Raw genomic sequence first — 270,471 nt, forward strand, 5'->3', positions numbered from 1 at the left:
TTTGCCAGCGCTTATATACTTTACATTGAAGCGTAAACGCTCCCAAAATGCTGCATGTCCTGCGATTGCAATTTTGCTCATCGCTACTGTGGAATTTGTTACATTTATGTACGTTGGAAGAGTGTTTAGGGAAATCGCTAGCAATTTAAAGCGCTCCCTAAAAGGTCAACAAAGCACTCTAGTGGGTTCCAGGCTGGATTAATAAGGTTCAGATTTGCTGTGATGAATGGACCTGGTTTAACGTATGATTATGACCAGCAAATCAGAGCCTTACAAATCAGAAAACTAAACACATGTTTCTCCATGAGTTCTCCTAAGCATTGCCATTCCTAATACTCTTGTCTGCTTTTTGGCGGTTTTATGGTAATCACTATATCCTGTCCATCCCAGGCATGGCTGCGACACAGTGATTGTCAGCAGGAACCAGCAGCGGCTAAACGAGGTAAGACATTCTAATATACTCCTAATATCCAATACATGCAGATTGCCTGATGCAGGATCATATATGTGCATGCCGATTGCTTGAGAAGTCAAGAAACCGGACCTAAAACAACACTAATCTCCCTCCTACAGAGCAGTGCACAACAGAAAGGAATTCGGGACGGTTCACATTAGTGTTTTTTGCGGATCGGAACCGGAGCGTATACTGTACAAACGGAACGGATGGTAAAGGATCCAATGTTAACCTATGGATCCATTCACATGCGTCCGTTGGTACGGATACGTTCCGTCCCCCAAGTCTAAAAATTGCTGCAGGCCCTATTTTTCCGGACCGTTCTGCCCAGCAGAGCGGATCCGGACAAAAAATACTGCAGCATTGAGGCAATGGAAAACGGAACTTTTCTTCACACTAGTGAAGAAACTGACTAATCCACGGGGGATGGGAGCATGCGATGACACGAATCTAGCGATGGGAGGGTGAGGGGAGGGTGCAGCAGCCGGGCAGGTGCGTGAGGGATGGTTTATACATACCTAATTTTCTGTAGCAGACGGCGGTAGAGGCTTCCGTCGTCTTCCACGCTGTGTAGTCACAGCGGAAAAAGAGGAAGCCTCTACCGCCGACTGCTACAGAAGATTAGGTATGTATTTGCCGGCGAAATTGAGTGAAAACGGATCCGATCAATCATTGATCAGATCCGTTTTAACTTTCCGTTTTTAATGTGAACCAGGCCGCGGACAGAGCTATCCGGATCCAGTGAAGCGGAGACCGGATCCGCTCTCCGGATCCTTTTGTCTTGAAACGCTAATGTGAACCAGGCCTTACAAAACCTCTGGCCGCCACCCTGTACTCTTCCTGCAGCTCCCAGCTGCTTTCCTGCATCCTCTGTGTACGGCTGCTGAACCATACATGTGATCCGATCTAGGTCAGGTGACACGCCAGGAGCCGTACATGGATGCAACTGAGAGCTGCAGGAAGTGTGAAAGATGGCGCCCGGAGGTTTATGTAAGTTGTTTCTGCTGCGCACCTCTCTGCAAAACAGTAAAGTTCAGTCCTTATCCTTTGATATGCCGGTTGGCTGATACTGTTGCAAGCCTGATTCCTGATGCCTTCTTGTTGGAATGCATTTTTAATGTATTATTGAGATGCCCTGGGTGCTACAAATGGTGCTTGGTTCACTTTAAAGTTAAATTTGTATTGTGGGGAAGAGAAGCTGCAGAACATGTAACAACTTTCTGTTGCTTAGAAAGGCCTAAGCAGGGCAGCCTATAGCCATGCAGTAAAATCTGGTAGCTGCTGCTAACACAAGGAGCACCTTGGACTATTAAAGCTTTAATCGATAACCTGTCTACGCAGACCAGAAAAGGAATCTGATGTGTGACTCGGTACTAAACGCTTTTATCTCTCCAGGCAGCTGAGAAACTAAGAACCGCAACAGGCCGGCGATGCCTTGCACTAGTTGGAGATGTACGACAGCCTCAGACCCTGATTAGTGCGGTGGAGGAAGCCCTGAGGACCTTCTCCAGGATAGACATTCTTATAAACAGTAAGTATTCCCAGGATGAGGCTCTCCAGGTTTCATAGGAAGATCCTTTGTACTATGGGAAGCAGTAGGAGGCTAATAACCCCCCCCCCCCCCCCTTACCAATGGTGAGGCCGGGTTGTAGTGAACGCACTAAGTCAGCCAATTGATTGCTGGGTAGATCATGTACTTTTCTCAGTGTTTGGCCCATGCACTGATGAAGCACGTTCGCAGTAAACCACCCATAAATCAGGTTGCCCTGCTTCACTGATGTGATTGCCTGCATGCATCCAAGCCGGATTGCTACTGTCAAAGCTTTCATCAGTGTCTGTTATCTACCAGCTTCATAGCTCTGCCACCCACTCTGGCTTACTAGAGGCCGCCATCCATGGGCTTAATGACTCTCTCTGCCACCCATGTATCCAAGTCTCTCCTGGTTACCCAGTGCTGGGGCCTAACTCGCCCCAGACCATCTGCTGCCTGCTGGGAAACAGAACTTATTTCCCCAAACAAAAACCCAGCCTGGAGTAGAATGTAAGGCCCACCCATATTTCAATACACATCCGCTCCGTATCCTAAAGAGATTTATGGGTAGAGCAGTGGCTAATCTGCAGCACCTATCGATTTTACCCCCATATTAACACCAAATTTAAGCAGGAAGAAAGAAGTCTGCATTCTTTTACAAGTGGAGAAGTACTTTTCCGTAGTAGCTGTCATAAGGTTCCCATTAATGATATAATCTCTTGAACGTTCAACCTACGATGGATCGGGTATGGTGCTATCGATAATCTTTTGATTGTTCTGTTTTGGATCACTTCTACTAGTCCATACATGTCAAACTCCGGCCCGTGGGCCAAATCTGCCCCTCAGAGCCATTCAATTTGGCCCCCAAGTTGTTTCCCCACTTTGCATTATGTTTGACCCACTAGACCACCAGGGAAGCTATATTAGAGGTGAAGCCCTAGATCACCAGGTAAACCATATGGGGGAGGTATGGGGAAATCGCTAAACACTAGGGAACTGTATAGGGGAGGGCAGGGGCCACTAGACACTAGGGAACTGTATACGGGAGGGAGGAAGACCTCTAGACACCGGGGAACTGTATAAGGGAGGAAAGACCACTAGACACCGGGGAACTGTAAAGGGGGATGGATGGGAGCCATTAGACACCAGGGAACTTAATAAGGGAGAACGGTGACCAGTAGACATTGAGGTTGCCACCGTGACTTGGTTCCAGTGTTCATTTTCGTCCCACTTTGAATTTGACACCCCTGTACTAGTCTGATCAGATTGCTTATCATTTTCCCCTCTGTTGTGGGCCCAAACGTTCTTTTCGGATCAGTTGCAATGATCGGATCATCAATTGTTCGGGAGATTGTACTGTTTACTGAGCTTTTTAAGAAGGACTTCTTTGACCTTCTGCATCTCTAGCATATGGATCCTCCCAGGCACGTGCACAGGGGGGTGCTCGGGGTGCTACAGCACCCCCCCCTTTTTGAAAGTTAGTCTCATTGGCCCCTTTTCCCACGATCTCCTCCAGTGCTGCAAAATGACCCTAAATGTGCCTGCGTGCTTACTGTGGCCATCCGCCGCTGACACGGGGTGGATCTGTTTCTGCAGGTCTAACCAGGGGCCAGGGGGCAACATAGTAGCCACTAGCAAGTGCCACTGAGAAAGACCCCCGGCGGTGCAGCGTGTTTCTATGGCAACAACGCAACGCCAACCCAACGTAGAGACGTGGCTGCTCAAGGAGAAACTTGCCCAGCGTCGGCGGCGATGACGTCACGTCAGTAGGAGGAGAGAGCACAAGGCACATGTGAGAGTCACTGACAGTGACAGACCGCGACACCACCCGGGCCAACAGCGTGCCTTATGGAAGAGAGGAGAGTGCCTGGCTAAGTCCGAGACAGTGTTCCTGCTGCGAATTGTGGTGACTGGTGCGGTGGTGAGTAGTCTTTGAATTGGGCCAGGCAGAGCAGAGAGAGGGGTATGCACTGCAGGACAAGAGGGATTGGAATGGAAAGGACGGAGTGGAGCTGACAGAGTTAAAGGGGGGCCCTAACTTAACTTGGTGTCGGTGGGACTCTGGGAGCAGGAGGGCGCACTTGATCTTGATTTGATGCAGGCTGGTAATTTGGTTCTTGGGGGGGGTGAAATGTTTGCAGGGTAGGTCTATGGTGTGGTAGGGGGGATCTGACTTTAACTTGCCACAGTGGTTGGTAGTGGGATTATGGGATTATTTTTGGGGGGAGGGGAGGTGCAGGGTAGCGATATGGTGTGGGTGGGACCAGAGGCAGGAGGGGGGCCCTGACATTAGCTTAAACCTGGTGGTAGTGTGAATTATTTTTTTTTGGGGGGGGAGGGGGGCTAATTTTAAAGTAAACCTGAAATGGGGGATAAAATACATTTATACATACCTCCGCTGCCTGCAGCTTCCGCAAATTGCCCCAGAAAGTCACCGGCGCATACTGCTTATGGGTGGAACTGGGACCCTGACTTTCACTTGATGCTGGCCTGGTTGGTAGAGTGTGTGTGTGTGTGTGTGTACAGTGTGTGCGTGTGTGTACAGTGTGTGCGTGTATGTAGTGTGTGTGTACAGGGTGTGTGTGTAGAATGTGTGTGTGTGTGTGTGTGTGTGTGTGTGTGTGTGTGTGTGTGTGTGTGTGTGTGTGTGTGTGTGTGTACTGTGTGTGTGTGTGTATACTGTGTGTGTGTGTGTATACTGTGTGTGTGTGTGTGTGTGCATGTGTACAGTGTGTATGTGTACAGTGTGTGTGTGTGTGTGTACAGTGTGTGTGTGTGTGTGTACTGTGTGTGTGTGTGTATACTGTGTGTGTATGTGTACAGTGTGTGTGTGTGTGTGTGTGTGTGTGTGTGTACTGTGTGTGTGTACAGTGTGTGTGTGTGTACTGTGTGTGTGTGTGTACTGTGTGTGTGTGTGTGTGTGTGTGTGTACAGTGTGTGTGTACAGTGTGTGTGTGTACAGTGTGTGTGTGTACTGTGGTACTTTGTGTGTGTGTGTATACAGTGTGTGTGTGTGTGCGCGTGTGTGTACAGTGTGTGTGTGTGTGTACAGTGTGTGTGTGTGTGTACAGTGGTGTGTGTGTACAGTGTGTGTGTACAGTGTGTGTGTACAGTGTGTGTGTACAGTGTGTGTGTACAGTGTGTGTGTGTGTGTGTGTGTACATGTGTACAGTGTGTGTGTACAGTGTGTGTGTACAGTGTGTGTGTGTGTGTGTGTGCACAGTGTGTGTGTGTGTGTGTGTGTGTACAGTGTGTGTGTACAGTGTGTGTGTACCTAGGTTGTACCTAATGTGATCCCTGATTAAACTCTGTATATTTGTATATTACTGTCATGTTTGTACAACTTCATTTGTACACTTTTTTGATGTGCAGGGCAAGGGGGCTGGGGGGGGGCTTCCACCACTTGTAGGTACTACTGTGCATGGGGGGGGGGGGGGGGAGGGGGCGAGGCCCCTTTTCTTAAATTTGAGCACCCCCCACTTAAGGACCCTCTGCATGGCCCTGGATCCTCCCTCTGATAACGACCACCTCAGCTGATAGGTGTGTGTCCAGCGGGACAGATTGCCGATTTGCAAGCTATCCCCCGGGCGCATCAACTGTGCGTCCATGACTCCGCCCCCTCCACCTGTCGTTTTAGTTCCATATCTGATTCATTGCACACAAGGGAGCTGCGCTGTGTGCGGGCTTGTGATAATTGAGGTCGGATGTCCTTCCAACCTCAATAACTACAAGCCCACACACAGCGCAGCTACCCTGCGCGCTGTGTGCAATGAATCAGATATGGAACTAAAGCGGCAGGTGGAGGGGGTGGAGTTATGGACGCATAGCGGGGAGGAAGAACTGTAATTTCCTCCCCGCTCGTAATTATTGCCAGAACGGGGCCACAGGGGGCGTTGGAGGAGGGATGGTGGTGCTCTGTGCTGTGACATAGTCACAGCACCAGCAATAAAACAATTTTAAAAGTATATATGACCAGGTTAGGGGTGCTTTAAAAGCATATTTTGGACAGCTGCAAGCGTATCACACTGTTACTGTACTCAGGAATAAATGCAAAAGATTTTTTTTTTTTTTTTTTTTTTTTAAGGCTCCAGTTACTCTACAATCTATTATCAAAATGTAATTCTAGGCTAAATGCTGCTAAAGTCAGGTTAAGCATGAAATTAAAAAATGGCGCAATTAGAATAATGTGCACTCATTGCTGGTGGAGTGGCTATTCAATCAGCCGACTGTGTATGAAATGAATACACAAACACCTAACAAAGGAAATGGGCTAAGCCCTGACTACTTTCCCTAATGAAGCATATTGCTGCCTGCCAAATGTCCTCAGAAACCAGTCTCAGCTGAAATCAATCCCTCCGAATTCCTAATTAGTTCCAAGCTTGGGGTCGGCAGCCTTAAAAGAAACATTCCAGAATCATCAAAGACAGCATGTCCACAGGAGTGCAAATGTCATGGTGTCTGACCCCTTCAGAACAACATATAGAGTAGTATCGCTGGCTACCTGTGCCAAGGTTATGAAACAAAACTCAGAAATTCCTCTCTGCTCTAAAAGATTAGCCACGGCTTGATAACCTTAAAGAATACATCCAAGCGGTAAAAAAAAAAAAAAAAAAAAAAAAAAAAAAAAGATCCACCTCCCCGGGGCTTCCTCCAGCCCGTGGCAGCCGCCCTGTGCCCTCGCCGCAGCTCTGGTGGCTCCCGGTCTTCTCCACTGGCCCAGCCGACCTTGCCAGGTTGGGTTCCGGGTCGGCTTCTTCTGTGCTCCACGGCGGCGCGGGTCATGCGGTTTCCCCGACGTCATTAGGACGGTACTGTGCAGGCGCAGAACTACTGCGCCTGCGCAGAACTACTGCGCCTGCGCAGTACCGTCCTGATGACGTCGGAGAGACCACGTGACCTGCGCCAGCGGAGAAGACCGGGAGCCACCAGAGCTGCGCGAAGGGCACAGGAGCACGGGCTGGGGGAAGCCCCGGGTAAGTGGATTTTTTTATTTTTTTTTTAAATGCTTGGTCGCTCCTTTTAAAGAGACACTGAAGCGGAAAAAAATTATGATATAGGAGCAGATACATAAGTCTAATTTTGTTTCCAGTACAGGAAGAGTTAAAAAAACTCCAGTTGTTATCTATGCAAAAGAGCCATTGAGCTCCACGACTTTCAAAGTCCCAGAGAGCTCTGTCTTCTGAAGCTTGTTATCTCAACTGTCAGTCATTGTATTTTCTTTTTCTCGGCAGAGGACAGTTCAAAAGTTCACTGGCCTGCTCTGAAAAATCATTTAGAATGCTGAGTAGTGTGTAAACTGCAAATATTAGAGAATGATGCAAATGTTATAACACTATATAACTGAAAATAAAAATATGAGAATATTTTCTTTGCTACTAATGTTCTAGTACTTATCTGTACTACACAACCAATTCATTATATCAAAAAAAAAAATCCGCTTCAGTGTCTCTTTAAAAGAAACCTGAACTGAGTAAAATTATTTAAAATAAACACATGATGTACCTGCAAATGAATATGACATACTTACCTCACCGTTAGTTCCTCTCAGAAGCTCACCATTTTCTTCTTACAGTGATCCCTTCCAGTTCTGACAATATTTTGTCGGAACTGAAATATACCAGTTGCTGTCAGTTATTTACCAGCTACCGTCAGTTACAACTGAATGTGCAAGGTAATGTCCATGCTTCCCTATGGCTCAAGTAGGCGATATTACAGTTTAACAGTGTGCTGACCAGGAAGCTGTTATGGGGTAATGGCCATTTTCAAAATGGAGGACGGAGAATTCTCTTGATCACAGTGGACAAACAGGATTCGGGAGAGGAGAAAGAGATTGATGAGTAGACTACAGGTGAGGTAAGTATGATCTGTGTATGTTTGTTTATTTTGACTTTTTATTTTCAGTTCCGGGTCTCTTTAAGGGCATGTTTCCACTAGGGCAGAGCCGGCTTGAATCTGCAGCAGTTCCACAAAAGCGAATCTGGACGGCATGCTACAGTTTCCAGCAGCTAGCCCCCGAATTCCTATAGCCATGGATGGTACCGTTATGGGGAATCTGAAGTGAAAATAAAGTTCTGATATAATGAATTGCATGTGTAGTACAGCTAAGAAATAGAACATTAGTAGCAAAGAACAGAGTCTAATATTGATTCCAGTACAGGAAGTGTTAAACTTCAGTTGTCTATGCAAGAGAGCTTCTCTGAGCTCTCTGGGCAAGACAATCCTATTTTCTGATGCACATATACATCAAAGAAACAGAGAGATATTTAGATAAGGTTTAACTGCAGGGGAGGTCAAAGGATCATTAGCTCTGCTCTGTTTCAGGTTTTAAAATACAGAGTGTGGTTTATAATTGCAAATATGACAGAATGGTGCAATGTTATTAAAAAATAAAAAAGCAATATAACTGAAAATAAAAATTAGACTTTTCTTTGCTACTAATGTTCTTTTAATTATATGTTTACATTATATTATAATCTCACTTTTTTTGAACAAATGAATACTCAGAAAACTATACCGCCAAGTGAAAACACATTTTCGCACAGATGAGAATGCTTGTGAAAATATGAGCATGAGAACATTTTTTTGTTTTTTCTCCAAAGTTTTTTCCCGCTAATGCAACTTTGTTTCAGACTCCTGTTTTATTAATGTGTATATACTGAGGAATATCATAAATTAAAAAATGTTGCACACTTAACCATTTTTGCATTGTTAATTTTTTTTTAATAGTCTGCCTGAGTTGGGATCGAATAGCAGTCAATTCGTTGTCCAAACTCCTCCCAGAGAGAAGTAAGGGACTAGGGAAGGTATCGGCAAATATTGAGGGGTGGAGGGTGCATGGTCAGGTGTGCTCGCACCATGCAGGGGAAGACACTCCCACTCTGCTGGCTGCTCTATACTTTGTGCACAGGTTTCCGGGTCATGTGACTGACTTTTCCAAAGTGAATTTCTGTGGCACGGTTGCACCAAACATAAAAACTGTGTGAGTAATAACATAGTGCCCTATTTGGTCTTCCTAAAAATGAAAAATCCACGAGCATTATCTAGGGCTTTAACTCCTCATTCTGTTCAGCTTGATATTTGATGCTATTGTGACAGATCTGACTTTTCTACCTTTGCAGTGCTTCCTCAGGTTTATCTGTGCCTGTCTCTGTATTGCAGATGCTGCTGGGAATTTCCTCTGTCCGGCCAGCAGCTTGTCTTTCAATGCTTTCAAGACTGTCCATGAAATCGACTCAATGGGAACATTCAATGCTAGCAAGATAGTGTATGAACACTATTTCCGTGTAAGTACAGCCTGTGTCGGAATAACAGAGCGCAGCACCTCACACTGTGCTAGCTAATTATGGTTAGTGCAAGTTTGCAAAAATATCTTCACAATAGGTAATGAGTTCAGTTAGAATTTCAATTTTCATGTCCCTGTAGGCATTTATGCAAAAAAAAAAAATTTGCATGTTGCATCAACAAAATTTCACATAGCGGTATCGGGTGTTTACGCTGGTGGGCACAAAAGCACAATTTCGAAGGAGTAGCCACGTCCAGCGCGTCTGCTGAGAGTCACCTGAGGTAGCTACCGGAACAGCTGAGCAGATTAGGAAACGCACGGTATAGCAGGAGGAACGCCGCGGAAAGGGTCGGGGAGACGGGACGCCGCTCAACCACCGCTCGCTGAGCAGACCTCGCTGTTGTAACTGTGATGTGCCATTATACAAGCGGAAATCACGTGAGTGTGCATTGAGTGCGCGGGAGGCTTACAATTGTTTAGCAATATTACACTATTGGTGTTTTTATGTTTTTATGTGGAGGCAAATTTTAACATTAAAGAAAAAGGTGAAGAAACAGTATCAAGTGCCTGTGGATAACACTTTAAGCGCTAGACCCACCTGTTGTCTGAGGTGGCTACGAGTTGGCATTGGAGAGCGCAGTCCAGCAGCATTTATATACCTTTTTACTGGAAAAGTGTGACAGCGATCCCAGTGGTGTGTTGTAAGGACTTCTATTGAGGTGGACATTGAATTTGTGACAGCGCAGCCTATTCGTTGAATATTAATATAAAAAAAATTGATTGCAAAAAAAAAAAATTGGTTGGAAATTAATTGAACCACTTTTTGCACAGAAATCCTTGGGAAATAGAACGCCAGGGTGGCTACGGCCGTTATCCACCTCGCAACTTTTCTGTCAATGTTCCCTATGACTTTCAATTTTCTTTTTTGAGCGACGAGTGGTCATTTCTGCGATCTTATGACATGGCGTGCGATCACACAAACGTCATTGTGCGTCGTGCTAAGATAACGACCGCCGCGGTGGATCGGATCTTTGCGGACTCCCTTGCAAATTACCGCAATCGCTTGAAGTCTCTTTTGCTCCTGTCGCGTGACGTCGCGCATACCCGCCATCAGGAAGATGGATCAGGGAGAGTTAGTCGTCGCGGGACGTCGCTGTGGTCCATCTTTCTTTGTCGTGAGCTTTAGTTCAATTTTTTCATGCATCTCCAGATTATTAACTGACTCAATTCATGTTTAGATTCTGTACAGCCACTAGGGGTCACTTCAGATCCATTTCAAATACTGAAGCTTATGACTTTCACCATAGAGTAACCAAGCAGCTCGGGGTGACCCAAACCACTAGGAAAGTATAGAGGGATAAAAGAGACCCGAAAAGCCCTCCTACTAAAAAGCAATGCTTGGAGTGATTTGCCTTCTTAAAACAGAAGGACTTTCACCATAGCACTCAACCTTTCTTTTATATAAAGACAAATAACATTTATATTGCGCTTTTCTCCTGGCGGACTCACAGTGCCAGAGCTGCAGCTACTAGGACGCGCTCTATAGGCAGTAGCAGTGTTGGGGAGTCTTGCCCAAGGTCTCCTCACTGAATAGGTGATGGCTTACTGAACAGGAAGAGCCGAGACTTGAACACTGGTCTCCTGTGTCAGAGGCGGAACCTTAACCAGTACACTATCCAGCGAATACAAGTCCAGTCATAACTTACCATAGTTATTATGGTTTTTTTCATGCATATTTCCTGCAGTCTTATTTCACACATTGTTTTGCAGTGTATTTAGGATCATTCTTGTTTTCTTTATTTTGAAAGGATCACGGTGGTGTCATCATAAACATCTCAGCAACCCTGGATTACAAAGGTCAAGTGCTGCAGGTGCATGCGGGCAGCGCTAAGGCTGCTATAGGTGAGAAATGTACAACCCCCCCGCAGGAATACGGCATTTGTAAAGTGTTCCTGTGGTATATCTCCTGTGAATTACACAAAGTATTACTCCAAAAGTCCATCAGGAAGAGTCTAATTTTTTTTTTTTTTTGCCCTTTATCTTTAGATGCCATGACCAGGCACCTGGCAGTGGAGTGGGGTCCTAGTAAAGTGCGGGTTATTAGCCTGGCACCTGGGCCCATCGTTGGCACAGAGGGAATGCGCCGATTAGGTGAGTGTTAAAGAAGTGTTGTCATCTGCACAGTCTTCATAAAGTGTTTCAGCTGCTGAGACATCACTGTTCTTCATGTTTGTAAGAGACATCCGCTGTATCTGTTTCTAAAGCTAAACTTTGGGGTCACAGATTAGAAAATGATGCTGTACATTAAAGACACACACACTTACACTCACACACACACACACACACACACACACACACTTACACACACACACTTACACACACACACTTACACACACACACTTACACACACACACACACACACACACTTACACACACACACACACTTACACACACACACACACACACACACTTACACACACACACACACACTTACACACACACACACACACACACACACACTTACACACACTTACACACACACACACTTACACACACACACACACACACACACACTTACACACACACACACACTTACACACACACACACACTTACACACACACACACACACACTTACACACACACTAACACACTTACACACACACACACTTACACACACACACACTTACACACACTCCCTTACACACACTCACACACACACACACACACACACACACACTTACACTTTGTATGAGTGTGTGTATATGCATGGATGGCATATCCCACAGCTGAAATTTCTAATTGGTCAGGGAGCTTAAGGGGTAAAACGCTGGAACGAAAAGTGGGTAAAATGTATCTAAAGGTAAAAAAGTGCCCCTACGAGGTACTTGCCTTGGGGGGGGGGGGGGGAACCTCTGGATCCTAAAGAGGTTTGCCCATCCTCCACCACAAGCCCGTTCCAGCTCTGAGACCCCCAAAAAACTTGTTGACAGCTTGCACATGGCACTAGCAGTAGCACGGACCTGATCCAGCTAGGTTGTTTCCACCGGAGCCTGCGTGGGATGGTGCTGCTGTGCAGACGCAGGGAGGCCACTCTTTAGTGGTCCCATCACTGGAGCAGCTTGATGTAGGAACATGGAAAAGCCTCTTTAGGATCCTAGAGGCTCCCCCATCTCTCCTAGGTAAATATCAAAAACGCTGCATTGCAAACCTCCCAGGTTTGCTTTAATGATGGGAATGAGGCATTAATGGAGGTATGTAAGGACATATGTCACTCCTGGTGAATATAAGTAAATTTTACCTTCTGCTCCTAGGTGGACAAGTGGCAGAAGCAGCTGGACTATACAATATGATTCCATTGCAGCGTCCAGGAAATAAGACTGAGATTGCCCACGGAGCCCTCTTCTTGGCCAGTCCATTAGCGGCCTATGTGACCGGCACAACCCTAGTGATGGATGGTGGATCCTGGATGACCTCGCCCAATTATCTACAGGCATCGCTGGGTACCGCTCCTTCTGCTCACCTATAGGTGATGTTACCAGTGGGTCACAGTTAGAGAGGCAGAAAGACAAGCCAGGTGCCCCATTGCCATCCTGAGGCAGGCTTTACATTGCCAGTGTGTGAGAAGTTACCTGCATGTGTAGATTATGAAGCAGAACTATATTTTCCAAATCAATTACCGTATTTTTCAGAATATAAGACTCATCTAGCTTTAGAGGGCAAAAATCAGGAAAAAAATAAACCCAGGTGCATCTATAGTGCTGGGGTGTCTTATGGGCCTTTTACTCTCTTCCCCCCCCCCCCCCCCCAAAAAAAATGAATACTGTCTCTTAGCTACTCTATCTACACTGCACTGCACTTATCCCTGCTGCCACTATCAGTTACACTACACTTTTCCCTGCTGCCCACCAACTAAGCTACACGGCAATGCACTACACTCAGCTACACTTAACTAAACTACACTAACGTTACGCTACAGTACACTAAAATAAACTAAGCTACACTTCACTAACCTACACTACACTTTCACTTTAATACTATACCTGCTCCTGCAGCCGCGATCCTCTGGCTCCGGGTCCTGGCAGCACATTCCTTGCCTTCAACTGCAGCAATTCTCTCCCTCTGGCTGTGGGTCCTGGCAGCTATTCTTGTCTTGTAGACAGCGATATGCAGGGAATCCTGCCGCTATACAGTACCACCAAGTCCTACATCCACCGAGTTGCATACAAACTGAGACGTATGTGTGCCAGGGGTCACGCATGACATCATGCATGACCCCCGGCGCATGTGCGCTGCTAGTGTACTGTAAACACAGTGTGTATTTAACTTGGTGAACGGAGAACCTGCCGGTACTGTATAGCGGCAGACGGCCGGTGTCCCTGGATATCGCTGACTACAAGACAAGAAACGCGCTGCCAGGAGACGGAGGGAGAGGATTGCATCGGCAGGAGCAGGTAATATCGCTTCCCTGCACACTCTACATAACTTTTTTCATACCTTTGGAATATAAGATGCACCCACTCCCCCCCCCCCCCCCCACCCCCAAGTTTTTTTTGGGGGGGGGGGAAAGTGCGTCTTCTATTCTGAAAAATATGGTAGCTCCCTGGTAGACTGGGATGAGGAAGTCTATTTAAGGAAGAAAAAGTTAATTTCTCTTACCGGTTATTGGATTTCTATTTCTAGTCCTCCATGACAGGGCATACTATGAGAGCGAGCCCCACCTCCCACTCCGGGAACGGACACACAGAGAAGCATGAATCCCACCCCCTACACATACGGTACTTCACTTGGTACATAAAATATTACCTTTGGGCTATACAAACCAACCCTACCCTTAATCCGGTGGTGGTGGGGGTTGTACATTTCTACCCTGTCATGGAGGACTCATAGAAATCCAATTACCAGTCAGAGTAATTATGAACTACTGTTTTTTGTCCTCCCTGACAGAGACTTACCAGATACATCTCAGTTGGGGACAACTGCTGACAGGACTTTTCTCAGCCAGGATGTCCAATCAATAAGGGCTGCTTATCAAAACTGTTCAATTGAAGCAACAGCGTATTCAGCCCACAAGGAGTAGACTGCCCTAGTGCAAAGCTCTTTAACACTGTCTGTAAGGTGTCTTTCCTCCACAAGTATAAGCTAAGCATATAGCCTGCTTAACCCATATAAAATAACTACGGGGAGAATTTATCTGTCTTAACTCCAAAGGTAGGGGCGGTATTTATGCTCCTCTTTGTTTCCTGTCCCTGAGTGGGACTCTCTCTCTTGTAGTATAACCTGTTGGGGAGGACAAAATAGAAGAAAAGGGGACAAAACTGAAGGCATTATAGTGTACAAGGTTAATAAAAGGGGGTTTGAGGTACACACAACTCGGTCACCAATTAAGGCAACCACTGTATGTGAGGGTGAGAAGAATTAAACCTGTCTTTGCTGAGGTGTGGAGGCACTGGTGGTTACTCTCCTGAATAAAGAGTCTCTTCTATAGATACAACTACAAACCATAAAACCGAAACCTGTAAGCTGAGGTCTAATGCAATGATTGAAAAGTGAGGTGCCCAATTTAAAAAAAATCAGAGAGGACCAAACGTGGCTTTCCAAGACCAGCCAGTGTGGGAGAAAGATGTAAGCAGGGGGCAGGTAGTGGTTTGTTAATGATTACTACTATTCAGAGCACATATGGAGGTGATCATTACCATTACAGCACCAAAAAAGGGGCTGGTACCCTGGCACAGTCACAGCCTATCATTGCTATGCCACCAATGACAAGAGATTATTTATAATGGGCACTGAGCTTCCTCTTCTCTGTCTTCCCACTACAGCAAGTCAGTCTCTCTCCCTCTCTCTCACCTCCTTTCCGCTCACTTCTCTCTCTCTTTTCCTCTGTGTCTCCCTTTTCCCCTTGCCATGGGTTAGCATGTTCCTCTTGGTGACAGGTTCTCTTTCTCTCTCTTTGCCTGATTGCTAGTTGTTGAATCTTTGTTACTAAATTGCACTGTGTGCATGCAGCTCTTTTTCACATTCAGCATCAGTGATTGAAGGACTGGACTTGGCTAGCCAATATAGCACAGTGATGTTTACTTTCTCAAGCCTATTGCCTGGTACACCCACACGCTAGAGGGTTACCCGAGCAAGGTCCTTGGGGGAAACCCCAGCAAGGTCATTGGGGAATCCTGCTTTGAGAGAGCGTGCTGCAGTAAGCATGTTCCTGAAAACATCCTGTGCAGTCTCCTGATGGACGTGTCATTCCGTCTTGTACGTTGCTTGATTACATTATTCACTCTGTTTGCTGGAAAGCACTGCTCTACACACTTTTTAATTGGACTTTGTATATTAATTGTGCAGCCCTCAGCTGCATGTTATCGCCTCTCAGCAGATCCAGATAAGAAGAGCTTGGCACTATTTGGAATTGATGGAGTGTTCTGATAATTAGCTCAGTGTGGGCGGAGGCAGTGTCACTGTTTTCCAGTCACATAAAGATAGCACATTTTATGGCGCACTGTGCATTAATAGTTTCTGTGTTGCAAATTTGTCTAAAGCCACATCGCCAATCAGCAACCTTTCGTGTTGGCTTGTATCAAAACAATAATGTTCTAGTTTAGAGGATGTCAGGTGTAGGTTAGATTAGGTTTTTAAGTATGGTTTTGACTTATTTAAAGCAACAGCATGCTAGAGGCCACTGTCGCCTTCTGGGACTGGGAATTGATTCCTCGGGTGACGGTTCAAGGCCTGATGCTGTACAGATCATCGGTAAAACAACCACGAATACTCTGCTTCTCAACATTTTGGCAGTGTTTCAAGCATTCAGCTAACCTTAGCAATCCTTAAACCTTAATGCTAAAGTGAACTAGAGGTGGACGTTGGGTACGAGAGTGCTTACTTGCCTAAAGAGAGGGAAGCCTCTGGATTCTCTTCACGTGGCATCCCCTCCCCCCGTTGCCACTTGTGGACCCACCAAAAAAATTTCCAGCAAGGGCTTGTTGAAAATCTTATCAGGATCCCACTCCTCTTTAAGCATTAGTGCAGCCGTACTATGCTGCGTGAGCACAACCAAGCCTGCCTCCGGAGGCCCACCAGCGGCTCCGCGCTACTGTGCAGAAGAGGAGCATGGCCCCAATTTTAAGAAGGATCGTGACGAGCGTCAGCAGGAGTTAGGAGGACCTGGGAAGCCTCTATAGGATCCAGAGACTTCCTCTTCTTAAGTACTTACTTTTTCACTTTAACACATTCCTGGTGTGTAATTGTTTAAATCTATCCCCTGCCCCGAGTGATCCCATTCCTTGTATTTACCATATGCCCCTCCTAATGATGTATATTTCTAACCATGTCTCCTCCTACTGTGACCTTAAAGTAAACCTAGGGTGCCCAGTTCCAGTTACCTAGGGCTTACCAAATCTTCTTAAAAAATACTGGGCTCCACTGGATTACCACACTCACAAAGTAAGGGGATCGCAATTACAAAAAGGTTCACTCCACCTCGATCAACAATACTCAGATTATTCACTGCGCATACTTCAATCCCTGTAGAATCATAGAAAGCATATAGTGCCCAGTACTGTTTGTATCAGGCTAATGCTAACACCTCGTGACGCACACCTGGGGGTAGTGCCACCACCCTATAAAGGGAATGTAGGGAATGTAACAGGTCCCCCCTCTGTGCCCGCACTCACCGAAAGAGCGTCTTGCTCTATTGCATATCACACCATACTGCCTCGCCAGCCAAGGAGATTGAAGCAGATGATGAACAAATATCCATTTATTAAAATACAGGCATCCAGCAGGCTTACAGTTCAATGGACACGAGTTCCGGCTCCACCGCGGATGATACAGAGCCACTCGCTCCTACTGCTTGTCCTGCTTCCGGGTGACGTCAATGCGCTCCTCCGACTCCGCCCTCGGAGTGGAGTCGGGGCGGAGTCGGAGGAGCGCATTGACGTCACCCGGAAGCAGGACAAGCAGTAGGAGCGAGTGGCTCTGTATCATCCGCGGTGGAGCCGGAACTCGTGTCCATTGAACTGTAAGCCTGCTGGATGCCTGTATTTTAATAAATGGATATGTGTTAATCATCTGCTTCAATCTCCTTGGCTGGCGAGGCAGTATGGTGTGATATGCAATAGAGCAAGACGCTCTTTCGGTGAGTGCGGGCACAGAGGGGGGACCTGTTACATTCCCTACATTCCCTTTATAGGGTGGTGGCACTACCCCCAGGTGTGCGTCACGAGGTGTTAGCATTAGCCTGATACAAACAGTACTGGGCACTATATGCTTTCTATGATTCTACAGGGATTGAAGTATGCGCAGTGAATAATCCGAGTTACCTAGGGCTTCTTCTAGTGCCCTGTAGTGCTTCTGGTCCCTCTGTCAATCCAGTCTGATCCATTCAGCAACTGTCCCCTCAGAAAGTTGCATGCAGGGCCTAAGGCAATGCGCCTCCTTGATCGTGCTCCTGTGGACAGGAGCATTTTGTGCTTGTGCCTTTCATAAAAATGACAACTATGCGCATGCCAAACACTCCCAGCAATGACAGCATGATTGGGGTGGCAGCGGCCTGAGCCCCACATGCTCTTTAGCCTGTAACTGGCTCAATCGGACAGCTTTTGGAGGGGCACAGCTGATGAACGGATCAGGCTGGAATGTCCGCAAGGGACCTGAAGGACTACAGTGGGCTGGAAGAAGCCCCAGAAAAGTTAAACTGGGCACTTTTGTTACACTTAGGCTGGTTTGTGAGGCTCTGCCCCCCTTGCACCTTAACACACAAAACATCATTTATATGACCCTGCGGCAGAGTGTGCTGACGGGGTCATATGCATAGCGCTGCAGGAAGTATGTCACTGGGATTCCCGGGGTTTCCCAATCGTACTCCAGTGTGCCGCACCAACAACAAACATTTTTACAACTAGTGACCCTAGCCCGTTTAAAAATGGGCAAGGTCAGTCACCACTCCACTGCGCCTACGCCCGCTCCTTCTGGCCCCATCCTCCCTCAGCTCTCCTCTGTGTCTCTCGTGCCTCCCTGCACATGCGCAGTAGCGCAACACACAGGACACACGCAGGAAGCAAGGGATGGGACGCAGAGACACTTGCACATTATATAGGACTAATAGACCCAAGCCCGTTTAACAACAGGCTCTAAGTCTTTTTTTTTTTTTTTTTTTTTTGCCGCCGCCAGTGCACATGCCCGCACCTGCCCGCCTCACTCCCCGGTCCCATCCAGCTGTCCGCGTCCGTTACTGTGCACATGCGCAGTAGGCAAATAACAGGGACATGGGGACAAACGCTGGACGCAGCGACATGGGGGTTTTATAGTATAGGATTGCTGTGTCATCCATTGGCTTACATTATTCCCGCTGCCACGGAAGTCCATGCTGTTGGCTTTGCAGTGGCTTGGCGACCAATTGGGCACTTCTGTTACGACGCAGTAAGCGTGCTAGGCCCCATTGCCTTGCATTGTCGTTGGGTTACCCTGTGGTAAAACAGGGCAAAGCAAGTGTAAAAGGGGCGTTAGGTTCCCTTTAACATTAACCCTCCTGATGTAAAGGGGCCTTAGGTTTTAACCTTTCCGATCTTGGTACCTAGCACTTATTGATAATCGTAACTATTACAGGGTGCCGAATCATCTCAGGCAAGCACATTGTTCCCCTTCCTTTGTGCTTGCCTCCATTGGGTGCCATGCCATCATCCCTTCTTGGCCCTCCATAGCAACAGAACATGTTGTTCAGCTGTATCCTAGCAAGGCATCTGTACAACACTCGGCCCTGACCTGCCACACGATTAATCATATCAATTCCTGTGTGTGTGTGTGTGTGTGTGTGTGTGTGTGTGTGTGTGTGTGTGTGTGTGTGTGTGTGTGTGCACCTTTAGGATAGGGATCCACTATGAGCTCTATTGCAAAGAGCCCACAATTTCTCGAATTGCGAAAGTGCCAGAATTTTGCTGCAATTCCCAGAGCTATTGCAATTTGGCTCTGCAGTCACTGATGTGATCGCCACAGGATCACACCCAAAATGCTGCATTTAACGCTGTGAGTGGAAACACCCCCATAGGGTTCCATTGTTGCAGCGCTTTGCTAGTAGTCAGCGTCCAGCGAGAATTGCAGGATTGCTCCTAGTGGGTCCCAGGCCTTAAAGAGACACTGAAGTGAAAAAAAAAGATTATATAATGATTTGTATGTGTATTAGGAGCAGTGACATAAGTCTAATATTGTTTCCAGTGCAGGAAGAGTTAAGAAACTTCAGTTGTTATCTGTGCAAAAGAGCCATTGAGCTCCATGACTATCAAAGTCGCAGAGAGCTCTGTCCTCTGAAGCTTGTTATCTCAACTGTCAGTCACTGTATTTTCTTTTTCTCTCCAGAGGACAGTTCAAAAGTTCACTGGCCTGCTCTGTAAAATCATTTAGAATGCTGAGTTGTGCATAAACTGCAAATATTAGAGAATGATGCAATGTTATAAAAAAAAAACTATTTAACTGAAAATAAAAATATGAGAATATTTTCTTTGCTACTAATGTTCTAGTAATTATTACCCGTACTACATAAGTAATTCACTATATCCTAATTTTTTTTTCCGCTTCAGTGTCTCTTTAAACCTGATGAGTAGATGTTAGAATGTAGATATGTAAATACTTGAATGCTGTCAAGGGGAAAATTGACCTGCAGTAGGGGCTTCATGCTGGGTACATTTTGACCAATCAAAATGGAAGGCATGTCCCAGGCTTTAGGTAATTTTAAAACCTCAATGTTGTAGTATGAGGGCAAACAAATTTGAATACCATGAACAGGTTGTGTTTGTCAGCTCTCGTAAAAAAAAAAAAAAAAAAGCCAGTCATTAGCCAATCAAAATTGGATGTGTGTACGCATCATCGGTTTATTTTTCTTTTCTTTTTACCTTTCACCGTTTATGTCTGAAAAATGCTCAGGGTCCATTTTCTTTTAATGAAGCCAGTGGATAGAGCTCGTAAACGTCAAACCACCAGAAATGAAAGGAAAATGAGAGCGTTGGTCACTGCCAGTTTCAGTTTAGGGGAGTTGTACTGAGAAACCTCCTGTATTTGTGTAATGTAGGGGTAGGAGGGAACTGAGCTAGGTAAATGCTGGGGGTCTGTCCATACACAATGCCAGCAGATAGCTTTTGTCATTCTTGCTCCGTGTTTGGGATGTAGTCCAGATCTTCCCTTTCCTTCCTTACATCTCTTTCCTCTTCACAGACGTGTGGTCCTCTCAGAAGAAGGCTAATCAATAACGCTGCGGCAGAAATCTGACAATTTGCGCCTGATCAACACTAATTCTTCCATTTTGACGCATTCTTCGCCGATCTCTCAGCTGGTGCAGAGCCGTTCTGATTGGAGGACACCTAGACCGTGATCAGTGATGTAACACTATGCAATTGTTGTCTGTCAATTCTCTATAGAGGAGGGGATGGGAAACTTGCCCAGTGGATGTGCTAGCGTTGCCATAGCAGCCAGTTGGGCGTCTAACTGGTAGTGACGAGGGGACTTTGGAGTTGGATTGGCAAGGACACCACAGTGTGTTGAAACTACCTACACACATTACATTTTCATCACCTGAAATGATAGGTTAAAATTTTCATGGATGGAAGTCTAGTGAGTCTATAGGTTTTCCCTGATGCTGTTTGAATTTTTTTTTTACGGTGTAGGATCCAGCATGGCCAATTGTCACAGTAGTTTCTGCAATGAGATCTCTAACTCCATCCCTTTCCATAGAAGAGAAATTTCTGCTCATCCATTCGATACCAACTAAACTGTCACCCGATACTATCGTGAACAACGGTTTTGTGCAACAGGAATTTACACGGTCACGGGAATGCTAGCAGAGCGTTATAACCCATAGCAACCACATTATACATGTGTGAGTTAAGAGTGGCAAGGCAAGATGGATGCTAGTTGGTTGCTATGGGTTACAGCAGCATGCACAGTGCTTTTTGGCCCAGCATTGTGGAAATATGACATTAGGAGACGCAGGAGCTAGATTCAGTTTATAGTGAAGTGACAGGCTGCCAGGGGATGTGTAATACTAAAGTTCACATCGAAAGTGTCGCACTTGAAGGGTGCAGAGTAATCTGCAACGCAAAATGAGCAGGTTTTGGATCCTTCTATGTAAACGTGCCCTACGCCAACCCGTACAACACTTTTTTTTTTTTTCTTTAAAGGGCGACCATAATGGAAAATTGTATAATTTAAAATACATGCATATAAATGTACTTTTTCTCCCAGAGTAAAATGAACTATAAATTACTTTTTCCCCCTGTTTCTGTCACTTACAGTAGGTTGTGAAAATGTGACAAATCTGTCAGGTTTTGGACTAGTCCATTTCCTCATGTGGATTTTAAGTTATTTCTTTATTTAGAAAAGCACTTACTGAACTGCACTTGCTCAGTCCAACTGCCAAAGTAGTGTGTAAATAAGTAGGGAACCTGTCTGACATCTTTGTATAGATCCCTTCCAGGAAGTGCTTTTGTAAAGAATAAAGGTAATACTGAGAATCTCCTTTTTGAGAAGATGGATTAGTCCAAAGCCTGTTCGATCTGTCAAATTATTACTACCTATTTTAAAGGACAGAAACATAGGAAACAAGTCATTTCTAGTGCTTTTTACGTTGGGAGAAATGTACATTTTATCTGTATGTATTTAAAATTTTACAATGTTTCACGATAGTGGTCCTTTAAGCATTTATAGTAATCATGGGACTTTGTACTAAGCTAGTTACTCTGCATGTCAGTGAGGGGTGAGGGCTAATCTGTACAAAATATAGACCATTCCGTTTAAATAAAAGGTAAATTGAATTATTGATCAAAACGTGTTGGATTGTTTTATCGAATAGATGTACGGCCTGTATAACGGCATGTTGTCCTGGATTGCTGTAATATATAAGGGTGCATACACACATGCAATTTTAACTGGCCAATCCCTGTACAATTTTACCACGTCTATGTAGTATGGGGGCCAATAGATTTTGAATACTATAAACATACTCTGTAGCTTAAAGTGGACCTGAACTCTTGCACAAGACAGAAGGAAAAACAGAGAGAAATGCACCCTGTATGTATTTAGAGAAATTAGCCTAATTCCCTCTCATCTGTGATTAATCACAACTGTAATTTGATCTCTCAGCTGACTGCCACAGCAGATACGCTCATTTGAAAGCACAGGATGTTAACAATATGTCTGCTTCCATAAAAGCAGGAAGTAGATACACTGCAGATTTTTTTACAGGATTTGTATCAGCTGTAACAAAGAAATGTTTTTCTTTAACATTTATGCTGTTGCGTATCTTTTAGAGCAGAGAGGAAGTTCTGAGTTCAGGTCCCCTTTAACTCTCATACTACATGGATGTGGTAAAACTGGTCAGTCATTGGTTCTCTACAGACACAGGAACTTTTCTTATTTACCTGACAGTGGTGTAAATAGCATTTTTGAGATAAGGGTTGTTTTACTTTTAGCTGACGTGATCAGACCAGAAAAAGGACAGTTTGCCTATAGGCTATGTATATATACACACCAATTACACAGGTGAAGTCATCAGATGGAACAACAGTGGAAACCAGGAGGAGGAGATAAGGGAAATGGCCGCTAATATTTATGTAAGATCAGATCTGTTATATCCTGTGCCTTATGGGAACATTGCACAGCCACCAGCAAAACATGGAAACTATATACAATAATACAATAACATTTCTATAGCGCTTTTCTCCCATAGGACTCAAAGCGCTTAGGCTCTCTCAGATTCAGTAATTAGTAGGATGAAGTATTCACACAACAAAAGTTATATTTCTGCAAATGCCAGACTGAACAGGTGGGTTTTCAGTCTGGATTTAAACACGTCCAGGGATGGGGCTGTCCTGATCTGTTGAGGTAAGGAGTTCCAAAACGTAGGGGCAGCATGGCAGAAGGCTCTGGGACCAAAAGTTTCTAGGTGGACTCTGGGTATGACTAGATTATTAGAACCTGTGGATCTGAGAATGCGGGGATTGCTACGCAGCTGTAACATATCTTTCATGTATCCAGGGCCTAGATTATTCAGGGATTTAAATGTCAGTAGGCCGATCTTGAATAGGACCCTCCATTCTATAGGTAGCCAGTGAAGGGAATGCAGGACTGGCGTTATGTGGCAGTGACTGGGTTGGTTGGTTAGCAGTCTGGCAGCAGTATTCTGTATCAGCTGTAGGCGGTACAAGGCCTTTTTTGGAAGGCCAGTGTAGAGAGCATTGCAGTAGTCCAGTCGGGATGTGATGAAGGCGTGGACTAAGGTTGGCAGATCTTCTGGGGGTATGAGGTGCTTGATTTTTGCAATGTTCTTTAGGTGAAAATAGGATGATTTCACCACAGCAGAGATTTGAGTTCTGAAGTTTAAATCCCCATCAATTAGAACTCCCAGGCTACTCACATGATCAAAGCTGCGTAGATCCGTGCCTCCTATTCCCAGTGGTGAAGACTGCAAGTTAAGTTGTTTTGTTATCATGCTCTGCCCTCCAATCAGAAGGACTTCAGTTTTGTCTGCATTTAGTTTCAGCCAGTTGTCATTTATCCATTGCTGTAGTTCACGTAAGCAGGCGTTTATAGTTAGAGTTGGGTCTGTCACACCAGGCTTGAAGGAAAGATATAGTTGGGTGTCGTCTGCATAGCAGTGGTATGTCAGGCCATGTTTTTGGATTAGTTTTCCCAATGGTAGCATGTAAATCGTGAAAAGCAGGGGAGAGAGGATTGAGCCCTGGGGCACCCCATACTTAAGTGTTACAGGGGTGGACAGGAAGGGCCCCATAGACACTTTGTGAGTTCTGCCACTCAAGAAGGATTGGAACCACTGAAGTACTATGCCATCAATGCCGCAGTATTCCTGTAGCCTGTTTATCAAGATGTCATGGTCAACTGTGTCAAAGGCTGCAGAAAGGTCTAGCAGTATGAGGATCGAGCACTCTCCTCTGTCTCTTGCCATGAGCAGGTGGTTGCATATTTGGATGAGGGCAGTTTCAGTGCTGTGGTGTTTCCTGAAGCCAGACTGGAATGGGTCATAACTGTTATTTTGTAGGATTCTGGCTTCTAGCTGGAGGTATACAGCTTTTTCAATTAGCTTTCCCAGAAAGGGGAGGTTAGAGACAGGTCTGTAGCTGGTCATTGCATCTGGGTCCAGGGAGGGTTTTTTGAGGAGAGGCCTGATAATTGCTTCCTTCAGTAAAGCAGGAAATATCCCTGATTGTAAGGAACAGTTAACAATTTTGAGGAATACCGGTACGAACAGGTCGGGGCAGTTCAACATGAACTGTGTTGGGCCAGGATCCAGGTCACAGGTAGTTAGGCGGACGTGAAGGAGGATGCTTAATGTGACTTCTTCATCAATTTCTTTGAAGTTTGACCAAGGTGTTACGTTGTCTCTGCTAATGGTCTTCGGCGCTATATTAGGCTCAGATGCTGTAAGTTGGATGGCGGACCTTATAGCGGAGACTTTGTCTGTGAAGAAATGGGCAAATTGGTCACAGAGGTCCTTTGAAGACTCGATATTAAGTTTTTGACATGCTGGGTTGCAGAGTTTTTCCACTGTGCGGAACAGTTGGGCTGGTTTGTTAACTGCATTTGCAATCTCTTGTGATAGAAAGGATGATTTTTTTCCCGTGATTACCTTTTGGTAGCTCTTCAAGTGGAAGATTAAGGCATGTTTGTCTTCTGGGGACTGAGATTTGCGCCACAGCCTCTCAAGTTTTCGGCCTTGTCTTTTCAGCTCTTTTATAGCGTTATCAAACCACTGTGCATGATGGTGTGGAGTAAGATATTTGGTGCGCAGAGGAGCAATGGTCTCAAAGGTGGAGGACACACATTTGTTGTATTTAAACACCAGAGTATCAGTATTTTACTAAATGTAAAAGAGACCCTGTAGCGAAATGGAGTTCAGTCATAGTATTACTGTAGTAGTAATAGTGTGGACAGGCAACTTTAATAGGCTACTATGACTGATATAAGAAGAAACAAAAACCTCTCCTATAGCAGCTTGTGCTGCTGCTGAAAGAGAAAGTTAGACCCCCCCCCCTTTTTTTTTTATTTAAAAGAGGGAAACGACACATGGAACAAAAAGGCAGAATTATGGAAAGGAAGGCTGTTGCACATGAAAGAGTGGGTTGTTACACACTTGTACCTACTGGCTGCACATACAGTATGAGGGGAATGCACTTGAAATGAAGTCAGTTACTCTACACAAGGGGCTGCAGCTGAAGTGGGGGGAGGGGGGCTCTGGCTGCACTAGAATAGGGGAGCTTCATACAGCAGGGGCTGGGACTCCACAAGACAGTTGGCTTAGATTAGGGAAGCAGGAAGTAATATTATTCCAGCCTTGGGGAAAACAGCCCAAAGACCTGGGGAGGTCATCAAAGACCTGTCCATTAATGCTGGCGATTTATTTATTTTTTTGCAGCCTGATGGACCATTTTTGCCTGAAAACAGTAGAATGTGCCGATCAAGCATTGTGGGAAATCTTGGGTTGATGTGGTTGATCAGGTGTGTGGCAGTAACTGCTGAGCAGGGATGCTCGGGTAGTGCTTTTTATTACCCGCCCGGATCCGGGTACCCAGATATCCGGATCCAGGTATTCGGATTCGACCTTACGGATATCCGGATCCGATCTGGATATCCGACCAAATTACCCGCGGGTACTCGACCTATTCGGGTATCCAGATAGAAAACCCGGGAGTGCCCTTTAAATAGCTTTAAAATGGTTTTTAGGGTAAATGATGCATGTAGCATCATGTTTTTTTAAAGGGAAATACTAATTATTTGGTGGACATAAAATGAAAAAAAAAGCTGTCAATTAACATCAGGACTAGGTTCCAGACAGCAGTCGTGCAGCCCACATTGTGTCCAAAGTCCAACCGCACAACTGGGACATGACAGTTTTCAGCCCAGACACCTCCAAAAAAATGACACCGCAATTGTGTTTTGGGTTGACTATAGGTGGCGGTATCAGCAGCAGTGGCCTGTGGCACCGTGGCGGCCAGATTGGGGAGGTGAAGATTCTCCTGCGGCCAGAATGGGATGCTGTGGCTTTTCTCCCCGTGGCGGTTGGGGGTTGAGTGGTGCGGCTGGTGGTAGCGGCAGAAGGATGTGGTGGGTCCCGCATTCCACGGCCACTGTCTGCAATGCTGATCCTCTGTGCCAAACCCACCGACGCATCCTCCTCCTCAGAGTCAGAGCTGACATCCCCATCCTGTGGATGGTAGTCACGGTCCTTCAGCCCATCATCAACATCATACCCGTCCCCTCCGCAAAATCCAGAACATCCTCCTCAAACTCCTTGTGGCTAACAGCCTTGAGTTCAGTCGCGGCGCCTGGAGCGAAAAGCTCGCTGACTGAGGGTAGGCTGCCCGCTGGGGTCGACACTGACACGGCAGACCTTCTGAGGGTGGCTGTAATGTTGCTCCCGGTCCTCTTGCCCTTGCTGCCCCTCCACCAGCTGCCGGTGCCAGCAGACATAGTACAACTTATACGTGATGATGTCACCAGATGATGTGGGGTACTTTTACTTTAATGAAATCGGGGTTGGACTTTACATCAAATCAGCAAGGAGTGACAGACCGCAGAGTGGAGGACAGACAGTGCACACTGTGTTATGGTGGCGGCCTGGCGGGTACACATGGTGCGTTCCTGCACTCGATTTCCCGCTCGATTCCCGTCGACTCGATTATTTCCGACATGTCCGATTTGCGTTTCGATGGATTGTTAGGTCGATCTGGCATACTTTACACGTGAATCGACCTAACGATCCATCGAAACGCAAATCGGACATGTTGGAAATAATCGAGTCGACGGAAATCGAGCGGGAAATCGAGTGCGGGAACGCACCGTGTGTACCCGCCAGGCCGCCGCCATAACAACTAACTGCAGTACTAACTACAATACAATTACACAGTAATTCTCCTATTCCCTATACCGTCCTGCTGGCCTACACAGACACAGACAGGACCTAACTGAGTGAATGAAAGCAAACAATTACAAGCTAGCTAGCTAAAAAAAAAATAGAATAATAGTGTAGTGAAGGTGTTTAGCACTCAAAGCTTTAGGTTTATCACTGTATACAGCACTTGCTAAGCCAGCACTGGAGCAAGTCTGTCAGTGACCAGCCAGCCACACAAGCAAGGACGATCGGTCTCATGATGGCAGCCCTCCTTGCTATACTAGTGTTGTCCGGATCATGAACGATTCGGATCTTTGATCCGAATCTATTTTGTGAGTCAAATCATCCGAATCATCAAAATGAGTGATTCGGATCGTAAAAGGGGGCAGGGCCAGGAGCAGCACGCCCCCCTCTCAGTGGGCAGCGGGGTCCTGGAAGCAGAGCAGAGATGGATCGCTCTGTTGAAGGGGAGGCAGCCTTGCACAGCCACAGGTAGATGAGAGAGAGGGGACATCGGTGCCACTGCCAGATATGTGTAGAGCACACATACTGGCTATAATGTGCTGCTCATTATAGGCTGTCTGTTTCGTAGTTGTGTACAGTGAACACATGGGAAGCTTTTGGCTCAGCTCAGCACAGCTCAATAACTTTGCAGGCACTGTGATTGCAGTGCAATATGATGCACTGCACTGCTCTAAACAGCTGCACTTCACTTTGGGGAATGCTTTCTTTCACTGTGCGACGTTTGCTTTCACAGTATACAGATGAACATATAGGTGAAATATATGTAAAGCATATGATTGCAGCATGTGGGTATAGTGTGCAAACATTTCTGCTCTCTGCTCGTCCCTCCTCCCTTCTCTGTCCACTCTCTGCCCTCTGTCCATCTTCTCCCTTTCTCTGTCTGTCCACCCCCCTCCCATTCTCTGCCCACTGCAGGGAAAGACCTGTTCTGCTATTCATTTCATCCCCGAATGCTTCCGTAGTAAAATGATCCGAGATTCGGATCAAAGATCCGGATCTTTTCAATGATCCGATTCGAATCATCCGGATCATTGAAAAGATCCGAACTTCGCATCTCTACTATACAGGGGGGCTGGCCAGGGTTCCCTTCTGTAATTGGGTGCCAGGGCTTAGGCTGGTAGGCCTCTGATTGGCTCAATGAGGTCAGGTGGGGCTGGCCAGGGTTCCCCTTTGTGATTGGTTGCTAGGGCTTCTGCTGGGAGCCCTCTGATGGCTGAATGACATCATCTCCTTACTAGTTACACTATCCGGATCCAGATTATGCAGCTAGCTATCCGGATAGAATCCGGATAGTGCTATCCGGATAGTGGCCCAGGTATCCGGATCCGACCCGGATAGCGGAAAAATGGTCGGATACCTGGGTTTATCCGGGTACCCGGATCCGGATGAGCATCCCTGCTGCTGAGTTGAATGCAGTGAAACCCCCAGCTGCTGTCCCCAGAATTGTAAATGCCCCCCATCCCTGTGCATTCAGTTCTCACCCTACTACAGCTGCTGCTAGCCTCAGTCTCTGCTTCTCCGCTGCCAGGTATGCCTGTGTGACGTCACACACACGTAAACACAGGAGACACTCATGGGGAAGAAGCTGACGAGACCAGGAGCAGCTGGACTCTGGCGGCAGCTGGTACAGGTGAGATTCAAATGTCAGTGGACCAGGCGAGCACGTTACCATTAGGGGGGTACAGTGGCAGAGGTAGTGCCACAAGGTTGATTCCCAAGAGATTTCACACTGAAATCCATCAGCCTACAGTATATGGGCAGCCAACAAATCTCTCACTGATCAGAGAGAGGTCTGTTTCCTAGTACTGTAGATCTGCCCATACATCTAGGCCTGAACTCAGAACTTCATCTCTGCTCTAAAAGATAAGCAACAGCATAATTACAGCTGATACAAAACTTGCAATAAATATGCATTGTATCTACTTCCTGTTTTCATGGAAGCAGATATAGGGTTAACATCCTGTGTTTTCAAATTAGCTGCTCTGCTTAGGACTGCCAACATTCCTGAGCTGACACAGCTGAGAGATCAAATTTATATGTATGTCCAGGTCAAAGGGTGACGACTGTGCCAACCTACAGCCACAGAATGGAGGCTGTTTACAGGTAAATGGAGGGGGGTGCTGGCACATGGGATGTGCGGTAAGATTCTGAGCACCTCTGGTGGAAGTCTGTGCACCTCTCCACACACTTATATAGCTTTTCAACTCTGGTATCCTTTAAGTTTTTATATGCTAGCTGGAATCCTTCACATCACCTGGACCATCCCTAGTGTTGATTATACATGGGGGAAGAGGTGTATAAAATGGTGATATTCAGGAATCCTTTTGATGCATTCTGGAAATTTCCTTTATGCAGTGGATGACTTTGGGTCAGGCAGCATAATATAACCCTTGTGTACCGAGGTTTTTGGGTGGCAGCTATAGGATCTGGTGGTGTGACATTGGGCTATGGGATTTCGGTGTGGCTGCATTAGTAGCTGGGATGATTGTTAGCAGTATGTGACATCTGGAGCACATTCTGCTTCTTGTTCTGGGTTTGGGAAGAATTTGGGAGCGGCAATAAAACCCTTCCCTGTCGGCAGTGAAAGTGTAATGCTGGGTAAGTGCTAATTATTTCTGGGTGTATCACCGCTAATGAAACTGCCACTCCCAGACAACGGAACGCTTCTCTCCCCAAAACACTAAACAGTATTTATCCTGTGCAAGGATCTCACTGTCCTAATAAATGTTTAACCACTTGGTGTGCTGAGGGATAGGTGCAGCAGAAAGCAGTGCTGTGCAGTGACTAGCCAGTGGGAGCTAGCTTTGCCTCTGGTGACACATTGCCTCATAAGGGCACTGGCACAGTAATTTGGCTGTGCATTGCTTTGTTGGCCGCACTTTAGTCTATTGCTTCTGTTGTTTGTCCACTCATAATATCGATTGCTACAACTCTAGGTGGGAATAGTATTTGATGCGGGCAGGAATTTGGCCACAACAGGGTAAGCTGTCTTTCGGCTTAACTTCTCGCCGACCACTCCACGCCGATTGGCGTGAACATGGTGGCAGCCCCAGGACCACTCCACGCCGATCGGCATGAAGTGCTAGGGGCAGGGACTCCATGGGATCATGCGCCCAGTTGCACGCACTTCCCCGCTGGAATGACGGAGCTCCGCCATCAGTCTCCCAGCGGCGATCGCCGCTTGGAGACTATTAGACGGCGAAACCACTGTCTATTTACTAGGTACAGCGCTGCGATCTGTGTCACTAGGCTGTCCCCTCCAGAGGCACAAAGGTGATCCTCTGTCATAGGCTGAAGCCTATGACAGCCGATCGCGCTGATTGGCTGGCGGGGGGAGGGAGGGCGGGGGTATCCTAAAATAGAACAGTTTATTAGAAAAAAAAATAATAAAGATGCAGGCAAGGATCAGACCCCACCGACCGAAAGCTCTGTTGGTGGGGAGAAAAGAGGGAGGGAATTACTTTTGTGCTGAGTTGTGCGGCCCTGCAGCGAGGCCATAAAGCTGCAGTGGCCTATTTAGAAAAAAATGGCCTGGTCACTAGGGGGGTTTAACACCGTGGTCCTTAAATGGTTAAAGAGAACCTGAGATGAGGGGGGGGGTAAAAGAATTCATACTTACCTGCGGCTTCTTCCAGCACCATGACCACCATTGCCTACCTTGCCATCCTCCCGGGTGCCTACGTTCACCTGTCATCGGCTGCGGTAAGCCTGCCTTCAATCGGGCTCTTCTGTGCATGAGCAGCCCAGCATTCTTTGCCTGCACAGTACTACTTGCGCAGAATGCTCTTGGCAACGTGAACGCGCAGGCGCACAACCTTGCCCGCACATGTGCAGAAGAGCCTGACTGATGCGACGTTAGGTGGATTACCGGGGCTGATAACAGGTTTATGGAGGCATCGTGGTCGTGGGGCTGGAGGAAACCCCAGGCAAATATGAATTCTTTTATCCCACTTGTCTCGGGTTAGCTTTAACCCTGTGCCCAAATTTGCCGGCGTCATTTTTGAATGTATGCCTCTCTCGTGCTAGTCAACACCAGACTAAATGTCAAACACGGTTCAGGTAAAACATTTGATTTTATGCAAATTCCACAGATAATTGTATGAAAAAATTTAAATGGTATTTTTTTTAAAATTTGTTTAAGAAATCTATCTGATCGGAATAGCCGTTTTTCTCAATAATTTTCGATCAAGAAGGGAGGGAAAAATCAGATCAATTTCTTCAAAGATTGAAAGGTGTGTGTGTTAGTTTAAGTTATGAAATTCTTTCAACCTAAGAAATTGTATAACAAGAGGAAATGGCAGCGCTTCCCAATGCAGGCTACATCCGAATTTTCCAGCTGCATAGATGTGCAGAGCCCAATACACGGGCAGATTACACAACTTCCATTTAAAGCAGATGCAGTGAATAGAGGATGTTAGCTTCCAAACAGTTTGCACGCAGATTGTTCAGTACTAGACTCTTCCGCGACGTTGATGTGCCCATATGGAAGAGACCTAACCACTAACTAAAACCTAGTGTAAACCTGGGGCAGCTAGCTATAAATGCTCTACACATTTTTTTAGAGAGCAGCATAAAATTGGCTGCGCTCCTAATCAAGCTGCAACTGAAATGAAACCAACAGGTGTGCAGCACCCCCCAGAGATTTAAAGTAGAAGTGAGATGAATCGGCACCATCCAATATATTTAAGCTCTTTATTGTCTTCAATTCAGCATGACCGCATACAAAGCAACGTTTCAGGGCAGCCGCCCCTCTATCAAGCTGAGCTGTCTATGAGCAAATGCAGACTGACACTATACATCTATATATACCCAGCATGTTGAAACCAGTGACCAATCATAATCATGATACAAACATACAACAATTACATGGGCCCACTCTATGTGGACCTGATGGGAAACTATCATGGTCACATGTCACAGGTACATTTAAACCTAGACCTCTCCCACATCCTCCCCCGCACCAATGGCAGAACTCACTCCCAGTAACTCTCTAAAGCCAGGCCACACTGACAGTTACTCCCACCAGGCCGCCGCACCAGCGGACCTGATGGTAAACATGTCTACGTGACGTGGAGGGGCAGCGCTCATGTCATCCACGTCTCCCTGGCAACCGTAGATGCAGTCAGCAGAGAAACCACCACTCTGCGCTGCCCGGATGTAAACAAAGGAGGCACTGCGGGCAGCGACCAATGGGAGGAGATCGGAGGGATAATATACTCCATTATAAATGGCAATGTCTCTAGCGATCAGGAACAGTATGTATAGCAACTGACCTGTTATATTAAACGGTACACAATATCATACAGTAAATACCATATAACTATATTAATTGTATTTCCAGTACATTATGATCATAGAAGCTAGATATCATGGAGCTAAAAAAAGTAATGCAACTAAATAAAAGGTAACTGTAACGATTGGTGTCAGCAACCAGAGAGAGAATCTAATTCTTGGTGATCTGCAGTATCCCCAAGAATACAGATATACCTGATTATTGAGGATCTGCAGAATCGCCAATAATCAAATATGTCTAACCTCTAGACACCTGAGTGTGTAAGTGTTTTGGTGCAACAGTAATCTTTGGACCACTGGGGTAGCAGGTGGTCCAATAAGTAGAGGAGACTCTACTGCAGTCAAGGACACCTGGAGAGGGAGTCCCTGACTGATGAGGAGCAGTGTCCCCTCTGTGGAGCAGGGGACCCCTGCGGGAAGGCTGGACACCCTGAGGGGGGGGGGGGGGTGATAGCCAGAAGGTCAGACAGGCCGGGTCGGCAACAGAGTATCAGATATGCAAGGTACAAAATCAGAGATCAGAAGAATAGTCAGGAAAGCTACAGGTCATAACAGATATCGGAACAAGGCCTAGTCTGAGGTGTGAGGTCCATGATCTCAACACCCTGGAACTATGCTAGAGAAACACACAGAAGATATACAGTATTCCTAGTCTGGAGTGTGAGGGCCGTGATCTCAACACTCTGGAACTATGCTAGAGAATAACACAGATGATATACAGTAACTGGCTAAGTGTGGATTCCCAGGTCCTCCTGGTTCCACCACACTGAAAGATCTGACTAAGGTCTGAGTGCTAACACATAAGCATTCGCAATGCCAGACAACCAGCAACTGAACAGCAAGAGATATATATAGTAAAGCGCCCCACGGTGCTGCCCAGCTCCCATCAACCAATCCCTAGCTGAGCAGGAATCAGCTGACCGCCCTGATCAGCTGATCTTCCTCCTATTGGTATAAAGACCTTGTCTTGCAGCGTGCGCGCGCGCACGTAGCTCTCCATCTGTGTGCACTACTAGGTCCAGACAACCCAGACGCATGTTGCTGCGGGGAAACCGCTGCACTGGACGCGGAATCCGCCGCCTTACCGTCAGAACATGCGGCGGCCCCCACGCCTTTCTTCCCATGTGCATCATCAGTTCCAGATAACCCAGACGCATGCTGACGCGGACAAACCGCCGCATCAGACGCGGAATCAGCCGCCTTACTGTCAGAACACGCAGCAGCTTTTCCGCTATTCATCATAGTAACAAATCCAGTTCTCTATTTAAACCTCGTGGCTCCATCGTATCTAGCCTTTTTGATCCAAAGCCCGCTGATAAAGGCGGGGCTGTCGTCGTCATGGACACGGAGATGTATTGGAATGAAGTCTTGCGACAAGTGTCGGATACCACCACTTATTTACGTATATCTTCTGATCCCATAATGGACATTCAGAATAGGGTTGGTCAGGTTATAATGTAGGCAAAGATGGAAGCAATAATTGATGATAAACTTGCAGAATATCTCATTCAATCTCACCCTGTGATATACATCTGTCGGAAAAATCCACAAGAGCCTGGTTAATCCACCAGGCCGACCTATAGTAACAGGGATAGCCCCCATTGCTAAATACTTGGATCAGGTGCTTGGACCTTATGTAATATCACTCAAATCATATTTGAGAGACCCTCAAATGTTTCTCAATATTTTGAAAAATGTGCCTCCTATTGAAGAAGATTGTTTACTTTCACTATGGAGGTGGAAAGCTTGTATACATCCATACCACACAATGGTGGCATGGAGGCTGTAAAATATCTGTTAGAGATTTCATCAGATCTTTCCACCAAACAGATACAATTCATTTGTAAATTACTTGAGCTAGTGTTGAAGTGTAATTACTTCAAATTTGAGGACCAATTTTACATGCAAATGAGGGGTACTGCTATGGGGTCGAGTGTGGCCCCTGCATACGCAAATATATATATGGGAGTGTATGAAGAAAGGTTTGTTTACTCCAATTTACTTTTTCAGGAACATGCCATACAGTGGTTTCGTTATATAGACGATATAGTCTGTGTGTGGGCAGGGCCACATTCGACCCTATTGGAATTTGTTGATCAGCTCATGGGGAGATGTCCAGATATTAAACTGACTGTTCACAGTTCTACTGAACAGGTCAGTTTTCTTGATACACTAGTAATGAGTAAAGATCAGAGACTGGTCATGGATCTCTATACCAAGCCCATGGATGTAAACTCCTTATTACATTTTGGGTTTCCATCCGTGGGCCACTAGGAGATCCGTGCCAGTAGGCCAGTTTCAAAGAGTGCATAGGATAGTTGAAGATGGAGTCAGGTCACAGAGAATTAATGAGATGCATGATACGTTTATAAAAAGAGGTTATCCTGATGACAAAGTGCAGACAGCGAGAAATAGAGCATTGAGCAGTGACTTGGAGAGATGGAGCAAACGTAGAGATGTCGGTAAAAGAATACCATTTGTGACGAGATATAATACTCAGAGTGAAAATATAGCTAAGATTGTGAAACGTCATTGGTATTTGCTCACTGACCGCTTTCCCGAGATTCCACACTTTAAGAATCCCCCTCTTATCTCATATAAGAGGGCGCCCAATCTGCGGGACCAATTGGTTAGAGCTGATTTTGGCCTTTATGTTAAAAGGGGTCAGTCAAAATCTAATCGCAGAGGAACTTTCCCATGCATGAACTGCGTTCATTGTAATTCAGTGTTTAGGGGTGACCAGATAACACACCCCTACAGAGGTACAAAATTTAAGATACATGGTTGTTTCACATGTGAAACAACCGATGTTGTCTATGCATTAAAATGTCCTTGTGGACTTTTATACGTCAGGCAGACTACACAAAAAATCAAAAACCGGCTATCATCGCATGAACATGCGATTAGGGAAGGTTTGACTAACCAAGCAGTTGTATATCATTTTAAGCAAGCTAATCATCACGTTAGCTGGCTCAGATATATGGTTATCGAACAGGTTGGGCCTCTTAGGAGAGGAGGAGACAGGTTGAAGAAATTATTACATAGGGAAGCCTTTTGGATCAAGAAGCTAGATACGATGGAGCCATGAGGTTTAAATAGAGAACTGGATTGTTTACCTTTTATTTAGTTGTATTACTTTTTTTTAGCTCCAAGATATCTAGCTTCTATGATCATAATGTACTGGAACTACAGTTAATATAGTTATATGGTATTTACTGTGTGATATTGTGTACCGTTTAATATAACATGTCAGTTGCTCTACATACTGTTCCTGATCGCTAGAGACATTGCCATTTATAATGGAGTATATTATCCCTCCGATTTTCATCTTCGGTTCCCCTTAGCTGTATACATGCAAAGATTTGCAGAGTGTATTTTATTGAATGGGGGATACGTGGATTCTTGGCTGTGGGAGGGAGGTCTCCTCCCATTGGTTGCTGCCCGCAGTGCCTCCTTTGTTTACATCCGGGCAGCGCAGAGCGGCAGTTTCTCCGCCGACTGCGTCTGCGGTTGCCAGGGAGACGTGGATGACGGTGCATGAGCGCCGCCCCTCCACGTCACGTAGACCTGTTCCCCATCAGGTCCGCCGGTGCAGCGGCCTGGTGGGAGTAACAGTCAGTGCGGCCTGGCTTTAGAGAGTCACTTGGGGTGAGTTTGGCCATTGGTGAGGGGGAGGATGTGGGAGAGTTCTAGGTTTAAATGTACCTACTGTATGACATGTGACCATGATAGTTTGCCATCAGGTCCGCATAGAGTGGGACCATGTGATTGGTGTATGTTTGTATCATGTTTACGATTGGTCACACTGGTTTGAACATGCTGGGTATATATAGATGCAGACTGACACTATACATTTGTTCAGCTTGATAAAGGGGCGGCTGCCCTGAAACGTTGCTTTGTATGCGGTCATGCTGAATTGAATACAATAAAGAGCCTAAATATATTGGATGGTGTCGGTTCATCTCACTTCTACTGCAAGGGATCCAGAGTGCAGCAGCTGGCTCTACCGAGGCACATCCACAAACATTATAGAGGAGTGCTCCACTACTCTCCTACCCCAGAGATTTAAAGTGGATCCGAGATGAAAAACTAACTATAACAAGTAACTTGTCTATATATCTTATCTAAAGTTTAGATAGTTTACACAGCAAATCTAGCTGCAAACAGCTTCAATAGTTTATGATTATTTATTCATGTGATACAATGAGGGCAGCCATGTTCTGTTTGTCACAGGCTGAGGGCTGGAGATGCTATCAGCTTGCCTGTGTGTAATGTGACAAATTCAGTCCCCTCTCCTCCTCCCTCCTCCTCTCTGCCTCTGAAATCTCTGGCTAGTAACCTCCTCCTCCTCCTGCCCAGACTGAGCTCCCATAAGCCCTTGCTACAGTGCCAAAGCACTCTAAAAAGCTGTGGGTGAGGCTTGTTTAGTTTATAGGGAATTAGAGTATTAAAACAAAACAAAAAAAATATTTGGCTTGAGGAATGCCCTATAAACTATATGAAAGGAACACAATTATGCAATGAGTAAAAGTTTATCTCGGATCCACTTTAAATACACACCTTGAATACAAATCAGATGCAAGCTACGCACTAAACCTTAAACTAGATAAATTGAATCTCAACTGATACACATGGATGCAGCTAGCCACAAGCAGACTTACATTTTTGTACAACAGGAGGTAATAGCAGGCTGCCTTTAAAGATCTTACAGTTGTGAGGGAATCTTGTGGCTCCATTGCCTCAAGTCAATTAGAACTGACTAATAAGGAGTTAAAGTCCTTATTTAGATCATACAGAAATGTTATGAATAAATTCCTAAGGAGAAAATGGAATGTTTCCTCCCTTGAGGGCAGAGATTGTGCCACCGGGCCTTAGGGAGAAAAGGATACCAGCTCCTCATTTGCATGATGATAGGTTTTTGCCTAAGTGGGAACAAAGTTGTATTGAACGAGGCATTGGAGTATTGAAAATGATTGTCTAAGAGGAAAAGATTCAATTGAAAAAACTGAGTCTGGAAATTGGGGAAAAAAGAATACAGGTAGTCTTAGATCAAGAAAAAGAGGCTCCACTTTTTGATAAATTTAATGAACAAGTTAAAAAGGAGGTAGAAAAATACAATGTATATTTGAGAAGAACAAAACAAAAGAAGTTTGAGCAAGACAAAATAGACTGATTTAGTAAGGAAAGGTTCCCGCTAACTACAAAATTGAGTCGAAAAGGGAAAAATCCACCACACCGCCCAGGAGAAACCTCAGGCTCAGAAGGTGAGGTTTCAGAGGGAGAGGATTTGGATAAATCGGTCTTTTTTTTTAGATGCCCCTGTGATGGGTATCTTAAAAGGGACGACTGGGGACGCGAATTCCCAGGAGAAGGAAATGACACAAGGGGAGGAGTTGGTGGTAAAACCAAAAGAAGGAAAAAACATTGGAATAAGTGGGATAGTGGTAGAGGAGGTCAAGAGAAATGTGAAACAGACAGAGAGCCAGTCAAAAATGGAGTTGAGGAGTGGAAAGATTGGAGGAGTGGATTCAGCACGCAGTCTAAATCGGTAATCAACCTGTCCAGTGTTGCCCTCACTGACGCCCATCTTTCGCTCTTGGAAAAGGGGTTGTCCTTATCGCCTATAGGGGGAACAGATGAATTTACCATCTTTAAGGATGTCTCGATGTTCCTGAGAAAGGTACAGCTTAGGTTGGAATTCGCAGGTCAAAACACCGGCCAAGGTGAGGGAATTACTTCCCCTGAGTGTACCCGAGAGACAGATAACGATTGGTTGTCTGTGGTGGAATCTCCGGGACATGTAAAAGTATGTCCAAAATGTAAATATATGCCTACATTGACCTCGAATCGCTACCTAAAGTACGTTCTTGGAACTTGAGCAAGAACTTCCAAAATATAGGTGGGATGCCCCGGTCGGGCAGGACAACCTCACCCTGGGCGAGAGGTGGGCGTTAGATGATTAGAAAGGTCGTGAAGACCTGATAATAAAAGCAAGCGATAAAGGGAGCAACATTGTTTTGATGGACAGGGAGATGTACATTGGGGAAATCTACAGACAGCTTGGGGATAGTTCCACTTACACCAGAATAGAATGTAATCCCTTCCAGCATGTAGTAGATGCGCTGAACTTTCGGTTGCTCCTGGGTTTAAGGCAGGGCATCCTTGATAGGGAGGAATATGGTTATATGTTCGTGGAGGAGTTTACGAAGCCTACCATATATATCCTCCCAAAGATTCATAAGGGTGTTATGCCTACGCCTGGTTGCCCGATTGTTTCAGCTGTGGCGGGACCATGTGAAGTGGTTGGTAGATACTTGGACTGCAAATTACAGCCCCTCGTAAGGAGCTTGCCTTCCTACATACGGGACTCGATGGAAGTATTAAACAGACTAAATGGATTTGTAATGGAAGATAACTGCATCCTAGCATCGATCGATGTCGAGGGACTATATACATCCATTCCCCATACTGTTGGACTGGAGGCACTTGAGTAAATGTTGTTTGAGACCTTTCCCCTCCATGATGAACACAATTCCTATGTGGTGGACCCTTATGTCCTTTGTGCTGCATAATAATTTCTTTGTTTGAGTGGAGATACTACCACCAGTTGAGGGGAACAAACATGGGGGCGGCGTGTGCTCCTGCATACGCGTGCCTCCATCTTTGAGTATGGGAAGAACAGGATGCTTAAAAACAAAAAGAGAATCGAGAGCCCAATATGGTGCAGTATTGTCAGGTAAAATGAAGAGTTCAATACAATTTTATGTGTATATACTCACAAACATGGGTTACCCATAGGCAACCACTTTAAATGCAGGTGGGGAGCATTGGGACCTGACCCCACTCAGGTTAAGAAGTTGCTCTCTGTAGATAGCAGATGGGGATGCACCCCTCCACACAGGGTGGACTAGAAGATCAGCAAAAACTCGGTATACAAAGGGCCAGAGTAGAGTAAAACGTTTTAAAAACCGCTTAAAAGCAGAAGGGGATGTTAAGGTGGACTCACCTCCCTCTTACAAAAAAGGAAAACTCACTTGAGTCTCGATAAAACAGAATTGACAAATAATTTATTCAACTCCACAAATGCAACGCATTTCGCGGGCGTGACCCCACTTCCTCAGGCAAAAATGGGAGCACAACTCAGTGGGTCAAGCAATACGTTTGAGTGCCTCTGTCTTGTTCCATGACTGGTGGTGGTAGTAAGGGATGCACCAGAATTGTAACTCAATTCAATGCACATTGGTGTGATCTGAACAAGGCCCTGAAGGGATGTTGGAAGGTGTTACAGTTAGATCCTAGAATTGGTGAAATCGTAGGCCCAAGATCTTTGATCACGGCCCGTCGGGCCAGGAATCTACGTGACGTCCTGGTCCAATCTGAACTACCTAGAAGGGAGGTGGGCACATGGCCCCCCTGTTAGAATGTCTAGGTGTGGGTCATGCTTGGCCTGTCCATTCGTTATGAGAACTAACAAATTCCTGTCCCAGGACCATTACAGAGAATATAAATTGAAGAAGTTCCTTAACTGCAATTCCACATGGATTGTATACCTGATTATATGTCCATATAATAAATATTATGTGGGCATGACGACACGAGCATTTAAGGCCAGACTCCTCGAGCAACTTGGGAATATTACTAGCGGGGAGAAAAAGTCGCCGATTGCTGAACACTTTCAGGAAGTACATAATGGCTCAATTGTTGGACTTCGGGCAATGCGCATTGATAAGATGGAGGTTTCAACACGTAAAGAGCGAACGGAAGCGATGTTATTGCAACGGGAAGCGATGTGGATGTATCGTCTGAGGTCACGACATCCGCACGGTTTAAATGTGTATTTTTCCCTTAGGAGTTTTTATAAATTATTTTGGGGGAGAACTGCCATATATAATAAATATACTTAAAGAGAGTCTGAAGCGAGAATAAATCTCGCTTCAGACCTCATAGTTAGCAGGGGCATGTGTGCGCCTGCTAAAACGCCGCTATCCCGCGGCTTAACGGGGGTCCCTTCACCCCCAAATCCCCTCCGTACAGCGGGGGAGCGCTTCCTGGTTGGGGCAGGACTAACCGCCGCAGCCCTGCCCCACGCGCGTCTGTCAGACGCGTATCTCCGCCTCTCCCCCGCCCCTCTCAGTCTTCCTTCACTGAGAGGGGCGGGGGAGAGGCGGCGATGCGCGTCTGATAGACGCGACTGGAGGCAGGGCTGCAGCCGTTAGCCCTGCCTCCAGGAAGTGAAAATTTTACCACCAACTTGCGACCAAGTCTTGCGGGGGTGGGTTTGGGGGTGAAGGGACCCCCGTTTAGCCGCGGGATAGCGGCGTTTTCGCAGGGGCACACATGCCCCTGCTAACTATCGCTTCAGAGTCTCTTTAAGATCATGAGTTAGGATGTTGAGGCTGAATGTTCTGTGTATGAGCTAGGCATTCAATGAAAAAAGAAAGAGGAATGGATGAATGTAAATTATGAACTATCTGGGTCTCTTATGCTAAACAACATAATTTTCTTCTGACCTCCTAAAAAGGCTTGGTTCTTTGTGTTACATGAGAAGCCTCTGTGAGATGCATACATATACAGTATATGGTGGACTATACTTTTTCACAACAGTCTTTTCCAGACAAGGGCATCCTGATCTAGGTGTCCGTTTTGTGGGCTCTTCTACCTTGCTTCTCCCCTCTTTTCTTTGATGTGCGGGATCTAAGGATTGCAGCGGAACAAGAAACTGTATCCGAGTGTTTCCATCCGGACAGGCATAGTTGCAGCACCTATCCAACAAGCATGACGCGGGAGGAGCTGGAAAGTTCCTATTTAGTATAATATTATAATATTATAATATTTGAATTTTGACTGTCCTCCTCCCTACCCCCTCCTTTCCCTCGTACTTCATTTCAGTTGCAGCCTGATTAGGAGTGCTGCCAATTTTTCGCTGTTCTCTAAGAAATTGTATAGTTGCATTCAAAAAAGAAATGTTATTTGTTATAAGAAAGCAAAAATATTAGAAGGATTTGATAATTGGGAGATATGTAATGTGCGGTGGTGAAGCTAAGGAGCTCTGGGCCCCAGTGCAAGTTTTACATTGCCCCCCCCCACCCCCCTCCTTCCCCAGCACTCTTTACATAACAATTGATACGGCGCACCAAAACCTGCCAAGGACATCCACAGTGTCAGAGGTGCAAGCAGGGTATGCGGAACACTTTAATGATTACTACTATTCAAAGCATCTATAGCAGTGATCCTTACCAGTGCAGGACCAATAAAGAGCTAATACTGTGGTTAAAGGGAGGGCCCCTCTGTCCCAAGGGCCCTGATGCGGTCGCAACCTCTGCACCCCCTATTGCTATGCCACTGGTAATTTAATGTAGTGTTTTTGACTAGACAGTAACAGGTCAGAGAAGGAGCCTTTATTAGGGTTTAGGTAATAATAATTAAAAAGTAATAAATACTATTGATTTAATAATAGGATGTACACTATATCTATCATAATTAAAAGCTGTTGTAGTGGATGCAGTGGTGGTGAGGAGTTGGAAGGGTGACTTAGTCCAGGCTTTGTATTTGCTGTTTTTTACCCACTTGTTATTTGTTTTGGTTGTGTGTTTTTGTAATTGTCATGCTGGAATAATAATCCACAATAACTGTACTTTCAATCCAATTTACAGTATATGCTTTATTCGTTTGTTGTGATTGTGTCAAAATCGAACATATGTTTAAGGTTCCATGAGACAAACTTTTCATTCGAGTGAAAAGAACGATCCAGTTTTTTGGATCCCACAAAAATAGTAATAACTTCTAATGTGTGTGGCCTCCTTAAAGGGAACCTTGACTGAACAGGGGGGTAAAGAGTTTCACTTACCTGGGGCTATTACCAGCCCCCTGCAGCAGTCCTGTGCCCTCGGCGCCGCTCTGGAATCCTCTGGTCCCCCGCTGTCACTTAGTTTCGTTTTTGATGACTCACCAGTCGCCGGCCGCCATGCGTATTATTGGACGCATTGCGGTCCGCAATAGCGCTAATTGCATTGGTGAATGCGTCCAATAATACGCATGGCGGCCAGCGACTGGTGAGTCGTCAAAAACGAAACTAAGTGACAGCGGGGGACCAGAGGATTCCAGAGCGGCGCCGAGGATACAGGACTGCTGCAGGGGGCTGGTAATAGCCCCAGGTAAGTGAAACTCTTTACCCCCCCGTTCAGTTAAGGTTCCCTTTAACTGTTTCGTTTTAACATTTTCATGGCTTCTAAAACATTGTATTTGCAGTGATTTTGCTATGTGTTTGGCTGCTTTCTTTATTTGAATTCTGCTTTAACCACTTCCCCTCCCCAGGACAAGTAACTATGTCCCTACATTTCCCCATATCTCATTGCAGAGGCATAACTGCTACGTCCCTCCCTGCCATGCACCGGCGCTTGTTGCCGCCGCCGATCGTTAGCCGCCCGGGAGATCAATGAATGGGAACACAGTTTGATCTCAGGCTGCATTCACAGTGGGACATTGCGTTGTAGTGTGACGTTAAAGTCACAAGGCAGCATTACAATGCAACGCAAAAAAAAAGTGGTAATGCGTGTTAACGAGGCAATAAAAAGTATGCTTTCCTGTACCTGGTAACTTTACCATAACTCTACACGTTACAATGCGACGTTACAATAAGACTTAATAACGCAGCTCCGCAACGTCCCATTGTGAATGTAGCCTAAGTCCCCGTGGGAATGAACACCGCCATCAATGAGATGGCGCCCTCGTTCACAAAAGCTGATGCACGTCCACGCATTGCTTCCTGTTTGCGTAGTAATACTATGCATAGGAAAGTTGTGGCCAAATAGTAAAATTACATCTACAAACATTTTCTTTAGACTAACAGACTTTTTAAAATTTATTTTTGTTTTCATTTTAAGTTAACTCCTTACCTCCCACACTCCCCAATAATTACCCCCCAAAAATGTTTGCAGAAAAAAACGTACAGTAAAACAATACATAAATAGTTACTTTAGGGACTGAACTTTTTTAATATGTATGTCAAGAGAGTATTTTACTATTACTTTTTAAATTATGGTTTTGTAATAAGTGATGGACACAATACTGAAAAAATGCACCTTTTATTTACAAATCAAATATTGGCGCCGTACTAGGGAACATTTTTTAAACATTGCAATAACTGGGACAAATGGGCAAATAAAATGTGTGGGTTTTAATTACGGTAGCATGTATTATTTTAAAACTATGATGGCTGAAATCTGAGAAATAATTTTTTTCAATTTTTTTTCTTCTTTTTCCCACTAAAATGCATTAGAATAAAATAATACTTAGAAAAATGTACCAGCCAAAGAAAGCCTAATTGGTAGCGAAAAAGTAGTAATAAAATTATAGGCGAATGAATGGAAGGAGCGCTGACAGGTGAAATTTGCTCTGATTTTTTAAGGGAAAAATATCCTTGGAGGTGAAGTGGTTAAAGGCAACGCTGCGTCTTTCCTAGTAACCTGGGAAATCTGTATGGCTGGTATTGTGGTGAAACCCCTCCCACAATGTGATGTCACGACCATGGTCCTGACAGTTTGCTGTCTGTGAACCCCGTTGCATTGTGGAAAATAAACTCCCAAGCAAGCAATATCTCCAATATCTCCTCCTGTGCATAGAACTCTCAGTAACAAACATTCTGTACAGATCACCAGGCAAAACTAAAAATGTCATCACTAGTGATAAATTCCAGAATGTAAATCGGGGAGAGGAAAGATTTTACAATTGCCAAACACTGACTAAATGATCTATAGATTTTGTAAAAAATCTGCTATTTTATTAATCGTTATTTTGAGTACAGTTCTTCTTTACATATACAATTGCCATAATCCGTGATGGATGCTGCACAAGTCTTTTTCTTTATCTAATGTTATTAAGTTATAAATAATGTATCGAGGCAGAAGTGTAAATGGTGGTTTAATAGGCTTGTTCCATCTTACGTGCAATAAGCAATCTGTGAGAAAACGCGGAAAAGCCGCCGCGAGCACTCAGAGCAAGGCGGCTGATTCCGCGTCCAACACGGCAGGTTGCGCGCGTGGGTCTGCATCCACTGGCATGACGGAGCGCGATGAAACCACCGCATGCCTTATGAACAAGGCTGCGGATTCCGCGTCAGACGCGGATGTTGGCACGCATAGGCATAATTCTGACAGTACTGCTGAACGCGGAGGAACCACCGCATGCTTGGACAGCGGTGCGGCTGGTTCCGCATCCAACACAGCAGAAACATTACAACACATGTCTGGTGTGGCTGGGACTGATGGTCCACACCGGTTCAGGAGGACGCGCGCGCGCGGAGAGGCAGAGCCTTTGACAGTCAGAAGGGCGTCAGCTGACCAAGCCGGTCGGCTGACAATTCCAGCAGTTTTGATTGGTCCAGCACTTAGGGGTGGCGCTGGAGAGCGCTAGGGTATATATACTGGGTGCTGGTCATTTCTCTGGTGTCTGGCGTTGTGATCACTACGTGGTAGCACTCAGACCTTCTGTCAGTATCTGTGTTGTTATCTAGACCAGTTTCCAAGGTGTTGATGACCAAGGAGCTCACACTTTAGTCTAGGAATCCTGTTACCATCTGTTATCTAGACCAGTTCCGGGGTGTTGATGATCTAGGAGCTCACACCCAAGTCTAGGCATTGTTGATTATTTGTTATGACCTTCTGCTTTCCTGACCACTCTTCTGATCTCTGATTACGTACTTCGCTATATCTGATACTCTGTTGCCAAACTCTGCTAGTCTTAGGATTCAGCATCTGTCTCCTGTCTCTGTACTTTATCTGTCTGTGTGTTAACGACCTTGCCTGTCCGACCTCGAGAACTATCTTCCCTGTTGGGAGATAGTTCCCAGTCCTGTCAGTGACACTTCACCTTTGGTGTCTCTCACTCTCTGATCCTTCCCACTCTCAGCCTGGCTCCGCCCCTTGGGGAGCATCAGACCAGTGGAAGGAACCTGTTCTCTAAGCAGTATCTCGTACTGCCTAGCACCCTCTACGCGGGTGCTCTCCTCAAAGTATACGGTTGCACCAAACACTCATACTACTCAGGTTTCCAGAGGTTAGAGATATATCTGATTGTCGGTGATACTGCAGATCATCAATAATCGGGTATATATCTGCATTCTCGGTGATACTGCAGATCACCGGTAATCAGATCCTCTCTGTGTTACACCGATCGTTACAGAATCCCTTCTAGTCAGAGAGTGAGAGTGCAATAGGAAGAAAATAAAAGAGGCGGAGCCAGGAGATGGAAGGTGAACTGTGTCTGGATATACTTGCCAGGCTAAATATGACTGTAATAGTTTGTGTTGCCATTATCATGCAGCTGTGAATGTAGTTGGCATCAGGCTGCTGGTTTGACAGAAGAGCTGAGACAGTATATACCACTTTTTGGCTTCTAGTTGTAGAAACAAGATTTGGATTAAATAATTGATGTTACATATTTACTTCAATTAATTCAGCTCAGGTTAGCACAGTCATGGGAAAGATGTGAGAGTGGCATTTAGCTGGTGAAATGGTTACACATGAAGAGAGGCGTTAGTGCACTTGTCTAGCAACACACTTAACCATTACATTGTCAGTCCTCTGAGGGACACTCTGTGATGTGTGGATGTGAAGGAGAAGGAAGAGGCAGATGATTCCGGTCATGTGGTGGAGGAAGTAGCTGGGGAACCAGCACCAGGATATCAGTTGTCGGATATTTCCCTCTTGGATATTGACGAAGCCGAAGAAGCTGATGATTCCGGTCATGTGGTGGCGGAAGTAGCTGGGAAACCAGCGCCGAGATATCAGTTGTCGGATGTTTCACCTTTTGTGGATGTGGACTTAGGAGCTGATGATTCTGGTCATGTGGTGGAGGAAGTAGCTGGGGAACCAGCGCCAGGATATCAGCTTTCTGATGTTTCACCTCGTGTGGATGTGAAGGAGAAGGAAGAGGCTGATGATTCTGGTCATGTGGTGGAGGAAGTAGCTGGGAACCAGCGCCGGGATATCAGTTGTCGGATGTTTCACCTTTTGTGGATGTGGACTTAGGAGCTGATGATTCTGGTCATGTGGTGGAGGAAGTAGCTGGGGAACCAGCGCCAGGATATCAGCTTTCTGATGTTTTACCTCGTGTGGATGTGGAGGAGAAGGAAGAGGCTGATGATTCTGGTCATGTGGTGGAGGAAGTAGCTGGGGAACCAGCGCCGGGATATCAGTTATCAGATGTCTCCCCCTTGGATGTTGACGAAGCGGAAGAAGCTGATGATTCCGGTCATGTGGTGGAGGAAGTAGCTGGGGAACCAGCGCCGGGATATCAGTTGTCGGATGTTTCACCTTTTGTGGATGTGGACTTAGAAGCTGATGATTCTGGTCATGTGGTGGAGGAAGTAGCTGGGGAACCAGCCCCAGGATATCAGCTTTCTGATGTTTCACCTTGTGTGGATGTGAAGGAGAAGAAGAGGCTGATGATTCCGGTCATGTGGTGGAGGAAGTAGCTGGGGAACCAGCGCCGGGATATCAGTTGTCGGAAATCTCCCTCTTGGATGTTGACGAAGCAGAAGAAGCTGATGATTCCGGTCATGTGGTGAAGGAAGTAGCTGGGGAACCAGCGCCGGGATATCAGTTGTCGGATGTTTCACCTTTTGTGGATGTGGACTTAGAAGCTGATGATTCTGGTCATGTGGTGGAGGAAGTAGCTGGGGAACCAGCGCCAGGATATCAGCTTTCTGATGTTTCACCTTGTGTGGATGTGAAGGAGAAGAAGAGGCTGATGATTCCGGTCATGTGGTGGAGGAAGTAGCTGGGGAACCAGCGCCGGGATATCAGTTGTCGGAAATCTCCCTCTTGGATGTTGACGAAGCAGAAGAAGCTGATGATTCCGGTCATGTGGTGAAGGAAGTAGCTGGGGAACCAGCGCCGGGATATCAGTTGTCGGATGTTTCACCTTTTGTGAATGTGGACTTAGGAGCTGATGATTCTGGTCATGTGGTGGAGGAAGTAGCTGGGGAACCAGCACCAGGATATCAGCTTTCTGATGTTTCACCTCGTGTGGATGTGAAGGAGAAGGAAGAGGCTGATGATTCCGGTCATGTGGTGGAAGAAGTAGCTGGGGAACCAGCGTCAGGATATCAGTTGTCGGATGTTTCACCTTTTGTGGTTGTGGACTTAGGAACTGATGATTCTGGTCATGTGGAGGAGGAAGTAGCTGGGGAACCAGCGCCAGGATATCAGCTTTCTGATGTTTCACCTCGTGTGGATGTGGAGGAGAAGGAAGAGGCTGATGATTCCGGTCATGTGGTGGAGGAAGTAGCTGGGGAACCAGCGCCGGGATATCAGTTATCAGATGTCTCCCCCTTGGATGTTGACGAAGCGGAAGAAGCTGATGATTCCGGTCATGTGGTGGATAAAGTAGCTGGGGAACCAGCGCCGGGATATCAGTTGTCGGATGCTTCAGCTTTTGTCGATGTGGACTTAGGAGCTGATGATTCCGGTCATGTGGTGGAGGAAGTAGCTGGGGAACCAGCGCCGGGATATCAGCTTCCTGATGTTTCACCTCGTGTGGCGAAGGAGGAAGAAGCTGGCCCGAGTGGAATCCAGACCATCAGGAAGCCACTGACTGTGGACAGCTTCAACTTCCATAAACTTCTTGGAGAGGGGTCATTTGGCAAGGTTTACCTTGCTTCCCACCGAGCCAGAGACCAACAGCTGGCCATCAAAATGGTCAAGAAATGGCCATTTATAAAGTATAATGACCCTGAGGAAATTTTCATGGAGAGTCAGGTCTTGAAGACCCTTGGGAAGGGTCCCTTTATCACCCAGCTCTATGGTACATTCCAGTCAGAGAATTACCTCTACTTTGCCATGGAGTACCTGAGCGGGGGAGACCTGGCGACACTTCTAGATGATGCTGACAAGCCATTTGACATTACGACCCTGAGACTGTTTGCTGTGCAGATGGTTATCGGCCTGAAGTACATCCACTCCAAGGGTGTCATGCACAGAGACAGCAAGCCGGAAAACATCCTCCTGGACGGAGTTGGGAATATAAAGATTGCTGACTTCGGCCTGGCAGCACAAGATGTCTTTGGGAATGACATGGTTGAAGGATGTAATGGGAGCTTGCACTATATGGCTCCGGAGGTGTTCCTAGAGATGGACTACGACCACTCAGTAGACTTCTTCTCTACGGGAATCATGCTTTTTTTGATGGCATGCGTCAAACACCCATTCATGGAGGAGTGGGAGGAGGATGAGGCTGTCATCAAAAACTCCATTTATTACAATTAACCAGACTACCCGCCGGAGATGGACCCCACACTGAAAGACTTCCTGGAGAAGCTACTGTGTAAAAACCAGGAAGAGAGTAAAGATCGGGTGAAAAACCTGAGGGAAGAGCCAGTCTTCATCTCCATAGACTGGAAGGCTGTGGAGTCCGGAGAGGTGCGGCCCCCATTCCGTGTGGAACCACCACAGGAAGAGCCGAGAGAGACCTTGACTGTGTTTGAGATCAATATTCTGAGGCGAAGAAATCCCGCCAGATACGAGCTGAGCAACAAGAGCTCTTTAAGTCCTTCTCATTTGCCAGTGAGGGGTGGTGAGTTGTTTGGGAGACATACCAGCTTCCACCATTACCAGCCGTCTACTCACTTGGACAACAACACCAGTATTATAATAGTTACATAGCTATAATGTGTAAAAATGGCAGCAGTTTTATTGTTTTCTATTAAAAATCAATGAAGGTAATTTGGTTGCTGGTGGCTCCACCCACTTTTTCTAAACTTGAAGTGGAAACGCCCAGCGACCACATTTGTGATATTTGAGGTCCTTGACATCAATATTGTGAGAATGGCAGCCTTTTTAATTATTCCCATTGAAATCAATAAAAGAAGTTTGATTGGTCGGCTTTGGCTCCGCCCACTTTTATGAATTTTAATCCCAGTTCCCCAGTGACCAACTGTGCCAAGTGTCAGGACCCTGCCATTAACCATCTAAGAACAGCAGCAATTTTTTTTTTTTACCATTTAAACTAATGGCTGAAATTTGATTGGCTGTGGTAGACTCCACCCACTTTTTATAAATTTTAAACCCAGTCACCTAGTGACCCACTGTGCCAAGTCTGGGAACTTTGGCTTTAATACTGTGAGAATTACAGCGGTTTACATTTTCCCATTGAAATCAGTAGGGAAAATCTGATTGGTTATTTGTGGCTCCGCCCACTTTTTTGGGTTCCCAAAATGTGACAGAATGTTTCAGCTTGACCCCATGACTAAGAGACCCAAGTTTGGTGAGTGTAACTTTAAAGCTGTACGAGTGGCAAAAGTTTCACATTTTCAATGAAAGTCTATGGGAAAAATGGGGTCTTTGGGGGGTCCGCCACAGGGGCACGGAGGGTGGGATTGCTTAACAAAGCACAAGCAACTTATTCGGGTATGAACAAGTGTGCACATTTTCAGAATTCTACTCCTAAAACTCTGGGAGGAGTAGCGTATAGAAAATTGCTAAATTTTTATTGGCTGTTGGTGGCTCCGCCCACTTTGGGGTGACCCCCTAAAATACATATTTTTATTTGAGTGATACCAACAATATGTGGTCCGAGTTTGGGGAGTGTAGTTTCAAAACTATGCAAGCGGCAGCGATTTAAAAATTTTCCCTGTCAAAGTCAATACAAAAAAAGGGGTCTTCCTGGGTCTGCCGCAGGGGCGCAGAGGGTGGGATTGCTTATTAAAGCACAAGCAACGTACTTCGCTATAAGACGAATAAGTGTGGAACATTTGGCGCTTGTACCCCTAAAACTGTAGGAGCAGTATCGTATAAAAATGGGGCGCCAATAATAATAATAACTAGATGGTGTCGTTTCTGAAGAAACCACAGGATGTTGGGTATGAAATGCAAGAGGTGTTGTGGCAAGTCGCCCCTGGTGCATAGAGAGTACACAAAGTCGGTGAAACCTGGTTTAAAACTAAAAATTGAAGCAGAACAAAATGCACCATTAAAAGCAATCAAAAAACCCGATTGGCTGTTTTTGGCCCAGCCCACTTTTAACCACTTTATCCACAAGTCAGTAGATATACGTCCTCTGTGACTTCATCTAAGGGCTGGTTCAGACGGACGCTTGCAGAGCGTTTACCGCAAGCGTTCGGACTGTCGCGGTAAACGCTCCCATTCAAGTGAATGGGAGCGTTTACACCGAGCTTTTGCGCGCTTTTACCCGAACGCGGCGTTCGGGTCCCGATTTTTACGAGCGTTCGGGCTGCCCCTGGAAGCAACATGTAGTTTCCAGAGAGCGGCCAACCGCGACGGCTAATGTTCCCCTACGGGAAAAAAAAACGCGACCGCATCACGACGCGACCGAAGGCTACTGAAAGCCTGACCGCGCAGCCGCCGCAACGCCCCCAGACGCGACGCTATGCAGACGTCCGTCTGAACCAGCCCTAAGCCACAAGTCAGTAAATCTACTGACTTGTACAGAAGCAGTGCTGTGCAGGATTGGGCTTGCTGCTGTGCACATTTCTGGCACTATCTGATGCAGCACTAATTGGTGAATGGGAATAATATATTGGAATGTTTCCCAGCATGCATCTGAGCAGGCAGTTCATGACCTCTGTCCCATATTGGCATTGCCACAAAATAGCAATTAGTTGAGATGGTCAATAAATGCAACTTTTTCTGACTTGTATCCAAATTTGACGCAGCCTGGGAAAGGGCTAAGTGTATCCGAGGCAACATGGGACATGATAAGATAAACATGTGCATGTACAGTACAAAACACATTAATAACCAGGCTGTTTTTCTTGTTTTATTTTACTGCCTGAAAGTAGTTAGTATTTTCAGGCATGCAAGTGACAGCTTCTGTCTCGGTGGAATCATGTCTGGAATATAGTAAACATCACTGATAAGCATATTACAGTCATAAAAGTTTTCCTGGCAGAATACAACTTCTGAGAGCAGGGGAAGATAGAAAAAGGTCAATAGTTCATGTATTTTCATTTAGGGACACTTAATAAGCTGCCACTGAGCAGAGACAACAAAACATTATTTCTACTTTGTAAATGTTTAAATACAAAAAAACACATGAAATATCTAAAAAAAAAAAAAAGTCATTTTTAGAAGTAGGAGGATAAATTTAATTGTTTTTCTGATCAATTAGTTTTCATTTCGGGTTCACTTTAAATCCACCTTCTGCCGAATTTAATAAGGCAAATTTCAAGTTGTATAGAGTTATTCATTACTTATAATACTTGCATCTCAGTAACCAGCTCTACTAAACAGGCTCAGATTATTTTACTCTACAAAAAAAAGATGCACAAGACTGTACAAAGCAAAACTGTATCAGACCCTTAGCAGCAATATTATTTCTGCATCAGTTTAGTGCTGAATTGCATTGTCCGCAGCCTCTTCAGAGCTATCCGGCCTCCCCTGGAAGATTGGGATTCTTCCACATTACTGGGATTCTTCCTGATTACTGGTACATGACAAAAGTTGGACCTCCCAGGCTTTGCAAGAGGACAAAGCAGGGGTTTGCAAATGTGGACTCTCGTCTCTATCCAGTTTCATCTTCTGTAGTGCTAGCAACTTAATTCAATAGTTTAATGTTCATTGTACAATTTTGTAAGGCGTTTAAAAAAATAAATAAAGGTACGCTTGAAATGTAAAAATGCATAATAACCTGTTAATCGTTTTAGTTTAAAGGAGATGTGAATAAATACATCAGCCTAGCATATAGCAAAGCTGCAGAAGCAGCAACCTTAAAGTATCCCTGAACTGGGGACAAAAAAATGACTGAAGCCTAACATTTTTTGAAGTTTCCTGGCTCTGCTTGTTGTCCTTGGGCTTCATTTAATAGATTCCCCTGGTTCAGGAATACTTTCATTCACACTATGGCCATTCAATTAACTTTTTCTGTTGAGGAGATCTTTTTTCACCTCCTCTTCAAAATAATTTTGTATCACTTTTGTAATTGAAAAGTACTAATTGTGAGAGAAAGTACTATCAAATGTATTTTCTGCCTGGTGGCTTAAAAAGCATTTTATTGACAAGATGTGAAAATATCACCTAGGAGAAAACTCATACGAAAAAGGTAATCATATAGGGGCCTTATTGCGTTGTGGTACAAACATGTAACACAACATGTGGTGCATACCATCAGTTACAATCCCCATCATTTACAACATGACCCTTGCAGTTATTCCTGTGTTACCCAGAAATGCGCTGCAGACAGTATATTAGGAGTAAAGGGTCCGTTGTAACAAAGTGATGTAAACATGCTCGTTTAGTTGCATGGGCACTGCGCCAATATGTTGTGATGTAGCTCAACTCATCGTGCTGAGAGTCAGTAGTGACAAGACTATATACTCTGTACAGCGCTGCAGAAGACGTCAGCACTGTATAAATACTAAAATAATAATAATAGTGTGAATGAGGCCTAATAAGATCTGTCTCCTTAAAGAGTAACTGTCAGGCTGCAAAAGCTAATTTAAACCTCTATTCTCCTGTGTTAAACAGTTTAGAAGGAAGCCAAAAAGGCAACACTGAAGTTAAAAATCTCTCTTACTTTTGATGTTTGCTGAACAGCAAGGATGTAATGGCCCATACTCACGGGCTACAATTGTCGCCGCAACACGCGGCGCGCGCGTGTTGCGGCGACAAGTCGCCCGTGAGTTTGCGCCGTCGCACAGGCGCGCACCCCGAACTGTCACCCGTCGCTGATGTCGCCAGGCGATTGGCGCGGTCAATTGCCTGGCGACAGTCGCCGCCGCAACTCCGCCGCAACTGTCGCTAGTCCGCGTGAGTACGCGGACTAGCGACAGCAACCTCCATTGAGGTATACGGAGCTTCCGGCGGGGGGAGGAGGAACGTCGGCGACAGCTTCCGTCGCGCCGCTGGTCCCTCTTCTGCGTGTGTACGCGGAGGGACCTGGCGAGGAGCTGTCGCCGGCCTGTCGCCCACACGCTCACGTGTGCTGGAGACAGGCACAAAAAGTTGCCTGTGAGTATGGGCCATTAGACCCAAGCTCTTAAAAGGACGAGAGGCCGCATAGCATACTGCAAAGCATTCTGGGGCTGCTTGGGTCCTCCCCTCGGCTGCTAGTGAGAAGTTACAGGCTCATGTTACAACAGCCAGCACTGAAAAATCTCCAGGCAGAGTATACTGCATGAGTCCGCTATTGTTCCTAGCTACATGGCTAATTAATATTCAGTGCACATCAGGAAGCAGGCAGGACATGACGACACATTTGGCTTCATAGGAGACAGACAAACATGGAACCTGCCATGAGCATCATTCTCTGCAAATACTATAGAACAATTCTGTGAAATCCAAATGTGGACAGTGAAATGCATATGTAATGTAAGTACATCCAATCTTTAGCTACTGATATACCGTATGTGTTTTTTTTCTCTGAGACTTTATACCTAACAGCTCCTCTTTAATTGACATGGGGCCATATGCAATTCACTTTTTCACCTGAGTTTTCTCTGATTTTTCAATATCTATTTAAAATAATTTTTCAGTACTTTGCAACCTAACAAAGTACCAAAAGGTTGGTGAAAATATATTATCAAAATTATTTTGGGTAGATTCTTGCTTGATGGTGGTTTTAAATGTGTTTTATTGACAATTTTGAAAATCTCACCTAGGAGAATCTGCCCCCAGAGACTTGACAGTGTGGGTAGCAATTTCATTTGGAGAGTTTACTACGGAAGACATCACTTGCTCTGCGAAAACAACACAGTGGCCAACTCGTACAACACAACTATGGCAGCTAACTGCTGAGTGCAGGCAGACCCCTACTTTCAAACAGGTTCCATTCCAATAGATTGCCTGTAAGCTGAACTTGTTTGCAAGTCGAGGCCTGTGTTACACATGGTGAATTTTGGATAAATTGTTACTTTTGGACCACTCTGGCTTTGGAAATATAGGCTTCAATTTACTAAGGGCAGTTCAGCATAATTTAGGTCGGTAAAACACAGCATACGGTATATTACACTTTTTTCCAGATCCACTAAGATTTCTCGCATGCGGTAGAAGAAAAAACATGCTTCAAGTTACTAAGCCCTGTTTGGTAAGTCTCACCAGCTGTGGAGCAGGTCTGGTAAGAAGCTGAGAGTCTTCCCACAAGTGGTGTGCAGGAGCCATTGCTTCTCTGTCTAGTGCATCCCTGGTTTCCCTTTAGATGTGCATACACTCTAACTAGAGGGAGCGCTTCTGTGTATCAGTATACAGATACGCACATCTAAAGGGATACAGAAGAGCCTTTTTAAACGTCTCATTATCCTGCTCTGCCTTCCTGAAGTCCGACCTGCCAGAGTATCGGATCAAATGGGGTGAGAAGCAGGGCTGTATGGCTCTCCCTATTGGCTGCCTGCTACATCTGTCAACTTTTACTGCATTGAGATTGTAAGTTGTCGGCTGGTCAGAGCTGGAGATAAATACCGAACACTTTTATTTGATTTATTGAATGCTTTAATCTTTGTGAATTGCAATTTCTTGCAATTTCTTGAGGTATTTACAAGTCGGTAATTTACCTCACTAGTCCGTAATTTTACTTTTCAGTGTGGCAATAGGTTTAGTGAATTGGCATTTGGCAAGGTGATCGATAAAATAAGCTGCTTTCAGCCGAATGCGGTAGTGCTTAGTGAATTGAGGCCATAGTATGAACTATGTTTTCTGGTTGTTTTCAATGTGCTTTTAAAGTGTTTTAAACTACTTATAACAGTTTATACAATACTGTAACATTTAACAACATAAATATGTAATAAAAAACAGCATTGTATATTTTATACATCTCTGAAACATTATATCTGGAGTCATTTGGAAGTAGGGGAGTGCCTGTACTCTTGTGCAACTAAACTTAGCCCTTACCTCAATGGGGTACTCACCTAGGGAGGGGTAAGCCTCTGGATCCTAGAGAGGCTTCCCCCTGTCCTCCTCCATCAGCACCAAGACCCTTGAAAAAATTGCTTGCTCTGGTGCAAAAAGCCAAGCCTGATTGGATCTGTGCTGCATCTGCGCAGTTGCAAGGTCCCGATCGGGTTTGGCTTTCTCCTTTGGAGCCCATGCTTTGGGGGGTGTCAGCACTTGAACAGCCTGAGGACGGGATGAAACTCTCCTGGATCCAGAGGCCTCCCCCTCCTGAGGTAAGTATCCAGAATAGCCTCTAGAAAGCCTCAAGTTTGTTTCAACTCTGATTGTGCTTGTTCTCTTATCAGTTAAACCATAACAGAAAATAAACTCTATCAACTTTGTTGATACACATGAAGTGATACCTCAGCAGAAGGAAGCTTCTGGATGGTCCAGAAGGTTCCTGGATCCTCAGGATCCATAGCACACCACAGCGACCCTCTATACTTATTCCAGTAGGTTTCTTCTGGTTCGTGAGCGCAGCCGTTGCTGCCCACATTCGGCCTGGGAATGGGCAAGTAAGGTCTTTAGTAAAATCAAACTTTTGTGCACAGAGGGAAAAAGTCAAGTGTCAGCGGCTTCGTTCTACTGGACATGCATGGACCTTACTCGTGCATTCCCAGCTAAGATGTGCTCGTCCACAGCCAGGCGCGCGGACAGAAGTGGGACTCTATGCTGTAATGCTTGGCTCTACAAGAATCCAGTAGGCCTCTGGGCCATCCACTGGCTTCCATCTACTGAGGTATCTAAATGAGTGTGTGTGTGTGTACACACACACTCACACACACACTCACTCACACACACTCTCTCTGTATCAGGTGCTTTTTTGAACATACATATTTGGTTCCATCTTATATTGCATTAAACAACTTGAGGATCTACCTAGTAATATTTAGTCAGAGACATGCTATATTTGTATCTTATGAGGTTGCAGAACATGTAAAGGTGGCCATACATGTAGCGATGATGGGCAGATTCAACCAAGAAACAGGTCTCTCTTGTATCATATCTGATCACCTGTCAGCTGCCCATACACCACAGGCCAATTCCCAAACGATTTCAGTATGGAACCTTGCAGGAATCGACCTAGTGACACCACCTTGCTGCATTAACCTTATATTGTTCATTGTCAAGGTGTCTTGGTAGTCTCTATAGATTTAAAGGATATCCGAAGTGGCATGAGATAGACATGTGTATGTACAGTCCCTAGTACACAAATAACTATGCCATGTTCCTTTTTTTCCTTTCTCTGCCTGAAAGAGTTAAATATCAGGTATGTAAGTGGCTGATATCCTCGTTTGTGATGCTGACACAACAGAGTCAATTATGGGGGAGCCCAACCAGTGTGTTTTTAAGGTGTGAGGAGGAGACCAAAGTCTCCAGAGAGAACCTCTTACTGTGCTTGTGCAGGACGCGCTCTCTGACGTGAACGCACACGAGGATGCGCACGGGCAAGGCCGCGCAGGCACTGTGGCTGGCCGACTGATCAGTTGGCAGAAACAAAAGTAGGCCACGGCAGGGGACCGGAGGATGGGTTTGGCACGCCACGGGCACAGGACGGCTGCAGGGGGTTGGTCGAAGCCCCAGGTATGTGAAACTTTTTCTTTTCTTTAGTTAAGGTTCACTTTAAGTGTCCTTCATGTGAGGTCAATATCTGTCTACAGGGGTCATCATTATGCACCTGACAAGGAGATGAGAAATTTGGCGCTGCTATAGGCGCTCATAGAAATTATGTCTGTTAGGGGAAATTGGGGCCCTTGTACCTGATATTTGTAGCCACAATTTGCATAGCGGGTGGCCTCCAATGCCCAAATGTCTTCCCATAGCCAATGGCAGTGTCCAGCGCCCCATTTTCCAGAGAAGGGGGGGTGGAGGTAAGGTTCGACAAGGGTAGGGGGTCTTTTAAGGTTAAGCCTCAATGGAGGGGGGAGAGGGGGTAGTCGGTTAGGGTTAGGCATCAGCAGGGGGGAGGGTTGGTTAGGGTCAGGCATCTATCTGTAAAGGGGGGCTCTATGTGAGAATAGGATTAGGTTTATTGATAGTAAAATATTGGTAACATTTAACAATATTTTACTATCTAGGTTACTATCTAGATCACTGCACAATAGTAGAATGCATGTTACTTTACTGATTTTCCACTAGTGTTGATCTCTGCCGCCTAAATGTCCCCTCTGCCTTTTTTGCATATATGCAGCTGACACGATCTCTCACAGTCTTGGAACGTGTTATTATAGGAAGTGTTGGCTGGTAGTGGATGGGTAGATGCAGTTATCCTCTGTATTTAGCTGGAGTGACAATAGTCTGCAGATATAAGGATATATTTACATCTATTCCTGGTATGTGCTTTACATAAGGCAGTGCGTGGATGTCTAAGCAACATACAGTACATCAGTAGTGATGGTCATTAGGGATGAGTTTCAGAATTCCACGGAATTGAAATGTATGCATTTCCAATCGGAAATGGGCTTACCGCAGTGGAAATTGGAGTTAAAAATCGGAATTCTGTGGAAATACCGCATTACCGCAACTCGTTAATTTTAGCCCAATCACAGAACTTGGAAGCATTGGACCAATCAATAATGTAGAATGTTTCCACGGAAATCGATTACCACAATAATTTTAAACCAATTACAACACTTGGATACTACTGAGTATTTTCGAATCTTCTGATTGGCCTAACATTTCCATTGATTTCCGCAGTAAATTACCACATTTTCTGATTGGTCCAATACTCAGAACTATTATAATTAACTAACTTTATTAACAAAATGACATTAAAAGACTTTCCTCAGAAATCAGAGAATCCACAGAACCGGTCATTGGCCTTTTTGGTAATCTGAATTTCTGCAGAATCGGAAATCTGACCATCTCTAATGGTCATGTCTAGGAGAACTCATGGAGAAGCATGTGATTTGGTTAATCAGCTGATAGATTTGCAAAGCTCTGATTTGCTATGATCACATCCTGCTTTAACACAGGATCATGACTGGCAAATCAAAAACTTGCATATCTATCACCCGACCAAACTAATCGCATGCTTCTCCATGAGTTCTCCTAGACATAACCATCACTATACACCAGGGGAGGATCAGTGCAGTCATATTACGCAGGCCTGAGCCAGAGAGACTGCTGTAGCAGTGCTGGTATTCTGACAGGCTGTATGAACAGCAAGTCTCCAGAGGAATGACGCCATGGAATCTCAGGCTTTACATACAGCCGCTTCTCCCTTATCAGCAGGTGTTTTTCTTCCCCAAACACAGAGCAAAGCCTACCTGCCTGACACACACCTATCTTGCCAACCATGCCATGGCCTCAGTGCTCTGATGCTCTTAGTTCCTTTCATGCCTTCACACTAATCAGGTGTAAGCAGTCACTGTCCGCACTGGTTAGAAAATGAGCATCTCAAGCCAGCCTACTTATTGCAGATTAAATTAACATGAGCAGCCAGACTCTCATTTTCCCACTGACAAATGTTTGCTTTAAAGGGACCACAAACAGTGATCTAAAATGGCCAAATGAACTTACCTGGGGCTTCTTCCAGCTTTTCGTAGTCGGTGAGGGCCTTCGGGCTCCCTCTGTTCTTCCCACGGGGGCTCCATTAGAGGAGCGACTTCAGCTGAAGTTGTGCACAACTGCGCATGCGCGGCCCCTCCGTGTGTACATGATCGTTCTGCACACTTGCGGTTCATTCTTTTAAAAGCCGCACGTGCACGGAATGCTCACAGTGACGGGCGCATGAGCGGGACAGGCCGTACATGTGCAGTTGCGCACAATTTTGTCTGAAGTTTTTGCTCTTAACGTAGCCGCTATGGGAAGAACGGAGGGAGCCCGGAGGACGCTGGGAGACCTCTCAGACTACGGGGGGCTGGAGGAAGTCCCAGGTAAGTTAACCTCCTTAGCGGTAACCCCGTGCTGGACACGGGGTAGGCCGCCGGAGGGTGCCGCTCAGGCCCTGCTGGGCCGATTTTCATAATTTTTTTTTTGCTGGACGCAGCTAGCACTTTGCTAGCTGCGCCAGCACCCCGATCGCCGCCGCCGCGCGCCCGATCGCCGCTATCCGGTGCGGCGCGCGGCCCCCCCCCCCCCAGACCCCTGCGCTGCCTGGCCAATTAGTGCCAGGCAGCGCCAAGGGGTGGATCGGGTCTCCCAATGACGTCGGTGACGTCATCCCGCCCCGTCGCCATGGCGACGGGGGAAGCCCTCCAGGAAATCCCGTTCTTTGAACGGGATTTCCTGATCACCTATCTGCGGAGGCGATCGGCGGGGCTGGGGGGATGCCGCTGAGCAGCGGCTATCATGTAGCGAGCCCTGGGCTTGCTACATGATTTAAAAAAAAAAAAATTAAAAAAAAACTGCTGCGCTGCCCCCTGGCGGTATTTTTCATACCGCCAAGGGGGTTAATTTGGCCACTGCTCAGGGTCTCTTTAATTCACAAAGCATTACCCCACGTGGTGAAGCAGAAAAGAAAATTATTTTTCCAAACATTTTATGAAATGCCAATTCACTAAGGCTGTTACTACATGGAAAACTGAAATGACTGACTGAGGTAAATTACTGACTTGTGAGGTAAATGCCTCATAAAGACCAATTCACAAAAATAGTGCATGTGGTAAAAGAAGTGAGATGTTCGGTATTTATCCCCAGCCTGGAGATGTTAGTGAATAACAAACAGCCATTCGGTCAGGTTATAGAGCAGGGGTAGGGAACCTATAGCTCGGGAGCCAGATGTGGCTCTTTTGATGGCTACATCTGGCTCACAGAAAAATCAGTAGGTGTTGATTCACTAAGAATCAACATTTTACATAGTAGGCACACTACTGCTGTAGCATGTACTACTAACTTACTAGCGCTGCCCCCAAAACTAACAGCTGCTTCAATTGTCCCACTCTGGACCCTGTCCGGTCCAGTGACTTTGCAGGGCGAGATCCCTTCACTGTGATTGGCCCAATAGGCTGCCCGTCACTTGACAGGCAGCCTATTGGGCCAAAGTGCAGGGAACTCGTCCTACAAAGTGAATCAACCCCCAAGTCAGCTAGCTAATTGTACAAGCTGTTAGTCGGTATTTCTCCTGTCTGGCTCTCAGGGAAATTGCTGATGTTGCTGAAACCCAAGAGAAGCTGAAGATGTGTCTGACACTTCCACTGCTTGGCGGATCAACTATATACACATCACCATGGCAACAGGGACGTGAGCCCTCTGCTGTGCATGCGCACTGTCCCAGTTTGAAACATATTGTATGGCTCTCATGGAATTACATTGTAAAATATGTGGCGTCTATGGCTCTCTCAGCGAAAAAGGTTCCTGACCCCTGTTATAGAGGATAAGAAACTGAGCAGAGAAAAGGTGAACATTAACCTCCTTGCCGGTTATCCCGAACTCAGTTCGGGGTAACCTGCGCAGGAGGATTGCTCAGGCCCCGCTGGGCCGATTTGCATAATTTTTTTTTTGTTACAAGCAGCTAGCACTTTGCTAGCTGCTTGTAACTTCCGATCGCCGCCGCTCACCACCGATCCGCCGCAATCCGCCGAGCCGCTCCCCCCGCCCCAGAACCCTGTGCTGCCTGGCCAATCAGTGCCAGGCAGCGTTGAGGGGCGGATCGGGATTCCCTATGACGTCCCGACGTCCATGACGTCGGTGATGTCATCCCCCCCCGTCGCCATGGCGACCGGGGAAGCCCTGCAGGAAATCCCGTTCTCAACGGGATTTCCTGCATACTCTGATCGCCGAAGGCGATCGGAGTGGGTGGGGGGATGCCGCCGCTCAGCGGCTATCATGTAGCGAGCCCTCGGCTCGCTACATGATTTAAAAAAAAAAAAAACTAAAAAAAACCTCCAGCGCTGCCTCCTTGCCGGGGGAATTGAACCGGCAAGGAGGTTAATCAAACTTTCCTAATGGCTTCATGTCAGCACATTGGGTAGTAGCCCCACCCCAACTACCCCAAAGGGCGTGTGAATATTTAAATTTTGAGACTATGCAAGGTGCACTGTCTTTTTTTCCTAGTCCTCACCCCATAAGACTCAGAAGCACTTCGGATCAGGCCCGGAATTACCTCACAGGAGCCTATAGGCACAGATGTCCTGGCACCCTAGACTTCACTCTCCATTGACCTACAAACACCTGCTGAGCTGCACCGCAAGTGTTCTGGCTGGCCCAGCTGTCACTTCTCCCTTACCCGTCATAGGTAGCTACAGGTGCCTCTTAGCATTAGGTAGCCAGAGCTATCCTCAGCATTAAGTAGCTAGAGATGCCCCCAAGTATTAGGTAGCTAGAGGTGCCCCTGAGGGAAGAGAGATCTGGTTAATGAAATGCTGAGACCTGGGTAAGTAACCTCTCATGTGCACTCTGCTCGGGACTCTGCATAGGCAAGGCAGGAGGGAGCCAAGCCACTTGGGGAGGGGAGTGAGACGCCTTTTCATCATCAGCCGCCTGTAGGCACGTGCCTACTGTGCCTTATGGTAAATCCAGCCCTGCTTCGGATGCTTGTAATTTTTGATTTTTACCCCTACCTAGCTGCATCAAGTAGCTTCCGCACACACTGATTCCCATGTGCCTACGCAAACCTAGTTTATGGGCCCCCTGTTCGCCCATAAACTAGGTTTAAGTGGGGTGCCCTGTTCTGCTGATCTTGGGGGCTTTATATTTAAGGTACCTACAGTTTAGGCTAATAGCCTTATATCCTTGGATACTGTTTTGCCTTATTCTTATTTTTTATTCACTCTAATAGAGTGATCTTGTGGGCGGGTATCCTTCCTACCTTTCTTTCGGCCGGTATAGTGTGCGTTCTACAGCGCCATTCGCGTGGTTGATGCAATGCAGACTCTACCTCCCCATTACTCTCTTGTCTATAGAACTTCCGGGAGTTGGAGCGCAGGTGTATCGTGGAAGTAGTGCTATCTTGCTTACTTCCGGTCGCGTTCCACACCTTATGCGCCACTGCTCATAAATTCATTGTGTTTTCGGCTACCTCTGTATCCACTGGCGCAAGGAAGGGGGTATTCCGGGTGTCTGGAAACCCCCCCCCCCCCAACCGAGCCCTGTATTCAGCCAGGTAAGCCCGCATAATATAAACAGCCTCGTTCTCCCTCCCTTCTTACTTCTCCTTCTTACTTCCAGCGCCTCCCTCCAGCTAATAGAATGAGAGAGGCAGCCAAGCCTGCCCCCAAAAGAAACTGCAGCCTGCGTTAGTGAGAGAATGTTGATTCTCGAGTCCTCGACTCTCCACAGCACACGCGGCGGGCAGGAGCACTCTGACAGCACAGCAGTGTCAGCTAACCCAGGACTCAAACACCAGTCACTCCTGCCTGCACTGTGCTACAGTCTGCAGAAGCTGTGAGTATGTAACCTTGGACCTGGGAGAAACGGACCTCCTCCTGTTATCAACTCAGTCAGCTCTGCTAGAGGTAAATAAGTGCAGCAGATAAGAAAACACAAACAGTAAAGGCCCATACACACGTCGGATTTTTTTATACGACCCGTCGTTTGGACGTCCCGTCGTTCAGTCGTCCAGACGTCAAATCGGGCGTGTGTACAGTCCGTCGTTCAGCTGATAAGACTGGTCTTGAGCGATCCGCCAGGCGTATTATAAGCACTTGGACAGAAAAGGACAGGGGGTCCATCGGGCCAAACGAAGTCTTTTTTGACAGTGTGCCTGTCCAAAGTGTTCCAGTTGGGTCAAGGCTGTTCGCTTTCAGCGAAGTATGGAAAACATAGATAAGCTCACCTTGGATTCAGAGAACTGTCTCAAGAGGTCACTTTTGGACATTCAAAAAAAATTCCTCACGATTCATTTGTTCCCACGAAAATTCCACTGTGTCAATGGAAACGGAACATCTTATATCCTTACCTAGACAAGTTAATAAAGAAACAGGCTGTGTTACCACATCCTTCATTAGAAAAAGGTCAGGGGTTCTACCCTCCCCTCTTTCTGGAAAAAAAGAAGTCCGGAAAGTTATGGCCCGTGTTGGAACTCAAAAGATTGAATCATTACATCGACATCAATTCATTCAAAATGGAATCCCTACAGTCAATCAGTCAAGCTTTAATGTGAGAAGATTGGATGCTTTCGGAGGACTTAGAGGATGCCTACCTACACGTATGTATTCAGGAAGATATGCAAAAATATCTAAGATTTGCTGTGGGCGAAACCCATGTACAATTGGTCTGCCTACCTTTCGGCATTTCTATGGCGCCCAGAACTTTCACAAAAATTCTAGTGGCTGTGGTGGCTCTTCTGAGACGGCAGGGATTACGACTTTTCCATTATCTCGACGAAATCTTACTCTTAGCACAGACAGAATCGGGACACCATAATAATCCAAAGAGACATTCTTATAAGTACACTTTGAAGATTCGGTTGGCTAATAAACATCGAGAAGAGTCACCTTAATCCAACTCAGGATCTAATTTTTCTAGGTGCTTGTTTTCAGACTCACTTAAATTCAATCTCGATACCTTTGGAGAAAATCCCAATTATTCAGGGCAGAGTTTTAAACTTGTTGGTGTGCAGACAGACTTCTGCGAGATCTTGCCTGAGGTTACTAGGGACTCTCAGCTACAATACCGATGCTCCCATGGGTTTACTGGCACATTCGAGAATTTCAGACACGTTTCCTGAATCAATGGGCCCGGAATAATTTCGACCAACGAATTTGGATAACGAACTCTATGAGAATCAGTCTCACTTGGTGGTTGAGGAAAGACACGATTCATGCTCATGTTCAGTTGGTGGAAAACACTCTAATCATATTGGATATTGGAATAAGGCCCATCATCTTAAAGCTGAGTACACACGTACGATAACGATCGTTCAAAAACGAACGATAACGACAATCGGAACGATAATCGTGCGTTCAAAAAGTGTGAACGATCGTTTTTGTGAACGATAACGATCGTTATCGTTCAATCGGACCGATCCAACCCGGCGGATTTTTTCGAAAGATAATCGTTCAATCGTTGCAGTGTGTACAAAGATCGTCCGATAACGCATGTTCTTATTGCCTGTCATAACGTCACTTCCGTTTGCGCACGCATTTTTTTATCGTTCGTCGTTCAGTACTTTATACTTATATCGTTCACGTGTGTACACAATCGTTCATTACGAACGATCTTTTCAGTCTAATTTGAATATCGTGTAAACGTCACGAATCGTTCGTAACGAACGATCTTTATCGGACGTGTATACGAACCTTAACACATTTGTTGGATCTTTAAAATTTTTAATAACTAGCACAGTAGCATTTTTCTTCTTTAATATAACGCAGAGGTATGAGAAATGACAAATAACATTTATATTGCGCTTTTCTCCTGCTGGACTCAAAGCACTTAAGCTGCAGCCACTAGGGCGCGCTCAGTAGGCAGTAGCAGTATTCTGGAGTCTAGCCCAAGGACTCCTTATAAAATAAGTCTTGGCTTACTGAACAAAAAGAGCTGAAATTTGAACCCTGGTCTTGTGTGTTAGAGGCAGAACCCTTAAAGGGACCCTGAACAGTGAAATAAAAAACAAATCTGGACTTACCTGGGGCTTCCTCCAGCCCCCCTGTAGCCCGCGAGGTCCCTCTGTGTCCCCACCATGGTCCCACTGGCAGCCCGGATATCCTGGCGTCTTCGGCCGAAGTTGTAACTGCGCATGAGGCCCATCCACGGCTCGATCACATGCACATTGCCGTTAGACTCCTGCACATGCGCAGTTCTTGGAAGATTGAACTGTGCATGTGCAGAAGGCTTACGGCGACGGCTTACGAGCCGGGTGCGCGGACATGCGGGCTATGGGGGAGGAGGAGGGGACTGCAGGAAGCCCCAGGTAAGTCCAGAATTGTATTTTTTTCATCACTGTTCATGGCCCCTTTAACTAGTACACTATCCAGCCACCTAGACAGCCTATTTCCAATTTTGCATCTCACTCTCTGCCCGTTTCAATATTGTCAGCTCAATATAATAAGCTTCAGGGTAATACTCAGTAACTTTGATGTAAAATATTTCTATATAATGTAAGAATAGTGCCCATTAGGTAGATCGCGATCTACCGGTAGATTGCGATCTACCGGTAGATCGCGAAGGACTACATGGTAGATCTCGACCTCACCACAGTTTCCATTTTGTATATACAAATGTGCTCCTAAAATTGTACATAGGTAGATCATTTTGACTTGATAATTGTTTTAAGTAGCTCACAAATCGAAAAAGTGTGGGCACCTCTGATGTAGCAGATGTAACACTAATGCCTCCCTTAACAGGCAGCCTATTGGGCCAATCAAAGTGCAGGGATAATGTCCTTTAAAGTGATTGGACCCGCTGGGGCTCAGGGAAGGACGAGTGGAGCTCTCGTCATTGCCAATTAGCAGGCATAAGTTAGTAGCGCTAGCTATGCTACTCTGATAAGGCGTGTTAACTCTGATAAGGCACACTATTTGTTATAATGAATCAAACCCACAATATCCACATGGACCCATTTATGGGAACAATCGATAATTACCTCCAGTTACTTGTGATCCCACATATCTAATTGATCGCATCTGAAGAAAGTGTTGTACCGTTAATGGGTAGCTTTGTAGAATCTTCTATTGGTTCTCCTCCCATTAAAGAGCATTTCATTACAATTTTCTCAGTTGCAGTGCCCTCAGTTACAGTGTTGCAGGCTATAGAGTCTCCCATGACTGGTATATCGCCATTACAACCTATTTATAGTGCCCCCAGACATGGGTTCAGGCAATAACCTACAAGGTTGCTATGGCGATGATTGAAATGTAATAGTGTAGACTCCTAGTACCAAGTACACTATCATTCATCTATGTGCCTGTGGTCCTGCTACTTTTGCAGGTGTACTTTAAAGGCTAGCTCACGGTGCATGAGTTGCATTGCAGAATAGTTTTGCATGTCAGCTCACTTTCTGTACAATTCTATGGGGCTGTTCACAGGACTGCTTTGTAATGGATGTTATTCTAACTCGCTGCATGCAGGCTCAGAATTAACATCTATGGCTAATCTCCATTGCAGTTCACACACAACGTGTGCTTTATGCAATGCACCACTGTGAATCCAGCCTGTGAGAAGTAAGGAAGCTGATGCTGCAGGCATGTTGGTGTAAGTTCCATTGGTGACATCAATTAACTACATAATGAATTTGGTTTGCCAGTCCCTTCAGCTATGGTACAGAGGAGATCAGAAGAGATTCAGTAAACCCAGTAGTTGTTGTTGGGACCCCCGGCCACTTTTTCTAACCTTTAACCACTTCAGCCTTCAGTCGTTTTCACTTTATACATCCGAGCAATGTTCACCTCCCATTCATTAGCCTATAACATTATCACTACTTATCACAATGAACTGATCTATACCTTGTTTTTTTTCAGCCACCAATTAGGCTTTCTTTGGGTGGTACATATTGCTAAGAGCTACCTTACTGTAAATTAATTTTAACAGTAAGAATAAGAAAGAAAAACAGAAAAAAATCATTATTTCTCAGTTTTCGGCCATTATAGTTTTAAAATAATACATGCCTCCATAATTAAAACCCACGTATTGTATTTGCCCATTTGTCCCGGTTATTACCTTGTTTAAATTATGTCCCTATCACAATGTATGGCGTCAATATTTTATTTGGAAATAAAAGTGCATTTTTTCCATTTTGCATCCATCACTATTTACAAGCTTATAATAAAAAAAATAGAAATGTCATCTTTACATAGATATTTAAAAAGTTTAGACCCTTAGGTAAATATTTATGTGTTTTTTTTATTGTAATTTTTATTATTATTAAACATTTTATTTGGGTATTTTTGGTTAGGGTGGGATGTACAGTAAATAGTAATTTTTTTAATGTAAATATATGGTTTTTTTTTTAATATAGATGTAGTTTTACTTTTTGGCCACAAGATGGCAACCTTAGGTTTGTTTACATGACGTCACTCTAGGCGTAACATGTACGCTTAGAGGGACGTAGGAGGCAGAAAAAGCAAGGCTTCCGAGAGAAGCTGTCGCTTTTTCTGCGGGGGAGAGGAATCAGTGATCGGGCACCATGGCCCGATTCATTGATTCCTGGGCTAACGATCCGTGGTGGGGAGCATCAGCCGTGGGAGCGCACATGGCCTCCTGGACGTAGCTTTACGTCCAGGTGGACAAAGTGGTTAAACACCGTCAGTCATTGACCACGTTTGTGAACATTGGTGTCCTTGGCATCAATGTGAGAATGGAAGCAGTTTAAATTTTACCATTAAAATCAATCAAACAAATCTGATTGGCTGTGGTTCCACCTCCTTTTCTGAATTTGAACTCCAAATGAGTGACTAAACCAGATTTGAGGCCTCTGATATTAACAGTGTAAAAATGGGAGCAATTGAAATATTCCCCTTCCCTTTAAAATCAATAGGTGAATTTTGATTGGCTGTTGGCTCCACCCACTATTCTGAATATTAATCCAAGTCACCCAGTGACCAAATGTGCCACGTTTGAGAACCCTGCCATTAATGGTGTAAGAATGGCTCCTGTTTACATTTCCCCAATATTTAATTTTGGTCTTGTATGACGCACAGTCAGGCCTGGAATCCACTAGGAGCGCTTTTTTGAGTTTTGAGATCTGAAAAGCTCTTGCACTTTAGTGACGCAGCGAGTGGTGGAATGCAAGTAAGGAAGTAGGTAACGGGGGCGTTGCAAGGATCCTAAGAGATCCGGGGCACTTTTGGGCAGCCTAGCAAGAAAATGGGTGTGGCCAAGCACCAGAATGTGGGTGTGGTCATGATGGACATCATGACCACACCCACATTCTGATGCTTGGCCACACCCATTTTCTTGAACTTAACAGCATTCTAAGAAGACCTGCACAGAAAAAATGTTGGATGAAGCCCCCTCTCCATTAATATTAAAAAAAAAAAAACAACACAAATACAGCATATCACATAAATGGGCAGTGCCACTTAAACGGGAACTTCAGCCTAAACAAACATACTGTCATCAAGTTACATTAGTTATGCTAGTTAGAATAGATAGGTAATATAATCTCTTACTCGCCCTGTTTTAAAAGAACAGGCAAATGTTTGTGATGCATGGGGGCTGCCATCTTTAACATGGGGGCAGCCATCTTTTTGGCTGAAAGAAGGTGACAAGGAGCAGGAGACACAGTTCCAACTGTCCTGTGTCCTGATTACCCCTCCCAGCTGCACACGCTAGGCTTCAAATGTCAAATTCAAATTGTAAAAAAAAAAAAATTGCACCTAAACAGCAGAATGAGAACAACAACATCAGAAATCCCATCATGCTTTGCACAGCATCAGGGGAAAACTGCCCGGGCAGTTTTCTTCTGTGCAGCTAAAAATGAGGCTTGTATAAGAGAAACAAAGTTCTGATGCTGTGAAACTGTTAAAGAAACACCAGGCCTTTTCAGTGCTGCTGAGTCAATTTTTAGTCTGGAGGTTCACTTTAAAGAGACTCTGAAGTGAGAATAAATCTTGCTTCAGAGCTCATAGTTAGCAGGGGCATGTGTGCCCCTGCTAAACCGCCGCTATCGCGCCGCTAAACGGGGGTTCCTTCACCCCCAAACCCACCCCCGCAATAGTTGGTCAGACTTGGTCGTGATTTATTTCTTGCTGGAGGCAGGGCTAACGGCTGCAGCCCTGCCTCCAGTCGTGTCTATCAGCGGCGCATCGCCCCCTCTCCCCCGCCCCTCTCAGTGAAGGAAGACTGAAAGGGGCGGGGGAGGGGCGGGGGAGAGGCGGAGATACGCGCTGACAGACGCGCGTGGGGCAGGGCTGCGGCGGTTAGCCCTGCCCCAACCAGGAAGCGCTCCCCTGCTGCACTGAGGGGATTTGGGGGTGAAGGGACCCCCGTTAAGCCGCGGGATAGCGGCGTTTTAGCAGGGGCACACATGCCCCTGCTATCCATGAGGTCTGAAGCGAGATTTATTCTCGCTTCAGACTCTCTTTAAACATAACTAGGCAGAGTTACCTGGCTGGTCTGGCTTTCTGCTGGGTGGGCTGGCCTGCCGCCAGGTTGTCTGGCAGTTCCCCCATAGCATTCCATGACTTTCTGGTGGACCTGCTTCCACGGGCCTCCCATTGAAGCACCACAACTACTAGCATGCCCCCATAGAAGAACCACAGCTCCCTGCATGCCCCCATAAAGGCATTACAGTGCTCAGCATGGCACCCAGTATGCCCACATAGAGGCACCACAGCTGACCACCACAGCACCCCTTGAGGCATCACAGCTGACTCTGCCCGGGGGACATCCAGGGCACCCCAGAATAGATCCAGGGCATGTGCCACAGATTTTTGGGGCTAGCAACATCCCTGGTAGGTAATTGTTTCCCCGCTCGCTGCCATAAATTTACCTAAAACAGCTGGAGGGGGAGCGCAGACAGGGGAGCCCCAGGTAAGGAAGAGGGAGCCTAACTCCCCTCCCCACAGCTGTGCCCGCTGCTCCCGCTTCCTGGTGGCTACCCCGCCAGCTTGCCCCCCCCCCCCCACGGCGAGGCAGGTGCTGCCCCCCATTTCCGCTGCCGGCGGAACCCACCTCATGGGTGGCTCGTGGCTGGCAGGGATGGTAAACGAAGGCTGTTCTGGATTCTTTACACATACATTTCTTGCTGTGTATGCTGTGCAAACTGAAATGTCCCAAGGTACAGGGGTGGTTAAGTATGGGAACCAGGGGGGAGTGGTTAAGGTTAGGCACTGGAGGAAGGAGGGTTCAGGTTAGGCAGCACCAGGGGGCTTTTAGTGTTAGGCATAGGTGGGGGGTTCTCTGTGACGGTAGGGTTAGGTTAGGTCAAAGTAGTTTGTTCGCCACTGTTCGGGTTCTGCAGAACATCACCCTGTTCGGGTGATGTTCAAGTTCGGCCGAACACCTGACGTTCGGCTAGCGCTGTGATTGGCCGAACGGGTCACGTGTAGTGTTGGGCGAACATCTAGATGTTCGGGTTCGGTCCGAACATGGCCGCGATGTTCGGGTGTTCGCGCCGAACTCCGAACATAATGGAAGTCAATGGGGACCCGAACTTTCGTGCTTTGTAAAGCCTCCTTACATGCTACATACCCCAAATTTACAGGGTATGTGCACCTTGGGAGTGGGTACAAGAGGAAAAAGTTTTTAGCAAAAAGAGCTTATAGTTTTTGAGAAAATCGATTTTAAAGTTTCAAAGGGAAAACTGTCTTTTAAATGCGGGAAATGTCTGTTTTCTTTGCACAGGTAACATGCTTTTTGTCGGCATGCAGTCATAAATGTAATACAGATAAGAGGTTCCAGGAAAAGGGACCGGTAACGCTAACCCAGCAGCAGCACACGTGATGGAACAGGAGGAGGGCGGCGCAGGAGGAGAAGGCCACGCTTTGAGACACAACAACCCAGTCCTTGCATGAGGACAAGAAGCGTGCGGATAGCAATTTGCATTTTGTCGGCATGCAGTCATAAATGTAATACAGATGAGAGGTTCCAGGAAAAGGGACCGGTAACGCTAACCCAGCAGCAGCACACGTGATGGAACAGGAGGAGGGCGGCGCAGGAGGAGAAGGCCACGCTTTGAGACACAACAACCCAGGCCTTGCATGAGGACAAGAAGCGTGCGGATAGCAATTTGCATTTTGTTGCCATGCAGTCATAAATGTAATACAGATGAGAGGTTCAATAAACAGGGACCGGAAACGCTAACCCATCACAGATGTTCATTGTTCATGTTACTTGGTTGGGGTCCGGGAGTGTTGCGTAGTCGTTTCCAATCCAGGATTGATTCATTTCAATTTGAGTCAGACGGTCTGCATTTTCTGTGGAGAGGCGGATACGCCGATCTGTGACGATGCCTCCGGCATTACTGAAACAGCGTTCCGACATAACGCTGGCTGCTGGGCAAGCCAGCACCTCTATTGCGTACATTGCCAGTTTGTGCCAGGTGTCTAGCTTCGATACCCAATAGTTGAAGGGTGCAGATGGATTGTTCAACACAGCTATGCCATCTGACATGTAGTCCTTGACCATCTTCTCCAGGCGATCCGTGTTGGAGGTGGATCTGCACGCTTGCTGTTCTGTGTGCTGCTGCATGGGTGTCAGAAAATGTTCCCACTCCAAGGACACTGCCGATACCATTCCCTTTTGGGCACTAGCTGCGGCTTGTGTTTAGTAGATCCTCCTTTTGCAGAAATGACAGCCTATAAATCCTTCCTGTAGGTTCCAATGATAGTCTGGATTCTGGTTGAAGGTATTTTGGACCATTGCTCTTTACAAATGTTTGGCAGGAGCCCATCATGGTTATATTTATTTTATTCAAATTGTTTATGACATGCTACCTCTGCATCCCTTATTGCTACGCCACTGTTTTGTGGTGTGACAATTTCCAACAAGTTAATGCACAACACACAGTCAGGGCCGTCCCTAGACTTTTTGCCGCCTGAGGCAAAATTTTAAAAAAATCGCTGCCGCCGCCCCTCCCCCCTGTGTTGGGGGCACCGAGCTGGAAGGGTAGCGGGCAGGAAGGGGGTATTGGGCTTAGCGGTGGGGAGGCCCCCTCCCTTGCCTGGGTCCCCCGATCTGCGCGCGTTCCAGCGAGCGCTCCACTGACGTCACTTCCTGCAACGCCGCCCACTGAAGGAAGTGTGCAGGAAGTGACGTCAGTGGAGCGCTTGCTGGAATGCGGAAAAGGTGAGTGATCCCCGCCCGTTGCCTCTTATCTATACGCTGGTACTTAACTATTTACAGCTGGAGGGGAGCGCAGATCGGGGGACCCAGGCGAGGGAGGCGGCCCCCCACCCACGGACAGGCGGGTGCCGCCCCCCCCCAGATGTGCCGCCTGAGGCAAATGTTTTACCCCGCCTCATGAGCGGGCCGGCCCTGCACACAGTGTATTACCAGGTGGTGCTCGCAGTGTAAGCATAAAGTTTATGCACTGTATGCTGCACTGTACGGGTCGCTTTGCTGCAGTGGGGTGCAATGCAGCTTTATGACCATTGCGTTGTGATCTTATGTTTCAGGATGCACAACACAACATATATAGGGTGTGGAAGTAGCCTAAATGCGGGGATCATTTAGCCTGGTTGTTTGTTTTATAGATATGGTGATCTACAGAAATAACCCCACTTTTCTGGCATTCTGAAGATTTCCAACTTTATGAATAAGCCCTTTAGTAACTAAGGTACACTCTGTTGTGTTTCTTTACAGAATAAAGAGCACAGAGGTATCTGGTATACAGCAATTAGCTGTTCCCAGAGCAAGTCAGAGCATGGGATCTATATAAAGGCAACAGAAACCGAGAAAGTCAATAGATGTTTTCCCTCAGCTTCTTACACACAGACTGAGATAGCAGAGTCAGTAACATCAGCAGGAGGAGATGCAGGCTGACAGCTGAGCAGCACATGCACAATCACAGGGAGGAATGACAGAAGAATACCAAAGATGGGGATAGAGAGAGAGAAGGAATACATTATAACTATAGCAGGTCAGTATGCTGGGTCTATCACTAGATGCTGTACAGGCAAACCTATAAAAATGGCTCCCGCTAAAAACAGTGCCAAAGACTGCCGCTAGTAGAATATTGGTAAAATCACCAATATTCTACTACTTAATTCCCATAGGAAAATATTACTAGTAATGTTTAGTAAGATATCAGTAAGCTTTACCGATTTTTCACTTTGACCTAGTGTTGGGCGAACACCTAGATGTTCGGGTTTGCAAACGTTCGCCGAACATCGCCGCGATGTTCGGGTGTTCGCGCCGAACTCCGAACATAATGGAAGTCAATGGGGACCCGAACTTTCGTGCTTTGTAAAGCTTCCTTACATGCTACATACCCCAAATTTACAGGGTATGTGCACATTGGGAGTGGGTACAAGAGGATAAAAAAATTTAGCAAAAAGAGCTTATAGTTTTTGAGAAAATCGATTTTAAAGTTTCAAAGGGAAAACTGTCTTTTAAATGCGGGAAATGTCTGTTTTCTTTGCACAGGTAACATGCTTTTTGTCGGCATGCAGTCATAAATGTAATACATATAAGAGGTTCCAGGAAAAGGGACCGGTAACGCTAACCCAGCAGCAGCACACGTGATGGAACAGGAGGAGGGTGGCGCAGGAGGAGAAGGCCACGCTTTGAGACACAACAACCCAGGCCTTGCATGAGGACAAGAAGCGTGCGGATAGCAATTTGCATTTTGTCGCCATGCAGTCATAAATGTAATACAGATGAGAGGTTCAATAAACAGGGACCGGAAACGCTAACCCATCACAGATGTTCATTGTTCATGTTACTTGGTTGGGGTCCGGGAGTGTTGCGTAGTCGTTTCCAATCCAGGATTGATTCATTTCAATTTGAGTCAGACGGTCTGCATTTTCTGTGGAGAGGCGGATACGCCGATCTGTGACGATGCCTCTGGCAGCACTGAAACAGCGTTCCGACATAACGCTGGCTGCCGGGCAAGCCAGCACCTCTATTGCGTACATTGCCAGTTTGTGCCAGGTGTCTAGCTTCGATACCCAATAGTTGAAGGGTGCAGATGGATTGTTCAACACAGCTATGCCATCTGACATGTAGTCCTTGACCATCTTCTCCAGGCGATCGGTGTTAGAGGTGGATCTGCACGCTTGCTGTTCTGTGTGCTGCTGCATGGGTGTCAGAAAATGTTCCCACTCCAAGGACTCAAATATCACCTTGTGTGTCTACTATATGATATATTTAACTGACATTCTTTATTGTAACAACCATCGATTTATGCAGGAAAATCATGACGATAAACAACGTTGCCCAAAGTTTCGCATCCCACTGTATTTCCTTTTTAATAAGGCAGATTGCATAGCTGTTCTGCTGATCCGCTGTTTCTAATAATTTTAGCCATATACCCTGAACAATTAACTTCTGGCCATAGTGTCCTTATCTTATCTGAAATCAGAAGTTTCTGTTATTTGCATTTTGATAAAAGCTTGTTACTGTAGCTAAAAAACAAACAAAAGAGATTCTTGCTACTGGTTTAATGTCATATTTTTTATATGTCTGGTTATATACCAGATGTTCTTTTTCCTTCTCTTCCTTCCTTCCCTTGGCTCTATTGGAACAAAGTAGAAAACACCAATAGGCCCTACCCCTTCCCCACGTCTTACCTTTCCCTTTCTCCCTTTCCCGTGTTATGATAAAAATGAGGGTTATATTGCTAATCAAGGTTCAAAGTGTTTTAAAGGCTCGTTCACACCTAGGGCATTTTTGTTGAGCGCAGGTGATGCCCTAAAAGCGCTAAATGCCCTAAAAGTGCTTGTGCAATTAATCCTTATAGCTCAGCAAAGTGCTGCATGTACCATTTTTAGGGCGTTTTTGCTAGAATGGAAGGAAAAGCGCAAAACGCTCACAAAATCTCTTTGAGAGGCAAATGCGTTCGCACTTAAGAATAAATACATTATATTGATTCTTTCCCGGTTCAAAGAGTTCACTTCCTGATTTGCATCAGGAAGTTATAAAACAAATCGCTCTGCAAAAGTGCTTTGAAAAGTTGTAGCGCGCAGGTAAGCGCCGGGAGGGGAACAAAAAAAAAATCTCTCACAAAATTGCAAAACGCTGGTGTCATCAATTGCGATTTTAGATGTGAACAAAGCCGAAGTGTGGTGAACATTTCAGCAGCATCCTCCTGTGTGGGGAATAATTTGCTTATGATGTCATAGTTGGATGTTCCTTCAATAAACACTTATGAAATAAACAAAAACAAAAAAAAAGACTTCTCACAATCTTGTTGGCATTGCTCAGTGTGGCACAGGCACACAGACCAGGTGAAAAAAAGAAAGAAATTGGGGACAAATAGGGACCTATTTTAGAAAAAAAAGGGTTTACATACATATTTAGGCAATTTTTTTATTTTTGAATGTTTTAACCGCCTTTAAACAGGAATTCCGTGCATGATTGCTGGACCAGTTTTCTCCTCTGCCATTCTACATCCTTAGTGAGTCGGTCCTATTGCGTCCCTATAGATCATTTAAGAAACCAGCGGTTTAATGAACATCCAAGCCGATGATGCATTCTTCCCTCATTTCTGATCTGTGCATAAGCAAGACCCGTTTAATTGTTCATGTGTGCAGTTTTACCTTTCACAAAACAATGGCTGCCAAGCAGAAATACAATACCTGCCTTGTTCTGGCCTTCATCAGTGCAGTACGGTATGGATTGGCTGTATGTAGCGAGGCTTGTGGGAGTAATGCTGTGAGGTACCCAGTAACCACTTCACACCTACAGCCTGTTCTCACCTCACGGATCAGAACACCTCAGCAATGTCCCCTACTGATTGTGCAGTAACTGCAACACTGCTTATGACACGTAAGTAATAAATGTGCATTCAAGTTTTATTAAAGAAAAGAAGTGGAAAATACTTGAATGGCCAAGCCAGTCACCTAATCTTAAAGGACAACTATAGTGAGAGGTATATGGAGGCTGCCATTTATTTCCTTTTAAACAATACCAGTTGCCCAGCAGCCCTGCAGATCTATTTGACGGCAGGAGTATCTGAATTACACCAGAAACAAGCATACAGCTAATCTTGTCAGGCCTGACAGTAATGTCAGAAACACCTGATCTGCTGCATGCTTGTTCAGGGTCTATGGATAAAAGTATTAGAGGCAGAGGAACAGCAGGATAGCCAGGCAACTGGTATTGCTTAAAATGAAATAAATATGGTAGTCTCCATATTGCTTTCCCTTTAGTTGTCCTTTAACCCAATTGGTCATGCGTTTCACTTGTTGAAGGCTAAACTTCAGACAGAAAGAGCCACAAACAGCAACTGAAAACCGCTGCAGTTAAAGGTCTGTCACAGAATTCAATGGAGGAAACCCAGCATTGGGCAGCATAGTGGTTAGCGCTATCGCCTTGCAACTAGGGAACTATTTGCAGAGAGTTTGTATGTTCTCCCTGTGTCTGGGTGGGTTTCCTCCTGGCACTCTGGTTTCCTTCCACATCCCTAAAGAAATACAAATAAGTTAATTGATAAAACAGAGAAACCGAGAGCCCAATATAGTGTAGTATGTATTGGATCAGGGAGAATTAGTGTGGAGTAAGTATTATACTTACAAACATGGGTTACCGTTTAGGCAACCACTATATAGGCAGGTGGGGAGATTAGACCTGTCCCCACTCAGGATTAAGATGTCGCTCTCTGAAGAAGGAAAGGAGGGTTTGTCACCCTTCCAACCACCAAGGGTGGATATCTTGACAAGTAGATGTACAGAGGCGCCAAAAGGATAAAATATGCTAAAATGTTTAAAATATTCGGGTGGCGGCGGTGGACCGGCCACTCAGAAATAGACTCGATGCTGTCGCTTAAGATAAAGACAATTTATTCACATACTCCATGAACAGAACCGCAACGCGTTTCACGGGTATATTCCCGCTTCCTCAGGCAATAAACAGATATATATATTATCTATATAATCTCGTGCCCGTGCCAGCTGCAGTATGTGGGCAGAACCACCCAACTAGCTAGAAGTAGAGTAGGACAGCATAAAAGAAATATATTAAACAAATTTCCCCTACACAGTGTTTCACGCCATTTCTCCACTTACCACGACAGTAATCCTGAATTATTCCGCATTACATTCATCGAATCAATTCCGCACAATCGTTCAGATTCTTTTGACTCCCTCAAGAAACGTGAAATGTATTGGATCCAATTTCTCAAAACTTTAAAGAGAACCCGAGGTGGGTTTGAAGAATATTATCTGCATAGTGAGGCTGGATCTGCCTATACAGCCCAGCCTCTGTTGCTATCCCAAACCCCACTAAGGTCCCCCTGCACTCTGCAATCCCTCATAAATCACAGCCGTGCTGTGAGGCTGTGTTTACATTTGTAGTGTCAGTCTCAGCTGCTCCCCCGCCTCCTGCATAGCTCCGGTCCCTGCCCCCGTCCCTTCCCTCCAATCAGCAGGGAGGGAATGGATGCAGGCGGGGACTGGAGTTCTGCAGGAGGCGGGGAGAGCAGCAGACTGACACTATAGAGATTAACACAGCCAGCTCTGACAAGCTGTTTGTCAGCAGCGTGGCTGTGATTTATGAGGGATTGCAGAGTGCAGGGGGACCTTAGGGGGGGTTGGGATAGCAACAGAGGCTGGGCTGTATAGGCAGATCCAGCCTCTGTATGCAGATAATATTCTTCAAACCCACCTCGGGTTCTCTTTAACTCCAGATGGTCTCAATGAAGTACTGGAGAAAATTTACTAGTTCATCCCATTAACAGCGATCAGTTTCTCTTTTTAATCCCGTCCTCTCTTTTTATCTGTCACTTATTCTTGTTGTTATTACTATTATTAATAGTATTATTATTATTATTATTGTTGTTATTATTACTATTATTATTATTGTTGTTATTATCATCATTATTTTTATTATTCTATGCAGTTAATCAGGAACCGGTTGAATTTTAATTTTCTTTATGCCTTGTTCTGATGGATGTATTTATTTATATTTATTTTTTTATATGTAGACTTTTATTATTTCTTTGTATGTCAATGATTAATTATGTCCTTTATGTCTACAGTCTTTTAGGGCGCAAAGATGCACCAATATGCACTTTATGTCTGTTAGAATGAATGTTATTTGTTATCGATACCCCCAAGTATTTGCCCCCAAGTATTAGGTAGCTAGAGGTGCCCCCGACTGAAGGGAAATCTGCTAAGTGAGATTCTGAGACCCATGTGAGTAACCTCATTTACACTCCGCTTGGGACTCTGCATATGTAAGGTAGGAGGGAGGCACTTGGGGAGGTGAGTGAACTGCCTTTCCATCATGCTTACAGTGCCTTATGGTAAATCCGGCCCTGCTTCTTCCTGTTCCCCATAGCTTGACTGGGTACCCTCAACCCTACAGAGCCATGGAAAGATCCAAGCCATTCAGTGGTCTAGTGTGAATTTATATTTTTATACCTAAAGTCCAAGACACAGGATACATTACAGGACACTGAGTTCTATTTTTTGTACCCAGTACCCCAGTCTATAGAATCCAGTGAAAGATGGGAGGTCAATATAGTGTCCGTACAGCGCTCACACCACTCAGTCACACACTAAAGTTCTCTTTCAATGGAAAACAAAAGAAAGTTCCACTGTTTGCAACACTGTCCACAACACTGTCCGCTTCTCCTGATAAAATAGGTACTCTCACCAACGTATAAAGGTTGATTTGTCACAGATCAGCAAAACTCGCATCACAGATGGCTTCCACGCCTGTTATTCTCCTCTCTTCTATGTTATCACTGCCGACTCCCTCCAACTTTTTCCTCAGAAGGAAATATGGCATACCATAGCGTAAAACGGCTTCAAATGATATTTAATTACATCCGTGCAAAAGTAAGTGCACCCTCCCAAAAGTGAGTACACCCCACTTTCTGTGTGTATATTCCAGCCACCTCCGGTTATACTAGACAAAATTCACGCTCACCAGATTGATATGCTGACCTTTCACGGACCAGCAATCAGCGCTTAGTTGTCCCCACTTGGACCTGGCAGTAGACTTGCTTCAGAAATGTTCCTCAAACAGAAAAAATGGTGGTGTACATAGCGTAAAACTGCATCATCACTTGGTATTAATTACACTCCACATGTGCAAACTTCAGTGCACCCCCAGCCGTGAGCACACCCCGCACTCAGTATCCGTGCTTAGGCCTTTCACCCCAATATTGTAGAAAACCTATACGCTCACCAGCTCAATGTGCTGACCTCTCAATGGACAGCATTCAGCGCTCAAGTGTAATGGAGGGTGGTTGCCGTTGAAAAACACCCTCCATTACACTTGAGCGCTGAATGCTGTCCATTGAGAGGTCAGCACATTGTGAGCGTATAGGTTTTCTACTATATTTGGGTGAAAGGCCTAAGCACGGATACTGAGTGCGGGGTGCGCTCACGGCTGGGGGTGCACTGAATTTTGCACATGTGGAGTGTAATTAATACCAAGTGATGATGCAGTTTTACGCTATGTACACCACAATTTTTTCTGTTTGAGGAACATTTCTGAAGCAAGTCTACTGCCAGGTCCAAGTGGGGACAACTAAGCGCTGATTGCTGGTCCGTGAAAGGTCAGCATATCAATCTGGTGAGCGTGAATTTTGTCTAGTATAACCGGAGGTGGCTGGAATATACACACAGAAAGTGGGGTGTACTCACTTTTGGAAGGGTGCACTTACTTTTGCACGGATGTAATTAAATATCATTTGAAGCAGTTTTACGCTATGGTATGGCATATTTCCTCCTGAGGATCAAGTTGGAGGGAGTCGGCAGTGATAACATAGAAGAGAGGAGAATAACAGGAGTGGAAGCCATCTGTGATGCGAGTTTTGCTGATCTGTGACAAATCAACCTTTAAACGTTGGTGAGAGTACCTATTTTATCAGGAGAAGTGGACAGTGTTGCAAACAGTGGAACTTTCTTTTGTTTTCCATTGAAAGAGAACTTTAGTGTGTGACTGAGTGGTGTGAGCGCTGTACGGACACTATATTGATTTTGCATTTAGGAGAATCGTTATCCCCAATCTGTATAGCGAACCACCTAACAGTTTTGTGACCATATAAATACCGGGTTACCGGCTGAGGAACGTTTGAGGAGCGCCCATACCACCTTTCTATCTAAAGAGGGGAGGTATTGAGTGCTCTTGTGTTATTTATAGATCACTGGGGAAGCCAGAGGAAATACAGGGGGTGTTGGAGGACCTAATGTCTACAGAAATGCGAATCACACTTATACCATAGGCTGGGGAAGCGGAGGAAAGATGGGGCTGGTCTATACGTTGGTGTTCTATAAATAGAGCTCACATATAAACCACAGCCTGCATAAACCACATGAAAGATAGGGGCTGCTCTCTGTACAATACTGCCTCATATACCACAGGCTATGAAAGCCAGAGGAAACACAGAGGTTGTGCTGTATTATATATGTTATGTATACAGTAGGGACTCACACATCACATCATCATACCACAGCCTGGGTGACAGAGGGGGGTTCTGCTCACTGTGATGTGTGTAGAACAGGAGCGCTGGTGTTATATGCCACTGACAAGAGATGGGGTTCTTTTATGTACAAGTACTGCCTACATGATGGGAAAACTCACACACATATGCAGCATATAGGGGTAAGGAGTAGATCAAGTAGACCTTGAAGGAAAAGCTTCAATCAGGAAGGACAGGATCCCAATATAGAGTAGTAAGTTGTTTTTTTTGGACAATATTAAGATAGTAAATTGAGGTACTTACAAACCTGGGTTGGATGGGCAGATCAACCAAGATGCATCTCTCTCTCGAATCTGATTGGAGAGAGATCTGTTGGCTGCCCATACACCACAGGCTGATTACCAATCAGTTTCAGCATGAAATCTTCTGGGAATCAGCCTGGTGACCCCACATCGCCCCTTTGCATTAGTTAAAGAGGCGCTCCCACAGAAACAGTACTAATAAACCTGATGCCATGTGTCACCCATCATTAGCCTGATGGCGCAACATAGATAGCCAGAGGTGTCCCAAAAGTATAGCTAGACAGAGGTAGCCGCCCCTAAGTAAAGGTAGCTCACCCAAGTATAGGTAGCCAATCAAACCACCAGTATAGAAATCTTGTGGTGACTTGCCTATCCACATCAAGATACAGTCCAGCAAGCTTGCCACAGGTATCCACATTGCTTACAAATTCCCACCAAATGCCCCAACAAGCAGTGGCCTGGGGCCTAGTGGGTGTCAAGGGGCCCACCAGCCTCCTTCTCTGTCTCTCCGCTTCAGCTTACCAAGAAGACCACAAGGTGGCCCCAAATCTACGACCTTGCCTAGGACCCCATTACATCATAAAGTGTACCTGAGATGGGGCCACAGCAAACAAATATACATACCTGGGGCTTCCGCCAGCCCCCTCCAGCCTGATCACTCCCACGCCGTCCTCTTCTGACTCCCCATTCGCCAGCAACTAGCCCTGGAATATCCTCCAGTTGGGGCCAGTCAGTGCAGGTGCAGTCCGGCCAGGCGTGCTCCCTGCCTCACTCCCATTGCTGGCAGCATTCTGCTCCTGCACAGTAGTACTGCGCAGAGCTCTCCCGGCAGCGTGAGCATGGCAGGAGCACGCAGCCAGGCCGTGCATGCGCAGTTGGCCACGGACCAGAAGACTTTCCAGGGCCAGTTGCGAGTGAACGAAGAGTCAGAAGAGGATGGCGTGGGAGTGATCAGGCCAGAGGGGGCTTGCAGAAGCCCCAGGTAGGTATATTTTTTTTCTGCAACCCCATCTCAGGTTCCCTTTAATCCATCTCTGCCAAAATGCATGAGCTCTGTTATCGGGTTGTTCCACCTCCAGTCTATCCTGTATGATTTTGCTGTGAATGACAAGAGCCGGCTCTCAGTTTTAAAAGAGCTGATGCCTCAGCCGCCCCACACAGCTCTGATTTGCTATGTAATAAAGGGTGCTGAGGCATGCTGGGAGATGTAGCTTGTAGGAGTGTATGGGGCGGAGCAGAGCAGTAGCAGGAGGAATTGCCCCAGTCATCAAAGCAGTCTGGGGTTGTCATGGAGACGAGGCGGGGCTTTTACTCCGATTCTGAGTGGTGTTCAGTGATATTTAATGATGAGCCGGTTGAGAGCCGTAAGAGCCGGCTCTTTAATGGGAGCCGATTCAGAAGAGCCGATTCTCTGAGAAGAGCCAGAATTCCCATCACTAACACATAGAGCCAGTGTACAGTGCTGCCCCTATTACCTCCAGTCTATGCTGTATGATCTTTATTCCCCATACACATAGAGGCAGCGTACAGTGCTGCCCCTATTACCTCCAGTCCATCCTGTATGATCTCTATTCCCCATACACATAGAGCCAGTGTACAGTGCTGCCCCTAATACCTCCAGTCTATGCTGTATGATCTGTATTCCCCATACACATAGAACCAGAGTACAGTGCTGCCCCTATTACCTCCAGTCTATGCTGTATGATCTCTATTCCGCATACAGATAGAGCCAGTGTACAGTGCTGCCCCTATTACCTCCAGTCTATGCTGTATGATCTCTATTCCCCATACACACAGAGCCAGCGTACAGTGCTGCCCCTATTACCTCCAGTCTATGCTGTATGATCTCTATTCCCCATACACATAGAACCAGAGTACAGTGCTGCCCCTATTACCTCCAGTCTATGCTGTATGATCTCTATTCCGCATACAGATAGAGCCAGTGTACAGTGCTGCCCCTATTACCTCCAGTCTATGCTGTATGATCTCTATTGCCCATACACACAGAGCCAGCGTACAGTGCTGCCCCTATTACCTCCAGTCTATGCTGTATGATCTCTATTCCCCATACACATAGAACCAGTGTATAGTGCTGCCCCTATTACCTTCAGTCTATGCTGTATGATCTCTATTCCCCATACACATAGAGCCAGTGTACAGTGCAGCCCCTATTACCTCCAGTCTATGCTGTATGATCTCTATTCCCCATACACATAGAGGCAGCGTACAGTGCTGCCCCTATTACCTCCAGTCTATGCTGTATGATCTCTATTCCCCATACACAAAGAACCAGTGTACAGTGCTGCCCCTAATACCTCCAGTCTATGGTGTATGATCTCTATTCCCCATACACATAGAACCAGTGTACAGTGCTGCCCTTATTACCTCCACTCTATGCTGGATGATCTCTATTCCCCATACACATAGAACCAGAGTACAGTGCTGCCCCTATTACCTCCAGTCTATGCTGTATGATCTCTATTCCCCATACACATAGAGCCAGTGTACAGTGCTGCCCATATTACCTCCAGTCTATGCTGTATGATCTCTGTTCCCCATACACATAGAACCAGTGTACAGTGCTGCCCCTATTACCTCCAGTCTATGCTGTATGATCTCTATTCCCCATACACATAGAGGCAGCGTACAGTGCTGCCCCTATTACCTCCAGTCTATCCTGTATGATCTCTATTCCCCATACACATAGAGCCAGTGTACAGTGCTGCCCATATTACCTCCAGTCTATGCTGTATGATCTCTATTCCCCATACACATAGAGCCAGTGTACAGTGCTGCCCCTATTACCTCCAGTCTATGCTGTATGATCTCTATTCCCCATACACATAGAGCCAGCGTACAGTGCTGCCCCAATTACCTCCAGTCTATGCTGTATGATCTCTATTCCCCATATACAGAACCAGTGTACAGTGCTGCCCATATTACCTCCAGTCTATGCTGTATGATCTCTATTCCCCATACACATAGAACCAGAGTACAGTGCTGCCCATATTACCTCCAGTCTATGCTGTATGATCTCTATTCCCCATACACATAGAGCCAGTGTACAGTGCTGCCCCTATTACCTCCAGTCTATGCTGTATGATCTCTATTCCCCATACACATAGAGCCAGCGTACAGTGCTGCCCCAATTACCTCCAGTCTATGCTGTATGATCTCTATTCCCCATATACAGAACCAGTGTACAGTGCTGCCCCTATTACCTCCAGTCTATGCTGTATGATCTCTATTCCCCATACACATAGAACCAGTGTATAGTGCTGCCCCTATTACCTCCAGTCTATGCTGTATGATCTCTGTTCCCCATACACATAGAGCCAGAGTACAGTGCTGCCCCTAATACCTCCAGTCTAAGCTGTATGATCTCTATTCCCCATACACATAGAGCCAGTGTACAGTGCAGCCCCTATTACCTCCAGTCTAAGCTGTATGATCTCTATTCCCCATACACATAGAACCAGAGTACAGTGCTGCCCCTATTACCTCCAGTCTAGGCTGTATGATCTCTATTCCCCATACACATAGAGCCAGCGTACAGTGCTGCCCCAATTACCTCCAGTCTATGCTGTATGATCTCTATTCCCCATATACAGAACCAGTGTACAGTGCTGCCCCTAATACCTCCAGTCTATGCTGTATGATCTCTATTCCCCATACACATAGAACCAGTGTATAGTGCTGCCCCTATTACCTCCAGTCTATGCTGTATGATCTCTATTCCCCATACACATAGAGCCAGTGTATAGTGCTGCCCCTATTACCTCCAGTCTATGCTGTATGATCTCTATTCCCCATACACATAGAACCAGTGTACAGTGCTGCCCATATTACCTCCAGTCTATGCTGTATGATCTCTATTGCCCATACACATAGAACCAGAGTACAGTGCTGCCCCTATTACCTCCAGTCTATGCTGTATGATCTCTATTCCCCATACACATAGAGCCAGTGTACAGTGCTGCCCCTAATACCTCCAGTCTATGCTGTATGATCTCTGTTCCCCATACACATAGAGCCAGAGTACAGTGCTGCCCCTATTACCTCCAGTCTATGCTGTATGATCTCTATTCCCCATACACATAGAGCCAGTGTACAGTGCTGCCCCTAATACCTCCAGTCTATGCTGTATGATCTCTATTCCCCATACACATAGAACCAGTGTACAGTGCTGCCCCTATTACCTCCAGTCTATGCTGTATGATCTCTATTCCCCATACACATAGAGCCAGTGTACAGTGCTGCCCCTAATACCTCCAGTCTATGCTGTATGATCTCTGTTCCCCATAAACAGAACCAGTGTACAGTGCAGCGCCTATTACCTCCAGTATATGCTGTATGATCTCTATTCCCCATACACAAAGAACCAGTGTACAGTGCTGCCCCTAATACCTCCAGTCTATGCTGTATGATCTCTATTCCCCATACACATAGAACCAGAGTACAGTGCTGCCCCTATTACCTCCAGTCTATGCTGTATGATCTCTGTTCCCCATACACATAGAGCCAGTGTACAGTGCTGCCCCTATTACCTCCAGTCTATGCTGTATGATCTGTATTCCCCATACACATAGAGCCAGTGTACAGTGCTGCCCCTAATACCTCCAGTCTATGCTGTATGATCTCTATTCCCCATACACATAGAACCAGAGTACAGTGCTGCCCCTATTACCTCCAGTCTATGCTGTATGATCTCTGTTCCCCATACACATAGAACCAGAGTACAGTGCTGCCCCTATTACCTCCAGTCTATGCTGTATGATCTCTATTCCCCATACAGATAGAGCCAGTGTACAGTGCTGCCCATATTACCTCCAGTCTATGCTGTATGATCTCTATTCCCCATACACATAGAGCCAGTGTACAGTGCTGCCCCTATTACCTCCAGTCTATGCTGTATGATCTCTATTCCCCATTACACATAGAACCAGTGTACAGTGCTGCCCCTATTACCTCCAGTCTATGCTGTATGATCTCTATTCCCCATACACAAAACCAGTGTACAGTGCAGCTCCTATTACCTCCAGTCTATACTGTATGATCTCTATTCCCCATACACATAGAACCAGTGTACAGTGCTGCCCCTATTACCTCCAGTCTATGCTGTATGATCTCTATTCCCCATACACAAAACCAGTGTACAGTGCAGCTCCTATTACCTCCAGTCTATGCTGTATGATCTCTATTCCCCATACACATAGAGCCAGTGTACAGTGCTGCCCTTATTTCCTCCAGTCTATGCTGTATGATCTCTATTCCCCATATACATAGAACCAGAGTACAGTGCAGCCCCTATTACCTCCAGCCTATGCGGTATGATCTCTACTCCCCATACACATAGAACCAGTGTACAGTGCTGCCCCTATTACCTCCAGTCTATGCTGTATGATCTCTGTTCCCCATACACATAGAGCCAGAGTACAGTGCTGCCCCTAATACCTCCAGTCTAAGCTGTATGATCTCTATTCCCCATACACATAGAACCAGTGTACAGTGCTGCGCCTATTACCTCCAGTCTATGCTGTATGATCTCTATTCCCCATACACATAGAACCAATGTACAGTGCTGCCCCTATTACCTCCAGTCTATGCTGTATGATCTCTATTCCCCATACACATAGAGCCAGAGTACAGTGCTGCCCGTAATACCTCCAGTCTATGCTGTATGATCTCTATTCCCCATACACATAGAACCAGTGTACAGTGCTGCCCCTATTACCTCCAGTCTATGCTGTATGATCTCTATTCCCCATACACAGAAACAGTGTATAGTGCAGCGCCTATCACCTCCAGTATATGCTGTATGATCTCTATTCCCCACACACATAACACCTGTTCCCTCCCCCCCCCCCCTGCCACTAGTGGATGTTATATCCCTAATCTCGGTGGCCATAGATCCCATCCATAGGATGAGCATTCAGCCACCTCTCCCCATGTCAGCCCTCCCTCCTTCTCTCCCCATCAGCACCTCCCATCGCTCCTCCCTTTTCTCCCAGCCTCCCCTCTCGCTGTAGCTCAGTGTCCTGCGGTCTATCGGATGGAGAGCCGTTGCTGTCTTCTCGGTGGTCGACCGTCGATCACCCCGTATCTGTAATCGGGAATCCCTCAGACATCGCTGTGACCTCCGCCGCCCCGATCTGCCCTGCCCGGTGTCCGTCCTGAGCACCGCTCCGCCAGCCCGGGATCCGCACCTTGCGCGGAGCTCCAGCGTTCAGAGGATGGATCCCCCCGGGAATGGAGGGGGCAGGTGAGGGCCGCTGATCCCTCTCGCTTCTGCATTGGAGCTGATTTGTATGGCGAGGATGCATCGTGATGAATGGAGAGCACCGGCTGAGGACATGATGTAAGGAGAAAAAAATCGGGATCTATAAGACCACCGGAGGCTCATTCCAGCTGTCCCGGAGCTCTAGCCTACAGGGACCGATGAGGATGGATGGGGACCCTCATTTGACTGCCTGGGGCAGCTTGGATGCAGAGCCCATAGGGGGGCAGCGAGCAATAGACCTGATCTCCCCCCAGCAGGTTGTGGGGAGCTATTTCTTAATGGGGGCAGAGGAGAAGGCTTGTATTTCTCTGCAGACCAGGCTGGAGATACCAGATGAGCAAGGTGGGCTCATGCCTATGTTGTCTCTCTATGAGGAGACCTTGCTGCAACCTCCTGGGGCAATAGAGGACCAGTCGGAGGCTGATCATTGCGAGTCCTTACACTGGGATGGAGAAGAGGAGGACACTGTTGCTGGTTCTACTTTGGATTTATCAAAGGACTCTTCTCTGAAACCCTCCTCTTATTGCACATTGGAGATGCCACCCCTGATTAGCGTACCTTCTGAGATTACCCACTCAGCTGTCTACCCCCCTCTGGTTAGCAAAGACCCTGATCATCACCATCATCTCATGTGTGCAAATAATTCCCCCCATGCAGATCACACAGCCAGTTACCTCTTTGATGTCCACCAGTTGATTGTTCCTGAGCTTGTGTTGTCACCTAAAACTGACTATTTGCCCCATTGCTCACTTGCATCTGTCACAGATAAATGTCAGAATCTAATGCCTAGCAACGGTTTCTTAGATTTAGAAGAAACTCAGCCATTTACGTGTAGAGCACATCTGAAAAGAGATGCTGAACCTGTGTCATGTGATGAGCTTGCGTCAGAGACTGACAGAATATCTCCAACTCATTCATGCCTACCTCTCACTGCTGATAATTCCTTTTTGTCTGAACCCCTTGAAGAGTCTGGTACTAAAATGCTGAACCAGTTTATTTCTCATCTGGGCTCTGGCACTGCAGAATTATCACAGTCTGAATCCAATATTTACTTTGGCACTGTTGGGTTGTCACAGGCCGACTCGGGCTTCGATTCTAGAGCAGTAGAGATGCCACAGTCTAAACCCTTCTTTGAAAATGGCATTGACGAACTATCTCATTGTGCACCTTGTTTGACGTTTACCTGTGACCAGTTACCCCAGTCAGAGTCCCATTCCGAGTCTGACTTCGTTCCACAATGTGAAGCTAGTATGAACCTGGACATTGATGACTTACCTGAGGCAGAAACGTGTTTGAACCTCACAGTTGGGGACCTACCAGAATCTGACTTTTGTGTAAGGCCTTATATTAATGACCTTTCAGAGGCAGAAACTTTTATGAATTCTGGTGTTGGTTACTTGCCTGAGGCTGAAGCCTTTATGGGCCTTGCTGCCAATGAGTTTCCCGAGTCTGACAACTGTTTAAACCCTGGTTTGGATGAGCTGCCTGAGGCTGAATGCTTTGTGATCCCTGACTGTAGTGAGTTACCAGAGTCTGAGACCTTTTTGAACCATGAGGATGGTGACTTGCATGATGATGAAGTGAGCTTGAATTCCAACATTGAGTTGTCTGAGGCTGACCGTGAACCCCTGTCTGAATCCAGTTTACAGCCTGACAGTGACCAGTTACCTCAGTCCGATTTATGTTCGGACTCTGGTACTCAGTTACCCCAGGCTGAAACCTATTTACATTTTGTTTCCAACAACTCTGCACGATTTGAGCTTCAAATGGAATCCAACTCATGCAGTCTTCCCCTGCCTAACCCCTGCATAGACTCGGACTCAGACCGGTCACCCTATTCTGAACTCTGCCGAGGTCATGGCCTAGATGAGATGTCCCAATCTGACTCATGTTTGGATTGTAATGTGAACAGTGTGCGCCAGTCTGAACCCTACTTAGATCCTGAATCCTATTTTAGCTCTGACCTTGATCAGATACCCCACACAGAAACTTGTTTGCAACCTGACATTAACTGTCTGAACCAATCTAAATCTTATGTGGGTGAGGATAATAGTAATTCCATAAGCTGTCTGTCTCCCGAGTCTAACCAGAGTCCACAGCCTGAAACCTCTTTAGATCCTTGCACTAACATGTTACACCAATCCTCATCCTATTTAGACCCTGACACTGCCCACTTACCACCATCTGAAGTCTGTTTACATTCTAGCACTAGCCACGTACTGCTTTCTGACTCTGATCACTTTGGTTCTACTTCTGACACTGACCACTTGCTGCACACCAGCTCCAAAGGTAGTCATGCTCCCCAGACGGAAGACTATTGTAGTTCTAATTTTGAGCTCTTGCCCCCCACTGAAACAGATTATGACCTAGAACATGACCATTTACTCCAATGCCAATCCAATTCACACCACCACAAAGAAAATGTAAGACATACTACATGTTCATCTGACAGCAATACAGACAGTTTACTCTTATCTGAGCTTTGTATGGGGCCTAGCTTCAACTATTTAACACAGTCTGAATCAGATTCTGTTTGCCAGTCTCCTCAGGCTGGAACTGGTTTAAAATGTGAAGGTGAGCTGTTGTCTAAGTCTAACAGTGATATAGACAGTGATGATGAGCATTCAGTCCAGTCTGATACTTGTACCCAATTTAATGAGTATGAGACCTGTTTAAATCTTAAACGGTTATCTGGTTGTGGGATCGGTTTAGACCCAAAGGCTGATCAGTGTGCCTCACCTGATCTGTGCTTTGAACTTCCTACTGACCATCCTCCACAGCCAGATTGCCATCTGACCAATGAGTTTGCCCAGGTGTTTCAGGGTGAACCTTGTTTTGAAAAGGAAATGTTATCCTGTTCTCCCTCCTATTTAGAGCAAGACTGTAATGTACTATCCAAGTCTGAAGTTTCAGTGGTCCCAAGCTTATGCCATATGCCTCACTCTGAAACTTGTTCGACGTCTGTCATTGACCACGCACCACAGTTTGAATTATATCTGAATTCTGATGCAGAGCCGTTGCCCCTGTCAGAAACATTTTTAGCTCATGAGAATGACCAGCTAATCTGTTCGGAATCAGTTTCCGACTTGGACTCTGGCCGGATGACTAATTCTGAATCATCTTTGGCTTCTGATGATGACACAAAGTTTTCATCTTTGTTTGACTCTTCAGCCGACTTTTACCCTGACCGATTACTCCAACATAAAGTCACTCTGAACCATAACAGTGAGCAGTTACTTATCTCAGACTCCTACAGCTATGATAGTACTGATCTCGTTTCTCTGTGTGACGCCTTTATGGCCCGTGAGACTGACCAGCTTTCTTTTTCAGAGTTTAGTGACCCTGACCACTTGCCTCTTAACAAACCCATGCTAGCTTGTAACACTGACCATTTGCAGGTTTGTGAGTCTCTTTTGCGCAGTGATGGTTTGAAGCCATGTATGGCCTCAAAAACTGACTATTTATTGAAAGTTCCTGAATCCTGTTTTGAGTCAGAAAGTGGACAGTTGACTAAACTTGAATCCTGTTTGAAAGAAGATAGTGATGGTGCTTCTGTGTCTGAGGCATCAGAGTCTGATGACACTCATCATGTTCCTCTCTCTCATTGCCCCTTACCAGTTAACACTGATGAGTTGCCACTATCTGAATCATTTGTGTTTCCTGAGACTACCCACCAACTGCCTCTTTCTGACTCTCCTGTAGACTCCCAAACCAGTCAGTTACCTAAGGCAGAGCCCTGTATGGATCTTAATGACAAACACCAGCTGCCAAAGTTAGAATCAAATTTGCAGAGGCATTTGCCTTCATCCGACCAGTTGTCTAGTGCTGATAATGCTTTTATCTCTTGTGATGATGAGTTCATGCATCTGACTGAATGTTTTTTGGCAAGAAAACAAGACTTACCTGAATTAGGTTTGACTCCCAACATTGACCATTTCCCTCTGGGTGCACTCTCTGAGCATGTTGACAGTGAAATGTCATTGTTTGATGAATTATTGATCAGTAATGCCAATGAGTCCTTTCTCCCGGAAGCCATGGTTACACCTACCAGTGAAGAGTTGTCTTTGTCTGAGTCCAGTTTTCCCCAAGACACCAATCAGTTAACTTGTATATCTGCACCAGTTAATGACCAGTTGTGTACTCATGATCCTCTTTCTCAGTATCTTCAAGTGGATGGGGCACCCTTATGCGAATCCCCAGTATCTCCCAACAGCGACCACCCTTCTCCTGAATCACTTGTGGAATCCAGTCCCTGTCCGCAGCCTCAGTCAGTTTCTTGTTTATCCTCTGAAACTGACCACTCTGAATCTGAATCAGAAAATCAGCCACTTCCAGATTCTGATTCAGATTGTTTTGATGGAACCCAAGCCAACACTAGTTTCTCAAATAGTATTATTGAGGAATTTCAGATTCCCTGGGATTGGACACCCGATGTAAAACATACTGAACTCCCTGAGGTTGGTTTAGACTGTGGCACTGATATGTATTTGAATTTATCTGCAGGTGACCTGACCAGCCAGGTTCATGATACTGAAGACTGTTTTCAGTTATTTTGTTTAGATACTCCTCCAGAATCTCCTGAAACTCCTGCAGAAACTGACCCACTTGCTCTTTCAGATGACTTATTGTCCCTTTGTGATGTGTTCTCACAGTTACAATCTAATGACTTGACACTTCCAGAAGATGACAGTGGTGGCCTTTGTCACGCACTTGATCATTTATCCCTGCATCAGATGGACAGTGAGATTAATGCTGACCAGGAACCTCTGACAGAAGGCAAAATATTACCTCAGTTACACCAATCCCAGTTAGCTGACTTTTCATCCATGTCCACATCTGATCATCAAGTTGACCTTGAGGTTAGTGATGACAAACCTATTAGCAGCAGCACAAGCTTTGATACTAACCCACATTTCATAAATACTCTACCATCTCAAATGCAGGGTGTGAACTGTGACCTTGACTTCAGTATCCATGATCCTGAGATTGGACATTTAGACTCCTATTGTCTAGACTTATTGTTTAAATCTGATTGGAGTTCATGTGAAACCGATTCAGATTCGTATTGTCTGGACTTATTGTTTAAATCTGATTTGAGTTCATGTAAAACAGATTCCGACTCATATTGTCTAGACTTGTTGTTTAAATCGGATTTGAGTTCATGTGAAACCGAATTAGACTCTTATTGTCTGGACGTATTGTTTAAATCTGATCGGACTTCATGTGAAACCGAAAGCTTGCCTAATAGTTTCATTGCTGACTTGTGTCCACAGTCCCTATCTGACCCTTCTCCTGGAAGTACCATCTTCTCTACTGTAGCTGGTAATGTATCTTGTGACATAATACAACCTTCAGAACTACATGCGTACAATACAGAGTCCACCCTTCTATTAGAGAAGTCACTGCCTACTACTCTTAGTGATGATGACCATCTGCCACCTTCAAGTTGGGCAGATTCTTCCTTGGGACCAAGCCATTTTCCTCAAGGCAGATCAGATGCCACTAAAACGGGGTCAACATCAGAACTGGTTTGTGAACCTGTACAGATACCACTGGTGGTGTTGACACAACCTTTGGAATTGTTCGATTACCTGACTGAAGCTATTCAGAATGTGTTTGCAAATTCTCAGGAAGGCTTACCACCAGATAATCAGTTTGAAATGGATACCATGGAAGATGATGAAGGAATGCTTTTAAATGAATTGAATGCATCTGCCTCTCAATGCAGCTATGCCTCTTCTGGAGCTACAGACCCAACTGGGGATTTGCCTTCAAATGATGTCACCCAGCCTCAGCCAGACATCAGTTTTGAGCCCCCTACCTTTCCAGTGAGTGGTTCAGTTGAAAATATCATGCTTTCTTCTGAGGACACCACCTTGGAAAATACCCAGGTGCTTCCATGTGATTCCCACCAGCCTGCTGACTCTCGGGATTTAGCCTCTGCCCCCTTTTCATTTGGGGAGGGTGACCCATTTTTAGCATTTGCTCTAGACAATGACTCTCCTTGTGCTGGAGACGAGCTGGCCCGTCTCCGAGCGGTATTCGATGCACTGGACAGAGATAAGGACGGCTTTGTGAAGATGGAGGACTTTGTGCAGTTTGCTACTGTTTATGGGGCAGAACAGGTAAGCCAAAACTCTAATGTAAGACAGGTTAACTTTTATCTTTTGAACAGCCAAAGTGTGATTGTCTCGAGCTCAGAGAATTTCTTGAACATGGACAACCAGCTGCTGGTGATTGTTGTGGTTTTAGTGTATCTGCAGTATTGAAATGGATAGTATTTGATTTATATTGTACCAGGTTGAGTTTCTGTGTCACCTATTATCATTGGCAGTTTTCGCTCTAAATAGATATGCATAATGAACGCAGATTGGATGCAGGTTGGAGATGGACCAATCCAAATTATCAAGTTCACATGGTTGGCTGCATTCCAAGCTGCGCATATTTTAGGGGACCTAGCAGGTTACCTCATAGGATAATTTGGCTAAAGTGATTGGTGAACAATGCAGCTAAGCGTCAGATAGCTTGTAGTAAACTATGCCCACGCTATTTGGTCAATTACAACGCTTCGTGCAGTGATTGGACACCCGTTCCCTTTGAGGTTTCCTGCTGGGTCTCCTCAAGTAGACCAGTTTGTTGTGTGAGTGTCCTTGTTCCTTCTGCCTGACTGGTTTCTTTATTCAATAGTTTCTGTTTTTTTGAGAAGTCGTTAGAGAGCCGACAGTGTGTCTGTACAGCAGTTGTCAGTAAAATGTCACCAAGAATGATCATGAACAATTACCTCAGGTGACAACTTCATACGTTGTCTATGTTGTCTTACCTCAGAGTGCTGCCTCTTGTTTTGGCCACATTCACAGTGGAGCGTTACTGTGCAGTGTAATGCAGCTCGCCGCATTGCAATGCACCACCTACGCTACAATCAGTGTGGCAGGTGTGGTACAGTGGGGTGGGGCATGGTAATGCACTTGCATGCATTACCGCAAATCACACATGTTCAAGGTTACAATGTAGCATACTTTTCATTGACTTTATGCTTCAATACATGTGACGCAACACCTGGGCAATGTGCAGGGCCACTTTCCCCTCCGCTGCATTTTTGTTGTCTCATGGAATGCAATGCAATGGTTACTGTGAACCATTGCGAGTTTAACTTACCTGGGACTACTACCGGCCCCCTGCAGATGTCCTGTGCCTGGGACAACACGATCCTTCGGTCCCCCAGCGTGGCACATTTTCGCTTTTGTGTGTCACCGGTCATTGCGCCTGCGCAGCCCTGGCCGAGCGCGTCCTTATTCGCACTCCCGTCTTCTGGAGCGTCCTATGCAGGCGCAGTAGAGATTTTCTCTTGAACGAGGACGTGCGGGGCCAAGGCGGCACAGGCGCAATGGGCATCGACTTACAAATCGGCGAAAGTGAAACGTAGCTGAGATGGGAGATCGGAGGATTGGTGAGTGACGGCACAGGACGGCTGCAGGGGGCTGGCAGAAACCCCAGGTAAGTGCTTTCTTTTTTTATGGTATTACAGGTTTCCTTTAAAGTACTCTCTATACTCCTTAACGATGCATCACAATACTGTAATTAAATTGTTTATAGAGCTAAGGTTGTGGAAAACTGAAGGGTGTTCAGGACACTCCTGGCTTCAGTTTAGCTGAGTTGTGCTTAGTTTTCGTAAAACCATAAAATTGTGTTTTTTATTATTTATTTATTTATTTTTTTAATTTGAAATAAGCTTTGTTTACCAAATGGATGAAGGAAAAAAGGTAGAAACTGCGCAAACAGTGGATATAATTGCAGCTGTTTTGTGATTTATTGTGACATTTGATTTTAGTTGCTTGCTGTTGCACAATTTCATCTTTATATATGTTATATGGTGAGGTTAGCTGATTACACCTCCGGACACTGTACAGACGTGTCTCTAACCTAGAGGGTAGCGATGTGTCCTGTTGCTATATTTGGTGGGTGGAGGGAAAACAGAGCGGTCTGTGAGTGATGTAACGCGCTGACAAAATGAACAATGCTCTTGGCCAATGGATCGCTGGCTGAGGCATTGGCAATCGCTATACACACACACATTGGATTCTTGGCAGAGGTGATTGTTACATCTAGCATGTATGTCGGGCTTCAGTCGCAAGCATTAAATTTGAATTCAAGTCAGAATTATTTGCATCTAGCTGACCATCTTAAAGCAGACCTGAACTCAGAGCTTCCTCTCTGTTTTAAATTAATGGTACACAACAGTATAATAACCTTTATAGAAAAACATTTTTGTTACAGCTGATACAAATCCTGCAATAAATTTGCAGTGTGTCTACTTCCTGCTTTCATGGAAGCAGACCTATTGTAAATATCCTGTTTACAAATTACCTGCTCTGCCTCGGCAGGGGAGATTCCTGAGCTGACACAGCTAACATCAAATTACGGTGGTAATTAGTCACAGATGAGGGGGAATTAGACAGGCTAAATGCTCTAAATACACAGAGGGTGCATTTCTTTCTGTCCTTTGCAAGAGTTCAGGTCCACTTTAAAGCTAGGCACACACTAGTAAAATGCTACCCGATGTGGCAAAACAAATTAATCCCTCTCTCATCGGAATTTGATCAGAGAGGAATCGATCCCTTTCACATACTGCATTTCAGCATGAAATCTATTGAAACTCAGTTGAACCACAGCATTGCACTACTTGATGCTATGCAGCGCTATGGGTCTTCCCTTACCTCTGATACGCTGAGATCCTCCATCTGGTCTTAGCGATAATTTTGATAGCTTTTTTTTGGTAAGACAAGACAAATAGCATTTATATCGCGCTTTTCTCCTGGCGGACTCAAAGCGCCAGAGCAGCAGCCACTAGGGCGCGCTTTATAGGCAGGTGCAGTGTTAGGGAGACTTGCCCAAGGTCTTCTACTGAATAGGTGCTGGCTTACTGAACAGGCAGAGCCAAGATTCGAACCCTGGTCTCCTGTGTCGGAGGCGGAACCCTTAACCATTACACCATCCAGCCAGTCATCTTGCAGCACATATTTATAATAGATGCGATCATGGTGAATTGAACTGCATAATCGATAAGTGTGTGGTTGCCTCAGGTCCCAGCAGTGGTGCATATATTGTGCGTTTTCACTTGGAGTTTATCCACATTCCTGAAGTACTGATAGTTCTGTGTGTGTGTGTCTGTCTATACATGGTAACCTGCAAAACCTGTCCTGTTGGCAGGACTAGCCATAGATCAGTGCAGTCTAACCTGTTGTCAACATTTCCCAGGACTGGTGGAAGAATTTCATACATTGCAGCACCAGCCCACCCTCTGCTGATGTCAGCCAGCTGAAATAGGGCCAATAGGCCAAACATGGCAGTGTTTTTATTCCTATGAAGCTGAACTGAAGTAGTGCAATGCTCTGCAGTGTCTGTATGCTAATGTGAAGCTGGAAGGCCAGCTATAGATTAGTCTTCTTACCATTCACAGACTTAGGCCCATTGCACATCGAGCGGTTTTTGGAGCCATCCGCCGGCCGCATCTGCCTGTAAAACGCTTGGCTAATGTATTGCAATGGGATAGTGCACACCGGCGGTTTGAGGTTTTTGCCAAGCCGCAAACGCGCCTCCTGCTGCACGATTGTGGTTTTCGGAAGCGTTTCGTCCTCAATGTAAAGTATAGGAAAAACGCAAACCGCTCTGAAAAACGCTACTTTAGAGCGGTTTGCCAGGCGTTTTTGTTACAGAAGCTGTTCAGTAACAGCTTTTACTGTAACAATATGTAAAATCTGCTACACAAAAATGCACCCAAAACCGCTAGGTGTGTTTAGAAAACGTCTCTAAACATACCTAGAATCGCTCTGAAATCAGCTCCAATAACCGCTAGCGTTTTGTGGATCTGCTGGCGGTTTTGGTGTGCACTGGGCCTTAGTGCTGGTGCACACCAAGAGCGCTTCTGAGCGCTTTTAAAAACACTTGCATTTTGAAAAGCGCTTGTCTAATGTATTTGAATGGGATGGATGACACCAGAGCAATGTGATTTTCTCCCAAACGCAAACGCGGGTCCTGCAGCATTTCTGTGCTTTTCTGAGGCAATTCAGCCTCAATGTTAAGCATAGGAAAGTGGAAAATTGCTCTAAAAAGCGCTAGAACAGATCAATTTTCCAAGCGTTTTTATTACAGAAGCTGTTCAGTTCCAGCTTTACTGTAACAAAATATAAAAAACGCTACACCGAAATGCTCCAAAAATCACTAGGCATGATTAGAAAATCATGCCTAGAATCGCTCTGAGAAATCACGCTTCCGCTTTTTGGTGTGCACTGTCCCTTAAAAAGAGAAACTATACTGAGTAAACCTTAAAGGAATACTTAAGTCTAAAAAAAAAAAAATTTACTCACCCGGGGCATCCCTCAGCCCCCTGAAGCTGTATGGTGCCCTCGCAGCCCCTCTCCGATCGTCCTGTGCCCGCCGGCGGCTACTTCCGGGTTCGGCGACAGCCGCCAACAGGCTGGGAACGCGAGTGATTCTCTGCGTTCCCAGCCGCTATATCACCCTCTATGCTGCTATAGCGTATATGTTATACGCTATAGCAGCATAGAGGGTGGTATAGCGGCTGGGGACGCGGAAAATAACTCACGTTCAAACCTGTCGGCGGCTGTCGCCGAACCCGGAAGTAGCCGCCGGCGGGGACAGGACGATCGGAACGGGGCTGCGAGGGCGCCATCCAGCTTCAGGGGGCTGAGGGATGCCCCGGGTGAGTAAATATCATTTTTTTTTTTTTTTTTTTTTTTAGACTTAAGTATTCCTTTAAAGGACATCCGAGGTGAAAATTAACTGATGAGAAAAACAATTGTATCTATCCTCAGTCTCCTAAAAGTGGCTTTTTTTTAGATATCCCACAGTTTTATTTTATATTTAAATCTAGTTTTTAAGTTTTTACTGTTTCATTGTCTTCGTTCAATTACATCTTCAATGAAGTATACCAGAGCTCAAATCTTCGAATTATTTACCCTTTCGATCTCTTTGCTGCTCTTAGAAACCATTTACTGACAGGAAAGTATTTTATGGCTGTAATTTCTTATCAGTGAGGGTTATGCTATAGTCTGTCTCAGTCTGACCCGGTCCCGACACTGGCAGAAACTGTCACTTGCATACCTGATGTTTAACTCTTTCAGGTAGAGAAAGAAAAAAAGGAACACAGCTTAGTTATTTGTGTGCTAGGCACTATACATACACATGTCTATCTCATCATGTCACCTCGGTTGTCCTTTACAGAGGAACTGTAAATGAGCATCCCAGTCAGTAGCTGATACCCCCTTTCTCACAAGAAATAGTTACCTTTTCTCCAGTAGATCATCAGAGGGGTCTGTGTGGCTGATACTGTGGGGAAACACCTCCCACAGTATGATGTCATGACCATGGGCATGGTAGTTTGCTATATGTGAACCTTGTTGCATTGTTGGAAATGACCTCTTTTTTTCCCAACAGCCAAGTAAGCAATATCTCCCTCTGTGCATAGAACTGTCAGTAATGGACAATTCGTACAGATCACCTCGCAGAACTAAAGATGTCACCACGAGTGACACATTTTAGAATGTAAATCAGGGAAAGGAAAGCTTTTACAATGGGCAAAAAAAACCCCACTGACTAAATAACTTAAAGAAATTGTAAAACAAAAATAATCAATTTTATTTATTTTCAGTACAGTTCCTCTTTCGTGAATAAGTGTTTTTTTTTTTTTCTTTTCTTTTTGTACTACTTAATAAATTATTTAGTCAGTGTTTGCCCCCATTGTAAAATCTTTCCTCACCCCGATTTTATATTCTTAAATTTATCACAGGAGGTGACATCTTTACTGCTGGTAAGAAGTGTCACTGTGGAATGCTTGTTGTGAGCTCCGAGGTGAGAAAAGACATATGGGGCTTGATTCGCTAAGCTGCTATAGCAGCGCGGCTTAGCTTGAGCAGCGCATGTTAAAAAATGCCCTGCGCACACTACGAGCAGGAGTGCTGAGTAGCATGCACTGCTAACTTGCATGCGCTTCCTGTACTTTGATTGGCCCAATAGGCTGCCTGTCATGTGCGGGGAACACATCCTTATAATCTGCAGGACCTGATGGGACTGAGTGTGGGCTTATAGGTGCGGCCGGTACTTTACATGGAGCGTGCGTAAGTTAGCAGTGCACACTACTCAGCACTCCTGCTTGTAGCGTGTGCTGGGGATTTTTTTTTTAACTCGTGTGGCTCAAAATAAGCTGCTCTGCTTTAGCAATCTTTTGGCCACATTGGGTGCCCATCTATTACGGTATATACTACACACATCCAACTTTGGCCAATTCCTGACCAATTTTACCACCGTCATGTAGTATGAGAGCAAACCAATTTTGAATACTTTGCAGTGTTCCTGAATTTTTTTTCCTGCCAAGTGGCATGAAAAAGTAGCTGGGGGGGGCGCAACGTTGGGAATGCGGGCCGGTGCAACTCTACTTACAGCATAGGACAGTGATGGCTAACCTTGGCACTCCAGCTGTGCTGGAACTACAAGTCCCATGAGGCATTGCAAAACCCTGACAGCTCTAAGCATAATTTGGGGAGACAGAGGCATGATGGGATTTGTAGTTTTGTCACAGCTGGACTGCCAAGGTTAGCCATCACTGGCATAGGAGGAGGAGGAGGAGGGAAGCTGATGATAGCCGGGTGCTCACCAAAATAAGCAGGGTGGAGCACCGAGCTAAAAGAGCCTGGCGAGAACACTGTATTGAACAGATTGTGTAGGTAAGCTCTCATACTACATGGAAGTTGTAAAATTGGCCAATGGCTGACCAATCAAAATTAAATGTATGTAGCAGGCTTTAGTGTATGGGTGCCTTAAAGATGACCGGAACTTTTGCACAGGACAGAATGAAAACACAGAGAAATGCACCCTGTATGTATTTAGAGAATTAAGCCTGTCTGATTCCCCCTCATCTGTGACTAATCACAACTGTATTTAGATCTCTCAGCTGTGTCAGCTGGCTGCCTTTCCAGAGCAGCTAACTTGTAAACACAGGATATTAACCCTGTGCCTGCTTCCATCAAAGCAGGAAGTAGACACACTGCAGAGTTATTCCAGGATTGTATCAGCTGTAATAAGGAAATATCTTCTTTTCAGGTTATTTTGCTGTTGCTTATCTTTTAGAGCAGAGAGGAAGTTTTGAGTTTAGGTCCGCTTTACCCTCTTTAGCCAGTCTTGGTTGTTTGAATGATTTGGGCGGTAAGCAGACAAACACATTATTGACATTACAGCTGAAAGACAATGGAGTTGAATACAATGCAGTTCCTGGCAGAAACCGCTGTGGTTTCAGTAGCCTAATGTTGTTTTCATTAGAATTTAATAGCATATTAAAAAGCAAGAGAATAGAGCATTCTTGAATGATTAGTTATAAAAACTAACATAACTAGGCTTTTTATTTAGGCCTGGGACCCACTGGGGACGCATTTCGGGAAATCTGAAAGAGCCGTAATTCCTGAGTCGCGGAAGTACTGCGATTTTCATTTTAAATGCGATTTCCAGACGATTGCGATTTGGCTTTGCCGCCATTAATGTGATCGAGTTGAGATTTCTCACAAAATGCATCGAGCGGCGCTTAGCAATTGCTCCAGAAGAGGCGGTCGTTCAGCCAAGTTCCAACTAACATGTAAAAAGCTGCCCTTTTTTTGGTAGCGTTTCGAGCATGTTTTCGGTTGTGATTTTCCAATAGCAAGGGCACTGTGGTTAATAATCGCGAGTAATCGCATTGCTCTTTTTCCAGCGGTACGCTAAGGGCTCTTTCACACTAGGAGCCCATACGTGCATTTTGACGGATCGCTCCTAGGCTGCGTGTAGAAAGGGAACATGAAAGTCTATTTGACTTTCATATTAACTTTCACATTAGATGAAGCGTTCCAGAGCGTTACGTTGCAGCGCACCTGGGAGCTTCGTAATGTCCAGCACCGTCGGTTTCCCATTGAGTGAATTAGAACTACCGCCGCTAATTAGCATTGCACCGCAACTTCCAAAGTCACGCTGCAAGTTATTTAACGCGTACATGAAATAGGTTCCTGCACGCATTGGCTGATGTGAAAGAGGCCTTAGATTTTTGGCCAATGGCGAACCCGCTGCACGCTGCATTTTTCCTGCGTTTCCTGTGATGTTTGTTGCATTTTCAATTAGATGTGAAACTCATGTTACAAAATCGCAGTAACAAACTTGATCTAAATAGTAAAAAGATAAATCGCTTTGCATGTTAGTGACCACATGCGAATGCTAGTGACTGATAAAGTAAAGGTGGCCATACATCTATTGACTTGGTGGCAGATCGACCATCCGATTCAATAATTATTATCCAGTCCGATGAAAATCTGTGCCACCAAAAGCATGCCCGATTGACTATTTGACCAATTTCGGGCCAATATTGGCTGCATGTACCGATTGGACATGCTGCAAGATGTCAGGCCGTTGTGGTTGATGCAGTGCGTGGCAGTAACGGGATGAGTGATGAAATCCCTGGAGATGTCCCACCTTATGCAAAATGTGCAACCCCCCCTCCCCCTCCAGTGCCCAGTACAATATACCTGTCCGTGTCTGCTGCTAGCTCCGGGCTCCTCCCACAATCCGTATACATGCACCCCACGTGGTTGCTGGAGTAACGTGTGTGTGTCGTGTCATGTCACAAGGATGATTCCTGAGAGATTTAATGCTGAAATCGGTCATGAATCGACCTGCAGTTTATGGGGCAGCAGACAATCTCTCCCTAATCAGTTTTGATCAGAGAGAGAGATCTGTCTCTTGGTCGTTCTCCCATGCATCGTCTGATGTGGGCACTGTTTATCGGTTGATTGTGGTCATTTAGCATAAGCAGACACTGTCAGTCATGGTACAATGTAATAAATATGATTGGATGGCTCATTGTTTGGTAATATTGGCTTGTGTGTGTGCCAGTCCGTAGGGCCAGTGTACACCAAAAACTGCTAGCGGATCCGCAAACGCTAGCAGTTTTTGAAGTGGTTTTGAGATCGATTCTAGGCATGTTTAGAGCGATTTTTCTAAACATGCCTAGCGTTTTTGTAGCGTTTTTGTGTAGCAGATTTTATATTTTGCTACAGTAAAGCTGTAACTGAACAACTTCTGTAACAAAAACTCTTGGAAAACCGCTCTAATCTAGTATTTTTCTTTTTGTTAAGCATTTCATAGCTTAACATTGTGGCAGAAACACCCTTAGAAATCCGCAAAAATGCTGCAGGACCCAAGTTTGTGTTTCGGGAAAAAACGAACCGCTCTGGTGTGCACCATCCCATTCACATTCATTTGCCATGCGGTTTTCAGCCTGAAAGCGTTTTTAAAAAAACTCAGAACCGCTCTTGGTGTGCACCAGCTCCTTAGATCAGGGTTTTTAGATGAGAGCAATGGCACAATTCACGCATCTGAAAAGAAAAAGTGGCCTCCAGCAAGATGCCCGCTCCTAGTCCCGCCATTATCCCGACATGTGGCTGCCCCCTCCAGGCTCACAGAGTAGCCTGCTGCAACCCTCGACTAGCCATTATCCAGTGCGGTAATCCATTATCCACGCTCTCCAAATAATAATTAGTTTGCAGCGAGCGGCAGAAATCTGGGCAGCAGAAGATGAATGTGTAAATAGTTTCGCGTAGCATACGGAGCTGCAGGGAGATTTACGAGAGATCAGGATTTTTGACAGTCTGGCACATCCAGATTCATCTCCATCCAGCTGGGCTGGGATAACCCGCCTGTAGTTCTGGCCACACAAATGATGATATGCATGTCTGATTTCAGCTGCTGTGCCTGATGCTGGGAATACACGGTACGTTTCTGTACCGTGTATCGTGCCGCTGATGGCTCGATAGATAATATCCGACACGTCCGATACCCCGCCAGATCGATTCCGCGCTCGATACCGCGGGCAGAACTATAGAATAAAAGAAAAAGATAAGTGCCTGCGGGGACGAGCAGGAATCGATCCAGGAGCCCGCGGGGACGCGCCGGGGTCTATTGTGCGGCTCGATACACGGTACAGAAACGTACTGTGTATTCCCAGCATTAGTCCGTGCACACCTTAAAGTGCACCTGAACCAAGTAAAATTATTTCAAATAAACACATGATTTACCTGTAGATGATTATTCTATACTTAATCTGGCCATACATCAGGTGACTTTGCCGCCGATCGACCATCAGATTTGAGAATTATTGGAATTGGATGAAAATAGTTGCCGCCAAGTGCATGTTGATCGACTATGCGACCAATTTTCGGGCCAAAATTGGTCGCATTAATCGGTCGGATATGCTGCAAGATGTACTCAATAGAGTGCAGGGCAGTACTGGCGAGCGATATCGGGATGAGCGACAAACGCAACAAAACACCTGACGCTGTCCCCCCTAATATGTAATGTGACCCTAAGTGCCCAGTACACTATACATTACCTGTCCGTGGCTGCCGCTTATCCTTTGCTGGCTCCAGGCGCAGACCTTTGTCCATACACCCCCCCCCCCCCCACGTGGTTCACGTGGTTGCCGGAGAAACAGGGTCACGTATGACGTGACACGCGTCCGCACGTACGCCCAGAGCTAGGAGGATAAGTGGCAGCCATGGACAGTTAATGTATAGTGCACTGGGCGCTGTGGGGCACATTATACATGGGGGGGGGCGGCGGTGGATTTGCGGATGCGGCCAGTAGTGCTCCGCGCAAGCACACTATGCAGTTGTAACATCACAATAACATAGTGCGCCTGCGCAGAGTGCTCCTGGCTGCAACCATACAAACAAGGATGAACAGTCAGCCCTGACCACCCTGTAAGTTCAGGGGGTCGGTAGGCTGTTCCGGGGGGGGGGGGGGGAGCTGCGGGGAGCGGTGAGCATGAGGAGAGTCCACTAAACTTGCCTGTTCCACCCCCCCCCCCCTGTTTTTACATTTATGTTGCGCTAAGGTATCCTTTCATACTTTTTGCCATAGACCTTGAACAAGCATGAAAATCAGGTGCTCTGACTGAAGTCTGACTGGATTAGCTGCATGCTTGTTTCAGGTGTGTGATTCGGACGCTATTGCAGCCAAAGTGATCAGAAGGACTGCCAGGCAACTGGTATTGTTTAAAAGAAAATAAATATAGACCCAGCGTGCCAGATCCCAGGGGATACCTGTACACGCTAGATTCTCAGCCAAGATCACCTGACCAGAGAACAGTCCAGCTAGCATAGAGGGTATAGTTACACACAATAACTTTTTTGGGGGGAGGGGGGGGGGTGTAAGAACAAAGAGACAGCTGCCATTTCTTGTTTTACTCTGTTTAGCGCTTGCACCTCTCGTTCTTCCAGATCCGCACCCTGCACAGAGGATAAATGTTATTCAGAGAGGAATGTCATCAGCAGTGTGTAGTCAGCTCAGGGATAATGAGGCTGCCGCTCCTGTCTGTGAGAATTGTAAAGGGCATTTTTGTGAAACAAAGCTGAATTGTCACCACGGCTGGAGCCCCTCTGAAAGTTCTCCTCTAACCCTCGCTCTTTGTCTGCTTGTTGGAAAGGTGCCGACCTCTGGGGACCGGTTTGCATGGTTTGTGTAAATCTGAATGGCCTGGCGGTGAGGGAGGGCCTGGGGGGGGGGGGGGGGGGGGGTTAACACTCCCTTCTTTTCATGTATTTAAATTTAGGTCACTTTGTAATATGCTGACACAATCTACTAATAATTTTCATTGGTCACTTTGGTGCTGACAATGTGTCATGTGACCTCTGTGCATCACCATAACAAATTAAACTTCAAAGTGGACCTGATCTCTTGCACAGGACAGAAGGAAAACCTAGAGAAATGCACCCTGTATGTATTTAGAGAGTCTACTGTCTAGTTCTTCCTCTTCTGTGACTAATCACTAGTTGTAATTTGATCTCTCCCGTGTCACCTGACTGCCATGGCAGATAAGCTCATTTGAAAGCACAGGATGTTAACAATATGTCTGCTTCCATGAAGCAGGAAGTAGAAACACTGCAGATTTATTGTAGGATTTGTATCAGCTGTAACAAAGAAATGTTTTTCCTTAAGGCTACTTGCACACTAAGACGTTGCGTTAGGTGCAACGTTAAGGTCGCACAACGTGCACCTAACAACATATGGTGGTGCGGGAGAGGACGGTAGAGTGAGCCGCGTTAGGCGGCTCTATTCCTATAAGGTCTCCCAGAGTGGCGCTGATTGGCCGGCGGGACCACGTGATGCGGAGCGAGACACTCCGCATCACGTGGTCCCACCGGCCAATCAGCGGCCGCCAGTGCAGTGAATATTAAGTAGCCATGTGCGCGGCTACTGTAGCTGGCTCTCCCCGCCTCCTCTCCGCCCCCCACTGAGCATGTGCAAACAGTCTAACACGGCTAAAGCCGCTAGAACGCACAGCATGCTGCACTTTCCCGTTACATGTAACGCAACGATGGCTGTGTGAACAGCCCACTTGTGTTACATTGCTGTGCGTTGGGGGAGCGTTACAGGCGCACTAACGTGCGCCTGTAACGTCTTAGTGTGTAAGCAGCCTCAAGGTTATTATGCTGTTGCGTATCTTTTAGAATAGAGGACATTCTGAGTGCAGGTCCGTTTTTAAAGCATATCTGAAGTGAGAGGGATATGGAGGCTGCCAAATATATTCATGGCTGTTCTAAACCCACAGCTCATCCGTTCAGGTGACACCTGTCCAGGCAGGGCAGCACCTCCTCTTCTCTTTCATCCTTCATCTTCAGTCTTTCATCTTCACAGCCATGTGGCTCCCCTTTGTGAGCAGCAGTGCCCCTCCCATTCCACGTACAGCCCCCTCCCATTCCAAGTACAGCCCCCTCACTCCATGTTCATGAACAGCTCCCTTCAGCATCAGTTTCCCTTTTTCATGTGCTGCTCCCCATTTTCAGCCTCCTCTTTCCTATGTAGCAACCCCTCTTTCATGTCCAGATGCCCCCTTAGGCTGCAGCTGCTCAAAGCTCGGGCCATTGTGGCCTTCCCAGAAATCCAGTCCTGTTCACAGTAGATCACTGAGCTGCCCAGTAGCTCATTTCCTCTGATCGCACTGCACACCAGGCTCATCCAGGCCTTACCCTACGGCCTTGTTCACATTATAAATCTCCAGCGCTATTGCAATCACTGAGCGACTTATTGAGCGATTTGCCCCGGAAATGAATAAATACAATGTATTTATTCATAAAAGTGCTTGCGAAATCGCTATACAAAGCGCTTGGCGATGTTCCTATCTTTTCTATTGAATCGCAAACGCTCAGAGAATGGTGCAGGAGCCACGTTTGCGATTGGATACAAAGCTCATCGCTCATGTGAGAACATTCACATAGAGCAACATTGCAGAAGCGCTTTTAAGGCGATTTTTAAAAAAAATTAAAATTAAGCGAATATAAAATAAAAATAAGCGAAAACGCTCTTAGTGTGAACAAGCCCTAAAAGTATTAGAGGCAGAGGATCAGCAGGGCAGCCAGGCAACTTGCATTGTTTAAATACCACCTAACAATGTCAACAGTGGAGTCAGGGGAACCGTAATCTAGATTTCTGAGCAATACTTAAAAAAGTTAATTTCATATTCCAAGACTCTAGTGTACGAATGTAGATGTAGCCTTTCAGGCAACACTTCCCTTCATTCAGAGGTTAGGTTCTCAACTGTAAATGCTTGCAGTTAGTTCAGCACAGTATCCTGTGTGAAATAACATTTTCCCAGTGCAGTCAGTCCCCCGACGTCTCCTCATTCCTTCATGCTGGGCAGGAGTTTCCTTGCTAGAATGAAGTGATTCAATGTCTACCTCCTCAGCCGTTCTGTCTGAGCTCTGCTCTGTGTGACCGCCCTTCTCAGGCCCTGATTCCCCCCCCCCCCCCCGCCCCCTTCCCTTTCAGGAATCAGAAGCGAAGGATTATGTCACCTATAAAGCAAATTGTTTGCTTGCTAAGGGTTAAAAAAGACGCATCCATCAAATTTTAAAAGTAGGCAGTTAAAATCTGACACAACCGACAGGTTTTGGGCCAGTCCATCTCCTCATGGGGGACTCTCAGGGTTTTCTTTGTTTTCAACAGCATTTCGTGAACAGCAGTTTAACTGCCAAAATATTAAGATACCGGCCAGCCTCCATAATCACTCGCAACTATTTTGTCAGTGAGGGCTCGTTTTCACTATTGCGGTGCAGAATTGCCTGGATTCCACCGCTGATGAAATAGCATGCCGATGCGAATTCGCATAGGTGAGGTATATGCGAATTTAACCATGTCACTGCCTGTTTGAAGTTGCATTGGTACCTATGCGAATTCGCATGCAAATTCGCATGAAAATTCGCATACCATAGCCGCATGCAAATTCCCTATTAAATACATTAGCGGCGATTCGCATGCATTCCACTCGCAGGCGAATTCGTTGGCTCTTTTGTGCGTTTTTTCACCGCTGAAAAAAACGCACCTCAACAACGCTACAGTGGAAACAGGCCCATCCACTTGCATTACATGTGCGAATCTGCATGCGTTGGACGCATGCAGATTCGCGATAGTGGAAACGAGCCCTTAGACTTTCAGGAAATGCTGTTCAGGAAACCTAGAAAATCCCCATGAGGAGATGGACTGGCCCAAAACCTGTCGGTTGTGTAAGATTTTAACTGTCTACTTTTTTGCAATAGTGGTCCTTTAAAGGGAACATGTACTGAGTAAAATTATTTAAAATAAACACATGAAGTAACTTCAAATGAACAGCCCCAGGACTGCCTAACGCCGATTGGTGTAAAGTCATTATGGCAATCTCTATACCTGCATTTAAAGGGGGCTTAGATGCTTTCCTTGCGTTGAAAGACATCCATGGCTACAATTACTAGGTTATGCCTAATGATGATGATCCAGGGATTTTATCTGATTGCCATCTGGAGTCGGGAAGGAATTTTTTTCCTTTAGGGGCTAATTGGACCATGCCTTGTGGGTTTTTTTTCGCCTTCCTCTGGATCAACAGTAGTATGTGAGGGAGCAGGCTGGAGTTGTACTTTGTACTGGTTGAACTCGATGGACGTACAGTATGTCTTTTTTCAACCAAAATAACTATGGAACTATAGTTACCTTGCCATCAGTTCATCTTAGCTTACCATTTTCTTCTGGCAATGATCCCTTCCAGTTCTGCCAACATTTTGTCAGAACTGAAATATATCAATTGCTGTCAGTTATATATCAGTTGCTGTCAGTTATAGCTGAGAGGACAACTGATGTGCCAGGTAATGTCCATGTTTCCCTATGGCTCAAGTGGGAGATGTTAGTTTAACCTTTTGCCGACCACATCACGCCGATGGGCGTGGCCGCGGCGGCAGCCCCAGGACCGCCTAACGCCGATTGGCGTAAAGTCCTGGGGCTCTGTTTTGAATGAGTTTGCGCACAAAAAACCCCACACTTTTTATATAAATAAATAAACAAACACAAATAAACACTGGGGGGGGGCGATCAGACCATACCAACAGAGAGCTCTGTTGGTGGGGAGAAAAGGGGGGAGGAATCACTTGTGTGCTGTGTTTTGCGGTCCTGCAGCTTGGCCTTAAAGCTGCAGTGACCAATTTAATGAAAATGTGCCTGGTCTTTTGGGGGGTTTAACACAGCAGTCCTGAAGAGGTTAACAGTTAAATGGCCATTTTCAAAATGGAGGATTGAGAATTCTCTTGATCACAGTGGACAAACAGGACGTGGGAGAGGAGAATGAGAGTGAGGAGTAGACTACACGGGAGGCGTATGGCTTACCTCTGTTTATTTTGACTTTTAATTTTCAGTTCAGAGGCGCTTAACTTGAATCCTTGTGCAGATTGCTTGATACTCCTCCCTATATTGCCTGATGAAGAGCCTGCGAAACGCGTTGCAATTTTTTTGGAGTTTCTAATAAATGTTTTTGTCTGAATCCCAGTCGTTGTCGTGTCTGCTTGAGGGAGGTAAGACCACCACTTCCTCCTTCAGTTTTGGCAATTAAGTTGGTTTTTAAACTCATTTAATCTAATTTTATACTTTTGGCGCCTCTGTTCATTATATACAATTTTCAGTTCAGGTTTTCTGTAAGCTCTCTCTCTGTCTGTCCAAAGGGAGAAAAAAAAGATCTATGGATCCCCACAAGCTCAATCTAGAAATCTCTGATCGTACAGTTTATAGATTGAAAGTGCAAATGGGAACACTTGTAAATTTGAATGGCGTATGTGGGGAGTGGCAATAGCGGGAAATGTACAGCTGTATAGGTTTGTACGACATTGAGTGAAACAAAGCCAACAAAGAGCAGCAGCATGTTCAATTCTCAGCCAGATTTCAGCAGAGAGGTGCATGTGGTAAATTGATTGTTATGAAATTCTTTGGACTGACATATGTCCATGCAGATCGCGCATGTGCTGTGCGTCAAAGCTGGCAGCACTGTGCATAAATTGAAGGTAGCCTAAGGCGGGGCTTAGGGCTGGTTCAGATTGGGGCGATTTGTGCACGCTTTGCTGATCGCCGGCGATCAGCAAAGTGCGGCTGCAATGTATCCCTATGGATACATTCACACTGCAGCGGTTGTGATTTCGATTAATTGCAAACGCAATGCAGGCAGCGTTTTGGGGGCGATTGTGCTGTGATTCCCATTCTATTGTTCGGGAATCAAAAGCGCAAAGTGCGCAAGAATCGCATGCAGGACCAATTAAAAATCGAATTGCATGTAAAATCGCATCAATATCGGAATCGCATGTAGTGTGCATGAGCCCTGAGACTGGTTTTGTGCACCGCCGATATGAGTCTTCGTATGACCCTACACCACAGTGCAGCGACAATGTACTATGCAAAGGTCAGGCCTCTGGCTAGTGACAGCTTCCCTGCTGAGGAAGAAGTACATCACTGAGATCGTGCACGCTGCATGCGTCACCCGTTGACTTGTATTACGGGAATGATCCGTATAATAAGCTTCGGGCGCATCGCATTCACTCTGCAAGGCTCTATTGACGGACATTCCCCTCGTGGCACCTTGCAGTAAGGCCTGGAACCCACTGCAAAACGTGATCGCTAATCGCAAGCGCTAGCATTTTGTATGAGCAGTTTGTCAGCGGTTTCATGAGCGTTTTAGGAAGTGATTTTACAAAGTGTATAAATTTGCCAGCGATTGTGTAGCGATTAGCGATTAGCATTTTAAAGCCTGATTGGTCCTTTCAATTAATTTTAATTTTGTTAGTGTGTGGTAAGGTTAAAACGCTAGCAAAATCGATCCATGCAGGTTTTGATGAGCGATTACGCCAGCGTTTATATACTTTACATTGAAGCGCTAACGCTCCCAAAATGCTGCATGCCCTGCGTTTGTGATTTGAGGAATCGCAAACGCTCCAGTGGAAGTTGCCCCATCCATTTACATTAGCTGAGCGTTTTGGCAAAACGCTAGCGTTCTGTAACGCTCCAAAAATGCTCTCAAAATCGCCCTTGTGGGTTCCAGCCCTAAGAAAGGGTTACACAGCACAGGTTCACAATGCAGTGTGAAAGGTTCCTGTGGGACAGCGCTGTGTTTGGACAAATGCATGCAGCAGTGCTTTAGGATAACGCAGTGCTACATTGCGCATAGGTGGGAACATTATAGTGCCGTCTGAAAGGCCAAACCTACATGCTAGTTAAAGTTGGATTTCCTCACATGTGGTAACACACTTGCACAGACATGCTTTGCGCACAGTCCCATCCTCCATACATAACCACTCGGAAGATGCAGTGATAGTGTAATGATGGACTATGGTAATTAATGGCTTATATAACAGGGATGTACCCTACAGCCTTGGGAAACGTGTGGATGCGGATGCAGAGATCTTTTGCAGGCTGTAGGCCACAGAACAGTGTGAAGAAAAGCTAATTATAGGCTCTGTTTCCCTTCAGCTAGGAAGAGGGCGTATTTCCTTCTGCAGAGCACTGTTTGCTCCTGAGATCTCCAAGGCTTGCCAGCTGTTGAACATACAGTGGGGAATGCTGGGACTTGACGTTCACATACAGTTGGGTGATTTTATTATTATTTTTACATCTATATTTATATCGCTTCACACCACCACAGACACCCTGAGCCGTATAAAGAGTTCTGACAGAGGCTTACAATTTAGTGTCCCCATCACACACTAGCTTGTAAAGGTAGACAGTTAAAATCCAGCTGAAGGGAGTTTTCATGTTTAGTTCTGTATAGCAGAGAGATGGGCTAGGACCACCTTGTTGCGTTTTTTCTTTGTGTGTGTGTGTGTGTGTGTGTGTGTGTGTGTGTGTGTGTGTGTCTCTATGCCCCCATGCCCCCAATATGGCGATTTCCCATCAGTTTCTGCCCTGAAAGAAAGTTGATTCACTCCAGGCCCGGATTTACATCACAGGAGCCTATAGGTACAGATATCCTGGCACCTTAGACTTCGCCCTCCAGGAACCTACAAACCCCCACTGAAGCGCACCACAAGTGTGCTGGCTGGTCCAGCTGTCACTCCTCCCTTTCCTTATCCGTCAAAGGTAGCTACAGGTGTCTTTTAGTTTTAGGTAGCCAGGGAGATCTCATCAGTGGAATGCCGAGAGCTGGGTGAGTAACCTCACTTACCATCACCTCCAGACTCTGCGTAAGGAAGGAGGGAGGCACTAGGGGAGGAGATTAAGCCGCCTTTCTATCATCATGCGCCTGTAGGCACGTGCCTTATGGTAAATCTGGCCCTGATTGACTCTCTTCAGCAGGGATACAGAAAGCAATGAATAAAGCTACATACACACGCTAGATAAGTCAGGCGAAGCAAACTGAAATGACTGCTTCTGCCAAGGATCATTTGTACATCTAGTTAGGTTCTAGTGTGAGTACAGGGGCTGACAGATGTTGCTTAAAGGACAGCTGAAGCAAGAGGGATATGGAGGCTGCCATATGAATTTCCTTTTAAGCAATACCAGTTGCCTGGCAATCCTGCTGGTCCTCTGCCTCTAATACTTTTAGCCATAGACCCTGAAGAAGCATGCAGCAGATCAGCTGTTTCTGACATTGTCAGAGAAGGTTAGCTGCATGCTTGTTTCAGACGTGATTCAGACACTATTGCAGCCAAATAGATCAGCAGGGCTACCAGGCAACTGGTATTGTTTAACAGGAAATAAATAAGGCAGCCTCCATATCCCCCTCCTTTCAGTTGTCCTTGAGATGTGAATTATTGGTGTATTTATACTTACCTGGGGCTTGGCTTCCTACACCCCCATGAGCTGCGTGGGCTACCTGGTCATCCTCTCCAGCTGCTCAGTTCACTTGTTATCCCCCCAAAAGAATGGAGAGGATGGTGAGGGAGCCCACGCACCTTATGGGGTTGGAGGAAGTCCCAGGTGAGTATAAATACACCAATAGTTTCCTTTAGGGTCCTTTCACACTGGTGCCGTGCAGTGCAGTGCGGCATTTTCAACGCATCTTACTGCAGGGCAATGAAAGTCTATGGGTGAAATTGCATTACCTGAAGTGCGGTGCGTAGCGCTGGAAGTACCCTATCCTGTGGCGGACCAGAAGTCATGTAAGTCAATGGTGACGCGCATGTTTTCAAACAACCTCTGTAGTTTTACGTGCTGTGCATGCACAGAAGCGTATTTTAGCTATTCGCCTCCGCGCACGCCATTGATTGGCCAACAGGGAGGGAGCATCACTTTCTGCTTGGCTAGCTGCCAGACGGGGATAACCATGTACTAGTGCAGTATTCCCCTAAAACCTGTCTTCGGTCATATGCCTAAAATAGCTAGGCTTGATCCCTTGGGCGGTTTGAAGCCAAGTGTTATACAGATGTGTCACTAGCCTGAAGGCTAGCAATGCCTTCTGGTGGTGGTGGGGGGTTAGATGGCACAGTGCATGGTGGAGCTGGAGGGCTAAGGAGGAGAACAAAGGTTGCGGCCTGCGCTTGGACAATATAATGCAGAATGCCTTATTTTCCACTGAGAGCGATTTGCTTAAAATCGCAAAACGCTAGTGTTGCTACTTTAACATTGGAATCATGAAGAGTATTTTCCACTATAGTGATTCAATTTTCTGTAAATTGCAATAGCTATTTGCAGTGTTTTTACCTGCGATTGTGCTTCAATGCAAAATTGTAATCGCATAACAAAATTGATGAAAAATCGCAATTACTTGCATTAGGGGTTTTCTTTTGCGATTGCTAGTGGAAAAAGGCATTTAAAGGGAACCTGAAGCGAGTAAAATTATTTAAAATAAACACATGCTGTAGCTGCATATGAATATTACATACTAACCTCACCATCAGTTGCTCTCAGCTCACCATTTTCTTCTTACAGTGATCCCTTCCAGTTCTGACAATATTTTGTCAGAACTGAAATGTACCAGTTGCTGTCAGTTATATACAACAGCTGTCAGGAAGCTGTTATGGGCTAATAATGGACATTTTTAAAATGGAGGAAAGAATTCCATTGATCACAGTGGACAAACAGGATGCAGGAGAGGGTAAAGAGATTGATGAGTAGACTACATGGGAGGCAAGTATGACCTGTGTATGGTTATTTTGACTTTTTATTTTCAGTTCGGGTTCTCTTTAAGGCCTGTACACACTGCTGCGTTGGACTGCATTTTTAAAATTGAATGCTTTTAAATCGCTAAATCGTGATGACCTTTCACCTGTACACAGTGGTGCGATGCGTTTTTAGAAAAACAATTGCAGGGACTGCTTCACATTTTAAGCGCTACGTTTGAGAAAACCCATGTAAAATGCAATGCATACGATTTTCATTGCATTTTTTTAGGTAAGCAATCAAGAAACTAGGAAAAGATAAGCTCAGCAAAACCGCAATCGCATCGCAAACGCACAAATTGCAAGTAGAATTGATTTAAAAAAATGCAATTACACCGCACTGTGTTTGCGATTGCGCTTGACGATTTTGTGTGTACAGACTATGGAAAACAAAAGTTTGCTTTCTTAAAACAGAAAGAATTTGCGATAATTCAGGTTGGAGTGAGCTTGAGATGTCTCCCAGGCACCACTGCTGAATATGTGCAAATTAACCATTGTTGGCCTTAGAAGCTAAACACACCTCCAGAACCGCTGGAATGTCAGCTTGTTAATTTGTACAGAGCCATAATAATCCAACATGCGTGCAGACTGTTTCTGATTGGTTGATCCTCATCAGTGCATGGTATTGATTAATTTGGCTCTATGGAGTAGGGCTTGAAACACCCAGAGGTACAGACTAACCAACAAGCTCATGGTGAACCAGAACTCCATTGGAGTATGGAAGGGGCTACAATGGTCCTAAAAGCCCCTTTTAGGACCATTGTAGCCCCTTACACCGTCCAATGAGTTCTGGTTCACCATAAGCTTGTTGGTTAGTTTGTGCCTCTGTGTGTACAGGTGTAACACTGCTACCAGAAGGAGGAAATAACACTTGTTTCACTTATGCTACGCCAGAATGTTAATATAACAGTATACATCATCATCTCGCGCACTGGAGTTCTTCTTTAATTCTCTGGCTTATACCCTTTGAGGCGCTAGAATAGCACCTTTTGTAATGGCATGAAAATAGCAGCTGGCGGTGTGACATTTGCTGCTGTCTGGCCTGAGACAATCACGCAGGTAGGTGTTCTATATTCCTGCCTGCACAGGTGAACGGCTCACAATGACTCAAATACAAAACGTTCAGCTCTTGTAAAATAGACATTTTGTTCTTGGCAGAGAGCTCCTTAGTGTGCTCAGACGCAGGCCTGTGCCAGCAGTGCGATAATGGAATGTCTGCTGCTATCTTCAGGCCAGAATCCTGCACTTCCTGTCGCTGTCAGTGCCTTCTGCTTTTCTATATTTATCTTCTGTGTGATGTCATTGTTTAGTCTGTGATGGAATTCTCTGTATTATTGCTTTTGTGTTGTAAGCACCAGGGCCTGGTTTGTTCACCTTTAACACAGAAATATGATGGGTTTACTTAGGATCTTTTAGTGCCTTATTGTGCTAAAAAAACAAACAAAAAAACCTGTATTTGCTTTTGTGGTATATTAAAAGGAAACCGGGAGACTCTCATTTCAGTGCCTTTTTAAAGGGACCCTGTCGTGTATTCAGGTATATGAATGCACTACTGTTTCCTGTTTTCTAAAGGTGGCTACTAACAGTCCGACTTCTAGCGAAAAATCGTTCGAGTGATCAGAAATTTTGATCAGATTGGTTGAAAATAGTCTCAGTTGATGGGCACAATCGATTACAAACGATTATAAAAATAGTCGTCCAATTGGATTTTTGTCAAACCAAAATTTGGATTTTCTTGTTGGTTGTGTTAGATAGGAAGCAAAGATTGGTTCGTTGATGGTGTGGTGAACAATTTTTCGTGCAATCAGAATTTCTGATCGCTCGAACGATTTTTCGCTTGAAATTGGACCGTTAGTGGCCAGCTTAAAGACAGTTGCTAGCCTAGTCTTTTTATGCTTTCATTGCAAACGTTATTCAGTGGCAACAAACCATATATGGGGAATACTCCCACTGCTACTAATATGTGGAAAATACTTTACTGTGAGGACATTAAGGGCCAGTGCACAACAAAAAATCTCTAGCAGAGCTGCAAAACGCTAGAGGTTTTTGAAGCAGATTTTCAGAGCGATTCTATGCATGTTTAGAGAGGTTTTTTTAAACATGCCTAGCGGTTTTTGGAGCGTTTTTGTGTATTAGATTTCATATTTTGTTACAGTAAGCTGTTACTGAACAGCTTCTGTAACAAAACCGCCTGGAAAACCACTCTGATCTAGCGTTTTTCATAGCGGTTTTCCACTTTCCTATACTTTAACATTGAGGAGGAAACGCCTCAGAAAACGAAAAAATGCTGCAGCCCCCGAGTTTGCATTTGTGGTAAAAATGTCCCGCTCTGGTGTGCACCATCCCATTCACTTTCATTAGCCAAGCAGTTTTCCCCCTGCAAGCGTTTTAAAAAACGCTCCAGAACCGCTCTGGTGTGCACCAGCCCTGAGAGTTTAAACTATGAGGACAGGTCGGACCGTAGGAAGGGAACACACTTGCAGGGCCGTGTCTACACACTACCATTCCCGGGTCTTTTGAAATCATGTTTGCCGCGATAGTTCTGTGACTTTTTTCATTTAGCGGCATCATAAACTGTGCAAATGCGCATCATGCAGGAAAAAAGCGGGAAAAATACGAATGCACAATGCGAATGAACAATCACAACGATCGTTTCCCGAGCAAGGCTATTGACTTCAATAGCCTGTGGAATTGTGCGCGTTTTGTAGCGATTGCAGCTAGTGTGTTCCCTGCCTTACTCAGATACACCTTTGTAGTGCTGACTGCAGGTATTCTGCATTCATAAAGCCTTGTACACCCGCTAGATTAAGCTCAGCCAAGGTGGCCAGTAGCAACCACCTCTGCAAGGAATCTGGTGAACTCACCCAATCGCTGGCTAAGAAGAGCATTGTTCTCACCAATCGCCACGGCCGCTGTGTGACCCTTCTAGAAACTCCTCCCCCCAATAAACAAAACTCACCACTAGCCTAGAAGGTAGCAACACATCTGTACAGCCTTGGCCCAGCACTGTCCCTAGTCCTTGTACGTGCCCTATGTAACCAGGCAGCCCTTTCCAATGCCTGCTGCAGTTTTTGTGCAATTGCATTAGGTATAATTCTAGAGCACCTGAAAATCGCTGTACTACACTATTTTCGTGCGATTTTCCTATACGACGTGATGCCCTGCTGCTCGTCTCATGAAAATTGCAACAATTGTTCAAAAACCGTGACACAACTCAAGCAAAATCGTATTTTCAAAGACCCTGTAAACGACAATCAGAATCACTGGGAAATTGCACCAATAACCACCCCTTCCATTTCTGGTGGGCAGCTTTGCTTTGTGTAAGCTTGGGTGTATGCAGTGTTGAGCTTTACCTCATGTAATGACATTGGCAAATCAAGATGCTTCTGCCAGTGAGTGACAACACAGGACGAGGCACACATCTGTCCCTGAAATTGGCTTTTGCCAGAGAGAACTGTTTTAGATTTGATGCAATTGAGAAACCTAGAGCCATTAATGACAGGCGCCTCTATCCCTACTGACATTTTTTCTCTTTATACTTTATCCCCAGGGCACTGTCACTAACTCAGTGTTTATTCTCCTTATAGGAATGTTTGCATTCTAGTCAGGGGAAACAGGAAGTTCAGCTCCCAGCAGAGCTTTGGGTGTGACAGGAACAGGAAGTGAGGGGGAAAGATTCCTGCTGTCCCCTATCCATCCTCTATTAAAATGTTGGATAGAGTTCCATGTATGCAAATTAACTTTAAAATTAATATATTCCCGCTTGTAAGGACAAAATCTCCTTCCTGCTTTTTTTTTTTTTTTTTTTTTTTTTTAGCACAATTATGGCTTGTGTTTAAAAATAGATGTATTTTGGCAGTGAGAGAGCTGTAACAAATCACTTTTAACAATGTAATAATGCAGTACGTACTGTAATGTCTTTATCGCTGTGCGGGGAAAGCAGCTGCTATCTCACACACAGAAACGCCCAATGGAGAGGGAGAGGAGCGCTCCAACAGCTGCGGATTGCTATCTGGGTTACTTCCATCCCAGTTGCGGGAATTTAAAGGACACCTGAAGTGAGAGGGATATGGAGGCTGACATATTCCGTTCCTTTTAAACCATGCCAATTTCCTGGTTTTCTTGCTGATCCTTTGCATCTAATGCCTGATACACACCATGCAATTTCCCATCAGAGGTGTTGAATCGATTAGCTCCGGCTGATTTCCGATGGTTTTTTCTAATCGATTTTCTGATCAATTCTATACAAAATCAATCAGAAAATCAATCGAACCTGTCGGAAATAATCGATTGGACCCATCTGATGGGAAATCCTTTGGTGTTTACCTGGCAGTATACTTTTAAGCCTCGTTCCCATCAGGGCCATTTCTGTGCTCTTTTCACTGCGCATTGCACTATGCGTTTAGCAAGGTATTGATTTCCCATGTAATGTGCCTGGTTCACATCTATGCGCCGCGCTAAGCTGCGTTACAAAAACGTAGTGTTGCATGCATTTCTGTGCGTTGAGCTCTGAAGCACACATCAATGCAAGTGTGAACGGGTGCATTTTTTATCGCATAGAATCACATAGAAGCTCATGTGTTTTTTACCCCTAATTTGAAAAAAAAAATTTCTAATGAAAACAAATCTTTGACAACTGCTACTGCTAAAATAAGCTAAACATGCTTAAAAAAAGTGCACCACAACACACTGAAACGCGCACCAACACATGTATTTTTTTTATCATGCGCTTTTACACGTTTTTGAACGCACAGAGATTTGAATGAGGCCTTAATGATATACCCTGAACAAGCATGCAGATCAGGTGCTCTGACTGAAGTATGGCTGTATTAGCCACATGCTTGTTTCAGTTGTGTGATTCAGACACTGCTGATGCATCTAATGCAGGATGCCAGGAAACTGGTGTGATTTAAAGCAGGGGTCAGGAACCTTTTTGGCCGAGAGAGCCATAAACGCCACATATTTAAATGTAGTTCTGTGAGAGCCATACAATATGTTTCAAACTGGCACCGTGCGCATGTGCAGCTGAGGGCTCACATCCCTGTTGCCATGGTGATGTGTATACAGTTGATCACCGGGCAGCGAAAGTGTCAGACACGTCTTCAGCTTCTCTTGGGTTTCAGCAACATCAACAATTTCCCTGAGAGCCAGACAGGAGAAATACCGACTAACAGCTTGTGCAATTAGCTAGCTGACTTGGGGGTTGATTCACTTTGTAGGACGAGATCCTCGCACTTTGTCAAGTGACAAGCAGCCTATTGGGCCAATCAAAGTGCGGGGATCTCATCCTACAAAATCACTGGACCTGACAGGGTGCAGGGTGGGACAATTGGAGCGGCCATTCGTTTTGGTGGGAGCGCAAGTAAGTTAGTAGTGCATGCTACAGCAGTGCATGCTTGAGCAATGTAGCTTAGTGAATCGACCCCTACTGATTTGTATGTGTAGCCATCAAAAGAGCCACATCTGGCTCCCGAGCCATAGGTTCCCTACCCCTGATTTAAAGTGATCCTGAAGTGAAAATGAAAATAAACGTATGAGAAAATGAATTGTATGTGTAGCATGGATGATAAATAGATCAAATTGAGCATTAGTAGGCAAGGCTGTGGAGTTGGAGCAATTTTGGGTACCTGTAGTTGCTGGTTATGTAAACATCGGGAGTCGGATGATTTTGTACTGAATCCACAGCCCTTTTAGTAGTATAGAAAGGAGTGTCTTATTTTTGGTCCAAGAACTGTATTTTTTAAGATTGCGTCAGATTGTCACAGCTGCTGTTTAGGATCCACTCTCTGCTTTTTTTTTTTTTAGCCGAAAAGGATTCAGAACTAATGAGTTGCTGAGGAGGACACTGGTGGCAGCCCAGTGTGGGCGGTGGGATAGCCTAAGGCCACATACACACATTAGACCATAGTCTTTGGAAAATGAAAGATCACAGACCAATCTTACCACCCTTCCTGTAGTATAAGAGCCATACTCTACACAGTCTTTTCTATGGAGCTGAACTCCACATCAGAAAAAAATCTTTGCAAGATGCTGAACACAAAGATGCTGTACAGACACAAAAGATCAGTATCTGCAAAAGATCTGTTCCTGCCAAAAATCCATTCCTGCAAATTGCAATGATAGTCTATGAGATCTGCAGATCATCATACACACATGATTTAACTGACATTCATCTGCAGATCCGCAGATCTGAAAATCCATCCTGGTGGATCTGATCTGCAGATGAATGTCAGTTAAATCATGTGTGTATGATGATCTGCAGATCTCATAGACTATCATTGCAATTTGCAGGAATGGATTTTTGGCAGGAACAGATCTTTTGCAGATACTGATCTTTTGTGTCTGTACAGCATCTTTGTGTGCAGCATCTTGCAAAGATTTTTTTCTGATGTGGAGTTCAGCTCCATAGAAAAGACTGTGTAGAGTATGGCTCTTATACTACAGGAAGGGTGGTAAGATTGGTCTGTGATCTTTCATTTTCCAAAGACTATAGTCTGATGTGTGTATGAGCCTTAAGTGTCTAAATCTGTGGAAAGTAAGGCTTGCAGAGAATCTTCTCGTGGAAGGCTGCTCTTGGTGCCTGTGCTGTGATGCTGTGTGCTGCTAGTATTGCCTCTGGCAGGACAGTTGGGCTGTGAGGAAAGGTAGTGTGAGGGCTGTTGCTATAGAAGTACATGAATTAGTAGGACGTGTGCACCTGAGCCATGCGTGAGCACACCACAGTATCAGCTGCCGCTTGTGATCTTCTGAGACCAGGGTTAAATCACTTCCATTTTCCGCCACGTACCAGTGTTGTGTGTAATGCCCAGCGGGATTATGGGAGGTAATGAGAGCCTCTTGGGAGAAGGTCCGGTTACCACGCTATTGTGTGCCTCTGTACACGGCTGTCATGCAACCCAGTGCTATAATATGAGAGCGGGGGGCATGCGCACTCGTGACCAAGAAGGAATAGCTGTGGGTTCGTTATTGTCACCGCTCTATTGTGACCGCTCTCCTTTCATTGGAGGGATCACACTGAGAGGCGCCGCGTTTCTGCTGACCTCCTCTAGTGTGTATTGTGGACATCTGACAGTTGTGTGTTTTGTTGTCACCACTAAGCCAGCATTTGGTGAGGCAGACAGATTCCTTTACAAAACGGGATCAAAGCCTCTCACACACTGCTGGACACTTCAGTAGATTAGACGTTCGATTCAATAAAACATGAAGTAAACCTCTGGAAATCTAAAAAAAATGAAAATAAAATAAAAATACAAAAACGGGATGAACTTTTATTGGGAAAGGCCTTATTCATCTTGAAAGAGCGCCGTAAGGATTGTAAAGGTCTTGCGCTCATAGGAGCGATGGACAGTCGAGGACTGGTTTGAATTGTACAAAGCTTGTGGCAGCGACATTCCAATTGATATCAGGTATTAGATTGTAGAAACCAGCAAAACTGCCCTCAGTTTTGATTGCAACTCTTTGCGTTTAATCTGTTGCAGCTCTTTGCCGATTGCTGGTGATCAGGGCTATTTCACATCTAACAGCGCATGCAGGAGCCGTTCTCTTGCATGCGTTGAATAGCCTGCGGCGTGTCGTCGGGATGCTGCGGTGCGAGACAATCAGTGGCGGTAGCTATTAATTTACCCGATGGGAAAACGCCGGCTCCCAAGGATTAAAAGCTCCCAGGTGCATTGAACCACAACGTACCGAAACGCAGCGTCAGGTGTGACAGGTAAAATGAAAGTCTATGGACTTTCATTTTACCTTGGTTAACACAAAGTTTCGACTTTGCGTCAAAACGCAGGAAACTGACTCTATTGTGCTCTCTTGTGGGCCCCTGGGCCTAAAGGCGCGCCTATATCAAGACAAGACACAGTAAATTTACTGTATATCGTGCTTTCCTCCTTGCGGACTAAAAGTGCCAGAGCTTTAGCTACAAGGGCGCACTCTATGGGCAGTAGCAGTGTTAGGGAGTCTACGCGAGAATATACAGTAGTCGAAAGAATCGATCAGGCACAGATTTCATCTGATTTAATATTAATTGGGTCCCAAAACTGGTAGATATATGGCCATCTTAATTGTTGCTCTCTATCACAGATATACATTGCTTAGCTATCTCCTGGGATTGAAAGCCTTTGGAAGCCGCAGTGCCATCAGTGAGACTTGCCTTAGTCTGCAGCCCGCTTGTGGTTCGAGCAGGCACAGATGCTTCATTGAATGCCCATTTGTATTCAACTTAGACACACTTGTACAGTGATTGCCCAGGAACGCTTGGCACGTGGCAGGAATACTTATCCTAGCTTTGGTTAGAGGCTAACAAATACCAGTCTCTATTGCTTCTAGAAATTTTTGATTAGGGGTGAAAAAAGTCCAATTGGGTCCATGCTACTGTGTATGCGCAAGTCTTCTGCTATGCTTTTTCCGCCAATGTGGGTCTGTGCTACTGTGCAGGTGCAGTGCGGCTGCGCTTCCGGGGTCTCAGCCCTGGTAATTCATGCATTGCAAACCTCACAGGTTTGATTTAAAATGTAATCTTTGCTCTCAGTTCAGATCTGTAGGACTCTATGGATGTTCTGATACATCATTTCATATTTGTTGGTTGTATCTGCAGAGACCGCTGCATGCATAGCTCAGGCTTTCTGCCAGCACAGCGAGCAGAGGGTGTGTCATTTTATGGTTAGTGCAGGTGATATTGATCCAGAGTCGCAATCTATTTTTCTGTGTGCCGTTTTTTATTCATGCAGGAAGAGGGGGGTTCTGGAGAGAACTAGGCATATCTGTGCTTGAGAAAATACTGGTCCTTGGAACAGTTGAGCAGCTGGCCTTCACTACATGTCCTACAGTTTTACGGTCCTGTTGAACTCCACAATGGCGGTCTTATCTCCTGCTTGTGCTCAGTGCAGTTTCTTCTCTGGTGGTGTTAGATTTTCTCTGAACATTATTTAGCATATACATTTATCTTGCATGACCACGCTGGCTCAGCGAAGAGCGCTGGATATTTTAGTTCAGTGTAGAGGAAAGCTGGGATTAGGGCGCCATTCGCACTGATCAGACTGAAGTATGTTACAGCCTCTTAGTGAGCGTTGGTTGTGATTGTCATTAATAAGCTGGATGGATTTCACTGGCATTGCAATTACATTTCAGCACAGCCAAGGCTGATTAAACATCGGCGGTAATCTGTGTGATTAGGCCCTGCGCTCGCCTCTGTGCGATAGCTGAGCAGACTGAAATCAGGAAAGGAAGCTTTAGATCAGGGGTGGCCAAACTCTTTGGATCAAGGGCTATATCACCAATTTTTCCTGATTGCCGCTATGTACAGTATTATAGTTTTCCCAAATAAAAACATTTCTATGGGGAATTAACCATATTTTATGTGTGCTGTCAACATGTCCTCTTCAGTGTGCAGTGACGGCTGCTGCTGCTGACATTGTGGCGGCTGCTAATGAGTGGCTGCTGCTGACACGGGCGGCTGCTAATGAGTGGCTGCTGCACAGCTGACATAGTGGTGGCTGCTAATGAGTGGCTGCTGCACAGCTGACATAGTGGTGGCTGCTAATGAGTGGCTGCTGCACAGCTGACATAGTGGCAGCTGCTAATGAGTGGCTGCACAGCTGACATAGTGGCGGCTGCTAACGAGTGGCTGCACAGCTGACATAAAGGCAGGTGCTAATGAGTGGCTGCACAGCTGACATTGAGGCAGGTGCTAGTGAGTGGCTGCACAGCTGACATTGAGGCAGGTGCTAATGAGTGGCTGCACAGCTGACATAGTGGCGGATGCTAATGAGTGGCTGCACAGCTGACATAGTGGCAGGTGCTAATGAGTGGCTGCACAGCTGACATAGAGGCAGGTGCTAATGAGTGGCTGCACAGCTGACATAGTGGCGGCTGCTAATTAGTGGCTGCTGCACAGCTGACAGTGGCGACTGCTAATGAGTGGCTGCACAGCTGACATAGTGGCGGCTGCTAATGAGTGGCTGCACAGCTGACATAGTGGCGGCTGCTAATGAGTGGCTGCACAGCTGACATAGTGGCGGCTGCTAATGAGTGGCTGCACAGCTGACATAGGCGCAGGTGCTAATGAGTGGCTGCACAGCTGACATAGTGGCAGGTGCTAATGAGTGGCTGCACAGCTGACATAGTGGCAGGTGCTAATGAGTGGCTGCACAGCTGACATAGTGGCAGGTGCTAATGAGTGGCTGCACAGCTGACATAGTGGCGGCTGCTAGTGAGTGGCTGCACAGCTGACATTGAGGCAGGTGCTAGTGAGTGGCTGCACAGCTGACATTGAGGCAGGTGCTAGTGAGTGGCTGCACAGCTGACATTGAGGCAGGTGCTAATGAGTGGCTGCACAGCTGACATAGTGGCGGATGCTAATGAGTGGCTGCACAGCTGACATAGTGGCAGGTGCTAATGAGTGGCTGCACAGCTGACATAGAGGCAGGTGCTAATGAGTGGCTGCACAGCTGACATAGTGGCGGCTGCTAATTAGTGGCTGCTGCACAGCTGACAGTGGCGACTGCTAATGAGTGGCTGCACAGCTGACATAGTGGCGGCTGCTAATGAGTGGCTGCACAGCTGACATAGTGGCGGCTGCTAATGAGTGGCTGCACAGCTGACATAGTGGCGGCTGCTAATGAGTGGCTGCACAGCTGACATAGGCTCAGGTGCTAATGAGTGGCTGCACAGCTGACATAGTGGCAGGTGCTAATGAGTGGCTGCACAGCTGACATAGTGGCAGGTGCTAATGAGTGGCTGCACAGCTGACATAGTGGCAGGTGCTAATGAGTGGCTGCACAGCTGACATAGTGGCGGCTGCTAGTGAGTGGCTGCACAGCTGACATTGAGGCAGGTGCTAGTGAGTGGCTGCACAGCTGACATTGAGGCAGGTGCTAGTGAGTGGCTGCACAGCTGACATTGAGGCAGGTGCTAATGAGTGGCTGCACAGCTGACATAGTGGCGGATGCTAATGAGTGGCTGCACAGCTGACATAGTGGCAGGTGCTAATGAGTGGCTGCATAGAGGCAGGTGCTAATGAGTGGCTGCACAGCGGACATAGTGGCGGCTGCTAATTAGTGGCTGCTGCACAGCTGACATAGTGGCGACTGCTAATGAGTGCTAATGAGTGGCTGCACAGCTGACATAGTGGCAGGTGCTAATGAGTGGCTGACATAGAGGCAGGTGCTAATGAGTGGCTGCACAGCTGACATAGTGGCGGCTGCTAATGAGTGGCTGCACAGCTGACATAGTGGCGGCTGCTAATTAGTGGCTGCACAGCTGACATAGGCGCAGGTGCTAATGAGTGGCTGCACAGCTGACATAGTGGCAGGTGCTAATGAGTGGCTGCACAGCTGACATAGTGGCAGGTGCTAATGAGTGGCTGCACAGCTGACATAGTGGCAGGTGCTAATGAGTGGCTGCACAGCTGACATAGAGGCAGGTGCTAATGAGTGGCTGCACAGCTGACATAGTGGCAGGTGCTAATGAGTGGCTGCACAGCTGACATAGTGGCAGCTGCTAATGAGTGGCTGCCCAGCTGACATAGTGGCGGCTACTAATGATTGGCTGCACAGCTGACATAGTGGCGGCTGCTAATGAGTGGCTGCTGCTGTTAACATAGTGGTGGCTGCTAAAAAGTGGTTGCAGCAGCTGACAGGTGGCTGCTGCTACTAACATAGTGGTGGCTGCTAATGAGCGGCAGCAGCTGACATAATGGTGGGTGCTAATGAGTGGCTGCTGCAGCAGCTGACATAGTGGTGGCTGCTAATGAGTGGCTGCTGCTGATATTGTGGCTATTGAGGAGTGAAGGGTAGCCACTTATGCCAGCAAGTCCAGTCTGTCTTCAGTGTATGGGCACTTTACGTGATAAGCTAGTGAGAGCAGATATTAAAAAACGTACTGTACAACAAAATACTTTCCGGCCGCAAAAGATGGGAACATTTGCCGGTCTAAATTGTCAAGATTGTTCCAGCATCATAAAAGGTGACCACATTAGACATCCCACTAGGGGCTATAAAATTAATATCAATGGACACTTTTCTTGTGTCACATCTAATGTAGTCTATTTTTTGAAATGCCCCTGTGGGATTGGCTATGTGGGTCAAACTTCTGGTGAGGTCAGAATGAGGATCAATGAGCACCGGAGTAACATCCGTTTATATAGAAAATACCATGATGATCCTTTATAAGAAATTTGATTCTCCCATAGGGAAACCCTTTTATGACTGTGATCACATGGTTGGTGAATTATGATGGTGCGTACTTGAAAAAGTTATTGCAGAAGGAATGGACGGAGAGACATCCTTGCTCAGACGCGAGCATAGATGGATCAATAAGCTAAGTACTTTAGCGCCCAATGGACTAAATGATGAATTCAATTTAAAAATGCTTTTTATGAATATGTTTTGATTGACTGCGCTGCCCCTTTAAATCTTTGCCCAATCGTTCTTTAACCTATTTTTGTTCCTGGACGTAGTTTCTACGTCCAGGAACCATGCGCGCTACCGCGCGCTCCCGATCGCGTGCGTGCGGATTCGGTAGCCAGGGAATCAATGTATCGGGCTATGGTGCCCGATCATTGATTCCTCTCCCCCGCTGAAAAAGCGACAGCTTCTCTCGGAAGCTGCGCCTTTTCTGGCCGTTCCCTTCCCGATGCGTCACTGTAAGTGTATGTTACGCTTAGAGTGACGTCATGTAAACAAACTCATGGCCGCCATCTATTGTTTACCTCCCACCCTCCCAAGACTACCCAAATAAAATGTTTACTATAAAAAAAAAACATTACAATAAAAAAAAAAAAAAAAAACGTAAATATTTACCTAAGGGTCTAAACTTTTTAAATATCAATGTAAAGATGAAATATTTCTATATTTTTTTCATTTTAAACTTGTAAATAGTGATAGATGCAAAACGGAAAAAATGCACCTTTATTTCCAAATAAAATATTGTCGCCATACATTGTGATAGGGACCTAATTTTAACGGTGTAATAACCGGGACATATGGGCAAATACAATACGTGAGTTTTAATTATGGAGGCATGTATTATTTTAAAACTATAATGGCTGAAAACTGAGAAATAATGATTTTTTTCCCGTTTTTTCTTATTCTTCCTGTTAAAATGCATTTACAGTAAAGTGGCTCTTAGCAAAATGTACCCCCCAAAGAAAGCCTAATTGGTGGCGGAAAAAACAAGATATAGATCAGTGCATTGTGATAAGTAGTGATAAAGTTATAGGCTAATGAATGGGAGGTGAACATTTCTCGCGTGAAAACGACGGAACCTGAATGGGTTAAGCATGTGCCCGCCCTTTTGGGGCATGTTTTTTTAATCATGGTGTATGATATATATTTGTGAGTATCTACTCTGTTCTGTAACACTTGATAAAGGACTGCTGGCCGAAACATTGTGTTTTCTTGTCACTATGGTGCAATAAATCCATGCTAAAACTGCACTTATCCAGGTGGAGACCCAGTCATTTCTTTGTTTGCTACTATGGATCGTTGCACCTTGAGGGATCCGGGTGTGGACTGGTTGACTCCCTGGCTTACACTAATATATTCACACAGTTGAGCTCCTGGGACTGCTGTTTCTCCCATTTCAGTGTATGGGCAGCCAACAGATTATATCAGAAAGAGCTCCATCTCTTGAGTAATCTAAAAATCAGAGCTGGCGGATATGCTGCTGATGGCCTGAAAGGAGGAATAGCGGATGGACGCTTTCAGCAGCATGCTTACGCCTCGGCTCTGCTTTTTGAGTCATGTGACTGTGGATTTGGCAGAGCGCAGATTTGCAGATTGATTTGCATTATGAGTTTCCATGTATTTCAGCTGTGTTTATTGACCATTCCTAATGGTTTTATTTAGCCTCTTATGTTTATTTACAACAAATTGAGAGTAGGATAAATACAATACTGTTCAAGTGATCTGAAGCCTTCTTCAAGCAGAAATATTTCCCTAAGCCCTTCATCAGTTTATGACAAGTAAGCCGCTTAGGCATCAGGAGCACCAAAAGTGTGACAGCAGTCTTCTCAAAGAGTCTGTGCACCGCCTACTCGCATGATCAGCCCTGCCCACAAAGTTTGCAGTTAGCTGCTTCAGGTCATGTGACAACATTTTTAGAAACAGTATTTTTATCTAAAGAAGTCTCATTTTATCCCCCCAAAAGGCATTATGGCCTCAATTCACTAAGCTTTACAAACACTTTATCAAACTTTTGATAATTTACCTCATGAGTAAAATCTAATTTTGAATTCACTAAGGTGTTATATACCGTATATACTCGAGTACAAGTCGACCCCGTGTATAAGTTGACTCCAATATCCAACCCTCTTAAGCTGGAATTTTCTATTGACTCAAATATAAGTTTACCCAGCAAAGTTAATAGCTGCACTTGGTGCACAGAAGGGGTAAATGACTGCACTGTATACAGTATTGAAGCCATTAACCCCTTCTGTCTCGTAAGTGAAGCCAATAACTCCTCCAGGTTCCCAAGTGCAGCAATTATTTACTCCCCCTCCAGCCACCCAGTATTTCCCCTCTGCCCCTCTAATTAATTGTTGTGGCCAGGACTTACAGACCTGTGTTTTCTTGGCACTTCCTTTACTCAAAGTATTACTTACCACAGGGTACATTGCTGCAAATGGGAATGTCACTAATAGTACACACATTACTCAGTGTGCTCAGTATTGCCATGACTCATGTATAAGCCGACCCCTAAACTTTTATGAAGTGAATCAGAACTACATTTCTAGACTTATACTCAGTATATACGGTATTTATCAAATGTTTTATCGATTAAAATGTTCAATAAATCTATTACACCTTAGTGAATTCAAAATTAGATTTTATTCATGAGATTATCAAATGTTCGATAAAGTGTTCGATAAAGCTTAGTGAATCGAGGCCTATGGCTGTTAAACCATCAAACGTTATATTTATATCTGTGCCGGAAAATAGGTTTTCATCTTCATACATATGAGGACTGTCGCCTGCAGGGGTTACAGTTCAGGGCTGAATGCTGTACAGACAAGTCACTAGCTTCTAGGCTAGCTATGCATTTTGTTGCTGCAGAGGAGTGGCACACAATAAAGAGGGAGGAGTAAGGAGGGAGGAAATGGACTTAGCTGGTGCTCAGATGAGATGCTCCGGCACTCATGGTCCTTCTCCGTCGCATCAGGGGCATTGGAGGCTTCCGTACAGATGCACTGGCAGAGGTGGGCCAGAGTGGCCGCTGCTGCTGGGAACCTTCTAGCGGGTGTATAAGGCTTCAGCTAGGATTACAAAATGTCTGTGGGACCTCTTCAAGCTCCGTACAAACACTAGACCACATTTTTTGGAAATCAACGATAAATGACAGATCGGCCCGAGAATCATCTAAAAAAGTTCCCAACCACGGTAAATGACAGCAATTATCATCCATGGACGATAATCGGTATTAGGCGTTGATTGATCCATTTCAAATATTGAATCTTTTACTTCCAGGTCCTCATTTTTTTGAGCTTTCGGTAACAATCCAATCAAGAGATCGCCTTTGTACCATTGCTGAATTAAAATGTGTGCCAAGATCGTTTTTGTCGCTAACCATGTGGGGCAGGCTTTCTCATCCAGGGTTCCTTGGCATTTTCCCCCATCGTGGAGGAAGTATAATAGAGCACATTATAATAGGGGATACTGTAAAAAGAAGCACTAAATTGGGGTCAGAATAATAATGAGCACACTATAATGAGTGGCAGTGTAATAGGGGGTAGTGAAATTAACAGCCTCACCTACTTTTATAGACCGTGCCTCCTGAAAATTAAGTGCAGGGGTTCCTCAAGATCAAAAATTGTTTGCAGGGGTTCCTTGAGATCCAAAAGTTATTTGCAGGGTTCCTCCAGGGTAAAAAGGTTGAGAAAGACTGATGTGGGGTATTGCTCGGACAAATGTAGTCTAGCGTGTGTAGGGAGCTTGACTCTTTTGTGCTCCCAATTGACTGGACTTTTTATGGTTCTAGTAAGCTCACTTGGATCAGAGATTGCTGTTTGTACAATAATACAATGCAATAACATTTGTAAAGCACCTTTCTCCCATAGGACTCAAAGCACATAGATTGATATGTCTCCGATCAATACAGGATTGCAGGCTGGACTGTGTTAGAGGAAATAGTCAGGTGTTCATAAATGCCGAACTAAACGGGTGGCTTAAATACTTCCAGGGATGGAGATGTCCTGACTGGTTGTGGCACGGAGTTCCAGAGTGTAGGGGCAGCATGACGGAAGGCTCTGTTTCCAAAGGTTATTAGGTGGACTCTGGGGGTGACCAAGTTATTAGATCCGTTTTAATCTAAGATGGTCGGGGTTGTGATGCAATTGCAAAAAAAATCCTTCAGGAATCCAGGGCCAAGATTGTGCAAGGATTTGAATGTCAATAAGCCAGTCTTAAACAATTCTCAATTTTATCGGTTTTCAGTGTAGTGAGCAAATTGTTGGTGTTATGTGGCAATGGCCGGGTTGGCTAGTTAACAGCCTTGCAGTGACATTCTGTACTAATTGTGGGCAGTGCAGGTCTTTGTTTGGATGGCCTGTATAGAGAACATTGCAATAGTCCAGCCTTGATGTGATGAAGGCATGAACTAGTGTTGGAAGATCCGCTGGAGCAGGGGTCGGCAACCCGCGGCTCCGGAGCCGCAAGCGGCTCTTTTTCCCCTTTGCCGCGGCTCAGTCCCGGCTCCGGTGCTGCAGGGCTGCCCATTCTGACACTACACCGGTAGTGGGTGTCAGTTGTTGCGGCGCGCGTGTGACGTTTGCGCGTGTGACGTCACGTGTGCTGCCGCTGGCCGGCAGCCTATCAGAGAGGCCGCCAGACCAGTGCAGGGCTTCGGGCGGCCATTTTCCCGTAGCCCTGCAGTGTAGTGCAGGCAGGACGTGACGTCGGGAAGGAAGAGGAGCCGACGGAGTTGCGCGCCACAAGGAGGTCGGGACCGGAGGTCGGGACAGAAGGAGATCGTGACAGGAGGTCTTCTTACTAGGTGAGTAAATGGGGTTTTCTTTTCAGATCTGCTGAAGGATTTGTGCATATTGGGGTCATTTCTGCTGAAGGATTTGTGCATATTGGGGTCATTTCTGCTGAAGGATTTGTGCATATTGGGGTCATTTCTGCTGAAGGATTTGTGCATATTGGGGTCATTTCTGCTGAAGGATTTGTGCATATTGGGGTCATTTCTGCTGAAGGATTTGTGCATATTGGGGTCATTTCTGCTGAAGGATTTGTGCATATTGGGGTCATATTTGCTAACGATTTGTGCATATTGGGGGTCATTTCTGCATATTGGGGACATATCTGCTAACGATTTGTGCATATTGGGGACATATCTGCATATTGGGGACATATCTGCTAACGATTTTTGCATATTGGGGACATATCTGCTAACGATTTGTGCTTATTGGGGTTATATCTGCATATTGGGGACATATCTGCTAACGATTTGTGCATATTGGGGACATATCTGATAACAATTTGTGCATATTGGGGTCATATCTGCATATTGGGGTCATATCTGCTAACGATTTGTGCATATTGGGGACATATCTGATAACGATTTGTGCATATTGGGGACATATCTGTTTTATAATGGTTTTGCGGCTCCCAGTTTTTTTTTCTCTTTTCGGAAACGGGTCCAAGTGGCTCTTTCATTCTTAAAGGTTGCAGACCCCTGCGCTGGAGGTATGAGATGTTTAACCACTTGAGGACCTAGGGCTTTACCCCCCTTAAGGACCGGCCACTTTTTTTCCATTCAGACCACTGCAGCTTTCACGGTTTATTGCTCGCTCATACAACCTACCACCTAAATGAATTTTGGCTCCTTTTCTTGTCACTAATAAAGCTTTCTTTTGGTGCTATTTGATTGCTCCTGCGATTTTTACTTTTTATTATATTCATCAAAAAAGACATGAATTTTGGCAAAAAAAAGGATTTTTTTAACTTTCTGTGCTGACATTTTTCAAATAAAGTAAAATTTCTGTATACATGCAGCGCGAAAAATGTGGACAAACATGTTTTTGATTAAAAAAAAACCCATTCAGCCTATATTTATTGGTTTGGGTAAAAGTTATAGCGTTTACAAACTATGGTGCAAAAAGTGAATTTTCCCATTTTCAAGCATCTATGACTTTTCTGACCACCTGTCATGTTTCATGAGGGGCTAGAATTCCAGGATAGTATAAATACCCCCCAAATGACCCCATTTTGGAAAGAAGACATCCCAAAGTATTCACTGAGAGGCATAGTGAGTTCATAGAAGATATTATTTTTTGTCACAAGTAAGCGGAAAATGACACTTTGTGACAAAAAAAAAAGTTTCCATTTCTTCCAACTTGCACCAAAAAAAAAATGAAATCTGCCATGGACTCACCATGCCCCTCTCTGAATACCTTGAAGTGTCTACTTTCCAAAATGGGGTCATTTGTGGGGTGTGTTTACTGTCCTCACATTTTGGGGGGTGCTAATTTGTAAGCACCCCTGTAAAGCCTAAAGGTGCTCATTGGACTTTGGGCCACTTAGCGCAGTTAGGGTGCAAAAAAGTGCCACACATGTGGTATTGCCGTACTCAGTAGAAGTAATATAATGTGTTTTGGGGTGTATTTTTACACATACCGATGCTGGGTGGGAGAAATATCTCTGTAAATGACAATTTTTTAATTTTTGTTTACACACAATTGTCCATTTACAGAGATCTTTCTCCCACTCAGCATGGGTATGTGTAAAAATACACCCCAAAACACATTATACTACTTCTCCTGAGTACGGCGATACCACATGTGTGGCACTTTTTTGCACCCTAACTGCGCTAAGGGGCCCAAAGTCCAATGAGTACCTTTAGGATTTCACAGGTCATTTTCAGACATTTGTTTTCAAGACTACTCCTCGCGGTTTAGGGCCCCTAAAATGCCAGGACAGTATAGGAACCCCACAAATTACCCCATTTTAGAAAGAAGACACCCCAAGGTATTCCGTTAGGAGTATGGTGAGTTCATAGAAGTTTTTTTATTTTTTTGTCACAAGTTAGCAGAAATTGATTTTAATTGTTTTTTTTCACAAAGTGTCATTTTCCGCTAACTTGTGACAAAAAATAAAATCTTCTATGAACTCGCCATACTCCTAACGGAATACCTTTGGGTGTCTTCTCTCTAGAATGGGGTCATTTGTGGGGTTCCTATACTGCCCTGGCATTTTAGGGGCCCTAAACCGCGAGGAGTAGTCTTGAAACCAAATGTCGCAAAATGACCTGTGAAATCCTAAAGGTACTCATTGGACTTTGGGCCCCTTAGCATACTTAGGGTGTAAAAAAGTGCCACACATGTGGTACCGCCGTACTCAGGAGAAGTAGTATAATGTGTTTTGGGGTGTATTTTTACACATACCCATGCTGGGTGGGAGAAATATCTCTGTAAATGACAATTGTTTGATTTTTTTTACACACAATTGTCCATTTACAGAGAGATTTCTCCCACCCAGCATGGGTATGTGTAAAAATACACCCCAAAACACATTATACTACTTCTCCTGAGTACGGCGGTACCACATGTGTGACACTTTTTTGCAGCCTAGGTGCGCTAAGGGGCCCAACGTCCTATTCACAGGTCATTCTGAGGCATTTGTTTTCTAGACTACTCCTCGCGGTTTAGGGCCCCTAAAATGCCAGGGCAGTATAGGAACCCCACAAGTGACCCCATTTTAGAAAGAAGACACCCCAAGGTATTCCGTTTGGTGTATGGCGAGTTCATAGAAGATTTTATTTTTTGTCACAAGTTAGTGAAAAATGACACTTTGTGAAAAAAAAAAAAAAAATCAATTTCCGCTAACTTTTGACAAAATAAAATCTTCTATGAACTCGTCATACACCTAACAGAATACCTTGGGGTGTCTTTTTTTTTCTAAAATGGGGTCACTTGTGGGGTTCCTATACCGCCCTGGCATTTTACGGGCCCAAAACCGTGAGTAGTCTGGAAACCAAATGTCTCAAAATGACTGTTCAGGGGTATAAGCATCTGCAAATTTTGATGACAGGTGGTCTATGAGGAGGCGAATTTTGTGGAACCGGTCATAAGCAGGGTGGCCTTTTAGATGACAGGTTGTATTGGGCCTGATCTGATGGATAGGAGTGCTAGGGGGGTGACAGGAGGTGATTGATGGGTGTCTCAGGGGGTAGTTAGAGGGGAAAATAGATGCAATCAATGCACTGGGGAGGTGATCGGAAGGGGGTCTGAGGGGGATCTGAGGGTTCGGCCGAGTGATCAGGAGCCCACACGGGGCAAATTAGGGCCTGATCTGATGGGTAGGTGTGCTAGGGGGTGACAGGAGGTGATTGATGGGTGTCTCAAGGTGTGATTAGAGGGGGGAATAGATGCAAGCAATGCACTGGCGAGGTGATCAGGACTGGGGTCTGAGGGCGTTCTGAGGGTGTGGGCGGGTGATTGAGTGCCCTAGGGGCAGATAGGGGTCTAATCTGATAGGTAGCAGTGACAGGGGGTGATTGATAGGTAATTAGTGGGTGTTTAGGGTGGAGAACAGATGTAAACACTGCACTTGGGAGGTGATCGGACGTCGGATCTGCGGGCGATCTATTGGTGTGGGTGGGTGATCAGATTGCCCGCAAGGGGCAGGTTAGGGGCTAATTGATGGGTGGCAGTGACAGGGGGTGATTGATGGGTGGCAGTGACAGGGGGTGATTGATGGGTGGCAGTGACAGGGGGTGATTGATGGGTGATTGATAGGTGATTGACAGGTGATCAGTGGGTTATTACAGGGGAGAACAGATGTAAATATTGCACTGGCGAATTGATAAGGGGGGGGTCTAAGGGCAATCTGAGCGTGTAGGCGGGTGATTGGGTGCCCGCAAGAGGCAGATTAGGGTCTGATCTGATGGGTAACAGTGACAGGTGGTGACAGGTGGTGATAGGGGGTGATTGATGGGTAATTAGTGGGTGTTTAGGGTGGAGAACAGATGTAAACACTGCACTTGGGAGGTGATCGGACGTCGGATCTGCGGGCGATTTATTGGTGTGGGTGATCAGATTGCCCGCAAGGGGCAGGTTAGGGGCTGATTGATGGGTGGCAGTGACAGGGGGTGATTGACGGGTGATCAGGGGGATAGATGCATACAGTACACGGGGGGGGGGGGGTGGGGGGCTGGGGAGAATCTGAGGGGTGGGGGGGTGATCAGGAGGGGGCAGGGGGGAGGGGGAGGGATAAAAAGAATAGCGTTGACAGATAGTGACAGGGAGTGATTGATGGGTGATTAGGGGGGTGATTGGGTGCAAACAGGGGTCTGGGGGGTGGGCAGGGGGGGTCCTGATGGGTGCTGTGGGCGATCTGGGGCGGGGGGGAAAATCAGTGTGCTTGGGTGCAGACTAGGGTGGCTGCAGCCTGCCCTGGTGGTCCCTCGGACACTGGGACCACCAGGGCTGGAGGCAGCCTGTATAATACACTTTGTAAACATTACAAAGTGTATTATACACTTTGTATGCGGCGATCGCGGACTTAACATCCCGCCGGCGCTTCCGTATGGCCGGCGGGATGTTGCGGCGGGTGAGCGGCGCCAGGCGGAGGATCGCGTCACGGATGACGCGATCGCTCCGCCCATGCCCCTACAAGGACCGCCGCCTTTGGGCATGAGCTGGTCCTTGTGGGGTCCACTTCCCGGCCGCCTCTGTGCGTTAGGCGGTCGGGAAGTGGTTAATCCTTCCAATGTTCCTTAAGTGAAAGAAGGTATGTTTAACAACAGCGGAGATTTGATTCCTTTGTACTCCAAGGCTACGCGCAAAGAGTTGTTAAAGGGAATGTCCAAGCAAAATAAAAAAACGATTTTCACTTACCTGGGGCTTCTACCAGCCCCATGCAGCCATCCTGTGCCCTCGTAGTCACTCACTGCTGCTCCAGTCCCCCGCTGGCAGATTGCCGACCTCGGAGGTCGGCGGGCCGCATTGCGTACATTTTTACGCATTCCCGCTAGTGCAGGAACATTAACACATACATTTTTACGCATTACTGGTTTAATGCGTAAAAAAATGTACGCATTGAACCAGTAACGCGTAAAAATGTATGTGTTAATGTTCCTGCACTAGCGGGAATGCGTAAAAATGTACGCAATGCGGCCCGCCGACCTCCGAGGTCGGCAATCTGCCAGCGGGGGACTGGAGCAGCAGTGAGTGACTACAAGGGCACAGGATGGCTGCATGGGGCTGGTAGAAGCCCCAGGTAAGTGAAACTATATTTTTTATTTTGCTTGAATCTTCCCTTTAAAGGGAACCAGAGACGCCGGAATCGTAAAAAGAAAAAAAGATTTTATACATACCTGGGGCTTCTTCCAGCCCCATAAGCCTGCATCGCTCCCACGCCGCCATCCTCCGCTTCCTGAATGCGCAGTATGCAGCTGCACGCGTACGGGTATGCCGGGAGCCCCTGTGATGCGAACAATTGTCCGCGTGCTGCCGCCGACTGGCCGAAACTACGGGACCCGGTACCGCCGAATACAGGAAGCGGAGGAGGGCGGCATGGGAGCGATCCATGCGTATGGGGCTGGAGGAAGCCCCAGGTATATATAAAATCTTCTTTCTGGGGCCTCTGGTTCCCTTTAAGGTCTGAGCTTCCTATCCTTAGGGGTGCTGGCTGGAACTGGAGCTGTTTTGCTATCGAGCGCTGACCTCCAATCGCAAGAACCTCAGTTTTGTCAGCATTTAGTTTTAGGCAGGTATTATTCATCCATTCCTGAGGCTCAGCTAAGCACACGTTTATTTGTTGGGAAGGGTCTGTGACGCCAGGTTTGAATGATAAATATAGCTAGGTGTCATCCGCATAGCAATGATATGTCAGGCCATGTTTTTGTATGATTTTTACAAGTGGCAGCATGTATATGGTGAACAGCAAAGGTGATAATATGGTGTCCTGGGGTACACCATGTTTTAGTAGTATGGGGTTAGACTGGAAAGGCCCCAAGGCATCCCTTCTTTGTGTTCTGCCTGCCAGGAAGGATTTGAACCACTGGAAAACTAAGCCATCTATGCCACAGTACTCTTAAAGCCTATTAAAGAAAACCTGTAATGAAGAAAACCTCCCCTTGGGGTACTCACCTTAGGTGGGGGAAGCCTCCGGATCCTGTTGAGGCTTCCCCCGTCCTCCTCGGTCCCGCAGCGGCGGCGAAAATCCTCCCGGAACGGCGGCGATGTTTACCTCCCTGGCTCCAGCGCAGGCGCAGTATCGGCTCTCCGCACGGAGATAGGCGAAAATAGCCGATCTCTGTCTGGCCGCTCTACTGCGCAGGCGCAAGTCTCCTGCTCCTGCACAGTAGGGCAGACCCGATGGAGATTGGCTATTTTCGCCCATCTCCGTCCGGAAAGCCGCAGCAGCGCCCCCGCTGGAGCCAGGAGAGGTAAATAGATCAGAGCTTATCAGCGCTTGTCAGGCTTGTTAAGGGAGGATTCCGGGACACTTCGGGGGAGCCAGCGCTGGACTGCCTGCAGCTACAGGGGAGGGGGGAAGCCTCATTGGGACCCTGAGGCTTCCACCTCCCGAGGTGAGTACCCCCCAGGGGAACTTTTTTTGTTAGTCTTTTTAAAGGGAAGGTTCAGGGAGGGTGGGGAAAAAATAAAAATCAATTTCCACTTACCTGGGGCTTCCTCCAGCCCTCGCCGCCGCTCCGCAGGCTCCCGGTGGTCTCCGGTGGCCGACCCGACCTGGCCAGGCCGGCTGCCAGGTCGGGCTCTTCTGCGCTCCAAGTCCTTGTACTTCTGCGTCCCACGCCGCGCTCTGACGTCATCGGACGTCCGCCGGGCTGTACTGCGCATGCGCAGTAGTTCTGCGCATGCGCAGTACAGCCCGGCGGACGTCCGATGACGTCAGAGCGCCGGCGTGGGACGCAGAAGTACAAGGACTTGGAGCGCAGAAGAGCCCGACCTGGCAGCCGGCCTGGCCAGGTCGGGTCGGCCACCGGAGACCACCGGGAGCCTGCGGAGCGGCGGCGAGGGCACCTCCTGCCTGCCACGGGCTGGAGGAAGCCCCAGGTAAGTGGAAATTAATTTTTATTTTTTCCCCACCCTCCCTGAACCTTCCCTTTAAGCAAGATTTCATGATCAACTGTGTCAAAAGCTGCTGAGAGGTCGAGTGAAATCAGGATTGAACATTGGCCTCTGTCTCTTGCCATGAGCAGACCGTTGCAGATCTGGGTGAGGGCCGTTTCACAGCTGTGATGCTTTCCGAAGCCGGATTGAAGAGGGTCATGGATGCGGTTTCTTGAGAGCTTTGCTTCAAAGCTGTTTATAGTTTTAGACAAAAGATGGCACTCCGTTAAAACTAGCAGGCCGTCTATCTGACCTAATTTCTTGTAAAATTGAGGTCAGGTAGGTAAATAGAGATCTAAAACCATGCATAATACACTTTTGGATCTTCGCCTGACCACATGAAAAGCAAATACCGATCCAATCTGTGGTGGGAGAGATATTTTAAAGGCTCAATTCTGATCTATCCTTAGTAGCCAATCACGTTATTTTTTTCTAATTCCTAGCTCACACTAGAGGAAACAGAGCTGTCAGATGCACCCCCAACACCTGCAGCCTATGCCTGAAGCCCATGATAGACCAGAAGGAAACTAGTTGCAAGGCTGTGGGACTAAAACGACATTGGGGTTTGTATAGTGTGACTTTGTGGGAAAAGTCATGAATTTATAATTTTCATGCCTCACTGAGTCCTGCATAGCCAGTATGATAATGTGGTTATATTTGTACTTCCTCATCCCCGCATGAGCATACATATTCAGTGCAGCATTTCATTACAGTGTGCATCTAATTGTCAGGACAGATTGTCACCTTTTTGGCTACATAAGGATACTAGTTATGAAAAAGACTATGTATGAGCAGATCGACTAAGTCAAATCTCTCTCTCTCTAATCGAACCTGATCAGAGAGAAATCTGTTGGGCTCCATAAACCACAGGCCTATTCCTGATCAATGCGTTATAGCACGTGGGGTGCGTGTGCCTCACGTGCTATATTGTAATGTGCCGGCAACCACGTGAGGTGCAAATCCGGGAAGGATTGCAGAGATAGCGGCGGATGGCAGCAGTTAAAGTGTAACTGCACAGGGGGAGGGGCACATTTTAGACTAGTAAGGAGGGGCAGCGGCTGAGGGTTTCCGTTGCATTCGTTGTTCACGATTATCTGACGCTGTTACCGCCGCACACCCCATTGAGCATGTCAGCCCGACATCTTGCATCATGTCCAATTGATACATGCGACCAATTTTGACCCTGTTAAAGAGGAACTCCAGCCTAAACAAACATACTGTCATTAAGTTACATTAGTTATGTAAATTAAAAGATAGGTAATATAGGCCTCAATTCACTAAGATCGTGCTGGAGATAAGGCAAGAGAAAACTTACCACCACACAGCAAGAGAGTTATCTTATCTCTTCATTCCTTACGTTACCTCCTCTGTAGTTAAGTTACCACCTCTGTAGTTATTTTCACACGCAGTTAATTAACAGCCTGTCTTTAACTCTGGAGTTATTTTAAGCATTGAAGAGTTAACTTAAAGACGGAAGAGTTAACTTTAGGTTTGCCTAAGGTAAAATGTTTCCTGAATGCGACATGCCTAATCGCCATGGTGATCACTCTAGAAACGTTATTAAAGACAGGAGATAAGCTTAGTGAATTGAGGCCAATATCTCTTACCCACCCTTTTTTAAATGAACAGGCAAATGTTTGATTTCACGAGGGCAGCCATCTTTTTGGTTAAAAGGAGGTGATGGAGCATGAGACACAGTTCCAACTGTCCTGTGTGCTGATCACCCCTCCCAGTTGCTAGACAACATGAATAACAGGAAATCCCATCATGCTTTGCACAGCATCAAGGAAAAACCGCCCGGGCAGATTTCTTTGATTAGACGGAGCTTAGCTAAAACTGCAGCTAAAAATGATGCTTTGGTAAGAAAAACAAAGTTCTGATGCTGTGAAACTGTTAAAGAAAAACCAAGCCTTTTCATTTCTGCTGAGTAGATTTTTAGTCTGGAGGTTCACTTTAAAGGGACACTTAAGTCAAACAAAAAAAATGAGTTTTACTCACCTAGGGCTTCCAATAGCCCCCTGCAGCTGTCCGGTGCCCTCGCCGTCTCCCTCTGATCCTCCTAGCCCTGCCGGCAGCCACTTCCTGTTTCGGTGACAGGAGCTGACAGGCTGGGGACGCGAGTGATTCTTCGCATTCCCAGACACATTAGCACCCTCTATGCTGCTATATGGTATATGATATATGCTATAGTAGCATAGATGGCGCTATTGTGGCCAGGAACGCGAAGAATCACTTGCGTCCCCAGCCTGTCAGCTCCTGTCACCGAAACAGGAAGTGGCTGCCGGCGGGGCCAGGAGGATCGGAGGGAGACGGCGAGGGCACCGGACAGCTGCAGGGGGCTATTGGAAGCCCCAGGTGAGTAAAACTCATTTTTTTTGTTTGACTTAAGTGTCCCTTTAAGGTTACATCAACCCATCCCTCACCTCCCCCCAAAATGCCTTGTGCCACTGTTGGTATAGAAGAACAAGTGCACATATATATTTTTTTTATTAGAAAGCAGAGAGAGTTGATTAAGAAAACTGCTGCTATCCGGTTTCTGGTAGGTTGCTATGGGTTACTACCAGGGCTGTGGAGTCGATGTGGAGGTGTCGGAGCAATTTTTGTGTACTTGGAGGTTTCATAAACTGAGGAGTCAGTCGGATGATTTTTGTACCGTCTGCACAGCCCTGGTTACTACCCATCCTTATGGTGCCCATACATAATACAATTTTTTCATTTTTTTTCGATTAGATAATTTAGGTCGATTATTCCGATCAAATATAAAGATTTTTTTTCAACATGTCCTATCAGATTTTTATTGAAAAAAACAGGATAATCGTTTATTTTTCTTGATCAAAAGAAAATATTTTTTTCAACTTTCATTCAATTCGATCGAAAATCAAACGTTTTTATTGTACCATGTATGGGCACCATAATGTTGAGCTTTGCTATGTGTGACTAAAGGAGCAACTGCAACCATATTTTTCATAGGAGAACCATGAGGAGAATGATTGTTGTGTGGGCAGCGGCAGTGTTCTCTTCTGCCCACATTGCTTTCTGTCACATGACTCATCCTGAAGAGAGTCTATTATGAAATGAATATGCAGCCACCTAAAAATGCCTCAAGATACTCAAGCTTATTAGCAGAAGGTTTTTAAATACAGTTACAAATCAGGGGTTCAGTGTGCCATTCTCTGGAACAATCAGTGTACATGTAGTCTCCTGTCACCATTAAACTCTCTTCAATTATAATTTTGTCACAACATTAGTTAATACACTTCTAAAGCTTCAACCACACGCTGAATGCAACTCTGCTGAGACAGCCATTTTAGGACCATTTCGGCGGGGAATTCAGCATGTTCAAGTGTTCCCTGAGGTAATATGAAGGGAACCTGAACTGACAGGGATATGGAGACTGACATGTTTATTTCTTTAAATAAAATGCAAATTGCCCTTGTTTCCTGCTCAACACCTACCTCTCATACTTTTAGATACTTTTAGCCATAGACCCTGAACAAGCATGGAGAGAAGATGTTTCTGACTGAAGTCTGACTGGATTAGCCACTTGCATGTTTCAGGTGTGGGATTCAGACACTATTGATGCCAGAAAGATCAGCAGGATGCCAGGCAACTGGTGTTGTTTAAAAGGAAATAAATATGGCAGCCTCCATATGTCTCCCACCTTGGGTTACTTTTCAATATCTTTAAATTATTGCATCCACCAAGTGCTTTCTTTTTCTCCTCCCCATGCCAGAAGCCACACCCATAATGTACCACACTGTTGTCTCTTCCCTCCTCTCCATAGTAACCGTATGCGTTGCTATGCTATACCATACCTGAGCAATGTGTGTTTATTCATCTTTAAAGTGTATGGACAGTTCCCAGTTTTGTGTACCTTTATTCTTCCATCTGCATAAGGTAGATTAAAGAGGCACTGTAGTGACACAGTACAGTAGAATGTACTAAATTATTTAGGATATCCACTTTTTAGTTCATTACAAAATTCTGGTTTCAGCAGCAGAAACACTTCCTTTAGCTATATTTTGCTGTATAATGGTATGTAGCCCCGCACTCCCAGTGATGCTTAGCCTAGGCTCTTTAGCTATGTGGAATCCCTCCCCAGAGCATTCTAGGAGAACAAGCAGTATTTGTACTGGCTATGGAACAATTCGTATATGGTACATTCCAGAGAGCTGCACCTGACAGGACCAAAGATATTTCCACCTGTGATAAATTTTATAATGTAAATTGGGGTGAGGAAAGATTTTACTATGGGCAAACACTGACCATCCATATCCTTGTGACGAACAGCCATGCTCTCTTATAGTAGAACAAAAGGGTATGTTATTAGGGCAGGCACTTCGCCCCTTTAATAAACTATAGGGTAGGAGGCAGAGATGCAGCCACTCACCTGTTGAGACAATGGAAATCTTGGCAGCACCGGTTATCATTGCTGAAGCTCCAATTGCCTTATAACTGAAAACAGTAGAGAATGTTTTGGAGCAAAGAGTAGGTTAACACGGCTCAGCTATAATGAGACACTTTGGGCTGCTGCAGAATTTTCCTTGCCAAGTAACAGTGTCACTGTGAGGAGGCGAGGCAGCTGATTTTACACAGTAGCTGCTTCCATTTCACTGTCTTCCCGTTGCTAGGCGGCAGCAATGTGTCTGATAGAGAGGATGGCTTTTGTAACGCACATGTCCCTGACAGGACTGGGTCAATGGCAAACCGCTTGACTCATTATTGCATCGCTAAATTCCTTATTTCCCTGACAGCCGGGATACTTTATCTGTGCGCACTGCAATTCTCCTTTGATGTCAGTACAGCATGTGACTCTTTCTACCTTTATCTCGCCTGATAAAAGGACTACATTACCTTCAGCGGCAGGCATGTGTCACAGGCACCTGTTGCCTCGTGTGGGAGACTTCCAAAAAACAGCAGCAGGAAGATGTCTGTTTTGTATCCTGTAGCAAACAGAAAGACTTTGGCTTCTTTCCTCTGCATTACAATGGATGGTTGAACGGAGTGCTTGTCGGGTAGTTCAGCCTCCTGGCCGCCGACCGCCTTTCCGGGTGCAGCCACAGGGCAGCATTTGTAATCTGTCTATTCCACCTCTCCTCCCGCTCATCTGATGCTGCCCCTCTCCACCAATCCCACCACTGACAGCCAATAACCCAGAGGATCCTATTCAAACTCCCTAAAGGTGGCCATACATCTATCAACTTGGTGGCTGATTTTCATCCCATTCGATAATTATTATACCGTATACTTTACCTGTCCGGGCTCCGTCCGCAATTCGCCTACACGCACCCCACGTGCTAACGGTCCAATTTCTAGTGAGGAATCATTTGAGCGATCAGATAAATGCGATCGGATTATTTCACAATCGATGAGTTTTGAATCAGGATGATACCTTTTATTGGCTAACTTAGAGATGGATAAACCGTGAGCTTTCGGGCTAATAAAAAGCCTTAGTCGGACTGGTTCCTGGTTCACAATCGATAAAACTGTATTTCCTATCCATCACAACCGATTAAAAAAAACAAAAAAAAGATTTCCGATCAACAAAATTGCAAACGATCGCTTTAAGGGCTGGTTCAGACGGGCGTTTTTGTGGCGTTTAACGCGGCGTTTCAGACGCAGCGTTTTTTGGGATCTACTGCCATCCCATGCAAGTGAATGGGAGCATTTAGAGCTGGCTTTTGCAGGCTTTCATGACAGCCTGGCGGTAGATCCCGGCGTTGCGTCTAGTTTCGAAAGCAACATGCTGCTTTCAGAGGCGGTAAACGCCAGGAAACCATAGCCGAGACCAGAACTGCTAGCCTTGAATGCTTCCCAAAAGCCTTCAAAAGCTAGCTTTTAAACGCTGGCGTTTAAACGCTGGCGTTTGAACGCAATGCCAAGTGAAAGCTCAGCAGACGCCCGTGTGAACCAGCCCTAAGAGTCATTTGCACTCAATTGGTAACATCAACAGAGTTTATTTCTGCCAATCTATAATTATCTGATCGCTCAAACGACTCTCCGTTAAAAATTGGAGCATAATTTGGCTTGTGACCAATTTGCAAAACATTTGTAATTCCGTTTTTATTTAGAGTTTAGGGATCTAGTGCGTAGTTTAGCATAGTGCATAGTTTAGCATAGTGCATAGTTTAGCATCTGTTTTGAATACCAGGTGTATATTTGCCTCTGGGGGGCTCTGCGTGTCTTCGTAAGTAGTCATTTCAGATGAGGCCTGGTTTAGGATGCGCTGCTAATTCTTCCCTGTTGTCTAAAGAATGTGTAAACCATTTTATGCCCAGTTGCTCCCTGGTTCACACTATGCTTTTTTGGTAATTAATTAGCGGTGGAAGGGTCCAGTACAGAACACTCTACATGCATATGGTTATGGAAGCGAACATCCTCAAATGATAATTTGGTGCATCTGTTTTGAAGGCAAGATGTGTATTCTGCCTATAAATAGGCTCTGCACATCTATGCTGATGGTCATTCGAATGCAGCCTGTCTTAGGAAACACTGCCTCTTTTCCCTGCTGCTGCTGTCTGAAAAAGATTTGTAATGCCATGGTCATATTGCCAGTTGCTAGAGCAGTGTTTCTCAAACCTGTCCTTGTGACTCCCCAACGGTGCATGGTTTGCAGGCAACCTCACCTATGCACAAGTGGGGTAATTAGTGTCTCAGCTAGGTGGATTCCATGTAGCTGAGACACTAATTACCCCATCTGTGCATAGGTGAGGTTGCCTGCAAACCATGCACCGTTGGGGAGTCACAAGGGCAGGTTTGAGAACCTCTCTCAAGACTGACTGTCCAGAATGAATGGCCTTTCCCTCAGGAAGGTTAGCTGGTCTGTGTGTGAGCGTGCTGGGCAGAGTCATATTCCGCTTCCTCAGAAAGGTTAGCTGGGCTGTGTGTGAGCGTGCTGGGCAGATTCATACGCCACTCCCTCAGAAAGGTTAGCTGGGCTGTGTGTGAGCGTGCTGGACAGACTCATACGCCGATCCCCCAGAAAGGTTTGCTGGGCTGTGTGAGCGTGCTGAGCAGATTCATACGCCGCTCCCTCAGGAAGGTTAGCTGGGCTGTGTGTGAGCGTGCTGGACAGATTCATACGCCGATCCCCCAGAAAGGTTAGCTGGGCTGTGTGTGAGCGTGCTGAGCAGATTCATACGCCGCTCCCTCAGGAAGGTTAGCTGGGCTGTGAATGAGCGTGCTGGGCAGAGTCATACGCCGCTCCCTCAGAAAGGTTAGCTGGGCTGTGTGTAAGCGTGCTGAGCAGATTCATACACCGCTCCCTCGGAAAGGTTAGCTGGGCTGTGTGTGAGCGTGCTGGGCAGATTCATACACCGCTCCCTCAGTAAGGTTAGCTGGGCTGTGTGTGAGCGTGCTGGGCAGATTCATGCGCTGCTCCCTCAGAAAGGTTGGCTGGGATGTGTGTGAGCATGCTGAGCAGATTCATACGCCACTCCCTCAGAAAGGGTAGCTGGGCAGTGTACTGAGTGTGCTGAGCAGATTCATACGCCACTCCCTCAGAAAGGCTAGCTGGGCAGTGTACTGAGTGTGCTGAGCAGATTCATACGCCGCTCCCTCAGAAAGGTTAGCTGGGCAGTGTACTGAGTGTGCTGAGCAGATTCATACGCCGCTCCCTCAGAAAGGTTAGTTGGGCAGTGTAGTGAGTGTGCTGAGCAGATTCATACGCCGCTCCCTCAGAAAGGTTAGCTGGGCAGTGTACTGAGTGTGCTGAGCAGATTCATACGCCGCTCCCTCAGAAAGGTTAGTTGGGCAGTGTAGTGAGTGTGCTGAGCAGATTCATACGCCGCTCCCTCAGAAAAGTTAGCTGGGCTGTGTGTGAGCGTGCTGGGCAGATTCATACACTGCTCCCTCAGAAAAGTTAGCTGGGCTGTGTGTGAGCTTGCTGGGAAGATTCATACGCCGTACCCTCAGAAAGGTTAGCTGGGCAGTGTTGAGAGCGTGCTGAGCAGATTCATACACCGCTCCCTCAGAAAGGTTAGCTGGGCTGTGTGTGAGCTTGCTGGGAAGATTCATACGCCGCTCTGGATGACTGTGGAGTGGCGTCAGTGCAGATGTCTGTGCCAGGCGGTGTGTGGGAAGGTGAGAGCCTGTGCAGGCACGTTACATGGAGTGTTAGCAGTTACATCATGGTTACATCTGTGCAGCCGATTGCTCTGCAGAACGCACAGGATACTGTGGTATACAGCAGAAACTGACTGGAGAAGAAGAAACAAGAAAGCATATACAGGGCTGAAGAGTGTGTTGTGCCTGGTTGGGGGGGGGTCATTGGACTAAAGATGTGCTGGGGTTTGTGACTCTTTTCCCTCGGCCAGCAGTTTGAGGCCCGGTGTCACCCAGGCGCGTTGTTAAGCCTGGTACACACATCCAATTTTGATTGGACTACCACTTCCATGTAGTATGAGGGCCAACAAATTTTAAAGAGAATCTGTAACGAAAAAAACACCCTCTGGGGCATACTTAACTCTGAAGGGGGAAGCCTCTGGATTCCAATGAGGCTTCCCTGTCCCCAACGGGATCCAGCGTTGGCAGCCCCCAAAAATACAGCTGACAAGCCTATCAGCTGTGGCGCAGGCTCGGTAGCGGCTGCAATATTTACCTTCCCAGCTCCGGCGCAGTAGCGGCTTTCCGATGGGCTCCGCCGCTCCCAACGGAAATGCGCAGTAGAGTGGACCCGATTGTGCCCAGAGTCCATCGAAAGCCTCTACTGTGCCTGACTGGAGCCCGGAAGGTAAATAATTACATCGCTGCTGTTCGGATCCTGGAGAGTGAAGAGAACGGGGAAGCCTGATTAGGATCCAGAGGCTTCCCCCTCTTGAGGTAAGTATCCCTCAGAGGGTGTTTTTTTCATTACATTCTCTTTAATGCTGGGTACACACTATGAGATTTTCTGGCCAATTTACTGTCAGATCGATTATTTCCAACATGTTTGATTTGCTTTCCGATCGATTTCCGAGCATTTTCCTATTGCTCGGAAATCGTTCGGAAAATGCTCGGAAATCGATCGGAAAGCAAATCGAACATGTTGGAAATAATCGATCTGACAGTAAATCGGCCAGAAAATCTCATAGTGTGTACCCATCATAAATAGTATAAACAGATTGAGTAGTGAAATCTCTCATACGTCAAGAAAGTGGTCAAATTGGCCTATCAAAACTGGATGTGTGTACTAGGCTTTAGACTATAGCCGAGCAACACGTGTTGCTATGGAGGGAAGGGGGAGGAGAGATGACGTCATGGTGCACAGTGGAGCTGCTTATAGCTGGCAGGGTAAGCGGAGTAACAGTGCTCTTGGGTGAGATCATTCTGCACTCAGGCTCTCTCTGCGATGCAGCTGTACACTTGCTATAGTCTCAGCAGACACAGCCCCAACCTCCCACCTTGGCTGAGAAACCTGTTATATTTATAATATTATATTTTCCAGGAGATCGTAGAGCATTGGCTATTGTGTCAACAGGGCTGCATGTTATCAGTTACAATAACGTGTGCACACTGAATATGAATTTGCCTTCTTAAAGGACAACTGAAGAGAGAAGTATATGGAGGCTGCCATGTTTATTTCCTTTTAATCAATACCAGTTGCCTAGCAGCCCTGCTGATCCCCTGCCTCTAATACTATTAGCCATAGCCCCTGAACAAGCATGCAGCAGATCAGGTGTTTCAGACTTTAGTCAGATCTGACAAGATTAGCTGCATGCTTGTTTCTGGTGTTATTCAGATACTACTGCAGAGGAATAGACCAGCAGGACAGCCAGGCAACTGGTATTGATTAAAAGGAAATAAATATGGCAGCCTCCGTATACCTCTTACTTCAGTTCCCCTTTAAGGGGCCCATACACCTAACGATTTTCCCACCGATATACAGCAGATTCGATCGCTGTGATCGAATCTGCTGTAAAATCGTTGCGCAAACGCTGACAGAACATCGAATTCTGTCCAAAATCAATCGTTCCCGTCGATCCGTCCACGTGGAAAATTTTGCTCGATCGCCGGCAGGTCGGAAATGCGTCGATAACGCCGTTCAAATGCCTGATGACTGACGCAATACAGTGGCAATACATTACCTGATCTGGCCGGCGCGACTCCCCCGGTCTCCGCTCTCTTCTTCTCCGCGATCGGCCCCGAGTCCGGCAGGCTTCACTGAACTTTCTGTCCCGGCAGGAAGTTTAAACAGTAGAGCGCCCTCTACTATTTAAACTTCCCCCGGACAGGAAGTTCAGTGAAGCCTGCCGGACTCGGAGACCAGCGCGGAGAAGAAGACAGCGGAGACCGGGGGAGTCGCGCCGGCCGGATCAGGTAATGTATGCAGGGGCGGCGGCAGCTTCACAGACTGTGATCGGTTTTATGCTGAAATCGATTCACAATCTGTTTGCAGTAAAGGCAGCCATACAATCCCTCTCTGATCAGATTCGATCAGAGAGGGATCTGTTGGTCGATCTGATGGCAAATCGACCAGTGTATGGCCACCTTAAAAGCAAACCTGAAGTGGGAAAAAGTTATGAGAGGATTAGTTGTATGTGTTTTATGAATGCTAAATTGAACATATAACGGAGTCTGATATTTTATATACCATGACAAACATTTTTTTGGGGGGATGAACCTCGTGTGTGTGTGTGTGTGTGTGTGTGTGCGTGTGTGTTTGTTTAACTGTATCCCGTTGGAAGTTAGAAACGTGGGGGGGTCAGGGGGAGCACATTACTTACATATGTGGTGCTGCCCCTCTAACCCCTCTACCCCCCCCCCCCCCCCGCTGCAAATGCATGCTGGGAAATGTTGTCCCAGGACTGCAAGTACAGCTTGCAGCTACATGCTTGTTCCATGCCTTTTACTCAGACACTACTTCAGCCACAGAGATCAGCAACTGGTATTCGTGATATGCGGAAACAAAAATGTATAATACTGTACAGGGAAATCCGAAGCCCAATCTGATGTAGTATTTGGGTATTAAGTTAGTGTAAGTAATCAAAGAAATGGGTGCTCTCACTCTTCTGGTTGCCCAACCTGCAACCAGTATAATCACATGTGGGGAAGTACTGTCCCCACAAAGCCTTTGAGGTACAGGTGTGGTCACTTCTCCAAAAGAAAAAAAAATAGTTTTCTGATTTTGAAAACCATAAAATATAACATTTCTGATCCTGCAAACTGGGTGGAAACACATGTAGCTAGTGACTGGAAGTGCACCATTAAAAGTATAAAAAAACCTAAAAACGACTTAAAAGGAAGGTAACTGTAAGCTCGACGATTTGGGCACAGTAGGCGCCACCATAGGCCATAGTAGGAATTACGGCTATTGCGACGCACAGTCAGTAACTTTGACGCCGTCAGAAGACAGAGTTTAAGTTGCTTTTAAAATGCTGTAATTCGGCCGCCAATTACATCATTCCCCACTATCCACGTGGACCTGGAGGGGGAATAGTAATTCACGCCGCCGGGACAGGAGCAGGGTAAGCCGTATATCGGCTGTATGTATCCTGCGTCTCAAGTCTCCCGGCGGCTATTTCATAGGTGTGCACTGTAAGCTTACCTTCAATGATGACTATGTATAAAGTTTAGACAGTTTTATTAATAAGGACAAAAACAATGCATTTTGTGGCCTGAAGCCGCTTCCTCGGGTAACTAAGCCTTGCCCAATGCTTTATCGGGCTCACAGTGCCTTTTAGCTCTCTTATCGCTCTGAGCCAGATACAGCTTTAAACCAGCTTAGTTTATGCTTTTATTGGTCACCTCCAGTCACTAGCGACATAGACAACTGGTATTGTTTAAAAGGAAATAAATGTCAGCCCCCATATCCCTCACACTTCAGGTGTCCTTTAAATAATTGTGCACTGTTTTATTTTTCTACATGGAAGTGAACTAATGTTTTCCAGTTTGTTTCCACTGTGACTTTACTCTAAAACATAATCCTAATTACATTAATAGGATATGTCAGTTGGCAGATTGTAGTATGTCATGTTGATTATTAACTATTTTTTTTTCTTTTCTGACAGGTAAAATACCTCACTGGCTACCTGGATCCAGCTGGTCTGGGGGTTATAAATTTCCGGGACTTCTATCGGGGCATCTCCGAAATCCAGAATGAAGGTGAGCTGTAGTATAGATCACTAAAATCCTCTCTCTCTGGTAACCTTAAATGAAGGCACAAAATGGCTGCTGGGGGCAACATGGCTGCCACGCCCTGAACGTGTGAGGAGAGCAGTTTAGTTGACTGAGAATATCGAGCTGCTCTAAGGCTACGTTTCCACTAGCCGGCGCACGCGGCTGCGAGACGTGCGGCGGCACTTCCTGGTCTGCGAGTACGCAGACGAATTCCATGGCATTGCTATGGGATTTGCTCCCTCCTGCCAGGAAACGGATGACAATGTCGTCCGACTCGCTAGGGCAAGCGATTCGGCCGGCGGCACTTCCTGGTCTGCGAGTACGCAGACGAATTCCATGGCATTGCTATGGGATTTGCTTCCTCCTGGCCGGAAACGGATGGCAATGTCGTTCGAATTGCTAGGGCAAGCGATTCAGCCGGCGGCGCCATTATTTCCTATGGCATTGTTTCGCTGTGCGATTTGCCTGCGAGGAAACTCTGTGAACTCTGTGAAGCCCGGTTTCCGCGCCAGTATAAACGGGCCCTAACACACAAAATACATGTACCTAAAAGAAATGTAGCACTGCCACTGGGTTTATTGCCTTACGTGATCTACACTGCAACACTCAGGCTGGGTGCACACATAACATGAAAGGCTGCGTTTTGTGAAAAAAACACATATATCCAGGCACATCGCCTCTAGTAGTCTAGAACATTTAACATTCAATGTCCTAACTAGAGGCGATGTGCCTGGATATATACGTGTTTTTTTTCTTGTTACTGACCCCTGTGGCCAGGGTTTTAATTCAGTGCACTCCCTCCTTCCCCTGTATGTGTTTTTTGTCAGCATGCAGACAGCTTATGCTGGTGTATGTGCATGGTGTGCATGGATACATTACGTTCGCTCCCTTGTGCGTTTGGTAAGATGCGCGATCTGTCCCAGGAGAAGACATTAGGATGTGTGCTCCTAATCCCTAAATAGGTTTGATGCAATTAATGTTTGCATGTCTGCACTATGCATGTTACAGGGCCAGAGTTAGGACACCTACGTTTACCTGGGTACTTCTGCGCAGTGTAGGTGACTAAGCAAGAGAATGCATTCCTTTGTGAACTAAGACTCTGCAAACGGTTAATTGGCTGCGTTTTATGTTAATGTTGTGTGCATTTTTGCTGCGATTGCGTTAGCGCTTTTTACATCTGATGCGTTTTTACGTGTATTTTAATGCGTTTGCAGTTCGCATATACAAAACGCATATGCGTTTTTCATGCGTTTTTCATTTGCATTTCATGCAAATCACTAGGAAGACGACAGGAAGCGGAAATACATCTTAACTACTTAAGGACTTGATGATTGAAATCTACGTCCTGTTTGGATGGCTACCTGGCTGTCAGGGCGTAGATTTCAATCCACCGACGCCACGCGATTTTACCACTGTCTCCCCGCAGCAGCTCACTCGTCTTTGTAACGGCAGAGCCCTGTGAGCGGGTCAGGAGCTGATTTCATTGGCTCCTGATCCGGTCTATCAATGTAAGCAGCTCCCATTGGCTTACATTGATAGGCAGGGTCAGGAGCCAATGAAAGCGGCTCCTGACCGGCTCACAGGCTCCCGACGTACTGCAGTAACGGCGATTGCGGCAGGTATGTGCGGCGATTCTTTGCTATTCCGCCGTTTCTTGTACCAGCAGTCTCTGGACCTTAAGGGGGCAGAGACCGCTGGTACTTAAGAGGTTAAAACAATTTTTTCCAAAAAATGCATGGAAAACGCATACCATTGTGTTCCCATTGACTTTCATAATGTGCATTTTTGATGCGTTTATGAATATTATGCAACAAAACCAGCGCTTTTAAAAATGCAGGTTTGAAAACGCATTACGGATTTTTATTTGCGTTTTTTCCTGCGGCCCATAGACTTCCATTAGTGGCAGCGTTTTCTGCAACGCTAGTATTTGTGCTATGTGTGCACCCACCTCAGACAGGTTGTGTCTGCTGAGGTAGAGAATTATACCACACAGAAGTTGTCTGAATGAGATGACTGTGCATCCATCTGTCTTCTAAACACTCTCTCATAAAAGATGTCTCAGGATTAGTATTTTGCGGTTTAAAAAGTATTTGGACCTTGTGAAAGTTGGCTAATATGCACTATGTTGAAAGTGCAGGGGGTAAGGGGAACAGATATACAAATAATATTGATAACTGGGCATACAGTTTAGGGGAAATGACAGAACAAGGAACGCAGCCAAGGCTTTTGGCTGTGGCTGTCAGTAAAGGACTGTGCTCTGGGAGCTCCTGTTAGAAATAGAATTAATAATGTTATATATTTTCGTTATTGGCTGAGGGCTACTGTTAAAGGAATACTGTAGGGGGTCGGGGGAAAATGAGTTGAACTTACCCGGGGCTTCTAATGGTCCCCCACAGACATCCTGTGCCCACGCAGCCACTCACCGATGCTCCGGCCCCGCCTCCGGTTCACTTCTGGAATTTCAGACTTTAAAGTCTGAAAACCACTGCGCCTGCATTGCCGTGTCCTCGCTCCCGATGATGTCACCAGGAGCATACTGCGCAGGCACAGACCATACTGGTCTGTGATATCAGCAGGCCCAAGTCTCGTGCAGGCTGACACAGGACAGGTAATGTATCAATGTACACACCAGGCATTACTGCGGCAGTGGCGGGTGTTTCGTCGCTCATTCCGAAATAGTCTGCCGTACAGCCACACACCCAATCAACAAACTACGGCCCAACATATTGCACAAGGTACGATCGACTAACGCGACCAATTCTGGCCCGAAATTGGTCGTATCGTCAATGGGGCCTGCATTTGGCGGCACAGAATTCAACCAATTTGAAAATAATCGAATTGGTTGGTTGATTGGCCGTCAAAGTCGCCTGATGTATGGGCTCCTTAACTCATTACAGGAAGATTATCTCAACACAAAGTCCCTCTGGCCTTGCTAATCTATGGCAGAAGTTGTTGGGGTCAGGGACAACATAAGAGCAATTGCACACCAGTTTTGGACAGCACTAGGCTATTAGATTTCCATTGGAAGAAGTTGTGTTTCATTAATGGGGATGTAATTACTCATTAAAGAGACTCTGAAGCGAGAATAAATCTCGCTTCAGAGCTCATATTCAGCAGGCTAAACGGGGGTCCCTTCACACCCAAATCCCCCCCCCCCCCCTTGCAAAATCCATGTCCAACTTGGTCATGGATTTTGCTCCTCCTGGAGGCAGAGCTAACGGCCGCAGCCCTGCCTCCAGTCGCGTCTATCAGCAGCGCATCGCCGCCTCTCCCCCGCCCCTCTCAGTGAAGGAAGACTGAGAGGGGCAGAGGAGAGGCGGAGATATGCCCCTGCTATCTACGAGGTCTGAAGCGAGATTTATTCTCGCTTCAGACTCTCTTTAAACTGTACTTATGCATGGAATATCTCAGCCCCCTAAATTGCATCAGAACACCCTTCCATATATATATATATATATATAGTAGAGGCTCGGTTACCCGGCACCGACAGGCATTGGCTGATGCCGGATGAGTGAGCTTTCTGGTTGCTTGAGAATCATTGTTAAAAATACACATGTACCATTGCAACAAACGACTGGTCCGTCAGTATCTCCACCTATGCATAGAACTTTCAATAATCAAACCTTCCATTCCTGACAGAACTAAAGATGTCCCCGCCTGATGATGAGTTTCAGAATGTACCAGTAAATCGGGGAGAGGAAAGATTTTACAATTGGCACTTTTATTCATTGTTCTTGTCACTACAGTTCCTCTTTAAAGAGGAACTTCAGCCTAACCAAACATATTGTCATTAAGTTACATTAGTTATGTTAATTAAAATAGATAGGTAATATAATCTCTTACCCACCCTGTTTTAAAAGAACAGGCAAATGTTTGATTTCATGAGGGCTGCCATCTTTTTGGTTGAAAGGAGGTGTCAGGGAGCATGAGACACAGTTCCAACGGTCCTGTGTGCTGATCAGCCCTTCCAGTTGCTAGGCAACGTGAATAACATAGGAAATCCCATCATGCTTTGCACAGCATCAGGGAAAAAAAGCCAGGGCAGTTTTCTTTGATGGGTGGAGCTTAGCTAAAAATGCAGCTAAAAATGATGCTTTGGTAAGAAAAACAAAGTTCTGATGCTGTGAAACTGTTAAAGAAACACCAAGCCTTTTTAGTTCTGCTGAGTAGATTTTTAGTCCGGAGGTTCACTTTAAGGGCCTAATTCCACTAGGCGTGAATCGATAGGCTGCCTCCGAATTATGTGCAGAGGACAAAAAACAATGCATGCTGCAGATTTTCGAAATACGCATCTGAATCCCCATAGCTGTGCGTGGCACGACAAAGCGATACAGATGCGAATTTGCATCAGCGCAGGTGCCACGTCCGTTTCATAAACTAACGTGACACCCCTGTGGAGACGCAGCCCAGAATGCTACTGGACCAGTTAGCTGAATTTCTGTATCTGAACATCCTGTGTTGGAGGTCCAAGTCCATCCATTTTAGTTTTTTGCAGTACTCATTCTCTGAGAAGAAAATAAGGCACAATTGTCCTTTTATGCTCCTGAAAGCCGCCCTTATTGCAGTATTTGCATTTTGGTCAATATGTGAGGTTACCTGATAATCCTCCTGAGGCCATATTTGCATTAGAAGAGGTGTTGTGAATACGGAAGTGGTGTCATTAGCATAGATGGGATCGCTGTTCTGTACAGCGCAGCTGATGAACCTTGTGTCAGAGAAAACACAGTAAATGGTCTGATCACACAGCATGATCTGATTATGACTGATGAGCAATGAATATGTCTGCTCAACTCAACCATGCTGAGCCAGACCGTAGGGAATAAATATCTATAATGCAAACCAAAGGAACAGTGAAGTGCACACCAACTCTATGCCTGATATACTATTCTTGGGGCAGCACGGTGGCATAGTGGTTAGTACTCTCGCCTTGCAGCGCTGGGTCTTCTGTTTAAATCCCAGTGAAGTCAACATGTGCAACGAGTTAGTATTTTCTCCCTGTGTCTGTGTGTGTTTCCTCCAGGCACTCAGATTACCTCCCACATCTCAAAAACAGCGCTAATATAAATACTAAATAATAATAATACTAGCTTCATACACAATTGCGGTGCAACATCTGGATAAGAAACAGACCATTTCTTAGCTCAAAGAGAAGAAACATCCGGTAGCAGCATGCTGTTATCAGTATAAACACTTCTCAAAACTTTAATCATTTCGTTACAGCAGATAAAACATATACTTATCAGCACATGTAGATAAAGAGAGGTGCGGAGGATGGTTGATGATCGTTTCGCCATGCAATTTGGGCTTTCTCAAGACCGTACAGTACAGTGGCGATAAGTATATGTTTTTATCTGTTGTTCTGCCTTAAAGGATGAGATAGACATGTGTATGTACAGTGCCAAGCACACAAATAACTATGTTGTGTTCTCTTTTTTTTCTTTCTCTGCCTGAAAAAGTTAAACATCAGGTATGCAAGTGACAGCTTCTGCCTGGCTCGGACTGGGTCAGACTATAGCATAACCCTCACTGATAAGTAATTACTGCCATAAAACACTTTCCTGTCAGTAAATGGCTTCTGAGAGCAGGAAACACATAAAAATGGTCAATAATTCATAGATTTGGGCTCTGACATACTTCAATGAAGGTGCCATTGAGGAGAGACAATGAAACAGTAGAAACTTAAAGGGAAGCTTAAAGAGAACCCGAGGTGGGGTTCTGACAATGCTATCCGCATACAGAGGCTGGGTCTGCCTATACTGCCCAGCCTCTGTTGCTATTCAGATCCCCCTCTAAGTTCCCCCTGCGCTCTGCTATCCCCCATAAATCGCAGCCGCGCTGTGCGGGCTTTGTTTACCTCTGTAGTGCCAGTCTCGGCACTCCCCCCGCCACCTGCATAGCTCCAGTCCCCGCCCGCGTCCCTTCCCTCCAATCAACGGGGAGGGAAGGGACACGGGCGGGGGCCGAAGCTATGGCGGAGGCGGGGGAGCGTCGAGACTGACAGTACAGAGGTAAATACAGCCCGCTATGTGTCGACAGCGAGGCTGTGATTTATGGGGGATAGCAGAGCGCAGGGGGGCTTAACAGGGATCTGGATAGCAACAGAGGCTGGGCAGTATAGGCAGACCCAGCCTCTGTGGATAGCATTGTCAGAACCCCACCTCGGGTTCTCTGGAACTGAGAGGGATATGGATGTTTCCTTTTAAACAATACCAGTTGCTTGTCAGTCCTGCTGATCTCTTTGGTTGCAGTAGTGGCTGAATTACACACCTGAAACAAGCATGCAGCTAATCCAGTGAGTCTGACTTCAGTCAGAGCACCTGATCTGCATGCTTTTTGAGCGGCTGTGGCTAAAAGTATTAGAGACACAGGATCAGCAGGAGAGTCGGGTAATTGGTATTATTTTAGTTTCAAAAGTATTTTATTGAAGATTTTCAAAGAATAATAACAGCATTGGTATCGTCCCTTTGGGACTAAACATTTTGGTAAACAATATAAAACAAATAACAAAGTTGTATACAACATAATCACGAGTTCCACAAAAATAAGTTGCGCGTTTTATATTACAGAGAAGAGGTATCGGAGTAGAAGTGATAACATCTAAAGGCCTAAAGTTTCGACCATAATGTATTGGAAGTTGGGATCAAACAGTGAGGGCCATATGCCTAACTGATTGTGATTCGATTAGAGATGGCCAGGGCTGCCAGGTATTAGTATAGGAAATAATTCATTAACAATCACAATCAGACGTTCATTTATAAGAATATCCTTCATAATTTGTTTAGTTAGAGATAATTATAAAGTTATTGTCTAGCGGGGTGAATTCTGGCAGCCTTGGTGATGTGTTGGGCTAGGCGATGACGAGGATATTTCCAACCAGTAGACTTATGTCCAAATAAGAGAACTAGAGGACCAGGGGGAGTGGATATTTCAAGGGCAGTGTTGGTAAGTGCTGTAATTTCTACCCAAAAACTTTTTGCAACTGTGCAGAACCACCATATGTGCGCTGAGTGGCTATTCTTCCACATTTTTGAAAACATAGGTTTTAGTATTGTCAACTCAAAATTATGGATTTTAGATGGTGTAAGATGAGCGCAATGTACGATTTTGAGATTAGTTTCAATATATGAGTAGTAGCTGCTACCTTTTGTGAGTGTTAGGAAGCACTTTGACCATTGAGTTAGCGGGAGGTTTAGGCCTAAATCAGACTCCCAGTTTTGCATGGTTAGAAGTTTAGTCGGTCCTATGGGTTGTGAGAAGATGGAGTAAATATAAGAAATAAGTCCCCCTTCCAACAGTGTGTGTATACATCTACGTTTGAAAAAAGTCCTTGGAGGGACAGCGCTTGAAGGGGATGGGAGTGATCAAAGGAAGTGGAATATCTGCATAGCCGCAAAAAATTCTGAGGGGGGGAAGGAGGTTTTTTCTTTAAAGAGGAGCTGTTGGGTATAAGGTCTCAGAGAAAATAAACACATACATCAGTAGCTAAAGATTGGCTGTACTTACATTACATATGCATTTCACTGTCCACGTTTGGATTTCACAGAATTTGTATATAGTATATGCAGAGATTGATGCTCCTGACAGCTCATGGCAGGCTCCATGTTTTTCTGTCAAATGTGTCGTCATGTCCTGCCTGCTTCCTGATCACAGATAAGCTCCTACTTGAACAACACAGTGTGCAGTGAATATTAATGAGCCATGTGGCTAGGAACAATAGCTGACTCCTGCAGTGTACTCTGCCCGCGGAGATTTATCAGTGCTACGCGCTGGACTGATTAGAAGCTGCTGTAACCTCTCATTAGCAGCCGAGGGGAGGGCCCCAGAATGCTTTGCAGTTTAGTATGCGGCTTGCGTCCTTATGGGTCTATAACAGCCTTTAAGATAAGCACACATCAAAGGTAACTGAGATTTTTATCTTCACTAATGGCTTTTGGGCTTCCTTCTAAACTGTTTAACACAGGAGAATAGAGGTTTAAATTAGCTTCTGCAGCCTGACAGTTACTCTTTAAATTGCTCCCAGGTAGGACACTTATCATCAACTAGAAATTGCTTAATAAGGTGATATCCATTATTCTTCCACCAACATAATGAGTTCCGTTCCATCCCTGGTGGAAAATCTGGGTTCCCAAATAAGAACGTTAATTGCTGGAGGGTAGATTTAAGTTGTTTTTAGAGGCTTTGAGTTTGTTCCACAGGATCAGAGATTGAGTGGAAAGAGGAGATACTCGTTTGTATTTAGGAGGAAGTGAATTAGACGACCACAAGAGGGCTGGAAGGGAATATGGTTTCAGGAGACTATTTTCTATATGAGTCCAGGGGGGGAGGGGGGGGGGGGGGAGTTGTGCTTGGAGAAAAGTTGCACCAATTGGGCTATTTGGGCAGCTCTGTAATAGTTAAATAAATCAGGGACACCTAAACTTCCTCTGGATCTGTTCCATACCATAATCTTCCGAGAGATTCTACTCCTTTTTTTTGTTTTGTTTTGCCAGATAAATTTAAAGATGTGAGTTTGGAGGTCCTTCAAGGAGGCTTGTGTAACGGGGATGGGTAAAGAGCGGAATAAATATAGGAGGTGTGGTAGTAGGGTCATACGTACTGCGTGAATTCTACCAGTCCACGAAATGGAGGGAGAAGTCCACTTTGTCAGATTTTAATTTATTAATCATCGGTTTGATATTGAGGTCATGCAGTTCTGAGGGTTGGGATGATATTTTAATGCCTAGATAGGCATAACTGGTATTATTTTAAAAGGAAAAATCCACATCCTTCTCAGTTTAGGTTCCCTTTAAAAAAATAGATTTAAATATAAAATAAAACTGGGGGATATCTAAAAAAGTCATTTTTAGGAGACTGAGGATAGATACAATTGTTTTTCTCATCAGTTTATTTTCACCTTGGATGTCCTTTAACAATGAAGTTAGCAGTCTTGAGAAGTGTTTATACTGATACAGCGTGTTGCTCCTGGACGTTGCTTCTCTTTGAGCAACTCTAATAAATTTCTGCCTGCAGTCTATTTTCATTCTTTTATCAGTTGAACAACGATCAGAACAGGCCACTCCCCCCCCCCCCCCATCTATCTAGTGAGCGCGGTGGAAGCAGAGCGTGATCAATGATGGCATTGACCGTATTGCATAGAGCGGGATAAAGCTAGCAGTCTTGTCGTTCCAATCAATATTAGATTCCTGGAAATCTGCATGGCACACAGATATAGAATGGATTGATATTGGGGGAACGAGGAGAGGTATGGACATTGCACAGAGGTGTGTGGATCCAGCATCTGCTTACTGTACATATCTCTGTGCTTTCCCTTGGGTAGCTTTGCCTCTGGTCAGGTATACTAGCAATACTGAAAAATTAAAGTCAAAATAAACATACACACATCATACTTGCCTCCCGTGTAGTCTACTAATCAATCTCTCTCTCTCATCTCCTGCGTCCCGTTGTCCACTGTGATCAATGGAATTTTCCGTCTGTTTTAAAAATGTCGATGACCCTGTAACAGCTTCCAGGGTTTGCACACAGTTAACCAGTAATATCACCCCACCATAGGGGAACATGGATGTTACCTTACACATCAGTTGTCATGTTGTGCAAGGTAACAACTTATATAGTGGAAAAGGGCCTAAGGCTTTCAGCTTCTGGAGACAAGTCTGACTAAATCTAGTCAGAACAGGAAGGAATTGTTAGAGGAAAATGGTGAGATTCTGAGAGGAACTGATGGCGAGGTAAGTATGTAATGATCATTTGCAGGTACATCATGAGTTTATTTTTAAAGTGTAGCTGAGGCAACGCGTGACATAAGATAAACTGGTGTATGTAGAGGGCAAAACATATTAATAACCAGGCTGTTTTACTTGTTTTATTTTGTTGCCTGGAACAGGTAATTTTCGGGCATGGAAGTGACAGCTTCTGCCTTGTCAGTACCTTGTCAGGGATATAGTACACATCACTGATAAGCAAATTACATTCATACAAGTTTTCCTGGCAGAATTCAACTTCTTTGTGCAGGGAGAGATAAAAAAAAAAGTTAATAGTTCATGTATTTTCACTCAGGGACACTTAATAGGCTGCCAATGAGCAGAGACAACAAAACATTCGATCGACTTGTAAATGTTTAAATATAAAATAAAACCATGGGATTTCTCAAAAAAAAATAAATCATTTTTAGAGTAGGAGGATAAATATAATTGTTTATTGCATCAATTTATTTTCACCTCAGGTTCACTTTAAATAATTTACCGCTGTTCAGGTTCACTTTAAGGCTGGAGGTTGGTCCTGTGGGACGGAGAGGGGGTTCTTGGCTGTGGTTGCTGCAGTTTGACTTGTGTGTTCAGAAGTGTGGCCATACCAGACCTGTTTTGGCTCTTTGTAATTTTGAATATTTTAATGATTGCTGTAGAGAGAGTTGTGGGGTCTGTCGTATGCAGCATTAGTGTTAGCCTTACATTTATCATTTAACAATAAGCAAAGCTTGTGCTTAATGTAAATAGTGTGGGGATGTTTAAGTCTCTTTATACTGAGGCAATAGGACTTCTCAGCATGTAAAGTCCTGGGGTTATGGGAGCGAGTGTGTAATCCTCAGTGGACGGGGTTGGCTAGTATAGTTTTAGGCTACTGTTATATTAGATGTTTGTTCCTCATCATTATTGCCATGCTTTTCCAGGGTTTATGCATTCTTTTACCTGCAGAGCTTAGGCTGTCCGCATGACTTAAGCTTTCCTAGGGACCCGCGGCTGGAAATCCTGGAGACCGTATAGCATGAAATGTTATTTCTGGCCGATGTTTTTGGAAATTTTAGGGTAGAGCTCCGTGTTCTGCTTCTCTCTCGAGGAGAGTGTTAAAGGAAAACTGACGTGAGGGGAATATAGAGGGTTGTATTGCTGATTTCCTTTTAAAGCACTATTGTTTGATTCCCTCCCCCCCCCCCCCCCCCCACACACACACACACTACTACCTTAAAACCCCTCATTTGTACTCACCCAGACCTCTGATGTTCTAGCAGTGATGTCACCTAGGTGTCTCTGGATGAGTCTACATCTGATTCAAAGGAAAGGATGAGGCATATACACCCATCACCCCCTCCCTGTGGTCCTGATGGGAGGGGGGTGTGGCTCTTAGAGCTGACTACTACACTTCCTGTATGTTGATTGGTGGACCATGGCTACACAGTATGATGCAGCAATAAAGTGTTGCATTGTTGGTTTGGCAAAGAGTTATCTGTGATGCAGTGTAGGAAGTTTTGTGTTTGTTTGTTGGTTTTTTTTTGGGGGGGGGGGGGGGGGGGGGGGGGGGGGGGGGGGGTGTGAAGAGTGCAATTGGGGCCATAGTCATGAAACCATAGGTCAATTCAGATGCAATTTCTATAGGTGAGGGTTATACTGTTTCCCATCCCTGGGAGCTGAATTGTGCTGCTAAAGCACAGGAGACCAGGGTTCGAATCTCGGCTCTGCCTGTTCAGTAAGCAGCACCTATTCAGTAGGAGACCTTTGGCAAGTCTCCCTTACACTGCTACTGCCAATAGAGCGCGCCCTAGTGGCTGCTGCTCTGCTCTGGCGCTTTGAGTCCGCCAGGAGAAAAGCGCTATATAAGTGTTTGTCTTTGTCTTTAAAGAGACAAATGTGCAAACCTGTTCCATGCTCCACGCTCCACCTTTGCCTCTGTCACTGCCTTTATGCACACACTAGATTTTTGTTGTTGTCCAGAATGATTGATCTTGTGAGGTGAACATGAAATGTGAGTACAAGTGTCCCCCAATGTTGACAGCCCGCCTCCTGTTCAGTGGTGCACTGAGCTAGATTTTACTTTGCCAGCTGCTGCTGTTATTCCAGTGGGGAACCCCCCCCCCCTCCTCTCTCCCTTAGCATAGAATGCATTGTTCCAGCAGATTGATGAGCAGTTCATCTGTATTCTAATCTTGTTAACTATCAGCCTAAGTAATCAGGAAAGATAATTTCAGGTGCCATATATCCTTGTATGTGCCTTGCTTTTGGATTTTAAATTAGTTATTTTTCTACTTGTTTGACTGTGTATGTTCTATTACTAGCACCGAGATGCTTTACTGTAATCTTTTAAAACCCACGACTTGCGCTTTAAAGTGGACCTGAACTCTTGCACGGGACACAGGGGAAAACAGAGCGTTATGCACCCTGTGTGTTTTTTAAAGAGTTTAGTCTAATTCGCCCTCATCTTCAAGTAATCACAAGTGTAATTTGGTCTCTTTAACCCTTTGTCTGCTTCCATGAAAGCAGGAAACAGGGCTGGTGCACACTGTTCTGAGCGTTTTTAAAAACGCTTGCAGGGGGGAAACCGCTTGTTTAATGAAAGTGAATGGGATGGTGCACACCATAGCGGTTTGTTTTTACCCCAAACGCAAACTCGGGCTGCAGCATTTTTACGGTTTTCTGAGGTGATTCTGCCTCAATGTTAATTATAGGAAAGTGAAAAACCGCGCTGAAAAACGCTAGACCAGAGCGGTTTTCCAAGCGTTTTTGTTACAGTAGCTGTCCAGTTACATCTGTACTGTAACAAAATATAAAAGACGCTACACAAAAACGCTCCAAAAAACGCTAGCCATGTTTAGAAAATCTCTCTAAACATGCCTAGAATCGCTCAGGAAAACCTCTTCAAAAACAGCTAGTGTTTTGCGATCCGCTAGCAGTTTTTGGTGTGCACTGGCCCTTACACACACTGCAGATTTATTTCAGAGGTTTGTAAGCTGTAACAAATATTTTTTTTCTTTAAAGGTGGCTATGCTGTTGCTTATCTTTTAAAGCAGAGAGGAAGTTCAGGTCCGCTTTAAAGGGTTAAGACCCGTGTGGCCGCTTACCTTATCTGCCTGTCGTAAGTGAAGCTAGCTCTGCTCCTGTTAGCCAATAGGAGAATTCCTTCCCATGTTTCTTCTGGTCATGGTGATATAGTGGGTGAGGTGGACACAAACCAAGCATGAGCAATTAGCCCCTTGCATGTTGGTAGGCTGGCACCCTCTATTGTGCTGAGGAACTCTAGGTACTAGCTGCAGCAATGCATGCTGGGACTTGCCTCACCTCATAATCTCAATCTTGTCCATTCATAGTGTAATATGGTGTGACTGGTCTCCCTTTTCACCATGACCAGGTGAGATGTGGGGAAAATTTGCTAATCGGCTTATTGGTTCCGTGATGTTCAGGTTTCTCAACAAAATGACAAATATTACTTCAGAATTTCTCAGTCCTTTTCATCTCTAACCGTTTCTAATTACTAGTTTTATGTTTCCTCGTGTATATCGCTGCTCCCTGGTAAATCCCAGCCAATGCACACTGTACTTCCCTGTCACAGAAAACATGTAAAAATGTCCGCCCTATCCATTCTACTAGTATTCACTGCAGAAAACCATTCTGGAATGTAACCTTTTTGAGGGTTGGGGAATATTTGAACTGGATGAAGTTTAGGAATGACATCCGAGGTGAAATTAAACTGATGAGAAAAACAATTGTATCTATCCTCCTGCTCCTAAAAATGACTTTTTTTTTTTTTTTTAGATATCCCACAGTTTTATTTTATATTTGAATCTAGTGTTTAAGTTTTTACTGTTTCATTGTCTCTGTTCAGTGACACCTTCACTGGAGTATATCAGACTCAAATCTATGAATTATTGACCCAATGTATCTCTTTTCTGCTCTCAGAAGTCATTTACTGACAGGAAAGTGTTTTATGGCTGTAATTACAATCAGTGAGTGTGTTCTGGACAGAAACTGTCACTTGCATACCTGGTGTTTAACTTTTTTCAGGCAGAGAGAGAAAAAAAAGTAACACAGCCGAGTTATTTGTGTGCTTGGTACTATACATTCACGTCTATCTCATCATGTCACATGTCACCTCGGTTGTCCATTTAAAGTGAACCTGAGGTGAAACTAATGAGATAAACAATGGTATTTATCCTCCTACTCCTAAAAATGACTTTTTTTTTAGACATCCCAGGATTTTATTTTATATTTAAACATCTAGAAAGTAGATTGAATGTTTTGGTGTCTCTGCTCTGTTGCAGCATATTATTTGTCCAAAAATGAAAAAAAACATGAGCTATATTGACCCTATTCTCTCCCTCTGCTCTCAGAAATATGTAGAAAAATATATTGTGCCAGGAAAACTTATATGGTTGTAATTTGCTTATCAGCGATGTTTACTATATTCCCCGACAAGACAGAAGCTGTCACTTCCATCCTTAAAAATGAGCTCATTCAGGCAGCAAAATAAAACAAGTAAAACAGCCTGATTATGTATATGTTTAGTACTGTACATAGACATGTTTATCTCATTATGTTACATGTCACCTCAGGTACACTTTAAGTGAGGGGGATATGGAGACTGCCATATTTATTTCCTTTTACACAATACCGCTAGTCTGGCAGTCCTGATGATCTTTCTGGCTTCAGTAGTGTCTGAATCACAGACCTGGCTAATCCAGTCAGATGTCACAGCATTAATGTCACCAAACGGGGATCAGGACCCATTCCCCTCTGGCGACAGGCTGCACAGGCGTGAATCAGCTGTTTTGCGATGTGATTTTGATCACTATTGGATCGTAAAACTCTAGGTACTCACTCAACTGATGGAAACCACACTGGGATATAAAAAACAGAAAAGGTTTTCAGCACGACAAATACTGTTCTGTATGTGTGGTTCACATATGTTATAAACTACCTCTTAATATGCTAATTATTTTGGTTAAAGATAACTTGAGGTGAAAACAAACTGAGATAAACAATTGCATGTTTTCGGGGGGGCGTGGCTGGCGCGCTAGAGAGATGGCTGCTTTCTAGACCCGCTCAGCGTGGCCGACAGCTACAGCTAACTGTCCCAGCTAACTCAGCAATTGCTGCTAACCCTTTTCACCCTCTACGACCTCCCGAGACACCAGAGCAATAATGGGCCGAACATCTAAGGGATCCCGAGAGAGCTCACCTCATTCTCAGGCTTCTTCACCCCCGGCGCCGCCGAGGCCAGTCAAGCATGGCTTCCTCAGCCTCCTCCTCGCGTTCAGACGCGACCGTGGCCTCCCGACCTCACACTAGAGGAAGAAGGTCAGAACATTCATCATCGGATCCCACATTATCCTGGACCCCGAAGGATGCTCTTCTCCTAGATAAATTTAAAGCACTCCTCCATAAGGAACTAGACGCTGTAGCCAGTAAATTAGCCCGCCAACTTAAAAACGACATCAAGGATCTTACCTCCCACATGGCGGAGTTTGAAGACAGATATGAGAAGACTGCGACGGTTGTCGATGCACACGACAAGGAACTGGCAGAAGTCAAATCTGAATTAGCTGACACAAAACTGAGGCTAGAGGACTCAGAGAACCGCTCCCGCCGCGGGAACTTAAGAATTCATGGGCTGCCGGAAACCATCTTAGATCTGAACTCCACTGCCACAGCCATGTTCCAGGAGCTTACTCCTAACACTCCTGTGGATCGTCTAGAATTCGACAGAATCCATCGTGCCTTGGGCCCAAAGAGAGCAGATGGCTCCCCCGGGATGTTATCATCAAATTTACATTCTACCGCACAAAAGAGACGATCCTACAGGCTGCAAGGGAAAAGGAGCCGTTAAGCTTCCAGGATCACCCGTACCAGATCTTTGCAGATCTCGCCCCTGCAACCATACAGAAGTGCAGAACCATGAAGCCCTATACTACCGCACTACGGGCCAAAAACATTAAATACAAATGGGGGTTCCCGTTTAAACTGATTTTCCTAATGTCTGGGAGAACCTACTCCGTCACCTCTCCTGAAGAGGCACAAGAGCTGTTTGAGCGCCTGCATCTGATCCTGCCCTCCGACAATGCTAATGCATCTGCTGGAACCTCTTCGCAGCACCCCCCGACCTCCCAGAACACATGGCAGCGTGTCTCTCCCTCCAGGAAATCTACCCAGTCAGCACCGGCTATCCGAGATGTCTCCCCGACCTGAGGACTACTCACAGCCGTTAGGACTACTCACAGCCGTTCTCCTGACCGCTTAGCACAGAGCCTTCCTGAGCTCACTTTCACGACAATGAATGCGTGCCTTATTGAAAACACTGATTTCATCTGCAGATCCCCTCTGTCCCATGTTCAGTTTTACCCGGGACCAACTATAATACCGTTCATAAGTCTACAGCTATAACTTGTTTTGTTTCAGCTTAGACATCCAGTTCTTGTCTACTTCCTCTGTTTGCTCCCAGAGAACTTTACACTTTATGGGAGACCCTACGGCAACGGACTTCTCTGATCCGCCATCTGTTTCCACGGTTGGGTAAGATGTTAAATATTCTTTTTGCCCTAAAAGAGATACCGATTTCCGATATTTGCTATCCTATTTGAGGTGATCTCTCAACAGCCCTTCCCGACCTCCAAACTCCTCAGATGGCAGACTTGGGAATAACTGTTATATACACTCCACGTTTTGAACTTATGCAGATCTTCCCCCTCAGCCCAGACCCTTTGTATCTCGGAACATTCCCCGAGAGTGATATACTACCCCTGGATAACTTTCTATCAGCCACCCTGTTTATAGACCCGCGTTCAATAACAGGACTGGACTTTATCACATGTGAATAAGTTTAGCTTAATTAATGTTCGTATCTATGTTAGATTTGTAACTGAATATCTCATGTCTAAAATGTACCTATCCCTGATTATACTTAAGATGACGCTGCATTTTTTCATAGACAAACTTATCTGTTTCTCCCTTATAACCCGTAAGTTCCCCACTGCAGATATGTACCCCTATCCCTCCATCCCCCCTTCCGCTCTCCCTACCTCCCTCCCCTCCTCAATACTCCGAGTGCATAAATTGGGATTACCTAAGAATATGTCTCGTCACTGTGCCGTCTTCCCCATCCCCTCCCTTCCTCCTCTTCCCTACCCCTCTTCCCCATTTGGCTCATCTTACCTACTGCCTAACTGATGTAGATTACACAGAATACCTTATCAACTAGATTGATTGCATGAATGTCATTACCGTACACACTCTAACGTTCTCCTACATTCATTGAACTAATCGCCAGGTCTCTAGTCACTCAATATGTAGTCCTAGGTTCAATAGCGAGACTGCACTCTGGTTTGCTTAGATAAGTTTAGTTTACTTATTGTTCATATGCACGTTAAACACATGTTTGAATATATTATGCTTAGAAGACACTGAGATTATGCTTCAAATGATGTAGCACTGTCTCACAAACTAAATTGTTTCTGTCTTTTCTTTGCATTCTGCTCCTCTCCTATTGCAGACATATATTTCTAGGCTCCCCTCTTTCCCCTGCCCCTCTTCTCACCTCCCCGTCTCTTCCCCCCCCCCCCCTCCTTAATTTCCCAGGTGCAGGTCTTAAGACCACCTAAGAACATCTTTCAACATTACGCCGCCCCCCCTCCCTTCCCTTTCCTTCTTTCCCTGTTATCCTCCCCCACTTGGCTCATTTTAATTACTGTCTATTTGACTTAAACTGTATAATATATCCCATCGAATGGATTGAAACTATGATAATTACTGTTTGCTTTAGCCTCCTCTTGCATCCATCGGAGTGATCATTAAGTCTTCAGACTTCACTTAGACCCTAAATTTACAGCGAGCAGTAACTGTACACACAATTCTATCTAATACGATACTACCTTTCTCCACTTGAGGGCGACAACTCCACATAAATGGTTAGTCATCTTTATTTATAGATTTGACTAGCTATGTTCTTTCCCTCTGCACAAATGATCGAAACTAGATCCAATAATTATAAAGACCAACGAAACACCTCTAATATGTTAATTAAAATACTCCCCTCCCTTTATATTCCTATGTGATGAATATCCACTCCAATGTATGCAGGAGGATAATACTATATATTGCCTTGAGCTGACTTTCTGGTTGGTTTCTATATATACCAAACTACTTAATATCACTAATCCGTATCCTAAACTTCTACAGAGAATTACCCCCCCCCCCCCCCCCCCCACACACACACACACACACCTTCCTCTTGTTCCTAATAGCTGGGATTCATACCCCAAATTTCACACAAGAAATACGCCAGCATAGCAGTCGGCCAATACATGTCCCCCAATGACTTGGCCGGAGCCCCTCAATTGTTGGGACTCTACTCCTCTCGAGTACCCCTCGAATTCGACCCCTCCAGGGTCGTCCATCCAACTTGCTACAGTTCCCTTGTTACTAGGGAACTGGGTTTCTCTTACTTTCCTATACTTTCTCTTTTCCACAATTGCTCTACTATCTCTCTCTTGTTCTCTTCCCTTTTCTACTCTTCACCTTGGAAATCTCCACCTCACAGTCCTCCAAATTAGCCCGTTCGCATATACTGATCCTCCATGACTTCCTCATTTTTTAAAATTTTCTCCCATAACGTCCAGGGTTTTGGATCCCCACATAAACGCTCCAAAGCATTTAATTACTACAAAGCAAGCCAAGCTGACATAGTATGCCTACAAGAAACCAGATTGGACCAAGCCACCTGCCCCAAATACTTGAACCGCCATTATCCCACTGTCTACTTTGCATGCGCCCGTACAAAAGTGCGAGGAGTTCTAATAGCTCTTAAAAAGAATTTTCCCTTTACTTACAAGAAACATATTGCCGACCCTACTGGCAGGTATCTTATTTTAATTGGCACCATCTATGACAGAGAGATTACTTTAGCTACATACTATGCCCCTAATGCACACCAATCTAATTTCTACTCACATTTCCTTCAGGTTCTCACCCAGCACAGCGAGGGCCAAATCATAATAGCTGGTGACACAAACGCCACTCTCAACCCTAAAATGGACAGACAAAAATCCACTGGCCCTTACCCTGCTTCAGACGCAAAAGACCCCCAAGGTACCAAAATCAAAGAGCTATTAGATAAATATGGCTATGTGGATGTATGGAGAGAGCTACACCCCTCCACCAAAGACTTTACCTTTTATTCCAACGCCCACGACAGCTTCAGCAGAATTGATCATATATTAGTCCAGCAACACCATTTACACCTCGCCCTAGCTGCTAAAATTCATACGACCCCTTGGTCTGATCATTCCCCGATTTCCATCTGTTGCTCTGCTTTGCTTCCAATTAACCGAGTTTTTCATTGGCGCTTGAATGACTCCCTGCTATCCAGGGCAGATATCATCGACCAGCTGAAAGGGAGAGTTAAAGATTATTTTGCCGATAACACAGGCTCTGTAGCTTCATCTCTAATTTTATGGGAAGCGCACAAAGCTACCATAAGAGGGACGTTAATAGGAATAGCTAGTGCTATTAAAAAACAACGGAATCAGAAAATCGAAGAATTATCCCTCAAACTGGATCAAGCAGTCCATGAGTGGAAACGTACTCCCTCCCGGACTAATAGAATTATTAAGGATCGCATAAGCACAGAATTAGACCTCCTATTAACAGATAAAGTCGAGCAGCAGCTTAGATGGCGTAGACAATTATACTATTATAACGCCAACAAACCCCTTGCCCTACTAGCTAAATGCCTAAAAAACAAACCCTTATTCCCGACTATGCTAAAACTCCGCAACGGTTCGGGACAGATCACCGCCAATCCCCGCAAGATCGTGGACATCTTTGCTAAATTTTTATCTGACTTATACTCTAACACTCCCAACGCTTCTGACCAAGATGCTCAGGGCTTCTTAGATCAGATCCCTCTTCCAAAGCTAAACCCAGAATCTACAACTAATTTGAGCGCCCCTATCTCCACTGCTGAAGTTCTTTCAGCTATTAAAACTCTAAAACCCAATAAGACCCCAGGCCCAGATGGATATTCGGCTCAATACTATAAAAAAACTATCAGACCTTCTAGCTCCAGAGTTAGCGAAATGTTATAACGAAATTCGCGATGGCAAGTCCAGTTCAGGTTCCATGCTTACGGCTCACATCTCAATGGTCCCTAAGGTGGAGCAGGAACATCACGCAGTCCATCAATTTCGCCCCATATCCCTTATCAACGTAGACTTCAAACTATTAGGTAAAATATTAGCTTTGAGGTTAAACAAAGTTCTCCCGGCCCTGATTCATCGGGACCAAGTTGGATTTGTTCCAGGGAGGCAGGCTGAAGATAGCACCAGGAGGGTCATCCTTTTAACCCATTATCTCCACTCACGCAGAATCCCAGGGGTAGCCCTATCTTTAGATATTTTTAAGGCTTTCGACACCCTTTCCTGGTCCTACCTGAAACTTGCCCTTCATAAATGGGGCCTAGACTCATGCTTCCTGAATTGGATCCAAGGGATGTACACTAGCCCCACGGCTTCTGTTAGATTTTCCGGTCATAGTTCCCAGACTTTCGCTATAAAACGGGGCACAAGACAAGGCTGTCCACTTTCTCCCTTGCTTTTCATCTTAGCTTTAGAGCCCTTTGCATGTTATCTAAGAAATAATACTGAGATTAAAGGTATAGACTGCGCTGGACTATCCCACAAACTTCTTATGTTCGCAGACGATACCTTACTCTTTTTAACACAGCCCCACATCTCAATCCCAAATGCCCTTTTAGCTTTTGCCCGCTTTGCCCGAATATCTGGTTTACAAATCAATGTGGAAAAATCGAAGGCCATGGGAGTATCCTTGTCCGCCTCAGATCTTAACCGATTGAAGGAATCCTGCCCCTTTCAATGGGTCCAATCCCTACCCTATTTGGGAGTTACCCTCACCCCTAACTACGCCTCCCTTTTTGCGGCTAACTACCCCCCGTTATTAAAGTCACTGTCGGCACTGACGGACAGATGGTCCCATTCCCCCCTATCATGGTTAGGGAAGATTAATGCCATTAAAATGTCTTTTCTGCCCAAGCTCCTTTATTACTTCCGTACCCTCCCAGTCCAAGTCCCCAGCCACTATTTACGCATATTCCAGAACAGAATTATGGGATTTATATGGGGTCGCAAATGCCCTAGAGTTCGTAAAACAACTCTTTTCGCCCACAAATTCGACGGAGGTTTAGGGGTCCCACAGATCACGTCATACTATCGGGCAGCAACTATAGCCCATCTTACTCGGCTGTTCCAAACACAAGATACCCCCCTCTGGGTCTTCCTAGAAATACCGAACAGTGCTCCTTTGCTCCCTAGTACCCTCTTATGGCTCCCCCCGAAAGCAAGACCCCCCTCACTTAGCCCTCCCATGACCCATTGCCTCCAGGTATGGGACTCTATTCGCTATTCATCAAACCTTCAGTCTTCATTCTTACCATTGCTTCCAATGGTCAATAACCCCCTGTTCCCACCAGGCTGTGACGACCCAGTAGCATTCTCATGGTGGAGCTCGAAAGGCCTCTCCAATGTCACAAACTTCCTTACATCCAGGGGTATTCTTTCCTGGACAGATATACAAGAGAAATTCCAGGCCCCTCCCAGAGAACTCTTTCGTTATCTACAAATAAGTAATTGGGTTAAATCACTTATTCAGGACAAAGAACCTCCGTTCACTGTAACGCCCTATGAAAATATCTGTCTCCATCGCCCTAACACCAAAGGTTTAATTTCTACAATATATGGCCTTTTGACCCGCCCATCCCCCCCTGTAACACATCTATACACCTCCAGATGGGAAGCCGACCTCAACAGCCCTAAAGATAGAGAAGAGTGGCTGGATATCTGGAGCAGAGTCTCCAGCTGTTCCTGTAACTTACATATAGTTGAAGCTGCCTATAAGATTATGACCCGTTGATACCTAGTCCCCGCACGCATAGCCAAGGTATTCCCATCTGCAAACCCATATTGCTTCCGAGGCTGTAGAGTACCCGGTGACATGTTACACACTTGGTGGACCTGTCCACGACTCACACGTTTCTGGTGCCAAGTATATAAGTTACTTTCCTCCCTCTTTCGTCAGCCCATAGCTAGAGACCCCTGGCAAGCTTTATTACATGGGAAAATAGGATCCCTTACCTCAACGCAAAATAAATTAGCCTCAGTAGTACTCTCTGCAGCTACCATGACAATTGCACGAAATTGGAAAAAGCCCTCGGTCTCCATTACCGAAGTAAAATCTAGAATTAACTCAATTATGGTCAGCGAGAAGCTAACCAGTATCCTCAGAGATACCCACAAGAAGTTTGAGAGAATTTGGGATCCCTGGATCCGTCTAGAACATTCAAGTCTGGAATCTTCTTTCATCACAAGGCTGTGAGGTGGACCTTTCCTCTTGTCTTCTCTTCCTTCTCTCTTCCTCTTTCCTCTTCTTCTCTTTCTCTCTCCCCCTTCTTAGGGCTGGTTCAGACGGACGTTTGCAGAGCGTTTACAGCCAGCGTTCAGGGCTTGGTGTTAAACGCTCCCATTCAAGTGAATGGGAGCGTTTGTACCAAGCTTTCAAGCGCGTTTACACAAACGCGGCGTTTGGGTCCCGATTTTCTCTGGCGTTCAAGGAACCCCTGGAAGCTACATGTAGCTTCCAGGGGAGGTTAACCGCGACGGCTAATGTCCCCCTAGGGGAAGAAAAAATGCGACCGCATCCAAACGCACACGAACGCTGCTGAACGCGACGCCAGCAAACGCAACGCCTCCAAACGTCCGTCTGAACCAGCCCTTACCCAGATGAACCCCAAATGAAGCTAATTGATATAACCTTTCCTGGCCTGCTTGTCGATCGCAGGACGACGGGCACCCAGGATTGTAATTGAATGGCCCGCTACTTGTTTGGGCCCTCCCCCATCCCTTCGATTCTCTTTAGCAAGCCCCAGATAGCTGGACTATGTCCTCTGAGGGCTATTTGAAGTTTCCTGATGGTAGTGTTTAGATTTTAATGATACAAATGACTATCTAGCTGTACTACTGATCATTACCCCCATCCCCCCTGTTATGTAATGTTTATATGATGAGCATACCTGTTCAAGATATTCCTTTTGTTCCCTCTGTGCTGATATGTTATGCACTGTTCAAATTGTTTAAAACCTTAAAACTTCAATAAAACTTTGAAAACGAAACAATTGCATGTTTTCTCCTCCTCCTAAAAATAATTTTTATTTTTTGTAGGTATCCCACAGTTTTATTTTATAATTAAATCTACTTTTTAAGGTTTTACTGTTTCATTGTCACTTTTCAATGACACATCCATTGAAATATGCCAGAGCTAAAACCTTTGAACGTTTCATCCCTTTTTATCTCTTTCCTGCTTTCAGATTCATTTTCTGCTAGAAAAGTGTTACATTGTTGTAATTCCTGATCAGTGAGGGTTATTGTCCGACCCAGTCCTGACCCGGACAGAAACTGTCCCTTGCATTCTAAAATGTTTAACTCTTTCAGGCAGAGAAAGAAAAAATGAACACTGCATAGTTATTTAGTGCTTGGCACTGTACACACCCATGTCTATCTCATCATGTCACAAGTCACCTTGTGTATCATTTTAAGCACACTTTGTACCCTACCTGTCAGAACCTCTGTGTTATTGGGATAAATTATCACTGACTTTTTGCTTTGAATGTTGGTTGGTTATTGGTTTAGTTTAGGCGGGGGGGGTCTCTTGTTTTTTAGTTCTGTGCACAGACACATTCCTGTTGGAATGAATATAAAAATACAACTGAATATGCCAAATCCTGCTTGGATGATGTGCATTGTATTGCACTGAATGTTTATATACATTATTATGACAAGTATGTAATAAAATGAAGACATCCCACTCAGGCTGGGAACACTAAGCAGAAACACTAGCGTTACGGAAAACGCAGCGTTTTGCATGCAATGTTAGTCAATGGGCCGCATCAAAAACCGCAGATGTGTTTTGTATGCGTTTTATAATATGCGTTTTTAAAATCGCTGGTTTTGTTGCATGTTTTTAAAAAAGACGCATCAAAAATGCACATGATGAAAGTCAATGGTGAAGCAATGTCATGCGTTTTGTATGCATTTTTTTTTTAAGCAATGTTTTCTGATGCATTTCTGCTTCCTGTTGTCTTCCTAGTGATTTGCATAAAACACAATAGAAAAACGCATACAAAACGCATATGCATTTTGTATATGTAAACCGGAAATGCATTAAAAGGCACACAAAACGCAAAAAAAAAAATCGTGTGGAAACAAAAACACAAATGCATAGAAAACGCAATACAGACACATATGCATAAAAATGCAACGTTTCCCACACTGCTAAGGCCCGGTTCACATTAGCGTTTTTTACTGGAACGTAACCGGAACATGTAGTGTACAAACGGGACGGATGTGAATGGATCCAATGTTAACCTATGGATCCATTCACATGCGTCCGTTGGTATGGATACGTTCCGTGCGTTCCGATCCCCGGACCTAAAAATTGCTGCAGGCCCTAATTTTCTGGACCGTTCTGCTTACATAACGGATCCGGACAAAAATGCAGCAGTATTGGGGGCAACGGGAAACGGAACGTTTCTTCACACTAGCGAAGAAACGGACCGTTACACGGGGGATGGGGGCATGGGCCGGCGCGAATCTAGCGACGGAAGGGTGCAGCAGCTGGGCGGGTGTGCTAGGGAGGGTTTATACATACCTAATCTTCCATAGCAGCGGGCGGTAGAGGCTTCCGTCGTCTTCCTCGTTATGTGACTACATGATGCATCATGTGACTAGTCACATGACGCGCTGTGTAGTCACAGCGGAAGAAGAGGAACCCTCTACCGCCGGCTGCTGCAGAAGATTAGGTATGTATATGCTGAGTGAAAACGGATCCGATCAATCATTGATCAGATCCGTTTTCACTATGTGAACCGAGCCACAGACTGAGCCATCCGGATCCGGTGAAGCAGAGACCAGATCCGCTCACCGGATCCTTTTGGCTTATTTTGCAGATGTGAACCGGGCCTAAGTGTTTCGTACTTCTTGGACAGCACACCTGTCTTGCTTCAACGGCTGTGCCAGATCTAGCCTGTATGGCTGATACAGACTTAATGCAAGCAAAAAAGTAAAGATGACCAGCACTTGCTAATTCTTAAAAAGCAGGGTATTTATTCACAAAAAGAGTGAACAAAAAATAGCCATGACATCTGGACTCCCAGAATGTAACTATAGCTCTTGAGAGTAGATATAGCTCTTATCTGCAAACAGTAGCATGAGGACTTCCTCCAGAATAGGTTACGCCTCCATTGCAGCCCAATTCCAATCACAACGGACTGTCGCCGTTTCGAACTGATAAACCGCGCTTTGTCAAGTGAAAGCTTTCACTTGACAAAGAGCGGTTTATCAGTTCGAAGCGGCGACAGTCCGTTGTGATTGGAATTGGGCTGCAATGGAGGCGTAACCTATTCTGGAGGAAGTCCTCATGCTACTGTTTGCAGCTAAGAGCTATATCTACTATCAAGAGCTATAGTTACATTCTGGGAGTCCAGATGTCATGGCTATTTTTTGTTCACTCTTTTTGTGAATAAATACCCTGCTTTTTAAGAATTGGCAAGTGCTGGTCATCTTTACTTTTTAACCTGGCCTAAGCGTGCGCCCAGCCTCACTCTTGTGAAAGGAATGGGCATTCCATTTATAAGAAATATCAATTTTTGGAGTATTTTTAAAGATCAGCTGAAGTGAGAGGTATATGGAGGCTGCCATATTTATTTCTTTTTAAATAATACCAGTTAACCGGTTATCCTGCTGATCCTCTGAACACTTTCAGCCATAGACCCTGGACAGCAGATCAGGTGTTTCTGACGTTATTGTCAGATCAGACAAGAAAATCTGAATGGTTGTTTCTGGTGTGATTCAGACACTACTACAGCCAAATAGACCAGCAGGGCTGCCAGGCAACTGGTATTTAAAAGGAAATAAATATGGCAGCCACATTATTCTTCTCACTTCTGTTGTCCTTTAGGAAGTGCTTGAGTTGACTCCACCGTGTGCTGTTGTAGGTGAGTGCGACAGTGCTATGCATGTTCACTTCACAAGCAGCCATCGCTGGAGCGGATCCAGGATTTTGCAATGATGGTATCGCAGCCATTGGGAGTACTCCTGCTGATCCCATTGATCATTTGACTATTGGTCCCATTCTCTTGACTGAATGCTGTACACCGGAAGTGAGGCAGGGTGTGCCAGTGTCCCCGGCAGTCGGGACTCAGATGGTTGCTACTCTGGTGAATATAGTACGATCCCTAAACAACTCTGGTTGGAGTTCTTTCGGGTTTTTTTCAGTTTATTACCCCTTGTATATCCTGTGATTCTGTAAAGTCCATATAAATCTAAAATGCATGAGAGGTAAAATAAATAAAGGATATACTGCAAGTACTCATGGTGGTGATCTTTGCGTGTGTTATGTCTCTCTGCAGATCTGGACATGCAGCTGTATGACATGGGATACCCGTCGGAGGGGGAACCCGCCTGCTCTGTGGATTTCGATGACCTGGCAGCATTTGAGGTGCGTTATTATAGCTAATGAATGCATTCAAAGTGTTATAATGGTACTTGTGGATCTCTGACCTCTGTCTGTCAGACGAGACTTCCAGTGAATACGATTTAATCTCTGATTGGTGAATCATTACAGCGCTTGTTTCCAGCAGCTGTTTTATATTGTCTCTTATGCCGGCTTTCATGAGCACATACCGGTCAGCAACAATTTGATTGGCTGTTAATGAGCTTCTGCCATTTTGGATGGTGAACAGAACCGTGACATTCAGGAATAAACTGAATTTATAGCTACTGCATAATCCCAGTGTTCTTCATTGAGTTATATCTTCTTAATAACCTTAATAAGCTAATCAACCCGGAGCTTTTTAAAGTGGTTGTGTACTTATAACTAAACACACTTAAAATACCAAGGTAAGAGGGACATGGAAGCTGCCATATTTATTTCCTTTTAAACAATAGCAGTTGCCTGGCTGTCCCCCTGATCCTGTGCCTCTAATACTTTTAGCCATAGACCCTGAACAAGCATGCAGCAGATCAGGTACTTTGACGTAGCTGACTCAGGTTTTATTGGATTAGCCATATGCTTGTTGCAGGGTTTTGACTCAGACACTACTTATGCCAGAAGATCAACAGGACTGCATTGTTTAAAAGATAATAGATATGGCAGCCTCCAGATCCCTCTCACCTCGGGTTCCCTTAAAGCAGGAGGATCAGCCATACTATGCCAGGGGGAAAAACACATACAGTATAGAAGTAAATAAATACTTGATCTACTTACATAACACATGTATTGTACTGTCCACGTTTTGATTTCAGCAAATTTTGTATAGTAAATGAAGAGAATTCTGTTCCTGGTGGGGGCCATGTCTTTTGCCCACAGTTTGAGGCTAAATACTGATGTAATTTCTTACCCTTAGCTTTTTTTTCTTTTGTCCAATCGCTGAGTCACCTCAGCCTTGCTTGTAAACACAACTGAGCAGAGGATCATGTTTCAGCTAGGCAGGGAGATAAAGGGAAGAGCAGGAATATATTATAGATAAAAAGAACTCCCAGCATGCAACTGAATGGCAATGGCTATTAAAGGGCCAGTGCTCCTAAGGTATTTGATAACTCCAAATCATAACAGCAGAAAAGTTTTGAAAGTTTTGAATGCAGGATTAGCATCTTTATCACTTAATACACTCAGACCAGTTGCTGTTGAAATTTGATTTTTATGGTGACAATCCTGCTTTAAAAAGGAGGCTCTGTTCAATTATGCATTATACTTCTATTTAGGGATGGTCGATGAGATGCAAAAATCCTAGTTGTTGAATTTGTATGCTTATTATATGCAAATGTATGCAGCTTGAAAATGGACCAAGCAAATGTTGCAGTAGCATTTGATTGGTCCGTTTCCAGCCTTTTAAGCTGGATACATGTGTGATGAATGTCACCAGGCTGTGATTGGGACTCGAACCAGTTCCAACCAACTTCTGTAGTCTAGGTCTGCGCTTTGTTGTGATGGGGGGAAAATGATGTTTGGGGGGGGGGGCACTGTACACATTATAGATTCTCAGCTGAAGTGGCTGCCCCAGCTGAGACCCGTCATGTGTACGAAGCTTAAAGTTGCATAAAATTGCATGAAATCGGAGTTATGTGTCTCATTGACCACCTCTACTTCTATGACTAATTTTGCTTCTAGTCATTTACAGCCTTATCTGCTGCTTCCCTGCACAGTGTTTTCAGATGATGTCACCATTTGATATGAGTGATAATAATGTGTACAGAGTTGGTGAACCCAGAAGAAGCAGTGGGGAAAGTTTCAGACCAGTTACTCTAGCGGAGATCAGCACAGAGTGTAGCTTATTTACTGGCAGTGTAAGCAGCAGTGCTGACGTGCCTGTGTCTTAAAAGGGGTGTAAAATAGTGAATGCAAGGAAGCACACTCGGCAACAATTAAGTATACTACCAATTTAAATCAGAACTCTAGAGGCCATTTTTACATAAGCTTAGAGTATAAGCTTTTTTTCTATGAGGTCATTGCAGTGAGTTGGAGTTCCCCTTTGTGCTGAATGAGCTCTGCTGTGTAAGTGCCCCACCCCCTTCATAGAGGAAAAGGTTTTTATGCAGGAAACTTTAGCTTAGGGAGGTGTGAGCAGAATGTCAGATCAGTTTTTTTTTTTAAATGTACCGGAGGCAAACCCACAGGCTAAATGACATACTTGCCTAAGAAGAGAGAGAGAAGCCTCTGGAGCCTAGAGAGACTTTCCACCATGTCCCATTGCAGAGCATTGACCCCCCGAAGAATTCCGACAAGAGCTAGTCTGAATGAAGGTCGGGGCTGAGGTTCTCTTGATCGACGGATGGCTCTGTGCTACTGAGCAGGTGCAGCCATGCTCGTGCCTAAAAGAGGAGCACAGCCTGGATCTTCTGGACGGTCCCGGCGAGTGGGGGCATTGTTCAGGGTGGACATGGAACTCCTCTAGCGCAGTGGTTCTCAACCTGGGGTCTGTGGACCCCCTGGGAGTACGTTAGCACTTGTCAGGGGGTCCCCCCAGGGGCCGCAGACAAAATGGCTGACGTCACTGCAACAACTACAATTAAATCAGCATCGCCAGTTAAAAAATCCCGCTGCGCACGCTATGCTACATTGAATTTACATTCAAAGTACCAGGCACTCATGAAGGAGAGGAGCAGTAGCACTGTGATTGGCCGACAAAGCTGTGCCTACTATGTGTTATCTCTGCTCAAGTCCGCCCGCACCACCATCGTGGCCAATAGCGGCGCGCTATTAGTATACTGGTGGTTCTGGATTGGGCAATGGTCCTGTTTGCATAAAAGTGACAGGACCATTGCCCAATCCAGAACAGCCAGTATGCTAATAGCGTGCTGCTATTGGCTGCGATGGTGGTGACGGCGGGCTTAAGCAGAGAGAACACATAGTTGGCGCAGCTGTGACGGGCAGCTTTGTCGGCCAATCACAGTGCTACTGCTCATCTCCTGCATGAGCGCCTGGTACGGTACATTGAAAGGTAAATCCAATGTAGCATAGCATGCGCAGAGGGATTCTTTGTCGGCCAATCACAGTGCTACAGCTTATCTCCTGCATAAGCACCTGGTACTTTGAAAGGTAAATTCAATGGAGCATAACATGCACAGCGAGATTTTTGAACTGGCGCTGCTGAATTTAACTGGAGCTTGCTTGCTGAGTGTAGTCCCTATCTCATTTGTTAACCAGGGATTACCTGTATTTCGCTAGTACTTGGCTCCACCCACTTTGCACATCCTTTCTTCAGTAGGGGGTTCATTTGCTTAGGGATGACCCACAAAGGGGTACATGTGTTGAAAAGGTTGAGAACCACTGCTCTAGAGCCTAGGTTCTCAACGTGTGGTACGCGTATCCCAGGGGGTACTTCTGATGGTTCCAGGGGCTACTCAGGCTTGATATACTGAACCAAGCATAACACATTTAGAGTTTTATAAAATGATAAATCTTATTTAAAAAAACACCAAATTAGTGTTTTAGCTAATTTAAAGCAGTAGTAAATGGAAATTGTTTAGAACCAATTATCATTTAGTACGATTAAATATATATTTGTCAAGGGGTGCTTGTGATAATGTTTACTATGCTGGGGGTACTTGGCGAGTACAGGGTTTTAAAAGGGGTACAAACCAATAAAATGTTGAGAAACACTGATCTACAGGATCCAGAGCCTTCCCTCTTCTTCTGAAAGTTTATTCATTTATTTTCAATACTGGGCTGTTATTTGTTATATAGATTGTCTAATCACACCAGATACCATGCTAGCAAATAAGCCAAACGTCTGCTTTGCTGTGCTGTTTGTAGTCTCTGTTATAATTGTGTTGGCTTTGCTGCCCTCTGCTGGCCCAAAGTGGTAATTATCAAACAGGATCACCATGTTGAGAATATCAAGGAATATGCACAGGGAGCTGCCAGCATGCTCCTACCTAACCAGAACTAACTAATCTGTCCTAACCAAAACTAACTTGTGTTCTAACCAAAACTCATGTCCTAACGAAAACTAAGGCATTTGTCCTAATCAGAACTATTATCAAGCTTTATTTATAAAGCACTAACCTATTATGCAGCGCTGTACAATAGAGCAAAGATATCTGTCCTAACCAGAACTAACTCATTTGTCCTGACCAGTACTAAGGCATGTGTCCTAACCAGGATTACAGTAACTTCTATGTCTTTTTTTTTTTTTTTTCCTTCTTTTTACATTTCAAGCTTTATTGAAATCTAGAAATAAACGGGACAGACAAGTAGTAAGATTGAGAAATGTTTGACAAAAAAACATGCATAACGATAGTATCCATTGCAATCAAGAATACACAGTGGCCCCTTTTATACTTACTGTGTCGCGATACCATCCCCTGCTGTAAATGTCAATGAGACATGCTACACTGCCCTCTGTGCATCGCGGCGGGAGTGCTCCAGGCGCATCAGAAGTAACGCAGAACCTGCAGTGCATTACCCTGCGACTCCCGGAAGTCCTGTTATTTTTTTGTTCCTTCAGTTGCACCATAGGTATACCACACGGTGCAACTTTTCGGCTGCGGTGCAATTGTTCCAAATGGCACGGCAACCGCAGCACACTACTATAAAAGGAGCCTAATACAAACTGTTTTACTATTTTAAGAGGGCAAGTAATATCTCTCTTGTTGAAGTGTGAAAGGTATGTATTTCTATAACAGTAGTAACCTGAAACTATGTAAAGAGAGGGAAGAGGAAGGAATAATAGTATAAGCGCACATTAAATAGAAACCTATGGAAGGAATGAAGAAGGAACAGAGAACAGAAAAGGAAAAAGGTCACGTTGTGTTTGACAGAGCTTTATATTCATCAGTCTTTGAATATAACCACATTTTTGTATTTTGTTCGGTTTTCTCAATAGAAGTGAGTATGATTTCCTCCATGTCAGCAATTCAGTTCACCCTCTCCAACCTCTACCCAATGGTGGGGTCCTGTCCGACGTCCATAACATAGGGATGGTGGCTTTAGTAAAGGAATAAGGATAGAGCGCTTATATACTCCCACTAGAAAGTAGGGCAGGACCAGAAAACGTGAAAAACGTGAAATAAACTCCCTCCAGACTCCCCACTCCTCCAGCAATTATCATTCTACAATAAAAACTTGTGCAACATAGCTGGGGGTCTATACCAATGAGAGAGGATCTTATACCCCATTGCTTTTGTGTATGCATTAAGGGATCCTTTATGTAGCTTTTCTGTCCTGACCAGAACAAACACCTCTTAACGATCCAGAACTGGGGCATCTGTCCTGACCGGAACTGAGACATCTGTCCTGACCGGAACTGAGACATCTGTCCTGACCGGAACTGAGACATCTGTCCTGACCGGAACGGAGACATCTGTCCTGACCGGAACGGAGACATCTGTCCTCACCGGAACCGGGGCATCTGTCCTGACCGGAACCGGGGCATCTGTCCTGCCCGGAACCGGGGCATCTGACCGGAACGGAGACATCTGTCCTGACCGGAACGGAGACATCTGTCCTGACCGGAACGGAGACATCTGTCCTGACCGGAACGGAGACATCTGTCCTGACCGGAACGGAGACATCTGTCCTGACCGGAACGGAGACATCTGTCCTGACCGGAACGGAGACATCTGTCCTGACCGGAACGGAGACATCTGTCCTGACCGGAACGGAGACATCTGTCCTGACCGGAACGGAGACCTCTGTCCTGACCGGAACGGAGACATCTGTCCTGCCCGGAACCGGGGCATCTGTCCTGCCCGGAACCGGGGCATCTGTCCTGCCCGGAACCGGGGCATCTGTCCTGCCCGGAACCGGGGCATCTGTCCTGCCGGGAACCGGGGCTAAGGCTTCTGTCCCTTCCCGGGGCTAAGGCTTCTGTCCCTGCCCGGGGCTAAGGCTTCTGTCCCTGCCCGGGGCTAAGGCTTCTGTCCCTGCCCGGGGCTAAGGCTTCTGTCCCTGCCCGGGGCTAAGGCTTCTGTCCCTGCCCGGGGCTAAGGCTTCTGTCCCTGCCCGGGGCTAAGGCTTCTGTCCCTGCCCGGGGCTAAGGCTTCTGTCCCTGCCCAGTTCATATTGGCTGCTGCTTTTGTGCCACCCATCTGCTCTCCTGTCCAACAGTACTTCTGCTGCATTTGTCTTCATTTGTGTCATCCCTGTTGGTCCGCCATTCTTCTGGAGACCAGGAAGCAGAGGGCTTTCCTGTTGGTTTGTGAAGAGAAAAAAAACATTTTGCAAACCACCAGGAAGCCCTAACCCTATTGCATATCATTTGACGGTGTAAACACATCCTATTAATAACATAGGATGCATTTACCATCAATTTTGTGCGTTCCAGTAAATGCAGCATGTTTCTCAATGAGCCCTTTTCCACTGGCTGCGATCCGCTTCAAAGAGCAGAACGCAGCCGTTTTATCGTTCGTTGAACTGCAATTTACATGTAAATTGCGGGGCTCATGTCCCACTAGTGCACACCTTTTTTCCTCACACACAAACATCCGGCTTTGCAATTCTCACCACAATTACGCACGGCCCCCGATGGGTGTAAAATGCTGCTTGTGTACCGCAGTGTGACCGAGGGCGGTAGCAGTGGAAGAGCACCCTAAGGCATTGTCCATATCTGTCCTGACCACAACTAACGCATTCAACCTGCAGAAAAGCCAGCACAACGTTACAATCTGTTAGCTATTATAGGAAGACCAAGAGTTGAGTAATCAGGATCATTTACTGGGAACTGAAGAATTAATATGTTTTTCCTGTCCGCTTCTCTATTTCCACTATTTTTATACACTAGTGTATTGGGTGGTTGCAGTTCTTTTATATGGAATGTGTTGTGACTTGCCTGACAGAACTTCAGCCTTGTAGCACGTTGCATTAAAACGCACCTGTCATTGCTCAAATAACAATTTGTGGCTTAATGAGCTGCGATACTTGCCTACCAGTGTGCTGCCCTGAGGCTTGCATGTCTGTTTTCTGTGCACGCTTTTAGGCATGCATTTTCTGCACGCTGTGAGGGTTCACACTAAAATCTGTTGAAAATCTGTGTGCAGATGTGGGGCAGAAATACATCCCTCTCTAATCAGATGCGATCAGAGAGGAATCTATATGATCGAATCTGCTTCCCCATCTGCCAGTGTATGGGCATAACAGTACCTTGTGCTATTACGCATCTTAAAGGACACCCGAGGTGAAATTAAACTAATGAGATAAACAATTGTATCTATCCTTCTTCTGAAAATTACATTTTTAGTTGTCCCATTTTTTAAGTTTTTACTGTTAATGGCCTCTTCCCAATGACTCATTCAATGAAGTATGCCAGAGCCAAAATCTATGAACTATTGACCTTTTTTGATCTCTTTCCTGCTCTAGGAAGCTATTCATGACCAGGAAAGTGTTTATGGCTGCAATTCCTTATCAGTGAGGGTTACGCTATAGTCCAACCCTATCCCGACCCAGAAATACAAAAACTGTCACTTGCATACCTGGTTTTTAACTCTTTCAAGCAGAGAAAATAAAAAAGGAACACATCATAGTTATTTGTGTGCTTGGCACTATACATACACGTGTACCTCATTATGTCACTTGTCACCTCTGATGTTCTTTAAAGGCAACCTGAAGTAAGAGGGATATGGAGTCTGCTATATTTCCTTTTAAATAATACAATTTGCCTGGCAGTTCTGCCAATTCTGATTCTCCATTGACTTTTAATAGATATTTAATAGATGTTTGAACGCGTTTTCGCGCATTTACTTTCTTGGCCAAGGCTACTGTTCTCCTCTTTACGCGCTCCGTCATGTGCCGCACCATCATTCCTCCACTCCCTCCATAGCGACAGGCTAGAGACGCGTATGTACGCCCCTTGGGCTCCAAATTGTTACCCAAGGGATCAACTCCTGATCCCTGTGGGCGACAGTCCTTGTATGAGGCTTCGCCCCTCCTGGGCTGACTCTAGGACTGACATAGATTAAAATGAGATGCGGCTGCTGCAGTATATAGCTACCACACTGCTCACTGTATAAAAGGGTTAAGTAGACGCATGTGGACAGCCTGGTGCAGCCCCTAGTCAGAATGTGCTGGGTTCAGTCAGATCTAAGAAAGGCATTGCTGCCGTATAATCACCTGTGACAGCTGTAGATTTCACCCCGCATGTGTTTACTGCACAGGCGCATAGTTATGTTTGTAGGCCGACATTTCATGTGAGAACAGTAGTAATTTGTGCACTGAGACCTCATGCTGCGGTTATAGTTCCCGTTCAATAAGCAGGGTTGGAAAGGCAGCATTTATAGTATAAATAGTCAGCGTGTCAGGGCATTCATTCTGTCCTAATGGAGAGGTGCGGCCTACACACGCTATTTCTGGAAACTCAGCCCTCGCTACTAAATGTATATCAAATAATCCAGCAGGCCCACTCCTCCCGCATTCCTCCCGTCTACTGCCGGGAATGCAAAATACAGATATAATGTATTCACATCTCTAGACGTGTCTGTCGCTTGTTGCTAATGCAAAGTTGACGGGGAAGTGACACAGAAATTCAGATCTAATAGAGGAGGAGGATATCGCCATTCCGGGCACAAATGTTTCCCTAGAATCTAGTTTTGTTTGGTTTGTCTAGAGCAGTGTTTCTCAACATTTTATTGGTATGTACCCCTTTTAACACCCTGTACTGACGAAGTACCCCCTAGCATAGTAAACATTATCACAAGTACCCCTTGACAAATATATATTTAATCATAGTACATAATTGGTTCTAAACAATTTCCAAGCATTTAATATTGCTTTTAATTAGCTAAAGTACTAATTTGAAGTTGTTTATATCAGATTTGTAATTTTCTAAAACTCTAAATCTGTTATTCTTGGCTAAGTATATGAAGCCCAAGTACCCCCTGGAACCATCAGAAGTACCCCCTGGGGTACGCGTACCACACGTTGAGAACCTAGGCTCTAGAGCACAGGTGTCAAACTCAAGGCCCTCAGGCCGAATGCGGCCCTCCTCACCATTTTATGTGGCCCTCCTCACCATTTTATGTGGCCCTCTTCAAGAGCTTCAGATGTGCAGCATTGTAAGCAGTAAAAGAGCAATAGTACACAGCCTTCCATTCCAGAAAAACACATCGGTAACAATGCTTCTAGTTGAAACATTGCCAGTTTGAGCTGGGGTGCAGCAACAACCCACAAGACTCCCAGCAAAATGAACATAGGATCCCTCCTGGATCCCCCCCCCTTTTTTTTTTTGGCTTGTAAAACACACACACCTTCATATCTCTCCCCCCCCCCCTCCACTTTCCCCTCCCCACATTGCAGAGTGGTGCAGCGGAGCAGTGTAATATGTACCTATTCCAGTGCTGCATCAGGTCTCTTCTTTTCTTCCTGGCAGCCTCACCCTCTGAGCTTCCATACATCCAGCTTTCGATTATGTGACCTGCATACGGAGCCAGAGGTATGCAGCATAGAGCAAGTGGCTGCCAGTAGGATCAGAAGAGATCCAAAGCAGCACTAGAGAGAGCACTAGATACATATTTAACTGCTCCACTGTCCTACTCTGCAGAAGGGGGAGAAGGACCCCTCCCCCTCCTTCACGGTAGTAACACAACCTAGTTTGAGACTGTTCAATAAATGCCAGATCTTTAGAAACAATTTGGCCCTCGACATAGACTGTGTTTTAGGTTTTGGCCCCTTACTTCATGTCTGACACCCCTGGTCTAGAAGCTTCTAGATAAGCTTCTATAGAATTAATCCCTTTTAGGCCTGATACACTCCATGCAACTTCCCATCAGATTGATGGGTGGAATTGACAATTTCCTGCACATCAGATCTGCTTCTGATGGAAAATGAAATCGATTTTCAGATCATTACTGCACAAAATTGTTCCCTTGTCAGCTTGTCAGCACTAGCTCAGTAGTGTTTTTTAAAGGGGTTGTTAGGTGGGCTTTAAAGGGAACCTGAAGTGAGGGGAATACAGAGGCTGCCTTCTTCATTCTCTAATGAACAATGCCAGTTGCCTGGCTTCTGTACAGATGCTCTGCCTCTAATACTTTAAGTCCCTGACCCAGAATGAGCATGTATAGTGATCTTTGACTCTGGTCTAACTCCAGTAGCTGCTGCTTGTTGCAGGTGTGTGACACAAAACAGCTAGAAGCTCAGCGTGACAGCCAGGCAACTGGCAATGTTTGTTAAGTGATGGAGACGGCATCCTCCATATTCCTCGTGTTCCAGGTTCCCTTTAAAATACCTGATCAGGGGCCCAGAGATTGGCCACTTCCTGAACCGCCGACTATCTTGGCTTCAGGTTTCTCAGAAGGATGGTTTGTGCCCCACCTACTTTCAGCTTAAACAGCAGGATGAGGCAATCCAGATATTAGCAACAGCCCCGCCCCAAAAACCTGAAATAAAGCCCCTGTAGGCCTCATTTATTTATTATGGCGCTTACATTAACTTGGCACAGGCACAAGCTCACCAAAAATGCAGCAGGCGCAGCATATATGCCTTTGGGGAGAAATTGCATTGCAGTAGTAGAAACGGGGCGATCCAAGGGCTGCAAGGAGAGCTCTCCTCACTGTGTGCCACCCATTCTAGTCAGCCAGCTCCAGCAGTGTTCTCACCACAGTGATACTGGATAAACAGCCAAGAAAAAGAAGCCAAAACGTTGCACCAAGGGATAAATAATAGTCCTTTATTGTAATAAATTAATGGGACGTTCTAAAACAAGTTAAAGGGGGTGGAAATGGCTGTGAAAACAGGTGTTGCCATCACTAAATATGAAAGTAGCACGCAGGTAATGAAAGTAAGTATCAGCGAATCGGCTAATAAACAGATAATGAGTTTGTATATAATGTGTCCCGCTATCAGAGTGTGGAACAATAAGCAATACTGAAAAAACACACAGGACTGAGAAGAGCAAGGAGATGTAGTCCTAAATAAATAGCAAACCCTACAAGTCCCAATTCATGAGGTAGCAAAATTACTGTATGTAAACAATGAAACATGCATTCTAGCACAGTTGCAGCGTGCAGCAGCAAGCGAGATGAACTGTAGCCAAAATAACACAATAAAGGAAAATTGCTTATTTATTCTTCCAATATTCATTTATAAATTATTTAGTCAGTGTTTGCACATTGTTAAATAATAGGTTACAAGTACAGTACAAACCAATTCATATTAAAGAGAGATAGTTGGATCAGTTTTACAGTTTACAAAAACAGTTAACAACAATAAATAGTGAAAACACACACACACACGCACTCTCTCTCTCTCTCTCTCTCTCTCTCTCTCTCTCTCTCTCTCTCTCTCTCTCTCTCTCTTTCTCTCTTTCTCTCTTTCTCTCTTTCTCTCTCTCTCTCTCTCTCTCTCTCTCTCTCTCTCTCTCTTTCTTTCTTTCTTTCTTTCTTTCTCTCTCTCTCTCTCTCTCTCTCTCTCTCTCCCGTAGACAATACAAAATAGGGTCGTTAAGGCCTTGTTCACATCATAAATCGAAATCGCTGACGCCAGCGGTTTGCGATTTTGTGTGATTTTTTTTTTTTTATTAGCGCTCCCGACGCTTACCTGCGCGTTTTTTATAAAGTGCTTTTCTGTGCACTTTTGCAGAGCCATTCTGTTTTTCACTTCCTGATGTAAGTCAGGAAATTATCTCTTTCACTCGGAAATCAATTAATACAATGTATTTATTCATGAAAGCTCTGGAGAAATCGCTATACAAACCGCATTGCGATTTCCCTATGCCTTCGATTGAGACAAATCGCCCCGAAAATGGTACAGGCAGCGCTTTGGTGAGCGGATCGGAATCGGAACTCATATTTGAACACTTTCATAGGGAATCATTGCACAAGCGCTTTTAGGGCGATTTTGAAAATCACCGGCGCTTAAAAAAAAGCCAAAAGCACCCTTGAGGCCCTTTTACACTAGAGGCCTTTTTCTGCATTGTAACGCCACAGCCATAGTTGGCGTTTTCAAAGGTAAAATGAAAGTCCATAGACTTTCATTTTACCTTTCACACCTAAAGCAGCTTTTTTGGACGTTGCGTTATGAAGCTCCCCGGAGTTTTTTCAAAGCTGTTTATCATTGAAACCTGAAAAGCTAATTTCGGCTGTAGTCAGTGGAAAACGCCAACTACAACGTTTTCAAAGCATTTTACAGCTGACTTGTTGACTTATTTTTAAAGAAAAAACAAAACAAATAAAAAGTTTTCACATGAGCTGTAAAACGCTTTGAAAACGCTCTGTATTGGCGTTAAAGTGACTGTAACAAAAATTACAACGTTTTTTCTACCATCCTACAAGTTCCTAAACCTATTCTAATCTCTTCTGGCTCACTGCAGCTCTTTCTACTATAACCATCTCTGTAATAAATCAATGTATCTTTCCCCTGTCAGACTTGTCGGCCTGTGTCTGGAAGGCTGCCAAGTTCTTCAGTGTTGAACTGTTCCTCTATGCACACTCCAGTGTGTGTTTTATTTACATAAGCCAGCAGCTTCTCTGCTATCTTATCAGTGATAGAAGAGAGCTGGATAAAAATCCTCCTCTGGAGGCTGTGAAAGGAGCTGGTCTGTCACATACTGAGGAATTAACGACATAGGCAGAGCTGTCTGCAGGAACCCTGTAATGTTCAGTGCATGAGAGAAGCTGGGGACAGAAGGTAAACACACACAAGTGATCTCTTGAGATTCAGAAGTAAGGCTGTATACAGCCTGCTTGTGTATGGATGTATTTTCTATGTGTGGACATGCTGTACATCAACCTACTTCCTGTTTTGGTGGCCATTTTGTTTGTTTATAAACAAACTTTTTAAAACTGTTTTTGACTACTTTTAATGCGGCGGGGAGCGGTGAAATTGTGACAGAGGGTAATAGGAGATGTCCCCTAACACACTGGTATGTTTACTTTTGTGCGATTTTAACAATACAGATTCTCTTTAAGCAAAAGGCAGAGTTTCAGCCTTTTCTACCGCAGCCTCTAGTGTGAAAGAGCCCTTAGTGTGAACAAACCCAAATAGAAGGTGCAAGTGCTTGATGGTCCAGACAGAACAAGACACAGTCCCCGAATGAAGGTGCTTCAAGTCGATATAAAATTGGAAAAGACCCCTAGAAAGGGAAGTGACGGGTCCCTAGGAATCTCGGCTTTGCCTGTTCAGTAAGCCAGCACCTATTCAGTAGGAGACCTTGGGCAAGTCTCCCTAACACTGCTACTGCCTATAGAGCATGCCCTAGTGGCTGCAGCTCTGGCGCTTTGAGTCCGCCAGGAGAAAAGCGTGATAGAAGTGTTTGTCTTTGTCTTTAAGTGTTTGTCTTTAGGAGCAGGGCTGTGGGTTTGGAGCAATTTTTGGGTACCTGGAGTTGGAGGTTTCATAAACTGAGGAGGCGGAGTTAGATGACTTTTGTACCGACTCCACATCCCTACCTTGAAGTATGTGAAGTGAAGCCCAAGGATGAAGAGGAGGGGAAGAAATGGAGTAAGCAGTCCCTGAGGCGGGGATGTGGGAGGAAGTGAGGCGTAGTCAGTGAGGGGATGAAAGAAGTGTGAGCGGTGTGAATAGAGAAGTGTAACAGGAAGTGGGCAGGCTCCTGTGTGAAGGAGAAATGGTGATGAAAACCCACTGGAGGAAGGTAAAACTATAGAGCAGAGGGATGACCAGATGGAGAGAGTAAAGCAATAGCTGCCAATCCGAGGATGGTAGGTTGCCTCAGGTGAATAATGGCCTGAAATCCCACAAGACAGACGCTTTTTTTGGGGTGATCCATTTTTCTCTGTGTTTGGGAAGTTCTCACCAGGTCTGCAGCTGCCTCCACTGGCTTTCATTGCGTACATAGTCCAGTTATCAGACTGTGGCTGAGAATCATTGTTTCATTATAGTAAATGGTGAAACTTCTGTATCTGCTGTATGTTGTGACTGCAGTCTGCACAGACTCCTTGCTTCAGTAAGTGGAAGCTGTGACTATTGTATGGTCGCTATAGGGTGGAGTTTGCTGAGCATTTGTTATTACTGTTAGGGTATATTCACCATAGGGTGGCACAGAGCTTGAAGTGTGTGGCGGGGGTGGGGGGGGGGGTGTCCACTCTGTTGTACAGTATATTCACTGTAGAAAGGAGCAAGGATCTGTACTGAAGGGATTCCATTTGCAGGAGTCCTGGTTCTATATTCTGTGTACAGTGGAGCAGAGCTGTATGCTGAAAGGACTGCAGGTGCAGGGGTGATAACTGTATGCATTGCAGGGTGGAGCAAGGCTGTGACAGAGGTGGGGGTTATATACTGTTTTTAAGTAGTGGAGCACAGTTACTGGCAGGAACCATGGTTACACGGCAGTCATGCAATCACACTACATTGTGTAGAGTGGAGCAGGGTGCTGCTGGGAGTTGTGGTTACATTCAGTGTAGAGTGGAGCAGGGTAGTTACATTCAGTGTAGAGTAGAGCAGGGTGCTGCTAGGAGTTGTGGTTACATTCTGTGTAGAGTGGAGCAGGGTGCTGCTGGGAGTTGTGGTTACATTCAGTGTAGAGTGGAGCAGGGTAGTTATATTTAATGTAGAATGGAGCAGGGTGCTGCTGGGAGTTGTAGTTACATTCAATGTAAAGTGGAGCAGGGTGCTTTTGGGAGTTGTGGTTGCATTCAGTGTAGAGTGGAGCAGGGTGCTGTTGGAAGTTGTGGTTACAGTCAGTATAGAGTGGAGCAGGGTGGTTACATTCAGTGCAGAGTGGAGCAGGGTGCTGCTGGGAGTTGTGGTTACATTCAGTGTAGAGTGGAGCAGGGTGCTGCTGGGAGTTGTGGTTACATTCAGTGCAGAGTGGAGCAGGGTAGTTACATTCAGTGTAGAGTGGAACAGGGTGCATGCTGGGAGTTGTGGTTACAGTCAGTGTAGAGTGGAGCAGGCTGCTGCTAGTTGTAGTTACATTCAGTGTAGAGTGGAGCAGGGTGCATGCTGGGGGTTGTGGTTACAGTCAGTGTAGAGTGGAGCAGGGTGCTGCTAAAAGTTGTGGTTACATTCAGTGCAGAGTGGAGCAGGGTGCATGCTGGGAGTTGTAGTTACAGTCAGTGTAGAGTGGAGCAGGGTGCTGCTGGGAGTTGTGGTTACATTCAGTGTAGAGTGGAGCAGGGTGCTGCTGGGAATTGTGGTTACATTCAGTGTAGAGTGGAGCAGGGTGCATGCTGGAAGTTGTGGTTACAGTCAGTGTAGAGTGGAGCAAGGTGGTTACATTCAGTGCAGAGTGGAGCAGGGTAGTTACATTCAGTGTAGAGTGGAGCAGGCTACTGCTAGGAGTTGTGGTTACATTCAGTGTAGAGTGGAGCGGGGTGCTGCTGGGAATTGTGGTTACATTCTGTATAGAGTGGAGCAGAGTGCTGCTGGAAGTTGTGGTTACAATCAGTATAGAGTGGAGCAGGGTGCTGCTAGGAGGGTGGTTACATTCAGTGCAGAGTGGAGCAGGGTAGTTACATTCAGTGTAGAGTGGAGCAGGCTGCTGCTAGTTGTGGTTACATTCAGTGTACAGTGGAGCAGAGTGCATGCTGGGAGTTGTGGTTACAGTCAGTGCAGAGTGGAGCAGGGTGCATGCTAGGAGTTGTGATTACATTCAGTATAGAGTGGAGCAGGGTGCTGCTAGGAGGGTGGTTACATTCAGTGCAGAGTGGAGCAGGGTAGTTACATTCAGTGTAGAGTGGAGCAGGCTGCTGCTAGTTGTGGTTACATTCAGTGCAGAGTGGAGCAGGGTAGTTACATTCAGTGTAGAGTGGAACAGGGTGCATGCTGGGAGTTGTGGTTACAGTCAGTGTAGAGTGGAGCAGGCTGCTGCTAGTTGTAGTTACATTCAGTGTAGAGTGGAGCAGGGTGCATGCTGGGGGTTGTGGTTACAGTCAGTGTAGAGTGGAGCAGGGTGCTGCTAAAAGTTGTGGTTACATTCAGTGCAGAGTGGAGCAGGGTAGTTACATTCAGTGTAGAGTGGAACAGGGTGCATGCTGGGAGTTGTGGTTACAGTCAGTGTAGAGTGGAGCAGGCTGCTGCTAGTTGTAGTTACATTCAGTGTAGAGTGGAGCAGGCTGCTGCTAGTTGTGGTTACATTCAGTGCAGAGTGGAGCAGGGTAGTTACATTCAGTGTAGAGTGGAACAGGGTGCATGCTGGGAGTTGTGGTTACAGTCAGTGTAGAGTGGAGCAGGCTGCTGCTAGTTGTAGTTACATTCAGTGTAGAGTGGAGCAGGGTGCATGCTGGGGGTTGTGGTTACAGTCAGTGTAGAGTGGAGCAGGGTGCTGCTAAAAGTTGTGGTTACATTCAGTGCAGAGTGGAGCAGGGTGCATGCTGGGAGTTGTAGTTACAGTCAGTGTAGAGTGGAGCAGGGTGCTGCTGGGAGTTGTGGTTACATTCAGTGTAGAGTGGAGCAGGGTGCTGCTGGGAATTGTGGTTACATTCAGTGTAGAGTGGAGCAGGGTGCATGCTGGAAGTTGTGGTTACAGTCAGTGTAGAGTGGAGCAAGGTGGTTACATTCAGTGCAGAGTGGAGCAGGGTAGTTACATTCAGTGTAGAGTGGAGCAGGCTACTGCTAGGAGTTGTGGTTACATTCAGTGTAGAGTGGAGCGGGGTGCTGCTGGGAATTGTGGTTACATTCTGTATAGAGTGGAGCAGAGTGCTGCTGGAAGTTGTGGTTACAATCAGTATAGAGTGGAGCAGGGTGCTGCTAGGAGGGTGGTTACATTCAGTGCAGAGTGGAGCAGGGTAGTTACATTCAGTGTAGAGTGGAGCAGGCTGCTGCTAGTTGTGGTTACATTCAGTGTACAGTGGAGCAGAGTGCATGCTGGGAGTTGTGGTTACAGTCAGTGCAGAGTGGAGCAGGGTGCATGCTAGGAGTTGTGATTACATTCAGTATAGAGTGGAGCAGGGTGCTGCTAGGAGGGTGGTTACATTCAGTGCAGAGTGGAGCAGGGTAGTTACATTCAGTGTAGAGTGGAGCAGGCTGCTGCTAGTTGTGGTTACATTCAGTGCAGAGTGGAGCAGGGTAGTTACATTCAGTGTAGAGTGGAACAGGGTGCATGCTGGGAGTTGTGGTTACAGTCAGTGTAGAGTGGAGCAGGCTGCTGCTAGTTGTAGTTACATTCAGTGTAGAGTGGAGCAGGGTGCATGCTGGGGGTTGTGGTTACAGTCAGTGTAGAGTGGAGCAGGGTGCTGCTAAAAGTTGTGGTTACATTCAGTGCAGAGTGGAGCAGGGTGCATGCTGGGAGTTGTAGTTACAGTCAGTGTAGAGTGGAGCAGGGTGCTGCTGGGAGTTGTGGTTACATTCAGTGTAGAGTGGAGCAGGGTGCTGCTGGGAATTGTGGTTACATTCAGTGTAGAGTGGAGCAGGGTGCATGCTGGAAGTTGTGGTTACAGTCAGTGTAGAGTGGAGCAAGGTGGTTACATTCAGTGCAGAGTGGAGCAGGGTAGTTACATTCAGTGTAGAGTGGAGCAGGCTACTGCTAGGAGTTGTGGTTACATTCAGTGTAGAGTGGAGCGGGGTGCTGCTGGGAATTGTGGTTACATTCTGTATAGAGTGGAGCAGAGTGCTGCTGGAAGTTGTGGTTACAATCAGTATAGAGTGGAGCAGGGTGCTGCTAGGAGGGTGGTTACATTCAGTGCAGAGTGGAGCAGGGTAGTTACATTCAGTGTAGAGTGGAGCAGGCTGCTGCTAGTTGTGGTTACATTCAGTGTACAGTGGAGCAGAGTGCATGCTGGGAGTTGTGGTTACAGTCAGTGCAGAGTGGAGCAGGGTGCATGCTAGGAGTTGTGATTACATTCAGTATAGAGTGGAGCAGGGTGCTGCTAGGAGGGTGGTTACATTCAGTGCAGAGTGGAGCAGGGTAGTTACATTCAGTGTAGAGTGGAGCAGGCTGCTGCTAGTTGTGGTTACATTCAGTGTACAGTGGAGCAGAGTGCATGCTGGGAGTTGTGGTTACAGTCAGTGCAGAGTGGAGCAGGGTGCATGCTAGGAGTTGTGATTACATTCAGTATAGAGTGGAGCAGGGTGCTGCTAGGAGGGTGGTTACATTCAGTGCAGAGTGGAGCAGGGTAGTTACATTCAGTGTAGAGTGGAGCAGGCTGCTGCTAGTTGTGGTTACATTCAGTGCAGAGTGGAGCAGGGTAGTTACATTCAGTGTAGAGTGGAACAGGGTGCATGCTGGGAGTTGTGGTTACAGTCAGTGTAGAGTGGAGCAGGCTGCTGCTAGTTGTAGTTACATTCAGTGTAGAGTGGAGCAGGGTGCATGCTGGGGGTTGTGGTTACAGTCAGTGTAGAGTGGAGCAGGGTGCTGCTAAAAGTTGTGGTTACATTCAGTGCAGAGTGGAGCAGGGTGCATGCTGGGAGTTGTAGTTACAGTCAGTGTAGAGTGGAGCAGGGTGCTGCTGGGAGTTGTGGTTACATTCAGTGTAGAGTGGAGCAGGGTGCTGCTGGGAATTGTGGTTACATTCAGTGTAGAGTGGAGCAGGGTGCATGCTGGAAGTTGTGGTTACAGTCAGTGTAGAGTGGAGCAAGGTGGTTACATTCAGTGCAGAGTGGAGCAGGGTAGTTACATTCAGTGTAGAGTGGAGCAGGCTACTGCTAGGAGTTGTGGTTACATTCAGTGTAGAGTGGAGCGGGGTGCTGCTGGGAATTGTGGTTACATTCTGTATAGAGTGGAGCAGAGTGCTGCTGGAAGTTGTGGTTACAATCAGTATAGAGTGGAGCAGGGTGCTGCTAGGAGGGTGGTTACATTCAGTGCAGAGTGGAGCAGGGTAGTTACATTCAGTGTAGAGTGGAGCAGGCTGCTGCTAGTTGTGGTTACATTCAGTGTACAGTGGAGCAGAGTGCATGCTGGGAGTTGTGGTTACAGTCAGTGCAGAGTGGAGCAGGGTGCATGCTAGGAGTTGTGATTACATTCAGTATAGAGTGGAGCAGGGTGCTGCTAGGAGGGTGGTTACATTCAGTGCAGAGTGGAGCAGGGTAGTTACATTCAGTGTAGAGTGGAGCAGGCTGCTGCTAGTTGTGGTTACATTCAGTGTAGAGTGGAGCAGAGTGCATGCTGGGAGTTGTGGTTACAGTCAGTGCAGAGTGGAGCAGGGTGCATGCTGGGAGTTGTAGTTAGTCAGTGTAGAGTGGAGCAGTCTGCTGCTAGGAGTTGTGGTTACAGTCGGTGTAGAGTGGAGCAGGGTGCTGCTGGGAGTTGTGGTTACATTCAGTGTAGAGTGGAGCAGGGTGTTGCTGGGAGTTGTGGTTATATTCAGTGCAGAGTGGAGCAGGATGCATGCTAGGAGTTGTGGTTACATTCAGTGCAGAGTGGAGCAGGGTGCATGCTGGGAGTTGTAGTTACAGTCAGTGCAGAGTGGAGCAGGGTGCTGCTGGAGTTAATGTAGGAGGAGTGCACCTGGGCTACACGTGACACAGGACAGGTCTGTCCCCTCCCCGCTCACACAGACGCTTGCCTCAGGTTGCAAGGTCAGTAACAAGAGCCAGTGTATTCTGCAGGCTGCTTCCTGGACTTCCTCCTGCCTGTCCCCTCTACCTCCTCACACCCCTCCTGCGTCCCTTGTCCCCAGTGACAGCAGCCGACACTCCAGAGCCCACCAGAGGATGCCATGCTGGTGGAGGGTGGCCCTGTGAGGATGGCACTGCAGGTGAGTCGGGCAGGACACCTGTTATGTGTTTGGTACACACAGCTGTTGCTCAGCGAGCACCTGTCTCTGCGCAGCACCAGTGAGTCTTGTTATGGAACACTTTCTTCTGATCGCCAGGCACCCGGTGTGCTCGAATACTTTCCTACTAGCTACAAGTTTCAGTTTAAAGGGCCAGTCACCTCAAAAAAGTTTTAGTTGTTACATAGAAGCTCAGGTCATCCTCTGTTTTCTTATATCTGAACTACGGGGAAAAGTTTCATTTCTGTCCTCCCCTTAGCTGTGGACATCTCTGACCAGATTGTCTCATTCCTCTTGCTGCATTCTTTATAGTAGGAGGGATAAAGTAGTGCATGAGAATGTCGTATTGTGGAAGTCCAGTAATGACTATTTAAAGCTAATCTACCCGCTGCTGTCTGGCCAGCTGTGAAATGCTAGGTTGCTGTGAGGCCTGGAACCCACTACAAAACGCTATCGCTAATCGCAATCGCTAGCGTTTTGTATGAGCAGTTTGTAAACGATTTCATGAGCGTTTTAGGGAACGATTTTAGAAAGTGTAATCAATTTGCCAGCGGTTGTGTAGTGATTAGCGTTTTAAAGTCTGATTGGTCCTTTCAATTATTTTTAATTTTGTTACAGTGTACGCTAACTTAAAACGCTAGCAATACCGCTCCATGCAGGTTTTGATGAGCGATTACGCCAGTATTTATATACTTTACATTGAAGCGCAAACGCTAACAAAATGTTGCATGTCCTGCGTTTGCGATTTTGCTAATCGCAATCGCTTCTGTGGAATTTGCACCATCCATTTACATTGGCAGAGCGTTTAGGGAAATCGCTAGCAATTTCTCACGCTCCCTGAGCGCTCAAAAAATCGCTCTAATGGGTTCCAGCCCTTAAAGCGGACCTGAACTCAGAACTACCTCTCTGCTCTCAAAGATAAGCAACAGCATAATAACCTTTTAAGAACTACATTTCTTTGGTACAGCTCATACTAATCCTGCAATAAATCTGCAGTGTGCCTACTTCCTGTTTTCATGGAAACGGAGATAAGGTTAATGTCCTGTATTTACAAATTAGCTGCTCTGCCGAAGCAGCCAGCTGACACAGCTGAGAGATCAAATTACAGTTGTGATTACTCACAGATGAAGGGGAATTAGACAGGCTAAACTTTCTAAATACATACAGGATGCATTTCTGTATGTTATCCTTCTGTTCTGTGCAAGAATTCAGGTCTACTTTAAAATAGGGTTATACAGGTTCTCTTCAGGCACTTTAGTACTGTAATAGGAGTTTGCAGCAAGGGATAGAGTGGCATCAGACAGATATTTAGAAATCGCCAGTAATGAAAGTGGCACTATAGCGAAAAATTGTGCAATTTAAAATATGTGCAAACGGAGACAAATTAGAAGTACGATTTTTCCAGAGTAAAATGAGCCATAAATTAATTTTCTCCTATGTTGCTGTCACTTACAGTAGGTAGTAGAAATCGGACAGAAGTGACAGGTTTTGGACTAGTCCATCTCTTCATAGGGGATTCTCAGCAAGGCTTTTATTCTTTGTAAAGATATTCCCTAAAAAGGATTTTAAAAAACTTCCCTGCCGCTACAGTTTTTTGGCATTTGGATAGAGAAACTGCCATTCACTAAGTGCTTTTGGAAAATAAATAAATCCCTGAGAATCCCCTGTGAAGAGATGGACTAGTCCAAAACCTGTCCCTTCTGTCAGATTTCTACTACCTACTGTAAGTGACAGCAAGATAGGAGAAAAGTAATTTATGCCTCATTTTACTCTGGAAAAAACATACTTCTTTGTTTATTTTGGCACATATTTTAATTTTACAATGTTTTGCCATAGTGCCCCTTGAAGGTGGAAGCGTGATAATAGCTGTGTATATTTGAGTGTACCTGTGAAGGGAAGTGGTACATGATCACCTCATTAATGTTTCCCGGGCGCAGATCTGCAGATGATTTGTATAATGTTGGATGCTCCTGTGTCTCAGGTTATAGATTTGCATGCCTCAGGCTGATAATTAGCCCTGGATTCCATTACCGTGCAGCTATTTGTGTGTACAAAGGGAGCCCTGTCTCCTACCTGGGACCAGTGGGGTGTTCCGCCATCCTTCCTGGGTCAGCTGATGTGGGGTGCTGTATTCGGGAGGCTCTTGTTACACTCAGATTAAATGACTGGAAATGTTTAGAGATCAGCGCAGATGAGACGGTTCTGTGCAAGGATCTGGTAGGAAGCTTTGCGTTTTGTGCACCTGCATCTCTGCTGTATGGATGGCTCATCCTAAATGGGAGACATAATCATGACATCACACAGTGATAGGAAGGAATGCTGAATTCTGGATTTGTATTAATCATTCAGACTTGTGTGACATATAGACCACAGAATCTAGCTACTCCATCACCCTCTTCTTATGCAGAATACTAATCTGGCCATCCTAACACAAATCTGGCCAAATACTAACCTGAATCCCCCCCCCCCCTTGCTATGTCTATCAGTATTATGCACTCCCGAAGCTGTGCCAACTACTACCCTGACCTCTCCCCACAGCTGTGCATAAAACTCGTGGCCATTTCCCCATCTGTGCCTAACACTAACCTGTCCATCACTCCACCTGTGCCTAACACTAACCTGTCCATCACACCAGCTGTGCCTAACACTAACCTGTCCATCACCACAGGTGTGCCTAACACTAACCTGTCCATCTCCCCAGCTGTGCCTAACACTAACCTGTCCATCACCCCAGGTGTGCCTAACACTAACCTGTCCATCACACCAGCTGTGCCTAATACTAACCTGTCCATCACCACAGGTGTGCCTAACACTAACCTGTCCATCACCCCAGGTGTGCCTAACACTAACCTGTCCATCACCCCAGGTGTGCCTAACACTAACCTGTCCATCACACCAGCTGTGCCTAACACTAACCTGTCCATCTCTCCAACTGTACCTAACACTAAAACCTGTCCATCACCCCAGGTGTGCCTAACACTAACATGTCCATCACCTCAGCTGTGCCTAACACTAACCTGTCCATCACCCCAGCTGTGCCTAACACTAACATGTCCATCACCTCAGCTGTGCCTAACATTAACCTGTCCATCACCCCAGGTGTGCCTAACACTAACATGTCCATCACCTCAGGTGTGCCTAACACTAACATGTCCATCACCTCAGCTGTGCCTAACACTAACATGTCCATCACCTCAGCTGTGCCTAACACTAACCTGTCCATCACCCCAGCTGTGCCCAACACTAACCTGTCCATCTCTCCAGCTGTGCCTTACACTAACCTGTCCATCACCCCAGGTGTGCCTAACACTAACCTGTCCATCTCTCCAGCTGTGCCTAACACTAACCTGTCCACCACCCCAACTGCACTAACCGTTATTAAGATTTTAACTGTTTAATTTTTTTGCTGGAGTGGTTCTTTAAAGAAAACCTGAACTGAAAATTAAAAGTCAAAATAAGCATACACAAGTCATGCTTACCTTCCATGTAGTCTACTCCTCAGTGTCTTTCTCCTGTCCCGCGTCCTGTTTGTTCACTGTGATCAAGGGAATTTTCTGTCCTCCATTTTGAAAATGGCCATTACCCATAACAGCTTTCTGGTCAGCGCACAGTTAAACTGTAACATCGCCCACTTGAGCCATAGGGAAACATGGACATTACCTGGTACATCAGTTTTCCTCTCAGCTATAACGGACAGCAACTGATATTTTACTGACAGCAACTGATATATTTCAGATCTGACAAAATATTGTCAGAACTGGATGGGATTATTGTCAGAAGAAAATGGTGAGCTTCTGAGAGGAACTGATGGTAAGGTAACTATGTAATGTTCATTTGAAGTTACCTCATGTGTTTATTTTAAATATTTTTACTCAGTACAGGTTCTCTTTAAGGGGTGATTACTGGTGCCCAGAATCCTATTCAGTGAGAAGTGAATCCTGCTCCACCCAGTGCGCAATCATGCGGACTGGGCCAGGAGGAAAGGGAGAGATTTCGCCCTGGGTCGCAGCCTCCTTTTGTAATGGGGGCCGGAGGTATATGGGGGATGCGCGCTGCCAGTCAGATTACTGAGGGGAATTCTCAGAGAACAGAGCAGCCAGAGGACGGCGAGGGTCCCCACGCACCTCATGGGGCTGGAGGAAGCCCCAGGTAAGTATAAATGCACCAATTCCTTCAATCTCAGGTTTCCTTTAACCAGTAGACTATCCAGCCACTGCTAAAACTGCCCATAACTACAGTATGTCTTAATGGCTCTATAAAGCTATATTTAGGAATGTGAACTCAGATGTTTAGGTGCTTTTATGATATGAATGGCATCATACTAGCAATCTTGATATCAAAGAGAAAGAAAACTGGCATAAGGTTTGTGTTTGGAAGCATTAGGCCATGACCTTCATGTTGTGCTTGGCCAAGAGAGAGACCTTTCAGCAATCTCCCCCTTGTCCCTGCTTACATTCTCCCCAGAACTTAATCCTGTTTAGCATCTGTGGGATGTGCTGGAAAAACAAGTCTGACCCATGGAGGCCCCACCTCACAACTCACCACAGGTCATCTCGTGGAATCCATGCCTCAAAGGGTCAGAACTGGTTTGGTGACAAGGGAGAACATGCACAAGTTTAGGGACGTTGTTTTTAAAGCCCTTATTGGTCAGGTCACATTCAGAATGTCTGTGTTCTGTGGAGTCTCCTCTAGAATATGCGGAGCATGTATGCTTAGGTTGGTTTGCCTTCTTAAAACAGAGGAATTTACAATAATTCAGCTGTAAGTGAACATCTGTGGTTACCCACAATGCATCGCTACTGAATGTGCAAATAGGCAAACCAACCTAAGCATTGCTTTTTAGTAGGAGGGGTTTTTGGTCTCTTTTAGTCTCCTATACTCTGCTTGTGGTTGTGGGTCACCCTGAGCTGCTTGGTTACTGGGGAGCATATATGGAAACTGAAGTTCTCCCTTATCAGGGATGAGGATCTTCCACTGATTACTGTTTGGTGTGAGGACAGCATTGATGTTTTGAAGTTGTGAGTAGGAGGGGCTAAAGTAAACACTTTTTAGGGCATCCTGCCCTGTGCTTCACATTGGCTGTCTCTTTATTGTACGTACTTTCAGCTGGCCATACACAATACAGCCTTATCCAGTTTCACCATGTCCTTGTGGAATGAGGCTTTCACTCCACAATCTGGTCAACGAGTCTGACATTATTAATTCCTTTAAAACAATACCAGTTGCCTGGCAGCCCTGCTGGTCTATTTGGCTGCAGTAGTGTCTGAGCATGCAGCTAATCTTGTCATTTCTTATGCTGGGTACAATACGATACGTTTTTTGCAGGATTTTCCGTCCGATCGTTTTTTCTGCTCTGTTCTACGCTCGATTCTCTTATCTTCCGCTTGTTTTTCTTATCTTTTTTCCATTCACTTCAATGAGAAATCAACCCAAAAAAAGATCGGAAGGAATATGGGACATGTCGGAAATTATCTATTGAACCCATCTATCGAGGGGAAAACGTAGGGTGTATTTACCCAGCATTACAATGTCAAAGAAATAGGACCTGCTGCATGCTTGTTCAGGGTCTATGTCTGAAAGTATTAAAGGCAGAGGATCCTCCTTTAAAGGACCACTATCGTGAAACATTGTAAAATTTTAAATACATACATATAAAAGGTACATTTCTCCCAACGTAAAACGCACTAGAAATGACTTGTTTCCTATGTTTCTGTCCTTTAAAATAGGTAGTAATAATTTGACAGAACGAACAGGCTTTGGACTAGTCCATCTTCTCAAAAAGGAGATTCTCAGTATTACCTTTATTCTTTACAAAAGTACTTCCTGGAAGGGATCTATACAAAGATTGTCAGACAGGTTCCCTACTTATTTGCACACTATTTTGGCAGTTGGACTGAGCAAGTGCAGTTCAGTAAGTGCTTTTCTAAATAAAGAAATAACTTAAAGAGAGTCTGAAGCGAGAATAGATCTCGCTTCAGACCTCATAGCTAGCAGGGGCATGCGTGCCCCTGCTAAAACGCCGCTATAGCGCGGCTTAACGGGGGTCCCTGTCCCCCCAACCCCCCTCCGTGCAGCGGGGGAGCGCTTCCTGGTTGGGGCAGGGCTAACCGCCGCAGCCCTGCCCCATGCGCGTCTGTCAGACGCGTATCTCCGCCTCTCCCCCGCCCCTCTCAGTCTTCCTTCACTGAGAGGGGCGGGGGAGAGGCGGCGATGCGCGTCTGATAGATGCGCTGGGAGGCAGGGCTGCAGCCGTTAGCCCTGCCTCCAGGAAGAGTTTTCCCTACGACCATTTTACGACCAACTTTTGCGGGGGGTGGGTTGGGGGTGAAGGGACCCCCGTTAAGCCGCGGGATAGCGGCGTTTTAGCAGGGGCACACGTGCCCCTGTTATATATAAGACCTGAAGCGAGATTTAGTCTCGCTTCAGTGTCTCTTTAAGGCTAGTACACACTAGCAATTTTGATTGACCAATGATTGCTCAATTTTACCACCTCCATGTAGTATGAGGGCCAAACAGATTTTCAATTCTATGCAGATTATATAGGTAAATGGTCATACTACATGGAGGTGGTAAAATTGAGCAATCATTGGTCAATCAAAATTGCTAGTGTGTACTAGCCTTTAGAATCCCCTATGATGGGATGGCCTAGTCCAAAACCTGATAGATTTGTCACATTTTCACCACCTACTGTAGGTGACAGAAACGGGAGAAAAAAAGTAATTTCTAGTTCATTTTACTCTGGGAGAAAAGCAGGGCTGTGGAGTCGGAGTCGTGGAGTCGGGCAATTTTGGGTGCCTGGAGTCGGAGTCGGGAAAAAATGCACCGACTCCGACTCCTAATGAATTTGTAACTGTAATTAAAATAGAAAATATGATAAAATGTTCTATTTCTCAGATAATAGTCATTAAAAATAATGTATATATACAGTATATATACAGTAATAGCTGTGCTTAGTCCACAAAAATGAAATAAACCAATCAAAATTAGTTACTTGTGCTGCTTCAATACAGCAGTCCCCGTATTTTTAAGGTCAGATATAAATATCTGATTGTGACTGTATATATGATGTGTACACAGGAATCTCTTATATATACTAAATAACATCTATGCTGTAAGAATAAAGCCTGATGTGTAGCTATGTCACTAATAGAGATGGTCAACGAGATGGAAATAATTCTGCATTGATGCTGATTTATGCAAATGTATGCACTCCCTTTGCTGATGAAATAAAATAATTTGATATGTTATTAAAATTTGGTTTTTTGACTACAAATTAAAGGGTAACTGAGACGGATGAAAAGTAAAGTTTTATACATACCTGGGGCTTCCTCCAGCCCCCTTCAGGCTAATCAGTCCCTCACTGTCCTCCACCACCCGGATCTTCTGCTATGAGTCCTGGTAATTCAGCCAGTCAGCGCTGTCCGGCCGCACCCCGCTCCCACAGCCAGGAACATTCTGCACCTGCGCAATAGTGCTGCACAGGTGTAGTATGCTCCTGGCGGCGGAGTGTGTGCATGCGCACTACGCTTGACTGACTCAAGTACCTGGACTCATAGCAGAAGATCCAGGTGGTGGAGGAGGACAACGAGGGACTGATTATCCTGAAGGCGGCTGGAGGAAGCCCCAGGTATGTATAAAACTTTAATTTCATCTGTCTCAGGTTTACTTTGTTACACAGTAGTACTATACTCTACATATCCACTCCCCACAGAGCTGCAGGGAATCCACTGAGAATGCTGTGCACATTGAACACAGAGGTGTTGTCTGTTTACAATCTCCTCATTCCCCTGCAGAGTACCTGCACATCATTCTTACATGCACCCACACTTGATAGATGTTCTTTGTTCCGGTTGTACCTTTTACAAGTACTCTTACCAAGGACTAGTTTTACTCTAAAGGGAATAAATATAGTAGTCTACATATCCTTCTCACTTCAGTTGTCTTTTAAAATTCCTAAGCGTTGGCAGTTAAGAGACGAATTTCATGTTACATACTTTTAATCAACAAAATTGTAATATGCAAATTAGAGGAGTCGGAGTCGGAGTCTGTGGAATCCTAAACTGAGGAGTCAGAGTCGGTGGATTTTTGGACCGACTCCACAGCCCTGGAGAAAAGTACATTTATATGCATGTATTTTTCATTTTACAATTTTCCATTATGGTTGTCCTTTAACCTTATTGCTGGTTATCCCGAGCTGGCCAATCAGTGCCAGGCAGCGCTTAGGGGTGGATGGGGATTCCCTCTGACGTCCCGACGTCGGTGACGTCATCCCGCGGGAAGCCCTGCAGAAAATCCCGTTCTGAACGGGATTTCCTGCTTGCAAAGATTGCCGGTGGCGATCGAACTAGCTAGGGGGGTGCTGCTTGTCAGCGGCTATCATGTAGCGAGCCCTGGACTCACTACATGGTTTAAAAAGAAAAAAAAGTGGTGCGCCGCCCCCTTGCCCTCAGAATTGGAACGGCAAGGGGGTTAATACTTGGCAAGCCGGGCAGCTGGTATTGCTTAAATGGCAATAAGGAAATTAAGACCTCTCACCTTGGGTTCTCTTAAAGCCTGGTACACTCCTTCAGTATTTATCTTTATATAACATTTCAAGTGGCAGTTTTTAAACAGACAGCACATGAAAGGTGAGCAGTGTGTTCTCTCTCTCCTGAGGAGAGCGCAGGGGGACAAATGTCTTTGAAGGTCCGGTAGAATAAAGAGAGGACACAGATTGTGAAAACTGTACAAATAGTTTAAAGTACAACTGTATGAGAAAAATTTGGAGGCTGCCATATTTGTTTCATTTTAAACAATACCAGTTGCAGGGCAGTCCTGCTGAGCAGTAGTGCCTGAATCTCACCAGAAACAAGCATGCAGCTAATTTTGTCAGATCTGAAAATGTCAGAAACACCTGATCTGCTGCATGCTTGTTCAGGGTATATGGCTAAAAGTATTATGCTGGGAATACACGGGTCGATCCGGCGGCCGATTACCGTGTATCCCCAGCATTAGAGGCAAAGGATCAGCACGACAGCCAGGCAACTAGTATTGCTTAAAAGAAAATAAATATGGCAGCCCCCTATCCGTCTTGCTTCAATTGTCCTTTAAAGGGAACCTGAGGTGAGAGTTGTGATTCCTATCCGTTATTTTGTATGTAGTTCTTGTGGGGTGACGAGCAATATGCAATTTGGTGCCTAACCCTAAGGCCCCGTTCACACTGCATGCGTTTCCAGCCGCGTTTTGGAAACGCGCGCAGGTGGCCGACACGCACGACATCAGACATTGCATAGAGTGCAATGTCTGATGTTCACACTGCATGCGTTCCGGACCTGTGCGGTCCGGGAACGCATGCTGCATGCATTTTTTGTAAAAACGCATGGCTGTCCCATTCACTTTTCAGTGATGGGATCAGCCACGCAACGCACACAAACGCTGATGGCGTGCGTTCGTACGCGTTGTGGTCCGCACGCGTTCCGCACGCATGGCCATCCGCGTTTGTGATGTGAACGGGGCCTTAGACCACCTCTCTGGTGGTGCCTAACCCTGAGAACCCCTTCCCCACCTAAACCTTAAAGAGGAACTCTAGTGAAAATAATGTAATAAAAAAGTGCTTCATTTTTACAATAATTATGTATAAATGATGTAGTCAGTGTTTGCCCATTGTAAAATCTTTTGAATCCCTGATTTACATTCTGACATTTATTACACGGTGACCTTTTTATTTGTTGGCAGATGATGTAGCTGCTGCATTCTTTTTTTGGCAGTTGGAAACAGCTGTATACAGCTATTTCCCACAATGCAACAAGGTTCACAGACCGGAAACTGCCAGGAGTACCACAGTCCTCAGAGTTTCTTGTGGGAGGGGTTTCACCACAATATCAGTCACACAGCGCCCCCTGATGGTCTGTTTGTGAAAAGGAATAGCTGTCTCGTGTAAAAGGGGGTATCAGCTACTGATTGGGATAAAGTTCAATTCTTGGTTGGAGTTTCTCTTTAACTCTCCCTCTGCTGCAGGGCCGGGATTTGTGGCAAGAAACTCAATTTGGGCACCTTAAAGGCGCAATGAGACCCAAAATTTAGCTTTTATTATGCACCAAAATTTACGTTCTTTACTGCATATCCTGGCCATTATAAAAGCCACGACTTGCGAAAGAAGGTTAATTCAAGTACCCAGAGGCGCCCAATAGTGGGTGCCGCCATGCGCCCAAATTTCCGTGGTTTTTTTTGCCGTAAATCGCAGCTTTTATAATTGGCGCCTATGATGCTGCCATTTTTTCCATGAGGGCTCCTGTATCCTTGTTTCCTGATTCACTTGGAAGGAGATGTGCAGTATGTATAGGAAAGCAGCGATGAGTACAGCGTTCTCCTATACAGTACACACTTGGCAGCCCACAGTACATTTTCCTGGAGGGTTCCCGTAAGCTGAAGTGCAGCTCTGTGTATAGTATTTGCCTTGGCTGAGATCAGTCTTGTTCCATGCTGAGCCCAGCCAAGCCCTCACAGCAGCCTGCAAGGCACAAATGTAAGCCGCACATTACTGAACTTTGCTCAGATAAACTTTACGCTGAGTATGGAGAACATATGGGAGAAGATAGGAGACCGGAAGGGCAGAGAATTTCTCCTTTCTAGCTCTCGAGTCCCTAGAGTGAAGCTGGAGACATGTCGCTGCTCGGTGACCCCTACAGGCCCTCAGGCGGAATGCCTTTTAATCATAAACTTGACTTGGTTAATCTTGTTATATATAAACACTCCAGCCATATTTCAATAAAAGGGCTGACCTGTATGCACCATGGCTCAGCACAATAACACTGTCACGAGTTTCAAGCAAGCATTTTTTTTAAAGCATTATTCAAATAAATGTGACATTATCCATATCTTAAAATAACAGTCCTACTTCTATGCTTTCTGCCACAGTGTATTTTTAACTTTCACTTTAAATGCTGCTTTCAGTGGTTTACAGGCATGGGAGCTGCCATCTTGATGATGATGTCTGCATAATTTGCAGGACTCTTAAAGTGGTAACTGTCAGGCATAAAATAAAAAATCAATTCTTTATTTTTATCGGGTAAACAAGTAATAAGGATGTAACAAGGTTATCCAAAAGTTAAAATCACTATTACTTTTCTTGTTGATAAATGATCATTCCCCAGTTTACCTGACTCTTATTTGGTACACACAAAATTTGGTACACAAAAAGGAAGTTGCAGGGCATGCTGGGTTGTCCTTTTTTTCTACTCTACTTCCCCCTCAGACTTAACTAATGCAGCCTGATTGGCTGAAGCCTCTTTCCCTCCTGTTTTCCCCTCCCACACCTTGTTCCTGTGATTGGCCAGTATTTCTCATGCTGAGACAATGCACTCTATAGTGAAGGGTGGGCAATGCATATACAATCAGGCAGAGGAGAGCAAAGCCTCATCTAGACGGAGCGATCCAGCGGCTCGACTCTTCCGCATCCCCACGTGTACCCGCTCGCCCACGCGTGTGTCGGATTCGATTTGTCCCCGCCGGCGCCGCTTATCTTCCGCTCGATTCCCTGCCATTGCCCCCTCGTGGGAAACGAGCAGGGAATCTGCGGTGGCGAGATCCGACCTGTCGGATCTTATCAATAGAGCCGCATTAGCGGCTCGATTGATGAGCCAAATTGCCGCCGGATCGCTACGTGTAGACGTAGCTTAAGGGAGGAAATGACATCATGATTGGCTTCAAAATAGCCACACTTAAAATGGGAAATGCTAAGAAGGATTTTCTCTTTTTTTTTTTTTTTTTTTTTCTGTAGAAAAATCACTAAAATCAAAACGTGGACAGTGCAATACATATGTTATGTAAGTAGAGCAAGTATTTATTTACTTATGTGTTGTTTTTTTCTGAGATAGTATGACTGACAGCTCCTCTTGAAAGTGTACCCAAGCTGAAGCTTGGGTGCAAATTGAGATACTTATCTAAAGAAAGGGAAGCCTCAGAATTCTATTGGTGCTTTTGTCAGTGCTCAGATGTCCCTGTCGCTGAGCGTTGCCTCCATGAAGATTAGCGACAAGGCATTGTCACTAGTCGTATGGGGGCCGCACAGCTTCTCTTCTTGCAGCATGGCTGTGCAAGCCTGCCCATGCGCAGTGCAGTAACCCGGAGCCGTGCTACTTCACATGTGCGGTCGTTCTCACGTGGCTACTGCGCAGCCACGCTGCACGAAGAGTAGCTGCGTGGTCCTGTGGTCCTGATGTGGAGAGAGACCACGCTCAGTGATGGGGGACATCGGACCACCAAGGGAAGCCTTAATAGGATCCTGAGGCTTCCCTCTCTAGGTAAGTATCTCAATTTGTTCCCAAGCTTCGGCTAAGGATGACTTTAAAGCAGACCCGAACTCTTGCACAGCACACAATGAAAAGGCTTTATTCAACATACAGTTGCTGAAAAAATTCTCTTCCCTGTGTCCTGTGTTCTGTGTGTGTTTGGGCAGATAAACCTGTCGAATTAGTTATTATCAGCAACAACTCAACTGCAGAAGAGCTCTGCCAAGGCAATTCTCCAAATAGTAAACATTCTGCAGAAGTAAAACTTCATGTTTTTTATTAGAATTTCCATAAATTGTAATGAAGGATTTTTTCCCATAAAGGTTATCATGCTGTGGTTAATATTTGAAAACAGCAAGGAAATTCGGAGTTAAGTTCTACTTTAAGCCATACTCAGGTGAAATGATTATATGAATATTGGGCAATCTCTTCTACCCAATCAAAAATAGCTAGAGTGCATCACATTGCAGCCTTCAATTTCGATCAATTCTCCGTTGAAGAAGTGCTGTGCTAGCGGTGCACTGCGGCTCTGGATTGATGTGGAAGTGGCCATTGCAAACAAGTGTCTACAGAATGCTATATTCCTGGCTGTAATCCTGATCATGTGACATCATTCCGGAGTAAACCATTCACCTGGGATAGGAAAGCATATCAAGTAGTCTTTATCCGCAATACGGAGTTCTCCTTAAAAGCATACCTGAAGCTGTCTACAGTAAGCTCATATAGGTATGGTCACGCTTAAAGCGAACCTGAATTGAGAACTTCCTCTCTGCTCTAAAAGATAAGCAACAGCATAATAACCTTTACAGAAAAAACATTTCTTTGTTACGGCTGATACAAATCCTGCAATAAATCTGCAATGTGTATACTTCCTGCTTTCATGGAAGCAGACATAGAGTTAACATCCTGTGTTTACAAACTAGCTGCTCACCAACATTCCTGAGCTGACACATTTAAGAGATCAAATTACACTTGTGATTACCAGTAGTTACAGATGAGGGGGAATTAGACAGACTAAACTCTCTTAATACATACGGGGTGCATTTCTCTGTTTTCCTTCTATCCTTTGCAAGTGTTCAGGTCCACTTAACATGGGTTCCTATGGCTGCTCCAAATCCGCCCAATTGACCTGTTTTGCTGACAGGATCTCTAAAATTGGGTAGTCTTCATTCATGAAGCAGAGAGTAACACCCCTTGAGAACACTGGCTGGGTGGGGCAGAACCCCTCTGCTTTTTTTCCCCATGCATGAGATAAAGAAATAAACACAGATTACCTGCTATAATATTTTGTGAACGCTTGTTTAAAATGGATTTCTGCATTCATTTGGGCAGCTAGTGCAGTAGTGCAGAGTAGCCTGTGCTGGTAACTTACTCGCCTTCATCTATGTAACGGCCGCTCCACTGAACCCGCCCTGAGCCCCGACGGGTCCAGTGGCTTTAATAGACGCGATCCCCGCTCTTTGAGTGGCCCAAAAGGCTACCTATCAAGTGAAAGGCAGCCTATTGAGCCAATCAAAGTGTGGGGACAGGCTCAGGTCGGGTTCAGTGGAGCGGCCGTTACTTAGGTTACCAGCACATGCTACGCTGCACTACTGCAGCACAGCGTGCCCTGAGCTTGCGCCCCTCTCATTAAGCTGCAACTTGATGAATACAGCCCATTATTTTTCCTATATCATGAGGGAAAGGTATGCGGTTATATTGGTGGCTCGGTCCTTTTGAAGTTGGTAACAGCTGTGTTGCCCTCTCCGCAGGTGACAGAGGTGACAGACAGCGCCTATGTGGGCTCAGAGAGTGCCTACAGCGAGTGTGAGACGTTCACGGATGAGGACAGCGGAGGACTGGCTGCTCAGGAGGACCAAGAAACTGAGGGTGATGGAACAGGGCACCGCGCACACAGCTCAGCCACGTGAGTATGCAATGCCAGCCTGTATGTTATGCGCCATTTCAGCGGGTATTCCACCCAGTCCAGATGTGGGCTGCAGCTGGATGCTGAAAGGATCAGTCACTGGCTCATGTCTCTCAGGAGACCAGCATTTCCCCACTGGCATATTCAGCTCTCCTGTCCCATATTAGCAAGTGCTCTAGCAACCCAATCTTCCTTCTGACACGATCATGTAAAATCCGCATAGGCAAGAAGCGTAAGGGTGCCCATGCCTCACTCAGTTTTGCTGGCTGATTGACCTTTCGGTATGATAATGTTGGATTGGCGGAGCATAAATATCACAACGTGGCCACTCCAACGATCTTTCAGTCGATTTCCATCCTAAATCGATCTACAGGATCCCCTAGGAATGCTGGAAAATCTCAAAGAGCTCGATCGCGTGTGTGGCATAACGACCGACAGACTCCTCCTCCCCCCTCCTCCATGTGCAGTGTTGAAGGTTTACCTGTTGCACTGGCATGATTGCTGGCCTCCTCTAGTGTCTGTCGCCACTGTGAGTGCCTGTATCACATGACATCGGCACATGTAGCGATGTCACTACCTGTGCCGGTGTCATGTGGTACAGGCCTTTGCAGCAGCACTAGAGGATGCCAGAACTTGCACCAGTGTTTCACAGGTGAGCCTGGGACTGACACTGCGCGGGGCGGAGTGGGGTTGGGTGGGGACGAGAGACCTATACGATTTTGAGGTGGCAAAAGCTAGATGATTTTCATAGATATAATGCTGAAATCTATTGGAAATTGCTGTGCAGTGTATGGGCAGGCAGTCTGAAAGGCATCTGTCTAATGGTTGATCTACATCACCTTAACTCCTCCCTGAAAAATCTAAGGCAGGTGGGATATGAGATGAGAACACAGATGTAAAGATTGCATTGAGGAGGGACAAAGAGAATTAACAAGAACATTTTCCCTGACATAGTTAGTTTATTATACAGCCCACCTTCATTGTTTATGAATGCTTTCCTTGTAATATTGGCACTTCCAACAATTTACAGCCGGAAATCCCCAGGCTGGTGGGAGGTTTCTTTCCCTGTTGTTACATCACTTGTATTAGGTGCAAACACTGCTGCTTGAATCGTAATTGACAAACATTATGCATTTACTCCACATCGCTTTACGGAGTACGTAGTCATGTCACTAATGCCTGGTATACACAATGCAATTTTCCTTCAGATTGACAGCCGAATCAATTATTTCTGACAGGTCTGATCTGATTTCTGTTTTTCCCTTTGATTTTCTGTTCACTTCCATACAAAATCGATCAGAAAATTGATTACACCATCAATCTGACGGAAAATTGCATTGTGTGTACCGGGTATTACTGTCCCTCAGAGGGTGAGTGGGGGGAGTTGGAGGCCAGTTAATTTATCACCATGATTTTGGAATGTGGAAGGCAACCAGACTGCCTGGAAGGGGATCAATACAAACTCAAGGCAAGCAAGTTCAAATCCTGGCCTCTGTCACTATCTGAGTTTTGAGTGTTATGAATGTTTGATACTGCCCACTCCACAGCCTAGGATGCTGGGTTCAGATAGTCACAGCATGCACAGTGCAGTGTGGGAGGAGAGATGAGCAGGGATGTCATCTGTATTTTCATTGGTTATCCAATCTGTATTTCCATTGGTTGTCAGCCTGATAGGTATCCGCCAGGGGTCATTAAACCGTAGCAGTCTCTGGAGTCACCCTTCGGGGGCTAAGCGCTATACAAATGCATCACAATGCATTATTTTGCTACAACTGAGTGATGTGTTCTGTTGCTACCGGTAATCCCGCGATTCCCAAAAGAATTGCAAATTATCCTATATACTGAACGACACACCTCTGTCCAGAACCTACCATTGCCCAAAGACTGCGCATGCACACCACACCTTTTACCTACCACGTGAACGCCACCTCTGCCTAAAGCTTGTACATGTGTCCACCAAAGCCCGCGCACATACACCATAACTGCTGCCTACAATGGGAACGCCACCTTTGTTCAGAGCCTACCGCCACCCAATGACACAAACGCCTGCGCACATACACCATAACTGCCGCCTACAATGGGAACGCCACCTTTGTTCAGAGCCTACCACCACCCAATGACACGAAAGCCTGCGCACGTACACCTCAACTGCTGCCTACAAAGGGATCGCCACCTTTGTTCACAGCCTACCGCCACCCAATGACACGAAAGCCTGCGCACGTACACCACAACTGCTGCCTACGCGCACATCAAAGCTTGCGCCCGCACACTACTGTCGCAGTGTGTCCTTGTATAATTACACTCTACATTTAGTATATAAGCAGATCAGCTGCTGAATGAGCAGTTGCTGCTTGCTAGCTGTGCAGTTTAACGGTCAACTGGCTGTAGTGTGTGCCGTGCATAATTACATCCTCCATCTAGTATATAGGATAGAGGGGGAGGAGGGAAAACTGTGCAGAACATGATGGAGTGGCTTCTGGTAGGAGGGTGAGTAGGGGAACAGCGGGCTCAGCCTGCACCCAGATGTGATGATCCTGTATGTGGGGTGAGGTCTTACGGATACCCATCAGGGATAAGTACACACACTGGTTCTCAGTAGAGGCAGCCCTGACTGAGAACCACCTGGCGTGTGTACAGGACTTTAGTCTCAGGTGGTCCCTGGGCACTGGAACTCTTGAACCATTCATATAAGGAAGGGTTCTTATAAGCATCTCATTCATGATGCACAAATCTTCCATGTTCTCCTTCTGTACCATGCTCTCTGGTCATCCTCTGCTCCATCTCAGTGTGTGTTTCTCCCTCAGGCCTGAAAGCCTGGAGCTGTCTCTATGTGACATTTCGGTGATCACGGTGGCCGGGCAGGAGGAGCAGTTTGAAGACTTTGGAGAAGGTGCTGAGCCGGATCTGTTCAGCAGTCACTGTGAAGATGAGCCAGACAGTTTTATCCAAACTTCCAGCAGCACCCAGCTCCTCACTCCCAGGTGAGACATCTCCTGCCAGCCTGTCTCCGGTTCAGGAAACTGAGCCTAGAATGAGAAGAAAATGCAGGGACAGAATTTACCTGTTATGGAAAACTACATGTGTAAATAATCAGCAGTTCAGATGCAGTTGGAAGTAAAATTTACTGCGGTATACTGAAGGCACAGGGGGACAGAGGTGACAGTGGAGGGAGACATTGAAGGCACTTGGGAACAGATGTGACACAGTTGGGGACACTAAAGAAAAGGGGGGGGGGCAGAGGTCTGAGGTGACACAGTGGGGAGACAGAGGTGGCACAAAAGGGGGACACGGAAGGCCCAGGGGGCAGAGATGTCACAGTCTTTTGACTTATGGACAGATTCAGGTTAGGAATGAAGCATCAGTCCCTATCTCGTTTGCTAACCTCATGGGACATACTCAGTATTTTCTTAATACTTCACAAACGTTCTTTCTGGAAATAAATCTATACAAAGAGACCAGCCAGCAACTTTTTGTGAAAAATCCCCCATGAGTAGATGAACTACCCCAACACCTGTCAGATTTTGACATACTGTGACATGGGGGGGAAAAATGTAATTTATAGTGCACTGTACTTTGGGACAGATGTACGTCTTATATGTATGTATTTTACTTTTTTTTGTGTGTGAAAGTGGTCTTTTAAAGTGAACCTGAATCCGATTTAGAATGAAAAAAAAGTTCCGTAACCCAAGTTACCCCTCCCGATGCACAGTTCCTCCAGGGGCACTGTTTTGTTCTTACAGGTAAACTTTAAGAAAGGGGGAGAGGGGTGCATATGAGAGGGGAACAGCAGGAGGCATTGGTGGGGAAAAGGATTACAATTAGATTGTCATTATTGCCAATCTGTAGGTAGATTGCCGATGTTAGGTAGCCTTTCCAGTTCATCCATCCCTTACTTCCCTCCCTCCCACTACTAAAGAGCTGGGCAATAACTCACCTTGAAGTTGGGTTCCCCCTTGCTCGCTCCTTGCTGCGCTGCCCTGCGGAATAGTTCAGACCTCAGATCATTGGTAACCTGGCAACAGTAAAGAGACAGCCAGGCGAACGGTGCACAGTGACGGCACGTATACTTCAAATACAGGAAGTGAGCTGTGATGTCACTTCAATCGGCTTCAGGTTCACTATACGTAGGTGACATTTTCTCAGGAAGAGAGTCCTGACTTTTTGAACTGTAGCAGTTTCCTTTCAGATTTACTGTTATATACAGCATCATCACTGTTATATACAGCATCATCACTGTTATATACAGCATCATTACTGTTATATACAGCATCATTCGGTCTTTTACTACAGGTCTAATGTCTGCAAAGCAGGCTGCTCCATGGAAGGTAATGGGGTAACCTGAGGTGAGGCAATGATGGGATGTTCTAAAGAGGAACTCCAGTGAAAATAATGTAATAAAAAGGTGCTTTATTTTTACAATAATTATGTATAAATGATTTAGTCAGTGTTTGCCCATTGTAAAGTCCTTTAAATCCCTGATTTACATTCTGATATTTATCACATGGTGACATTTTTACTGCTGGCAGATGTCACTGGAAGTAGCTGCTGCCTGCTTTTATGGCAGTTGGAAACAGCTGTAAACAGCTATTTCCCAGAATGCAACAAGGTTCACAGACCGGAAACTGCCAGGAGTACCATAGTTCTCATAGTTTCTTGTGGGAGGGGTTTCACCACAACATCAGCCATACAGCGCCCCCTGATGATCCGTTTGTGAAAGGAATAGATTTCTCATGTATAAGGGGGTATCAGCTACTGATTGGGATGAAGTTAAATTCTTGGTCACGGTTTCTCTTTAAAGTGACACTAAAGTGAAAAAAAAACTTCTGATATAATGAATTGTATGTGTGGTACAGAAAATTAATAGAACATTGGTAGCAAAGAAAAGTCTCGTATTTTTATTTTCAGTTATATAGCTCTTTTTTTTTTGTGTGTGTGCATAACATTGCATCATTTTGTCATATTTACAGTTTACAAACTACACTCTGTATTTTAAACTATGAAACAGAGCAGAGCTAATGACCCTTTGAACTTCCCTGCAGTAAACCTTATACATCAAAGAAACGTCAAGAGACAGCTTGAGATAAGTGCTTCATAAAACAGCACTGTAGCTATCCAAGTTGGGTCGGAGAGCTCAGAGAAGCTCTTTTGCACAGATAACAAGTGAAGTTTACTGTACTGGAAACAATACGAGGCTCTTTTCTTTGCTACTAATGTTCGGTTTCTTAGCTGTACTACACATAAAATTATCTCATAAGTTTATTTTCACTTCAGATTCCCTTTAAATAGGCTGTATACAGGTGCCTCTCTAATGTACTATGCATGCAGCAGAGGAGACGGTGAGCCCTGCACCTTCTGTACCTGCTTGAGAGGTTTAATAGACGCCACAGGAAGTATAGAGGGAATATTTTGTTTGACTTCCTTTGAAGCCCATCAAAGACTTCTGTGTGTGCAAAAGAAGGTTCCTCTTAGCTGACAGCTCTGTATTGAGTGCTGGGCACAGCGCCCTTCAAAGCATGAGTGTGTGTGTTTAAACATCTGTGGGTGTGACTTGAAAGAGAAGCCTTTCCACGTTGTAAGAGCAGCTTTATAAGAAGCCTCATTTTCCTCTGCGTCTTCTGTGAGGTCAGATTTGTAAGTTTTTCTTCATGTTCAATCTTTGCATCCCCCTCAGTGGTGCCCCCGTGCCAGAGCGCCAACTCCTGGCACCCCCTACTTGTCCAGCCCATGGGGGCTTATACTGCAGCCAGTGCCACAAGCATATCAACCGCCTGGAAGACTTATCCACCCGCCTCCGATACCTCGAGATGGACAGGTGACACTGCATGCCTGTTACCCACTATGGACAGGGAGAGGGATTCCATCCAATGAGACCCTTTGGGAGAAGGTCATGTGACTGACTAGCAGTGTACTTTGATCCTGCGCCATGGTTACCTCCTATCCCTGCCTTTGTGTGTTTCAAACTTTTAGTTCTTATCAAAGTGCACGGTGGTAGCATAAGAAGGGGGCTATCATAGTACAGAGATATTCACAGTGGCTCTTTCCATTTCCCTCTTACATCAGGTTTTCTTTAAAGTGGATCGGAACTCTTGCACAGGAGACAAGGAAAACATAGAGAAATGCACCCTGTGTATATTTAGAGAGTTTAGCCTAATTCCCCCTCATCTGTGACTAATCACAACTGTAATTTGATCTCTCAGCTGTGTCAGCTGGCTGCCGCAGCAGAGCAATTAATTTGTAAACACAATATGCTAACCCTATGTCTGCCTCCATGAAAGCAGGAAGTAGACACACTGTAGATTTATTGCAGGGTCTCTATCAGCTGTAACAAAGAAAGGTTTTTCTTTGAAGGTTATTATGCTGCTGCATATCTATTAGAGCAGAAGTTCTGAGTTCAGGTCTGCTTTAAGAGAGATTCTGGGCCTGATTTGCTAAAGTCCTTCAGGGCTGGACACCCCTGCAGAATGTAAGTGGGGCTGCAATTACTGAATTACTGAAAACTGATTCCTGTTAGGGATGGTAATGTGCAGCCTACACCAGGGTCATATCAGGCTATAGCAAGGGTTGCTGGGAAGTTAGAGAAATAGTGGTTATGAGATAGCAGTCATATTGCCTGATACATATTTGTAAAAAGGGAGGGTTAAGCAGACTCCTTCTTCCGATATTCCCCAGCTCAGGACAGTACTGTAGGTCCTCTGTGATAAAGCTGTACTCTGGTGTGCAAGATGCTAGTGTCACTGAGAAGTAACAGGCTAGCACCAGGCCAGTGACTCAGTACATAGGACCAGCATGAGCTAGGCCCAACCTGCCAGTCTGGTGTCTGTACAGACATCCTCCTTCTATGGACAGTAAAGCAAGAAATTGTCCATAGCAGTCTTCTTCTGCGTGATTGCTTTAGCCACGGGCACAGTGGGAAGCCTCCTGCTTCTCTCCCCCCCCTCCATAGAGCTGTACATGCCACTCCACATTGCATAAACTGCCACAGGCAGGTGGTAAACTGTCAAGTAAAATGGTCAGATGTAACATTTGGGCCACCATATAGGACTCTGTACTTTGATAACCCCAAAATCTATGCTTGCCACTCATAAACTGCCAGTTTGTATGAGAAATATCAGAGCATTACTTGCAATGGTGATCTAGTCTCCAGTTGTGAAGGGTCTCATTGGGGTCTCTCCCTGTCTGATGTATAAAGGGTTGCTGTGCATGTATGAGATGGTCTGTGCATGACAAGAGCTCTAATGCCTGCTTCTGCAACAACCAGAAATGCATTAACTCATTTTGTCCCTAACTGCCTTTTGTTTTACAGCCTAACCTCATTAATTGTGGCTGGAGCAAAAGAGGTGTAGAATAACTGTCTTTGTCCAATTGGAAGCTTTACCCTCATTTCCTGTGGTCTGACTGGCAACAGGAAGTGGGGACACAGACAAGTAAAACACATTCTCAGAGCCCAGCCACAGCTTTTTAGTGTAGCTTTGGATGTTGTGTTTATGGTTTAGTATCTTTGTAAGATTTTACTGCTTTCTTTTCACTCATGTGGGACATTTCCTACATTTCCTGTTCATGGTTAAGCTGTCATTGGAACAGGAAATGCAAGAAAGTATTTCTTTACAATCCTCCTACCAAAACAGCAAGGGCATCCAGACTGGAAAATACAGGATATAACACAGGCAGAGGTACAACAATGTCTACTGAAACCCCCACTTAAAGCAAAGTTGTTTTTCTATGTGCATTTATTAAACATTGTTACTAAATTTTGTGTAAAATGTTTTTATTGAAAAAGAAGCTACACTGTTTCCAGTAGTGATGGGTCGTTCACGAACGAGCCGGCTCTAAGCTGCAAACGACAAGAGCCGGTTCTCAGTTTTGAAAGAGCCGATGCCTCAGCCGCCCCACACAGCTCTGCATTGCTCTGTAATAAAGGGCGCTGAGGCATGCTGGGAGATGTAGTCCTCCTCTTTCAGCTTGTAGGAGTGTATGGGGCGGAGCAGAGCAGTAGCAGGAGGGATTGCCCCAGTCAGAGAAGCAGTCTGGAGTTGTCATGGAGACGGGGGCGGGGCTTTTACTCCGATTCTGAGTGGTGTCTAGTGATATTTAATTCAGAGCTGATTCAGAGCCGTAAGAGCCGGCTCTTTAATGGGAGCCGATTCAGAAGAGCCGATTCTCCAAGAAGTGACGAAATTACCATCACTAGTTTCCAGAATGAAAAATGAGGGAATAAAAACTTCTGTACCAGTTGATAGATGCTTTTCTGCCACTCAGTGACCTCCAGCATCCTGTTTACTCTATTCCCGCTGTCTCAGACAATCTGAAGCCACTCCTCCATGCTCATGATAGGCTGTGAGTAAGCAGGAAGGCATGGCTTCAGCTGGCAGAGCAATCCCTGTCTCTCTTGTGTGCCCATGTGATTAAAGTGGGTGTGTTCCTGACTCACTGGCACTGAGCGGGCAGCTGTAAGTCGCTGAAGAGGAGATGGGGTTCTTTCAGCTGGTGCAACAGGTATTTTGCCTTTTTATTTCGCAAACACTACCATTTTTTATGATTAAATAAAACATGCCTGTAATTTGACTTTAACAAAATATATACATGGGTACAGTTTATTTTCACCTCGGTAATTCTTGGAGAACCACTACTTTTTGTAGTGATTTTCAGGGAGTGTGATTTTGACCATACGTTTCCTGTATAAAATGGCACTAAAAGAAGCGTCAGGCTGCACCTTTGCAATTTCAGCCAATAGCAATCACACTTGTAAAATCACAAACTTAAACATGCGTTAGCCTAGCGATTCTGTTAATGCCGGTGATCCTTCAACAGCAGAAATTGCTGCTGAAACCGCTGCAGGTGGCCCTGGGCCTTACAGGTCCCTTGCGGATGGCTAAAGAGTTACATCCCTATGAGGGATAGTAGTTGTGAATCTGCTGCCTAGTATATACCAGTAGTTTGGCATCTAATGAACCAGATGACAGATGTGGCGTGTGGGGGAGTCATGTGATTGGACATCCCTCTTGTTTTTTCCTGGTACAGGAAGCCAGGATCACCTCACCTCACTACTGATAGGAAAATCATGTGACCATTAACCTTTTCCTAGCCTCAGGTTTCTACACTGCTTGGTGCAGGTTTACCACTGGAGCTTGTGTGTTCCCCACGTGTGGGTGTACCGGTGCCGCACAGCTAGCCGTGTTACATGGCCTCTTCTGCTCTGGCTTTGCATGCTCTGCCTGTTTATAAGTGTGGTTAAAGTGCTGTGACAAGTCATTTCCATCCCACTATTTCCTCCGCTTAACCTACTTTCTCCCTTCTTCACTGTCACTTATTTATCATGTCCTTTTGTGTCCCCTGCAGCCCTGACAAGAGGACTTCCAGCAGGAAGGAGGCACGGTGAGTGACCCGAGCACTGCTCTGCTGATGATGCTTTCATACAACCAGTTTCTGCACAAGAGAGACTGAGCTGTCCTGACAGAAAATATGTCCGTTGTTGCTAGTCTATGCTACTTAAAGGAACACTATCCAGAAATATTTTAACATTTTAAATGCATGTTATCCTATACTAAAACAGAAGGTATTTGCGATTATTCAAATTGGAGTGAGCATATGAGGTGTCCCACGATGCATCACTGCTGAATTAAGAAGGGAAATTTGTTTTTTAAAGAAGAACTGTAGTGAAAGTGCACAGAGGGAGCTATTGCTTGCTCAGTAAAAAAGGCAGTAAGAAAAAGCTGCTATTTCCCACAATGCAAGAAGGTTCACAGACAGCAAACTAGCAGGACCATGGTCATGACATCACACTGTGGGAGGGGTTTCAACCACACAGGCACGCCTGATGATCTATTCAAGAAAGGGTAAAGATTGCTGGTGGGAAAGTGGGCATCAGCTACTGATTGGGATGAACTTCAATCCTGGGTTAAAGTACTTCTTTAAGATGCTAGTTTTCACGGCAGCCGTAGCGATCCCCTGGCTTCAGTAGTTTCAGCGCTGTTTGCTCAAAAAGAGCATTAATATACAGAATTTTGGCTTTACAGGCTGCGTAATTGCACAAATTGGTATTTTCAGAATGTCTTCATACTTAATATTGTTAACTTTTAGAGTTACGGGTTACTCTTAGTAGTGTCCATAGTGAGTTGTGTTGAAAAATCATACTTGTTAGTTATCCAGTCTCTTACCACTTCAAGCATAATCATCTGTTCATAGCCTACAGCATACCTACAGTTCTGCATAGCTAATTAGCCTTGGCTAAACCTCACTGGAAGGGACAGGCTACATTTAAATATACAGCGATAAACTGTATAGCTACTGAAGTGTTTCTGATGCTGAAACCAGGAACATTCACGTAAAAGTTGGTATCCTATACAATAAAATGCAAGTGTACCTGCGTCAACTGAATGGTTGTGTCCCTGGCTTTTTTGTACTGAGCATGTGCGCAGCCAGGGCAGTTAGGACACAGGGCCAGGAGTTTGCTGTGTGTGGTTCACAGAGGTTTTCATTGCATTGTGGGAAATAACAGCTTTTTCCAACTGCCAAGCAAGCAGCTCCCTGTGTGCTTATACTTCAGACAGTGGTGGGGAACGAGCAAGTGGGACGCATATGTGCACGCATTTTGGCGGGGGGGGGGGAGGGGGGGGCAGCAGCTCTGACCTAGCGCCCATTTTTTTTAGCGGGCGGGCCTTTTTACTAGTCCTTATTTTTTTACTGCATTCTACTGTTTCACCACTGTGCCTCTTTAATGTAATTTTGCTGCATAATCAGGAGGTGGATTGTGACATTGTACAGGCTCAACACGGAAAGGCCAGATAAGAGCTCCTTCCTTTGTAAATAAGAGGAACAAGTTGTTACACACACTGATAATGGGGATACAGGAAGCTAAGGCCAGCTCTGCTTCTGTGTGTGACATTTCCTCAGCACAGATCAGTGGGGGACACATCTTCCCTCTCACAACTGCACAGGCAGCACAATCTTCAGTAATGAAGCTTGGTCCACATCAGCCAATATTCACTTCCAGTCTGATTAAATGATTGGATTGTCTGGAAACGGGATGTGAATTCTGCTGCAGACCAATCAGAAACAACCGCTAAAGGTGCCCATACATCTATCAACATGGCAGCTGATCCACCATCGGATATGATAATTATTATATAATGAAAATTGGTGCTGCCAGGTGCATGCCCGTTGGATGATGCAACCAATTCCGGGCCGATCAAGTCGATCGGACAAGCTGCAAGATGTTAGCCCGTCGTGGTCAATCAGGTGCGTGGCGGTAACAGCAAGTGATATTGGGACGAGCGATGAATGCGCAGAGACCCCCGACGCTGTCTACACTTAACTGTGCCCCCCTGGTGCCCAGTACACTATACATTACCTGCCCGTGTCCGCTGTTTGTCTGGTGCTTGTTCAAGGCTCCGTCCATATATGCGCCCCACGTGGTAGTCGGAGTAATGTGTGTGATGTGACACGCACCCACATGTACACCGGCAACCACGTGGGACACGTGTATGGAGGAAGGACTGAGCCTGATGCAGCGTCACAAGGCCGATTCCGGATAGATTTCCGCATGAAATTGATCGGGAATCGACCTGCGGTGTATGAGCAGCCGACAGATTTCTGTAATCAGATTCTATTCGAGAGATTTGCCTCTTGGTCGAATATGCCTATCATTGCTAGATGTATGGCTACCTTAACTGCATTGCTGTTCTTGGGCAATCAGACCAGCTGGTAAATATAGCTCAAACAGATGTGATGTAATAGAACAGCAGGAACAGGAAGTGGCTTCGGAAGAAAACATTAGTCTGAAGAGTCACTGTATATATTTGTATGCTTATGTGGGAGTCTCTTCTGAACAATCACCGATCAGAACAGAATTGACCACAAGATTGTATGTGTGTTAGGCTTAAGCCAAGGTTGTCCAGTCGTTAAATCCATCCCGGAGTACTGGCATGGATTCGACCCTTGAAGGCTGGAGAAGGCTTAAAGGGATACTGTAGGGTGGTCGGGGGAAAATGAGCTGAACTTACCCGGGGCTTCTAATGGTCCCCTGCAGACATCCTGTGTTGGCGCAGCCACTCACCGATGCTCCGGTCCCGCCTCCAGTTCACTTTTGGAATTTCTGACTTTAAAGTCAGAAACCACTGCGCCTGTCCTCGCTCCCGCTGATGTCACCAGGAGTGTACTGCGCAGACACAGACCATACTGGGCCTGCGCTGTGCGCTCTTGAAGACATCAGCGGGATCGAGGACACGGCAACGCAGGCGCAGTGGTTTTCAGACTTTAAAGTCTGAAATTCCAGAAGTGAACCGGAGGCGGGGCCGGAGCATCGGTGAGTGGCTGCGCCAACACAGGATGTCTGCAGGGGACCGTTAGAAGCCCCGGGTAAGTTCAACTCATTTTCCCCTGACCCCCCCTACAGTATCCCTTTAAGTCATCCATGGCAGTGCCCGCATCTGACAGCCGTTGCAACCTGGGCTTTTATTAGCCAAAGCATATCATTAGGGCGATCCTTGAAATGATCATTTAAGAGCCCAAAACATGTGCCAATGCTTTTCTCAAAATGGCTCTTACTTCCTGGATTTTCCACACCTAAGCATGCAAATCTTTGGTCTCAAGCCTGGTACACACATCCAATTTTGATTGGCCAATTTTACCACTTCCATGTAGTATGAGCATCAAAAGATTTTGAACAGATTGTGCAGATAAGCTCTGTGCACAAGCTTGACTTGGTATCATAAAAAAGTGATTCCCATCGGTTAGCAACAAGATGAACGACTTCAGAGCATGTTTGAATTCAGCAACGGCACGACGGTCTGGCGATCGGATCGTTAATGGAAGCACAAAAATTAGGACTCAAGTACGTGACTAACCACATGTGAGTAGTTTCAATGGATCAATTAGTGGTTATCAATCAATTCTAACAACTAACGGAGATTTCTGTCTGAACTGATCCGTCAGGGCGGATTGGTTTACATGGAGGCTTTTACCGATGTTTAGACAATTCTCTGAGTACCCGTTTCCTCGTTCGTTTTGAGTGATGGCAGTTAAGCTTGTGCGTATGGAACTATGCTACATGGCCTTAGTAAACTTGATCAATAAAAATTGGATGAGTGTATGCACCCTTAGTGGTAAGCAATGATTTGGACTGTTTTGTTTCCCCCACTAATAATCTAGCTTTGTATGGGCACTGCATCGTGACGGTCCCTGTTTTCACTTTACTCATTTGTTCTTCACAGAAGGCTTCATCATAACGGTTTCCTGGGGGAAGAATCGGCAGAACAGCCGGTGACAGACATGGCGTACGATGAGACGGACCTCATTGAGAAGGTATTGTTAAATGTGCTCTTTATTCTTATGCTTCCTGCGTGGGAAATCCACGTCTGGGCTGAGCGGTTTCATCCCAGGTTTCTGCCCCGCCCATTCTAGGTAAGGAAGAGGTCAGGGAAGTGTTGCGCTCTTTTCAGTTTGCACCTGATATCTAAGTCATCCTGGCCATACAGGAGCGGATACAGAGAATAACAAAGGCACTTGCGGGTATCTTGTAGAATGCGCACTTACAGTAAACCTCATGACAAGAATAGAGAAGCGGATCTCCTCTTAAAAGAGAACCCCGCCCAGCAGCTTTCAGCAGTGTAGGTGAAGGGTTTTTAGATACGCATATCATACTGAATTGCCCACAGGAGTCCTTAAAGAGAACCTGAACTGAAAATAAAGTCAAAATAACCATACACAGGTCATATTTACCTATTGTGTAGTCTACTCCTCAATCTTTCTCCTCTCCTGTGTCCCATTTGTCCACTGTGATCAATGGAATTCTCCGTCCTCCATTTTAAAAATGGCCATTACCCCATAACCGCTTCCTGGTCCGCACACTAAACTGTAATATCACCCACTTGAGCCATAGGGAAGTATGGACATTACCTTGCACATTCCGTTGTAACTGACAGCTGCTGATATATAACTGACAGCAGCTGGTATATTTCAGTTCTGACAAATCTTGTCAGAACTGGATGGGATCACTGTAAGAAGAAAATGGTGAGCTTCTAAGAAGAACTGATGGCGAGGTAAGTATGTAATATTCATTTGCAGGTACATAATGTGTTTATTTTAAATTATTTTACTCAGTTCAGGTTCCCTTTAAGGTGCCTTTATATTACTTGATTTGCCGTATTGCTAACTGGATGATATGATTATAATGGTCCAAGCCACATCATGGCTGTCCTATTGATCGTTTTGATTGGGTCAGGTGTGTGGCGGTAACGGTGTCCAATATTTAGGCGAACGACAGGTGCTGGACAGTTTCACCCACCTGGAGCCTCAGTGAGTGTGGAAGCAGCGTCTCCTCTAGTGTCGTCTTTTGCCGCCGGGGTTGCCTGTACCCTGTGATCCCATTTCATGTACTGACGTCACATTTATTAGACAGGCCCACAGGCTACAGGTATCCCTGGTGATGGAGAGAAGACCCTAGAGGTGCACACCACATAGGTGAAGTGAATTGGGGGGGGGGGGGGGGAGGGGAGTGGCACAGAGGCACTAGATAGATTTCCAACAGAATTCATGCTGAAATTTATCGGAAATCTGTGAGCAGTATGTGGGCAGGTAATAGATCTTGCTCTGATCAGGAGCCATCTAGTACTGTATGGCCACCTTTAGTAAGTTAGCAACATTGTCCACTCAGAAGCCACCGGATGGAAGCGTGATTGGTGCACTCAGTGTGGAAACAACAATCTCATCAGCTCCAGGAGCCATCAACATCTGACAAGCCAGAGTGACAAACATAGATGCTCCCCAACCCACACTGCTAAAGCTGAATGAGTTCCTAGCTGCATTTCTGGCTATAATGGTTATCATCTGACTATAATTTCCCAAGAACTCACCTGGCATGAGTATACAGAGGTAGACACTGACTATGCTCTCTGATGCTGGTTACACGGTTCGTTTCTGCCGCTCGATTCTCCGCTCGATCGTTTTTGCTGCTCGATTCTGCAGTCGATTCTCTTATCTTTCGCTCGTTTTTCTTTTTCCATTCACTTCAATCTGGAATCGAGCAGCGAAACAATCGAATGGGAGATCAGACATGTGGGAAATTATCCAACCATCTATCTGCCTCAAAAACAAACCGTGTATTCCCAGCATAACACTCCAGAGTTGTCCGGGGTGGTGGCGATTTAGACAGTACAAGTACATTATACGTTCAGGACCCCCCTTCTCATCCTCAGAGAGGTGACAGGAAGTCTATGGGAAACTCACTAGTAATTTAATAGCCACTTTATCAATCAAAGCAGCTCCCTCTACTGTCCTGAAGTGCCGATGTTCAGAAAGGACAGGATGCAGTGACCACCTTTGTATTGACATGCTGACATTCTTCCCAGATGAAGGGGAATGGAGTGTAGTGATGTCACTCAGAATTAGGCATTAGGGATGCTCTTCCCAGTAGCTACCTACTCGTAGCTTCTTGGAATCAAATAGTTTATTACAGCTGTGGGGGCAGGTGAGGGAGGGTTAACTTACCTATGCTGCTGTCTGTTCCAAAGCGCTCTAATCTCGTTCCACGGTGCGTTCCAAGTCACGTTCCACGTCACTACCATGCTTCCTCCTTCCGTGGTGAAGGAGGAAGCATGTTGGTGAATGAACGCAATGTAAGCTTTTTGAGTAGATAGCTGCTCGGAAGAGCATCCCTATTAGGCATTGCCTGATGATGTCATCTATATTTGGGCGCAGGGTGAAGCTGAAAAACAGCTCACCTTGCTTTTGCAAAAGTCTTGGCGGCGTTAATTACTATTCCCCCATCCAGGCTACCATGGCCGAATTATGCTGTTTTTAAAGTATTTTGGGCTGTCTGGTTGTGATTGTGTGTTGGTTGTGTCCTTCTACCACAGGTCGTATACCTGGAGCAGAAGGTGAGCGAGTTAGAGAGAGACGCATCCACCACTGGGGACCAACAAAACCGGCTCCGACAAGAGAATCTGCACTTACTACATCGGTAAGTAGAATCCGAATAATGTGCAAGGTTTAGTTGTGTTTAGGTCCACATTAAAGTGGCTTGTCAGTAATATGAATTGCTGCGGTGGCTTGCTGGTAAGCAGTGTGCCTATGCCATTCTGAAATATTGGGTTCAGTTACAGACAGCATTCATTTTATGGGTCTGATGTACTAGGGCCTGTCCAGCTGGGATATAATATGGTAAGTGATGCAATCTTAAAGAGGAACTTTACCGAAAGATAATGATAGGGGAAAAAATAAATCAATACATTGCAAAGTGAGAAGTTAAAGAGAATCCGAGGTGGGGTTCTGAGAACGTTATCCCCATACAGAGACTGGGTCTGCCTATAGAGCCCAGCCTCTGTTGCTAGTCAGATTCCCCCTAAGCCCCCCTGTGCTCAGCGAGACCCCATTAATCACAGCCGCGCTGTCGATACGCAGCGTGTCACAGCGGCCTGCGTTTACCTCTCTAATGCCAGTCTCGCCGCTCCCCCGCCTCCTGCATCGCTCCGTTCCCCGCCCATGTCCCTTCCCTCACTACTGATTGGGGACCGGAGCAATGCAGGAGGCGGGGGAGCAACCGAGACTGACAGAGGGGTTAGATTGTGAGCTTCTGAGAGGGACAGTTAGTGACAAGACTATATATACAAAAAACTGTCATAGCAACGGCCCTGACATCACCCTGTAGGCGGGGGATCTCCACATCTATTCAAGAAAAGATTTATTGTGGTAAAAGGTGAGTATCGGCTACTGATTGGGGTGATGTCTGCGTATGCGTGGTTCAGTCTTTAGAGAGCCGTGCAGGACGCTTACGGCGACCGGCGTGATTATGCGGCAGGGACACGCACACGCAACTTCACCTAGAGTTGCCGATTACCGGAAACCACCTGCGGGACTAAAGAAGAGCAGAAAAGGATGCCAGGAGACCTTACGGGCAGCTGGAGGAAGCCCCAGGTAAGTTCAAATTTAGTTTTCTTCTACTGCTCAGGGTCCCTTTAATGAATGAATTATAAAAGTTCTGCTATAATGTATTTGATTGAAATAATTTTACTAGGTTCTGGTTCCCTTTAGAGGGGCACTGTGGCGAAAAACTGGAAAATGTTGAAATACATATGTACACATACTTATACTTGTCCCATAGGAAATGCACCATAAACATTTTACTTCCTGGGAATCTGTCACTTACAGTGGGTATTACTGGTATAATTACCAAATCTGAACCTCTAACTGGCAGTTTTTTTAATTAGTCCATCTATTCATGGGGCATTCTCAAAGTTGCTCTTAATTGTTTCCAAAGAATTTCCTAAGATGACCTACACAAATGCTGCCAACTCCTGTCCACACAGTTCTGGCAGCTGAACTGTGCCACTGCCTGCCATGCAAAGAGTGCCTTTAAAAATAAAAGAAATTGTTAAAATCCCCCATGAGCAGATGAACTACTCAAAAACCTGTTGGTGAGACATTCAGAGTTGGAAGATTATAATGCCTACCGTAAGTGACAGCTACATAGGAAGTCAAACATATAAAGTGCATTTAATCTGGGCCAAATGTACATTTTATGTGTGTGCTTAAATATGAATTTTAATTTTTTTCCGCCATTGTGCCCCTTTAATTGGGCCTAATACTTGTGAATGACTATGGAATGGACCAGTGCTTCTCCTTTGACATTTTGTTGATGACCAGGGCACATGCACTAGAAGAGCAGCTAAAAGAACAAGAAGAACGAACAGACGAGGTTCAGAGCGAGGAGACCCGCAAACACCGGGAAGAGCTACGCAAGATGGAGCGCGACCGCAGCTATCACCTCACCAGTCTCAACGCTAGGTAGAGTAAAACATTTCTAAGTTGTTTTTTTTTTTTAATTGCCGCCTCTGTTTACAGTGGAGACATTTTCCGCCACCTCCTTGATCATGAAGGACAGGGGTCGCCAAACTTTTTTGGTCAAGGGCCGGGTCAACATACGTCAGACTGCCGGGGGACCGGAACATACATAAAATGATGTTGAAAAACATTACATGGAATCTAGGTATTGATTCCTCCCAATCGTGGCCAGAGGAGAACTCCCAGCAGCAGCCATTCAGTCATGTGGCGCCCAAAGAACGTCTTTGTGCACCAGACAGTGAAGCATCCCCAGGTGACAACCTGACGTCCAGTTGGACAGCAGTGTCACCTGATGTGGAATTGGATTGTTATACATTTTGTGTTTGGGGGCCAGTGAAAAGGCCTTGGGGGGCCGCAGTTTGAGGACCACTGATGTAGGACGTGTCCAACTACAGGAGATTGGTGACCTATCGGTGTCCCATTAGGAGTTTCCGCCTAGGTTAACTGGATACTTAGAGAGGCAAACAGTGCTCTGCAATTCATCTATAAGCGTCTCCATTTTTAGTGACGAAGTGGGGGTGGTAATTCACTCCCAATAGGAATAAAGACAACTTTTTTGTTAGATGCACTAAAAACATGTCTATTAAAAACTTCTTGTGGCATACACTTATGGGTATGTTAATGCCTGCAAATTGGCCTAGAGAGACAGATGTCTTGACTGACGGATCCAATCAGTCACCATATGAAGCAATAGGAGAAAATATCTTTGTCAGTATAGCAAGAGCTAAAGAAAAAACACTTTATAGAAGGGAATTTAAACTGAAGCTGACTAGCTTTTCAGGGCCCCCCAAAAAGCAGGCGCATGTTCTCTCAAGGTGGATGATAAGCAAAAGAATAATAGTGTGTAAAAAATGAATTGCAATAACTGATATCATTAGAGGGATGCAATAGCTTATTGCTAAAATGCGGACATGTGGAAACACCGCCCCCTGCTGGAAAGACCAATATTACAAAGACATAATACTTTGGCTAGTATTGGCTTTTTCAGCTCACATTACTGATCCTAGCTTCGGTAAAATAAAATTTCTTTTTTGAGAATGAAAGATCCACCAGAATGGATACTTTAGTTCAGGCCATGGGAGAATATTGCATATCCATGCACCTGGCAGTGATTACAGAAACTCCCTTTACTCTGGTGCATGGTGACACCACCTACTGAAGCATGATGGGGCCCCATACCAGTAAATCTTATTCTTCAGTATTTATGGACTAATCTGCTGATGATTTCATGGCTATAGGTGTTTTACACCCTACATTCCTTCTGCAGACTAGAGCTTTAGGTCTGTGGTACGCACCTTCTGCAGACTAGAGCTTTAAGTCTATGGTACGCACCTTCTGCAGACTAGCGCTTTAGGTCTATGGTACACACCTTCTGCAGACTAGAGCTTTAGGTCTATGGTACATAGCTTCTGCTGACTAGAGCTTTAGGTCTATGGTACATAGCTTCTGCTGACTAGAGCTTTAGGTCTATGGTACATAGCTTCTGCAGACTAGAGCTTTAGGTCTATGGTACACACCTTCTGCAGACTAGAGCTTTAGGTCTATGGTACATAGCTTCTGCAGACTAGAGCTTTAGGTCTATGGTACACACCTTCTACACTAGAGCTTTAGGTCTATGGTACGCACCTTCTGCAGACTAGCGCTTTAGGTCTATGGTACACACCTTCTACAGACTAGAGCTTTAGGTCTATGGTACACACCTTCTGCAGACTAGAGCTTTAGGTCTATGGTACGCACCTTCTACACTAGAGCTTTAGGTCTATGGTACACACCTTCTGCAGACTAGAGCTTTAGGTCTATGGTACATAGCTTCTGCAGACTAGAGCTTTAGGTCTATGGTACACACCTTCTGCAGACTAGAGCTTTAGATCTATGGTACATAGCTTCTGCAGACTAGAGCTTTAGGTCTATGGTACACACCTTCTGCAGACTAGAGCTTTAGGTCTATGGTACATAGCTTCTGCTGACTAGAGCTTTAGGTCTATGGTACATAGCTTCTGCAGACTAGAGCTTTAGGTCTATGGTACACACCTTCTGCAGACTAGAGCTTTAGGTCTATGGTACATAGCTTCTGCAGACTAGAGCTTTAGGTCTATGGTACACACCTTCTGCAGACTAGAGCTTTAGATCTATGGTACATAGCTTCTGCAGACTAGAGCTTTAGGTCTATGGTACACACCTTCTGCAGACTAGAGCTTTAGATCTATGGTACATAGCTTCTGCAGACTAGAGCTTTAGGTCTATGGTACACACCTTCTGCAGACTAGAGCTTTAGGTCTATGGTACGCACCTTCTACAGACTAGAGCTTTAGGTCTATGGTACACACCTTCTGCAGACTAGAGCTTTAGGTCTATGGTATGCACCTTCTGCAGACTAGAGCTTTAGGTCTATGGTACATACCTTCTGCAGACTAGAGCTTTAGGTCTATGGTACACACCTTCTACAGACTAGAGCTTTAGGTCTATGGCTACCTCAATAATTGCCTTTCCTTTGCAGAATTCAAGAACTGGAGAGTGAAAATCTTGAACTGCGCTCCCAGCTGCCCAACATTAAAGCAACCATACAGAGGCTGGAGGAGGTGAGTGAGCAAAGCCACTCGTATTTATTTAACCTTTCCTCCAAGGGTCAGTTCCATCCATTCTTATTGTGTTTGTGTCGGTTTAAGAGGATCTCTGGGAACCTTCATGTGGTTGTTTTGCTTGAGAGAGGAGGGTACCAGGAGATCCATGGACCAAGAAAATATAAGGAGAAACAACCAGGAGCTAATAGTGCAATTTGCAAGTACACCAACCTATCAGATGTAGATCATAAAGGGTACTCACATTTTTTGGGTTGCCACTATATCGCAACCACACGGATTTCTCTGCCCCCGCTTGGAATGGGGTCAGAACTTTGATGGTCGAACTCATGGCTTCTCGAAAGGCTACTAAACTAAAGCACACCCTCCTCCCAGAAGAGTAAGCTTATAACATGAAGGGGGGGTTATGATCCGCCCAAGGAAATTAAAACACTTTTAAATTGTTAAAAAGAAGAGCCAATGGAAGGCTTACCTCTCCTGATGAACTAGATAAGACAAAATAATGTGGTGTGAACAGGTGTAAGCCCCTCAAATGTCCTGTTCACCTCTGCCCCTTGGCACATGACCTGAAGAAGCAGGGGACATCAATGAAACCCATTCTCCTATCTGTTTTGTTCAATAAGCTTATTATTATGTAAGTTTGGCTGGTTCATCAGGAAAATAAAGCCTTCCATTGATTCTCCTTTTTAGCAATTCTAAAGTGTTTTAATTTCCCCTGGGCACCTCTAAGCCCCTTATGTGGTAGTTTTGATCACTGCCCATCAAGGCATCAGTAAAGACCCCCCCTCAGGTAGAGTCCCCTGTTCTCTGCTTTGTTACCACTGGCTGTGTTATGGCTGCAGCAGATGGCTGGGATACGGACTCTGGAATCCTTCCCATATGGGGCCAGCGTTTGATTCAATGGCCATCTTCTTTAGAGCTAAAACGCCAGTTTGAGATAAGCTATCTTACTGTTTCTATGTTTGTTAAATGTAGACATGAAGAGATGTTTGTAAAACCTTGTTTTGGTGGTATTTTGTTTTAGGCAACTAATCAGCAGTCTACTCTGTTAAATAAATTCATTATATTTGCCATAATCGGGATCTTCTTCCCTTTTACGCTTTGATCTCAGTAAGTACCATGAATATAGACAGTAATATGCAAGTGATGGTCTCTCTGCAGGAAAACCATAAGCTGAGGGACCAGGTGGAGGACCTCCAGCAGCAGCTAATAGACCACCAGGAGCAGAACAAGAAGCTGGGGGGAAAGCTCTGCAAGGAGAGACATAATCAACAGAAGGAGAAGGAGAGATGCCAGGAGGTGAGGGAGATCTTTTCTCATTCCCACTGGATCTAATTCTTGTTTGACTGAATCCCATTTCTGAATAACCTAAAGCTCCGTACACAGGCTAGATGAAACTCGGCCACGGCGACTGTAAATGACTGCCTCTGTCAAAAATCCAACGTGTGTACTGTGGCCCCTGACCCCTCTTGGGCAGACTGAAAGACGGAACATTTTTCTCCCTACTTACCGTCACGTTGCTCAGTTGGACCTCAACCAGGCAACTCAGGTCCACCATAGGTGTAGGACAACTACGCACATGAGACCTGCCTGAATACAGCGTAAGGGAGTGCCGTGGATCTAACCTTCCTTAGGCCTGGTTCAGCCTATCCAGCCAGTGCTGTCCTGAGTCCTGTGGATTACCAATACACACAGATATAACATAATTAATAGGAAGGTAGCACTCAATTGGCTCTATAAAGTAGCATTTATCAAATTTTCAGCGGTAACACAACATGTTTAGCAGTGACCCCCTTCATCAGGTGAACACCTGATGAAGGGGATCACCCTGACACGTCGTATCACTGCAGAACGTTTGATAAACGCTAGTTTATTAAGTCAGTTCAGTGCCTCCTTCCTATGTATCGAACCTGAACATAAGGCTATGTTTCCATTTGAGTCATTTTTCCGCAAATTTTTACAACAAAAATTTGCATTAGTTTGAAATCCAACAATTGTGAATGGGCTAGTGTAAATGTCATGCAAATTTTCTCATGCGATTGTAATAAAAAAAAACGATGGCCTGCTGCATTTTTTTTTCTAATCCTGTATTTAATTTTTAGCCTGTGTTTTCTTGACAGAAAAAGGAATTTACAATGTTGTCACTAGGCAGAACATGTAAATTAGGGCCATTGCGAAAAATTGAAAATTTGCACGCCATTTTCCTAGTGTAAACAGTGGAAATGTAGCCTTAGTGGGAATCTTCCCTAGTTTATTAGCATTTCACAGGATGGCTTTTATCAAGTGTTACTGAATACTCAAAGGACAACTGAAGTGAGAGGGATATGGCGGTTGCCATATTTATCTCCTTTTAAGCAAGACCAGTTGCCTGGCTATCCTTCTGAGCTTCTGCCTCTAATACTTTTAGCCATAGACCTTGAACAAGCATGTAGTAGATCAGGTATTACTGACATTATTGTCAGATCTGACAAGATTATCTGCATGTTTGTTGGTGTGATTCAGACACTACTGCAGCCAAATAGATCAGCAGGACTGCCAGGCAACTGGTATTGTTTAAGAGCAAATACACATGGAAGCCTTCATATTCTTCTCCCTACAGTTGTCCTTTAATAAAGGTCATCCTGATGGAAACATTGTGTGCTTCACCTACGATAATGTTATATACTGTGATATCTCTGATATAATGGTTATAATACCTTCCTCCATCCTCTCCATCAGGTGATAGAGGAACTCCGCCGAGAGCTGGAACAGACACAACTGTTGCGCCTTGAAATGGAGCAAAGAATGGGTCTGGGAAACAGCGCCGCTCTGCAGGAGTACAACAGCCGCACTAGGGAGGCTGAGCTCGAACACGAAGTGCGACGACTTAAACAGGTATTTCCAGGATCGTGGTTTGCTGGCTTACGACAACCTACAGTCTGTTTCCAGTTGTTGAATTCTGGTTGGCTGACTCCTCTTCTGGCTATACTACTGCCTCCAGCAACGAGCATTCTCGTACATGGTCCTGGGCTTGAGGTGTGCCCACTCCTTGTTATATTCTCCAGCAAAGAGACAGGGACTCTCTTGTAATGGCCGGAGTTATGGAGATCTGAGAACTTGAGCTTGAAAACCTGCCATAGAAATCTCCAAATCATTCAAGGAACTTGTGCGATAAAGGAGCACTATTGCAAAAAATTGAAAATACATACATACAAGATGTACATTTATCTCAGAGTAAAATGCACTATAGATTTTGTCCTGTCACTGTAACTTACAGTAAGCAGTAGAAATTTACAGATCCGACAGGTTTTGGCCTAACCCATTTCCTCATGGGGTATTCTCAGTATTTCCTTTATTTTTTTTAAGAAAACACCCCCTGGAAAGGATTTGTATAAAGATGCCGGTCAGCCTCCCAATCTGCTTGCACGTTTTGGCGACAGTTGGGATTAAGAAACTGCTAGTTCAATCAGTGTTTTTTTTCCTTTTAGATAAAGAAAACCCTGAGAATCCCCTATGAGGAAATGGATTAGTATAAAGGTGCGTACACATGCCGTACTTTTTCAAACGATGGGTCTGTCAGACTTAGACCCTCCTGCGGTGCGGTCCTTCTGCCGACAGTTGCACGTGAGTACAAGCTGTAGGCAGTCTGCTGCTTGTACTGACATGCAACTGTCGGCAGAACGACCACACCACGGGAGGGTCTGACGGACCGGTCATTTGAAAAAGTACGGTGTGTGTACGCGCCTTAAATCCTATCAAATATTTCATATCTTTACTGCCTAAAGTAAGCAACAGTAAAATAGAAAACAAAAAATGTATAGTGCATTTTACTCTGAGAAATGTACATTTTAGGCATGTGCTTATACATGCATTTTAAATTTTATAATTTTTCACAATGGTGGTCCTTTAAACTCTTAATATCTACTAAAACAAAAAATATTGCAGATGGGGTATTTTCCTTTTAAATTAAAGTAAACCTATAGAGACTGCCATTGCTGAACTGGAAACACATTACTGGCTGACATGTTTATCTTCTACCTGTAGTCGTATGCTGGGCATAGACGGTATGTTTTTTTTCTTATCAATCGAGCCGCTAATTTCCGACGTGTCCGATCACCGCATGCATCGATTCCCGGCTCGATCCCCGCGGGCGGACAATGGGTAAGTGCTGATAAGGAAGTGCCCTCGGGGACGAGCGGGAATCGATCCGCGCGGACGAGCGGTGACGCGCCGGCATCGAGCCGCTGGCTCGATTCCGGCGCATAAACGTACCGTCTATGCCCAGCAGACTTAGTCAGTGTCAGACAGTGCAGTCTATGCACTTCTGATGTAATGTGCACGGCAATGGGTATAGTGTGAATGTGGCCTAAGGCAGATCTTTGGGGGAGGAGTGATTATACTTCTCTCCTCACAGATTCTTCCTCAGGTCTCAAGCCCCCCTCTTTTTTTATTCAGGAACCACAATGTTCCCAAGTGCTGCTGGTCTATTGGGGCTACCACTTTCAAGATGGCGGCTGCATCACACCTCTAGCTGTAATCGGCCCTGTGGTATAGTAATTGGAGCTGTTTTTATTGACCAGGCAGCTTACCCAGTTACCAGAAGCTGCAGAGTGGATGACTCTGAGGATTCTGGGTCACCCATCTGAGAGCAGACTGTAGAGAGGAGAAGCACCAACATATCAAATATTCAAGTGTATGCCACAACCAGCACCCTAGTACCTTAAGGGGTCACAAGTCCAAGGAAAACGAGACGGGTCATCACCACACAGAGTTATTAAAGCTCAATTACATTTATTGTAACAGAAACAGACGTGACGAGCAGCATGTCCGTTTCTGTGCTGTTACGACCTTTCTCGTTTTCCCTGGCCCCAACTGAAAGCGACAGCAGCACTGAGGCAGAAGAGGAGTGCAGAGGAAAGAGGACGACTGGGGATAAATGGGAGATTCCCTGGGGAGGTAAGTATGGGGTTTTCTCAACACCATACCACCAAATTTTAGACGGTTTCCATGGAGATGGGCTTTAAAGGGAACGTGAAGTGAGAGGAATATGGAGGCTGCCATATTTATTTCCTTTTAATCAACACCTGTCCTGCGGATAATCTGCCTCTAATACTTTTTGCCACAGACCGTGAACAAGCATTCAGATTATTATTTATATAGCATCAATATTTTCCGCAGTGCTGTACAGAGTATCTCAGAGGGACGGAGAAGCTAATCCCTACCATAGTCATGTGTCCATTGTAGTCTTGGGTCAATTTAGGGGGAAGCCAATTAACGTATCTGCATGTTTTTGGGATGTGGGAGGAAATCAGAGTGACCAGAGGAAACCCACACAGACACGGGGAGAACATATAAACTGCAGATATTGCCCTGGCTGGGATTCGTACCGGGAATCCAGCCCTGCAAGGTGCGAGCGGTATCGGCTATGTCACCATACTGCTCAGATCAGATGTTATTGAGCAAAATCTGAGTAGCTGCATGCTTGTTTCAGGTGTGTTATTCCGACACTATTCACTAGAAACATCAGCAGGATTGCCAGGCAACTGGTATTATTTAAAAGGAAATAAATATGTCAGCCTCCATATAACTCTCGCTTCAGGTTCCCTTTAACAATAGCAATACTAGCTGTTGTGTCTCTGTCAGCACAGTTCAGTCAGAAACGCTTATAATTTTCATCTAACTACTTTGTGATGGCAGCAGAGCAGGATCATCCACCAGGCAACCTAGGCAGGTGCCTTGGGTCTAGTGGGTGTCAAAGGGCCTACCTGCCACCTTCTTTGACCACTCTTCACTTCAGCTTACCAAAAGGACCACAAGGGGGCCCCAAATCTACTACCTTGCCTAGGGCCCATTCTAAGGACCACGGGCTTTACCCCCCGAGTGACCAGGCTAATTTTTGCAAATTAGGGCTCTGCAGCTTTAATGGCTTGCTGCAGAGCCACAGATCCATGCTCACAAATAAATACCCCCCCCCCCTTTTCTGCCCACCAACAGGGATATCTGTTGGTGGGCTCTGACTTCTGTTGGTGGGCTCTGATCACCGCTGCAGACAGTGTTTTTTATTAATTTATCATTATTTTATTTTTTTAATAAAATGTATTATTTATTTATTTATTTTTTTACCCAGCCCTTCCTCCCTCCTCCAGCCAATGACAGCGATCGGCTGTCAGACATCAGCATATGAGAGCCGATTGCCCCTGAGCCTCCATAGGGGACAGCCGAGTGATACAGCTGTCCCTAGTACAGCGTTGCCATAGATCGCATCACTGTACAGTGTAAATAGACAGCAGTTTTGCCGTCTCACAGTCCCCTAGCGACGATTGCCACTGGGAGACTGATGACGGAGCTGAGCTCCGTCATTCAAGCTGGCAAAACACGCCCCCAAGACTTGACGCCAATTGGGGTTACGCGGTCGTAAGGCATCTATCTCTGGATGGCAGCATGTTCATGTAAACCTCAGGCTTCTGAAAAGTGTGATGGTAATGAAGTGTTTATATGCAGCTTTGTTTCTATGACAATGAGGGATGTTTCACATAGCCAGACTGTGGTATAAAGAAGTTAAGCACCGCCTCCTCTTGCATTACTGCCACAGCTGTGATGTCGGTAGATTCCCACATCTCCTCTGTTCCCTCCTCTGCAGGAACAACGCATTCTCAAGGAGCAGAATGAGGAGCTTAATGGGCAGATCATCAACCTCAGCATCCAAGGAGCCAAGAATCTCTTCTCCACCACGTTCTCTGACTCACTGGCCGCCGAGATCAGCAGCGTCTCCAGAGATGAGGTAAGGGATCAGATTTGCCTTAGCAGGAGGTGTATTCCTGCCAGCTACTCCATCTGGGGAAATATGACCCCTCTCATTCCACTGTTACTGGAGGACTAGCTGGTGGGATGCCAGATTTCACAGCACCACCTACAGGTAAAGCAACTGAAGCATTAGTTCCGATGGAATATTGTATATATGCATGTAAAGTTTAACTGTAGGGAAAAAGTGCCCTAAATAGTATCTATTTAGGGCACTTTTTCCCTACAGGAGAGAAAAGCCTCTGGATAATTCTGAGGCTTTCCTCATCCCCCTCCCTGTTCCAGCACCGTGACTCTTAAACCTATTCAACAAGGACTTGTCGAATAGGTTCAGTTGGCTGTGCTCCCGTCTGTATGTGTGTGGCCACTGTGCGCAGGTGCAAGACAGCTCGCGCCTGCACAGTAGCCTAGAGCCCCTTGTGATAGTTCTTCAGTACTGTGCACGAGCAGCTCCATGCTACAGCGCAGGCATGGATGGGAGTGTTGTTGTGAGCTTTCAGAGGGTCTAAAAAGAACTAAAACTTAAATTTTTTGCCTTGCTTTTTTAATGTATAATTCATTTAAAGTAATATTATGGTAAGTGTACATGGTGCATAAGCACACATAAGTGCATGAGTAGTTCCTGATCTATCATTTAGGCGGCATGGTACAGGAAATACTGCACCTGTCTGCCTTTTGGTGGAGACTCCATATGGGAGAGCCAAGTGTGCAGTGTTATGGATTTGTAATGTTGATGGCTCAGAATCCATTATCTGAAAGGTGTTAAGCATATATTGCGCCCTGTATTCACATCGTATGCTCTGCTGGCCACAACCCAGCCCCTCTTCACACTGATTCACCGTATCCCCTCTGTTACCTTACAGCTTATGGAGGCAATTCAAAAACAAGAGGAAATCAACCTACGGTTACAGGATTATATCGACCGGATCATTGTAGCCATTATGGAGACCAACCCAGCCATCCTGGAAGTGAAGTAAGTGTACCTAGCCCAGGAGGAATGGTAACTAACTGCTGGCACAAGATAAATAATATCTACACCGTGCCGTCATATTCTGTAGCTCTGTACTAAGAAGTCACAAGACACGGGTGCATAATACAAAAGTGGCGTACAGCATAAATGTGACCGTAATTAATCAGAATCCATTTATTTGGCCAAATAAGTTGGCACTTACAAAGAATTTGACTTTGCAGTTGCTTAACAGGCGAAAACAAAACAAGGACACACAGTGCAGATATTATAAGTCAAGGACAGTATGTAAGTTATAGTGGCAGTAAACAGGGTGAGAAGCTTATTTTTAGTTCTATGCTGTAATGATTTCAAATCCTAGCAGCTCTATCATGATTGTGGTTCTGCATGTTTGGATGATGCCCTGCAGTCTCACCTTTTCTACTACTGAGCAGGAGCCGAACCATATAGTCATAGATGATGTCCTGGTGGATTTAATGATCACAGTGTAGAAATGCACCATTAATTGTTGTGGTAATTTTTTTGTAGTAGGCCAAACTTTTTCAGCTACAGTAGGTACGCCCTCTGTTGCTCTTTCTTGATGATAGTGAAAGTATTGTTCCATTTTAGGTTGTTGGACAGTTGGTTAACAAATGTAGAGCAGTTACAAAAAAACAATGGGAAAGTTAGCCCAGTCTTTTGAGCTTACAGTCTAAATAGATATGAGAGGAAAAACAATGTGAGGTTTAAAGGGAACCTTAACTGCCGTGGAAAAATAAATTCACTTACCTGGGGGCTTTCCCAAGCCTCCTGCAGCCGTCCTGTGCCCCCGCCGGTCCTTCGGTGCCCTCCGGTCTCCCTCCGCCGCTAAGTTTCGTTTTCGGACGACTGCCAGTCGTCCTCGGGCCTCTTCCGCATTCCTCGTCGTAAAACTGCAGTAAAGCGCGTCCGCATGACGCCAAACGCGTCATGCGCAGGACGCCAAACGCGTCATGCGGACGCGCTTTACTGCAGTTTACGACGAGGAATGCGGAAGTGGCCCGAGGACGACTGGTAGTCGTCCGAAAACGAAACTTAGCGGCGGAGGGAGACCGGAGGGCACCGAAGGACCGGCGCGGGCACAGGACGGCTGCAGGAGGCTTGGGAAAGCCCCCAGGTAAGTAAATTTATTTTTCCACGGCAGTTAAGGTTACCTTTAAGCTGTATATTTTGTGAGTTCTACATTTTGCGGCTTACTAGACTTTGGACAGATGGTGCCCTCAGTCGAATTATATTTTTGCCTGAGTTTTTTTGGTGTGTGTTAAAGGGATTCAACATTTGGGGAGATGTGAATGTGTTGCGGGGAGGGAGTTCCAGAACAGGAGAGAAGCCTGTGAGAAGTACTGTAGATCTGAACATCATCAGGAGGTATTTCCAGCCGAGGGTAGATACATAGGTTGTGGTTGGGTTGGTATCTGGAAAATAGTGAAGAGGAATATGGAGGAGAAATGTAATTCAGCAGCCTAGGTATTTTCTTCTGCCTACGTGACTAAGGCCAGGTTTACACTGCACCATGGACACAGCAGATGCAGAAACAGTGCGCTGGCATGGTTCACATACCGGCCGTTTTGAATCCGCTGTGTTTGCACCGCCGCCCTTCCGCTTTACTGTCTGTCACTAATCTTGAAAGTGATCAGACACCAGAAGAAGCATGGGGCTCTGGTGGATTGTAATAAAAAAAAACAATGTGAATCCTACCTAGCAACAGGAAGGATTCTCATTGGTCCACCATGAGCCACTGATAATTTTCCTTGTTGAAGCATAATTCCCTTTGTTTTTTTTGCAAGCCAGTGGGGTACCCCATGCTTCTTCTGGTGTCCAATCCCCTGTAGTGGACCAAATAGTGGTGGCAGACCAAAATCCATGGGACAAGTGAGCATTTTCCATGTGTGGACCAGCTTAGTGGGAATGGACACCATCTGTTCCCATAGGCTTTCATTGCGTCCGATTTGCAGCATTTGCGCGATAGTTGCAAAAAAATGCAGCAGACTGTGACTTTGCATTTGTGTTCCAGTCTGTGCGGTTTCATTCGCTTTCCGATTGACAGTGTGAACACATCCTATTAACAACATAGGATGCATTCACCGTTCGATTTTGATTTTTCTGGGCCTAATAGTCTGCATAGAACAGGAACCTTTGTAACCTGTTTTCCACACCTGTACTAAGTGAGTTACTGGGAGCAAATTTGAGCCTCCTCAACCTGACTGACCCTTTAGGAACATAATGGAGTGGTTGAGCATTTTGTAATCACAAGAGCAATGTTGGCAAGGTGCAGAATGAACTACATGACTGCAGCAATTATAATATGTACTGGAAGATGCCTGGAAACATTGTCTTTGGGCACCTGTCAGTTCTAGTTTGACATATGAGTTCTATTGTTCTGACTGAATATTAACTCCCTTCTCTGTCTTGCAGGATGCATTGAGTCTCCAGGCAGTTATGGAAGGAGGTGCTGCCCTGCCCATGATCCGGACTGTAGAGGAGGCAGAAGTGAGCTCAGCTATGTTGGTCACTCAAAGATGCCCTGAAGCTCAACCTGGCATGCTTTGATGGTGTTGGTGACCTACCTAGGCTTGAAGGGAGCAAGCTGCTATATGGATTTGAACCTCCTTATCACTTGCACCTTTATCCGGAGGGACTTTTGAGGGCCTGAGACCCAATACAGCACCTGCAGGACCATCCCAGCTTATGTAGAATTTCCATGGATTCAGAGGAACTTAGACTGGATGTTCAGAAGCCCGCCCCTGCTCAGAATGGATGTTCAGAAGCCCACCCCTGCTCAGAATGGATGTTTAGAAGCCCGCCCCTGCTCAGAATGGATGTTTAGAATCCCGCCCCTGCTCAGAATGGATGTTTAGAAGCCCGCCCCTGCTCCTCTTCCCCTTCCATCTCCTATGGGCAGAGCCCACTCCACCCTCACTCTACCGGTCTGATATCAGAATGTATTACACCTACTCCTTACTAAAGGACTAGATCCGAATGTGGCATCCGGGCCACAAATCTGAAGGCGATCATCTGATGGGTGTATGTTTATGTATATATTGCATCAATGCACAATTGTATATATGATGTCGGTGCACATGTGACCTGTTCCACACAGCAGCACAGAGGGATCCAGCGGTAATAATGTTAATAAACTAATTTCTCATGCAGTCTATCTTAGATTGTAGCATCCTTGCTGGTTCAGTGCACAGCAGAGGCACAGTGCTTAAAGTGTACTTGAAGTGACTGGAATATGGAAGGTGCCATGGTGATTGGCTATTGTGCTGATCTGACACAGAATAAGCGCGGGGATTGGAGGCTGTGAATCCGCTATGCCTCCTCTGGCGCTGGGCTTGTTGCAGACTGGTCACATAGCTGAACCAAGAGCCAGCACTACAGCCAGACAAATTACACTGATAAACTATGATAGCAATATGGCAGCCTCCATACTCTCCTCACTTTTGGGTTCCCTTTAATGGACAGCTGTTTCAAAAATTACATATTCTCATTGCCCATAAGTTAATTGTTTTGTTTCACAGCTCTCTTACAGACACCTTCCTGCTTTCTATGGTCGGAGGAAAAGTGACAGCAACCAAACCACTTACACTGATTCCCCCCCAAAATATACACATCACTACTAGTATTCAAGTGTTAAGGAAAGGTTTGAGTCACTCTCTAAACTTAATATAAGAATTATCTATCTAAAAGCTGTTATGCTGGGAACATACGTTGCAACTTCTGGTAAAATCAACGATTATTTTGAACCTGTCTGATCTATTTCTGATTGATAAAGGGATTGATCTTGCAGTTATCATTGGAAAACGATAGTTTTATCGTTTGGGAGCAGTTTGGACATGTACACACGATATAACTTCCTGTCAGATTACCCATGGATTGGACAGGAAATTGCATTGTGTGTTCCCAGCATTACACTATGCCTATTGTGATATTAAAATAACTGCAGTGTGTGGGAATTTTTCCTTGCATCTAAAACTAATCTTCCTCTGCATTCCTTATCCTACCTGAGCAAGATTATTATCATCACTTCCTCAAACGCTGAGGATGAAATATGACCCAGCCTTGAATCCTCTTTTTCTGCTAACAATTGGTGTCACGTGCTAGTATTTTAAAACGGGACTAAAATAAATGATGCACACATACTGCACTATGAATTCCATTAATGTATTTTAGCTATAATTCAGCAAGTACACTAACACTGTAATATGAAGAGCTTGTGGTCACATGACCAGTCTGTGACCAGGCTGTCCTCAGCAGAGCTGACTAGTATGGGCAAGGCCACACCCCACTCTTAGGTCTCTGGTTTTTAATGGTTCTCTGTAAAGAACTACCACAGACCCGCCTCCATAACCAGGAAGTTCAATATTAAAATAAAAAGGACAATTTTATAACTGTTGCATTGAGTGGTAATGGGGGGGGGGGGGGGGAGACCTGACCTGACCTGACCTGACCTGACCTCAGTTTATATGAGCACTAAGGGCTGGTTCACACGGACGCTTGGTGGCGGCCGGAAGCCGCATCGTTCTGTGACATCTCATTCGGGGGCAGCGGTACGCTATCGTCGGCTTCCCGTCGCGATCCGCATTTGTCATCCCCGCAAGGGCACATCAAGCCGCAGTGGCTAGGCGACCCTAGACGTCGCATGCGGCTTCTAGGGCCGGCTGAAACGACGCGTTAAATCAGGATCGGAATGCCGCGTTTGCCGTTAATCGCCTGATGCTAAACGCTCCCATTCACTTGAATGGGAGTGTTTAGCCGAGGAGTCCCGAACGCTTTGAGGTAAATGCTGCCAAGCGTTTGTGTGTGAACCAGCCCTAAATTTAGTTTAAGGTGCCCAGCCGCTGTGGAGCTTCAATGCTCCCTATTTTTAGGAACCCTGATGAAAAAACACGGATATATCATTCACATAACCTTCTTGTGAGTATAGAACACTGTGGATAGCTGAAAGTAGGGATGATCAATGAGATGCAAATATTTTACAGTTTATGCAAATTTATGTAAGCTAGTATATGCAGCTTGAAAATGGACCAATCACTTTGGACTTGATTGGTCCATTTTCAAGCTGCAGGTTACATAAATTTGCATAATCAAGTCCCACCCAGGTTTAAATTGATTGGTCCATTTTCAAGCTGCATATATTTACATAAATTTACATAAACTCAAATATTTGCATACAATTACTCATCCGTACTAAAGAGGCATCTTTACATATGTTCTATACTGAAAACAGAAATATAGATTAAAATGGAGAATCCAGTCAAATTCCTTGTTTTTTGGGGTTTTCAGTGTAGTGGGAAGGATTTAGGCTCATACACACATCAGACTATAGTCTTTGGAAAATGAAAGATCACAGACTAATCTTACCACCCTTCGTGTAGTATGAGAGCCATACTTTACACAGTCTTTTCTATGGAGCTGAACTCCCCATCAGAAAAAAATCTTTGCAAGATGCTGCACACACAGATGCTGTACAGACACAAAAGATCAGTAACTGCAAAAGATCTGTTCCTGCCAAAGATCCATTCCTGCAATTTGCAATGATAGTCTATGAGATTTGCAGATCATCATACACACCTTGTTTAACTGACATTCATCTGCAGATCAGACAATAACCTGCAGCTCTGAAAATCCATCCTGGTGGATCTGATCGGCAGATGAATGTCTGTTAAAGTGTGTATGATGATCTGCAGATCTCATAGACTATAAATGCATTTTGCAGGAACGGATCTTTTGCAGGAACTGATCTTTTGCAGATACTGATCTTTTGAATGTCTGCAGCATCTGTGTGTGCAGCATCTTGCAAAGACTTCTGTCTGATGGGGAGTTCAGCTCCATAGAATAGACTGTGTAGAGTATGGCTCTCATACTACATGAAGGGTGGTAAGATTGGTCTGTGGTCTTTCATTTTCCAAAGACTATGGTCTGATGTGTGTATGTGGCCTTAGAAGCTCTGTCAGGATTTCATCGTCTTTGTCTCCATAGGAGAGCTTTCCCCACTTGTCGGACATTTAGCCATTTATACACCAGAAATAGAAAGACTCTCGGCCCCTCTCGGAACTAAGCAATGTACACGTGCTTAATTATTATCGCCCACCATGATTGTTGATCGATCATTTGGGCAGTAATTTGGGGAACAAGCGATGTACTGTTCAGTGGAGAGGAGGGACGAAAAGTAAAGAAGAATGGAGTCAATGTGCTGCTTCGTCATTCAGTGGTTAGCAGTCTGCTATGGCGGATTGCTGATCGAGGAGCATCTGAGCACACATAGTAATGTCCCAGCTCGCTAACCTAGCTATCATTCACCCATATGAGGCTAACATATCACCTAATAGCCAGGAATTCTATAAATCCATCCCAGGTGTTCTACAACACTAGATCAATTGTATTAAAAAAAATTTAGCTGGACAACTTTTTTTTTTTTTTATTTGGATGTTTGTCACTATTAATAGCAACTTTTCCAGTTAAGATGAGGCTTAGGAATACAACACAAGACTAGGTGCGCATAGTATAACTGTCCCCTGTAGGGATCAGGACTCACCACTGTAACTCTATTCTCACACTAACCCTTCCCTATCTACACCTAACACTATTCACTTCCCATCTATACCTAACACTATTTACCAGCCCCCCTCCCCCACCGATACGACGAGCACCTAAATTCCCCCAACCACATGGCTATACTATAGCCGAGAGCCTATTCTGATACCCTGGCGGCTTAATTCCCCCCCCCCCCCCTTCCCCTGGCACTCAGCTATAAATAGACTTTATGCAAATGGATTACTGCTGAACTGTGTGACCGCCTTAATCCCGCCCTCAGCTGATGTTGACGAACCCCTGGCACCTACTGCTGCGTGTCCCTGCCAAAGTGCGGCTATAACTGTCAAACTCTGACACCCAAATTACTCTGTACGTCCCGCCATAGCCACTAATTACCGTATTTTTCGTACTATAAGACACTCCTGACCATAAGACGCACCTAGGTTTAGAGGACAAAAACGAGGGAAAGAAAATATATACTAAACCTGGTGCATCCATGGTGAAGGGGCATCTTGTGGATTATGCCCCCTTGTACCTCATGTTTTACTTCTTGTATCTCCCTGAGTCTTCCTCTGTCCCCTGGTCTCCTCATGTGTCCTCCTCTATGCCCCTTTGTGTCCCCGTGTCCTCAGTTTGTCCCCCTGTGTCCTCCTCTGCCTGGACACAGTACAGGGAGTCCTTGACATTGCGGAGGGTTGGAGGTTCATATTGGCAGGAACTCCCTGCATCTGGACAATAAGATGCAGTGACTTTCTTCCCCCACTTTTGGGAGAGAAAAAGTTAGTATTATAGTCCAAAAAATACAGTACATTAGAGTTTGATTATATTCATATTCATTAGAGCTCTATTTACCACACACAACCATTCATGTGGCTCCCCACAGCCAGGTGTGTCTGGTACTGGTGTGCAGTACATCACTGGTTGTTGCTGCAACCAGAATACAAAGTATCAGGGTGTCTCTTCCGTGACCTAAAATGTTATCTGTGGTGGAAAAAGTCACTGTAATAGTATCAAAATGTCTTTCAAACACAAAACTATAGGGCCAGATTTATCAAGAGTGTCTGAGACAAAATATTAGTAGGTTTTTAGAAATCCGTGCAGAACTGTTTTAGACATCCTAAGAAATCACTAGCTAGTGCAGATTCCTTCTTAAAGAGAAACTCCAACCTAGAATTGAAATTTATCCCAATCAGTATCGGATACCCCCTTTTACATGAGAAATATGATTTTCACAAACAGACCATCAGGGGGGCGCTGTATGACTGATTTTGTGCTGAAACCCCTCCCACAAGAAGCTCTGAGTACCGCGGTATTCTGGGCAAACTGCCACAATGTAACAATGTTCACAGACAGGAATTAGCTGTTTACAGCTGTCTCTAACAGCCAAAACAGCTAGGAGCAGCTACATAACCTGCCCACAGTAAAAATGTCACCATGTAATAAATGTCAGAATGTAAATCGGGGAGAGGAAAGATTTTACAATGAGCAAACACTGACTAAATCATTTATACATAATTATTGTAAAAATGAAGCACTTTTTTACTACATTATTTTCACTGGAGTTCCTCTTTAAACTGTAAGGACTAGAAGGAGCTAGGAAGGTCTGTCAGGCAGTGCGGGGAATTGCTGTTGCTGAGGTAACCAACACACCTGCTGTCAGCAAGCTCTGAGTGAGGGGGGAGGAGCCCGTCACAAATCACGTCTAGCCTACACTATCTGTAGAACTGCTATTGAGCACTTCTTATCTGCAGCAGTGTAGGAATGGATTTGCACTTTTCTTAAATGTAGTGTAGCTCTAGAAAGCCACGCTAAACTGCCGCTATTACATAGGCTTTGGGAAGGTTCTTACTATCATGCAGAACTGTTCTTCTGCTAGTTAGAACAGTTTTAGAAGAAAAAACTGTTGGTAATGCGTTGATAAATCTGGCCCATATGTGTCCAGATGAAACTACCTTTTCCCTTTGCATGAAGGAAGAGGAAACAGGAAATGAGCTTAGATGACAGACTTGGCAGTGACTGAAACAGGAAGTGTACGGATTTCACATTCAGCCGTAAAAAACATTCCCTTACTCTATCCAAACCCACATAGAGCGTTTCTCACAGCATAAACACACACCAGGCCGCTGCTGTTGCAACTGACCCATCCCCAAACATACAATTATCTTGGTGCTGCACCTAATGCCTGAGCCGGCATGGAGAGGGTGACTACTGAGTCTGCGACACTCGCTGTCCTACTTCTTCCTCTTTTTATATGCAGACAAAATCACATTTTTAGACACTTTTGAGAAAAGTTTCTATATGTGTATGTACATAGGTAGATACAAATATATATATATTGTTCTGTACATAGAGATGGCTTAGAATTGGACGAGACCCTCTTGGGTGATGCACTCTTGAGAGTTGCTGGATTTAACCATGTCATGGCAAAGGAAACAGCAATACAATCCAGAACAGGCTAATATAATGTATTCCCATCTGTGTCATGGTTAAACAGCCAGCAAAGGTAAAAAAAAAAGTTCTAAAGACTGGTCTCCAATGTTGTGCACAGGTGTGGAATGGTGGCCATTTTCTTGAAGTCCAATTCATTAAAAATGACATTGGGAGAGTACTGTATTATTCCCTTAATGCAGATGACTGATAATCGCAGATGTAATTTTCAGAGATTCCTGTGAACCTAAAAAAAAGAAACAGAGCTAATCTATAGATGTGACCTTTTCCACTTTGGTGGTCTTTCCTATCTATTATCATTCTCAGTTTTTACACCTTGTCAGCTACAAAAGTTTTACCTACAGCTTTCCATGTTTATTGCCTAGAACCTGTTAAATTTCAGCAATTGCGCCAGCTGCTGGTAGAATTCTGTATCACAACTGCTTCCTTCATAAAAATGGTTGTGCCAAGGCCATGTACGTGCCCTAGATTATCTTTATCCAAAACGAGTGTTCGTGATCTTATTTTTGAAGACACCATGAGAAAAGGCATCTCCCGATGATGTGGACCTCCCCTTAGTGATCTGGTAGCTTGGAATGCTCTTAAGTTGACCATCATTTAACTGTAACCAAGCTGTATGTCTACATGTATATTGTGCCTAAATGGCTGGCGGAAATGATCACGAATAATCGTGATGGGTGACCGCAATCAAGCAGATGTATGTAGCTTTATAACAGCAGAAGAGAGATACTTCAATACACAAAGCCATATGGTCAACGCTACAAAGATCCAGTTGTTGCTTACCGGAAAAGGTAAAAACTTCACTAAAACATGCAAGGGTCAGAAGCAATTGTGATATTTTAAATGGATAACCAGCACCTCAAAAACCTGGGATGCATTTTGGGACCTGGGACCACCTTACAGTATATGCCATTGCCATACTAAAGTGACCTTGAAAGGAAGATAGATAACAGAGTTTATGACCTTGATAAAACACTCCATAGCTGTATTCATCTGAACAAAGCCTTGCCTCTTCTTCATTTTAGCAGTTAACACAAAAGATGAAGCTTACCCGGAAGCCTGTTATCCATCTAGCTAGCCAATGGCTAAATACCTTCCCTTGACAGTACTCTACTGTTGGTGCATTGAGTGTGAGAAAGCTAGGGGTTCATGCTAACAGGGCTGTGGAGTCGGTACAAAAATCATCCAACTCCGACTCCAGGTACCCAAAATTGCTCCGACTCCACAGCATTGCCTGCTAGAACACCACTGGAGATTTACATTAGGTCATAATGTTGGCTGGCAGGGCATTCTGGGATTGATAAGTCACACTATATATCGACATACAATCTTTCAGTAAATTATTGGCTGCATTCAGAGCTTTATGTAGCAAACCGACTTAATTTGCAGCAATTTTCTGCAGACCCTGACCTATGAATAAAATCTGTAGAACAGATTTATTTATTTTATTATAAAGATAATTAGGATAGCTGGAGTAAAGATTAATATAAAAAAATACCATTCCATACTGATACCAGTGTTAGCCTTTGTAAACCACAGAAGTAGTCTATATATTGTATACATTTACATAAGTAAAACCAATGTTCTAGAGTTTATCTATGGGAGTCGACGACATTGCTCCTCAAAGTAAGATGCTGATCTCGTTATATTGCGTTATTGTGGCTGGCCAGACAGATGGCGCTGTGGAGCATGAACGTCACTTATGTCTGTATAAAAGAATTGTTTGTTTAATTTAAATCTTGCTTTATCTTTGCGTATTTCCAGGAATTTCTGGTGAGGAATAAATCCGTTTGATTGAAATATTCGTGCTGTGTGTTTTTTTTTTTGTGTGTGTTTCAATCATTTTTATTAAAGTTTAAAAGTTTTAACAAAGCATATAAAAAACATTTTTTTGTAAAAAGTAATATATAAACAAATAAGTTGGCGTTTACATATGAGAAAGGAGAACTTGTAACAAGGATTAAAGTTAAAGGCTATAAATTTGTAGTTGCAGTTACAAAACAAAGTAATGCAGCAAAGTGTTTTTTTTTGTTTTGTTTAAACCTTGGCAAGTGTCATCAGGACAGGGTGTTACCTGCTTGACATGTAAAAGTTGTATGCAAAAATGTCTTGCTTTACTGCTGTAGCAAATACTGTATATTCTCACATAGGAGTCTATTTTTTCAGCATAAAAAAATGTGCTGAAAAGTTACACCCTCGGTGTATATGCGAGACAGTGGAGCAGACCGGATGGTGGAGCAGGTTTTGTTACTGGCAGAGGAGCGTAAGGATTTTGCACTAGTGATCCTTCTCTTACCAGCTTGTGCCCTGCTGTGTCTGGGCCCTTATCCCCTGCAACATGGTGTGCAGAGTGCGCTGCTCAAGAGTACCTGTGTCCCCTGGCTTGTGGAGAGGAGCATGCAATCATTGGCAGCGGTGTAATCCTGTGTGGCAATTGCTGTGTCTCATATCTCTGTCATCTAGAGGCTTCTTGAGACACAGCTGTATGATCCTGGGGCACATCTGGCTATGGGGAGGGGGGCTGACTTGTACTGGGGGAACATCTGGCTACTGTGGAAGGGGCTTATAAGGAAGTCTATCACTTTTTTCTGGTTTTTGAGGGAAAAGTGAATACCTCAGCGTAGACATGGGTCAGCTTATACGCAAGAATATACAATAATTCTCAACATTTTCTGTGGCATTGTATTGTGGTAATTATGAATGAACCATTCCAAGCACATGGTGGGGGTGGGGGGGGGGGTGGAGGAATATAATGCTGGGCACTCCACTGTAAAATCCTGCTGGAAGGGCACAAACCTAAAACTTGCACTGTGCCTGACTTTGCAGATATGCCACTGAGTATGCTGGCCGCTGCATCAGTGTTATTGTGGCTTCATAAGTAGTGTTTGACATCTCAGAAGTGGCATAACTGTGTGCAAATACGTATTATTATTTATTTATATAGCACTGACATCATCTGCACCACTTTACAGAGTACATAGACATGTCACTGACTTTCCCTCAGAGGAGCTCAGAATCTAATCCCTTCCATAGTGATAGCCTAATGTCCTACCATATTATGTATTTAAAAGATACTCGATGTGACATGATGAGATAGAAATGCGTATGTACAGTGCCTAGCACACAAATAACTATAAAACACTTTCCTAGCAGAAAATGACTGACAAGAAACTCCCCTATTTATCTCTCTTCTGCTCTCAGAAGCCATTTTCTGCTAGGAAAGTGTTTTATAGTTTGTAATTTATGATCAGTGAGGGTCACACTGTAGTCACTTCCTGTCTGAGTCAGTACTGAGTCAGCCACTTACATACCTGATATTTAACTCTTTCAGGCAGAGAAAGAAAAAAAGGAACACAGCATAGTTATTTGTGTGCTAGGCACTGTACATACACGTCTATCTTATCATGTTACTTTAAGAATCCTTTAAAGAGTCAAAAGCCTAAAAAAAAATAAAAAATCTTTTTACTTGTCAGTCATCTTCATCAATATGATCATAGCTGAAACGCTTCATTCCCGCAGCGGAACGATGTATACATACCCCCCAAATCCCTGGCACAGAATTTGGGGATTGCTTCCTGGTAGAGGCAGAGCTTTGTGCATTAGCTCTGCCGCTGCTGGAGTCCATCTCTGCCTCTCCTCACCCTTCTGTCTTCTCACTGAGAGGGGCGGAGATTGGCACGCGCAGAGGCGGAGTTACAGCGCAAAGCTCTGCTGCCCCGGGCAGCAAAATCCATGACCTGGAAAGTCGTGGAATTTTGCCCCGGGATTTGTGGGGTATAAATACATCGTAGAGCCGTGGGAATGCAGCGTTTCAACTATGATCTTATTGTTGAAGAGGACTGGCAAGTAAAAAAGATATTTTTTTTAGGCTTCAGACTCTCTTTAATATAGCACTATAGTTGCACATTGTAAGTAGACTTAATGGCATTCTGCTGCTTACTAACCACCGGCAGCAGAGTCCTACACAATTGACATTCTGATACCCGAGGTCACATGAGATAGACATGGGTACTTACAGTGCCTAGCACACAAATAACTAGGCTGTGTTCCTTTTTTTTCTTTCTTTGTCTGAATGAGTTAACTGCCCTGGTGTTCAATTTCCCCAGAATTTCTGTGCAAAAAAGTGATCCAATTAATTTTCATAACTTTTTCCTGTAACTTGCCAAAATGTGTGAAGCAAGGGTCTAGTATACAGTGCAGGAGAGTATTAGCGTGTATGCACATCAGTACTGTTCACAGCATATTTTGTATTGACATGTACAGTGTATCTGTCAATACCGTTAGGGCTGGTTCACACGGGCGTCTGCTGAGCTTTTGCTTGGCATTGCGTTCAAACGCCAGCGTTTAAACGCTAGCTTTTGAAAGCTTTTGAAAAGCGTTCAAGGCTAGCAGTTCTGGTCTCTGCTATTGTTTTCTCGCGTTTACTGCCTCTGAAAGCAGCATGTTGCTTTTGAGACTAGACGCAACGCTGGGATCTACTGCCAGGCTTTCATGAAAGCCTGCAAAAGCCAGCTCTAAACGCTCCCATTCACTTGCATGGGATGGCAGTAGATCCCAAAAAACGCTGCGTCTGAAACGCTGCGTTAAACGCCACAAAAACGCCCGTCTGAACCAGCCCTTAGGGAGGTTAAACATCAGGTATGTAAGTGGCTGACTCAGACAGGAAGTGACTACAATGTGACCCTCACTGATAAATTCAAACTATAAAACACTTTCCTAGCAAAAAATGGCTTCTGTGAGCCGGAAAGAGATAAAAAGGGTCAATCGTTCATAGATTTTAGTTCTGGCCTACTTCAATGAATGTGTCATTGAGCAAAAACACAGTTAAAACTTAAGAAGTAGATTTAAACATAAAACGGTGGAATATCTTAAAAAGGCATTTTTAGGAGAAGGGATATAGATACAATTATTTATTTCATTAGTTTATTTTCACCTTGGGTGTCCTTTAAGAGATTCTGCCACACTTAACATAGTGAGTGAACCTCAAGGAGTTTTGATAACATCCAGACCACTGTGAGTGGACATAATAGAGTCCTGGCTGATACATCTACACCACTGAGAATGCACTTGCACTGGGATCTGGAGCCAGAAAGCATTGTGCAGACTGAAGATGCGGACATCCCTTCGCCAGCCAATCTCGAGCCTCCACTGTCACATCCAAACCCCAGCCATCTCACAGAACAATGTCTCCTACATTCTACAATATGTCGCCCTCAAAATGTGTTGGTCTTTTAGAGATACCCAAGCATAAGAATAGGAGAGAACATGGAATATTATATTAACGATCCATCAAAGTTTACCTGGACTGTTCTTTTTTTTTTTTTACATAATTTCTACTCAAAACAGGAAAGGCATCATCCACAAAATACTGAACTGCATGAACAAGTGTCTGCCCTCATAGGAGCTCTTAAACTTTTCCAAACTTGTCCAAATTGAGATTAAGAAAAAGACCGACTTTCTAACCTTTCCATATTCATTATTAACAAGGTGAGTCTTAGTAACTAAGTACAATATCAACTGCCCCAGGCCCACCCTCAGACAAGTTCCTGTCCTGTCCTAAAACACTGTATGCCTCTAAATACAGCAGTATGTAATATTCAAATGACTAGAACAGAATAAAAAACACAAGAAGTTAAGTATAGAAAAGAGCGCTGTGCACCAGAGCATAATGCTGGAAAATGTATTACATCAGGACCACATACAGACAACAAAAGGGGTAACCGATGGCCTAACAGCACTTTCCATGCATCCTCAGATGTCTTTGAGGAAGTGGGCTGCTTATCCCACAAAACAGCTGTAAGGCCATCCGTTACTCCTTTTGCTTTTGCTGTCTGTATGTGGTCCTGATGTAATACATTTGCCAGCATTACCCTGGTGCACAGCGGTGTTTTCTCTTCTTACCTACTGGAATTCTGGAAGCACATTGCGGCTGAGCTATCCAGGCCACACAGCCAACAGTGAGTGCCAGATCACTTCCCTCCTCTTCTTACCTACTGGAATTCTGGGAGCACATTGCGGCTGAGCTATTCAGGCCACACTGCCCACAGCCAACATTGAGTGCCAGATCACTTCCTCCTCTTCTCGGTTTATTAGAATAAAAAACACACAAAAGAAAACTACAAACCCCAACCAAGATCACTGGCATGGACAAATCCTATGGTAAAGAATCACGACAAAGGATTCCCATCAAAGGCAATCTGAAGTGAAAATAAGCTTATGATATAATGAATTGTATGTGTAATACAGCTAGGAAATAAAACATTAGTACCAAAGATATGAGTCTCATATTGTTTACAGTACAAGCTTCAGTTATCTATGAAAAATAACTTCTCTGAGCTCCCTGGCTAAATTAGTCAGCTACAGTGCTATTTTCTGAAGCACTTATACATAAAAAAAACACCATTTAAAGACTACTTCAGATAAGGTTTTACTGCAGGGAAGTTTAAATGGACATTAGCTCTGCTCCGTTTCAAAGTTTAAAATGCAGAGTGTAGTTTGTAAACGGCAAATATGACAGAATGATGCAATGTTATAAAAAAAAAAACTATGCAACTGAAAATAAAAATATAAGACTCTGTTCTTTGCTACTAATTTTCTATTAATTATCCGTACTACACATACAATTTATTAGATCATACGTTTTTGTTCGCTTCAGTGTCACTTTAAGAAACATAACTCGGGTATTCAGATGAGTCCTTATACTCTATCCAGACCATCCATATAGTATAGTATGTATCATATTTATCCTTCCTTTCATACACAGTTTCCTCTGTGAGTTATACTTCATTCAGTTTTTCAAACCTATCTTTAACAGTAGGAACATAATTGGACTTACAATGAAGGGGTATCAAACCCTTAGCTGCATTGAGCATATGGACTTCTCTTTTAAAGTGAGAGGTATTTGGACGCGATTTCCTTTTAAACAATGGGTATCTTAAATAATGTATTACATTCTACTATACAGTATGTCGCTGAGGTGCCATTAGATGTATAGTACAGCACTGCCATCTAGTGGCTACTAACAAATACTATTATTATGAGAATGGGGATGTTAAAGAGAAACTATAACCAAGAATTGAACTTCATCCCAATCAGTAGCAGATACCCTCTTTCCCATGAGAAAACTATTCCTTTTCACAAACGGACCATCGGGGGCTCTGTATAGCTGATATTGTGGTGAAACCCCTCCCACAGTGTGATGTCAGGACCATGGTGCTGACATCACACCGTGGGAGCCTTGTTGCATTGTGGGAAATAACAGCTGTTTCCAACTGCCCAAAAAGCAAGCAGCATCTCCTTCCACAGACATCACCTGCCAGAAGTAAAAATTTGATAGATGTCAGAATTTATATCAGGGAGAGGAAAGATTTTATAATGGGCAAACACTGACTAAATCATTTATACATAATTATTGTAAACATTTATTTATTTATTATTTATTTATTGTATTTATAAAGCGCCAACATATTACGCAGCGCTGAACATTATTTAGGTTACAGACAATATTTAGGGGTGACATACAGCAATATGACAATACAGGAATACAAGAAAACCAGATCACACAGCACAGTAGGAGTACCAGCAGGGGCGTAACAATAGGCCCTGCAGCGCCTGCGCCCGCGGGGGGGGGGGGGGGCCCGGCCCCCCCCTGGGGCCTGCTCGGGGCCGTTTTTTGGGGGCTGGAGGGGTGGCAGCATGAGGGGAAAGCCTTGCCCACAGTCGGCGGGGAGAGGGGAAGTTCCCCCCCTCTCACTCACCTCGGGGCTCTCCCCTCTGCGCTCCCCTCCAGCTAGTGAACGTGTGTGGGCAGCGGGCAGCAGCAAGCGGCGTCAGGATACATACCTTCTTCCTTGCGTTCCATCGCCGCCTTCTCGCTCTAGCGGCTGACGTCACTTCCGCTTCCGGAAGTGACGTCAGCCGCTAGAGCGAGAAGGCGGCGATGGAACGCAAGGAAGAAGGTATGTATCCTGACGCCGCTGCTGCCCGCTGCCCACACACGTTCACTATCTGGAGGGGAGCGCAGAGGGGAGAGTCCCGAGGTGAGTGAGAGGGGGGAACTTCCCCTCTCCCCGCCGACTGTGGGCAAGGCTTTCCCCTCATGCTGCCACCCCTCCAGCACCCAAAAACCGGCCACGAGCGGGCCCCAGGGGGGGAGGGGGCCCGCTCTGAAAATCTGCAGGGGGGCCCGGTGGGGCCTAGTTACGCCCCTGAGTACCAGGTAATGCTTAGTCGGTCACTGGATGGAGCATGGAGATTAGGCAAGTTAGGTTCACTCAGATGCATAGCATGGGTTCACAGTAATGGAGGTGCATGATCAGGTAGGACACAAAAGGAGGAGGACCCTGCCCAAAGGCTTACAATCTAGAGGGAGAGGTAAGGACACGAACGGTAGGGGACCAGAGTTCAGCTGTAGGTTTAGAGCACTTGTGAGGGGTAGTAGGCCAGAGTGAAAAATGAAGCACTTTTTTTTATTACATTATTTTCACTGGAGTTTCTCTTTAAACCAGGGCTGTGGAGTAGGTCCAAAAATCCACCGACTCCGACTCCTCAGTTTAGGATTCCTCCGACTCCTCGACTCCGACTCCTCTAATTTGCATATTACAATTTTGTTGATTAAAAGTATGTAACATGAAATTCGTCTCTTAACTGCCAACGCTTAGGAATTTTACAAGACAACTGAAGTGAGAAGGATATGTAGACTACTATATTTATTCCCTTTAGACTAAAACTAGTCCTTGGTAAGAGTACTTGCAAAGGTACAAACCGGAACAAAGAACATCTATCAGGCCCTAGGCAATGTAAGTGTGGGTACATGTTAGAATGATGTGCAGGTACTCTGCAGGGGAATGAGGAGATTGTAAACAGACAACACCTCTGTATTCAATGTGCACAGCATTCTCATTGGATTCCCTGCAGCTCTGTGGGGAGTGCATATGTAGAGTATAGTACTACTGTGTAACAAAGTAAACCTGAGACAGATGAAATTAAAAAGTTTTATACATACCTGGGGCTTCCTCCAGCCGCCTTCAGGATAATCAGTCCCTCGTTGTCCTCCTCCACCACCTGGATCTTCTGCTATAAGTCCAGGTACTTGAGCCAGTCGGGCATAGTGCGCATGCACACACTCCGACGCCAGGAGCATACTACACCTGTGCAGCACTATTGCGCAGGTGCAGAATGTTCCTGGCTGTGGGAGCGGCATGCGGCCGGACAGCGCTGACTGCCTGAATTACCAGGACTCATAGCAGAAGATCTGGGTGGTGGAGGACAGCGAGGGACTGATTAGCCTGAAGGGGGCTGGAGGAAGCCCCAGGTATGTATAAAACTTTACTTTTCATCTGTCTCAGTTACCCTTTAATTTGTAGTCACCAAACCAAATTTTAACAACATATCAAATTATTTGATTTCATCAGCAAAGGGAGTGCATACATTTGCATAAATCAGCATCAATGCAGAATTATTTCCATTTCGTTGACCATCTCTATTAGTGACACAGCTACACATCAGGCTTTATTCTTACAGCATAGATGTTATTTAGTATATATAAGAGATTCCTGTGTACACATCATATATACAGTCACAATCAGATATGTATATCTGACCTTAAAAATACGGGGACTGCTTTATTGAAGCAGCACAAGTAACTAATTTTGATTGGTTTATTTCATTTTTGTGGACTAAGCACAGCTATTACTGTGTATATATACTGTATATATACATTATTTTTAATGACTATTATCTGAGAAATAGAACATTTTATCATATTTTCTATTTTAATTACAGTTACAAATTCATTAGGAGTCGGTGCATTTTTTCCCGACTCCGACTCCAGGCACCCAAAATTGCCCGACTCCACGACTCCGACTCCACAGCCCTGCTTTAAACGTCTCACAAAGCAAAATCATAAAGTATTTTTACTCACCTGGGGCAACCCCTAGAAGTCATTTGGATCCCTCGCTGCAGCTCTGTACAGGGTTCAGCGGGAGCCCAGAGAGGACCGAAGCTGCGGCCAGGGACCTGAGGGGTACTTACCTTGGGAGCAACCTCATGGATTCTAATGAGGCTACCCTGCCTTCTCTTGCAGCCCTGATACAATGCTGTCTGCCCCCAAATGGCTGTGCGGGCTCCAGGATCATAACAACCCTGTCAGAGTCTCTCACAGGCGCAAGAGAGCAGATCTGATAGGGCTCTGCTATTTCCACCTGAGCCCGAATGAAAGCTACAAGTGTGCCTGCACGAGGCTCTCACAGGAGTGTTATGACCCTGGAGCCTGGACCGCCGACAAGCTTGTCAGAAAATTATTGGGAACTGCCAGCACTAGACTGGGGCTGCAGGAGAGGAAGAAGCCTCATTACGATCTAGTAGCTTCCTTCTCCTGAGGTGAGTATCCTCCAGGGGCTTTTATTTTTGTTACAGGTTTACTTTAAGGGACCACTATTGGGGAAAAAAGTAGGCAGTTAAAATCTGACAGAACCGACAGGTTTTGGGCCAGTCCATTTAATTAAGGGGGATGCTCAGGGTTTTGTTTTCAACAGCATTTCCTAAACAACAGTTGCAAAGTCGGACTATATAATGTGCAAGAGAAGCGAGTAAGGAGGCTTGCTGGTATCTTACTATTTTGGCAGTTAAACTGATGTTCGGGAAATGCTGTTAAAAAAAAAAGAAAACCCTGAGAATCCCCTATGAAGAGATGGACTGGCCCAAAACCTGTATCTTCTGTCAGATTTTAACTGCCAACTTTTTTCGCGATAGTGGTCCTTTAAATCAAGCAGTTAGTATTTAATCTGAGACTATGAACCTGGAGGATGACTGCTTATGATGTCATATCCTCCACCCTCTGCTCTGCACTTCCTGTGGGAGGATTCCACATTTCAGAGCTCCCAGTCAGGGGGATTGGCAACTAATTTACTCCTCGCCCTTATTTATGCTAGGCACATATGATACAATTTTCCTTCAGATGGACGGGTCATATTAATTTTTGGCATGTCCAATCTGCTCCTCATCGATAATGGGATCGATTGTGTGCAGAAGTGATCTGAAAATGTATCCAGTAATTTATTCAGGAGCAGATTGGACAAGTTGTAAATTACCGATCTGACAGGAAATTGCATCCTGTATACCTAGCATTACACAACTCTGTGAAAATATAAACTACACTAATGTTCCCTTCCAATACACTTTCATCCATCACACGAGGGAAGGTCGCACTTGTCAGTCAGAAGTTTACTTTATTGTGGACATATCCAAAATACAATCTAGGCAGGCATCAAGTAGCTGACATGTTTCGGACTAACCGTCCTTAATCATAGCTAACATAAGAATGGCAGCTTGAACATATAAGTAGGGATGTCAGTACAGAGTACCCGCCCCAAATCCATCCCCGTATGGGAGTGGTCACTCTAAAAGAAGGTGCACAAAACACCACCTCTCACCCACACATGCAATCTTGTGCGTCCATACAAAATTCAACATTAAAAATGCATATGTAGAAAAATTATATATACAAGATAAAATCCAGGAGCATAATACCTAAAGTCTTCCTAGGGAGAAGGAGCATCAAATGGCAACAAAAGACAAAAAATAACAAAATGAGCATCATGGAGGGACAGGGCCGGTAGTCAAAGTTAGACAAAGGTCAGGGAGGGGCGGGAGTGGGGAAAGGAGAAGGAGGAGGAAGAAAGAGGAGGAAGAAAAAGGAGGGGAAGGGAGAGGGGGGGAGGAGGGGGGAGAAAGAAAGGGAGGGGGGAGAAAGGAAGGGAGGGGGGAGGGGGAAGAAGAAAGGAAAAGAGGAGGGGGAACTCCACAAGGCGATCAGGTAATGGTGGCCAGATCCCATCTCGCATTCAAACCATGTGGAACTCTGGAATTAAATTTAAAAATCCACTCTGCTTCCTTTCACAATAATCTCTTGTAGAGGTCCCCTCCCCTCTTAGACGGCACTACCCTCTCAATCCCACAGTAAGAAAAACTCGTCAAATCCCCTCCATGAATCTCATGGAAATGTTTGGCAACGTTGGTGATATTGGGAGTATGCCAATCTGCTCCAAAATAATGTTCTGCTACTCTCTGCCTCAAAGGCCTGGTGGTGCACCCCACGTACTGCAGTGAACAGACACCACAGGAGATGAGATACACAACATATCTAGTCCCACAGTCAGGGCCGGATTTGTATTCTTTACCGTCCAAGGCCACTGTCATCAGGTGCCCCCCTTCAGTATAGGTAGCGAGATGACCCCTCCCCCTTCCCTCCAGTATAGGTAGCCCGATTTTCCCTCCCCCCCCTTCCCTCTAGTATAGGTAGCCTGATGACACCCCCCCCCCCCAGTATTAGAAGTAGTAGCCAGATGACAGATGACTGGTCTGCTCACCTTCACAACGCAGCAGCCATCAGCTCATCTCCAGTGTAGAAGCTTCTTCTTCCTTTCCATCTTCAATGCTGCCCAAGTCCATAGCCACTGGCCACAATGCAAACAAGCATGGTGGCTGCTGCACAGGCGGCTAGCAGTAGAGTACTGCAGTCAGGCGCTCGCCTGATCTCCCTGCATTGCAGTATTTGCAAGCTTGCAAATGCTGCACCAGTTTAGCCTGCTGCTTTGGTCCCCTTGCTCTTGTGGTGCCCTAGGCCATGGCCTTATAGGCCTTGGCCTAAATCCGGCCCTGCCCACAGTTGATAAATTGTGAAATGGGGTAACTCCGGCCATTCGAGGCAGAGACAGCAGTCTTGGACCTAGCATGGACATGGCAATATTTGCAGGTTGCCAAACTACATTTGTGAGAACCAACAGTGGTCAACCAAGTTATACCCGTGGCCCCCGAGCTAAACAAGCTAGGGGACAAAATCTGTCCCAGGTTTGGAGCACATCTGCTTGCATACCTCACTCTGTCGCTTAGGATTGGGGAAAGGCCTGCATCAGCTCGAAGCATCGGAAGATATTCAGCAATTATGTTGGTCACCTGCTTAAATTCAGAGGAATAGGTGGTAACAAACATGGGCCTAGGGGGCTCAGGACGTTGTGGCTCCCGGGGATTGACCAGATCTGATCTAGATGTCTTAGCTACTTGGGTTCTACCCCTCTTAATACACCACCTTGGGTAACCCCTGGTGGCCCTCAAACGGAGTTCAGCTGTATTCAGCTCCTGTTCCATGCTTTTAGCATCGGAACAATTGCGCTTCACACTCGTAAACTTACCTACAGGAATGCCACGGATGGTGTGGATAGGGTGGCAACTGTCCGCCCTTAGAACAGTGTTGCCACTGCACGGTTTCCTGTAGGTGGTGGTCAGGATGTTACCTTGTTCAGTATCACCTCTCAGTACCAAGTCCAGGTAGCTGATGAAGTCAACTCCCACTGAGTGTGTGAATTGAAGGTTCATGTTATTAGTGTCGAAGTACTGCACCAAACTACCAACCTGCCCCACGCTACCCTTCCAAAAGACCAACAAATCATCGATGTACCTCCCGTACCACACAACATCCTCCATGTGGCGGCAGACACCCCCAAAGACGTTGTGCTCTTCCCACCATCCCATATACAGTTTGGCCAAGGACAGAGTGAACTTAGCACCCATGGAAGCAGCACGCCAGGAAAAACCTGCCGTCAAACATGAAGTAATTGTGGGCCAGGAGGTACTCGACAGCCATCAATATGAAGGTGCAGAGATCTGCAGGTTAATCGGAGTGGCGGGTAAGGTGAAAATTGAGTGCCTGAAGGGCCAAGGCATGGGGAATGCAAGAGTATTACATGATTTTACATCTATGGTAACCCATATAAAGCCCTCTTGCCAGTGAAAGCTATCCAGGCTGGCCAGCTAGTGCTTTGTGTCCTTGACATAGCCAGGCAATTGTCGGACAAGGGGCTGAAAAAGAGAATCCACCCAACAACCCAGGCGCTCCCCAAGGACCCCATACCCGCTACAATAGGCCTACCCTCTGGGGGAGAGCCCGGCTTGTGGATTTTGGGTAGATGATGGAATATAGGTACCATGGGGGACTTGACCCCCAAATGCTCCATCATCCTATGGTCAAAAATACCCATGCTCTCCCCGCAAGACAAAAGATTCAGCAATTGGGCTTGGAATTTGAGTGTAGGGTCAGATCTAAGGGCCAAATAAGTACCATCATCACCCAACTGTCTGAGGGCCTCATCCCTGTATGCATCGCTATCCATTACCACTACGGATCCACCTTTGTCTGCATTCCAAATTACAATGTCATTATTGTTCTGCAGCCCTTTGAGTGCAGTATGTTCCACAGCAGTAATGTTAGACAGACCCATCCATGTAGAACCCCATGCTAGTGAGAGGAGATCCTTTTCAACTAACTCTTGAAAATTTTCAACATAATAAGATCTCTCTGAAACGGGATAGAAGTCAGGGTTCCTCACACGTACTTGCTTGGTGTCACTTAGGGTCACCAGACCAGTGCAGTCTGATGCTAGGGTATCCAATGCCCATCTTGCACAGGTGTCCCCAAAGTCACCAATATTAGGTAGTGTGAGTAAACACCAGACTGCTGTACCTTCCCAGGATCATCAAAATGTTTCCTAAGGAAAAGTGATCTAATGAACCTGTTGACATCTTTAAGGGTCTCAAAGACATTAAAATGATGGGTAGGTGCAAAAGATAAACCTTTTGAGAGAATTTTTATTTCAATATCTTTTAAAACATAACTGGAGAGATTGACTACATTGTTGGTTTGTTCACCTTGATCAGACCTATTACACTTTACTTTGTGGTTCTTTCGACCGGCTCTTGTGATATTTCTGCCCCCTGTAATAGGACTTTCATCCATCCTCATAGCTTCCAACTGTCTCTCTTTTGGAGCCCTGTCCCTCTGTCGTCATTTGTCCCTCTTTCAGGACATACATAATATATCTCTATATATATCCCTGAATCTGCATTATTACATTTTACCCTATTACATTTATCCATTTGAACCAAGGTCCCCCTCCCTCCCAGATTTCCCTTGTAGCCTAGTGGTGACCCCATACACTCCCCTGACAGGGCCAGCCAAAGTTCTCGAGTACCAGAAATTTCAAAATGTGCCCCCCAGCTCCTCAAATTGTGCCCACTCCAGTATAGTTGATAGATGTGCCTTCTGTATTAGGTAAGTGCCCTCTACCCCCCCCCCCCCCACAGTATAAGTAGCCAGATGTGTCCCCAGTATTAACCCCCTACAAGTAGCCAGGCGTGCGCCCAGTAATAGGTTCCCCACATTATAGATAACCAGGTGTGCTGCCTTCCCCAGTACAGGTAATTAGATGTGCCTCTAGTATAAGCCCCCTATAAATAGCTAGATGTGTCCCCAGTATTATCCCCCCTATAGGTAGCTAGATGTGCCCCAGTACTAGGCCCCCTCTCCCCAGTATAGTCAGCTCTGCCTTCAATATTAGTTCCCCCCATTATAGATAGCCAGATGTGCCACTATCATTAGGTCCCCCCGTAAAGCCAGGCGTGCCCCCAGTATTATGCCCCCGCAGCATAACCAGATGTGCCTCCATTATTGTCACCTCCCCAAACAGCCAGCCCTGATCTTTAAGTAACTCCTGTAAAGAAAAACAGATCACAATCTCTCTGGATCCATCGGAGATTGTGCTACAGGAACCGCTTTGCACAGCTCTGCAGTCAGCCTCATACTCTTGTTTAAGCTGGGTCCCAGCTTTATGACATCATCAAGCCGGGACCTGGTGTTCAAGGCAGTACGGGACTGGCTGCAGACCTGTGAACAGAGGATCCTGCAGCACGATCGCCGATGGATCCAGAGAGGGGAGATCTGATTTAATTTTTTTTTTTTTACAGGAATTAATTTACAGATTGGGGTAAGGGGAGAGAGGAATGATCAATGCTATTGGCTACAGCAGTGATCATTCATCCATGGGGGGGTCAACAAATTGGCTAAGGGAGCACATGTTCTCTTTCACCAATTAGTGCTGGAGCAGGCTGAGACAGGAGCACACTCGATCGTCCACAGGACTGCTTCAACTGCAAAACCTTTTTCTATGTTCTTGTGGCTTTGATGAAATCACAGAGAACATAGATATACTGTATTAGAGAAAAAAGTGGTTAAAGTATCTCAGATCAATAATATGCATTTATTATCACCATGGGGGGTGGTTAGGGTTAGGCGCCACTAGGGGAGTGGTTAGTTTTAGGCACCACCAGGGGAGGGTTCTGTGTGAGGGTAGGGTTGGGTTAAGCAGTATTGACGAAAAACGTAACGACATTTAACGTTAATATTTATTCGTTATTATTTCTTGTTTGTTTTTGCAACAGTAATTATCGTTAATAAAGCTTGACAACGATGGTTCATGTTAGCAAATTTCGTTAATACCTGCCGCCAAATTTGTTAATAAGTCGGGCTCTTTTTTCACAGCGCCCTTTTTTCATGCACGTCATTTCTCATTTATACTATAGCTTACAGTTGTCATTATTCATCAAGGGTGCCTCCACCAGTGTTCTTGGTATAGAATATTTGTATGTAGAACAGAGACGCCAGCAGGATAAAAGTCAATAAAATTTTTAAAAATTGCTTGGAGGAAGTGGTGGGCTTACCTCCCAAAAGCAGACACGAGATCCTGTCTTCATATAAATCAATACATTTATTATACGGTACCCCAAAAACAGTGCAGCGCGTTTCGCAGGCCAAGCCCGCTTCATCAGGCAATAAATGTGGGGACAAAACAGAATTTCGGCAATAGCAGGACTAGCGACTGAGCGCCTCAGGCGCTACACCTGGTATTGCCGAAATTCTGTTTTGTCCCCACATTTATTGCCTGATGAAGCGGGCTGGGCCTGCGAAACGCGTTGCACTGTTTTTGGGGTACCGTATAATAAATGTATTGATTTATATGAAGACAGGATCTCGTGTCTGCTTTTGGGAGGCAAGCCCACCACTTCCTCTAAGCAATTTTTTAAAAAATGTTTGTTTTTTATCCTGCTGGCGCCTCTGTTCTACATACAAATACTCCATGTCCACTCCTGGTGGAGGGGAGTGCTACCCCCTTTCTTGTTTCTTTACTACAGAGAGCGACTTCTTAATCCTGAGTGAGGACAGGTCTAATCTCCTCACCTGCCAATTGAGTGGTTGCCTGAATGGTGACACATGTTTGTGAGTATAAATTCTCTCACTAAACCACTTACCAATTGTCTTTAACATACTACACCATATTGGGCTCTCGTTTTTTTTCTATTTTATTGGTATAGAATATAGTAAACATTTCAACTCTCAGTACAGGTATTACATGATTTTCTTGTTGGGATCTTGCAGCAGTTACCAGTAGTTGGCCAGTCTGGTTTGCTTAACCTTCGGGGTAAGCCGCGCAGGAGGTTTTCTCAGGCCCTGCTGGGCCGATTTGCACAATTTTTTTTTTTGATGCACGCAGCTAGCACTTTGCTAGCTGCGTAAGCACACCGATCGCCACCGCCCCGCGCCGATTCACCGCGCCGCCCCCCCCCCTAGACCCCCTGCGCAGCCTGGCCTATCAGCGCCAGGCAGCGCTGAGGGGTGGATCGGGACTCCCGATGACGTCACGACGTCGAAGACGTCATCCCGCCCCATCGCCATGGCGACGGGGGAAGCCCTCCAGGAAATCCCGTTCTTTGAACGGGATTTCCTGATCGCCGATCGCCGAAGGTGATCGAAGAGGGTAGGGGGATGCCGCTGCACAGCGGCTATCATGTACCGAGCTCTAGGCTCGCTACATGATTTAAAAAAAAAATTACAATAAAACGGCTGCGCTGCCCCCTGGCGGTTTTTAATAGACCGCCAGGAGGGTTAACAGTTTATGGTTATTTGTAGTTATTTGTGCTTTTTGGTATGGTTACTAAGCATGACACCAGTTTTCTTTGACAATTGTATTGGGCTAGTAATGTATTCTTATGGGAGTTTTTTTCCCCATTCTTTAGCTTGGGAGTTTATTTTGTTTATTTCCTGTATAAATATTTCTATGCCAAAGGCTTTAAAAGCCTCCCACGTCCACAGGGATATTTCAGGGCTTTTGTTCAGCTTAAAAAAAGCTTTTCAGCTCTAAATTGATTTCCTCGCAAGTTATAATGAGGGTAAGCTGGTGAGAATGACAGCACCATGTGATCTCTATTTGGAGGTTTTGTGCCTTATTGTGGGGTTAGTGATAAGGGGGAGTGGCCTAATAAACTCCTGGCCTGGAAGGGACTATTACGGTAGTTAAATATATGGGTATAATAGGCAATTGAGAAGTGCTAGGACTATTCTGGAGAGACTTTGTGTATAGTTTAACTACTGAAATAAGTGTTCTGGCTATTCATTTTTACATAAGTCTACCTGGCTCAGTTTATAAGTTTAGCTATGGACAGTGGCGTAGCAACAGAAGATCTAGAGGTAGCAACTGCAATAAGGCCATTGGACTAGAGGGGTCTACTAGGGGCCCGCCTTTAACCGCTTTATTAGCTCTTTATTGGTGCTATACTGGTAATGATCACCTCTATAGATGCTTTGATTAGTTGTAACCATTAATAGATGTAGATACACCAGCATCCAGGCCAGACCGGATGTGTCAGCATGACAGCTGACATCTCCCATTGCCAGAAGCTGAACATTTGCTTTAGGCCCCATTTCCTCAAGGATATTACATTTTGCATGCATTTTTCCATATGCAAATTTTCCCATTTTTGTATGCACATTTTTGCATGCGTATGACATGGGAAATTAATGTGTGGTGGGAAAATCTGCAGCCCGCTGTCTGGATTGTCTTTGGAACAGACTACAAAAATGCATGCAATGGAAGCTATTCTATTAAAGAGACACTGAAGCGAAAAAAAATATATGATATAATGATTTGTATGTGTAGTGCAGCTAAGAAATAACACATTAAGATCAGAGACATAAGTCTAATTGTTTCCAGTACAGGAAGAGTTAAGAAACTCCAGTTGTTATCTCTATGCAAAAGAGCCATTGAGCTCCACGACTTTCTAAGTCGCAGAGAGGTCTGTCTTCTGACTTTTATTATCTCAACTGTTAGTGAACAATTTTCTTTTTCTCTGCCAGAGGACAGGTCAATAGTTCACAAGACTGCTCTGAAAAAATAATTTTGAATGCTGAGTGTTGTGTAATCTGCACATACTATAGAATGATGCAATGTTAGAAAACACACTACATACCGTACCTAAAAATAAAATTATGAGAATTTTTTCTTTGCTTCTAAACTTCTAGTAATTTTCCGTAGTACACAACCAATTAATTATATCATTTTTTTTCTTCAGTGTCCCTTTAAAATTGCATTGCTTTCATTATTAATGCAAATATGCAATCAGTGGAAATCATGTGTGCATTGTGTAACTGATTTCTGCCACCCTGATGAGTCTTGGGGATGGGGGAAGGGGGGGATGGGGGAAGGGGGGGGGGGGGGATATATATTGCCCACATTGCATGATAAGAAAAGAAAGCTGGAATAATAAAAAGAGACGTTCAGGGGCATATGTTTTCCATATGTCTGGGCGAGGTCATTTTCACCTGGCACCATTTTCTTCATTCAGGTATGTGAATATTTAATTATGCTATTGTTAGAACCTAAATAAAACTCGAAATAGATTATAGCGCTCCTTCTCAGGATCAAAATGATAAAGGGGCTGCAAGGAGATGAGTGCCCCTAGGTGCCCCTCCTGCACTCTAGAATTTGCAAACAAATACAAATAGGGACTCCTGCGCACTCTGCTTCTTAAAGCTTTAATGGGAGCATATTAATTCGGCGCCGCTCAGTTTGGCCCGGTGAGAGCTGAATGACGGCTGTCACCGCTGCCGTTAAACTCAGAGGCAGCATTAAATACTATTTCCTCTCCGAGTTGTCGCAACTCGGAGGGAGATGTAATTCGGGGTTTGGAAGCCGCCAGAGCCCCGAATTACCGCTACGCGGGGCGTGCATCATAGCATTGCTGCTATGGGGCGCCCAGTTTCGGCTCTCAGAGCCGCGTGCCAAAATCAGCTGATCCGAGCTTTAATGGATATAATAAAACATTAAAATAATGAACAATACTGATACAAAAGCCATTCAATAGCCCCACAATCAATACCCAACCTCACATATCCAACCGGTTTAGCACCAATCCGCACCATGTACTCTACACACTGCAATTATTGTTAGAACCTATTTTAGGCTCCAGTTTAAAAGCTTTCCCTTAAAGGGAAGGTCCAAGCAAAATAAAAAAATGAGTTTCACTTACCTGGGGCTTCTACCAGCCCCATGCAGCCATCCTGTGCCCTCGTAGTCACTCACTGATGCTCCAGTCCACCGCTGGCAGCATGCTGACCTCGGAGGTCGGCCGGTCGCATTGCGTACATTTTTACGCATTCCCGCTAGTGCAGGAACATTAACACATACGTTTTTACGCATTAGTGGTTCAATGCGTAAATTTTTACGCATTGAACCACTAACGCGTATAAACGTATGTGTTAATGTTCCTGCACTAGCGGGAATGCGTAAAAATGTACGCAATGCGACCCACCGACCTCCGAGGTCGGCATGCTGCCATCATGGGACTGGAGCATCCGTGAGTGACTACGAGGGCACAGGATGGCTGCATGGGGCTGGTAGAAGCCTCAGGTAAGTGAAACTCATTTTTTTATTTTGCTTGGACCTTCCCTTTAAGGCTAGGTGCACATAGCATAGTGTTACAATCCTGCATTTTCCACAAGTGTGTTTGCGTTTTTGTATTGAGTTTTTGGTGCATTTGCTTTTTTTTTTACGCAGATGCATTTTTACACGCGTTTTGCATGCATTTATACGTGTTTGTGGTTTGATAATAGAAAACGCATATGCGTTTTTACATTTAAATATATGCAAATCTTTAGGAAGACAACAGGAAGGGAAGCATATCAGAGATCTTTACTTTTTAATTAAAACCGCAGCAGGAAACACATGAAAAACGCAATGCATATGCGCTACCATAGACTTTCATTATGTGCATTTTGGCAGCCAGCCTGCATATTATGCAACACTGCAAGCGTCTTCAGAACACTTACTGTAAATCGCAGGTGGAACGCTGGTCCTTCTGCATCCCATAGACTAACATTGCTGCATGAAACGCAGCGTTTCCAGCTCCGCGAGAGTTTCTGCCATGTGTGCACCCGGCCTTAAAGTACACCTGTAACACAAAAAAAGCCCCTATGGGGTTACTTACCCGGGAGTGGGAAGCCTCAGGATGCTAATGAGGCTACCCCATCCTCCTAAGCCTTGGGGACCCAGTGCTGGATCCCCCGAAAATTCTCCCGACAAGCACTGCACGGGTGCGGCAACATCTCAAGCGCTTTGAGTCCAACAGCAAAAAAGCGTTATACAAATTTTGGAATTATTAGCTTAAAAAAAAATTGGGACAATAAGGTAAATGAAAAAATTGGTTCAATGCATCAGCTGATATTTAAAGTCTTCCTCCTATTTCTAGAAAAATGTAGGCTCAACTAAATCTATCATTATTTAAATGTTTGCTGGTAATGCAGCTAAGATCTCATATATGTATTTTGAATAATTGCGTAAAAATGGCTCAACAACTGTTTCAGAAACCTCTTTCCCGACAACCACTGGAAACAGGCCCTTGGGGTGATGTCTTCTTGGTGTTGTTGTTAGCGAGGAACATTACAAGCCCCCTGTATGTCCTATAAGAGATGAACATTTAAAAGCGCCGTGAGGAAATAACGGAAACAGAATATCAGTAATTTTACAGATATTCTATTATTCATTATATAAGAAATAGCACATTTGACCGATATTCTACTATCCTGGTAGCGATTACCAGGGGCGTAACAATAGACCCTGCGATGGATGCAGCCGCAGGGGGGGGGGGGGCAAGGGGACAGTTCAGAGGGGGAGTCAGAGAGGAGTAGGAGGAGACGAGTTGCTGAAAGAAGAAAGGGGAGCTCGTCGTCAGAAACCGCTTGGTGGCAGTGTCCGGCGCCACGTATCGCCACCTATGGACAGCCAGCCAACATGCCCTTCAACGTCAGCTGCTGATGCCACCATAGTGCCATCACCCCAGTGGGGATCAGCTGTTGGAAATTTTTTAGTGTGTCTGCCTTAGATCAGAGCAATGCCATATGTTCTCTGTGCCACCAAAAATTGAAGGCACATGGAGAAAAGGCACAAACTGCAATGGGAAGAGCACCAGAGGAAAAGCAGCACACAAAAGCAAAGCCACCCTCCTTCTCCTCTTCCTCCTTCAGATGCATCATCTTCAGCCGCTTTCTCCCTTGCACCTTCACAATCACAGCCACCCTCCTCCACTCCACCTCTCACCTTGAGCGGTTCCTGCTCCTCTGCCCACAGCAGCAGCCAGGTGTCCGTGAGGGAAATCTTTGAGCAGAAGAATCCAATGTCTGCCAGTCCCCCCCTTGCCCGACGTCTGACAGCTGGCTTGGCGGAACTGTTAGCTCGCCAGCTGTTACCATAGAAGCAGGTGGACTCTGAGGCCTTCCAAAAATTTGTGGCCATTGTGACACCACAGTGGAAGATACCAGGCCGCAATTATTTCTCTAAAAAGGCGATACCCAAACTGTACCATGAAGTTGAAAGGCAAGTGGTGTCATCTCTGGCACACAACGTTGGGTCGGATGCCTGGTCTGCCAAGCATGGTCATGGCAGGTACATTACTTACACAGCCCATTGGGTCAACCTGGTGACCGCTGGCAAGCAGGTAGTACGTGGCTGTGCAGCGGACCTAGTTGTGACACCTCCACGGCTTGCAGGCAGGCCTGCTGCCACCTCCTCTCCTCCTGCTACATCCTCTTCGCTGTCGTCCTCCTCCTCTTCCTTGGCTGAGTGGCAGTTCAACTCTACTGGTGCTGCGATGTCCTCTCCAGCTACACAGTCCCAGCTCCCCAGGGCCTATGCTGCATGCCAGGTACGACAGTGTCACGCCATCTTAGGCATGTCTTGCCTCAAAGCGGAGAGTCACACTGGAGCAGCTCTCCTGGCTGCTCTGAAAAAACAGGTGGCTCAGTGGCTGACCCCGCACCAACTGGAGATCGGCAACGTGGTGTGTGACAACGGCAGCAATCTCATTTTGGCTTTGAATTTGGGAAAGTTGACACATGTACCCTGCATGGCACATGTGCTGAATCTCATAATTCAGAGATTTATGTCTAAATACCCAGGCTTACAGGACGTCCTAAAGTAGTCCAGGAAGGTGTGTGGGCATTTCAGGCGGTCTTACACGGCCATGGCATGCTTTGCATATATTCAGAGGAGAAACAACTTGCCGGTGAGACGCCTGATTTGCGATAGCCCGACTCGCTGGAATTCGACCCTCCCGATGTTCAACCTCCTGCTACAACAGGAGAAAGCCGTCAAAAACAGTATCTCTACAACTACAGTCAAAGGGCACGCTCTGGGGAGATGGGGATGTTCTGGACGAAGTACTGGACACTCATGCGAAATGCCTGCAGGCTCATGCGGCCATTTGAGGAGGTGACAAACCTGGTGAGTCGCAGTGAAAGCGCCATCAGCGACTTGATCCCATATGCTTTCTTCCTGGAGCGTGCCGTGTGTAGAGTAGTGGATCAAGCTGTGGAGGAGCGTGAACAGGAACAGGAACAGGAGGAAGAGTTGTGGGATCAATTCTCATCAGAACCAGATGTTTCCTCAACACCAGCGGCAGCACAGAGGGGGGAGGAGGAGGAGGAGGAAGAGTCGTGTGGGGAAGAGGAGTCAGATGATGAGGAAGGTGTTGTTTTGGAGGAGGAGGCAGAAGAACAACCGCAGCAGGCATCACAGGGGGCTCGTGCAGCTTAACTTTCCCGTGGTATTGTTCGTGGCTGGGGGG

At 45.4% G+C, this 270,471-nt stretch overlaps 3 protein-coding genes across 5 annotated transcripts in view; all 3 read left to right on the forward strand.

The window, feature by feature from the left end:
* Window positions 1–22,075, forward strand: part of DECR2 (2,4-dienoyl-CoA reductase 2) — a 22,518-nt gene extending 443 nt beyond the window's left edge. The window contains exons 2-8 of one of the 2 annotated variants that reach the window (XM_068244219.1): window positions 391–442; window positions 1,850–1,985; window positions 9,144–9,268; window positions 11,076–11,169; window positions 11,314–11,418; window positions 12,580–12,794; window positions 20,468–22,075. In XM_068244219.1, the coding sequence (XP_068100320.1) occupies window positions 391–442; window positions 1,850–1,985; window positions 9,144–9,268; window positions 11,076–11,169; window positions 11,314–11,418; window positions 12,580–12,794 (727 nt within the window). In that variant the 3' untranslated portion in view covers window positions 20,468–22,075. The remainder of the gene's footprint in view (window positions 1–390; window positions 443–1,849; window positions 1,986–9,143; window positions 9,269–11,075; window positions 11,170–11,313; window positions 11,419–12,579; window positions 12,795–20,467) is intronic. The other variant, XM_068244218.1, reaches the window with a different exon arrangement.
* A 64,453-nt stretch (window positions 22,076–86,528) lies between these two features.
* Window positions 86,529–240,859, forward strand: RAB11FIP3 (RAB11 family interacting protein 3). Of its 2 annotated transcripts, XM_068244220.1 has the most exons (16): window positions 86,529–92,917; window positions 149,318–149,411; window positions 175,656–175,744; window positions 209,369–209,523; window positions 212,328–212,504; window positions 215,195–215,335; window positions 218,860–218,895; window positions 222,732–222,822; window positions 225,375–225,478; window positions 227,161–227,301; window positions 229,856–229,937; window positions 231,099–231,236; window positions 232,656–232,811; window positions 236,557–236,697; window positions 237,581–237,690; window positions 240,118–240,859. In XM_068244220.1, exons 1-16 carry the CDS (start codon window positions 86,951–86,953, stop codon window positions 240,125–240,127), a joined length of 7,632 nt encoding a protein of 2,543 aa, XP_068100321.1. In that variant the 5' UTR covers window positions 86,529–86,950; the 3' UTR covers window positions 240,128–240,859. The 2 variants fall into 2 exon arrangements, with proteins under 2 accessions (XP_068100321.1, XP_068100322.1); XM_068244221.1 differs by lacking the exon at window positions 215,195–215,335.
* Window positions 240,860–252,136: 11,277 nt separating this feature from the next.
* The window catches only part of CAPN15 (calpain 15), a 150,633-nt gene continuing 132,298 nt past the window's right edge, over window positions 252,137–270,471 (forward strand). The window contains exon 1 of the mRNA XM_068244226.1: window positions 252,137–252,174. The gene's annotated coding sequence lies outside the window, so the exon portion shown is untranslated. The remainder of the gene's footprint in view (window positions 252,175–270,471) is intronic.

The sequence above is a fragment of the Hyperolius riggenbachi genome, chromosome 7, assembly GCF_040937935.1.
Source record: "Hyperolius riggenbachi isolate aHypRig1 chromosome 7, aHypRig1.pri, whole genome shotgun sequence".
Lineage (NCBI taxonomy): Eukaryota > Metazoa > Chordata > Amphibia > Anura > Hyperoliidae > Hyperolius > Hyperolius riggenbachi.

Coding starts and splice junctions, on each gene's coding strand:
- RAB11FIP3 (XM_068244220.1), top strand. CDS start 86,951: ATGAGGATGGATGGGGACCCTCATTTGACTGCCTGGGGCAGCTTGGAT. Junction 218,896..222,731: donor TCCAGCAGGAAGGAGGCACG/GTGAGTGACCCG, acceptor TGTTCTTCACAG/AAGGCTTCATCATAACGGTT. Junction 222,823..225,374: donor AGACGGACCTCATTGAGAAG/GTATTGTTAAAT, acceptor CTTCTACCACAG/GTCGTATACCTGGAGCAGAA.